The sequence below is a fragment of the Medicago truncatula genome, chromosome 4, assembly GCF_003473485.1.
Source record: "Medicago truncatula cultivar Jemalong A17 chromosome 4, MtrunA17r5.0-ANR, whole genome shotgun sequence".
Taxonomy (NCBI): Eukaryota; Viridiplantae; Streptophyta; class Magnoliopsida; order Fabales; family Fabaceae; genus Medicago; species Medicago truncatula.
The window spans coordinates 59,777,478-60,039,489 of NC_053045.1; the positions used below are offsets into that span (position 1 = coordinate 59,777,478).

Genomic DNA, 262,012 nt, shown 5'->3' on the forward strand with positions numbered 1-262,012 from the left:
TATGAATATTTACCATATTCGGTGACATATATTAACTTAGATTTTGATGACAAATTATATTAGTAACTTGGTCCTCAGCTAGCAGTGACTTAGGATTCCACCCATGCTGTGTTTTGTCTCATTGAAACCCTTGACTAGCTAGCTAACACCTAAAAGTGGGGCCCTTTGAGCATTGATTCTAACTAATCTTATATTTTCCTCGTAATATACTGAGCTCATGAACAAGAAATATCCATTTCCTAAGGATAAAACCAAGAGAAAAAAGCTTGAGAAAGTTTTTTTTTTTTTTTATAGAATCTGATGAGAACGTCTTAATCTTTTAAGATTCGGTATCTATTAAGTATCTCCATTGAGAAGAATTTTTTAGAGTCTTATAAGACTCGGGGTCGTTCTTAAGATCTCATTCTTAAATGGGACTCACACCTTTTTAATATTACTTCCTCTGTTCCTTTTTAATCGTCACATTTTGACTTTTTACACAAACCAAAATAATAAATACTTTTTCTACTTTTGATACAACAATTTATCTTTTTACTGTAATAACCTTAATAATTTAATAGTTCATTCCATATATTTCTCTCTCAGCAATAAATATATAAGGGTAATATAGATAAAGCCACATTTAATGATACATTGGACTTTGAAAACGAGAGTTAATTGGAAACAAATTTTGTATGTAAAAGTGACAATTATAAAGGAACAGAGGGAGTAAAAAATTGATTTGTAATGATATAAAATTATTGATAGTTGATTAGTTGGTCTCATTTAATAAATTTGTGTAAGATGCTGGGTTGAAAGGATTGATCAATTCTTATTAGATACTACTGTTAAAATATTATAAATGAGTGATGTTTACACGTGATACCCATTTAAATATCCAAAATAGGTGTCTACATTATCCATTGTCGATGCACTTGCATTTCTTTCTAGGTTTGCTCGTGATTCCAACTACACAGGGCACAGTCACCTGAGCCAATAAACATGCCATAGGGTATACTTTTTTTTTCTTCCATTATTACTTACTATACAATTTTATACGAACGTCTCAAGTTAGAAATGTTTCATAGTTATCCACAGAGCAGACACCGTTAAAAAATGAGAATTGTTCCACGGGCTCCATCATTTGCTTACATGATGCCTCTCAAAATATCCAAAATACTTTCATCAAAAGTAATTTTCGGAAGATATAATCCGATTTGTCTCTTTTGTATGCAATTTGGATTTCAAATCACGATGATTTCATTCATAAAAAATTTCTACACTCATTTAATATCAAAGAAAAGACGATGCATCTTTTAGACCAATCACATAGAGGCTTTGCCTCTTAATAAAAATTATTAAGAAAACAATGTGTAGAGTTGGATTTGGATACTTCATCGTTTTTGAAATGGAGTCGTCAAAAGGATAATGATGTAACATTTTAAAGAAGATAAAAGGCCGCTACGAAACTAAAAAAATGTAAATGATGTAACCTTTTATCTGATCTCATTTTACCCATTCAAACTTTATGATTCTATTCAAAATACTATGGGGGGAAAGAATCACACTAAGCATGATTTTGTTGGGCGGCGAGTGCTATTTAGGTATATAGTTTTATAGTACACGACTTCGTCTCAACTCTATCATTTCCGCCTTGACTCAAACTTATTTACAAGTTTCTTCCCACTCTCATTTTCAACCCTAGTTTTGAAGCGTAGCATATAAAAGAAATATCAAATGGACGAACAAGGATTGAAAGATAACCAATTTAAGAATATAGAAAAGCATCCTTCTGGAATTGAGTCCTAAAAGGACCCCAAATATACATACACATTCATACGTAGATGCACGCACACACGCTCGCATGCATGCATACATCTTAAACTTAATGTCAATATTTTTTGTTGTTGTGGCCGGCATACACATGTATACTTTCATGAATATCACATTTTAGAAAAGTTAATAATAACCTATATAGCCTTCACATTCATCATTTTATTTATTTTTAAATCTTTAGATTCAACATCAACAGTAACTCACACATTCATACAGGTAATGAGAAATGAGAATCTACTAAACTATGAGAACCTATTAATGGATGAGTTATAAGATTCTCAATATTTACATTTACTTTAACTCGGTCAACCAGGGTTTCTCGCATCGTATTGCCGCCAGGATTTGCGTGGGAGAAACACCAAAGGAAATGAGTTATAATAACAAAGAAACAGCAAGCTTGATTGAGATGTTAACTTGATTGAGGGGAACAAGCAAGTGATGAGGTTATAGAAGGTTTTGGATTCCACTCTCTTTTGGAGAAAGCAACTGCAAATGAATTGGAATCTAGCAAGGATATGGAGAAAAACAATTTTTGTAATGCACATGCAGAGTCATAGACACATATGTGGTCATTTATATTGTCAATCTTCTATCATTTGATTTTCTTACAAATCTTATAGCAATGTCATTCTTATTTATACATCACAGGAATACATTTACGTTGTTATTTTTCTAGATTCATTTTATTAGGTTAGATGATTCATCAAAATCACCGTCATTTTATTAGTTTGATATGATTTGCGTTGAAGAGCTATATTTTGATGTGCCATTTTTTTTTTTTGGTGCTATTGTTTATTTGTCCCGGTAAAATTGGTAGAAATTTGTAAAGAAATAGGTGTCAAAACTTCTTTTAACCTCACAGGTATATATGCATCATGAGACTTGGAAATTATTTCAAAATCTATCCCCTTAACTTTTGAACCAAACATATATGTAACTAAAATCCCTCCCCTCCTTTTAAATCAAACATATATGTAACTAAAATAGCTCTTATTCCCCCTCCCCAGCTCCATTAAATCTCTTATCTCCCCTCCTTCCAAATGAACCAGACACACCAGAACCTACTAGCCAGTTAATTAAAACTTATTATATAACTGATTAATTAGCTAACCATGTAATAACTACTTACACATGTATACCTTGCTCTCTTTTGCAGTTTGCCCTATACCATTCCCCTTTTCTTTTACATGTTTGTATAGAATTGTGTGTTTTGTTTTTATACATTGACCGAAGCTTCTAAAATTACGGTGCAAGAACTCAAGATTTATGGTGGCAGGCAGTTGCTTATTGCTCAACCAAACACGTTAAATACACCAAAACTTCAATTTACAATAATAAACAATAAACAATATACTAGGAGTTCTGAAATACTGCTCATATATTTCATCCGCCTGTCATGCTGCAAGGTTGGTTTGTGTTTATGCCAAAGAAAAAGGAACAAGAAATACAAATTCCATAACGATGTGTATAGGAATACCAACATTTTCTGCGGGAAAAAAAACTAAACAACAGCCTGAAACAACATTTCTGTGAAAAAAGCCTTGAAACTACATAAAAGAAAGCCTTTGGGTTTGGGTTTTACAATAAATGACCACATATATGTCCTTCCAGGAAAGAGTTCCCACAGGCAAGTGCATATGGAAAACTTCGCCTCCACTTCCTAGTTGTTCCTTGAGCTAGAATACCTAATTGCTTTGGAAAATATTGGATTCACTCGTTATTTTATGTTACAATACAACATTACATTATGTACGTACCTATAAAAATGGCAGAGAAAATATAAAAGTAAAGGAGTAAACAGAAAAATGAATACCCACCTAGGATCCTATACAGTATACACTAACTAACTCCTCACTATTTTGTTAAGTTTGGATCGTCTCCACTCTGAAAAACTTGAGGGGTCCATTTGAAGAGAGAATAAGAGTAAATGATTTAGTGATTAAAAATTAAATACATCATTCACATTTTTCTCTCTCTTTTTCTGTCTCCAAATGGACCTCTCAAGTATTTGAGAGGATCAAAATTCCAGTTTATCACGTTCCGATAAATAATGACAGAACTGGTGAAACTTACAGAAATCCTACTGTACACTTTGATTGGCTAATAAACTAGTAAGGTATAAAAACAAAATATACAATTCTATACAAACCTGTACCCTTCTACTTACAAAAAGAACCTTGAATTACCTTCAATCTAAAGCCCATGATACGATTGGTGCCTACCTCTCTACATAAGCATTTTGCATGATACTCGAGAGAACTGAAGCCTTTAATTTTCCGAAGATTCCTCTTTCTTTGTATGCCTCAACTACTGTCACTCCCATTCTTAACTCCCCAAATAACTACAAGAAAAGTTTGTACTGTGTATAGTAGAATCAAAACGGTCCACCAAAGTACAAACTACTTCCAACTTCGGCATATAACAGGGCTGCATTACTAAATTCATAACTGTAATGCCCTTCACTGATGATTATTTCACTCATTCCTTAGATTCAATTTTTTGTGAAGTCGGTCTGGGGTAGAGAATGATTGCTAATGATAGAGAAAATACCAAACCAACTAAACCACTAAATGGTTGAAATGGATGAGACCCAATCATCCAAAGAGGAATGTTTCCTTTATAATTATATGTTAAAAAACCACCCTTTTGCAGGATAAAAGTGGACGCCAACATCCCCGCACGTAGCCCGATAGGGATAGAGAGGCTACCTCCGTTTCTCTGCCGGGCACCTGACAAAGACAAAGATAAAAGCAAAAGTCCCGGTATTGATTGTAGCGACCTGAAAACCCCAGAAAAAGAAAGAAAAATTTTAAAATGGAAAAAAAACTCATGTCCATTAATATAGAGCATTACAATCATGTCTGGTAAATACAAACACAAGCCTAAAGAAAAAGAAAATGAAAATGAAAATATTTGGTTAAAAGGACATATCCAACATTAAACTCAGAAATCAGAAAACCTTTCAGCACATTTTGTTGAAAGGACATACCCAACATTAGACTGCAAGGCATGTATAAAATTCTAAGAAGATAAAGGAGTTCTGGTTTATTTCCTTGGTTAGGTATGCTTAGTGTTTGTCTACTTTCCTTTCTGTTATTCTGATCTGGCATTAATAGAGCTGTGACTTGCAGACCAAGGCACTAGTAACAGAATATGAGTTGAGTCATGAGTGAGTCAATGAAGCAAAGACATTGAGATCACTGAAAATGGCAAAGGGATCACTTAAGTGTTGTGAAAGACTCATCTTCCAAATTTGAGAAAAAGGCAAAAGGGTACACTCAAGTTTTGAGCAGAAGATATCTAAGACCTGTCCTATCTTCCAAGAACATTGTTAGAGGGATGGTGCTTGCAACATAGCTGAAGAGATAATATTGAACTACAGAACTTCACAGGGATAACACATTGTTGATGGCTTTCTTTTTTTAAGTTTTGTGAATTAAGTAAAGAGAACTTCACAGGGATAACACATTGTTGATGGCTTTCTTTTTTTAAGTTTTGTGAATTAAGTAAAGAAAGTGAATAGCATTAAATATGAATTGAGGTGCAGGCTAGTGTGGTTCATAAGATGTGCTTTGGCATACATCCTTTCTGTGCTAACTAGCACAAATTGGTTTTCTAAAAGTGTTAGGAACCTTTTATAATCAAATCGAATAGGAGGGATTATTGTAGTAGTGGAAACTGTCAAGCTTTGCTTTAAATGAACTAGGGTTGTTCCCCAAACACAAGGTCCAAGCTTGTCTGGTTTATTTGGTGTGGGCCCATTTCTAAGACTTTTGATATGAAAGCCTACAAAAAGATTTAATTCTTACTAATAAGGGTTTTGTACAGGCTAACCGGCCTAGGCCTTTAAATAGGCAAACAAGCATAAACTTCAAGATGGTCCATCAGGCTTAAAAAAATCTTGTGAATGATACCTCTTGCATGTTTTGGGGAGTGTTTGAGCTCCCTAAATGTGAGTAACACAAGCTTAGGCTTCAACCAAATATCTAACATATTTTCACCCCTAGGGATTAGTAATATGAGAGCAGGGAGAAAAATCATGCTCCCTAAGTGCATTTCTAACTCTTTTTGAAAAACATATATATAGAAATTTAGGTAAGTTGAGTCTATAGAATTCACTAAGGGTCAGGGAAAGCCCCAAAGCTCAAAAAGCACTAAAAAATATACTTTCATAATATCACTCACCAGCAAGACCCTTATATGAGCTGAATCCTTACCAACTCGATCAACCTTCACTGTGTGCCAATGCAAGAAAATAATTTTATTTGTTACTAAATTTCCATTCTATATATCTCACTCTTTCAAACACTTCTATCCTTAATTTACTTTTCAAACACTTCTTTTCTCTCCTTAATTTTCCAATGGAACAAACAAACTACAAGGACAAAAGGAAAGAAAGACAGACGAAAAACAAAAAAATGAGATATTTTAACAACATTTCTTGGGGAAGGAAGAACAAAAAAAGGCAGTTAATTGTCCTTTAAAACCAAAGTGTAAAGCATGGATAATACACGCATGAATAGCACAGGCAAAACATAATTCTAGAAAGAAGACAAACCTCTGCAAGAAAGAAAATGCCAGCCCTGAAATTATGATTCCACGATGATATCCAAGATCAGCTTCAATTTCCTGGGGCAACCATGACCTGAAAAGCAATTCTTCCACAAACGAAATGGCACTTGCCATTACAGTTCCTTGTACAATTAGCAGACCCATTTGTCCACAGAGTTTTAGCCAAGCCATGACATCTAAAGAAGGTGGAATATGAGGCCAAGAGAAACTTGCACAACCAAGAAATGCATTCACAACATGGATTGAAAAAATGAACATGACTCCACCAATCAAGCTTTTCAAAAATTCAATTAACTGCAACAAGGATCCAAAATTAGCTTATCTTTCATGAATCAAGACAAGTATTGCAGGAGAATAATATACTCAATAAGGATTTCATATTTTCCCGAAGCTCCCATCACCCATCCCTAAACATAAACAACAAATAAATTCATCTCATGCATATTGAACCAGGTAAGTCCAGACTATAGTTATACCAAATACATAATACTTTTTTGCACCGTTCCTGATATGTGGTATATCACTCGGTCAAATACGTTATGCATAATGTGTATAATTTTTTTACCCTTTTTGAAGTTAAGTCCAACCCATACTGCTCAAATGCATTTTCATATCCACGGATTCTTTTCCCCCATATCATAACAAGTATCATTATAGCAATGTACAGGCCAATAATGCAGGCAGCCTCAGCTATTTTGGAAGGAGTGTTTGTTGTCCAACCCTGAACAATTGTAGGAAGCAACGGAATAGCAACTGGAGACCATAAAACAAGGATCATGCCAGCAAACCCGAAGATCCTAGACAAGAAAAAACAGTGCAGTTTCAGAAGATGCAATTCACACACCAGATATAAATACCTAGGGAAGATATACATCTGCAACCATGTGTCCTATATGGGAAAACCATCATTCAATGTTTACCCAGGAATATCTAGAGTAGAGTAATAAATTCAGACCTTCATTTTGTGATGTCACATACAGACCTGGCAGAGTTCCAGCGACAGGCTATTTACTATTTAATCACACTGATGACTATTCTAAAATACCCCTCAATTATATAAATTTTATTTTCTAATGACTCTTCCATTCTCACTGAACAAGTTCTCATGAAGGGAACTTTTGAGAATACATTTTTTTAATAAGATCAAAACGATTAATTACACCAAACTAAATTTTTTAATGAGAGATGCCTCCCACTTCTAAACAAATTTTCAGACACATTGTTGGCTCTCAACAATAAGTCAAACAAAATTAGCAAGTGAATCAATTGTGATAAACTGAATCTAAATTAACACAATTTCTATTTTCTGATAGTTATTTCCAAATTGGAAAGCAGCAGCAGTGCAGGAAAACAGAGAATGGAATGAACATTCATCAGTTCAAGTTACCTCTGAAACAACGGACGCTCAGAAAAATGGAAGAATGAGATAAGCTTGTCGGTCAAACTCATTGCACCGCGGATACCACCCCATAGCAAAGCAAATTTCCCAACTAGCCTCAACAAGCCACCTCTCTGTCCTAAATCAGCTAGCATTGCAACCAGTCTGATCAGAAAGAGAAGCTGTGTCAAATTATTAAGACAGAAAAAGAACAGTGGAGTGCTTGTATAGTGGTAATATATGTGTCTGACCTATCTTGATCCACTCCTCCATCTTCTTTGGTAGGTACAACTGGACCAGCAACCGACATGGCTTTCTCAGCAAGGCTTGTGATTATGTTATTCTGATTATCGGAAACTTCTTCCTCAAGCCCTTCTGGCTGATTTTTGTGATTTACATTTCCTCCTTGTGAATCCTAGAACAGAGCAATTTAAGTAAAAAAAAACACACTCTTTTCTTTACTAGTAATTGCTAGTTAAATTTTGAAGTTGCAAATTGACATTTCTCCCATCTGTTTGACCACTTTCTGTTCTCGCTTCTCTTTTACACAACTTAAGTCAGTCTATTATCAAGTTGATTCTTTCAACTTTTAATAATTGGTACTCAGGTCAGGTCATTTTTAAATCAATTTTTTTGAATGAACAGTCTGACAAGCCTCGGTACCAAATCTATATCTGGAAAGCGGTTAAGTAACCAAGTGATAAAATACAACACTTGATCCATATCTACACCAGAGGTGTTAACTGTCGAGAGCACTGAAAGCATGTGAAGAGACTGAAACCGTACCTGCTGTTGCATGAGTAACGCAGAAGCCCCGATAGCAGCTGTAACAGCACCAACCATGACAGTATTTTTGCTTGAATCTTCCAATTCACTTTCTACAAACTCACTCTTGATGGGATGGTCGAAACTGGTTTTCTCATCTGGTACTTGATCTGCCTCTGTTGCATCAACAATGACATAGTTCTTTTCACCAGGTTTCCTCCCATCACCAAGAGCCAGAGATTTTCCATGGCCATTTTCTTGACGTGGAGCTATATTAAAATATTTCCTCAAGGAAGCTAAGATGGATCCAACAATAACACCAACTGGAATGACTTTTCTTAGGCAGCTAGTTTGCTGAACAGAGGATGAAATTGCTCTAATGATATACTCCCCGTCAAGAGAGCCAAATTTTCCTACAGCACCCTCAAAATCACGACCTTGACTTTCAAAATATAGTAGTTGTTGCCCCTTGCTAGTTACAACAGCCAGTGAAACGGCATTTGCTACATGTTCCAGATCTTCGGTAAGTTTTGGTTTCATTTCTATCACTTCCGCAGCATTCAGCTTGCGACCAACTTCCATCTTCAAAGAATCTAGTACTTTGTTTTTCACAAATTGGATAGACTTTTCCGACCTGTCATCATCAGTATGAATCATTCTGTTCTCAGTGTCTGTTGTGTTGAACTCTTTAACCGGCCCTTGTTGCTTTTCAGTATCTAATATCACATATGGTGGTTCAATACACTCTTCTTCATCAAAAGATTTTGCAGATGCGCGGTCCTTCATCTTGCTCCCAACCTCTTTATAAATTTCAGTATCAGCAGAAGAACTTTCCATTTTTTGTGGTTGTTCATAGAGTTTCCATTGACCTTGTGGGAAATAATCAAGAAATAATGCAGTTGTTGTGTCTAAATCAAGTGATTTGGTGGGAATCTCCGAAACAAGATGTTTATGGAGGTACTTTTTGTACGGAGAGTTCCCGTGTCCATATGAACCTGCAACTATAAACTCTGGCATGCTACTTACCTGTCTGTGTCCATCCCATTCATCATCGAGAGATCTTTCGACAATTAGTTGACTGTTTGTATTACTTGGCTTCTTAACTGGGTGATCATCAGAGTTATAATTTTGAGAATCACATACACTGCTTCCATTAATGGTGCTGAGGCTTTTTAGTTGTTCTTCGGTATCGCAAGAATCATTCCTCAAGGATATGCCGTCATGGTGATCATCTAGAGAAGGATTGCCAGATGTGTTGGGATCATTGCTTTGGCTATTACCTTTTTGTTGTTCTTCTAACTTGTGTTCAACAGTTTTTTCATCCTTGACTTTAGCTTCATTACTTTTTTGTTGCTCTTCTAACTTGCCAGATGTGTTGGAATCATTGCTTTGACCTTTTTGTTGTTCTTCTAACTTGTGTTCAACAGTTTGTTCATCCTTGACTTCAGCTTCATTACTTTTTTGTTGCTCTTCTAACTTGCCAGATGTGTTGGAATCATTGCTTTGGGTATTACTTTTTTGTTGTTCTTCTAACTTGCCCGATGTGTTGGAATCATTGCTTTGGGTATTACTTTTTTGTTGTTCTTCTAACTTGTGTTCAACAGATTTTCCATCCTTGACTTCATCTTCATTGTCTGAGCTCTTCTCAAGCTGAGACAACATATTTTCTATCACACCAAAAACACTATTAACAGCTATTTGAGTTGAATCATCCATCCCTGTCAAGGCTTCAAATGCTTGAGAAACGCTGATGCCAGGGGCAGCAGAATCTGAATTGGAAGAGTTAGTTTGTGGTGAAACTTGCTGCATATTCTTGTCATCTTTATTCTCATCAACATTACCCTCCCTTTCCACTGTCTGGTTCTCAGAGGATATAGGAGAAGTAGGTTCTTCTTTTGCATCAGTTGACGCTGTTTTACTTTGATCACTAGAGAAATCTTCACTTTTCTGGTCAACCTTCGGAATATCAGTTTCCTCTTCGTCTGTTTTAGCTATTCCACCCTTTTGGCTTTTGTGTTCAGCAACAGCTTCTGCTTCAGAGCCACCTGCTCCATCAGGACGGTCGGGAGTATATGATTTAGAACCCGTTTCCAATTCCTTCTTGCTATGATCCATATCAAGAACAATTTTTCCTTTTAAATCCTCATTTGTATCACTGTTGTCTCTAGACTCACCAGTTTCCTTCCTAGAAGAACCAACGCCATTGTTTGATTCTTGAGATTGAGCTGAACTTGTAGAATGTTCATCTACACGAATAACTTCTGTTTTTGTTCCTTCTGCAGGCTCACTCATGCCACTTGGAACGTTATCAGAGCCATCTATAGAACTACTAGTATTTTTCATCTGATTTGAAGAGGACTGGTTTTCACTAACTTCTGCACTTGATGCTCCTGGTGATTTTTCTTGGTTCTTTTGCCCTGGTGACGAATTAGGAGACTGAGCAGTGTTAAGAATTCTATCGAACTTCAAGTCAGAGCCTCGTGCTTGCAAAATTCCAGCAACAGCATCTTTTAACTTTCCACGAACATCTTCTGGAACAGCATCTTCCAAAGCATTCATGAGTGTCTCTCCACGACCTACAGCAGCTAATACCTGGAAATTTGTTTCAAGTGTCACTGCAATTGCAAGATTTTAACACCAACCAAGAATTCAGATAAACCAATACAAACTTGACATGATAATAAAAGTAAGTACATAGAATCAAGTGACCCTGTGCCAAAAATGAGGATATATAAGACAGATTCTTCTCACAAAAGTCCAGTAATTGAGAATGTACATGTAGCACATTCACACATGCAGTAGTTGCTAAAGAGACCGAAAGTGTCAAAAGTAAGAAGAACTGAATCCATCAAACAAGTAATAATTTTCTGACTTTCTTTGTTTCTACTAATTTTTGACAGATAAACTTATTTGGGGTAGTTAAATATATATTATTGGAGTGGCTAAATATAAAATATAGATATATATTCAAATAAAACAACATTTGTTCATAGCTTCGCCGCTCATACCCAGGGGCTTGTGTGTGTGTGTGTGTGTGTGTGTGTGGGGGGGGGGGGGGGGGGGGGGTTGGACCCCTCCATCTCATCCACAGATACTCTCTAGTAATAACGCTCATAAATATGTTCAAAAAATAATGCGAACATTTATATATTGTTAATATAGATTTTTTGGTTTGATATATCATAAAATTACTATTTTATTATATAGGCAAAATTACACTAGAGGTCCTTTATCTTATTTAATTGTAACACATCAGTCCTTTATCTTTTTTTGTCCCATTTAGATCCTTTATCTATCAAAATATTAGTCCTTTTTTACCATTTTTTATTAAAATTTTTTTTTTATTAATAAGTTTATTTTTTAAAATATTTTTTACTTAAAGAAATTCATGAACCTTATGAAGATCTTCATGCTCATTTACATCATCTTCATTAAATAAAATAAAAATGTCCACCCAAATACACATCTAAATTGCATGAATATCTTTGCGTGCATCTTCTTATAAACTAAAAATTCAAAATCCCCAAATTTCAATAAACCCAAAATTTATCAAACCCAGAAAAGAGATTGGGCATAGGAAGACTCATATGGAATCCAGTCTAAAGCCAAGCAAATGCAAAACTTTAACCCAATACCAACACAATTCCAATTTTTTGTATAAAAAATACGATTCCACTTTAATTTAGTACAATGTTTTATTTTAGAGGAAGAAAAAAACTCTTAATAAAAAATGCAAAAGTAAAAGGAAGAAACAGCAAGATGGAGAGCAGGTGTGAGGCTGCAAAGTGTGTAATTAATGAGTGAAGCATTACATGATTCGATTTGCTTGCTCATGGACCTCCCCAAACGCTGGAAACAATTTCTCTGTCATTTTTTATCCAATCTTTGCAGTCACGGAGGAACAAAAGGGTTTTCTTGTTGAGACATTCAAGGATTTGGATCCATTGAAGACATCATTAAATTTTCTGGGTTTTGTAAATTTATCTTTATTGAGATTTTGGAATTTTGAATTTAAAGTTTAGAAAAAGATGAAAGTAAAGATATTTAAGGAACTAAGATATGTATTTGTTTGGACATTTTTTTGATTTAAGAAGAATATGATGAAGATGAGCATGAGGATGATGAAGATGTTCATATGGTTCATGAATTTTTGTATTTCTTTTAGTAAAAACTATTTTAAAAAATAAAGTTATTAATAAAATTATTTTTTTTTAATAAAAAATAGTAAAAAGGACTAATATGTGCATGTTTTGATGGATAAAGGACCTAAATGGGACAAAAAAATAAATAAAGGAATTGTTTTCAGGGTTAATTAAGTAAATGGTCTCTAAATATCCAGAATTTTTCTTTAGTCCCAACAAAAAAAATTGCACTTTTTAGCACAGTAACATTTTTCTTTATCATTTTTAAAGACTTGACGGAAAATTTTGCAAGGACAAAAAATGCTGACGGAAAATTTTACATGGACTTGGAGTGCAGGCGGAAATATTTTCAAAGACTAAAATGTGTGATTGTTTTTGTAGGGAATAAAAACAAAATTCTGGATATTTATAGGGCTTAATTAACCCTAAGTTTGCCCCAACAAAAATATTTATTTTTGTCAGTTTCAAGAGGAGAACCCGCCTTGTGTGCCACATAATTTCCCGGAAGGAGATTAGTCAACACTAAACGGTGGTGGAAACTTCATGCTAATAGCATGGTAACAAAAAAAACTATTTGTCATTTTCTTAAAAATAATTGTTGTAATTTTATTCTATATAAAACCTTTTATAATTTTTTTTCAACCCCCTGTTTGATAGATTTCTTGATCCATCCCTGCCCATATACCCTCCCTCACCACTATACCTCGGATGTCAATTTCAACCCGTACACAGGAATCTCCACGGAGACTACTTTGTTTGGGGCTCTGCAGGCGGAGAGGACAGGGAAAAAACTCCCTAAAGGGGATAGGATCCCCCACAGGGAGTATGCTATATTCCTTATAAAATTACAACAAAACCCTTATAAACATATGTGGATGTATATACTACCTCTGTCCTTATATGTAAGTAAGACCCCATTGAATAAAAAACAAATGAAGACAGCAACTTTTGACATAATTTTTGTCAAAAAAAAAAAAAACTTTTTGCATATAATTTTTTAATAATGTAGAATCTCTTTCCAAAAAATTTATCCTATAGAGAAATTTTGTCTTTTAATTCTCTTCATTCAATTATTTTGTATTTTTGTGAAAAAGTAATTAATTCATTTTGTTTGAAGAGAGTCTTATAAAAAGGTACAATACAATTTTACAATAGGGTCTTACATATATGGACAGATGTAGTATTGTAGTAATTTTATTGAATTTATAAAACCTATATTTCCAAATTTATTGAATTTTAGTAACTTATTTTTATTGACCTATCGAGTCTCGGCGGGGACAGGGTGAAAAACTTCAGAGGTGGGGAACCGGAAAGGGGACGGGGAGGATACGCTCCGCCCCATTGACATCCCCACATGCCCCAGATAGATCTCCTCTCATGAATGCCAAATTTGTAAGTTCTCCCTGTCCTGTTCTAATAGCAGGGAAATTTTTTACATATGTGAGACAGAACGGAAAACAACCTCCAAACACAGAAATGACACCTGGATAATCAAAAACTTTATGCTATACCTTTTTCTTCTGTTCTTCTGTTAGAGTACCAGGCATGGTAACATCAAGCATATTGGTTACTACTTGGGCTGTCTGCATAACATGACCATGTTCACTATCCACTGATGCAGCATCCTCCTCTCCAACCAAAGCTCTACCAGAGGAGCTAGTCTGCTGTAATGGACCGTCTTTTACCTGCAAACTCATATCTCCCTGCTCAAAGTTCTGTTGTACATCTTGTTGGGGCCCAAAGTGGAGGCCAGCATCATTCTTACTTCCTTCAAGCAAATCTTCAGAAGGGTCAATAGAGTATCCATTATATGCATCTGACCGAGCAAGTTCCAACAATTTTCCTACTTTTGGATTCTTATCTGTCCTTGCATCCTCCACAAGAGTCAATCCTTTAGAGGGAATTATTGTAAGATCGATATCTGTGAGAAGAGGATGACGGCCCTTTAAGAGTCCTAGCTCCACTGCTGCGAGCCACTGCATATGCATACCAAAATTGCACATGTAAAATATACTCAATCCTCACAATTTTACAAAAGGAAAAATAAATTCAAAATGACCCTCCATTAATAATATCCAAGTACACATTGAGATATCGTCAAAGATTATGACACAATATCTGCATTATGTACCCCAAAACAGAAGAACATGACTAGCATCTCCAACATTTGAAGGAGCGATATCTAAAGGAGCCATAGTTTGCTTATTGACATTACTTGGAAAAGACACCCAACAGGTTTTCCAATATGACAAGACTCACAAACCAAGAGTTGCAGACGGGAAAGGTAAGGAACAGTGTACTTAAGTTTGTCTATACTTGGATGCCAAGGCAGAAATGAAGAAGAGATTTAGTTACAAATTACAACACATATAGTGGAAGAAGGTTACAGATAGTAGAGCTGATGCGAGAAACCCCGGTACGGGGTGAAACTTACCGGGTTAGACTCAATCGGAAGAGCTGAACCAGGTGCTAAAACAGAGGCTGTATAAATGGCTGGTGGGGGCATTACACACGGAGGAGATGCTTGGGGAAAAGAAAAACATACCATGAAAAAGTGCACGTGAGTCATATCTTAATGGTTTGGGATGCAAATTTGGCAGGGGATGAACCAGCTGCTAGGGATCTGAACGTTGGTGATGTTTGTTAGAAGGTTGTCAAAAAAAAATCTGACAGGAAAGAATGGCAGTACATGAAGGATAGGATGAACTGTGTCTTCTGAGGTGACCTGCAAGGCTACATTAACCAAAAGTAGGCTCTAGACGAGGATATCCCCTGATTAGTGAATTTAGGGTTGGGGTTTTAACTTGTGCTCTATGCCAACTTGAACCTGTTGTACTTATGATCTAATTTTGTATGCATATGTATACATATCAAAAAGTAAAAGGAAAAAAAATAAAAAAATACAGTCAACAATAATCAATTCCATTCAAGATATTATTGGAATTGAATTATAATTCTGAAGTGAACTACCAATTCTATCATACAAACACTTGCGGAAACAATCTTTTGAATCAAGTGAGGATGTTTGTACCCTAAAATTAAAGTTGATTAAAGGGGGTTGATTCACACATTCTGGTTTTAGTATCAATTGAGGGGTGAGCTGGGGATAATTTACCCTAAAATTAAGATTGTATGATGCAGCAGAATGTGTGAGGACCGATTAAAGGGAACTTTTTAGTATTAATTGAGGGGTGGGATGGGAATAATTCACACATTGCATCATACATTAGTTGTTTCAGATTCCACATATGATGTAATTATATCTCTTATCTCTACAGAAGGGTTTAAATATACGAACAAAACAGTTTATGCTACAGTCGTTATAAAAATATGTAGCAAGTTAATCCTAGTGACAAGCAAGTTTGCCACTTTTGGAGGCACTTCCCTATCCCATGCAAGCTGATGATCATGAGCTCAAAATCACCAATATTAAACATTTCTTGTACTGAAATGTGTGGTGCCAAATTATCAGGTCACTAAAACGCATAGAATTTTCAGTTTCTTCTTAACCTGACAGGTTCTGTTGACTTAACTGGTTGTATACCCTAACCTCCAGCTGGTTTGCTGGTCTATCTTCCAGTCAAGTCTAATTTTCAGAAGCTGTAAATCAAATAATATGGTCTTTACCTAGTCAAAGAATTTCCAAACAAGAAATCCCAACTTGACGAATGTTAGATAAATAAGAGAACGTATTCATCCATGACTAGATAGAGATAGCTACCTCGACTGTTACAAGCTGGCACCATGATAAAGCAGATGTGTCAGTATCCATAACACTTGATGATAGACAAGAACATAGGAGCAGACTTGTGAATGGATTTTCTGCAATCAGATTCCGTGGAACTGAGAATGCTGGAACCATCCCATTATCACTCTGATAAAAATTACCGACAGTAAGACTTTTGACGTTTTATGCATTTGCATAAATATATATTCATATATCTGTATTAAACTATTAATAATGAACAAATAAACAATAATTCAAAAAATACCACTTTTAATATTAAAAAAAAATGATAAACCCATGAAGGCATATATAGAACCTCTTCCTGTTATAGATGAGCTAAAACACGTCATAAACTAAGACTCGTTGATTTTTTGTTGTTCGTAAGTATTGTTAAATCCAACTTAAAAAAAAAAAAAAAAAGTATTGTCAAACCCACCCGTGAAGAGAACGGATGAGGGAGCAAGGCTGTTACTGTATATAACTCACAATGCTCACAATTATCTTGTGCATACTGTTTTGGTTTATCTTGTAATAGCCGGAAACCTCTGTATAGTCATCTCGAAATCAGCCTAAGATCTATGTACCTTAGCCTGGAGATAAAGATATGTCCTAAACCCTGATGTCAATCTAAATATTGAACGGAAAATAAAATCCTGTCACCACCTTCTACTCAATTGCACTTCCATTTGTTCTATTTCCATTTGATCATTTTCACACTCGTTTGTTTTAATCATGAAAACTGAAAAGTACTCCCTTCTTGCCCAGAAACAAATTCAAATGGCATCGGATTATGGTCTTGAACAGTGCACGTAATTAGATGAACACAATGATTGTTCATACATGGTCTTTAATATTTTATTTCCTACAATTTTTGAAAGGCCACTTGGAGGATAAGCAAGTTGAAATTGGAGAATCAATAAAATGTTGAAGATGTGTAGCCTTGTTCCATTTGTTTGGTTTACAAAAGGGGTTTGCTCAATAATCTCTGCTTCTCTGTTCTGTGCGCAACCAGATCTCTTCTTCTCCCTTGTTTTTCTCTCCCCTAAACTTTGGAGTAGTAGTCTCACCGCTACCCGCTTCACCGCTATAGCATCTTGGGAGCCGTCCACTACGCTATCTGGCATTGACTGCATAGGTGTCGACAGATATTGTCTCTAAATATGTCGTCTATTTTTGTGCAAGCACCAGAAAGTTGTGATTATTCCACATTCTTACAAGTTACAAAGCATTGAAACACAATTGCAAAGGGTTATTTAGTATGTCGTGGATAATCAGAACCACCAAAGCAATAGAACACTTAATAAATTAATATTTAGCAAAATGCAAAGGATGCACTAGATCAAGAGGGATTTATATGAGATAAAGGCACGAAGTAATGCATAATTACCTGTATAAACAGAACAGGAATTTTAATATCCTTGATCATATTTCTTGTGCTGGCTTTTGTATAAAAGTCTTCTATATCCACAAAGCCATACGATACCATGGATATTGCTTCTTCAAAATCACGTACTGATTTTGCCAGCAGAGCTTTTCCCACATCAAAACCTTTTGCTTTGCCTTGGAATAATGCCTGCAGAAGTTGGGAGATTTTAGCTAAGTCATAACCACTGGTGTTACTGGATAATTGAAAGCAGTTAACTTACCTTATTCGTTTGTAGAATATTTATAAGTCCGCGAGTGAGTTTCTGATCAGTAACATGGTGATAAGGAAAGGTTCTTGTTGCTTCATCTAAATCAAAAGGATTGTCTATACATGTAGCAGCTGTTAGTGGTGTTCTTTCCCCAACCTCAGCCAGGTATTTTGTCAGCATGTTTGCACCGTATCCCCAACCAACACCCATCAAGGTAGTCCACGGCCTTGCTTTGTTGATATAAGTTATAGCTGTGCAGATATCATCGCTGTCAGCAGCTGTAAATAACCTACAGAAAATAAAGCTACCATTGTCTTATCTTCGCCACAAGTCCCTAATGAGAGAGAAAAAAGCACTCCCAAGTCCCAGTGTATTATAAGAAATGACCAACATCCCGGCCCTATAGAAGCACATCATCTGACAGTCTCGTTCCAACACTCTACTGTTGGTTGAAATTCATCTGGATTCCACTAACTCATACGGGTTTCATTTCCAACATGGTCAACCTATTCTCAAAGTTGCAAGTCTTACATGAGTTTCAACCAATACCAGAAAAAGTGTTGGAAAGATTGTCACATGTGTTGCTGACACTTCTCAGTTCTCATAATCCTTTGGTTGGTTGTATTGGATGAAAATGTAATATCAAAAGGAAGTCATTCCCCTGTCCATGATGATTACGACCCTAACCCATCATCATCCTAACCCAAAAGGTAAAATTTCCTATGTCTATCATCCACACCAAAACTACTAAACTACAACTACGAACTAAATTTACTATACAGTGTCAAACAAGATACTATCAGTAACTTCGTTTTCCACTACACAGATTCCCAAAAGAACTAGCATTTCGAATAGATACATGATCACATTGATACACTATAGCATACCAATACCAATCAGCAGGAAAATTGACTACAAATACTATGTTCTGTAACACGGGACACTTTTGATTGAATGCGTGTCGGGTATCTCACATGTGTCATTGTCTGACAACAACGCATGTGATTACAATGAATTATGTCATTTTCTCCAATTATTATCAGTGTCGGCTTGCCAGTGTATGTGCCGTGTTCGTGCTTCATAGCTACTTTCTGAACACTATATCCTAAAATTAATAAAAGCTAAATAATTTCAAAAATATAGAAAGAGAATGAAAAGTAATAGTAATACCTAGGAGTGGTGATAGGTGAGGAGGCACATCCTCTAGGATTCATAACAACGGGGAAAAACCCTCTCTTAAGAGCATCAATCACAAAAACCCTAATATTATCATCCATACTCCCTTGAGGAGTACCAGGCACAATCAGTAGTGTAGAATCCAAACCACGTTCCTCTTCCAAGTCCAATTCAACAGGCCAATCCAACGAAACCACACCACCATCACTTGCACTCAAACAAACTCTCTGATACTTCAATTCCTCTTCCAAATCCTTCTCTCTCTTATTCACACGAATCCTCCCGTAATGCTTTTCATCCTTAATCAACCTCTCATTATCCTTAAACGAAATGGACGGACACCGAAGAAGAACAAAACGGTTAAACGGTGTCGGAGAAGCGAAGAGGATCCACTCACCGACGTCGGAGTTTTGAGAGGATTTGAATCGGGAGAAGAAAAGAGCAGAACCGGAAGCAAAACCGAGAGACGGAGCAATGAAATCGATTGAATTAACGGAAGAGCATTGAGAGATTAGCGTGTTGAAGAGATTTTCAAACGGTGACGGTGGAGGAACGGGGAATGAGGCTTTGATTTTGAGTCGGCGGCGTTTGTAGAGACGGAATTGGCGGGAAGGGAAGGGTTTGGCGGGAAGAAAAGAGGTTGTTAGGGTTGTAACCGCCATGATGATGATGATGATGATGAAAGTGAATTTGCATTGAATTGAATGGTGAATTTGTTGTATGATATATGATCGTGTTACGTGTATATGGTTCTGGTGAACCGGTTTGGTTTTAACGGTTCAAATTTGATTGTTTGTTAGCTTTAGATGTTACTATCATGATTCATGAACACCGCCTTGAACGTTGCTTTCACCCAGATTGCTCCGGCTTCTTCTAAAAATGTATTTTAATAATCCTTTTTGCTTTATCTGTTCAGTTGTGTGCTGTAAAGGAGTGGTTCATTTCAACTTTGGTTTCTTAAAATTCACTCCTCAAAATTAAAATTGTCCGTCAAAAAGATAAGATATTTTGTCAACAAACAATTTTACATTATATTTTGTCATTCAATTTTTTTAACGACATGATTATGTTCAATGAAGTTAACAAATATCATGAATTTGGATTCCATCGCGCTGCTATTTTTCCTTTTCTTAATTCATTGGTTATGTTAAAAGAAGAGTAAAAATCATTCGAAGTTTATAACATCTTACTAATATTTTACTTAGACACTTACTACGTGGGGTTTTGTGAAGCGCCGATACTTCAAAATAGATGACGTATCGTATCTCCTGCATATTCTGCACTGATACTTGTCCGATACTTTCCGATATATATCAGAAAAGTATTTTATAATTATCCTGCACGGATATCTGCTTCAATATTTCCCAATTAATGTTAACTAAAATAACTTAATTTTTGAGTATAGTGCTTCTTTTTTGGATAGATATAGTATATCACTAACAATATTCCTTTCTAATATAGTATAACACTTATGATTCTCTTTTTGGATATATTGTATATGTAATTGATTAATCATCACTCTCTTAATCGTCAATATTATTTATATTTATGTTGATGTGCTACGAGCATATGACTTGTTTATTTTGTTTGTTAATATATTGCATATTAAAAAAATGGTTATAATTATATTATACATTTAATTATATAATTTTTTTTATTAATGTATCTCAGCTGTATCGTATTTTGATTTTTGAAATTTTCCCTATCAACATGTCGGTGCAGTATCATATCTCGTATCCGGGCTTAACAGCGTTTGACCCCCTTTTTACTCACCAAAAAAATTATTTCGCATTCTTATTCCCTTCTTTTTTCTCTTTTTCTACTTTTGTTCTCTTCACCCTTGCATCTTTGTCTCGCTTCCTCTACTTCTTCTAGCTCTTTCTTCCCCACTTTACACCAAAAAGTCCTATTTTTCCGCCACACGATAAGGAGTTAAATTGTTCCTCTCTATCTTTTTTCTATGTCTTCAACTTGGGTTTTTTTGCGACGTGTATAACTTTTTTGCAATTAATTTTTTTCATAATTTTTTTGTTTTGGTAGATAGACGAAATGACAAAGCCATTATAAACTCACACACACAAGTGGAGGTACCGGAGTTCGAACCCCGGTCATGATATCCGGCCTAACAATTTAGATATTTTGTTAGTTGAGCTAGGACTTATGGATAATTTTTTCCATAATTAACTACATTAATATAGTATTTATTAATATAGTATTTCTTTTGACATATTTTATTTCAAGGGAAATGTTAACTTGTGCCTTTATGACATATTTTAAGGATTTTACTAATAGATATTATGTCTCGGAAATTGCGTTAATTTATTGTTAAAAAATTTAATATTAATTTTTTTCAATTAATAGTTGCAAGAATTTAATGAAAGATTAGTGTGAAAAATGTTGGACATGCACATTTTGATTAGGTGCTTTCACTTTAACAAGTTTCACGAGTGTTGAGTAATAAAGTAAGATATTTTACACCTAATTAAATCAAAATGAATCCCAATACTAAGTTTGGGAGGCATTCCCAATAGTTCAAGTTAAACTACATACATAATCCAAGTTGGCTAGGAGATCTACATAACTACTAGGAGTACTTCATGAACTTCAATTTAGATGTATGGTTTTGATGTACAATCTTCAATTTCATGAACTTCTATTATTTCGTAAATTTGAAAGAATGAATTGATTGTTACAATTTCAAGGTAGAAATTGGTCGTTCACTCTAAATTGATTAGTTAATGGATTGGTTCTGCCTACAATCTACATCATCATAACTAGCACATGTTATTTCTTAGAGACATACGGATAACCAGAACGTGGAATCAACGATTTGAGATTTACAAGAGGGAGGACAAAGTTAAAAATCTAACTCTCTACATCTAACAAATCTACAAATTAACTAACATTTTCTTTCCAAAACATAAGTACATTATTTTTCACTAGAAAAGGCTTAACTACTGAAGAAAATATTTTTTAAGCATTTTAAAAGGTACTTTTTGGTAAATAACTATATTTGGTAAAAGGACCAATTAGACCATCCACAATAGTAGGGTTTTAACTATTTAAGATCCGGTACTTAATAGGTACCCCTATTGTGGAGAAATTTTTTGCGGGTCTTCTAAGACCCAGAGTCTTAGTTAAGACCTCAATGCTTAAGTGGGCCCCACATTACTTTCGCTTAAAATAATCAATGTCATTGTATTATTGCTTTTCAATTGCAATTTACCTTGGTTTTTTAATTTATTGGTGGGTCTTATTTAGACCTTTTGTTGGAGGATCTCCATTGTAGTGGTTGAGTACCTATTAGGTTCTATTATTAAAAAATGATGTGTCAATGTGGGGTCCATTTAAGACCTCAAAGTTGAGGGTCTCCATTGTGGATGTTCTTAGACGTATTCTCTCTTACCGTAAAAAATACCCTAAATATGTGTTTTAAAGGACTTTTTGTGTTCGTTTGGTTCAGCTTCGATATCCTTCAAAAGCAATTTCAACATGTTTGGTTCAGCTTCTCAAAATCAATGGTTGAAGCTACAATTCCTAACTTTTGAGTTTACTAGAATCAATTTTCCATTAAATTTTATATTTTAATTATTACAGCTCATTATTTTCTTTTATTTCCCTTTATCAATTCTCCTTCTTTTTTTTATTTAATTTGATGAACCAAATTTAATCAAAAAATTCAACGATCCAAATTAGCTCCAGGAAATATTTATGATCATGAGTTACCAAGTTTTGGATTAATTTTTCTTTACGATTTTTCCGTCCGGATTTACTGTATTTTTTCTTTACGTTATATTTCATCATTTTTAGCAACCATCTCTATTATTATTTTCTCTCAAAAAAATATCTCTATTATTATTTATTTAATTATTATTATTTACGTATACATTCAACTATGTCCATTTATTTGTATTTAACTATGTCCATTTTAGTAATTATATATTTAAAAATAATTTTGATCAAAAATATTCAAACAACACTCATTCCGTTTAATCAATAAATCAATTCTCTCAAAATCAATTCTGTCAGAATCAATTCTATCAGAATCAATTCTTTTAGAATCAATTATATCCAAAGTTGAACCAAACACACACTTTGGTGTGTCGTTTGGTAAAAATATAATATTATGAAGTCCAACATATTTTTTTTATTAAGGACTCAATTTTTAAGATAATAACACTAGAAGGTCTTCAAAAAAATAAAATAATACTTAGTATTCCTTTAGAGGAACAAGACTTAGTATATGTTCCTTCGAAAAAAGACTTGGTATATGTTGAGTAAAAAAAACCAGTATATGAAGTGATTATCTTTATCATTTTAATGTTAAAAAAGTTTTTTTGTCGTTTTATTTTTTTAAACACAATAAGAGAAACACAATCACTTTTTTTCCTTAAAATAATTATCTTTAAGCATTGGTCATCCAAAATTTTCAGCATTATCACCTTCAAAGAGCAAATTATAGGGTCTTAATAATGCTACTTATGTGCAATTAGTCAGCATGTCTAGCTGATAGTACTTAATCATTGGCAATATCAAGCACATGGAAGAGATCAATTGCTATAATCCAACAATGATATCACCATACCAATATAGTACACGAGATTCTCAATCTGGTTCCCGTATACAGAACCACATCCAAATTTACGAGTATCTATCTCTAATCATGTTCTTAATTAACAATTAAAGCTAGATTTATAAATGTAACCACTAATCAGTCAGCATATGCATATTACGGCGAATCTGATTAAAATCCCCAGGAACATCAAGCACATGGGAAAGAGAATGCTAATTCAACAAGCCCATTCAGATTTTAGTTTAAAAACATGCACATGCTCCCACTTATAATGAGAAAGTAATAGTATAGCTGATACTCTTCTTTGTTTTGTTTCTATAATTTTCTTATCTACTTGTCTCTTAATACAAATACAATGTATATTGTGCTCAGAATTAATGTAGCTTATAGTTTTTTAAAAGTTATATATATATATATATATAAAAAAAACAATGTAGCTTATGGTATTATAATATAGTAATATATCATTAATGGCTATATAGTGTATATATCCAAAACAGTCCAAAATGATTAGCTTCTGTTTGCTGATTCTGAAAACTAAAATGTCCCCAGCCTCGTGTAGCAAACTCTCGAATTATTTATATTTAGATAGATGATATTTATGTAGATTTTTTGGTACATAATCATGTCAAGTTTAACAAATTTATAAGTAGAAAGCCCATAATTGAGTGTCACATCTGCAAAAATTAATTGATCTCAAAAATGACTATCATTTTCAATTTTTAATGTAATACATTAATTATTATTTTTAAATTAATAGATATTTTGTGCATCTGATACGCATATAAAATAATATCAAATAAATTTGTAAATATATATTTTTATATCTAATAGGTGGTTTTGTAAAAAATAATGTAATAGGTAGTTAGTAGTTTATTAAGTATATAAATGAAATTCTAAGCCTTCTTCCATTTCTATGAAGATTTATTCCTTCTCAAATTAAAATAATTACCACGGTTATTTTTTCTATATTCTATGAGCGATATCACTCTCAAATTAATATATTCATATTATAATATTGATGAATACATTAATAACCGATAAGATTAATTTAGTGAAATCTTGTACCAAGGTAAATTGGTGAAATTATTAGTTATTCTCTTTAATTTATTTAATTATTTTTTTGGTTACATTCTCTTTAATTATTTTGTTTATAATATTCTTTCAGGATTATAATCATGAAAAAGCAAATGTATTCACCTAGTGTGACAATTGACAAACATGAAGTAAAAATATGAACATTCAAAAACCTTGAATCAATGTCTGCGTGACTTTCATGCATGATGTTAGACTTTCACATTTGACATGCCTGTTTCTGTTTATTGGCAATTGCCGATATAACTGGAGAAAATGCTATAGCAAATTAGCGATTATTTAATTTATTTTTTTGAACAAATCAACTATTTGTAGTTAATTTATTTTATGTAATCATCACAACTTGGAACATATATAAACAATCAATATTCACTCAGTTGATGAAAAACTGGACTCATATCACGTAAGAGCAAGAGTGTGGTTCCATTTTCATTGCTTTAATATTCTTTGAAACTTTGAGATCGATGAGATTTGTCTTATTGAGATCGATGAGATTTGTCTTACTAATACTTAGTGAGTCACAAAAATGCAACTTACCTAAATTTTCTATTGAAAAAAAAAAAAAAACATACATAAACATAAGATGCAAAAGATTCTAGAGAAAGTAAACATTAAAAATTTACAAGAACATATAAGTATAATTTTTGTTTTCCGTCTGTATAATTAAGATGAGAGCGAGTATTTTCCAATGTTTAATTCCCTTTGATGTCGTTGATTAACAAACATTTCAAGATGTGAGAGGTAATGGACTGACCCCAATGTAAGATCTGGGGGGCTAGAGTGGAGCAAATATAAAAACAAGTTAGTTCACCTCCTTCAAGAATCTTTCAAGTATGTAGAATAACATGGAGTGTATATACCTTATGAATATATGAATTCTTCTTCCATTTTCCTCAACATAAAAATTGTGCTTCGTTTGGTATTCTTGCTAAATTTAAAATTTTAAAACCAGATGGCAGTTAGCATGTTTGGTTGTTGGCTATTATTCTACGAAAAACAAGAGCAAAGTATTGTTTTTATCACTAAGCTCCAAAATCAAACGACTTGATTTTGTAATTATAAGAAATTAAATTAGTAATCAACAAAAGTACAAAATGTTGATTATAAAATATATCTAGGTTCAGACAAAGTTCGAGAACTTTGGCAACAAACATACTTGCACATGTCTGTCGCTTTCGGTGCAAATGAAAAACATTAAAAATGGCTGTGGACTATTTTTAGTTGAAAGTTCAACGTAAGCTATAACAATAAAATGGCTTTTTGAGAAGCAAATAAATGGGTTGTATATGTACTTAAATATGTCATCTGATCATTATTATAAGAAAAAATTTATATTTTTTTTCTTCATTAAATAAGTAATATATGTGGTCTATAATATATATCACATACATTATTTATAGAATAAATTTTAAAAATAAATTTTTACTTTTAATAGTGACCGAGTATGCATTTTATCTCTACATAAGTGCATTTGCACTTAGAAGTCAGAAGAAGTGTTAGATGAGTGGTACCGGTATGAGTTAAGTCATTTTCAAAGAGTTTAAATTTTTTTGGGAAAAGATCATAAATTAATAGTTATTAATTTCATTTTAATTAATAAAATTATTTATCTATTTTTTTTTTTTTAAAAAATCTTTTGTCAAAAATAAAATAAAATAAGAAAAAAAACTAAAAGTGTTTTATCATTTTATGATATTTAAGGAGCATGGCAAAACGAGGAAGCAGTATTTTTTTTTTGACAAGTACGCAGGAACGAGTAGGTGGTATTTGTTAGCCTTATAATGTTGTTACTTGATTTACAATTGATAGTATGACATAATCACTTACACTTGAAATCCAAAAATTGGTATTAGATCCCTAGTTAGGTTCAGTGGAGATCGGGAGTTGAATCCTTGTGTGGATCAGGCTAGTGATGTGGGTGACTCACACTTAAGTTAGAGATTGTTGGGAAATCAAGTGTGGGTGATTATGTCTCATCGACTAGGAATGGAGAAAACATTGGATATATAAGAAAGGGGGACCCATATACCATATACCTTAAGGTTTTGGGTGGAGATGTGGTGTCTAAGTCTCTTACAGGTCCTGAACATTTGACCCATTGCCGCTCTCGAAGCTCCCCGACTCCCCAACAACTGATATCAGAGCTCTCGTTAGGCTCAGTGGGGGCGGGAGTGAGATCCTAATGTGGATCAGGCCAGTGATGTGGGTGACTCACACTTGAGGGAAAGATTGCTGGGTTTCAAGTGTAAGTGATTATGTCCCACATTGACTAGGAATTGAGGAAATGTGAAATATATAAGAGAGGGGACTCATATACCCATTGCCTTAAGATTTTGGGTAAGAGTGTGGTGTTTATGTTGATCAACCCTCGCCTGACCATCCCTCTGTCTTCTTCCCTCTTCATAACCATATTTCCCTTCACCTCTCAACCTCCATCATGAGCAACATAACGGTGTTTATGAAATTTTGCCTTCATTCAATGGAGGTGTATCTTCTGCTAGCGATTGAAAACTAGTTTTATTATGAGCTTATTGATTCACAAATCCATAACATACTCAATGACAAGAAATAATATATGTTCAGAGTCATCAATTAATATCATTTTAGTAGTAGAATATGACATTTATGTTAGTTTTAGTCTAGTTTTGTAATAAAAATCGTTAAAAAAAAACAAGGGATGAGATTAAACACAAGCGAGAATGACATTTATATGTGAGAATGGTGAGAATAAATTACAGCCAATAGATTAAAAGCAAGGGATGCGATTAAAACATAACCTAAGTTAGTCATGTGCCAATCGTGTGACATCTCTCTCACTCTTTTTCATTTCACGCATGTGTAGTCTCATTCTATTCTCTTTCACGCCTTTTGCTTCAACCCTTACTCACCCTTCACCATCTCTTCCGATGAACCACCATCTCCTCAAAGCTTTCTCGTTCACTTTTCTTCACAATTCAGTTTGATTTGATTTTCAATTTTCGTTCGTTCACTTTCTCAATTTTGAATCTTCCGACAAACCAACATCTCAACTCTTCTTCATCATAATTATCGATCCAACCCAATGATTAATTTCCAATTCTCAATTTCCACATGATTGGCACATGACTAACTTCAGTTATGTTTTAATCTTATCCATTGCTTTTAATCTAATGGTTGTAATTTTTCTCACAATTCTCACATATAAATGTCATTCTCATATGATATGCCTTATATATATATATATATATATATAATGGGTTTTGCTAGAAGCCACTCATGAAGGTGTCTTTTAGCAACCCACACCTCAAGGTGTGATTTCCACTTTTTAGTTATAACTTTGTTAAAAGACACCTTCATAAAAATTAGTTGGTGTCTTTTAACAAATGTTCATAGAATAACTTGCTAAAAAACACCTTCATAAAAGGTGTTTTCTAGCAAAACCTATATATATATATATATATATATATATATATATATATATATATATATAAGAACAAAGAACGGAAGGTCAAACAAGATTAGAAGTTGAATGGATGATTGAGGATAGCATGTGGAAAGACACATGTGTTATCTAAAATATGTTTTTTAATCTTAACCATTTATTTTGTTCTTGATGGTTGAGATTCATTCTCATATAAAAATGTCATTCTCATATATATATATATAATGGATAAAAGAAATGGTATTTAAACAACCGTTGTTTGACAACTTTTGTGACAACTTCCTCTCTCATATTTATATTGTGTTTTTTTCTCTCTTTCTCTTTTGCTTTTGTTTTTGTGTCAATATATATATTTATTTGTATATTTTAATTGTGTCAATATATATATTTATTTGTATATTTTAATTGTCAAAAAATAATTGTTCGAATAACATTGCGCAATGGATAAATGAGGTATCATGAAACATTATCAAGAATTTGTTGTTCATACATTCGATAAGGCTGAGAAACACGAGTAAAATACGTTTTTGCCCCCTCAGCAGTTAACTGCCGAGGCGTGCTGAACATAACCAAAAGCAGAAACACAAACATTTCAGTTTCAAGAATTCTCCAAACTTCTCAAATTCTTTCCAATCTTCACCAAACCATTTTCACGAATTGCAAGCAAATCAACTACACATTATCACAAGTAAGTTATATCAATCATTTTAATGATAATGTTAGTTTGTTTAGGTTTATTTTTAAAAAAAAAAATTAGAGTAGTTTGCATGTGGTTAGGGTTGATTTTAAAATTGACAATTTGATGATTGCATGTGTATTTTATGAATTGATAAATGAATGTAGTTGTTGTCTATGTTGTTTAAATCATAATGTGGCTTTGAATGGTGGCAAATGAACACAATTTGAATATGTTTTATACTTTGCACACAAAGTGTTTGATCAAATGCCTCAATGAAAATTATATTGATTATTTAGTTAGTTTAGGTTATGGAAATGATAGAAATGATGTTAATTATAGTTTGGTTAAGTGTATATTGATTTTTTAGTTAGTTTAGGTTACGAGAATTATGATGGACACAAATGATTAAGTGTATAGAAATGATTAAGTGTATGTTAATTATTGAATGATGTTTAGGTTATTATGGAAATGATGGACATAAATTTTATTGTAATGATGATTATATTGAATGATTTTAAGTTATGGAAATGATGTTCATTGTTGTACTTTTAGTGTGTTTGATTATGTTTATGTTTAGTTTAGGTTTAATGTATTTGATTAGGTTATGGAAATGATGTTAAATTTTTAATTTTTTATGTAGATATGTCTGATCAGAACCCGGTTGATCCATCTAAGATGATTGGTGGTAGGCGTGCGATGACTCAAAGCTACCGAAAGGAGAGGCAAAGTGGGCGCATCCCAAAGAGGGGAAGAGGTCAGAGGGTGGATGGTTCAGGGAGTTCGTAGGAGGCTTCTCAGGCTACACAGCCTAAAGAGTCGCAGGTGGTTGATCCGAGCCAGCAGGTGGAGTACCTAAATTATCAGGATCAGGTACACCACGATGTTACGGATGGTGAGTATGACCAGGATCATATACCAGAGCAGCAACATATAATAGATGATGATGACATTGCAGCAGCTGCTGCTCCGGAGGTGTTACCTGTGGACCCTCCCTTTCCTGGAGGACCGGAAGACCTATCTTTGCTGCACTCTTATACCAATCATGTGGCATTGCCGCTTTAGTATAATTCAGAGAACGTAAGCGTAATTTTTTTAAATGTTTTTTCTTTATGTTTAATTATTTTCTTTATATGTGTTTGTTTAATTATTATATCAACTTTTATATGTGTTTTTTTTTTAATTCTTTTCTTTATGTTTATTTATTTTCTTTATTTCAACTTTTATTGTTTTCTTTATGTTTAGTTATGATTTAAATTTATTTTGCTATGTGTTTTATTTAAGTTTTAAGGTTTACATGTGTTATGTTTTATTTTTGCATTTGTTAAGTTTCATTTTGTTCAGTTAAATGTTTACATTGTTTAATACATAAATTGTCTAAACTATGTTTATTTTTCTATTATTTTAGGTTCGTAAGCTGTGTGTTGTAAAACCGATTAATCATGAGGCTAAGATCTTGAGTCTCGGACGCCCAAACGGGAATCAGGATTGGTTTTGGGATCCGCTTAGGGAGAGCGGATTACATGATTTGGTTTACCTGGGTTACGCCACTGTGCCTCATGCCCTGTTGATGACTCTATGCGAGAGGTGGCATCCCGAGACCAGCACTTTTCACATGCCCTTGGGGGAGATGACTGTGACTTTGGATGATGTCACATGTCTTATGCATCTTCAGATTGAGGGGCGGATGTTGAGCCATGGGAAGAAGATGCTGAGACATGAGGGAGCGACACTACTGATGAGGCACTTGGGTGTGTCGCAGCATGAGGCGGAGAAAATTTGTGGTACGGAGTACGGTGGGTACGTTAGTTACCCGAAATTGAGGGAGTTATATACGAGGTACCTTGGTAGGGCTAACATATTGGCAGATACGGAGGATCCAGAGGAGATGGAGGAGCTGCAGAGGGTTATGGCATTTTGTGAGAAGTGTTATCTTCTATATCTTGTAGGATTCTTGTTGTTTGGTGATAGAAGCAACAAACGCATCGAGTTGGTCTATCTGACGACCATGGAGGAGGGCTACGCGGGGATGCGTAATTATTCCTGGGAAGGGATGACACTGGCATACCTATACAGCGAGTTAGCTGAGGTGTGTAGGCCTGGAGACAGAGCTCTTGGGGGAAGTGTGACACTGCTCACTGTAAGAAACTTATAAATGTGAACCTTAACTTTTATCTTTTTGTTATATTTTTTGTGCGTAATAATTTATAAATGTGATTTGTTTGGTTTGTGCAAGCATGGTTTTTGGCGCATTTTCTTGGCTTTCACAGTGTTGATCCCAACACCGACTACATGGAAAACTATCCGGTTGCGGCAAGATGGAAGCTTCAGAAGGGTCATGGAGAGGGGGTCACGTATCGGTCACTACTTGATCGTATTCAGTTTGACGACATATGCTGGAGGCCGTACGAAGAGCACAGAGAGATCTAAGATTTTGAGGAGGTTTTCTGGTATTCAGGCTGGATTATATGCGGTGTTCGTAGGGTCTACCGTCACTTGCCCGAGAGGGTTTTGAGGCAGTACAGATACGTCCAGACCGTCCCTAGACATCCGACGGATGTTGTAGAGCTGCCACCGCCTCAGATTGTGCAGGCATTCGTCAACTTCTGCACTCACACGCTTAAGGCGGCCGATTGGGGTGAGCAGGCAGGAGAACAGACATGGCGGATGACAGATGGCTATGTGTTATGGTACACTAGGGTGTCTCTTCTAGGAGATCTTCCGAGGCCAACAAATGAAGAGCAGATCATTGCACAACAGTGGGAGCGGTATGAGGCGAGAAGCTCGCCTGACACCTATGACATGGTTAGTGCCGCTGTTGCCTACGCTGATGCGCAGTTAGGCCAGGAGGAGGTCATAAGCCCTCAACAGTGGTTTTAGGCCATGACCCATGTTAGGGAGCAGATCGCGCCGATCTTGACCATGAGGCGAGGCCAGAGGCCGAGGAGGAGGCACCAACAACATCAGCAGGACCAGTAGTATTTTATGTTTATGATAGATTTTTAGGACTTGGTGTATATTTTCATGACATTTTGTTCGTTCCGTTGTATTTTCATGACATTTGTTACTTTGTTGGTATTTCGATGACATATTTTTATGACAATTGTTCGTTTCCGTATCATATTTTCAATTTCAATAATGTTGGTAATTTTCTTTGATTGACTTTATGATTTGGCATTGAGACAATGTGTAAAAACACATGTAACAAGTTCTGTCTCAAGAGATTATGCCATTTTATGGCTTCAGGACGCCTCGACAGTTAACTATCGAGAAAAAATAAAACCGACGACAGTTAACTGCCGATGAAAACCTCTGCAGTTAAATGCAACTGAATTTTTAATTTCTCGACAGTTAACTAACGAGGGACAAGAACGTATTTTACTCGTTTTTCATCAAATGTGTGAACAACAATTCTCAACATTATCCTATCCATCACACTCTTCATTAAATAGAAAGAAGCGGGTCCCAACCCACAAGGCCCCCTCCTACAACATTTTGCCTTGGTGTGACCATTTCACCCTTCTCCCACCCTTTATATACAAAGCTTCCTCCCTCGTCCCTCTCCCACCCCATATCTCTCTAACTCTCCATTTTCAGTCTTGATAATACTAATAACTAACCAAACATATTTTCATTGCATTTGTATTACTACAAACCAAACATGGCAAAAGGTGGAAAGCTAATGAAGCTAAAATCAGCACTCAAAAAATGGAACTCATTTGGAAACGGAAAACAGAGCCGTCACAGCATCAGCGCCGTCGCCGACGAAGACTCATCGTCTTCAAGATCCGACCTCCACACCGTCTTCGTAGGAAAGTCTCGCCGCCTCTACCGTGTCACCTCCGACGTTGTTGACAACCCTGTCTTCCGTGAACTCGTTGAAAGGTCCCGTGAAACAGAACAACAAAACGACACTGTCAATGTTGTTGCTTGTGAGGTTGTCCTTTTCGAACATTTGTTATGGATGCTTGAAAATGCTGATCCTCAACCTGAATCTCTTGATGAACTTGTCGATTTTTACGCTTGTTAGAGTTAGCTTCCAATTCAACACCAAAACAAAACAAAAAAAACTACCAATATTCTTCTTCTTATTATTATTAATTAATAATATAATAATATTTCCTTTTTTTCTTTCTAAATTTTATTCTATATACGTAATAAGAAAGAATACTTGCTCATTCTGTTTCGCTGTAACATATTTAGCTGTTGTTTCAACCTTAGAACCACATTTCTGATGTATTGTTCGCTATGGGGATGAGGTGCAAATGAATTCATAGGAGGTTTACTCATGCTAGCTTCAAACACGCTTAATTGTTGAGTTATGATGAAATGCGAGGCATTACTGCTGATACAATCGCACTTGGAAGAGATAATTCACTCGATCAAGATAATGGTAATGGTAATAAATAACTAACTTTCATAACGAGAAATCCAAGAGAGTGATCCATCATGTTGTATATTTTGAAAAATAAAAATAAAAACTATTGTCAATAATTTTGATTATTAGTATTTGAATTAGTTAGTAAAACATTGGTTAGTTTAGTTTCTAGTTGAGTTGGTGGTTGAATTTTCTAGTTGTTGGGTTGAGTTTTATAGAATGCACTGCAGACCCCTGTTCTGTCTTTTGTTGTAATGAATATATGGGAAATTGTGGACAATAATGTAAGTTGCTGATTGTTCTTGTACAAGGAAAAATATGCCTTGTTTTATTTTACCTCTGAAAGTGAAACCAATGTATTGTTTGACTTCAATAAGTTTAACTAAAAATATTTTTTGTCCGATAATAAACACATGTTGCATTGATTGCTTCAAATTTGGAATTTCTTTTTAGGTTTTCCAATGTGGCTTTGTTTGGTTATAACAAGGGAGTATAATCAGAATTGTTCACAAATTTTGGTCCACAAAGCCTCATTTTACTAATTCAAGAAAATTGAAATAGACTTTATGGCTACTTCCTGTCCTTCCTTTGGATTTAATGAGTAAGATGCCATGACCATGAGTCATGAGACCCCTCTTGGGGGGGGTTCTGTTAAACGATTCCATATTTTTCCTTACTTCATTCACCAGTTACATCACCTACAGTTATTATTAGGGACAAGGTAACATGCATCATGTACAAAAGTACAACCACAGCAAACATTTAAGTACTTTGTATGCTGGCGCTAAATTTGCATTTTAGTTACACCTCTCTCTCTTTCCCACGGGTCCTTAATTAGTGCCCAGAGTACTAGTTAGCATTTTCCATATTTTTTAAGTCACAATAGAAAATATTGTAGTAATTTGTTTGATGTATCAAAATTAAACTCTAATAATAGTGCCTGAAATTCTCCATTGCTCCTTCATTTATTTTGGCATTGAAGAATCTATGTCCTCTCTTTGTCAAAAACAAAGCAATTTGCATCGGTCAACAAAATGGTCAAGTAAATAAATATATTTATCTTGGTTGTTGGCTAGGGGTGAGAACATGCTATTCTGAATTTTGATGCAGCTGAGCCTGAGCCACATAATATATTACAGTAAGGACACTGAACTGTATATGTAAAATTTATAAACAACCTGCAGAAGAGGTAGCTACAGAAAAAGGTTGATATATATTCTGAGACAGCAGTGAAGTCAACCGCTTTTGAGACACCAGAAAGCAAAGCTGCTGCTTTCAAAAAGTTTTATGGGATTATTATATAGGTGCATGGTCTCAAATATTGTTAATGTTTTTCATAAGAGATAGTATACTATACTATATATATCTGCCAAGATACACGATTACTTTATGAATACTAATCATTAGGTAGTTAGAGATGCTTTTGTATATTTATTTATTTATTTTTTTTAAAGAAAGAGAGATGCTTTAGTTTTGTCAAATGCACACATAGCCCCGTTTGTGATATTTTTTTTTTTAATAAACAGAACAATTGTTAGCTTGCTTGAGGAGTGAGGACTTTAGTTAGGGCATTAAGTGGATGACACGAAATCATTTGGTAAACGCATAAGTATCTGTAAAATGTCTATAAAACGCGTTGCCAAGTTGCCCATTGAGAGGAGTTGTTGAATTGTTTCCACTTTCCACACTAGAAAAAAATATTGAACTCAAACTAATTATGTTTTTAAGTGAAGACTGATTTTAATCCCCATATTAAAATTGTGAGATTTATTTATTAATTTTTTTGAACAAGAATTTTGAGATTTATGTTATGTTAGGATGTAATTCTTGTTGGCTATTGTCGCTTCTGAATTTGTTTATACGGTGAATATATATGGAAGCTCTAGGTATTGTAGAGTTGGCCAAACTCAAGTTCTCACATTGAAAATGTGATTTTTCAATTAATTTAGAATATGGAAAAGAAAAAAAAACACACTTTAGGCTAATCAGAACACTAAGTTATCTCGGTTCTTTTTCTCAATAACTAAAAATTATATTTATTTTTCTCATAGACCAAATTGAGCATCACAATTTTTTTTTTCAAAGAATAGAATGAATCTTTCACTCTAAACTTTGATAAATTAAAGTTGAAATTAATAATAATAAAAGTTGAATTTAATTAAAGTTCAATATATTTTCAAATAATATTTTAATAAATAACTTAACAGAATTATATTATGACATAATTTGATTGAATGGATTGTAGATAGGTTTTATATTATCCACGTATGGCAATTATAATCATTAGTCATCAAAGTTTTCCACATATTTTAAATTTAAATAATGAGTACTTAACCTAGTTTTTTGTTAATTTATATTGGAGATAAGTTTACTTACACTAAGCTAAAGAGACTTTGTCCAATCATGTTAGTATGGATTTGAAGTAATTTCATATTACAGTTGGAACAGTCTTTGGTTTCCTTAGAAAGAGTGGGGTTTCAACTTTGAACAAAGCAGCTTGCCAGCTATAGTTTATTTTGTGCCCTGAAAATTTATAACAAACCACCCACCATTAAAATACTCTAAAAGGAAAAGGAGTGAGGAATAAAAGGAAGGTGAAATAAAATAAATAAAAGGAAAAACAGAGTAGGAAGACAGCAGAAGAGGGGATATATAGAAGGTAATATTAATTGATGGAATGAAGACATGTTTCCTATTGTGGGGTCAAGTTCAATATGTGGCATACAAAAATTATTTAACAGAAAAAGGTTTCCTTTCATATTGTTTGTGAGTATATTTTTCTTTTATTTACCATATCCATATCTATATCAAGTTATATATATGCTATTGGAGACGCATGGATTATTTTGAAATACAATAACTCTTTTAGGAGTGAAAAACATGTTTTGTGCGAGGGATACATCAATATCAAGTAAGGTAGATGTAGACTAAATCAAGTTAGACTTTACAATGTTTAAGCTTGATCTCATCAAAATATTTAAGGTCAAAGGTTAGTTTATTACCTCTTATAAATTTGTTTTTATATTTGAATACGCCCTTTTTGAAAGTACGATGTAATATATTAATCTATTTAAAAGTTCATTTCATATTAACATTTTCAAATTTTTAAATAATATTTATGTAAACTTACAAGTTTTTTTTTTATGGGTACAAACTAACAAGTTAATAGACCATTAAGAAAGCATGACTTATACAACATTCTATTTAAATTTACTTTATAATAATAACTTCAAATATATATATCAAAAATTGATGCAAAATAGTATGCTTAAGTTAAAAAAAAAATAACAAATTTATGCTTTAACACAATTTTTTAGACAAAAATTAGAAGTGTCAATGCATCATTAATTTAATACTAATTAGAAAATGTAATATAATAATAGTAAGGAAAAAAAAGTATATTTATATTTGTTTAAGTATGGTCGTGTCAACTTTTATAAAATCAAGGTCCTCTCTCAGTAATGATTTTTATAGTTCGGATTTAAGATGACTTCTCGCATGAGATAATTCATTTCTCCTATGACCATTATATCAAAGAGAAGCTTTTTCCTACAATATAACTAGAATTTGTCTAAAATGTGCAACATTGCACATGTTAAAGCAACTAAAATAGTAAGTCTTTATTGAAAACTAATAATTATTTATTAAAAAGCTATATATTTAATTCAAAATATACAAGTTCCAATGCAAAGTTACTATTTAAAATTTCTTAACATGTGCAAATTTACACATGATAGAAAAACCCATATAACTATAAAAGTAGCAAAGGTTTTGGATTAATAAGAAGAGAGAAAAACAAAGTTGTTATAAAAGTTGTCATCAAACAGTTGTTTAAATATCATTACTCTTTTGGATTGTAAGCCGTCTAAATTGCAAGTAGATCACATGCAGTTATAGGAGAGTTCTAGTCGTCCGATCTTTATTCAACGATTAGATTTCTCATGACTGCATGCAATCCAAATATTCACATTCAACATCCCATTCTCTCTCTCTCTCTCTCTCTCTCTCTCTCTATATATATATATATATATATATATATATATATATATATATATCACAAACAGGGCCGTTCCTACGAATCCGGAGGCTCGGCTCTGCAAGTGAAAAGAGGCTCGTAATAAAAATGTATTTTTTTTAAAAGAGCAATGTTCTATTTAAATTTTTTAAAAGATAAATACAAGGTGCCGTATATATGCGGTACACCAAAAAAAGTGAAAATCACTACCATATACACGATGAACCTCAAACCACCCTCCGAAAAAAACACTCACCTAACACTAAAAGCAAGATGATCCAATTCTAATATGCCAATTTTTTTAGGCCCATACCTTAGAAAGGCCCAACTCTATTAAGCTCTTTGCACACCTCAACACCCGGCCCTGCTTAGAAACATTCTCTTTCTCTCCAAACAAATACATGTGTTATGAAAGCAAATTGCCATGGTAGAAGCATTTTATGAAAGCAAATATGTATTGTTTTCTTTTGATTTTGTCAAACTAACATTAATGAGTCATTATCTCAAACATTGCAACAATGGAGAGCGTAGACTTCTACTTCAGAAGGCCGACATGATGTTAGAGTACCATGTCCATATATGCTACAGTTACTGTCATCCCTACTTCCTATCCTATATATTTCATTATTCTAATTAGAGTAACCAAATATATAATGCTTGAAAACTATCAAGTAACAAGTTGGGTCTATTCTCAACCTCTTCATTTCACTATAGGTCGTCAGACTTGAGGTCATTTCCAAGTTTTGGACATATATATTATAGGCTTAAATATGTATTTCATCCTTGCAATTAGAGGTCGTTTAAAAATTGATCTATGTAATCGCTAATCCTGACAATTTACCCTTGCATTGTTTAATCACTTAAAATTTCGTCCCTCTCCCCACTTGATCACTGTCATACATGAAATTCCAATTTTACCCATGGATTTCCAATTCTTTCTTCAATATTTTGTCCTCTTCTTAAGGGCAAAATTAGAATTTCATGTGTGATAGTAATTGCCACGTCATCGAATTAGTGACATGACAGTGATTAAGTTGGTCAAAGGACGAAATTTTAAATGATTAATGATTGCAAGGCTAGTTTGCAAGGATTAGCGAATACAGGGACCAATTTTTAAACGACCCCTAATTGCAAGGATGAAATACATATTTAAGCCTATATTATAATATCTTGATCGACAGCTGATGTTGATATGGATGCACCACCATGTATATAATATAGATATTGTTTCGGACCGAACCCAAAGGGTCCATTCCGCCCTCAGCCTTACGACCCATATCAAACTCACAATCAACATGATATCCAATCCATCAGGTATAGTATTCATGCAATCTGTAGCGTCTCGGTGGCTTCAATGCCTTTCCAATGGCTATCGAACTAGACCATTGAAGGACGTTGTTTGTAACGATTCCTCTTAACTCCCCAACGACTCCTACATTACATAGTATAAGTACCTTCCTTCACAATTACTCTAGACACACACATTTTCTATTCTCAACCTCTCATTGAATTGAGGGTCGGAGTGTTTGCATGTACCACCCCCACATCCAACATCAAAACGCTACTCCAATTTGGTCAACTTTCTCCGTCTATCCAGATCATGTATAGAATTCGGACGTTGGAGTAGAAAATTATGACTTCGCCCTTCCTCAATTTTCGGCAGCTAAAATTTGTGTTGTATTGTGATCAACGGTCATTAATAGCTGCCATGCATATATAGAAGCTTGCTTTGCCAGCTGAACCGAAATAGCACATGTTCAAATCCTAACCCTAAACTTTAGGTTGCCTTGTTGTCTCATATCATAGCTCTATTAGGACATCAACATTAATTACTAATTAGAAGCAAGCAAATAAATAGAAGCAATCTCACACTCGTTTAAATCTCTCTTCATTTCTTACCTATAGTATCAATATCTCTTCATACACCTGTTACACCAATATTTATCCTACAAGAAGTGAACTTATAAAATAGTAATGAATAACATTTCCATTTCAATTATTATAATGATAAAAAAATAACAATACTTTGTTGAAGACATGACCACGTACTATAATTTTGTGCAAAGAAAAAATGTAATGAAAATATGTTGTGTTGGTGGTAGGGACAAGATAGTGACTTGTAAGAACCGAAAACGACGAAAGTAGATAACGTATTTGAGAGAGGGCCGTAATTTACGGGTTTTGGTGGAGATGCTCCCAACCAGTCACTACACCATACACAAAATTTTGAGTATTGATTTTGTTTGTGTCATGACAATAATGAGGTTATATGTGTCTTTTCAAAAGTCAGCGGTTTCAGACAAAAAACTAGGGCACATGGGTAATGGGTATGTGAATCGGATTCGGCCTTATAGAGGGCCCTTTCACCCCTCTTGCACGAGTGATGAATGAGCCCATGTTAGTGTAAGAATTTTTGTCTCCAAATATTTTAGGTTCAAACAATACATGCTACCCCTACATCTTTTTCATGCTACTGTCTCCTCTCCTTCATTCAATTCTTGGCCACTCCTTTCAAGTTTTAGTCTTTTCTTTATCTAAGACCATAGTATTATAGTATAGTAGTATAACATTTTTTTGGTTTTCTACGTGTGTCTCAAATACTTCAACTATGATTGCCTCCAATTGGCCAACTTAGAGGAAACCAAAAAATATTACAGTAATTCTTTCCCAAAAATAAAAATTACAGAAATATTGGATTGTGTTACTTTTTCATAAAATAAAAAGGATTAATAAAACCATTGTTTTTATGAAAATCTTAATTTGCATTCAGAGAAAGGAGTAACACTTTTCTTCTAACTTATCTCTTCGTTTTTCCTCATCCACCGAGAAGAATGATCTTGTGTCAGTTTTTGGCTCGAATCATTCCTCAGCATTTCTCCTCCCCTATCTTATTTTTCTTTCATGTTTTTTTTGTTGTTGTTATTTTTTCGTTTGAGTGCGACGTTGTTTTGTTTGTCAATTGGGTACCACACCCTTTGATTTTCTATCTTTGTTTCATGGTTTGTTTAGTTCATATTGACAAACAAACTCTAGTATGTTACAAATTCAATGAATGAAATTCAACATTTCAGAACCGAAGATATGAGTATTCAAGTCACTTCATTTTTGACACTTTTGTGGGTTTTTCCGTTTTCAGTCACTTTAATTTTAATGTATTCTACCAATATGAATGTATGGAATGTATTGTTTTAGTGAGAGAGAAAACATTGCTTATGCGATAAATTATTTTGATTACAAAATAAATGGTATATGATGAGTTAGTGTGGGTAAATAAAGTGGAGTTAAATAACTTTACATTGACAATAAGGGATATAAGTTGGTTTGGTGGTTAAAGAAAAAAAGTTAAATAAATGAGTGATAAAGAGGTAGAGAGTTCGATCCGCACTCTCAATATAATATAAATGAATAATATCGACCATTTTAAAATAAATTGTTTTACACCAAATGTAAATGAATTTTTCATAAATACCTGCTCATATAATTTCATGATTTGTCTTAAAATTTGTTTACACAATAATAATAATATGTAAAATTAATTACTAGTATCTTTTTGAGTAAAAAACAGTTTAAATTTTTTATTTCGAAACTTTGTTTTTTTTACTCAATATATTCTAAACTCAATTATGAAGGAATTAGGTACCTCCGGTTTTGTCTTATTATATTTGGTTCAACACAATCGTTGATTATGGTGGATGACCTTAACACAGAATTAGGAGCTAAGCTGTTTGGCTTCATCATGTGTTGGATCTTGTCGAAGAGTTCATTATTGTCATAACTATTAGAAAGAAACATGGTCAATCACATATTAGTGTTTCGTGTAATTATTGCCTAAACTAAGCTACGTGAGTGTTTTGAAGTATTATTTGAGTTTTATGACACAATGATATTAAGCTAAATTTGACAGAGAGGTGATTATATTATTTGAGTTGGTCCTCTGTATATTTTAAAAAAAAGTTGGTCATTTAAATAGAAACTAGAATAACTACTATTACTCACCTTTCTAGTCACCGCACCAGTGAATCAGTTAGAGTTAGGATGTTCAAATAAACCGCTCTCACATCATCATCCACACCAAGACTACCATTTTTCACATTCCATTTTACCCAATTAATCTTCTCTCCCCTCTCACACCTCCGTTGCAGTTGGTAACATAACACCACCATTTATATAGTTTTCGTTGCCAACAGGTGACCCAATGAATCTTAACAGAGGTTCTAATACCATCTTCGAAATCGTAGGTGAGTCTAACACAACCCTACAAAATCAATTTATGAGGTGAGGAATGTTTCCACTTATATAAATATATTGCCAGACTATCTTTTGTCAGATGTGGGATCCATTAAGAATGAGAACTAATAATAATTTTATTTTTAAAATGATTTGGACAACAGAACAAACGCATTAGAAAACCAGCAACATTATAAGAGCAGTAAAGGGAGAAGGCACGACCAATGGATTAATGATTTGTCCCTTTCATCTAAAAAGCCATTATACCGACCCCGTCTAAAAAAAAATCTATATCGATGATCTCGTTCCCAAACGTTGTAGGCACTAAATTCCAAATGGGGTTCAAAGTTCAAACCAAGTAGACAATTCCATGTGCAGCCTCTAAGTGAGAGCCCAGGTCTTAAAAGATCGCAATTTTTTAATTTTTTTTTATAATGGGAGTATTTAATAAGTACCGGGTCTTAAATGGTTAAGATCTCATCATTGTAGATGGTCTCATAAACAATGATAAAAAAAAGGCTTAATTGCACTTTTGGACCCCTATCTTTCCAAAAGTTGCGGTTATGGACTCCTAACTAATTTAAATACAAAACAGCCCCCTATGTTTTGATTCTTTGGCAGTTTTGGACCCCCAGTCCATTGTTGACTCGGTCAACGCTGACGTGACACCCTAAGTGAGGTGTCACGTGTCAATTTTTTTTTTTGCCTTGGGGTCCAAAACTGTCAAAAAATCAAAACATAGGGGGCTGTTTTGTATTTAAATTAGTTAGGGGTCCATAACCGCAACTTTTGGAAAGATAGGGGTCCAAAAGTGCTATTAAGCCTAAAAAAAATTCTTTATTTGAGCGATCATTCAGGGATCCTTTTAAAAATAAATTAATTCTTCGAGAATTACATTACATTCTCAACATGTTTTGGATTTCCAAACTTTTGTATTTGGATTTTCAAATTCATTCTATTATCTATCAAATTGTTACTAGGTTGAGTCACGACCAGGTCGCTCTCCTTAAGACGTTTCATGGCACTGCCCAAAATTGTGCAAGGCAGACTATCATACAACTTGTAAAGAAGGAGAATTTTAATTTTGAACATATCATCAAAGGCGCAGTCTTTTTCCACAAGAATGGATGGTATATAAATCTCTCTTTAAGTCCGAGTCAACTCAATCTTATTCAATAGAAATCTGAAATTCAGATTCTTTCTGATTTTTATACGAAACATTTGGAACAAATTTTTCATATAATTTCTAGTTCATCAAAGAACCTTTACAATTTGATCCATTCTTTGATTTTTCAATGTTCATATTTCGTACATATAAACATATAACAGGGACCATTAATATGGTAAAGTTATCCACATGTTTCTCGGTACATTCCAACTATTCAGAGTGGCATTCATTAGAACTGGATCGGTCAAAAGCAAATCCAAGAGGCGAAGGGAAGCGATGAGCTTTAGAGTACTCACTCTACATAACCAAGCGGTTCCTAGTTTTATAGTGTTCATTGCATAACCAACAAATAGAGGAACACATAATGCTTCTGTCAAATAAAGAGCATTTAATTAACATCCTGTTATGAAGCATAAGCCAAACTACATGGATGTGCCAAGGAACTGTTTTAACTATCCACAATTAACTCCATACTTTACCATTAAAAGAGATATTCAAATTTCTTAGTGTTGTTCTTGAAACAACAAGCACTTCGTCATTTCACTCGAAAGATGTAATTCTATAGCTTGATTTAACCTTAATGTATTTAGGGACAACTTAACCTCAATAAGAACTTCTTCGGTAGACATAACATATAGAAATATCTTAAAATTATTGTTTTTGGATTTTCAAACTATTGTATTTGGATTTCCAAATTCATTCTATTATCTACCGAAGTTGTTACTAGGTTGAGTCACGACCAGATCGCTCTTTTTAAGACGTTTCATGACACTGCTCAAAATTGTGCAAGGCAGACTATCAACCACGCCGCCTCCAGGATAAAACAAGCTCAACTACAATTGTGCGGTTAACTATGCACTGTAGAAAACCGTTCGAGAATTACACCCTCAAATATGGTACTAAGATCACTCTTTAATATTGAAACTACTTTAATATGGTATTGTCACCACTCTGTTAGGGTGTTGAGACCACTCAAATATGGTTTTACCACCATCCTAACTTTAATTTCTCCAAAACATCAATATGACACTACGATCACTCAAATATGGTGATACCACCATTTCTCCTCAAATAGAAAAATATTGAAATACTTTTTATATATACCGTTAAGATCATTCTTAATTCCGGCGGGACATTGTTATTCCAAATAGGGACTACGATCTTAAAAGTACTCATTATTCTGAATGGGACATATATTATCGAAGGGACTATGTTTTTAAGACCATTCTTAATTCCGAAGGGACATTAAACCGAAAAGGGACTATTGTCTTAAGAACACTCTTAATTCCGAAGGGACAGAAAAAAGGAGATGAAGAGAAGAAAGACTCGTCAACACAAGTCAAGAAAGGGAGAAGATAGAAAGAGTTCCTGACAACTCAATGAAACTCTTTGGTGTGTTTTATGAACTGAGTGGAGTCATCTATTTATATAGAGATTCTGTAATTGTTTTAGCAAAAATTGCGACAACAGTTACTCTAATGGATAAGATTAAAATGGAGTTTATCCATTAATCAGTTTAACAACACTTGTGGATAGGATCAAAAGAAACAAATCCACAAAAGTGGAGGAAACAAACTATTGGATTTGAATGAAGGAAATATAAGAAATTTAATTAAATTCTTATTCTTATCACAACCACCATAAGCTAAATTTATGGAAAGTGATATTCTCGAATAAAAAATAATAATTACTATTTTTTTTTTATCATTATCAAGCATTTAAAATTAAATACCGCAATTTAAACACTACTAATGTGTGTGTTCTATTTTATGTGGGACCCCCACACTCTATTTTTTCAATTCACGCAACATTAGTTCAAAGTATAATTATTTGGTGTTTAATCTTTCAATTTATTTTCCAACATCAAACTAATGTTCCATCAACATGTAACTATTCAATACTTTTTTTTTTTTAAATAATACAAAAAATATATCTTATTTTCAACCATAAATCTATCAACACCAAGAAATGTCATACTTTTTGCTATCCTTGGAGGATGCTTGATATTAAATATTTAGTTCTTCAAGAACTATATATATCTAAAACCTTCATACATGAGGATAAAAATTTGATTTGTTTGCAATCCTTCAGGGATGCTTTAATCTTATTTTTTTTTCTTCTTCGGAATTATATTACAAAGGATCTTCATAATGACCAAGAACAATTCTTTTGTGCAATCCATCAGGAATACTCGATGTTAAATTATTGAAAAATTTATAATTAAGAATATCAAGATGCTAATGTGTTAACTAAATAAAATTCAATAAAAAAAAAATTAATAATAATAAAAAAGATTAGCATGATAAAAATGTAAATTCAGTAGATATTAACTGAATTTAGTTCTTCAAGAACTCACTACAAACATCTATCAAGAACAAAGGAAAATCATAATATTTTTATTTTGCAATCTTTTATGAATGTTTGATATTAAATTATTCGTTCTTTGAACAATCCTTTAGGGAGCTTTAATATTAAAAGGAAAAAAAAAAGTTCTTCAAGAACTATATCATAAGATATCTTCATTGTTTAAGCAATCCTTCATGGATGCTTCAATGTTAAATTCTTCCAAAATTTAACTAAAATTAAATAACAAATAAAAATATGATAATTATACAATTCAAAGAACATTTCAACAAAATTCATGTGCATAATAAAATAAAAATAATAATAGATACAAAGCATGTTCTATACTTTTAAGCTTCATGGGTGAGAAGTTAAAACCATCCCTTTTCTAATTATCATAGTTTGTATAGCGAGAAATTGAAAAGTTGTAGAAAATTCTCTCAAACAAATTAGAAACAAAATGAGAAATCTAAAAACATAGAGATGTAATGAACCATTAGCAAACCCAATCATTGTCTAAAACCATCAAACTTTCAAATTGCTTCTTTAACTTCTTCAACACTTTTCATTGTAACAATTGTGATTAATCTTCTGCTTGTGTTTATGACTAGATCATACTCATTATCATACTGAATCTCTAAGATAATTAAGTCATTGCTCTGGTAGAGTCTCGTGCTGATAACATATTATGAAATAAACTAATTAAATGACAAGATCAAATGTAGAGAAGATAACAAGAGATGATGATTTTTATTCTAGAACAAGTGTATTACATTAAGATATGAGTCCTCTTTATATGATACAAATGAGCATGTGAATGATCAAAATAATTAAGAACCGATAATCATACATTCACTAATGAGAGTTATAGAAAGGTAGAAGATTAAGGATGGACATCCACTGTGTCTATTATTCATAACATTACTACTGTAGTTTTTGTTCGTAAGTGCCATCAAATAATAATAACGTAGATCAATTGTCCATGTTGCATTAAGCCTAGAAAACGACAAAGGTTATGTTAGGCATATGACAACACCGGAAAATCTTTGTCAAATCATCATAACATAGATCAACTGATGTGATAGTGTAGAAAGCATAAAACCATTTCCATTTCCTAATCAGAATTTCATTTTAGTTCTAGTAATGTATAGATATATATTCTTATCAGCTCATCTTAAGTTTGCAGGTGAAATTAGTTCTTATCAGCTCAATTTTCTAGTAATGTATAGATATATGTTCTTATAAAATTCCTACAACTACAAATAATCCAAAATTCACAAAACAAATCTCAAGAAATAATAGACAAACATGCTTGAAAAAAAACTCTAAAGAAAACATGCATTTATATTTTATATTATAAGTGACTCACACTCACATAATCAAAATCAGATAAGATGAATGTTTTTGATACGTTGAAACCACAAGCAAGATTCTCAATAAAATCTTAAGTTTTTAATAGTCGTAAGATGAATGTCTTTTATGAGTCTTAAGTTTTGCTCTTAATAAATTACGTAACAATTCATTAGAAGATATTAGAACTACAAATAGATTTTTAGGACAAATGTGTGCATTTCAATTAGGGTCGTATATATTCGTTAGTTACGTTTTGACCATATATGTCTATTTCATTCTTACGAAAATCAATTTTACAGTATAGACACTTATGATCTCCCCCCTCTATGCCCTGCAGCTATGAAACACGGATACGACACGGACACAGCTAATAATTTGAAAAAATTACATAATTGAGTGTAATTACAAGTGTTAGTGTCGTGTCGGTGTCGAACACGACACGTATCCATCGAAACACGCTTAATCCGAGGAGCGTCCGTGCTTCATAGCCCTGCGGTAAAGATTCCTCTGGCATTACGGCCTTTAACACAATGTCGTTGTCCATAAATCAAACAATTAAAATTGCTATCATAAGTAGATATTTATATACATTAGTAGTATTAAGGATTGATGATAAGCATAAAGTGAGGTTCAGCTTTGAAGTAGAGTGAACTGCCATGGCTATAGCCTATATGATAGTCTTCTACAGCGTCTCTCTAAAATGCTACTTTAGCTTTTATATTCACACGAGATAATAATCACATAATAGAGTAAATAAAATAATATTTCTTCAAAAAAAAAAAAGAGTAAATAATATTAACGCGTGCACTGCAACGTATGGTTACTATTTAAACAATAACCCATCATCTTTGAATCTTCTCAGAATGCTTGATATTGGCTAAAAATGAAGAAAATCTTACAAGTTAAGTGTTCTCATTGGTTATATGTTTTTTTTTTTCTTTTCTCTATAAATTAAATATAGGAGAAGTATTTCACCTCATTTCACATAATCTATTTCACTACAATCACTTTCATTCTACACATATTGCAATTTCTTCTTCTTCTTCTTCTTCATCTAGGGTGTACTTTCGGGTTGAGATCTATGTTCTCACCCATGACGGTGTTTGTCTTATGTCGTACCTTTAGAACTGTATCCTCCGTTACGGTCGTCGTTCGTGCGCCGTCGGTGGACTGTGTTTCAACGTATGTTCACTTGGTTTGGACAATGATTGGATGTTTGGCTCGAAAGGGCGTTTGAGGCTTGCTATTCTTGTAGGGAGCTGCTGGACCTTGGATCGTTTCTGTTTTGGCAGACGATTCATACGCACTTGATACTCGGAACATTCACTCTATGTTTTTTTTTGTAATTCGGTTTCGAATCCATACGTGGGTTCGCTGGATTGCCCGTGGAAGTGTTGTTTAGAGTTGTTTTCTATTCACCACTTGTGTACTGATTTGATGTATCACTCGTTAGGGGTTTGAGCTTGTGGTTTTCTGGGTCTGGCTCATGCCCCCCAGCCTTGTACTTCCTTTTATTTTAGTTTATTTGAATTTTTCTTTAAATAATATATATATATAGGGTTTTGCTAGAAGACACCTCTTATGAAAGTGTCTTTTAGCAAGTTATTCTATGAGCATTTGCTAAAAGAAACCAACTAATTTTTATGAAGGTGTCTTTTAACAAAGTTATAACTAAAAAGTGGAAATCACACCTTGAGGTGTGGGTTGCTAAAAGACACCTTCATAAGTGGCTTCTAGCTAAACTCATATATATATATATATATATATAGGGCATATCAAGTGAGAGGAGTAGTTATGATGAGAGGATGAGAGGAATTAATCTGGATCATTGGATCAAAATCAACGTTTCAGATTTAATTGCTCTTTAAAAAGGGTCATGCACTACAACCTCTACCTTTCATCTTCTCCACTCTGCCTACCCTCATCTTCGTCTGCTTCTACATTTTTTTCTCTAATTTTTGTGGTCTTCTCTGTCAAATTTTCACGCTTCATTACCCAAAACCAATTTGTTGTAGCCACCATAAATATTTAACCTTTCAATTCATTCACTATTTTTCAATCAAATTCACAAAGGTTCTGTTCGCCGGTGTACGTCGTTTGGGGAATCGCCGGAGTTCGGCGGAGGCGCTTCTGCTAACGGTTAAAGTAACAATTAGCAATTTTATTTTATTTTAATCAAAATCGTTTTTCATGAAATTAGACCAAAAAGCTCAAATAACAGTCATCAATTAGCTTAGCTTTATGTTGATTTGGAGCTGACAGATATCGATTGAGATAGCCATAGCCATTGGGACATTAACTAGTGTTTTGTTGGATGAAAGCACAGAGAAGGAAGATTCTGGAGACCTTATTGCCAATTGCCATTGAGATTTCAGAGAGAGAACAAGGAAGGAGAAACGTTTGGGACGAAGGAGCGCGTGGGAATAAAAAAATAAAGTCACTTACCATTTAAAGTGTGCCTTTTAATGTGAGCCATTCATTTTAATCCAAGGATCATTATTTGTTCCTCTCATTATAACATTCCTCTCATTTGATACACCCTATATATATATATATATATATATATATATATATATATATATATATTAGAGAAATACTAGGGACACTCCCACTAACACACCCTTTTAAAAAAACCAGTAAAAAATCTATAAAAAAAAAAAAAAAAAAAAAAACCAGTAAAAATCAGCATGTGTTTTATTATTTTAATTTCATTTACTGGTAACCGGTTCATCCTTTCAATGTTACTATTTATTTTATTTTTTAATTATTAAAATAGGATTTAACTTTTTCATCATCCATCTTCCTTCCTTCAAAAAACTTTTCACCGTCCTGTTCTCATTCTCCCAATAACAGAGCCAGGCCCGTAAACAACAACAACAAGCTTGGTGATAATTCTTTAAAACACATGAACAAATATCCCAAGCAACAATGGAAATACTCCCAGGGTCAAACTTGCTACATAGAACCAAAAGTTGCCAATCAACATAAGGGAGATATCATGGAAAAGAATTTTCAACATTGTATGGCTATAATGAACTAATTTCAGGTCAATCATCTCTTAATTCACATGTGTGAGCTATTCCGGCGGTGGCATGATTGAAGATGACGGGCGAAGAGAGAGACAATACCAACATAGATTAGGAAGGGTCGAATGCCATTTCCATTAATGAGACCCGAATCAGCCAAACCGTGTGGGCTTTGATTTTGAGAAACTATGAATTCTCTCCTTTTTTGTTGGTGAGTCTTTTTCCCATGCCTTTCTAAATTGGTCAACACTTTGGATATTTGTACATAATAAGAATTATGAGACTGTGAAGGGGAAGAAGATGACTGAACCGGTAACAAGTAAATGTGATTACAAAAATGGAACACATGCCTGGTTTTTATTGGATGTGCTCATATATACTATTGATATGGGAGAATAGTGGTGTAGATATATTCACGGGCGGAGCCACCACCCGGCGATCCCAGGCCCAATAGTCCATTAACCCACTAATTTTTTTTTAGGCAAATTCAATATTTCCACACGCGTCCATAAGAATCCTTAACTCTAATTTTTGGTTAGATTCTATAAAATTTCTGATTCCAGAATATATTCAAACCCAAATTATCATCGGGATCTCATTGTTCCGAATTGATGTTGGAAATGTGAAGCACATGAATGGATGTGTGTCTCTCATTGGTCAACACCTTGGAGTTTGTGCAATCATCCTCCCAATCAGCTTCTTGACATTTCACAATGTTACCCACCTCATTTGTAGTGATAACATATTGAGAACCCAACAATTGTTGTGGAGGAGCTGTTTGGTAGGGAAAAAACTTAAAAATTAAATTGTTACAATTTATTAACTTAAAAGATCTAAGTGTGTTTGCTCAAAACAAAAAAAAGATTTAAGTGTTATGAAAAATATCTAAATAATTAATTTGTTATAATTAAATAACTTAAATAATCTCTAATATAATTTAACTTAATAAAATGTCGATTGTTAGATCGAACTTTGTGATTGGAGTTCGAATTCTCATTCACAATTAAAAAGAATTAGCTATAATGTCACCTCCACGTACTCTCTCTCTCCGACTATATATATACACCTCCCTCAATATAGACACACAAGCAAGTTAATTGAGTGTATGAAGAAAAATGAGTCAAGTTGAAACTGGAGCGAAGTTATTGGCTACACTAGCACTTGCTCTCTTTCATCTTCTTCCAGTAACCCCTACATTGTCCGAATTTAACCGTCACCGTGAAATTACATTGTTAGAGGAACACTTAACTGCTGCGGAAACCACCGTTAGAGTGGTCAGAGTTCGGAAAGACGGAACCGGAGATTTTACGACGGTGACGGATGCCGTTAAAAGCATTCCGTCAGGAAACAAAAGGAGAGTGGTGGTGTGGATTGGTATGGGAGAATATAGAGAGAAAATAACGGTTGATAGGTCGAAACGTTTTGTAACGTTTTATGGGGAAAGGAATGGGAAAGACAATGACATGATGCCCATTATAACGTACGACGCAACCGCTTTGCGTTATGGGACACTTGATAGTGCAACTGTCGCTGTTGATGCTGACTACTTTGTTGCTGTCAATGTAGCATTTGTGGTAACTATACGTTTGATTTCAATATGCTTGTATAATGTAGTACTAGCTTATGTAACATTATATATTTTCTACTTTGGTGCATGTAGTGATGTTCTCTAGTAGAAAAAATCACACACTCTTTTGTCATCCCAATTTTGTTCTAAAGTTTTCATAATTGAGTTATAACAAAAGTGTTTTTTTGAAAAATGTATGACATTCTCTTTCTCTAAAAACAATTGAAGAGTAGTGATTGGATTTCAGAAGATTATTATATATTTATTTGTATGTATATGTGCAGAACTCGTCTCCTATGCCGGACGAAAATAGTGTTGGAGGACAAGCATTAGCGATGAGGATATCAGGGGATAAGGCTGCATTCTACAACTGCAAGTTCATCGGATTTCAAGATACCTTGTGTGATGACTATGGCAAACATTTTTTCAAGGACTGCTTTATTCAAGGAACCTACGATTTCATCTTTGGAAATGGAAAATCCATCTACTTGGTACGTATCAAGCAGTTATATATCTATAGTTCAAAAAAAAGTTGATATTATATGAATGATATGAGTGTGTCTGTTTGTGTTTAGAGAACTACTATAGAATCGGTTGCAAAGGGTTTGAATGTCATCACAGCACAAGGTAGGGAAAGAATGTCGGACGACACTGGATTCACTTTTGTTCATTGCAACATAACTGGAAGTGGTCACAGGAACACTTACCTTGGTCGTGGTTGGAGGAGGAGCCCTAGGGTTGTATTTGCCTATACCTATATGGACTCTGTCGTCAATTCCAGAGGATGGTACCACCATGGGTCCAATGAGTAAGTTATATCAAATAATGTTGAATTTTTGTTTTACATAAAGAAAGATATATACACTATGCTAATTATTTAATATTTTGACTTATATATCTATAGGACAATCTTCTTCGGAGAATACAAGTGCAGTGGACCCGGTGCTGTTAGGTTAAACTATAAAAGGATACTATCTGATGAAGAAGCAAAACACTTCTTGAGCATGGCTTATATTCATGGAGAACAGTGGGTTCGCCCACCTCCCAAACTTTGATACAAATTTAATTACTATGCATGCATGTGCCACTTTAATGTATATGAGAAGAAAATGCACACATATATGTTCATAGTGATATATTTAGCAGTTCCCTAAGTGTCTGCTAGTGTGACAAAGTATGACGAAACTATATGAAAATTTTGCTTTGTGTTGAAAGATGGTACATGTGAATTTCCTCTGGTGTGATGAAGTATGGCCATATTTACTAAATAAAGAAAAAAGGTAGGAAGATATGAAGACAGCTAGATAACCATCATTTGGCATCTTGAATTAATCACATAGTACCTTTTTTGACAATATGTATATACTCCTATGTACTTAGTTATAAGTAATCAATTGTTTGGTAAAAATAGCAATGCATTGTTTTTAAGTAGGACACAGTAAAGGGTAACAAATTAAGAAACTATGACAAGGACAAAATATCATATTTGATTCATCCACCATACTACTAAAGAAAGTTATATGCCAATGAAATTTAATATATAGGCTAATTACACTTTTAATCACTTACACTATTTTTTGGTTCTTTTAAATTACAAACAATTGAATGACCAAGAGTCGTTTCCATGAGCTTAACTCATTTAGTAAGGGATAATACATAATATGTGTACGGGCTGGGGTTCGAACCTCAAACACCCACTTATTCATCTTTAAGGTGAATTTCTTTGGCCACTAAACTACTTGACAAAAAAAAATAAAATGATCAAGAGTCTAAGTGTTGTAAGATAAATGACCAAAGTATCTAATATTTGTAAGTTACTAGTCATTACACAACTTAATAATTGTGATAATTGTATACTAATTTTGTACTCTAATGAGATAATTGTTTACTTACAAATATATATTCTCGACTCTCGTTTAACATGTATTCTCTTTGCTAAGTCTTTACACATTAAAGAAACCATGATCATATATATACGAGTCAGAATCCGTTGACACCAGGTGTAAGTCTAAAGATTTACACCAAATCTGAACCGTTATATCTATTTAATCCAAAGGCTAATAATATCCAAACAAAAATAGATCACGTGCTCAACATTAAGTGAAAGCAGGCTATTTTTTTTTACTTTCTTTTTTTGATTGCTCGTTCCTTCTCCAGCTACTAATTTCTACTCCCAATTTGTCCTCCCTTTAACACAACTCTTGGTATGTTTTTGTGAATGATAACAATTTATCGTTAAACCTAAATTGTTTCAAGATTTAATTAAAAATCATGGTGCAATTTTGTGTATCTTAATGGCAAAATACTGAAATCATTATCCTCACAAAGAATTGGCCACTCAATAAATCCAATTATAAGCATTGAAATCTTAAAAAAAAACATTGAGATCTTGCATCTAATAATGGCAGTAGATGATGGCGGTGCCACTTCATCAAAACTTGTATAGTGGACTTCATAGAAGAAGCTAGGGAAAGAATCGTTTGATATATTAGTCAATTAAGTTTGTTAATTTGGAAAATTCTATGTAGTTACGATTTCATATGAGAAAGGGGAAGAACCATGTGTGGGTTGTTGTTTGCGTGTTAGCGACAACACATTCAGGAAAGAATGATATCACTCATGTGGAATTCATAAAAATTAGATCATATGTTGCTTACTTATGAAATATTTTTAACCATAAGATTCATCTAATTAAATGGATGAGATTTGATGTAAGTCTTTTGACTTACACATGGTGTCAACGGATCCTCACTATATATATATATATATTCTCGACCCCGTTGAACTTGTATTATATTTATAAAGTTTTCACACATTTAATAGTAACATATATAGAATTTACCCACTATAGTACAATGAAAGAGATAATCTAATGCTAAAAAAAAGTGGTCCAACTTGGACCTATAGTTCAAATGGTGCAAACTATACAAAACCTTCCATACATAGAAACAATATCTAAATAACCATCTAAATACAATATTTCACAAAAAAAAAAAATGTAAATACAAAATTTTAAGCCCCTATGCTAACAATCATATTTGATGCCAACTCGTTTGCCACATACTTGCACATAAAAGGCATCTTGATTAAACAAATTATATGGAAAAAAGAGTTCAACTCTGTATCTTGACAAATCAATCTTATTTAGGTGCACATTCACTCTTAATCAAGAGAGGGAGAAATTGATATTTGAAATTAGGCTAAAATATGGTTTTAGTCCCTGCAAATATGGCTCGTTTTGGTTTTAGTCTCTGGTAAAAAAAAAAAAATTGTTTTTGGTCCCTGGAGGGACTATTTTCAAAACAAAAAATTTTGCAGGGACCTTTTTTAAAAACAAAATATTTTGCAGGGACCAAAAACTACAAAATTGGTTCAGTTATAATGTGTCACGTATGCAAATCATCACAAAAGTGGGATCAGGGACTATTTTCAAAAACAAAAAATTTTGCAGGGACCAAAAACAATTTTTTTTTTACCAGAGACTAAAACCAAAATGAGGCATATTTGCAGGGACTAAAACCATATTTTAGCCTTCAAATTAATTCCAATTTCAAATTCATGCTGCAGAAAAAAAATAGTGGCAGCCTTGATTTCCACAAAAATGGGTGTGTTTGGGAAGGTGTGGAAGGAAAAGATGAAAGCTAAGGTTGAAATGAGGAAAAAAGGAAAGATTCCTTCTTCTCTTTAGCTTTTGTCTTGTGGAGAAAGATTCCTGAAAAAGTAGCACAAATATGGGATGTATGAAGAAGATGATTTATGATTAAGTCAACTTCTCTTCGCCATTTGTTCTGCACAAAGAATGATAAACAGAAAACTTCATGGCAAATTAAACCATACAGTTGTTATAGGGACTGTTTCTAATCATATAAATTAAGTCCAAAATTGTGGAAGCTTTTAACAAATATCCACTAATAACAAAAAAGTAATTTTTGTAGCAATGATAAATAGTTAATGAATGAAGTAGGACATTAATCAATGTACAAATCAAAAAGAACAAAATTCAAATAAAAAATATCAAAAATGATGAAGCTAAAATCTAACCAAGCAAGCATAATGATTATGTGACAAAAATAATGCTCTAATGTCAAATTTGTAACACATACATTATTAATCAATAAAAAACATATAAACATATAAAGAACTTTTGACTTCAATAGAGCAGAAAGCATGTTATAAATTGATCTCAAAATTTTATTTGACAAATTAAAACAAAAATTCTTCAACCTTATAACTTTTGGGAATGGCTCCACCTATCATAGGTAAAGTTTAAAAACTGAAAGTTTAACTAAATATGAACAGATCATACAAAAACTACTTATAATATAATAAAAAAAATCTTCAACCTTATAACTTTGTGTTTATCTAATTCTCTCTATGCTTGTGATTTGGTTCATTTATGATCCCGTGCATGCATTTCCACATTAATATGCAAATATTAGCAAACTAAAAATGAATTAAATTAAATAGGTTAATTAGAGAAAGCAATTCATGCAAAAAGGAAAAAGATAAACATAAAATGGCAGCAACAAAATTTTGACTGTAAATCGGGAAAATTTTACAACTTAAAAGAATTGAGTTTCTAATGAAAAATTATAACGAAAAAAAATGTAAATTATAATGTGGGCATAGAAAATTACCACCAAAACACAGGCATACAAATGAAGCAAAATTGTCCCTAAAAAAAAAACAGTAAGATTAACACAAGACTAAAACAAAAATAAATCAAATGAATCTTTAAAATATTATTAAGTTCAAATTTCAGATTTGAAGAAAACGGGGCTAGGTTACAAATAAAAGGTAGGGTTTATGGATTTAATGGAGAAATATGAGTAAGGAAATGAGAGATCACCTACCCTTAAAAAATATGGTGTGGTAGAACAAAAAAAAACTGATGAAAAAAGAAGAACGATGAAGAACTCAGCATTGAAAGAAGAAGGAGAAGAAGAAATGGTGAAAGAGGAGAAGAAAGTACAGGATGAGAGAAGAGGGGTTTAGGTTATGAGAGAAAAAGAAATCTGCTGCTAGGTATGAGTCTTTGAGGAAGTGGGTGTCAGTGTCAAGAAAGAAGAAAGAGAATCTTCTTTGTATTTTAGTGAGCATTTGAATTTCAAAAAATTTGAGTTTGCCGCAAAGTATTTTTCTGGAGAGGATTTTAACTACAAAGCTTTACACTATTCTTGGCAGTAATACGAATTAACAAAATGAATAAATTCAATTCATTAATCTTCAGAATGCTGTTATGTACACAAGCTAACTCTAATTATTTTTCTAACAAACTTAACAGATTAAACAATACAAAAAAAACTTGGGCCACAATCACAACAACAGTAGGCCCAATTTCATTGTTCAGGAGATTATTCTAAACAAGACCCAACAATCTCTCTGTAATTTTATTACTCTAATAATTCAAAGTGTGACAATATAGGTTCACACTGTTACTTCTCCATGTGCACAGATTCGATGCAGAGAATAAAGGATGCTTTTTTTTTGAGAGAAGAGAGAATAAAGGATGCTTTATTATCAGAACATGAAGAACACTTTAATCATTATTTACTTCAATAATAAATATACATATGGTCTGAATGGATCAGAGCCAGCTCAAAACCAGATTTGATTGAAGATTATGTTACAAAAGCACATGCCATATTTTTTATATAACAATTACTTTAAGAAGAGAGAAGTAAAAAACAACAACTTTGGTGTATGAAAAGTGTATACTAAGTCTTAATTAGTATAATGATGTTTGAGAATGAGAACACAATTGAACAATGAACATCACGTTCTATATACTAATACTGTTCTATTATATTTGAATATGTAAACAGAATTTAGAAAGCAAAGTACAAGGATTAGGACAATAATATGAGATACAGTTCTTAAATACAGAAGCATATAAAGAATACAATCATTGTATCAATAAATTGAATTTTTGTAAAGGAAACATAAATATTTCTAACAAAGTAACAAGGTTATTCTATCATTTCTCACATGAAATCAAACCAAAAAAAAAGATGGAAGCAAGGGAAACTTTCTTCACACTTGAAACCAGCATTAAGATTTGCACCTCTTAAGTATCATATTAGTTTATTCTCTCTTCCACAGTTCCTGTGTTTCCAGCTGCAATTCCACCAATAGTCCAATAATTAGTTAAAAAAAGAAAAGGCTATTAATGATCACCATATTGTGACAAAATCCTAGCAAATGCAGTAACAAACATGATACGATTTGTAGAAACCAAACCTCTTAAAACTTTTATATTGCAGTTGTAGACCGCAATTTAGAACTATGAATCTATGATGAATGTTTTGCTAATTAGAATTATTGGCAAGGAAACATAAACCTATACGAAATTATATGAAGTAATTAACTTACAAGAGGTGTGATCATGATGAAGCTGAGTATTCTCCATACAGCTGAGAAGGTATTTAAAGGTTTCAATTTCACATGGAATTGTAAGTCCACCACACTGATTAAAACCAAATTCATCAGCAGCTTTTTCCAACAACATTTTGAAAAGAGAGTGACTAAGGTAGCTTGTTGGAATGATGAATCTCCTAAGCTCAGGACCAACATAGACAGCTAAGTATCCTTTGGGAACATCGTGCGGTGCTTTAGGACTATTGCAGCTATCTTCATCAGAATCAAAAGACATTAAACTGTTTAACCTTTTGTTAATCATAGGTGATATTCCCCCATGATTCACACCAGAATGTTCATCATTGCCCTCTTTATAACCCACTTGCCACTTTTGAAATATTTCCTTCAATTTAGCAGTTAATTTCGAGACTCCAGCATCGTCCATTGATGATAAACTTTTGCCACAAGACTTGAGAGTATCTCAGGATCAAGTTTAGCAGATTTGACTCCTTATGTCACACTAAATACAGAGATGTTATAAAGGAAAAAAAGAAGTCAATGTTTGATTTCTTCGAAAATTGTGTAGCAACGACACTTTAGATTGAAGACGTTACACATTTTGTTACATTCAATAACATATATTTTTTTAATTTGTTAATTAACTAGTGTGCAGTGCAGGTAACTGTTAAATTATATGGAAGATTACATTTGCCAAGATTAAGATCTATTGTTCTATTTAAATATTCTGTAATCATGGAAGTCAAGATAGATGATCATAGATCCATTCATACAATAGTAGAAAACAATGTACAGTAGCATGTTAACAAAAAAGGAAAAGAAAATGAATGAAAATTTGATGGAGTGATATACATACCTGATATTGAATAGAAGAGCACATTAGATATGAAGGGATGTCAATGAGATCGGAATGGCAGAGCGTTTGGAAAACAAAGACTTTTGAGGAATGATGTTTCTCAATTTTATTTGCTTCCGTTTTCTTGTGTGCTCCAATTTCATTATCCACCCTATATACTTGCACGACACGAGTGCTATAGTTACGTGAAATTCTTCAAAATGAACTATAGTGCTATACGATTCATTAATATTTAATGGAAAATGCTAAGGGCAATATTTTGGAAGTTTAAAAAATGTTATTTTTCAATGCAAAACTTTATTCTTTTAGTCCCTCCACAAATACACTTGTTAGCATCATGAGTGCATAACCCATATTTAATTTGAACACCTTTGAATTTTATATACTCACTTGTTTTCTTTATGTTTCTCTTTTTTATCACATCGTCAACATTTTACATTCATGTGTTCATAGTCCATTTATCTAATATTTATGCTACTTTTTACAAAAGGTATGTATAATTTTTGAAATGGATAAATATTATATTTAGAAGAAAAAAAATGATAAATATTTTTTTATAAAGAGAAAATGACATTTTTTAGTTAAAATACCACATTTTACTTTTAAAAGAGAAAATTTTATGCTGAAAATAGAACTTTTTAAAAGTTGATTATCCAATTTCTAAAAAAATATTATATTAGATTCCTTAGCAGGTACTAATTGTTAGCATTTTTTAATTCATTGTTCTTTTAAAAGAAAATTGTCGGTGTTTTGATGAACTTAGCAATTGATACATGATGTGTGGTTAAAGGTGTTCATATGAATCAATTGAGTTTTACGCGTCTTGTTTTGTTTTAGAAACCAGGTTGTTTAGGAAAATTGCAAGAAACAAGTTATTTAAAATACTCACGCATGTGGAAATGACTTGTAAAGATTAATTACAATTTTTACAAAGTTAAAAAATTTATTTAGAGTGTGTTTGATTCGTAAAACAATACTCTTATGTTATAAAATATAAACAAAAGTGAGTTAAAGAAAATAAGTATATTTAGACTAAATTTGATTCAAATACATCAATTTTCTTTAACTCATTTTTGCTTATATTTTGTAACAAGACAATACATGATAAGACATACTCGATTTAGAAAGAGAAATATTCAAACAGAGAAGGAGGGAGAATGAGAGAAGAAGAGGATCCAAGTTCTTTTTATTTTGGATAAAAAGTTTCTCATGGTTTAGTTTTTTTTTTTGTTACAAAAATTTTAGGGTGAGGGGATGGTGCCCCAGTTCAAAGCAGGGAAGACCTTCGGGCTCAAAGAGCACTTACAAAGGTATTTATATTTACCTCCCTTCAAAGGCACTAGTGGGGCTCGAACCCGGGTTCTCTCGGATTCAAGACCTGTCATTTTAAATCAAGACCCGTTTTTAAATCAAACAAGGTACAAAAGAAAGTTGTAGAGTCTAGTATCATATTTTTTTTTGGCAAGTTAAACACTCTTAAAAAAAGTTTAATGAAATAGTCCATCCGTCCCAAAATGTAAGCAAAAATGGATCGACATAAGTTGATTTATCTGGTACAAATTTGTGATATAATTTGGTTTTTAAGTTTTCCTTGTCCGTAGGCGATATGACAAATTCCATATAACCTAGCCCATCCAAATTGACATCGAAGACAATTAAACCTAAAACTTTGAGAGGAGCATACTCCAAAGTCTAAAGTCAACACCACCCGACCAACCTAAGTGAGGTTTGTCAAGTTTTAACTTAGATAAGTACATGAGCACTTGATCATAGAGCATACTCAACGCTGAGTACCCCAAACAGTGTTATTGAATGCAATGAATGTATATGTTACACAAGTTGAGGTGGCACTCAATATTCTATATTTCACGCTCTAAACCATGGGTTATTTATGATATCTGAGCAGAAGTTAGGTTGACGCTGGAGTCTGACACTAACCAAAATCGCAATAACAACAATCTTTGAGTATTAGTTGTTGCATTGCAGCAGTCACATTTATTTCAAATAATTTGCATCCAATAATGTCTAGTATCCTCATACTGGCTTTTCACGCGATCAGTGATTATTCTATTAGATGACAGTGGTGCATCATGTGGGTATGACTCATCAGAGTGGCTAGTTAGTATTGAATGGAGCAGCAACAATCTTTGGTGAAATGACCATAGACTAATTTTGATAGTTATATATGCAGATCACATCTGAGCTGCCAAGTGATAGCTAAGGCTGAACTTGATATAGTTCATTTAACTATTACAGACACCACTCAAAATTTTGCTGTCGATGGTTATGTGCCGAAACCAAACTAAATACTGGAAATTATTTGGGTGCAATGCAAAGAATGCAGCTATGTCAGTTTTGTAGCTTCACACCAAGTTAGATGAATGAGCATTTATTGATTATAGGCAATTTTCGGGGTACTCAGTTCAGTCGTGATCACCAAGATCCTCTGTATGGAACACCTAGTAGATCTTGATAGAATTTCTGACAGACTACAAATACAATTGCTTACCAATAAACTACTTGGATTTTTTTGATGTATAATAAACTAATTGTATGAAAATGGTTTTACAGGAACATGTCTATACTAAGTTGTGCATCTAATTGCACTGTAAAATACAGTACAGCTACACTTGCCAAAGTTTTCTTCAAATTTAGCTTTAATGCAGTTGCATTTTCCTGCATTTGTCGATTTTGATAGAACGATCTATGACTACGTCAAATGCAGGAAATCGTGATCAGTTGTCTACACAGTAAAGGTTTTATTCAAGATAGGTTTGATTCTTGAGCAGTGTTAGAAAACCAGAAAGTGAAAATCAAATGTCAAGTTCCAAAATCCACATTGAACAAAGAGGGGTATAGTTAAGCAAAATCAATCTTCTTTTTTCTCTAGCTAAGATATGAATGAAACTGAACCCTAACAAAATCAGTAAACTCTAATCACTACTAATTAAAAAGAAGGTTGATTCAGGTAAGCTTGTTGAGAATTTTGGATGCCCAACGCTTAACACGACCTCTAAGTGTGTAACCAAAAATAACTCCACCAACAAAGCAAATTGCACAAAGCTTGGAGCATGTCCAATAAGACAGAACTTGTCTGCAAGAATAATAAAATTTATCTCAATTCAAATCCTAATGAATTCACACAAACAATAGTGATATCGAAATTCCCAACAAACAAATTAATGGAAAAATCAACATCAGAAAAGAGACAGAGACATGCCTGGAAGGTCTGGTAGCCAAAACATATGATGAATCGTAAGAAGGTGTGGTCGACGACGACGTTTTGTGGTCGCCGGAAACCTTAACAACAGTTTTCACAGCACCGTCCATTGCTACTAACTAAACAACGATGCTCTTTCGTAACCCTTTTCTTATTGTGTTTATTTTTTTTTGGTTTAAATATGTCTTTAGTCCTTGCACTTTCATCAAATTTTGGCATTGGTCCCTACTTTTTTTTTTTGTTTGGAATTGATCCTTGCACTTTGTAAAAATATTGGTATTGGTCCCTCTGTTAACTTTCTGTTAAAAAAAAAACACAAAACTATTGGTATTGGTCCCTGCACTTTGTAAAAATATTGGTATTGGTCCCTGCACTTTGTAAAAATATTGGTATTGGTGTCTGCCCTTTGTAAAAATATTGATATTGGTGCCACGTGGCGTGAAATGATTGGGCCACATGGCACTCCGTTGGTTTTGTGTTTTTTTTTAACAGAAAGTTAACAGAGGGACTAATACCAATATTTTTACAAAGTGTAGGGACCAATGCCAAAATCTAATGAAAGTGCAGGGACCAATAACACATTTAAACCTTTTTTATTTTTCTATTTGTATATTTCGGATCCGAACGACGTCGTAGTTTATTTACTCTTCTCTTATACTACTAATATTTTAGACCCCAAAGATATCTCTATATAAATTCATAAAAATAAAAAACTTCAAGATATCTCCATATCAAATTTTCATAATTTTTTATAATATATTATTCAAAATATTTAAGCTCAAAATTATGCATTGACATGCATAATAAGCTCAACTATGTCAAATATTAAGGGACGGAGGGAGTAATATGACATTAAAGTGCAGTCAACTCATTGAATGTCAAAAAGTATTATTTTTAATTTAAAATTTTCTTTTTCTGGTTTCTTTAACCCGTGCTCGAGAGTAAGTTATTACTCACATATACAAATCATTATTTTTAGTAATTTATTCAAATCTATTACTACTTACAAAAAAAGAAAAACACTTGAGTGAGATGATAAAAGATTTTTTTTGAAGCTTAATCAAAAGTTATGAGTTTGAATCTAACTCTAAGAATGTATCAGTGTTAAATCTCGAGACTAAATTTTACCACTGATTATGGTTCTACCCAACTCTAGACATTAATTCTTTAATTACGCGCATAAGATATTCAAACTAAAGTTAATTTATTCCTTCCTTAAAAAAAGAGTAGTGATATTTGAACAATCATATGAGACAACTTATGTGACAATTTCTTTTTTCTCTCTTTTCATTGGTCAAAATCAATGGAGAGAGAAAAAGGAAGAGAGAATAAGAATATAATGTAAGTATGAGAAAGAAAGTTATCAAGAAGTTGTCACAAATTGGTTGTACAAATATCATTTCTCTTAAAAAAGTAAGAGATTAATCTATTGCGTGCTGAAAATACCCTCTTAAAGAAATAAATTATTACTTTTGGCCTTAAATATAAGTTAAGCATCCAGTGATACCGTGGGTCTGTTTGTTTTAGATTCTAAAAAAATGGATTTTTCTTTGTATTTTTATAAATAGATTTTTTGAAAATTTAGTCAAAAGTAGTAGAATATATTTCAAACTCATTTGATGCAAGTTAAAAAAGAGATTTTGACATTCACTAACTTAAATATTCATTGTTCGAGATTTTTTAAAATGACATTTTTCAAAAATGATTTTTATGAAAAGTTATTTGAAATTGTTTTTTTTTAGAGATTTTTTCAAAATTTAATATCCAAAAAAAATTATAACAAAATGATGAAATACTTAGAATGACATTTTAAGATAAGATATTCAAATGGATTTTTCATTTGAAACTTTCTTTAATTTTTTTTTGTTAATTCTATTTTAAAAAAAAACTACTAACTTTATCCCTAATTATAGGACCTTTTTGAAAAATAACGGGAATTAAGATAGTGGATATTTGTATTAAATATGTATGTAATTACTATTGTTTTTACAATTTTATCCTTTAAAAAAGAGAGTTGGTTTATGTTTTCAACCTGTTATTTATTGCTGATTGAAGAAAAAGATGTATAACAAATATGGACATGTATGTAAAGAAATAATTAATGTAGTTGAAAATAGCAAAGGGGTATTATAAAAAGGGACAAAAAAATTTATCAAAAGAGTTTTATAATTAAGAACGGAGGTAGTATAAGAAACGGACCTATATAGTACGTTGTTCGATGAGATGAATTATGTTCATTACCCAGATGGTTCTGCTCATTCCCAAAGTAAAAGTCGAAAATGCCCCTACACAACTTAACATGTGTAGCGTGACTTAAGTTATAATAAGGGTAGCGTGACTTAAGTCAGTTTCCAGCAACACAGAACCTCCATTCCTCCATTTTTCAACTTTTCAAAAAACGAAATTTTCACCTTCAAATCCGAATTTCACCATTCTTGCGCCATTCAAACCACAATTCGTCCACAATATCAAGTAAGTGATTATTATACTACTTCTTTGCATTATTTTGGTTGAAATTTTCAAATTTTTGTAGAAAATTAACATTTTTAGGTTTTTAAAAAATTGTCTCGCATGTTAAAGATTATGATTGTTAGTGATGATTTAACTTAGGAATTGTTGTTTAGATGTTGTTTAGGGTACAATGTGGTAGTTTAGGGTTTAGAAAATGTAAGATTACATAGTTGTTTGAAAAATGCACACTACGTGTTCGGTGAAATGTCTCAATGATATTTTTTTTTATTTTTTTGGATTGTTAATGAAGTAATTAGTTAGAGCTATGTTTGTTAATGTTGATGATAGTTAATTTGACTGCAATGTGGTAGTTTATGGATTCAAATGACATTGTCGATATTATAGATAGTGTTGTTGTATTATTAAAGATGACACATGTGTTGCTATCGAAATTATGTGCAAAAGTGTTAAAGATTTTTTTTCTTTTTGTGCAGATATGTCTGAGCAGGAGAGGAATGACATTTTTAGGGCTGGGAGGCGTGCCTCGACTGGTAGTGCACGGAGGGAGAAGCAAGCGTTACAGCCTCCGGCTGGTCGACGTCGAGGGAGACTGGGGGCCACGAGTCTTGCTACTGTTGATGTTGCGGGGGGATCGACGTCACACAGACGGGTGCATCCCAGATTGTGGACCCGCCACAGTACCAGCCTGAGCAACATTATCAGGAGCAGGCTTATCAGGAGCAGCATGAGAGGCAGATTCCAGAGGTGGTTTCAAATCCACTCTTCTTAAGCATCTTGGAGGGCCTCCGGACCGATTATAGCGTGTTTGACGATCATCAGGTTCCGAGGAGGAGGTCTAGGACTCATAGTCCACAGGAGCAGCAGTAGTGTCTTGTTTTTATGACTTGTTTTTATATGGCTTGTAGTATTTTCTTGACATTTTATTTGCGCGGTTGGCCTTATTTATGACATTTACGTTATTTTTCGTTAAAATTGTGTTTTTGAATTATTATTGAATGACTGCATGTTCTCTAAATTATGAGTTCAGGATGAACCAATGAATGGTTGTACCAAAATTATTATTGAATGATTGCATATTCACTAAAGAGGGATAGATGGAACAAGGCAGAAGCTACTGCCATGCAAGTCTGCTGTGCATATAGCATCAGCACCAATGTGAGTTAACTCATGCTAGTGTTAAAACTGGTGTGACTTAACTCACGCTAGTTAAATTCTGTTTTGGTGCTTGCTTTGTACCAGTTTTATGCCTAGCGTGGTTTAAGTCACGCAACGTGACTTAAGTTGCGTTACATTTTGTACTAACGTGAGTTAAGTCACGCAACATATGTTACGTTACGTTGTAATTTACATTAACGCATGTTAACTTACGTAGGGGTATTTCGGTTATTTACTTTGGAAATAAGCGAATCCATTTGGGTAATAAGCAGAATTCGGGTGAGATATCTCTCTCTACATCGAGCATCTTGGGGCTAAGTTAAGTTTGGTAGAAAGAGTTAGAACTTAATTACTAGGTAGGTAGAGTTGGGGTGAGAATTAGGCCACGCCAGAAAAGCCAATCCTGTCTCGCTGGCTTCACTGATTTCATCCACCCACTCAACCCAATGTATACACTTTCCCTCCCTCATATCATAATCTATCTATCTCTATCTACCACCCCATAAGGAAAAGAAAACACAACACAACACAACATGTTATCACTTTGTTCTTCCTCATCCATGGCTAAGGCTTCCCTCACTCTCCCAACCAATTCTTTCCCCACATTTATTCACCCTCAAAACATATCAACATCACTTACTTCAGCTCCATTCAATTCTCAATTTTTTGGCCTCAAGCTATCTCATTCTTCCATTTCCAAAACCACTTCTTCTCCACCTTCTTCATTCAAAAGAGGTTTCATTTTTGCCAAGGTACTTTATTCACAATATACAAGTTGCTACAATATATCAGCATTACTGTTTGTTTGTTTTCTATATGTTGAATTCATTGGCAAATGGGCAGGTGAGTAAAGGTTCAAAGCCACCGGCTTTCACTTTGAAAGACCAAGATGGCAAGACAGTGAGTCTCTCCAAGTACAAAGGGAAACCTGTGGTTGTTTATTTCTACCCTGCTGATGAGACCCCTGGCTGTACCAAACAGGTAAGAAGAAAGAAACACTCATTTACTCTCAATGCTGCATATTTTTGGAGTTTGGACTGATTCAATTTCCGGAGACCTCTGTTTGAACATCTAATCAAAATGAATGCTTCTTTAAATTTTGTAATTCATAAGTGGATATGCATTGTTAAGTGTCATTAGTAATTCTGATGCGACTATAGTGTGTAGTACTTCCCTTGTGTTAGTTCTGGCGGACCTTTTGGGGAGTTAATTAGTTAGGTCTCAGTCAAGGGTAATAGGGTAGTATATAAACTGATGTATCCTTGTAAAGAGATAAAAGAGTGACATTTTCATAGAATCGTTCATCAAGAGAGAAAATTGTGTGCTCAAGTGAGCAGGTTGAGATTTTCCTTTCCTACAAAGTCTTGTACATATGTTGTGTTTAACTTGATCATAGTGATAGAATCTAGAGCTGTAAAAATGGGCTAGCCCATTTGGACCACCCCACCAAGCCCTTTATTTTAGAATTCTGCTCTTCACCCAGCACAAAACACTTGCGCCATGCAGCCATGCTCAAAATGTCCCTGCATTAGTTAACTAACGCAAGTGTAAAAAATACCTGACTTAATTTTTACACGCTGCATGAGTTAACTCAGGCAAAAATTAACAGATGCGTTAACTCACGCTAGTTTTCAAAACTTCTGATCATATCACTCACGCTGATTTGACTGGAGCTTTATCACATGAAATGAATTTCTAGATTCGGTAGTATCTAAAATGAGAAAATGCAAAGTGGGCCAATGCATGAAAAGCAAAGACCAATTTGACTGGATCTTTAAAGAATTAACCACCACACCATGCATACAGAAACCACATGCATTCACTATTACTTATTTTACATGATGATCCTCTTTCTCTCTCATTGACCCATACATACATACATACATACATACATAATACTATTAATGTCACATGTGTAAAAACTAAGTCAAGCATTTTTTACACTTGCGTTAGTTAACTAACGCAAGAGCATTTTGAACATAGCTGCAGGGCGCGAGCGAAAAGTGTAGGTGAAGAGCAAAATTCTTTATTTTATAGAGCTTGGGCCTGAAAATTTAAGCCCATAATTTTTAGCCCGCTCAAAATACCGACTATCCTGCATGGGCCAGGGTAGCCTGTTTCCCGTATAACCAGAGTAAAGTCACAAACTGAAACAGAAATGTTGAAATTTGATTTTAACTATTAAAAGGCCACCTTTTTTATAGACATTAACTTTCAATACTCTAACAGCCATTGCCCAGAATATTAGTCTTGCTATCTCAACCATGCAACAATAATTTGGGCACTTGATGTGCAGTTACTGTGTGTCGAATGCAGCCACAACATCTTAGCAGTAATGCATAAAATTAAGTCAGTGCTATTGGGGAAATGAAAAAACATTGAATACATGTAGTGTTATTAGAGCTTGTTTTTAAGCAGGGTTTTTTAGCCCGGTTTGATAAAGCTTGAAGCCTGTGAAGGCCAGGTAGCCCGTTTTAATAGCTCTGGTAGGGTCAACCTCAGTGAGGATGTAGAAGACCAATCTCTGAACTTCGATAAATCTTGTGTGTTAATTCTTTACCTTCTGCAATATTTCATTTCTCCACGCGTTTTAGAACTGCTTTATCTTTTCTGTTTCAATCCACATCAGAAGAGTTCTCAAATTTTATCCAATATTTATCTACTGATTATTAGCACCTTGTCCTCTAATTCCTAACAGTAATTGTTCATGAAGGATTATGATATAATTAATTCCAATATGGTAAAGGCATGGAATCAGATTATGCAGAGTAGAGCAAATACAATAAACTATTTCCATCGTTCTACTTGTATAGTTAAGGAAACAATTTCATGAATTTATTATTGCAGGCCTGTGCTTTTAGGGATTCATATGAGAAGTTCAAGAAAGCAGGAGCAGAGGTTGTTGGGATAAGTGGAGACGATTCTTCCTCTCACAAGGTAAAACTCAGAATTTTCACTGCATAATATTCGTGCCAATTAATTAACCAATGCATTGCATGAAATGTAGGCATTTGCCAAGAAGTACAAACTTCCATTTACCTTGTTGAGTGATGAGGGTAACAAGGTAAGGAAAGAGTGGGGAGTGCCTGGCGATTTCTTTGGATCATTGCCTGGGAGAGAGACTTATGTTCTTGACAAAAATGGTGTGGTTCAGCTTGTATACAACAATCAGTTCCAACCTGAAAAGCATATTGATGAGACCTTGAAACTACTCCAAAGCCTTTAATCATTCTGCATCCCTTTTGCCTTAATTCATGTATGTAACTAAGAATTGTATGTAACCATTGTAATTAAGTAGCTGATTTTGAACACTACTTTGGTCACATGAAAGTGATAAAAATAATATTCCTTCTCATATAGAGATCAAACAGTTATAATGTCCCGCGATGGAAATATTACCTTCAATTGTCACGAACACTGTCACCTATCAGTATCTTTTGCATATGGTAAATAAAATTAGCTTCAATTGACAATTCATTATATTTTGTTTAGTGTGAGTTTTCTATGTGAGATAACAATGTTCATCAATTTGTATGATTTATTTGAGCAACATTGCTATAAACTTTGAAAGATTCATGGCTACATTTCAGTAACATGCAAAACGTTTAGAACACCATTTTGAAAATAAAACTTTTCACTAAATTTTCCCCACTCATTTTTCAAGGTGAGAACATGCAACTATTTTTCTTGAAATTTTACTGTTACTTATGCAGTTCTTCCTCCATGAACTCCATCCAAGATCATTACATATTTCATCACTATGGTTGATGCAATATGTTGAGATGCAGTGTCTCTTATAGAACTTTTCATTATCTCGATCTCCTTAAGGATATGTGAAAGCATTTGCTCAACTTTTGCAAGCTTGAAATTGTCATCTACAAGTCCGTAAAGCAATATCGAGCATAGCTCTGAAGAGTGTAGCTTTGAAACACTCTCAACATATCCACAAAAGCCTTGTTTGAAATCAATGGATGGATAGTTCTCCGATCACGATTAGAATGACTCAAGCTATTAGTACATGTTTGGGTTTAAACTTAGAACCTTCGTCTCTTTTAACCATTAGTTTAAAAGGTTGAATTATCCAACCTTTCCCGCTTAGATATACTAATAGTACATATTTTTTTATTTTTTTTGACAAAACTTGGTTATTATACTTGGACAAACTAAAGGAAGAACTCGGTTGGACAAATAATGTTGACTTTGTGTCAAAAATATGTTGACTTTATGCGTTGACTTGACATGCATTAAGATTTTTTTTCCCACACATACACATACTAGTATATTTTATTTTAGCCGTAAAGTTTAAGCATTTGTATTTAACTATTTATATAATCAAAGACATGAGGTGTTTGAAATTTGAGTATGCTCATATTCATTCATACATACTGTAAATCCTTTCTATGGAAATAAGCATGAATAAAATTATATAAATTCGTGCTTAACTTTGACTAAAATGGTCCCAAGATAAATAGGTGGATATTTTTTTTATTTTATTTAAAATATTTCAATTTTGAAAAGAAAATAAAAATACAAACTACCATAGTTTGAAAAATATATCTCAAAGTGATCTACTTTTAGACAGCCCACATTATTCTAAATGGCGAGTAAGGGTTCAATATGCATTTTTGGGTCCTAGCAGGACCTCTCCAATTAAAAATGGCGGGGTTGTGTTGTTGTTTTAAATTCCATGAAACTAAAAAATCATAGAAAAAAGATTAAAAATCCAACTCAATCTCGTCATTTCAATTGACGAGATCCTACTATGACAAAAATATCATATTAAACACAATTTTGTAATTTGGCGTGATAAGTTCCGACTAATACTCTAAAAGTAGGGTGTTTTTGGCAATTGTTTTCAAACTAAGATATTGATGTAACATTTTTTCAAAAAGTTGTTTAAAAAAACAAAATCCTAAATAGTTTTATGTTTAGATATAGTTTTATAAAATTGAATTGAACAATAAATAATATTCAAACTGAAAATATCAGTTTTGGTTAAAATGAATTTTGAAACCAAAATCAAGTATACACTTGCAGAATAATTTTTTTTATTTCTTCTAAAATGAATCTAAACACAAACATACATGCGTTTCAATACTGGACGTCCTAACACGTTCTTAACTCTGTAACAAACTCTATCGATTAAATCATTTTAGAGAGGAGGGCTAGAAAGACACATGTGGTATAATACCTAATTTTGTCTGGTCAGATGAAAAAATTCCAAAAAAAAAGTGGTAGCAATTTTATTTTATTATGTTTTTCCATGTTTCTTAATTTTCTCGTAAACGCTAAAAACATTTTAAAAAAATGTCTTCATTTCATTTATTAAATTTAATTACATGAACCTATACAATTGAGATTAAATGTTAATAAACTTCACCAAAAGACGAATGGTTTGGGATAACCGAAATTCGATAGAGTATAATAATTTTTCGTCAGATTATATTTCATGGTTGAACTCCAGATTATTTGACCCATTCATTTGAGAATTGAGGACTTAATATCAAAAGATAATTTAATTACATGGAAAACAAAATGATAGAACATTATTCAATACAATTAGAAGAAGAAGAAGGCTAAATTCGAACATTCTTACAACCGGTTGCACTCTATTTACCAATCTAGCAAAATGTCAAAAATATGGAAAAAGCAACAAAAAATAAATACAGGAAAAAATAACAGAAGAGAGGACGGTCCAACGGGTGTTTCATCATTTCGACCATCTTCAATATATATCATGTCAAATCTTCTTTCTCAATAGCTTTCTCATGTTTCTATTTTTCTACTCCAAAACAAACAACACGGTTTCTGCAACACTAACACTACAATTGTATCTCCTGCAATTTTGGTTTGCTCATATCTTAACCATATTTTTTTAGTATAAATATGAGTAAAAATGTAGAGCAAAGGGGAGATGAACCGAAAGAAAAAACATATAGGCTGAAGTGAGGGAAACAAAGAAAATAAACATTGGAAAATATTTGGTATGTTTTTTTTAAAAAGAAAACAAATATTAGGTCAAAGTTTTTTTATTTTGATTTACTTATTTGGTGTAGGGCTAAAGACAAGTTCGTAAGAGTTTACAATCATTTTACTCTAATGTCGCGTCTCTTCTACTTACAATGAATATTATATGAGATTTTATGAAGATATGTTTAAATTTTGTTAAGATTAGACCATTTGCACATGTTTATATTCTTATAATGCGAGATGTTATTTGCATAACCAAGTATATGTAGCTTCTAATTAAAATTTCATTATATTTATTTAATCTAATAATAAACTTACATTTCTTTGTTTTTTTTGTTATTTTTAGTGTTGTTTTATTGTTTATTAGAGTTATTTTTGAAATTATTTGACGTATTGAGATCATGCATTTAAAAATTTTAAACACATCTTGCTTCCAAAAATTAGTTTTACTTTGACCCTTTTTCTTTGTAAATTTTTTTATTTCCTAATGTAAAATTTTCAAATTTTATATATTTTACACGAGGCTAGACTAACTCGCAATAGTAATGATGTAACAGTTGTAGTTAGTATAAATTGTTGGACCTCCTGTTCTCAAACTTAAATCTAAGTCAAAGCGAATGTGAACAAAAGGTATAACAATTTGTGCTAATTGACCGCAATTGTTAAAGCGCCAAATTGTAAAGTACTCCACCCTTGCATGTAAAATTGTAAAAGTTGATCATTAAGCCTTTATAAATTTGAGACTAGCGAATTTTTTTTTTACAAATAAAGATGTTTAGTTTGGTCTATCAAACTAAAACTAATTTAATAAATCAAGAAGTCTCACCAAATTTGAATAATATATGCAGGAGTTTTAGTTTAAATCCAAAAAATCTCACTTATTCACTTTAAACAAAGAAAAAAAAGAGATGATTTAGGTAAATACTTGATCATATAAGTAGCATGTCTTCCTATTTGAGACAAAACTCTAATATCTCGGGTCTTGCAGGATCCAAATAGGCGACAACTCTTTCTAAGAGGTTTAACATTATTGCATGTTCAAGACTGAATTCGAACTCAAGATCTTAGTTAATTTTAGATTTTTTCTTTACAACTCTACGTATAAGTAACAATAATAAATGGGAGTGAAAAATAACAATTACATTACTGCATACAATAATCAAGATTCAGAGACAAATTGGATCACTGGTTTTGCGGAAAGTTGCAGTCATACTACTAATATTAACGTTGAGCTTCGTGCTATTTTCTATGGATTGCAACTTACTTACTTGGGACCATGGATTTAGAGACATCATTTGCAAGTACAGTTTTGACTTTTATCAAAGACGGAGTCTCACCTACTTAACCTTATGCTCTTCTAATTGATAACATTTGTTCCTTTATGACGAGGGATTGGAATGTTGTGTTTGCTCATACTTTGCGTTGCGCTGATTGGCTTGCTAAATTGGGTGCATCGGTTTTTAATGAGATCAAGATCATTCCAACTTGTCAGTCTCCCCGCCTTTAGTTTTTTTCCTTCTCTTCTTGTTGCTCTTTTAGCTAGTTTTCCTATTGATCAAAAAAAGAAGGGTTAATAGTGCCTTACCCCCCTGTAATATAGGTCATTTTTCGGTTTTCCACCCTATAATTTTTTTTTATTTACCCCCTATAAAAAAAATTGTTTTGGAATACCTCTAATAGGTCATAAAAAAACCTTTTTTTTTTTTTGCATAAATTTTCGTTTTTTTATGACCTATTAGGGGGTATTCCAAAACAAAAAAGATTTGCAGGGTAAATCAATAAAAAAAAATATTTTACAGGGAAAAGCAGAAATGACATATATTACACGGAGTAAAGTATCATTAACCCAAAAAAGAATAGTCAAGATTCATGCCCTATGATAAAATTTGTGCCATCTGCAGCCAAAAGAGAACTGGTTGGAAATCACAACCGAGATGAGAAGTGAAGATCAGAAGCCAAGTTCCACTACAATCTATATTGGATATTGTGCGGAAATTAACAATCAGTTGTGTGATTAAGTGTGACCTTCCAAACCATAACAAATTCAGTATCAAGCAATAATCATAACCAGTAACTATCTAAGAATGAAGCAAAATAAAAAAAGAACTTGACTCAAGATTTGTATAAAAAAAGAACTTGCACCTCAAGCTACATTACTGTTTGTATATTTTCAATTCATTTGCAAATGCTGCATTGTTTTGGACTCATTCAATTTCTGATCGATTATTAGAGTTGGTTAGTATTTCGATGTGTAGGTAGTTGCTTTATTATAGAGCACATTGTAGCTTCCAATAATAGTTATGTAACAATGTAAGTGTCGTTAGTCTAAAACGACTATATGTGTAGTATTTTGATTGTGTTAGTTCTTCTTGGATCTTCTTAGTTAGTTAATTAGTTAGTTCTGATCAGCTTGTTGGTAATTCAGTTATGAATAACTCTTGGCTCTTCTTAGTTAGTTAATTAGTTAGTTCTGATCAGCTTGTTGGTAATTCAGTTATGAATAACTATGTAGATTAAACAAACCATATTGGTTCCGGAATGTGTGAGGCACTGTCACTTTAGATCTGGAACGTACCGAAATTACAAACACATCCAAAGTCTATCTTTTATTAGACATTTTAATCTTTGTACGTATCTGTTTTCAGGTAGTCAATCAAGTCTTGAAATTCGTTTTCATTGGTCAACATAGTCCATAAAATCACTCACAAAAAAGATATTAGGCATGAATTTTGCTATTTCAATACATTTAATGACTACTGTGACAACGTGTCACACATTCGTCACCAAAATCTCTTTTTGATTAGCATGGCTATAAACCTATTCATGACTTGAGTGTATGAAAGGAGAACATACTTATATTTTTGTTATAATTTTACTATTAATTATGCAGTGGCTACTATAATGATTATAAGCTATGTATCCAATCCTTCTTCTTATAGTCTTGACTAATATAGGGTCCAAATGCTTCGGCTATCCAGTTCTTTCTCCATGAACTCCATCCAAGATCATTACATATTTCATCACTATGGTTAATGCTATATGTTGAAATGCAGTGTCTCTTATAGAACCTTGTAGCCCTTTTCATTACTTCTGTCTCCTTAAGAGTTTGTGATAGCATTCTTTCAACTTTTGGAAGCTTGAACTTGTCATCCACAAGTCCTGAAAGCCACATTGTGCGTAACTCTGAAGAGTAAAGATTTGAATAGGTCTCAACGTATCCCACGAAAGCCATGTTTGGAATCAATGGATGGATGGTTCCTCTATCATGATTAGCATAAATCAAGCTATTAGTTTCTCTAGTATATTCATTTAATTTCAAAGCGCGAAATGAATCACAAACAAGTACTTCTTACCTGTACAAAGGTATAAGGCCAGAGGGGTACTCCAACAGGCTACAAAAAGGCTCTGGTAAAATGGTTTTGATCTTTTTCTTTCCATTAAAACCAGTTGCAAGGATCACTACATCGGCTTCCACCTCAGTGTTATCTTCAAATTCGATTCCTTCATTACAAAACCACCACTTTGATGCTTTTTTAAGTAGAATTTTGCCTTTTTCCACCTCTGAGAAGAAATTTTCTGGCATTATAGCCATTTGACATGATGCATAATCCTCCGCAAAAGGGTGTTCTGGTTTTAAATCATACTTCTCCAATGGAAATTTCCACAGAAGGTAGGACTCAATGAACTTTGAAATGCCAAGCCTCTATTTTAGATTGCACATCAAGAAACAATTAGCTATACATTTAGCACCTATAACAGAATATTTATTTGTTCAATGTTGTATTCCTTACTATATGATATGATTCGGTTAGTAACAAATGTTAATTACATTATACCATTGGAGATAATATGAAGCAGAGAAGAGCTTTGAGTAGGCCTTGGTTTGGTCTTTCATGGAGTAACTGAGAAAATCTTGTTGAATAGAACAAGAAAAATGGCAAACCCCATATCCAATAATGTGGAACTGTCCAATGCAAAGTCCTTATCAACATGGTGCATGGTTTTCCTTCAATTCCTTCAAAAACAAAGTCAGCACTAGTTATATTTTTTTAACAAAGCAATTAATTACTTATACTTGTAAATGTTGATGTTTACGAAACAAAAGAAAGAATTGTAGTTTGACAAATTAAATAATGTCGACTTTTTTCCAACTTTTTTTTTACTAGTGTAAAACTGGCACACGTGGCTCTAATTTATGTGGGAAAAAAAGATGAAAGTGAGAGTCAAGTCATTGAAATTCATTTTCTCAATTCAATTGTTGCAACTATTTTTGTTGTTGAACATGGGTTTTGCTTAAATTGTATTTTGACACTTTCAAGTGTCTATGTAGAAATTTTACAAGGATAAACACAATGATACTATTTATAAGATAAATCAAGGTGTGTTTCTATGCTAGTGAATGAGTGCCCTGGTAAAAATATTGTGCACAACATTACCATGTATGTGTGTTGCGGCTTTACCTTATACTTTTCAATACACTTTTTTTCTAAAGTTCACACCCAATTTTATGCTTGATCAATACATTATTCACTTGCTGTGTTTATGTGCAGAAGAACATATGTCCGCATTTTGAATCATGTAAAGAAAATTGGTGCACATAGAGAGTTTGTGAGTGATTATTGAATTGAATATAAGGATATTTCTATGGAGGCTAGACTCTTTAGTTGTCATGAGAAGCAATATACAACGACATTCTATATTGTGCATTTAGTTTTGATTTTTTAATTACATAAAAATTCATAATCAAGTAACTTGAGAGTAGGTTTTAATTAATTACCTTGGTTTGCATGTGCACACTCCATGACTAAATCGATAGCAGATTTTTTGAAACCAACGACCACAACCTTTTTGTTGTTGAGAAGTTGGTTAGCAGCATGTTGGTCAAGTTTAGAATAATCAAGTGAATGCAGGACCTTGCCATTGAATACCTCAGGGCCTTTTTTGTGTGGAAATACTGGAATCTTTGGTATGTCCCCATTTTTCCCTAAGCAAACCACAACAAACTCGAAACTGTACCACTGAAATTTGGATAGAGGAAATAATTTTAAAGTTTTAGGGTCCACTTTTGAACTCTTTTAAAAAATGTTCATAATAAAAAATGTACAACAATTATATATTAAGATTTATTAAAAATAACAAGATTCACTTTTGAACCACGTCCATATTAGACGTCTATTAAGAGTGTGGTTGGATGAGAGAATGTTTTAAGGGAATTCAAATACTATGAGGTGAATTCCATTATTTGGATGATAATTTGAAGAATTTTCAAAATGATGGAAATTTATCAAGGATTTTGTTCAAGTTAAATTTAGATAATTTCAAATGACACCTAAAAGCGGAGAATTTCAAATTTCCTCATTGTTACGTTGTTTCAAATTTTATATTTTAGTCCTCAAATTTCCAAAAAGTTACAATATGACCCCCAATAAATTTTCAAAAATTACAAATTGACCCCTCAAAATTTTCAAAAATTATAATTTGACCCCTTAAATTTTTTGAAATTTGCAAATTGACCCCTAATTTCAATTTTCAAATTTGGCCCAAAAATGACAGCAATGAAATTTTTTATTACTTCATCCAAACAAAAGTATTGAGAAATGAAAGTAATTAAATTGAATCATTTGAATTGTCTAAAATTCTAAATTTTTTAAAATTTCCCGATTACCTCATCAAAACAAACTCTAAAAGTATCAATCAGTTTGTGAAGCTCAGGAAGCTAGTTTTCTTAAGATAAGCAAAATTGATTAACAAGAGTAATAATGCACTCTAACTCAAATATGGAAAAGCTAATTAAATTAGAGGTTGAGATACATAAATAGTTCAGTTGCCATTAAAAAAAAAAAGTTAGAGGTGAATGAAGACCTGAATGATATCTGAGTCATTAATCTGCACAGCAACATCCCACATAGACTGTCCTGGAAGTAAACTTCCATAATCAAGATCACGAGGTAGTCCCACTCCTCCAAACTTAGGGTTACCGGTGAACTTAAGTTCAACTAAGTTAAACCTAATATTCTTTACCAAATCAAAATGTTTAGCATATGATCGCAAATAATCTAATACTTCCGTGTGTGTAGGAAAATCAGGATTATCTCTATTAGGCCAAGGGAAATCAGTGAATTCATAATCTCTACGATGAGATTGAAGCTTTGTAGAATTGTACGTACAATGCTTCCATACCCCACCAATGGAGTCAGTGGCTTCAAATACAATAGGATTGTGGTGTAATAGCTGTTTTGCAATTGCTATGCCACTTACTCCACCTCCTATTATGCCTATTTTTGATGCTTTTTTTGGATGGTTATTTTTACGGTTCATAGACATTCTTTTGGTATTGATCAAAAAAATTGTAATGAATTTTGGTTTATTGAATGCTGGTCGTGAGTTGAACGCATCTTTGCACGATATCAATGAGTTACTTACCCATTCAACTAATCTTTGCACCTGCACGATATCAATGAGCTACTTACTCATTAAATCAACTTTGTTGATTGTATGTATCCTATACTAATCTATCGATACTCAGTCCAAACAGATATTTAAAATGTTGGGTTAATAGTGTTTTTCATCCCTGTAATATATGTCATTTTCGATTTTCGCCCCTATAAAATTTTCGGTTTGATTTGCACCCTCGTAAAATTTTTATTTTCCAGAAAACACCCTTAATAGGCCATTCAAAAACCAAAATTTCTTGAAAAAAAATTCTGAAAATGGCCTATTAGGGGTGTTTTCTGGAAAATAAAAATTTTACGATGGTGCAAATCAAACCGAAAATTTTATAGGGGCGAAAACCATAAATGACATATATTACAAGGGTGAAAAACACTATTAACCCTAAAATGTTCACGACACTTACTCCTTGATAAAATATCATATTCTTTGTCCTCCTGAGTTTAACTCAGTTGACATGGACAATGCATAATATATGTAAGGTCCGAGTTCAAACCTCGATCACCACAAAAAAAAAAAAATCAAATTATTTTTTTGACACGATAAAATATTACATTATTATTCCTTAAAAAGAAAATTACATTATTGAAGCAAGTATTTTTTATTTTTTTTTGACAAAAACAAAATGATATTCATTCATTCAAATTGAGAGATTACATCATTCAACACCGCTAAAAACATAAAGGATGAATCTACGAAAAAACTCACAACAATATCCAAGTTAATAGCATATAACGACAAATTAAATTGATATATTACATTAAAAACAACACAATTTTAACATCACTAAAAACAAAAGGATTGAATTTACAAACAAAGCTCGTGAAAAACTAATATTGATAGTATAAAACAACAAAATACTTTTAAATAATGTGTAGTTGATACCTACCTAACTCTTTAGTTGAATGTTTAATGGATCGAAGCTTGACAAAAACAAACATTATAAAAAGTAAAAAAAAAAAAATATATATCAAATAATGTCGCACCAAAACAACCGGTGAAAATCATATATTTAAATTAAAAAATGTGTGTGAGTAATTTCAAATAAAAAAAATTCAAAATCACCACTCTATACAAGATGAAGAGAAAAAGAGAAAAGATAAAATTCTTCCTCTTTCATTGATCTCCATTTTCCATCCACTCGTCTTGGTTTGTCAGTTTCAATGAATTATAGGAAAATTTATGTGAATCAATTTGCAAAAGTTATCTCTGTGTAGCATAAATTTTGTTACTGATGGTACATGGAGGATTGCGATATAAATCCAATATCGTATAGACATGAAATTAGATTATGCACAGTAGAGCAAATACAATAAATCATTTCCATTCTCCTACTGATGTAGTTAAGGTGCTAGTTTTTATTAACTTATTATTGCAGGTCTGCTCTTTTAGGGATTCATATGAGAAGTTCAAGAAAGCAGGAGCAGGGGTTGTTGGAATAAGTCGCGATGATTCTTCGGCTCAGATGGTAAAACTCAGAATTTTCACTGCATAATTTTTGTACCTATTTATTAATTAACCAATGCATTGCATGAAATGTAGGCATTTATTGCACCATGAGCATATAGAGGATGAGAAGCTCACTAATCCTAATAACTTGTAGTACAAGTTATCTCTGTGTAGTACAATTTTAGTGTAGAACAATATAGTTGATAGTACAATACCATTTGTATATAAATAGCCCATGTAAACTCTTGATCATAATAGCATTTGCCAAGAAGTGCAAACATTCATTTACCTTGTTGAATGAGGAGGGTAACAAGGTAAGGAAAGAGTGTGGAGTGGTGATTTCTTTTGATCATTGCACCTTAATACAGAGTTGGTCTAGTATGTAACTATGAATTGTTTGTAATCATTGAAATTAAGTGGCCATGTGATAACAATTTTCAGAAATTTCTATGATTTATTTGATTAACATGGCTATAAACATATTATTATTTAGCACACCATTTTGAAAAGAAATAAAAAAATCACTACATTTTCCCCTCTCATTTTAAAGGGGAAAACATGCTGTTATTTTTCTTATATGTTGACTATTATTTATTATTTATGCCGTGGCTACTATAATGATTATAATTAGATATGTATTCAATCTTCCTTCTCATAGTCTTGACTACTATATGGTCCAAATGCTTCAGATATCCAGTCCTTTTTCCTCCATGAATTCCATCCAAGATCGTTACATATTTCATCACTATGGTTAATGCTGTATGTTGAAATGCAGTGTCTCTTATAGAACCTTGTAGCCCTCTTCATTACTTCTGTCTCCTTAAGAGTTTCTGAAAGCATTTTCTCAATTTTTGGAAGCTTGAATTTCTCATCTACAAGTCCAGAAAGCCACATCGAGCGTAGCTCTGAAGAGTGAAGATTTGAAACGCTCTCAACATATCCCACAAATGCCATGTTTGGAATCAATGGATGGATGGTTCCCCTATCATGATTAGCATAAATCAAGACATTAGTTTCTCATGTATATTCTTTTGAAAACGCGAAACGAATCATAAACAAGTATTTCTTACCTGTATAATGGCATAAGGCCAGAGGGGTACTCCAACAGGCTACAAAAAGGCTCTGGTAAAATGGTTTTGATCTTTTTCTTTCCATCAAAACCAGTTGCAAGGATCACTACATCAGCTTCCACCTTAGTGTTATCTTCAAATTCAATTCCTTCATTACAAAACCACCACTTTGATGCTTTTTCAAAGAGAATTTTGCCTTTTTCCACCTCTGAGAAGAAATTTTCTGGCATGATAGCCATTTGGCATGATGCATAATCCTCCGCAAAAGGGTGTTCTGGTTTTAATCCGTACTTCTCCAATGGAAGTTTCCACAGAAGGTAGGACTCAATGAACTTTGAAATGCCAACCCTCTGTAATAGATTGCGCATCATGGAACAGTTAGTTACATATTTAGGTGTCATAATAGTATTTGTTCAATGTTGTATGCATTATTATATTATATGATTCGGTTAGTGAAAAATGTTAATTAAATTTATACCATTGGAGATAATATGAAGCAGAGAAGAGCTTTGAGTAGGCCTTGGTTTGGTCTTTCATGGAGTAACTGAGAAAATCTTGTTGAGAAGAACAAGAAAAATGGCAAACCCCATATCCAATAATGTGGAACTGTCCAATGCAAAGTCCTAATCAACATGGTGCATGGCTTTCCTTCAATTCCTTCAAAAACAAGTCAGACTAGTCATATACTTTTTTTTTTTTTGACAAAGCATGTAATAAGTTATATTTACGGGCAGTTCTACGGTGCAGTCAGAAAACTGACTTTTTTTAAAAAAGTTATTTTGTGTAGCCAATAGTATAACTTTGATGCTATGTCAGCTAGTGTACCGCTGATGGACCACTGTAAATTTAAACTTTTCCTTATTACAAATCAATCCTCATAGAAAACATAAATTACTTTTGCTTATTGTTTTTTCTTTCACTTTTACCCTTATTAATTTATCAAAAAGTCATTGTTACCCTTTTATAATTTAATGTTACACTTGTATTGAAACATTTATACATTCATTTTTTTAAGGGATTTATATTCTATACGTTCTTATAAATAAGCTCAAACCTAAATTATAAATAATTATAAATAAATTTATATGCTCATCGTTACCCTTATTTATATGCCCATCTTTACCCTTATTATTTTATATGCTCAACGTTACAATTTTTTTTTACGTGAAATAATTAATTATAGTTAGTAATGCATATACATAGATTTTTTTGAAGAGAATGCATATACATTGATAATAACATACAAATTATAACAAAAAAAATATTATACAAACTATAACAAAAAAAATAATAACTTCATCAGAAAAGTCATTCTCATGACTTCACCATATAATTTTAGTTACATATAGGGATGGCAATTGGACCCAGGTCCGGTGAACACCCGTAAAAAATATCTATAATGGGTAGGGTAAAACCTCGCTTTTATGGTATGAGATTCGGTCCGAGTAAATACCCGTAAATTTATATGGGTATGGGTGCGGGTAAGGGCACTATACTACCCAGCCCCGCAACCCGCATATACATATTTATATAATATAATAAATATTTTATTTATTTTTGGTGTACAATTATTTAATTTATATTTAGTTATTTAAGCATAAACCTAAACCTAAAATACTAATACGGTAATCGTTTCATCCTTACCTTCATAGGCTTAAGAGCTACAAATTTATGGTTTAATTCAATTTGATGTTTATTTTAGCATGCACTTTTTTTATTATGTATTTCGAATGTTTTTATATTAACTTTCGATGAATATTTTGGATGTTTTTTAATGTGGCTAAATACTACGATTTCTATTATTTTATGAGTTGCTTTTAAAAAAAATTGGATCATAGTTTTATTTCAATTGTAATATTTTCTATTGTCTTTTTATAATTAAAGTGCGGGTAATGAGTACAGGTATGAGCAGGACATTAAAGTTGTTACCCACGAAGGTACGAACACGAATATAGGTATTTTTTACAAACGCGGGTATGAGGAATGATATTATAGTACACTACCCATTTGGTACCATTCCCATCCCTGGTTACACATGTTGAAATTTAAGAAACAAATGCAAGAATTGTAGTTTGACAAATTAAATAATGTGGACTTTACGCGTTGACATGTATTAACATATTTTTCTCATTTACTTTGTAGTAAGGTTTTTTAATTATAAAGTTGATGTGTTGATATTTATGCAATCAAAGACATGGGGTATTGAAGTTTGAGTTAATTTATATTAGTACACATTCTAGTGTAAAACTGGCACACGTGGCTCTAATTTATGTGGGAAAATAAGATGAAAGTCAGAGTCAAGTCATTGAAATTCATTTTCTCAATTCAACAAGTATACCATTGAAGAGTCTACGTGTGTGATTATTGTTGTTTGGATTAAATATTTTTTGTCGCTATAAATATGTCAATTTTTCGTTTTAATTCCTATAAAATTAGAATTTTTTAACAAAAAACAAATTAAATATGAATTTTTAACCGTAAAAAATATATAAATTCATATTAAATTCAGATTTTGTTAAAAAATTCTAAACTTTTTTTGGAGTGATTCTTATACTATGTTGAATTTTTCTGGAAAATTTTATTAAAAAAATATGAATTTCACATATGAGTTTACTTTAAAATAGGGACCAAAAATAAAGATTGAAAATTTTATAGGGATTAAAAATTAAAGGAAAATTTTAGAAAAACTAAAACGAAAAATTGATATATTTATAAAGACCAAAAACATATTTAACCCTTGTTTTTTAAAGTAAAATAAAATACCGACAAAAGAGTACGTATTTGTTTGATCCAAAAGAGTATACAAAACTAAGAGCTGTGGTTGATCTATAAGAAAGCCAAAATATTCATAATTTAGTTAAATTGTATTCAAATAATGGTCACACGCATTTTAGTTGGATGACCACATTTTTCAGCTTCTAAATGTGGTCACGCAACTGAAAAAATATGAAAATATATACTACATATTTAGTTAACTAAAATTTTCTAAAGTGGTACAAAAAGATGTACATCCAAAATAACACCCTAATTAAACATAAACGTTCAAAAAAGAGTCAATGACAATAAATTAGTTACGTAGCCAATAACCTTTTGGAACACTTTGCACGCATAAAATATTATACGTAAAAAAAAGAACTGAAAATGACAACAAGAGAATAGAAAAACGACGAACAAGCACCAATGCACCATGCATATTACTCACATCCCAATAATTGAAAAATTGCTAGGAGAAAAATACCGTCATCATGTCCCACAACCCAATAATCGACAAAATGGAATATAAAAGGCAAATTTGTAAGGTAGGGAAAGTGTCCAACACACAAGTGGTAGATCCATTTCTATTCTACCAAATTAGTCAAATTCGTAAAAGAAAAAATAAATTATCTAATACAATAATTTTTTTCATAAGAATCTAATACAATATGTTTAATTGTGGTCATGAAACTTGTCACACCCACAAATTGGATAACATAAATAAGCTTACCTTTCAAACAAAAAGAAACAATAATAACCAAGAGAATCAGATATAGGCCGCCAAGAATTGATGAAGACCCCCGGTTATATTATTCCTCAACTACTTTTTTTTTTTTCTTCTCAATATTAAAATTTATGTTTTTCAAAGACTAAAAATCACAATCTTATTTAATGCAAATAGTTATATTATATGATGCTGACTTTTTTTGTGTGTGAAAGCATTATGAAATATGAGGTTGACTATGAAAATATATTTACGTATATTAATGTGTGTACACACACACGTACGTACATACATATATTCAAAAAATGCATTTTAATAAGTGGTAATCAAAATTAGGTGTATATTGCAAATAGTATTACTATCACTTAATCATAATTCAAGTAGTATATTAATTATGAAATGCCACACATATTTTTACATAAATATTTATGATCGAGTAACTTGAGATTAATTACCTTGGTTTGCCTGTGCACACTCAACAGCTAAATCGATAGCAGATTTTTTGAAACCAACCACAACAACCTTTTTGTTGTTGAGAAGTTGATTAGCAGCTTGTTGGTCAAGTTTACAGTAATCAAGTGTATGTAGGACATTGCCATTGAATACCTCAGGGCCTTTTTTGCATGGAAATACTGGAATCTTAGGTATGTCCCCATATTTCCCAACGCAAACCACCACAAACTCGAAACTATACCACTGAAACTTGGATAGAGGAAATAATTATCAGTGCAATTCATACGCTCATGCATCTACATTTGTGTAAGAAAAAAGTGTACGTACATGTGAATGCTCAAATAATTAAAAACCTTCTCTGCATAATATAATTTTAATAAAATATTTTTTTTGTTTTTAATGTTTTATTATCATGATTTTTTTTTTTTGTGCTAATAATGGTAAAGATCCGCCTTTCCACCATTATATATGAGGGAGCCGTGTTCATCATATATAAATTGTTCATATACTAAAAGCATGAATGTATCTAATATGATCCTCTTAAAAATGATTCAAAAGTAGTATTATGCTTAGTAAAAAATATAATTTTATGATAATAAAAAATGTAGAACAAATATAATATTTTTATTAAGATTTATTAAAAACAATAAGGCCCATCTTTGAACCAGGTCCACATTAGACGTCTCTTAAAAGTATCAATTAGTTTGTAAACCTCTCGAAGCTAATTTTCTTTAGATAAGCAAAATAGTTTAGTTAAAGGTACTCTAACCCAAATAAAAAAAATCTAATTAAATTATAGTATGAAATAAATAAAATAGTTTAGTTAGAGGTGAATGAAGACCTGAATGATATCTGAGTCATTTGTCTGCACAGCAACATCCCACATAGATTGTCCTGAAAGTAAACTTCCATAATCAAGATCATGAGGTAGTCCCACTCCTCCAAACTTGGGGTTCCCAGTGAACTTGAGTTCAACTACCTTAGAGTTAAACCTAATATTCTTTACCAAATCAAAGTGTTTAGCATATGATCGCAAATAATCCAACACTTCCGTGTGTGTAGGAAAATCAGGATTATCTCTATTAGGCCAAGGGAAATCAGTGAATTCATAATCTCTACGATGAGATTGAAGCTTTGTAGAATTGTACGTACAATGCTTCCATACCCCACCAATGGAGTCAGTGGCTTCAAATACAATAGGATTGTGGTGTAATAGCTGTTTTGCAATTGCTATGCCACTTACTCCACCTCCTATTATGCCTATTTTTGATATTATTTTTGGATGGTTATTTTCACGGTTCATAGACATGATTCTTTTGGTATTGATTAAAAATATTTATAATGAATTTTGGTATATCGAAATTTAAATAAGTAGTAACTAGGTGACTAATGAATGAATGTATGAGTGATGAAATGCGAGGATGTGAGATTAGTATTTATAGATCGTTCTAGCTGCATGCAGTCGTCACAATGAGATCACGTGCCGTAGACTTTTACTTGTTTGAAGTGAATCAATAAGAAAAAATATCAAAAGTGTTTACATGTCTATAATAATAATACTTTTCATGGAAATTCATTGGTTTTGTTTGAGAACTTTCGTGCTATCTACGGGGTAGTATTTTAATTCATGGCATTAATTTGTTCAATATAATACCATTGCATTATCCATAATGCACATACGCTCATTCAAATTATTTGTCAAATTACCAAATAATTTTAATATTTGACAATCCAATAAAAATAATCAACTTGTTTGTGTGTGTGTGTATATATATAATTACTTTCCTATTTTTCTTTAAAAAATGTTAACTAACGACAAGAGTATACAAAATATTGGATGCATGATTGATAAGTCATCCTACTAGAGTACTAGTCATTATTTTGAGTTTAGTTTCAAAAATTTACCGGAATAAGACACGGACTTGTATCCTTATAAATTACATTTACACATTGACAAAATAATCACGGTAGTCTTGGGAGTTAAACATACCAGTGGAAATAGGTCGGATCGAGATAGACTATACTTAAAGAAAAATATTATTTAAACATTCATCTTTTTATACAAATTCAACATTTGGGGTATTTTTCGTCATAATTATACAATGAGTAATACCTTTTTTTGGCAATTTTTATTTTTGGAAAAACTTTTTTTATTATAGAGAACAATTTATGTACAACAAAAAATTAAGTTGTAACATTAACCAATTTCACAATTGAATTAATCCCAAAAGTATATGTTGTTAACCATTTTTAAAAACATAAATTTTATTAATTGCTTGTATTACTTCGTAATAAAAAAAAAATGCAAATGACTCAAAAGTAGGTAACAACATACACTTTTGTGGTTGATGGAGCGGTGAAATTGACTAATGACAAAACTAAATAAAACAAAGTCCACCGTATAAATAAAACAACTAATTAATAACAACATACATTTTTGTGGTTAATGGAGCCGTGAATTGACTAATAACAAAACTAAAGAAAGTGTTTAAATAATTTGAGTATGAATTTTTTCAAAATGATTTTTAGCAAAAAAAAAAAAAAAAAAACAATGTGTGAGGTTTTGTATTGTTATCAACAATTTGAGTTCAAATAGCATAAATAAGTCGGCTTTTTAGAAATGTGACTCAACTTATTAATTTCTTTTTTTTTTACAATATTAATTACCTTGTTTAAAAATCTTTTTTGTGTTAAGTTTTTCAAAAGAAAATATTTAGCCTACTTCTAAAAAGACAAGGCCAAAGTATAACGTAGACTTTATGTTAAGACTTTATTTTATTTTATTTGTTGTGAAATTTTTCTTAATTATTATAATATATTATCATTGTCTTTAAATATAAGATCCTCTTGAGAAAACTCTTTATCCCTTTTTATAAGATCTTCTTTAATTTTTTTTGTTACCAACATATTCCAATTCATTGTATCATCTTATTCTGCAATCAATAATAATAAATAATAAGTTATCATAAAAAAATAAAAAAATAAACTATTTTTTGGTTACAAAAAAAAAACACGATATTGAAAACACAAACATACTCTCTCACTTAAAGGAAAACACAAACATACTCTCTCACTTAAAAAATAATGTTGTAAAAATAATACTCTCTTCGTTTCAAAATGAATGTCGTTTTAGGTGTTTAACACATATTAAGAAATGCAATGATTAAAAGAAAGAGAATGGTTATTTTACCAAATTATTCTTATTAACTATTGGTTAGTTTTAAAAGTAATACTTTGGAAGTAGTGTGCAGAGTATTAATTGGAGGGTACAAGTAAAAAGAAAAAATTATTATTGCATTAGAAACTGAAAGTGACATTCATTTTGAAACAATTTTTTTTTTGCTAAAACGACACTCATTTTGAAACGAATGGAGTATTACTTATTAACAAATATTTTTTTGGTACAAACTTATTAACATGTTTAATACTACAACAAAATATCTTAATTCCTGTGATTTGATCAAGAGGATCTTATCTATCAAGGGACACAAGCAAGTGGGAAGTGAGGTAAGTGGTTGATCATTGTATATATAATGGTTAACTCAAATTATATAATTTGAAGCGTGTTATAGATTTTAGATGATCGAATTCGAACGAGATAAAATGAGTATTATGAGAGGTGCGTGAGAGGAACAAAGGATGGGATAAGAAACCATCTTTAATAAATAGTAGTCTTTTAAAAGAGTTTGAATCTTACCTTTTACTAAATGAGTTAAGCTAGATTAGATTTTAAGCAAACCATAGACCCTTATCGAATAATCCGTTCTATTTTCATCTCTAACTTGTTGAATCCAGACGGATTTGGGTTTCCTGCTGTTACAGCAGGACGCTGTAACAACACAGGGCCGTCCGATCTAAATCGCGTGGTTAAGATGGTTTGGAGTGATTTGACAATTGAGTTAACTTAAGCTGCATGATCTATAATCAACGGCTGAGATGCAAAACAGCAGTAAAGCAACGTGTTTTTTTTTTTACAGCAGGGAATCTCAATCCAATCCAGACCGTTCTTGGATATCAATCAACTTCTTACGGATTGAAACAACCTTTTGTATCCTATACTAATATAACACTACTCTGTCCAAACAGATTTTTAAAATGTTTTTGGTAGGTATGTTTGTTAAAATATCACAATTTATTGAAGCAAGTATGTTTGTTACCCAGTCAATTCATATATGTTTTTTAAAGTTGTTTCCCAAAAGAGGAGTGATATTTGAACAATCAAAATCAAACAACTTTAGTGACAATCTTTTTTTCTCTCTTCTTATTGGACAATAACAATAGAGAGAGAAAAAGAAAGAGAGAGAATAAAAGTACAATGAGAGTATGAGAGAGAAAGTTGTCACAAAAGTTGTTTAAAAGTGGTTGTTCAAATATCATTTCTCTTCCCAAAAATTCCTTTTGATTAATAAACGGATTTTAAATAGGTATCATGCTTTTCCTTTGTTCACTCATTCATTTACTTTTTTTTTTAACCAAAACAAAGTTAACTATTATCATTAATCAACCAATGTTCAATACAAAAAGGATAAGAATCAAAGATACGGTAATTAGCCCAAGAACAGGCCGCCCTAGCTAAAGTATGAGCAACCATGTTCACTTGTCACCTAACAAACTTCACCTCGAAGTTGGAATGTAAAGATAACAGATAAATAATACTAGAAACAATATCATAGAATTATGAATCACCATGGTCCAGAGACGATAGAGCTTGCACTAGAGTAGAGGAGCCTGACTCGAAGACAACTCGTCCTATCTATTCACATCAGCAAAGTGAATGGCATCGAGTAAGGCTACTGCCTCCCCCTCCAAAACTGTCATATTTGCACGCTGTCATTTCGTTTAAGCCCGAATAAATTGTCAACGGAAGTCTCTAACACAACACACAAAAGATGTAAGATGGTTACAATCATGGAACGCGGCATCCACGTTGCACTTCAACCACGTCTCGCTCGGTTTCGCCCAAACTGAGATGTTACATTGCACCCTATTCTGCCTATGTTGCACAATCGATGGGGGAGGGATGTTTATGAACCTCTTGCCATTGCTGCTAGACATCTAGTGTTATCCTTCCAATGCTTGTTGAAGTATGATGAGCATCATTCCAAATGACATCATTATGTGCAGCTCAAATTTGTCAAAGAAGTAAAGCCACCCAACCAGCAATGTCTGAGCTTTCTGAACAACATATGTCAAAAACAAAATCTGTCAAATTGCTCTCAGTTCCAACTCGCACTTGCAACTCAGATCCAACTCATTCATTTACTTTTTCTTTAATTTAAGTGTAAAATAATGATGAGGTAAATGTATAAGTAAGATAAAGAATAGTAGTTATATTTTGTAAGAAAAATAAAATTAAGAATAGTTATGTGAACTTAAATTTTAAAAGAGGTAGGGTATTGTGAAGAGTAAATATTTGATTTGGAAAACGAAACATTCCGCGAAAAAGCTAAATATTTTTTTTACTATATAAAAAGATAGAAATAATGTTTTAACTATAAAAATGATATTATCCATCGTAACCATAAAAAAAATGACATTATCCATTTAAATTTATAAATTACACCAAAAATAATACAAATTCAACATTGCTAGAATTTAAAAGAATGAGCAAACTAACAACACCCAAATTAATAACACAAAAAGGTAAAGTACCTATAAAATAATGTGATAAAATCAAAGTGATCAAAATATTCATGCCTCCAGATATGTATAATTGATGGTACATTATTGTTGAATTTATAACGGATCAAATTTGAATCAAACAAACACGACAACAAAATAAAAAATCATGCGACGCCACACTAAAACGGTGAATAAAATAACTACACACTCTATTATAATATCACACAAAAGTAAAACAAGATCTTCATGAAAATCATATATAAATCATCTGTTCATTATTTTAAGCAAAAATTAATATATTAGATTCATTCAATAAATGATGTATGTGATCACATACATCATTTATTGAATAAATTTTAAAAATACATATTTATTTAAGAGACTTGTTAACGAGTGCCCATAAACACTCTTTAATGATTCCAAATTTAGCAATTATTCTTTTAAAAAGTCAACTATTATAATTTTCAATACATTGAATACACAACTTTTAAAAAAACTTATCATTTGGAGTGCTTAAAAGAGTGTTCTGAAAGTACTCGTTAACTTTTCCTTTATTTATAACAGTGACCGAAGAAGGAAGTAGATTAAAAGGAGGAATAAAAAGGTTACGCATAATGGAGCGAGTGATTTCAAACAACAACAAAAATACTAAAATTTCCTCTAGGATGAATAAAGAAAAAGAAAGAACAAGTTACAAGTGAAATTTCTCTCTTTAACAAAAAAAAAAATAAGGGTTTACCGATGAGTGCCCTAAACTTTCTTTAAGAATTTTTAAATAAGAAATTATTTTATTAAAAAGTTAAATATTTCAATTCTCATTAAATTAATTATATTTTATAAAAAGTTATTACTCTCACATGTCCCTTATTAGATGAATTAGTTGACTCTGACACACATATTAATGCATATATTTGATCTTTAATATGTTTAATTATCTATTTGAAATTTTTTTGAAAATTTAATATTTTAAAAATATTATTCGAGACGAATCTAACAACATCTTATATGATACTCTCTCCGACTCTCAATAGATGATCTATTTGACAATATACATTATTGACTTAATATATTTTGACCATATTTTTCTACTAATTCACAAAGATAAATAATATCATGTAAGATGTTGTTGAATTCGTCTCGATTAATATTTTTAAAATATTAAATTTTCATAAAAAATTTAGCAGCGAATTGAAAATATAAAAGATAAAACATATGCATTGGTACGTGTGTCGGAGTCAACAAGGTTATCTAATATGGGACGGAGAGAGTATTACCTATCATTTCTTAAAAAGTACTCCCTCCATTTTAAAATGAGTGTCGCTTTAGTCAACTGTACACAAATTAAGGAATAGAATGAAATAATAATTAGACATAACACTTTTACTAAATTACCCTTACTTTATGAAAAAGACAAACTTAAAGTGACCTTATTTTAAAACGGAGGAGTATAAGAACTATTTTTTAGTTTCTAGAACCTACTGTGTTGACAACAATAAACAACTATTCTCTCCCCTAAAAAAAACAACTTTTCTCTGTAAGCACTATGTTCTCAATTTCCATCAATAGAAAATGTTCAGAAAATTTTGGGCTTAAATAAATAAATCATGTAGATATGATCAGAAATAGAGTCTGAATACGTGACTATGACTTCCTTTGAATCATTGACCAAATAAATTGAAAATACTTTCTTCACGACCAACGATTCTAAACACGATAATTTTTTTCGAATGGCGTTTCCAACACATGAAAAAACTTCGTGTAAAACCAATAAATGTGGTCGCAGAGAATACCATGCGTTAAATTACATTACACTTCAACAATCAATTTCATTGTAATAATTTTATAAACTTTAGTTGAAATTCTTTTATGAATTAAACCAACTAAAACTCTATATGATTTTATGTCACAAAATGGTGAACTTCAGACTAATCTACAACTGATATAAAAGAATAGTCTAACCAATGATATTTAAGGCAAAATGGTGAACTTCAGTTTTATTATATTATTAGTAGTAGATTATTTTTTATAAGCCTATTTAGGTAACAATTTAAATTCACATAACAATGATTTGTGATAGTAATAAATCTCAACAAATTCATGTGACAAAATATTAAATTCCGGAAACAGCTATTATTTAGATAACAGTGACTTGAATAAATAATTTGTTATCAAATTTTAATGCTTAAATCATAGGCTAAAATATGGTTTTGGTCCCTACAAATATGTCTCGTTTTGGTTTTACTCCCTGTAAAAAAAAATTGTTCTTTTTGGTCCCTGCAAAATATTTTGTTTTTGAAAATTATCCCTGGAGGGACTATTTTCAAAAGTAAAATATTTTGCAGGGAGTGTTTTTCTAATAAATAAGTTCAGTCATCATGTGCCACGTGTGCAAATCATCACAAAAGTGGAGTCAGGGACCAAAATCAAAACGAGGCATATTTGCATGGACCAAAACCATATTTTAGCCTAAATCGTATGTATCCTTCGAAATTTTGTATTATTTTTTGAGGTTGTTTTTAGTATGTTATAGAAATCTCTCTTGCAAAAGTTTAATTTTTTTAAACAAGTGATGAATTAAATATAAATTTTTAACTTTTTAAGAAATTGTCTTGGATTAAATGGGATACTTTGTGTTTGGAAAGGGAGAATGGAGGTTTGGCCTTTTGGGGGTTAAGAGACTTAAGGAGTTTAATTTATATTTACTTGGGAAGTGGGTTTGGAGGGTGCTGGAGGAGAGGGAGAGTTTGTGGTACAAAGTATTGTGTGCACAGTATGGTGACAAAGGTGGGAGGTTATGTTTTGGAGGGAGGGTAGGGTCGGTGTGGTGGGAGAATTTGAAGAAAAATCATTTGGAGACTGGTCTGTTGAACGAAGGGTGGTTAGTAGATGATATTACCCGCAAGGTGGGGGAATGGGATGTCTACTTTATTTCTGCACGACCGTGGGTCGATGGTATTTCTTTAGAATCTAAATTTAGAAGATTTTTTTTAAGTTGGCAGAGAATAAGCTAATTATTGTTCTTGATATGAAGCTGTTAGGTTGGGATGTCAATGGAGAGGCTTGGAAATGGGGTAGGAGGTTGCTTGCATGGGAAGAGGAGCTGGTGAGGGATTGTGTGGATAGGTTATCTAACGTTATTTTGCAGGTTGAGATGGAGGATCGTTGGGTTTGGAAGCTTGATTCGTCCAAACGATATTCAGTCAAAAGTGCTTATGACAACTTAACTTCAATAAAGGTCGATTTTAATGTGGGGTCCAACCATATTGTGTGGCTTAAAATGATCCCGCTTAAATTCAACATTTTTGTTTGGAGGTTGATGTTGAACCGAATTCCAACTAAAGATAATTTGTTCGGCGTCATATTTTGGCAACTTCTGGTAATTTTCGCTCTGCTGATTGTGGTATTGTGGAAGATAAAGATCATCTTTTTATTAACTGCAATGTGTTTGGTAAACTTTGGTTAGCGGTCTCTGGTTGGTTAGGTATCTCGACGGCTTTTCATGGAAACATCCAAGATCACCTTTTGCAATTTGGTGGGTTAGGTGAATTTTTTAAAAATCCTCGTCTGGCTTTTAATATTTTATGGATTTCAATTCTCTGCGTTATCTGGAAGGAAAGAAATGAATTTCAACAAAAGAGTGAACTTATTCAGACTTTTTGTGAAAAGGTTATAAGCTGCAGACTTACTGGTGGTTAAAATCGTATTATGTCTTATTCGGTTTTGACTGCCTCTTTTGGCTGCATAATCCTTTACCCTGCTTAAATTTTGTTATATATATATATATATTACTTCTTTGATATTTCTAAAAAAAATATTTATATCATGGAACCATTTTCTAATTGTTGTGTAAAACTTCTAACCTGTATTACAGCTATGTGATGTGAACTCTCTTCTCTAATTGGCATATACATGTGTTGGAGTATCTTTTTGTTGTACGAAGTGAATCTATTAATTTATTCTATACAAAAAAAGTTCAAACCATCTCTATGCTTGAATAGGTGAGAGATGCATGCATGTTAATCGCATTTGGCATTAATTAGACAAATTATAGTAACTATCGTAGGTAGATTGAGTTTGGCATTATTTTTGGAAAAAGAAGCCTCATGGAGGCTTAGAGTGAACAGCAAGGAACCTAAAAGGAAGTTCCAAGGAAAGAAACCAAGCATTTGGAAATTTGATTCTTATTCACTTTTTGCATTATGAAAGAAAATTTAAAAAATAAAATAAAAAAATATTACATGGCTCTTGATTTAGAGCCCGTTTTTAGAGTTTAATTTGTAAAATCAAAGTCATGTTTGCAAGTATTCATCCGTTTAAGACAAATTATTAAGAAATAGGGAATTTTACAAAAAATAAAAAATGGGAATTAGAAAATATATAATGTAAAAATTGTTTAAACGAGAAATTGTTGAATAGTTTGTCTTGAAAATCATTTTCTACAACTTATTAATTTTAAGAAAAATTAATAATTTTTATTGATTTCTGCATAAACCCAACTTAGTCAATAAGACACTTTTTTTTATAGTCATCCAACTTAATACTTTATTTTATTTTATTTTTGACAAAAGACGGGGTGCAGAGGGATAGCCTGCTACGACACCTTAATCTTATAATATTAGAAATAAAAAGAGTACAAAAAACTGAGGGGGACTAAAGCGAAAACCCTCAGCAACAAAAAAAAAAAAAGAGGAAAAACAAAAGGAGCAAAATAAAAGCATGAGGAAAAACAACACACCAAAGGGCTAGTGCGGAATACGGTTCGAAACACCTACATTGAATTCTTTTTTAGCCTTAGTTTACTGCTTCTTTAACTTGCTCTTTGACTTTCTCGAAACCACCGGTAGAAATGGTTGATTTTTGTTTCCAACCAAATCAACACTCTCATCATTTTGAGCCATGTTAGACCACTAATCTATATGGATTGAATTTCAACAATTATCAATACGAAAATTCTTATTAAATACACTATATGTTCTACAATGTATGCCGCATGATTACAATGTACATTATTCACTTGACTTACTTTGTGAATATTTTTTTAACTAATATATAAATACAAATGTTAAACATGTAAGATATTGTCCAATTTATTTCGATAAATATTTTTTAAATACTAATTTTTATAAATTTTTACTTTAGATAATTAAAGATATTAACGGTCGAAGATGTGAATTAACATGTGTGAAGTGGTTGACTGCAACATATAGTTTGAAATAAACGGGTAAATCAGCTCAACGAATTTATTTAAAGTACAAATAAACATAAACTATATTAATATTACAATTGTCAAACTTTTCTAAAATTTGGTGTACATGATTATAATGTAATAAGACAACATTCAACCAAATAGCTTTTTTTTTTTGACGGACATTCAACCAAATAGCTGAATATCAAAGTTGGTAATAAATTACGAGAAATGATATTTGAACATTTATTTAGTGACAACTTTTGCAACAGCTTTTTCTTTCATACACTACTAGAAAAAAGACATTTGACATCAGGGTTTTCACATCAGTGCAAAAATACATGAGGGTAAAGATACACACGGTGGCAGTTTCGAAATTTTAGTAAAGTTTGGGTTGTCTTTCACTTCGGTGGACATAAGTACCTGAAGGGAAATAGTAATAGCATGTAACGTTTCACATCAGTGGATAATTGAAATGAGGGGAAAAAAATGCGGTGGCATTTTCGCAATTTTAGTGAACTTTTTATTTTACTTTGACTCTCTCGTAAAACACAATTTCCAGATCTGTTTTTCCTCTAACCTCAGAGTCATCGTCGAACACTCACTGCCTCTCATTCCCACCTTCACACTCGCCGTCGTTTACCTTCTTTTACAGATCGATTCCCCTATCAAGGTCAGACCCTCTCATATTCGCTCATCGTCTGTTACGCTCTCACACTCGCCGTCGAACAAACCCATAACCGTCGTTCAGACCCATAGTTGTTTTACTTGTTCACAGAACCACCGTCGTCGTTCTCGCCCTCAACAGAAGTAAAATCGTCGCAGTGGTTGTTATCAATCAGTAAGATTTATCAGATTTTTCTCTTTTAGTTAGGTTTTGATTTTAGTTAGGTTTTGATTCAGCAACATAAGTAAAAATGGTACCAATTTGTTATGCTTTTCTAGATTTTGATTTTTTCCTTGAATATACTATTTGATTTTTCTAGGTTTTGTATTTGTTAGCTTCAATGTAAGAGTTTTAAAATAAAATAAAAGCTGCTATGAGAATTCAATGGTGTTCTGGTGTGAGTTTAAGATGCCATTAAACTGAGGATTCTTCTAGTATTAGTTGGTTCATAGAGCCCATTGTATGCAAGCAAAGAACACTAGTGATCTGTGGATTTCTTTCTCAAAGTAGTAAATTTACCTCGAACATATTCATTTGTTAGTAAAAATGACATGAAAACAGTAAACAAACCAAACAGTTTTATAGCTTAAGATCTAACTTATTCAGTATTTCAACAAGAAGCGTAACTGACCATCTGAAATGGCTTATATTCCGATGAAGTCTATTGCGGCTTCTGTTATAGAAAGGTTTGAGATTATTGTAGTGGAGAAAGATATATGTCCTGAACATGTTATCTTTGACTTTGAGCATGAAAAATGGGTTGCATGTGAATGTGAGTGTAAGGTAAGGGAAAGTGTGTAAAGGTTTGAAGGTGCTGCAAGTGGCTAGTTGATGTGTAGATTGTAGATGTAAGATAAGGAAAAAAAAAATTAGAAGTATGCAGTTATACAAATGTTTGGTGTTGTTATATGGATTTTTTGCTTGTACACAAATCATACAATTGCTGATCTAAAATGTTAGTTTAAGATCATAGCGATTTGCATTTCAACTTTGTATTTTTAATCCAATTTACCAAAATTGAAAATTAAGTAGTTTAATTTTGATCTGATAGTTCATAATGTATGACTGTGTGAAATGCATGATTACTAGTCTATAAGAAACACATACTTGAATCAAAGAGAGTCAAATTTGTGAAGAAATTATATGTGGGTCATGTGAGTGTGCGTATGTATGGCTGTTACTTTTTCATCAAAGGACCAAACTTATGTTCATCTTGAATATTGTGTAATCAAAATTTATAGTGTCCTTTCGATGTTTGTTTGTCAATGGGGACATAAGGCTTAATTGTCACTATTTCATCTGTTCAGGTTGTTGATCCTATTCGGTGGCCTAATTCCTCTTGGAGACTTCTTCAGGTACTACTACTAATCTCTTGTCATATATTTGGAATTTATTTTGTTTAGGAGAACATGTTTGTGGTATTTTTATAAGCATTTTCATTTATCATATCTCTTTTGTAATTCCTTTCTTTTTATTCTTCGTCCACATTAGTTTAGTGACATGGATCACACCTCAAGTGTTAACTAGTTTTTTTACTTTTTTTTTCCTTTCAAAATCATTCTTATTTGAAATGTTTTATTTCAAGGTTGTTATTCTGATCTAATGATCATCAGTGTATGTAGGATAGGTGAAATTGAGTGGCAGGCTGAAGTGAGCAAACAGGGTAACATCACTTATCCAAAAGCATGCTTGAGAATACAATCTCTTTTTTTGAAAATGCAAGAGAACACAATCCTAAAAAGGTCAAGATGGAGAAACAAGAAGTACAAGATGGGGGGAAGGAGGAAAAAACACATACAATGGGCCTTAGTACCAATGACAGAAGCAATTTGAAGATTTCATTGGTACGTTATCTTATTCACATCCATTCTAATTGTTTTACTCCTACTAATTAATCATTTTCTCCTCTTATCAAGTAATTAATGTTTATTACCATCAATTTGTCTAATAGGCAGTTATGGGTACCTTATCTGCCAAATACAAAATAATGACTCCTATTTTTGTCTCCAATTACAAAGTAGTAGCCATTGTTTCTGTTTGGGGTCCCCGTAATCGATATGAAGAGTTTCAAGAATATATCGGTACATGAGGAATGCTAGGGTCACACCCTCTAACACTCCTTTTTAACACACTCCAATTAAAATTAGCCACATCACCTCTCTTTTTTATTCCTTTTACTTATTACAGGCTGTTCAAGTTACTAAACTTTAACACAAAAAAATGGTGCAGTTATTTTTTCACCTCCTTTCTACTACTGTGACAATTTTGCAGAGATATCGTGATAGTGAGCCATCATCATTGTTCGTTGAAGGCTATGCGAGGCATTCCTTTTGACGAACTGGATTTTAAGAACTTTGCATCACCCGATCTTCTTTCCGTTGCTTACAATGACTATCAATTGGTACGTTATTCTTATTGATCACAATGAACTGAAATTCCTGAGATTTATTGTGAACCAATTTCCTGATTATTGATAAATTAATATAGGTACCAGTGATGAACAGACACTGTTGTTTAAAGCTTTGTTTTGTTGCACTATTGTTATTATTATAATATTAATATATTCTTAGTTTCATACACCACGTGACCACTAACTAGTAGTAGGCTACTTGCATTATTATATTCATACTTAGACATAGTATAAGAAAGAAAGCAATTTAAGTTTTTCAGTGGTGGAGTTTGGATTCTACCGGCTAATATATTTTTTTAATAGCTAATTAATACTCTCTCCGTCCCTGAATAAGTGACCTATTTGACCATTTCACACAGATTAAGAAAAGTGTAAAGATGTGAGAAAGAGAGTGATACTTTTACTAAGTTGCCCTTGTCATTATTTTGAAACTTGTTCACTTTTAAGTAATGGGGACCACAAAAAGTATTTATAAGGGGTAAATCTGTCAAATTTTGCTTAGAAATTTGAGAAGGTCAAGTATTGTGGGACAAATATTTTTTACAAATAGGTCACTTATTTAGGGACGGAGGGAGTAGTATTTTGGTATATTGTAATATTTGTGACAACTTTTTTAATGGTTCATATAATTTTTGAGGAATATTTTGTTTGAAATATTGTTTTATTTAATTATAATTTTATTATAATAAATATACCTAGTGGTGTTAGTAACCTGTGTTTTTTAACTTAGTGGTGTCACGGTGTCCGTGTCGTGTCGCAGTGTCCGTGTCGGAGTCCGGAGTCCATGCTTCATAGGTGAGAACTCAAACCATGACAATTCTTGACAAGACTTTACAATGGATTGAAATGAAATCCGTGAATCCATGAATGTGAGTCAATAACACAACACAAGTAAAATGAAATCAACCTACTACTATATGTTCACTATTCTAGTGTAGACTCGGAAACTGATGAAATTGGGGGAACATAGAGAAGGGGACTGTGCCCAAACTGTGTGAAGATGATACCGTTGGAGAAAAAGAAAATGTAGGAAGAAGAGGTGACGACCTCGGGTATGCAACTATGACAAAATTGAAGCGACGACGGGGAGAGGGAGAGACATGGATATGGCACAGTGACATCAAGAGGTTGCGAGCCAGTGGCAACACCAACGTTAGTGGTGGCATTGTTGAGGTACAACCTCTTATTCTCTCACTATTTTTTTGCATTTCTCAAACTTGAATACTTTTAATATTTTCCTATGATCCTGTTACTACAGTCAAATAATCATATCCCAAGGCCACTAATCTAAAGCATTTCAGTGTTTTCATTATGCATGGGAGGTTGGTAGCATCTCAATATTTATGAAGCTTTGTAATTTGGTTGCTTTAGCACTGATTTTGTTTGATGTTGTATTCATACTTTAACAAGATATTTTCATAAATTGAATCAACAAAATAATGTTAATGATTTTTCAAATTTTATTTGGAAGAGAATGTTGTATGATGATTGTTCGATTTTGTATAATGATCAGTTTATACACGTCATTGAGTGAGATAATTTGATATGAACATTAAACTCTAGTTATAGGGAGACAAAAATATGTTTGTTGTTTTAATCCAATTTCCAACAAATATTATGCTTAAATTAGATTGAATAATACAACCATTTAAATTTGCATATATTTAATATAATATAATTAATGAATGAGGCTGATTTGGTACTGCAATCAGGGTAATAATAAACAATCAGTATATTTCACATCGGTGGCCTTCAGGGCGATGTGAATTTTGTTTTTGAATAAAAAATGGTACCTGATTTCACATCGGTGATACTTGTAGCCGATGTGACATAGATGTCTTTGACATCAGTTACTATTGTCACGCCGATGTGAAAACTTAGGTTGTTGTATTTATGATCATATATCAAATCAGTGATATTCTGCCCGATGTGGAAAAAGACTTCTCACAACGGTTCGGAACCCGATGTGAAATGTTGCTTACATACAACCTCACCTTTAGTTACATCGGTAGGGACCCGATGTGAAAAGTCGTTTTCCACCGATGTGAAATGTCATTTCTGTAGTAGTGATACTCACATTATTTTTTACTTTATCTCTCTATTGTTATGGTTTCCGTGCCAATATCACTTTTTTCTTTGTAAAATATGTTTGTCAAATAAGTTGTCACCAAATTAATTGTTCAAATAACACTCCTCATAAATTACTGAGCAGGTAACTTTAAAAACATTTACTCTTAAGATAACTTGATGTACCCATTCGTATCAAGTGAGACCGTCTTTTAGTCTGAGAGTTGGGATGATACATTTGGGTATGTCAATACATTTGGATATAAAATTTGATGTAGATCTTGTCAATAAGTAACAAATTAAGATTATTTGTTGGAATATGTCAATCTCTTAGATAATTTAAGGAATAACTTTACACACCAACAAATAACTATTATAAAATTCTGTATATTAAATTTTTCTTACAGAAGAGTAGATAATATTGTTTTTCATTTTAAGATATGAATTTCTAATCATTAAACTACTTGACCTTAAAAATCAAATATATTGGTTTTCGAAAAGTATACGTCGTCAACTGGGTATTAGTTTTCTTAAAAAAAAAAACTGAGTATTAGTTCCCTTGACCCTTAGTGCAGCTACTTCTTAATCTATTTGCTTAGTTTCCACTCTAATTCAGCTGGTTGACTAATGTATAAACAATGGATTATATATATGTTGACAATCTTATGATTGACCGATGATCACGTTATAGAAGTTTCAAAACCACCCGGAGAGTCATATAAGCATATGGTATAACCCCAAAAACTAACGTCGATCATATTATATTTTATGACTCATTATCATCCCAATTGAATTATATTCTTTAATGGGGTTCACTTTGGTTGTTTCCCCTAAAAAGGTTTTTGTTAAACAAACATGTTTAGGATATTTGTTAAAGAACCTAAAAACGTAAGTTTTATATCTATAACAATATATAATGAATACACTTTTTCAAAAATATGATGAGAATACATGATTATTCTGGGGTTGTATTTTTCATTATTTTAAGTATATCTTTAAACAAATTTATTTTTAATAATTTTATATTGTTGTTATTGAAAAAGATAGTTTTTTTATTATATTATTGGTGAAAGATATACACAGTGTGTTACTACTCTCCCTGTTTTAAATTATGAGTCACTTTGATCATACACATATTAATAAACGTTATTATATTTGTGTGCAAAATGAGAAATCATGAGTTGTTTTATAAAATTATTCTCAATTAATGGTATGAGAAAAATAAATTAATCAATTGAAGAAAGAGTGAATAATAAGTAGTTAAAGGTATAATAAGAAAAATAATATTAATGTTTCATTGATATTGTCAAACAGCTTATAATTTGGGTCAATTTTTTTTCCAAAACGACTTACTATAATTTATGATGGAGGGAGTATTTAAAAGTCACAAACATTTATACATAAAATTTTAACCAAAATAAAATTTTTATAAAAAAATATTGCTTATAATTTACATGCATTAACACAATAAAAAAAATAGAACAAACAGACACGAATAAGTGCCCGTCTGAACCCTAATTGAAAATAATATATTTTATTAACTTTTAAAGTATTGATGGAACTCAATTAGGTTGGCATGATGGTATTGACTTAAGACATGAGAGTGTGCTCCTCCTTAAGGTCTCATTTTCAATTATCCCCAGTGTCGGAGCTTGAACTCCAATTTTAATATTTTATCAGTTGAGTTAGGATTTGTGGATAATATATTAGAGTTCCACATATAAAATATATATATATATATATATATATATATATATATAAAGAGTTTTACATATAAATTGCTAAAAATATTTTTATTTATAATCTTAATACAATGATTGTGGTTATACTTTGTTTTTCTTGTTTATTGAGAGGACGAAGGACAAAACGAACATTACCACTTAAAAGAAACATAGATTAGACTATTATTTCACTTCTACCTTCCAACTTTGTTTGTTCAACACAACACAGTGGAGTATCCTTGTGGTGCGTTGACAAATATTATTTTTTGAGTCCACATTCAACAGCCATAACTGACGCATACGTTGTACCCCAGCACTGAATTTATTTATTTTGGGAAACCTTCTGTTGACGGCCAATTTTAATTTGAATAACTGTCACAATTTAACAGCTATCTAATTTTACCATCATTTCAGGTGTTTCTCGAAAATAACTCAGCATTGATGCCATTTTCGAATTGTTACATCAATTTTCGTAAGATCTTGATCAACAATTTGCATATGTCCTTTGGAGCCTTTCGAAGCATAGAAATCTCAAACCTAGGCAAGATGCCACAAAAACATATGTTCATGTAGTAGATCGAGTTTGTCACCTTATGGAGGATTGACATGCAGCTAACGCTACTCTTTCGGTAGCCAGTCGAAACAACATTTCAATAAATTCAGTTCGTAATGATCGGTCGACAACAATAATATCGATAAGACAAGACAATTTAGTTACAACTCGAATTTCTTCTTCTACAACAACGAGTGATATGGCTTCAGACAGGTGGCAGCGTCCACAACGAGGCTGTATGAAATGTAATGTTGATGCTTCATTTTCGAATCACTTGAATAGAACATTATTATAACAGGTATCCATGATGGCGAAGGTATCATTGTGTTGGATCAAACTATCCTACTCTCTCATGTGTATTCTGTTGTCGTGGGAGAAGCCTTGGGCTTATTCCGCGCTTGACAATGGGTAAGTGACATGAAATTTGACGACGTCGATGTCGTCTTTGATTCAAAGATTACAATAGACACCTTCCACCATCGTCAAGTTGATGTTATAGAATTTGGACAAGTGATTTCAGCATGTCGGAGTCTTTTCAACACACACTTCTCAAACTCTAAGGTCGAGTTCAACAGACGACACGCAAATGTAGATGGATCTAACTCATTCATAGTTTTAAATGGATGAATCTAAACTAATCTATTAACAAAACAAAATATTGTAAAACGTAAAACGATATTTTTATGTATTTGAAAAATTTAGTAAATCATTACTTAATGGTAGTAATTGAAAAATGTATTTTATATATTTTTTTAAAACATAAAACGATACTTAATTTTAAAAATAAAATTTATTAAATCATTACTTAACTTTTTTTTATACATAATTCAATACTTAACTTGATAGAGAATTAGGAAGTTCTCAAGGCGTCTTTACCATTTTTCCTAACTCTTTTTTAAAAGAAAAAAGAAATCTTTTTTTTTAGTATAAAAAAGAGGGCAGAGCCCAAAAAAAAAATTCCTTTTCTTAACTCAAAAAAAAGGAAAAATAGAGGGTTTTTTTTAGGGGAAAATTGAGGTTTATTTCCCGAAAAAGATATACGTTTATTTTTCTTTTTCCCTGCATGCACAAGAGGCCTCATATAAATTTGATTCCAATTTTATTTGTTGGTCATTTCCGGCAGACTTTTAGGAATCTTTGGATTATATAAGTCGGGTGATTTTTAGCATTTTTTGGATTATATATATATATATATATATATATATATATATATATATATATATATATATATGCAACAATCAGAATAATTTTCATTACAACAGATGATGTCTTTGTGAGTTTAACTCATATATTAGGGACAATGCATAACATATGTAAGGTTTGGGGTTTAAACCTCGACCACCACCAAAAAAGATGAGAATTTTGTTTTTGACCACAACAAAAAAACATAGTAAACAAATGATAAAACATGTCTCTTTCAACAAAAAAAATAAAATTATAAAACATGTCAAATGTCCCCGTGAACCAGTCGGTAAGAACAATGCATACTATATGCAAGATCTAGGGTTCGAACCCAGAACACCACCATAAAAAAGATAAAACATGTCAAATAAAATAAATAAAAAATACAACAAAAAATTCTAAAAATAAAATAAAGCTAATGCAAGTTTTTTCTAGAATTTTTCAGACAATATGAAAAAATGTAAAAATTGGTTTAAACAAAGGATTTTTGAATTTTGAGGCATGAAGCAATTCAATCAAATAGTCTGAAAACATGATATTCAATTGGGATATGAGATAACAATTAACAGTGCCCTAAAACAAAAAGACAGAGGTTAGTATGGTTCTTAAACTGCCTATTTCTGTCACAAACTGACTTGGTCTTTGTGTTGATACAGTTCGAATTATATAACTCAAACATGTTTTCCCCTGAATTCTTGGCACAAGAGGAGTTATATGGGTAGTTTGGATTTTATAATAAAAAAATTAGGGAACACGTCCTATTTTTTAAAATTGGTGAAAAACTCATTTTTCCATCAAAAAATAGAGGAAAAACTAATTTCGGATCATATAATCCAAAAATCCTCAAGAGTATTTAAAAACAAAAAAATAAATAAATAAATTGACACGCGAGAAATACACAGTAACTAAGGTAAAAGCCTTTTATGCTGTGTTTTGGAAATTTTACCCTATACCCCTATACATATACTTTCACCCCTACAAATCTTCACAAATTCCAATTTTACCCTTGTTAATTTTCCAATTATTATAAGTTCAGCCCCACAACATTTCATACCACTTTAAACATATTTGAATTGTATTTCCTTCAAAAAAAAATCTATTTGAATTGATTAAATCCAAATTTACTCTTTTGTCCTTTCCTTTCCTTTTTTATTTTTCTTTCTTCCCTTTCCTTTATTTTTCACTTACTCCCATGTTTCTCACCTCCCTCTGCTGCAACTCTCTCTACCACCCTATCAGCACGGAGATGTCTCCGGCGTCGGCTACGTATCTCTCTACTTTCGTCTACCATTTGCTCACTGTCACCTCCGCCACCGTCGTTCTGTTAAGATCTTCCAGCGCCGTTGTTATGTTTAGATTTTAATTGTTGTCTAATTATCTTAGATTTTGCATCCTCATTTTTTTGTACGGATTCTATCCTCAATTATAGGTATTGTTTTTCTTAAAATCAAAAATTTGATTGGAGAAGGGAGGGTAGTGGTGGTAGTGGTGACTGGTACCTGAATGGAGGGGGAGAAGGGACAGTACAATGGGTAGAGAAAACGGGAAAAGGATGGTGGAAGCAAATGATTAACGCTTTTACCAAAATACCCCTAATTTAAGAATGAAATAACAAAAGTGTCATTTTTGTCCTTTTTTACTCAACCATTGGATTTAATCCAATGGCTCCTATTCATTTTGCAAAAAGAAAAACAAAAAAAAATGAGGTCTCTCACCGGTAGGAGACCTATCAAGGTCTCCCACCGTAGACAGCGTCTAATTGAAAGTGATTAGGGAGTTGCCTTTATTTTATATAAAAAGGTAAATCGGGTAGTTTGAGTCAAATGTTGGGGTCATGGTATAAATGTAGGGGTGTGAGGGAAAGCTTCCCTGTGTTTGTGTATTCTGGGCCGATTCAATGTAGGAACGAATTAATTTGGCCTGTTTTTCTCATTCTTTTTAGGACTGAATGTGTAAATTAATTCGTTACCATAAATTATGAGAAGCTTGCTCTTTTGCACCCTCCCCCTTAATTTCTTACATTTTCCTTCAAAAAAGTTAATAACCATCGGGAGTTGCACTTTTAAACATAAAAATTGTTTATCGAGTTAAGACTCCAAATGTAGACCAATTGAGAGAGGCCAAAGGAGCAAATTTCAAATTCTAACCACTTATATTAGTCTTTAAATTTTATTTTATGAAATAGAAAAGAAAAAAAAAACATTCTTAAAACCGCAACATGTTAGTCAAAGTTGTTCCACCGTTATTTGTTTTCTCAAACCAAAATAACCGTTACAACACATGTAGGGGCACTAGAGTTGAAATTGAAAGTCGGAACTCGGAAGAATAAACATTAGTAGTTTATATATGTGGATAAGTAACTTTCAAGGGTGTGTATCCAACTTTTCTGAACGGAGTGACGACTCAAAAATATATGTCATGCGCTACAACATCGGCCATTCGGTCAGCTTGAGCTAAATGATATATTTTTTTTTATTATCCAAAAATGTTAATTGAATTAATTTTAACATTATCTAAAAGTGCTTACTTAATGTGCACGTTTTCAATGTGTATATTGAATTAATGTGCACACTCCAACTCTATCCGCTCTATTTTGTTACATGATCTGATTTGCAGAACACTTGTTTCCCAAATTTCTCACGAATCAGTTGCAAATTCTCTCTAAATAAAGAGTTCACATAGTTCATCCGGCACATTGAGAAAAACTTCATCTCCCTTCGACTTATGTTAACAAGTTATTCTCCTTTTCATCTTTTCTTTTTGTCCTTTTGGTTTTAAATGGTATACAGTATATTTTAGTGGCCATAATAGCCAAATTCAAGGGTGTAATTCTTGAACGACTTGCTACATTGCAATGACCTTGGTTGTTTTATCTTGGACTTGGTTCATTCATATAATTCTACCCTACATTACATCACATATTAACACATTGGTTCCCAAATTATATCATTAATAGGTCTTTACCCCCTGTAATATATGACACTTTTGATTTTGCCCCCTGTAAAAAAAATAAATTAGATTCCGTCCTTGTAAAATGAAGATTCTTCACGATTGCCCCATAAGCCCATTGACTCAGTACAATCTCTGGGTGGCACTTACATGGCTTTTTCTTTTTATTTTTCATTTTTTTATGCTTGTCACGCGTAAAAAATAGTTTACACGTCATTTATATTTAAAAAAAAATTAAATTAAATTAAAAAAACGAAAATATTTTTTAAAAAAAATCTGAAAATTAATATTCAAAAATTAAAATTATTTTTTTAAAGTAAAAAATCGAAAAAAAAAATTTCAAAAATTAAAAAACATTCATATTCTTTTAGAAATAAAAAAGTATTTTAATTTTTTCTAAAAAAAAATTCTGGAAAATATTTAATTTTTAAAAATCTGGATATAAATGTTTTTTAAATTCCAACTATATAATCTGAAAAAAAAAATTCTATTTTATTTAAATTTTTAAAATCTTAACTTCAGATTTTTATTGAAAATTTCAAATTTAGAAAAAATTCAGAATTTTTTATAAAATCTTGAAATATTGTTCCAGAATTTAAATCAAAATCAAAATCTTAATTTCAGTTTTTTTTCAAAAAATTTAAATTTAGAAATGAATTCAGATTTTTTTCGACAGTCTTATTTCTGAATTTTTATGAAATATTTTTCAAAAATAAAAAAAATCAAATTGTTTTCGGAATTAGGAATATTTAAAAAAATTATGGAACTTAATTTTCAAAATAAAAAATATTATATTTTTCGAAGTTTTTTTATTTTATTTCATATTTGGGTATTTTAGAATCTTTTTCATAATTATTTTATATTTTTTTGAAATATATTAAATTTGAGATTTTTTTAAGAATTTTTTTCTAAACTAAAAGAATTATTTTTTTCCTAATTAATTCATTTTTTGTAATTTTTCATAATTATCTTGAAATACTGTTTCAGAATTTAAATCAAAATAAAAATCTTAATTTCAGTTTTTTTTCAAAAAATTTAATATTCTGAAAAATAATATATATTTTTCTGAAAAAAAATTAAAAAAGAAAAATTCTGGAAAAAAAATTATTTTGAAAAAGGTTGTTTAGACTTTTTATTCCATAATTTTTATATTGAAAAGAAATCTGAACTTTTTTAATTTCAAATATATTTTCTATTTTTTTTATTTTGAAAATTAAGTTCCAGATTTTTTTATTTTTTGAAAAAAAAATCTGAACTTTTTATTTTGAATTTTTTTCTTCGACTTTTTAAAATTTTCGAAAATTAATTTTCAGATTTTTTTAATTATATTTTATTTTTTGGGTTTTTTTTACTTAAATATGATGTGTTAAATGAATTATACATGTGCCCAATGAAAAATAAAAAAGAAATATCCACATCAGCGTCACGTAAGAGATTTTGTTGAGTCATAGGGATCATGGGGCAATCCTGAAGAATCTTTATTTTACAAGGACGGAATCTAAAAAAAAAAAAAAATACAGGTGACAAAACCAAAAGTACCCTATATTACAGGGGGTAAAGCTCTATTAACCCTTTTTAAAATAAATAATAAAAAAAAAAATCGTCTCTATCTAGATTAAACAATTTAAGAGACTTATTAAGCAATGCCACTCAATGGAGAGTGATGAGAAAATGATGTGAAACCAGACCAGAATGGCCTAATCCCAAGTGTTGTTCAAAACAATTACATGCATGTGTTAGGGTGAGGCCTAGGTTGCCTTTAAAAATTCATGGGCAATTTACCCAAACCAATCAAAAGTTTCCATGTGTACTCCATTAGAATAATAACATTTATTATTTTATTTTGCAAAAATTTAACAAGTATTTTATATAGATTCGATGAACTACAACATTGTTTCATTTGTGATCAAACGAATTATGATTTATTTTAGGTACTATCTTTCATTTTGATCAGATAAATTGTTCAAAGGTAAATTTTTGGGGTGAATATGCAAATAATAAAATACATGCTAAATTTTTGCAAAATAAAATAATAAATATTATTATTCTAATGGAGTACACATGGAAAATTTTGATTGATTTGGATAAATTGCCCATGAATTTTCAAAGGTAATTTAGAAAAAAACCATATGTTAAATGAATAGTTTACGAAACTCATATTCTACGCATTAAAAATGTGGCTATACTGGTCAAAAGAAAAATGTGGATATGCGACGTGCAGGTAAATATGTTCAAGTCAATCATTGGAAATTTCCTTGATATTAATGTGTGAAAGCACTAGCAAGGAAAAAATAAACAATTTTGTTATCTTACCATCAGTTAATTTCTTTCTGTTCTTCGTAATTTGGATTTATAAGGGCTTCAATCAATTTATGAACTCAAATAAGGCATCCATATAACCATATTCATCACGCAACGAAGACAAAATTAATTTCAGAATAATCAAAAAGGATAAACCCTAAACCTATATTCTCACCCCCTTTTTGATTGAGCAGGTGAAGAATTGTTTGCCTATGTTAAGATGGGCTTGTTCTATGTTTTTTAGATTGGAGGGTTTTAAAAGAACAACACATTTTTTTCCTCAGGTTATTAATATCATTTTGATTTCTTAAAAAAAAAAAAAAAAAAGTCAAAAGACGTAACAAAGTGTATAGTTGATATGACATCATCCAAAATAATGGTTTGACCAATTAAGAAAACATTCGGAATTAAAAATAAAAAAAAAAAATAACACAAAGATAGAATTTTATATTTAAATAATTATAATTTTTTTGTAATGAGTAGAGTAGTAGGCATCTTCTTGTGTGAGATCCCATATTCCCATTGACGGTCCCCACTCACCTGTGTTATAGTTCTTCTCATATCACTCTTTCTTCTCTTCTCTTCTCCATAAATAAATTCTTCTTTCACCACTCTCACTCACACCCCCTCCACTCTTACCATCAAAAGTGAAAAGAAGAGAAGAACACGCTCACAGAGATGAACATGTTAGAAAATTCTCCACTTGACACTCTAGCTTTCAACTACTTGAGCTTCGATTTCTTCAACCATTTATGGACATGGCTCGCCGTCATCTTCTGGAGGATCCCAACCCCTAAACCTGAATTGTTACCTCCTTCCCACGACACTTCCTCCGATAAACCTCACCTAGGTCTGGAAGTGTTGGAACCTCGTCATGATTATGCTTGTCCAGCGCGTGTTCCTAGTAACAGCGTTGTTGAAGACGATGACGGAGTTACAAAGGGAAAGATGAAGTTTACCTTGTATTATTATGACCATGAAGATGAAGATGACATTGACAGAGAATGCAAGGAGAGTGTTGAGACGTTAAAAAAAATAACGGAGGAATTATGGGAAGAGAAAGAAGGAAGATTAGGGTGGTGGGAGAGTTGGGAAAACTTGTTGAGGACAAGAACTGGAGAGAACGAAGGTGGGTGGTATACATGCCAAGATTTAACGGTGATTAACGGCAACGTTGTTAGGTTTTGGGATGAAGAGTTCGAGTTTGCTTCCTTTGCAAATGGAGGAATCAAATAACAGCTTCAGCTGTATGTTCTTGTATGGTAGTAATCACTAATTAGATTAGATAGAGAAACATAAGTATGTTATAATAATATTGTTATCATCAATGTATATATGGTGGTGGGTTAATTAATTTGGATAATATATATCATGATAAGTTGATATATAATCATCTCCTCATTCATGCTCTTTGGCTCTCAAATTTGTAACGCAAAGTGTTGATATAGAGCAACCAATTAATTCTCCGTACATTTTTTCTGTATCTCTTTTTGTCAATCATGTATATAAAATTAATATTCCATATTCAAGTATCAGAAAATAAATTAAGTGTCAAAGTTGGTAATGAATTGAAGAGTGAAATGAAATTGTGTTGTGCTATGTACGTAATAGATAAACCACTGAATATCTCAAATGTTCAGGAGATATAGATGTGTTCATTAAAACTCAAGATAGAGTTCAAGAAAAAACAACAATTCCTCAAGAAACAAACAAAAAACAATTATTGTGGGAAAGGCTCTGATCATGTTATTATGTTGGTGGTCACAGTCGCACATGGTTCCATCAAATGGACGATGCTAACTAAAATGTCTGTTTCAGACTCAATAATTTGTCTATTGCCGAATATAACAAACTTGTAACACCACCAGCTGACGGATGAAATTTACTGTTGGTAATACTAATTGTAATAAGATTCCCACAACTCTACATCAGTGCCCACTAGTAGTAGTAAAGGAAAACAAATTTGAGTAATATTCCTTATCATATTGAGAATATGCCATTGCATATAATAATAACTCTTGACAATAATTTCACATATTTTTAATCTTCATTGGCATATGAAAAAGTATTAAATAATAAACGAAAAATGTAACCCAAGAATTGTCCAATAGATTATTTATCGTATTGCCCTTTCACATATAGCATATGTATTAGGTGATTGTGATATGATCAGTTTGAAACTGTTTTGAATGTATACATTTATTTGCTAATTTAATTTGATATATTAATGTGTTGTGCTCGTTGAGAATGATGTATAAATAACTACATTTCTTTAAAAAACTATGCTATTTATAACGAAGAAAAAACTTGCGAACACATCACGAATGAAATATAACCATTAGATTGGTACAAGTTGATATACAAGGCTTCGTGTTCTCACTTCTTCATCTGTTTAAAATATTGATATATTCTTTTTGTCTATGTTCAAAATATGGATCTTTTATTCGTTTAATTGATCCCTTAATTCAACTAACTATAGTAAAGGAGACCACTCAAGAGAAAGAAAAGTGGACTTTCTAATGAAAGAAAGAGTAAAGTTGTGTGGGGATGAAAGTCATTCTACTAAAGGTAGATATTAAATTAAAAAATGCTTGAGAACCTCACTCCATGATGATAGATTTATAATCAAGATCCCAAGTCAATTAAAGATCTCTTCAAACAGTTGAAAGTCCCGCCAATAATATAGAAGCTTTGCACAAGATTAAGAAAAACGATAAATCCAATTACCTCCAACATTTTTCGAAATGCCTTCAAAACCAACATTACAAGGATTACCAAAAGAGGATCCATCCATGTTGAATTTAATAAAGCCTTCCAAAGAGGGATGTCGAAGAACACGAAGAATCACATGATTTGTATTTGCACAACCAAGGGCATGGACCATGAAGAATGATACGATAATATACTATTATCTGGAGCCCAATTTTTTTCCACATTCAGGAAAATCTCTTCCAAATCTTAAAACAAGTTATATGAACATAGTGCATGCATCAGTAGTAGCATGGTGTTTAACTCTAGAAAAATTTTACGTAAAAATCACGAGGATAAGTGAGACAAAAATACCTCCATATAGATATTGCATTAAGACAATTTCAAAGAGTATGCATATCGCTGCCCACAATTGCACCACACCTATGACACATGGCCGACCCTAGGCATAGGCCAAGGGCGCGACGGCCTAGGGACCATTCCGGTAGAGGGAAATTTTTTTTATGGAGGAGGGTAGATATAACAAAGTTCTCTGAAAGGCCCCAAACATTGACATAATGAAGGGATGGGTTGAAGTCTGTTAATGTTTTTTTCCCTTTTGGCGCGATTTGCTATATATACCCTGGTCTAGCGCAAAGATTTCTATATACACCCTCCCTATAAAAAAAATTAGTTGTTCTTAATAATGTGCCAAAAAATTTATTATCGAAGAAATTTGTGATATTCTTTTTGGACTCTTTGTTCCTAATAATGTGTCTCACTGATAATAAAAATATTGGTAAAATTAATTGAAAGGATTGCAGAATTGAATGCAAAATCATGCGAGACATACAATGTTTTGGGGTGCCAACATAGCTGAGATATCAGCTGTCAAAATTAATGTGTGTCTCATCAATTTCAATGAGCTAATTTCTTATCATAGTGTGATAAAATTGTTGATGTAAGTTATTAAGTGTGCTAAAATTCACCATTGAAGGTACACCTTTAACTAGTCTAACATTAATTTTGTATCATCGTAATAAACTTGTTAAAGATACTTATATCATATAAAAAGCGGAATGATGTACTTCAAGCAAACAAAGGAGTTCTTGTATCTTAGATTACTCTAAAAAGTCTAACACTAATTTTGTATCATGTATTATTGTTGTTATGAGTTTTAACATTGCCGACTTTTCCATCCAAAAGTTTAAATTTTAATTAATTACATGTTGATATATTTTTACTTTTTTGTTGTTATTATTTTTCAGGTGCTAAAATTTTAATCTACTTCGCATGTGCTATTGTTCTGGACTTCTACAATATTTTATTTTGTTGTCTAAGGAGTATTTGATTTATTTTCAGATGTTGTCTAAAAAAATATTTATTTGGTAATGAAAAGAGAAAATGAAAAAAAAATAAAGAGCTATTAAAATCACAACATGAACGATAAAATTTTATGATGTATTATTTGTAAGGAACTTTTAAATATAGGAGAATGTTAACGAGTGCCTCCTGAACGTTGATTAAGTATCAAATGAAGTAAGTTTTTATTAAAAAATAATGTAGTTATTACTAATAAAAAAGTGACCAATTTATATTTCAAAGAAAAAAAAAATCTATTTATAGATTCCTTGAATTTTAATCCCTGATATGACACGAAGTATTAGTGGTAGCATGATGTGAGCCTCGGTATTGGTTAGAAGACTTCTATGTCTCACTAGACAACAAAAATGTCTTAGGTTCTCGGTAATTCATAGTCGCCAAATCATACTCCAAGAAAGAGTGGATGTAATATGTTGAATTAAATTCTGATTCAACCGCCTATATAAACGGTATATATAAACGATAAAATTAAAATTAAAAAGAAAAAAATCACATTAAAAATTTAGATTGGATTGGAGACTAATTTATTTACAATTTAATTTTTTTTTTTGTAGTAGTCTAGTGGCTAGAGCTCACACAATTAAATATGGAGCAGTGAGATGTCCGGGGTTCGAACCTCAGCCCCTTTATAAATAATACAATGTCCCTACCAACTGAATTAAGCTCACGGAGACACAATTTAATCCTTTTATATTCAATTAAATAGTTAAGTTTTTTAAATATCAATACTTTTATACAAAAAATATTAAGTTTTAGTCTAATTTTTTTATTCAATTTTACCTTTTATTTAATTTTTATTTGTCAATTAAATAACCTAATTTATTTAATAACCGTGTAAAACTTCACAACTTTATTATTTAATCAATTGCAATAAAAGCAGCAGAATGATGAATTATTGTAGCATTTCATTCATATATAAATGAAGTGTGTAATACATGTTGCATTAATAAAAGAGTAATGGTATATAGTATGAGTACGACATATTTGTCGCACCATATGCACGAAAGCAACTTCTACTTGCCTTTTGTTCATTAATTAGTTGTTAGCTTCATGATTTCTAGCTTTGTTTTTTATTTCTAGTAATTTTAAGTAAAATAAAAAGAATTTCTAGTGTTTTGCTTTAATTAAAAAAAATATGATATCTAGTATTTTATATGCTTTTACCAACAAAGCAATGATAATGGGTATTTAAATCTAAATCGATATGGAAGGTCCCGTGAACTTAGCTCAGTTGGTAAGGACAGTGCATAATATATTTTATCCGGGATTCGAACTTAAAAATCACATTTCACATTTTAAATTTCTGAGCTTCAATCACTAAATTACTTGACCAAATTTTTTTTTATATCGGTTTAAATTTAAATACTCATCATCCTAGTTTTGTTGTTAAAAACACATAAAATACTAAAAATTGTTTTTTTAATCACTTTTTGGTTAAAGCAAACAACTAGAAACCATTTTTATTTATTAAAACGAATAGAAGTATAAATAAACTACAAATCATGAAGAAAGCCACCAATTATTAAACGAAATGTGTGTGATAGATGTGTTCCCGCATGTTGTGCGACAAATCGTATCGTGCCATAAATCATTTTTCTTAATAAAATATTGAAGCCAACTTTAAATATGATTATCATTGCTAAAGTATGAGTAGCCTCGTCTTTTTATCTCCGATTAAACTGATCAGTATATAAAAGTTTTTTAAAGTATAAATTAAAACAACACTTACAATCAGAAAACATAGCTCCCAACAGCAGCATCATTTATGCCCTTATGAAAATAGTCGACCATTAATTTCCTATGAATCAAAGCAAAATCAACATGCATGATAGCACATGAAAGAGACCCAAAGTCTTCCCTACATCCACACTGCATATAGGCGAGATCCACTTTATTTTAGCAAGCAGAATCGACGACATTCATCATTAAGTATACACATGTCAATTCCTACTCAATTTTATCATAACCAGAAAAATGTATCAATATTACATTTATATCTTTCCCTCATGGGTCTTTCCCACCAAACTTCACCCACTCGAGTCATATTAAAAAAATTAAAAATATCATAATGAGAAAATAACAATCTTTTCACAGTCTTATAACTTACGTTAAAATGTGACCGACATATATAGCTTAATAACTGTAAAGGAAAATCCCATTATCGATATAAAATAAGAAGACTATCACACTTTAGGAGACAGTACATAGTTTTCTTTTCTTGTTTATTATGATACCAACTTGTAGCTAGTGTGTTAATTAGTTATTACATGTTGTTAATCAATAATATAATATAATTGTGAGATCGTGGGAGGTGGCAAAAATATCAATATTAAATATGACTTAGAGATCTTGACTCACTTCCATTCCAAAGGCACCAACATTTCCCTTCCCTATAAATAAAAGCCATCTCCCCTTACTCTACTGAATCACACTCACTCTTAAACACAACACAACATTCCTCTAATTTCTTAATCCTTTTGTTCTTCTTTTCTTTGTGATATAAACAAAAAATGATGCAAACACATAACTCCCTCACACTCCATGCTTTCTTCATGATCTTGTTCATGTCACCGACGTTTCCTTCATCCGCAACCGCGGCAAGACCACCGCAAGATCTAATCCGTTCATCATGCGCACAAGCAAGATACCCAACTCTCTGCGTCCAAACCCTAACCAACCAAGTAGGTCTCACAACAAAGCCATTAGACCTAGCTCAAGCCTCCGTCAAAGCCAGTATCACTCACACTCTCACCCTTTCCGTTTACCTCAAGAAAACCCTAAAATCCAATATGGTAGCAGGGTCCACAACCACTTCTAGAACTCGAGTTGCTTTGAGGGACTGCGTTACTCAAATTTCAGACTCGGTTCTTCAGTTAAACCAAACGTTGAACGAGTTAAAACATCTTCGCATGGGAACGTTTGAGTGGCAAATGAGTAACGCTCAAACATGGGCCAGCACTGCTTTTACCAACGGTAACTCTTGTATTAACGGTTTGAACAGAAGCGATGCTGAAAAGAAGGTGAAGTTGGAGGTGAAAAGAAAAGTTACCGATGCATCTATGTTTATAAGTAACGCTCTCTACTTGATCAATCGTCTTGGGGAAAGCATGAATCAAAAGCCTCACTCCAATTCCAATAACTGATGCATGCATGCATGCATAGTCAAGTTTCTGATTTTGTGTTGTTCTTGTATCGTTGACTATGTTGACATAACTTAGTGTGTATGAAAAAGTTTTACTAGCTGTAGATTTGTAGTGTAAGTTTTTGTTTTGTATTTCTGTTTTTGCTGTGTGCAAAAGACAAGATGCAAATCAATGTTTTTGTATGCTGTTTTTTATATGTTGGCTTAGCTAATGTTAAATATTTTGATTTCTTATAAATTGTTCAGTTTTTTAATTACTAGCTCCTTTTGATCACAATAATCGACCTATTCATAAAAATAATTATTCTTAAATGCTTGTAGAGATTATAGATAAATATGAGATGAGATACATGAGATAAAATCAAGGGAACAGCTTTCCCTTCTGATCTACACATTTCTAAAAATTCACAAATATTGGTGGAAGTTACAACATATTTTATTCAAAAGTGCATTTTTGAACAACACAAAATTCAAAAAAAAAAAAAATTACATGTGCATCTAGAGTAATACCAGGGGTGTGGAAAGTTCCTCCCTAAAATCAAACATTTAGGAACGTGTGAATATTCAAGTTACCACTGGTTTGATTCAATAAATTAAACTTTAATACATTTTCTTGTATTTCTATTTTGTCTTATTCAAGATTGTCTCCCCGGTCTCTCATTTTCAGAAGGCTAAAATATGGTATTGGTCTCTGCAAATATGCTTCATTTTGGTTTTAGTCCCTGTAAAAAAAAATTGTTGTTTTTGGTCCCTGCAAAATATTTTGTTTTTGAAAATAGTCCCTGCGGACCTTTCTCAAAATCAAAAGATTTTGCATGAACTATTTCTCTAATAAATGGGTTCAGTCATCATTTGTCACGTGTGCAAATCATCACAAAAGTGGAGCCAGGGACCAAAACCAAAATGAGGCATATTTGCAGGGACCAAAAACAACAAAAAAAATTTACAGGAACTAAAACCAAAATGAGGCATATTTGCAGGGACCAAAACTATATTTTAGCATTTTCAGAATATATCAATTTTCTTCACATATATTATTTGAGATAGCATTTTGGGGATGTGAATTGGATGTTTATGTAGCTCAAGATCAGTACAATGGCATTCTTAGCATTTTTTATCAATCAAATTCTCAATCAACACCCGCAGTAAACTTTGTTTCTACCACACCTCTTGCTCTTCATTCACAGTCATCCACTGGTAATGGTAAGTCCCCTAATTTTTGGATTCTTGATACGGGAGCAACTGACCACATCACATATGATATTAAATCATTTAGACTCATAGGCACATTAATCCTATTCCTGTTTCATTACCAAATGGATCCCAAATTTTTGCTCATATCTCTGGCACTATTCAGATTTTACCTTCTCTCGTTTTGCATAATGTTCTTTACATACCCTCATTTCATGTTAACTTAATTTCTGTGAATAAATTAGTTAGTACAAATAACTGCTTTGTGAATATCACATCTAAATCATGTGAAATTTTGCAGATTGGTACCAAGGCAATGATTGGTATAGCTAAACTTCAAAGAGGCTTATATGTCATTAGTACTGCAGACCATACTGGTTTTGTTTCTTGTAATTCTGTTTCTAGTAGTTCCTATTTATGGCATTGAAGATTAGGCCATCTTTCTGATAGAGGCTTGCAAGCCGTTTCTAGGAAATTTCCTTTTGTTCCTAGCAAAAATAATATTTCTTCTCTTGATTCTTGTCATTTTGGAAAACAAAGAAAGTTACATTTTCCTCATAGTTTATCAAAGTCTAATGCTCCTTTTGATATTTTACATGCTGATGTATGGGGTCCTTATTCTACTATTTCATTACAAGGCCATACATATTTTTTAACCCTTGTAGATGATTATTCTAGATTTATTTGAGTTATATTTCTCAAATCCAAAGATGAAACCAGAAAGAGTCTTATTCACTTTGTTGCCTATATTTCATACTACTTTGAAATGTCTTAGGTCCGATAATGGCACTCAATTTGCCATGGGTGATTTTTTCCTTTCCAAAGGAATCATCCATCAAAAGACTTGTGTTGAGACGCCTCAACAAAATGGGGTTGTTGAAAGAAAGAATCAACACATTCTCAATGTGGCTAGATGTCTTTCTTTCCACTCCCATATACCTTTAACAATGTGGAATTTTTGCATCCAACATGTTGTTCTCATCATTAATAGGTTACCTTCTCCTCTTCTTAATTTCAAGTTTCCTTATGAATTGCTTCATAAAGAACCTCCTTCTCTTGTCCATCTTAAGGTTTTTGGTTGTTTAAGTTATGCAACCACTTTGCAAGCTCATAGAACCAAGTTTGATTCTAGAGCTAGAAAAGTTGTATTCCTAGGATATAAAAACGATACTAAAGGCTATATTCTCTATGATTAAAATTCACATGAAATTTTTGTTTCAAGATTTTTTTTTTTATGAAACTGATTTTCCTTTTCATTTGCCGAATTTTGTGCAAACGAACTCTACATCCAATTTGCATCATACTACTCTTGATGACCCTGATCCTACTTCTTTACCCATTCTTCTCATGCATGAACCTGCTTTACTTCTTCCCCTCATTGGTTCTAGTTCCAATGATTCCACTCCCACTACCACACCAGAATCTAGCCCTAACCGTGCACCTTTAAGGAAGTCTTCTAGAGTTGTTACTCGTCACGTATATTTAGAAGATTTTCATTGTAACAATGTTATAGGTACAAACTCTGCAATATCTTCTAACAGTGTTTATCCCCTTTCTTCTGTACTATCTTACAATAATTGTGCCCCTGGTTATCATGCATTTTGTTGTTTTATCTCAGCCATAGTTGAACCTACAAGCTATAACCAGGCATCTAAATTTGAGTGTTGGCGGAATGCTATGAATGCTGAATTACTTGCTTTTGATGAGAACAAAACATGGTCTGTAGTTGATCTTCCCCATGGCAAAGTTCCTATTGGTTGCAAATGGGTGTATAAGGTTAAATATCATGCAAATGGTTCAATTGAGCGTTACAATGCTAGGTTAGTCGCTAAAGGGTATTCTCAATTAGAAGGAGTTGATTATTTTTATACCTTCTTGCCGGTTGCCAAAATCACTACGGTTAGGGTTTTATTAGCTTTGACTTCCATTAAGGGGTGGCATCTTGAACAATTGGATGTAAATAATGCTTTCTTGCATGGTGATTTAAATGAGGATGTGTACATGTCCTTGCCTCCTGGTTTTTCTCACATTAAGGACCACAACAAAGTTTGTAAATTGCACAAATCCATTTATGGTTTGAAACAAGCTAGTAGGCAATGGTACTCCAAACTTTCTTCCTCTTTAGTTTCTTTGGGATATACTCCCTCACAATCTGATCATTCTCTATATATAAAGTCTACATCTACTAGTTTTACTGCACTATTGGTGTATGTTGATGATATTATTCTTGCCGGCAACTCTGTTCATGAGATACAAGCTGTCAAAGCGTTTTTGGATCAGAAATTCAGGATTAAAGATCTTGGAAAACTGAGAAATTCCAAGATCTGACACTGGGATCTTTGTCAATCAAAGAAAATATACACTTGAACTTCTTCAAGATGCTAGTCTACTAGGAACTAAACCTTCCAATATTCCTTTTAATCCTACTACTAAGCTCTCTAGCACCGATGGTGCTCCTTTGGATGACCCCACTTCTTATAGAAGACTTATAGGAAGACTTCTTTATTTGACACATACTCGACCAAACATCAGTTTTTCCTACAATGCTGCCATGGGCATTCTTAAGTATCTCAAATTTGCTCCAGCCAAAGCCATATTTTATTCCGCGTCTAGTCCCTTGAAGATTAGTGCTTTTGCTGATTCTGATTGGGCAAGGTGTCCTGAAACTAGAAAGTCTATTACAGGATTTTGTGTGTTACTTGGTTCTTCTTTAATTTCTTGGAAGTCCAAGAAGACAAATACTGCCTCCAGGTCTTCAACAGAGGCCGAATATAGAGCTTTGGCCTCATTAACTTGTGAACTTCAATGGTTACAATACATTTTTCAAGATTTCAAGATAGCATTTTCAGATCCAGCTTCTGTTTTTTGTGACAGTAGGTCCGCTATTTACTTATCTCACAACCCTACTTTTCATGAAAGGAGTAAACACATCGAGCTGCCATGTGATTCGCGAGAAAATTCAATCAAAGCTCATTCATTTGCTACCGATACCAAGCACCTCTCAACTGGCTAATGTCTTCACTAAGCCACTCCTACATCCTGCTTTCTCGTCTTTCATGTTCAAGTTGGGTCTATGTTCTATCCATAGTCCAACTTGAGGGGAGATATTAATGTAAATGCTAGTTAGTGGTTGTAGTGCTAGTTTAATTTTTGCATTAGTTAGTGGTGGATGTACAGCTTATTGCATTAGTTAGGCTTAACTATATATCTTCCACTTCTGTTACAATACATGTACAGTATATATACTTAGGTGTGCCTCACTATTCTACTTACTCAATAATGAAAATTACTTTCCATTTATTCAAAGCTAAGTGTTTTAATATGATTCTTACTTGATAGTATATTGCCATATGACCATATCAACAACTCAACCAAATCATTAGTATTTTCATTTGCTTCATTGCCAAGACTCAGTCCCAATTATTAAAATGATAAAAAAAAATAAAACATGAGACACTTTAAGAAATGAAAACTAGAAATGTAAAGTCAAAAATGAGATGATTAATATGTTGCTCCAAAAATCTAAAACTATTTCTGATATATGGGTTCCGTGCTCTGTGGAATTTCTTCTTTTCGGAACAACAATTTTTTGATGAATTTTGGGTGTAAATTAGAGAGCATATATAAGACTAGTATTGGTGATGATATTTGAACTCGGACTCTTGACAAATCCGGTCTTTTCTCTTTTAAGTTTTTATATGGGGCTCTTGAAAAAAAGTTATTATCGGTTTCAACTTTTCTGGCGACAACTAGAAGAGGTTTGAGAGCAAATTGGGCAAGTCTTGGACGACCAAAGGTCCAAATTGTGTGGCAAATTTTTTTTTAGGCTTCCAACTCGTGGTTGCCTTTGAACTAAGGGTATCCTTAGAGGCGGGCCATACTAAGAATATGTGTTTGGTGTCTGTGAGTTTAAGACATCGAAGAACACTTGGTTTGTACTTGTGATTTCACTATTTCAATGTGATATTAGTTGTTTTCATTGGTGGGCACCGATATTGTTTTACACCGGACATTTTTTATAACTTCTATTTTTCCTCTTTGAATAGTAAGTAAGCATCGTGATGGTCTCATGTTAATTTGACATGTAACAATTTAAAAAAATTGGGAGATATTAAAGTTACCTTAGAAGACTCTGAGGGTAGATGTTGTTGTTGGTGATATTAAAGTTATCTCTTGAAGGTTGTTATTTTGCTAGGAAGAGTGGGGGATTTTGTTTGGTTTACGACTGGATTATGAATTATCTTATTTGTATTAATTTTTAGGTGTTTTTTGTTTGTTGTTATGTGGGTCAACTACCTTAATACTTCTATGAGGTTGATGGATCAAGTACTATTGTATTTCACTCGTGTATTCTACTAAATTTAAGTTTTTTTGAAAGAAAAATAGAAAAAGCTTTTGTCTACCGTGCATCAACTATGAAGTAATTCATATTGGTGGTACGTACGTGATCCTTTTTAATTTGTTCTTATCTTGTACAATTGTCTCAACTCTCAAGGCCCTATTCTTGTGATCCTATCAAGGAATGTCCATTTCCACTTCCAAATACAACTTGTCTTCTAATCCATTGACTTTCACTTTCTTTGTCTTCTTTTGCAATGGTTTTTTTCTTTGTACATATCTTTTGCAATGGTCAATGCAGTATATGTTGGGTCATGAGGGAAGTTTGGGAGACCGTCCACATCGAGGTTAGAACAATCCCATAAGTAAGAGAGACATCGTACTTTTACCCAAAACCTTAAGACAATGAGTTTATGAGTCCTCTTATTTATAAGGTGTTCAACATTTACTCTTATATTCGATATAGGACATATAACTCACATTTGCACACAACAACGGTATATGCCTTATAGTTATATGAATATTTCTCGTCAAGCTTTATTGGAGACCATGCGATTGAGCGATTAGTTTATCAAAACACGTGATCTGAGAAAAAAGAAAGTTTACTCCATCAACTTATAAAATTCAATGCTTCCTGGTAGCTGTCATCAATGTATGCCACCTTTCTTAATACTATGTTAGCTTCTTACGATTTTTTTAAGAATTTTAATTGTACTATCTAAAATTGTCGACGGTATTATTATTTCTTTAACAAACTATCTTTAAAATGCCAACGAGGGACAGAGGGAGTGATAAAATATTAAGATAAGATGCCAACGATCAAGGGATCGAGTTGGATCTGCGCTGACTAGAATTGCAATCAACTCTTCTTTTTTTGACACATGCAATCAACTTGTTTGTATTGTATCTCAATGACATGCATCATGGTATTTTTTAAAATGTTTTATTTCTCTTCATACTTTTTTTTTTCTAAAAATAAAATTAACCCGATTTGAATGTTCAAGTGATGTATACCTTGCATGAAAGAAACCTGAGTACATAATTTTTAGCCAAGTTGGTACTTCCCTTCAAGATAAATAAATATCCGAGATTTGAACTTCAACTCAATATAGTACAATTTTCCTATCAATTGAGCAAAGCTCGTGTGAACAGTAGAATGTTTAGTGACATGGGATAAGAGGCAATACATTTACATTAGTAGTTAACTTAATCGCAGGATTATAGAATATGTGAAACCTTCATTATTATTAACATTACGTTTCAAAGGCTTGAATAAATTGCAAGTTTGCGTATAAGTTTGAGAGGTAGATTCTAGTTCTAGATGCATTCTTGAATTTTTATGACATTTCATCATATGAATGTAGTATTAGTTTATTATGTGGTATTATAGAAAATTATAAACATGTTCATCGTTACTTAACATTACATAATTGAAGTATTGATTTATTCTATCAATTTATTCTAGAAATATCTAAAAATGTGCATCATATTTCACCATCTTTGTTGGAATTAGTTGGAAGTTGGAACACTCACCACCACAATTCCAACGGATTCTCATACAAGATGGGCGGCAAGTAGTAAGAACTCATCAACAAGGTGAAAAAAACTTCAAATTACTAGTATATCAGTATATGGCAGTTAAGATCATTGCTGCATGTTAGGAATTCCACCTTTGAAGTCTCACTTTAAAAGTTAGACTATAAATCAGGAGTTTCTCATGGTTAGGCTTATGCTCTTTAATTAACACTTCGATTCCGATTTATGGCAGTTCCAGCTTGGAACATGATCAGAAATCGGAATCCACAACATCATGGTGGTGGAAGGTCAGGCGGTATAAAGAGCTCGCCATTTTGTCATGGAGATCAGGTTTTATAACAATAGCATTAGAAACTGACATAAGGAAATGAGAAGCTTCGTAGATGATTGACAATGTTAGGGATGTCAATTTGCATTTATGAATGAGGATGAGAGAACTCGACCGGTGGGGAATTTTCCCTGTAAGGATAAAGATGGTGGAGAAATTCCCCCAAGAGTAGTTTGGCATTGGGGATCTACCTGTACCTGCCACTCCGCAAGGACCTGTCCTTGTGTACAAAGATTTTATATCTTATATTTATTTGTCTTTTCACATAGTATGTGTATAAAATTATTTTATATGTAATGTTTATTGTTGTCATAAGACTCGCTATAAGGTCGTAATATTTGTTTTATGATAGAATTTCAACTTCGTTTACGAACTATTTAACATAAAATCTATTTGAAAGTAGTAGAAATTTAGTTGTTTTTTTTCATGTTGATCGGGTCTCACGAGAAGCTTGGAGATCTGAGGAGATGGGAATGGGGAGGAAACACTCCCTGTGGTGGGGAACGAACATGGGGACAATTTGAGTGACAAGGACCGGATGGGGAGCAGGAGTGTACTCCCTTCCCCCGCCCCATTGACATCCCTACCGTATGTAATACTAGTAAGCTGTGTTAGGTGAGTGTTGAATGTTGATGTAATAAGGTGAGTACTGCAACATTGAATGCGATATATTCACTTAAAATTAATGGAGTCTTAACGCATAACAAAATCTATAATCACTATCAATTGACAGCTCCACTTATCAAAAAGTCAACTGTCATCAAATTTGAATGAATCTCAAGGATATAAATTTCTGTGAATAATCACTGAAATTTTTTATTTTTCAATGTGCAGCCAGGTGTACTACTAATATGAAAATAAAACAAAAAAAAATAGAAGAGTATATGATAGCCAACCAAGTGGTTGTTATTGTTAAAAGTTTACATCAAAGGGGGGTCAATTCCTACTTCAGCCATTCATGCTAAGATAGAGGATAAACCCACTCGCTCCCACCACAAGCACCACATATCTATGCACTTTCTGATTCTACAAGGCATAATATACCCCTCTCAATATATATTTTCACCCAACCAAGGAGTAGAGTTAATATGCAACACATTGCCTTGGTACTTGGTAACTGTGAGGTAAAAAAAAAAAAAAAAAAAAAGTGTCTTAGAATGGAGCAGTAAAAATGAAGAGTAAAACAAAACCTCCTTTTAACTCACATGCATAATACATACCTTCTTTATAATAACATGAATGCAGTATAATCTGAAATCTGCTTCATTTATAAGGGGCAAATACAATTGAAGAATTGTGTCCCCCAAATCCAAATGAATTGGACAAGGCAGCCTTGATTTTCAATCTCTCTTTTGTTGGGCCTACAAGCACTTTAGTATCCTGTTTTTATGTAATTTAAACAACCAAATTAGATAATTGCCATATCAATAATGGAACATACGCGCGCACACACAAAATGTCAATGTTGTGGCAGGTAACATACCACATCTTTATCTGGGTTTTCAAGGTTGATGTTAGGATGAACCCACCCTGTCCTGATTGCCTATATATCAAGGAAAGACGAAGATCATAAACTTTTTGTTGCAAACTCCATCTCATTATTTAGAATTCATAAACAATTGATTCATTAAATTTCACCTGTACTGTTGCTACAGCTTCTACACCACCGGATGCACCTAGTAGATGACCGATCATAGATTTCGTAGAATTCACTCTAAGCTGTATAAATAAAACATATTGGTAAGAACAACAGTATATGTGATATCATTAATAATAACATGAAAAGGGATAATTTACCTCAGGGTTTTTACCAAAACAATGAATCAGAGCTTGGTATTCCTTAAGATCACCAGATGGTGTTGATGTAGCATGAGCATTTATGTAATTCACATCCTCTTTTGAAACTCCCGATTGGACCAATGCCCTTTCAATGCAAAGTATTACACCAGCCCCTATTTTCGATTGGATAAAGAAGTAGAAATTCATGATTAAGGAGCACCTCGGATGTAAGTATCAATTCTCATAAAGCACATAATATAATTAAAAAAAAAAATACGATATTGTTGAGATCTTTTTTATTCCAAGTCCAAATGACCAACCCTTACCATGAGGGGGTGTGTTGAAAATCCCACAGCAACTAGAGATATGACTTATGTGGTGCTTATAAGGCTTACACAATAAGCTGGTTTTGTGAGATTGAATTAGGCTCCAAGTCCAAATTCTAAGAAGATATCATAGCTTACTGTTATTCCAAAAACCCCATTGGTCCACACTTTAGATGTTCAGTCCTAACTCCTAAAGCATGAGTGAGGTTTTGCAAGTCCCTCGTCAACTAGAAATACGGTCTAGGTAGTGCTTATATGGTTTGGGTAGTCCTCACTTTACAAACCTAAATTCTTAGATGGTATCAGAGCCTGCCATAAACTTGTTAGTGGGCAGAGATCTTTGTTACTCCACCAACATTCATATGCGCTCCATGTTATTCCACAACCCCCATTAGTCCGCATTATATACGTCTAATCCTAAAGCATGAGAAAGGTGTCCCACATTACCTAGAAATATGGTTTTATGGGATAGAGCTGGCCTCATTAGGTGATGCATATAAGGTTTGGGAAGTCATTACAGGACAAATCGGTTTTATGGGATAGAGCTGGCCTCTAAGCCCAAGTTCCGAGAAATAAGCCACACAAAATTAGAAATGTAAAGGAAGTCTGGTAGGATGTAGTTAATCTCTTAAAAGATTCTAGAATTTTATGATGAAACTGTAATTAAATTCCAAAAATTTTAAGATAATAGGATGAAACTGTATTCATATCTTAATATAAGTTAAAGTTAAAAAACAGAATGCAGAAACTCCTCTTTCGCATTAAAATGACCCGGAAAACATACATACACTTATTTTATTTCAAAACATGCCTACCAGAATATAGACACGATGGTCACTGTCACTATATTGTGTAGACCAAATGATAAATGATGGTCATTTTAAAATCAGCTATCTATAAGCTTTGACCATGCAAATTCAGAGGCTAATTGATCAAAAAAAAAAATCGCAAAAGAAGTAAGCTGCAAAGAAGGGGAAATCGCATGCCCGAAATAGTTTTAATATATATAAATGAAATTAATTCTGAGAACGCACGCTTTCTTCTTATTTCACAGTTCTCTCTTAAAACCCTGAATGTATGGTATGTTTAGACCCAGATAGTCCTCATGAAGATGTCTATACAATAGTGATTAATATTGCTACAGATGATTTATGTATTAAAACTCATAAAAAGGACATTAAAGGTACAAAATTTACCATCAGGATGTGGCTCAGTCACGTGATATGCATCGCAGGTGAAACTTCCACCAAGAAATTCTGCATATATGTTTGCACCTCTTTTCTGCGAGGTAAAAAATTGGATGTCACCAGGAAGTACACATGTAATAAAAGTGATAGCATTATTTAATTTAGGGATCATAAAAATGTTTTAAAGAGTGTGGAAAATATAACCTAACGCAAGGTAGAACAGATTTATCAAGTGTTTTAACACTATTGAAACAAACTGAATAATGAGGCATAACACAAGGTTAGGGCTTGTGTTATTTTTAAATAGTCAAATCATTAGATCTTAGAAGTACCTTAGCATGCTCCAATTCTTCTAAAACCAAAACACCAGCCCCTTCCCCCATGACAAATCCATCACGATTCTGTAATATCATAACCACAAGATGTTGGTTAGGAACACAAGTGCAGGGAAAAATGAAGTAAAGGATGAAAATACAAACTAAAACTACAGGAACTGCAATATTTTAGTCTCTGGGACTTGGCAGTTCATATAATATAACCATTACTTCGTCAAAATCGTTGAATTTTAACGAGCATATAAATCGATACAATGTGTCTGCTTAAGGAATTGAGTAAAATTTCTCGTTGTCTTTGCAGTTTCTTATTGTTCTATTCCTTATAAATTTTAGTTGGTGTCTTTGTATTCTAGGTGTATAAAATGATATGCAACTTTTGGTGTTTGTGAATTATAATTTTTAATTTATAAAATAATAACAACCAGAGTCTTTTTCCACTAGGTCGGGATAAATGCCACAAAGATTACTATAAAACTCAAGGCACATTCATCTTACTACAGTACAGGGATAAAAAAAATAGGATTTGAATAAGTATTACAGTATCCCAAGGGCGTGACGCTTTAGAAGGATCGGTATTCCTTTGGGAGAGTGCCCTGCATGCCACAAAGCCTCCCAAACCTGCACCAAATATCATTTGATTAATAATAGAGTTATGGCAAGATAAATCCACACTAGCCAAAAATTAAAGAACAAAAGAGATTACCAATTGGAATAATAGCAGAGTCTGAGCCCCCACAAAGCATCACATCCTACAGAAAATTTCATATTGATCAAAACCGTTAGCATCTTTTAATAAAAAGGAAATATCATTCAACAACAAGTCACACAAAAGAATGAAGATAATCAAAAGGTGGTTAAAATATGAGAAATGTTGTTTATTTCCCAAGAACAGATATATTAAAGTAAAATACTTACGGCTTCACCTCTGATGATATGGTTTGCTGCATTCAATATACAATAGTTACTTGTCGCACAAGCTGTAGAGATAGAATAATTTGGGCCCATCCATCCCTGCAATCCATAAGAGAAATCTTTACTGGACATGGCCCAACAAAAAATAAAATTGAAGCTTATGACAAACACCAAGACACCCAATTATGGTGTCTATAGTAAACTCCAAGAACTAATTAAACGAACCAGATCCATTGCAAGCATGGCAGAGCCCATATTTGTTGTTGCAAAAGGAATACAGAAAGGATTCATCTTCCTATATGATATTCGTAAAGCTTCGATGGAATCACTTATAACCTGTTCAATCCACAACACAAACAAAATAGTCACACAAATAAATGTGATAGGATTTCAGAAAATTGAACTTGCAAGACAAACATGTGTTGCAAGTGCTAAAGAAGTTATGGTGCTGTTAGTTATAAAATCAAACTACCTTGAAGCCACCTAATGCTGAGCCGATTAAAACTCCACATTTGGTTTTATCTAACTCATCCATCACATCTTCAGTAATTCCAGCATTCACCAATGCTTTTTTTCCAGCTGTTAGCAGATAGAGCATAAATTTATCCATTCTCTTTACAAATTTTGGTGCTACCCATCCGTCAGTTGAAAAAGACTTAATTTCACCAGCAATCCTCTGAAGAAAGAAAATATTGAGAACAAAATCTGCAGCACGCGACAACTGGAAAATACGATTTGAATTAAATAAAACTTACTGTCGGAAATTCTGCACAATCAAAATTCTCAATCTCACTTATACCACTAACACCATTGAGTAAATTATTGTAGAAGATATCTGGATCATGACCAAGTGGTGTAACCACGCCCAAGCCTGTCACAACTACCCGTCTTTGCTTTGTAGGAAGTTTTTTCTTTATTGTGACCTCTTGGGCAGGTTCCAAAGCTACTGCCATTGTTTTACCTTGAAATTTGACAATTCCAAGGCATAGGTTAGCACACAACAATTTTAAGATAAAACATGAATAATGGAAAATAAAACATGTTCTTAAATTGTCTTGCTTCTTCCACATCAACACAACCTTGGAGTTCAAACCATATCATCGTTCAAAGAAGGTAACATTTGGCTTTGCAAGAAAGTATATTTTTATTTTAAACAGTCATCTTGATATTATATCTTGTCATATGGAAGCAGATTTGGCTAATCTAAAGTGAATAAAGGGTGATGTAAGTAATCTCCAAAGTTAATTTTCTCATCAGTATTTGATGTAATGTCCATATGTATAACAAATCACGGATGCTTTGAAATACCAACTATAAAAAATCTGCTGAGATTACTACTTTACTTTTTACCTTCTAAAGTGAATTGATCGCATTCGTATGGAAGTTGTTAGGTACCGGGTTTTAGCCTAAGCATGTATGTGCTGAATTGGGGAGTTAGAGGGGAATGACAGTTATATGAAGGATAGGGATTGCGGGATAATTCATTTAGTATCTTTTCTGTTAGGAACCTTATGATGATTTGGACAGAATAATAATAGTATCATCTCTGAGGAGCATTGTGCTAGGATTACATGGAATCTCTTCAGAGTTCAAAATACTGATGAACATGGAGGCAAACCGCTTATGATGCAGCTTCTACACAAAATCATATATATATTTTTCATCGATAATAACGAGGAATCCCTGACAAGAGAGGGAGACACCGCATGCTCCTGGAAGCAACAACTGGCCAATGCTCCAGGACCACAAGAGAGGGAGATGCGCATCTCCACACAAAACCTTAACACATTAAGTATATGGGTCACACGCTTATGTATCCAACATTTTATCCATTCACAGGCAGTGTGGGAATAACCACTCACAATTAAACCCAACAAAATTTTACGCATAGAAGATTGAAAAGAATCCTCCCCTGAAAAAACAGAGACCGAGAGTTTGCCATGCCCATACATGGATCAATATTTTTAATTTCATAACTAATAATTGAGGGAAAATTATTATTTATTTAAAACACAAAATAGCTCTTTAATTTAAAGCAACTTTGTTTGCATGTGATGAAGAATCTTGGAGTAAAATGAAACACTACATAAAAGTGATAATTGGAATAAAAAGAACAACAACTGCATATAGAGTCTAAAATGATTATGATTTAGAGGGTGTGCCCATACATACGATATGTACGAGGTATTCAAAAAACAATGGAGAGTTTAAATGGCACATGGGCACACACACACACACACTCTACCAACCAACCAAACATTATAATTTTCCTTCACGCAATGAAACAAAAACAATACTAGTAGAGTAAAGCAGGTAAACAAACATAACCATGAATTAAAATGAATCAAACGACCAACCCCACTTAAAGCAAAACCAACCCAAGACAAAGATCCAAACCAAACCCACAAGCTTTTAATAAAATAATAAATAAATAAATAAAACCCAGATTTAACGATGAATAAGAAAAGATAATAAAAAAAAAATGTAAAGTTGAGATTACCAGAATGAATGAATGGTTTTTGTTTAGTATTGAAATTGGATCGAAAAAGAGTGTTGTTGTGGGTTCTGCGAGAGTGAAAAGATGTTCTGATACGGTCAGCTTCGCACGTGACTGACATGCAAGATGGTTCAAGCCACGTGTAGAGTGAAGAAGAAGTGGTAGCCATTGAAATTGAAAATGGAGAAAAGATCGAGGTTGTAGTTCAGAAAGTAATGAATGAGTGAAGAAGATGAAGTTGGTGAGAGTATGTATGAAGAAGAAGAAGAAGGATTCAAATTCAAATTCAATGGATCTCTTCAGATTATTCTTCTTCTTCTTCTTCTTCTTCTCTCTCTCTTTATTGTGTGTGACTGACTATGAGACAGAGAGAGATGGAGTAGTAGTAGTAGTCTTTATAACTCTATATGGAATTCATTCACTCACTGACTCAGTAGTAAAGTCAGTCTTACAAAACTGTTTCCAATACAAAGCCTTTCTTCTTTTTATTTTTGCTGCAATCTTAGTCTTCTTTTCCTCTCTTATTCTTATTTTTCCTCCAACAAAGATACTCACCATATTAATATACTAATCATTTTTGGGCTAAATAATTCTACAGTGATGTGACGTTGAAATATTGTGATCTTGTTTTTTTAACAGTATTTTAAAATGACTCATGCAAGTGGAAACTAGTTTTACAGGATCTAATAAGAATTGAAAATTGGACGGTTATTTTAAAAATAATAATTATAATGTATACACATATAACAATGGATTCGTCTAAGTGATAAAGAATTTAGATATCTTAAGCATATGATTAGGGGTTCTATTCCTTACTCGTGTATATGAAAAAATATGTATGGGAGAGGAGAATACACCTTAGGTGCTCCACATATTCTCGACGGAGATTAGTCATCGTATAGTTGATGTATCTAAATAAAATACATTAGTTATTTCATGGACCTACAAAATAATATTCTCTAATAGTTAGGATTAGAGTGACTAGTTTAAAATTACTCTATTCGTTTCACAATTCTTGTTGCTTTTGAGGAATTTATACATACTAAGAAATATAGTTTTTTTTAATTTTGATAAAATTCTGTGTTTTTCTATAATACTCTTAACCATTTATTATTTCATGTTATTATTTCTCTTTTTACAAGTATTATTGACAAACCAATAATTAATGTTGCACTTAACTTAAAAGTGACAAGTAAAGTAAAACAAAATTAATCCCGTGAGTTTAGCTCAGTTAGTAGCTATATTGCATATTATATGCAGGGATCGGGGTTCGAACTCCGGACATCCCACTTCTCCACATTTAAATGTGTGAGCTCTAACAACTAAACTATTTGACAAAAAAAAAAAAGTAAAACAAAATTATTCTCCAAAATCGACAAGTATCGGAGGGTTAACATCGTAAATGTAAGCCTTTTAAAAAAGACATTTTTAAAATGAGTATCATCATTTATTTAACTCTTGACTTCAATATCTAGTTTTGCGCAACATAGCTTTATTTAAAGGTTTACATAGGTTAAGGTTAACATAGATTCTACCAAAAAAAAGGTTAAAATATGTTTGATCAAAAAGGATGGAGAAAATAATGGGTTATTAAAAGAAAAGAAAAAGGAGATAATTCAATAACAAAACAAAAAAGATTTCGTTAAAAGAAAAACAATAAAAGGAGATTCTAAACAAACAAAAAAACAATAAATGGGGATAAGGACTTGAAAACCAAAAATTAATGAAGGTGGAAAAAACATGAGAAATGGATGTTTGAATTGCGTTGATTATTTTAAGGTTGATTAAGAAGGCCCTTTTTCAAAATCCTTTCTTAAAACACTTTTCCAATTTACATAGTTTTTTTTATAAAATCATTTAACTCAATTATAAAATAAAGTAAAGCTTGAGTTAAACCATTAAGAACATGTGCAAGTAAATAAAGAGATGAAGACACATTATATTTATATAAGTTTACAATCAACATGGTTACTACATCTAGTTTCTATCTAAGAGAGATTTTGTTTCAGGTTACTCGAGGATTTATGTACTATAATCAACCAATTACAATCATCAAAGTATGTTATGTATTGTCGAATGGCTATAAACTAAATTTCTTACAAGGTATATGATTCCCAAATTCTTTACAATTTATATTGTGATTTCAACAAACATTGAGGCGTTTTTTACAAAGACCCTAACTTATTTTGAATCTATCTCGTCTTTCAAAAGATCTTGACCCAACTAAGCATTAAAAATTATCAATATTAATTTGTTTATTTAACATTTTAAACATTTCAAAATATTACCAATGTACTTGTTTTTTTTATATAATTATCGTGTCATACAAGTCTTTTATTAGTTCTTATTGTAATAGTAGATTTTTTTTTTTAAAGGAGTAGTTGATTACTGGGATGCTTCATCTCGTGTGTGTGTATATATATTTTGATGATTGGGCCTTGGCAGTTCCTCTAAAAAAAAGAAGGCCTTGGCAGTAGCAATGCTTCAGGAAATTTTACCCAATACCCCTACACATATACTTTCACCCTTACAAATTTTTCAAAATTCCAATTTTATCCTTTTAGTCACTTAACCTTTTACACGTTAATTTTTCACCCTCCCTTTCTGCATTTCCCAAAGCATGAGTTCACCACTTCACCCCCACATTTTTCAGTTTGAACAATTCCGATTTGTATTTTTTTTCCTTCCAGAAATCAGTATAAACGTTTTTGAATCAACAAACAGATGTAACACTCAATTTCTTTAACAACATGCTTATGTTTCCAATGAAACTTCCCAAATACTGAAGGTTTTTGTTACTAAAGCTAGAAAAGAGCGTTCGATAATTCAACAAATTGTTAAAAACTATGCTTATGTTTTTACTTTTTACTGGGAACAAAATGCTTCCATAAAAACTATTTTTTACTCTCTCCGTCCCAAATTGTATGTCACTTTATAAAAAATATTTGTCCTAAATTATATATCGTTTTACAATACCAATGAAACATTAATGTTACTTTTTCTATTATATCCTTAACTATTTATTATTCTCTCTTCTTTTAATTCCTTCATTTAATTTTCTCATATCATTTATTAAGGACGATTTTGTAAAACAACTCATAATATCTTTTTCCTACACAATATTAATTGCATTTCTTAACATGTGTAAAATGCTCAAAACGTAATACAATTTGGGACTGAGGGAGTAACACTTTAAACCTCCTTGAATTCAACAAATTATTTCCCTGCAACAAATCTGCTTCCATAGAAAATTAAAAAATTAAGTCAAAAAAAAAACATACATTAGTTTCAATCACAAAAATTATGTCAACAAAAAAATAGTAGATTCGAGTGGTTGGAACGAAATCCAGAAAGATCGGTGTCAAATTCTTAAAACCTCGATTAGTGATTCAGGGAACAAAATCAATCGATTGTTGTAAAAGAATAACAAAATTGAAAGGTTTTCCGACATAAAGGATTCCGGCAACAAGAAAGGATTTCCGGTAACGCATTTGTTTTGTCTCAGAACTAGTGAAAGTGACTATTGGATTTTATCTTTTATAAAAGGGTAATTTAGGTAGTTTGGATCAAATCTTGGGATCAAAGAATAAATGTAGGGGTGTGGGGTAAAACTTCCAATGCTTCATCACTTGGATGAATAAGGTTCCATCTGGATAAACAACTTATATAGATGTTTATAGCATTAGAGCTTATATCATAAGCTCTTATATTTGATAAGCTCTTTATGTTTGGATATGTGTATTAAAAAGTACTTACATAAATTGAAGTGTTTGGGTGTGACAATTATAAAATTTTAAAATATTTTTAATTTAACAAGAAAAAAATCAAATAATCAAACCACCATTATCAAGATTTTTTTTTGACAAAATTAATCAAGATTATAATATTATATATATTCTAAAAAAATGTATTACATCACAAGTATAAAATATAATAATATAAATATAAAGGTTAAGTTACGTTTGTAATTTGTATATTAAATGGTGATTGTATATAACGAATTAGGCCCCTTTCTCTACTCGTCACAGCAAAAGATAATTACATATTAAATAAATTATAGGTTTTGAATAAAGTGGAATGCGAGAATCGAAGCTGGTGACATTATAATGGCATAAGCTCCGTATTATATACAAAGCTTAAAATTTGGGCTTATTAAAATATGGCATAAGCAGCTTATGAAATTATGATAAGCTATTTTTATTGATTTATCCAAACGTCTTAAACAAAATTATGAGAGTAGATAAACTTAAAATAAGCTAATCCAAACGGGGCCTAAGTAAAGAAATTGAAAGTTATAAACTAATTGTGAGGGGCGGATATGAATATGCAAAGTTTTTTTTTTAGGGATTAATAGGCAAAGTATAATGCTCTCAATATTCTTTCCTTTGGGGTGGCGACAACCCATCCTGGCTATAACCTGGTTTGGCTCGTGCCCATACTTATAAAGACATTGTCCAACATATATTCCTTAGTGTAGAACTCGTGACTTGGTAACATATTGTCTAATTGATCTTGAATAAATTCTGATATAATATTAATTTTTTTATATATAACTTAATACATCCTTATAAAATTGGGTTTAAAGGTGAAACTAACCTCATTTATAAACATATTGTTCGGTCATATCTCATTTAATGCGAGACTATGCTATTCCAAAATCAAATTCTAAAAATTTATTAGTTTTGTTTACATTAAATTTTCTATTAGTTGGACACGGCAGTACCAAACTTCCGGAAGCATTAAAAAAATGTCATAATTCACTAGCACAAACTAATCCCCTTGTGGAGAAAGAACAAACTTTTGGGCTTGCACTCTTGTAGTACTACTTACAACTAAGCCCATTTTGCGTCTAGACACCATCATAAAATGAAAATTCCTTTTCTTACATCCATTGTTTCCTAAAAACACATTAAATGGCCAAAAACATCTCAGCAGTAGTTAATTACCGCTGACTTATAACTAAAGGGAAATAGTCACGAGTGTCTAATGAAAAAATTCAAGAAATTATGAATTTTTTGGTCATTTCCATGTGTTTGTAGGAACTATGGATGTAAAAATAGCAGGTGAATAATGAAAATCACATTTAAAAAAAAAAAAATCATGCTATATATACAGCAGGGGAAATCATCTTGAATGTTTCAGAAAACAAGAAATGACGGATCAAATTTTTCTATTTAACAAAATTGATGGGCTTGGATGCATAGTACTCGTGAAAAGATTCATGTCATTTTTAAAGCGTCAAAAACAAAAAAAACAAAACAACAAAGATATAGATCTAAAAAATGAGTTTTGAGTTGGTTTATTTTAGACACCTCTATAAACATTGAAAGGATCTATAAAGTTTTGTAGCATTGCGACTAAGCCTTGATTTATTTTAATTTTTCAACCAAAGCGTTCAAAATTGTAATTTTGGTCTGAGTAATCATATACTCACTGATCAAATTTTGTTCCCTATTTTTTCTAGCATGTTTATAACATCATAAGATCCACCACCACTAAAATTTGGAGTTTTTAAACGAAAGACAGATTAATTATGAATTTTCATTCCTCGTGATTATGAATTTTTAAAACTATTCATAATTAATTTGTTCCTCGTTTAGAAACTTCAAAAATTTAGGAACAAAATTTGACCCATGAATATATGTTTACTCGGAACAAAATTGCAATTTTGCCCACTTTAGTTGAAAAATGAAAATATATTGAAGAATAGCCTGAATGCTACAAAACTTTACAAAAATCAACTCAAAATTCATTTTTTAGGTCCAGATTTTCGTTGCTTTGATTTTTTGAGTCTTTGACGGAAATGAAAAAAATAAATAATAAAGGACCAAACTGTTATCTAAAACTAAGTTAAGAGACTAAATGTGTAATTTTACCTTCTTTTTATTATAAGGTCATTTTTCAAACATCGTGTATAGGACATGGTCAATTTTAATAATTAATCCTAATTTTTTTTACGATGATTAGATTTATCATTCAAAACGACCTAACGATGCAACTTGTTTTTCGTTTGACTTCCATTCTTATCTAATTATTTTTTATATATATAAATATAATCCATCAATATAAAATGATGTGGATTAGTCCTTAGTCTTGTTTTTGTTTTTTTCTTGCTGACAAAAAAATAAAATAATTATTTGACATGTCAGTTCATACATCACCCTCACTCCAATAAATACATAAATGTATTATTGGCAAAGTAAATAATTAACACTTTTTTGTTTTTAATTATAAGATCATTTATAAAAAGAAAATGGTGTCCTCAAATACAAGACTCGCTATAAATTATTAGATGTATTTATTACTTTTTTCAAATATATTTTTATTAATATTATCAATTTAAATATGAACTTTTTATGTTTTTGGCGTTTAAAAATTCATATTTAAAATATATTTGAATGACTAAAAGTCGGAGAATTTTTTTAAAAAAATTAAAACGAAAAATTGATATATATATATATTTTAACGAAAAATATATTTAACCCTTTAAAATATACGATGATGAAAAATTTGTTGTATAATATAATGGATGGATGGAGGATACTGCTCAATTATTGCAGCCATTGATGATGTCTCACACTCTCTTATTCCTTCTATTTTTACAAGTTGTGTCAGCCTCTCTCTAAATTTTGAAAGAAGATCAAGAGAGTGAAAAAGAATATTGAGAGAGAGAGATAGAGATTATTGGAAGAAAATGATTCAATTTGAAGCACAAAAAATGAATATAGAAAGATGGGGTAGTTAAGCCCAAGGTCAAGGGTAAGACCACCAAGCAATACCATTATAGCACCTAGAGTGGAGGTTCCTCATAGTCATATTCAAACCACCAACGTATAGGCATAAGGATACAGGCAGACTAGTGAAGTTTACCAGAGAAAGATCGGAAGGAAATGATCCAACAATACCATTAAATAATGGCGTCGTTCAAATATTTATTCAACATCACTAAGGTATGTTTGGATGAGAAAAGAAAGTGAAGGAAAAGATAGTAAGAGGAAAGATTGTTAAAGGAAAGAAAGTAAAAGAAAAGTGAGAGGATTTTCATGGTTGTTTGAAATGAGTGAAAATAAATAGAAAGTGAAAGGAAGGAATGAGTCATATTTAATTAATGACATTTATACCCTTATATAATTTTTTTTATCTATTATACGATATCAATCTAATATAAAAAATTATTTTATTGTAGCATATATGTATAAATATTAACCATTTGCATGTAATTTTTCCGATACGTGCAGATATATTTTTTAAAAACGGTACTTACAAATATACAATTATTATATTAGAGATTTGCTAGAACAGACCCACTAGTTTTTATGTGGAAGTGTTTTAGCAAGTAATAACTAAAAAGTTAATAAATACACCTTAAGGTGTATGTTGCTATAACACACCTTCTAAATAAACAAGTGGGTGTGTTCTAGCAAATCCTATAGGCATTTGCTAGAATACACCCTACTTATTTTTTAGAAGGAGTATTTTAGTAAATAAATAACTAAAAAGTGATTAAATACACCTTAAGGTGTAGCTTTGCTAAAATACTCCCACATAAAAATTAGTGGGTGTGTTCTAGCAAACCCCATTATATTATAATCTCAGTTAATATATATTATATAAAATGATTTTGGGTTTTTCTCCCCTAAATAAAGTTTTGGGCTTTGTGTCTTTTCACCAAATATATACTTTCTCTAGTCTTTCTCACCAATTTGAAGAGGATAGAGAGAGGATTGCTTTTTGACGTGGGACCCATGTAAAAGCTTCTTTCCTACCTTGTTTATAATCAAACCAAACCATAGAAACACTTTCTTTCTACAACCTTTCTTTTCTGGTAGGTTTCCTTCCTTTGTTCCAAACAATGCCTAATAGAATGTTTAATGGGAATGAAATCTTACAATGTTGTGCAACATACAATGGATAAAAAATAAGTAACCTTGGAAAATTGGCACAACTTTGAGCATAAAGAAGGATGAGATGGAACTGTAGGAATTAAAGTTGATTATGAAAGAAACATCCATTATGAGTGAGAGCCAACTAGAAGTCATGAAGTTTTTTTTACAAGCTTAATGATAACCATGAATTTTTTTCCAAGATAAAATGTTGTATATTTAAATAAGTCATCATATACTATTTAAGATAATGTTATATTTTCCTTCAAAAAAAAAAAAAAAAGATAATGTTATATTTATTCTTTAAAATAAATGTTAGTCAAACTAATCGTTATTCACGATAGACGTTAGTCAAACTATCTATTCAGAGTACAATACATTCTCACGTTCTTATATGTCAAATTGTGCTTTATTAATACATGGTAAAATGAATACTTAAGTGTTGCATATTATTCATTCATATATTGGCATATAGATCTCTTGCTGATATGTAGATGAATATGTTCGAACTGACGAAAGCACTTAAGTTGAGTGCATAATTAGCTAGAGATCATTTGTAAAGGGTATGAACAAATAATTTGAGGTTGAAGGCCTAACAACCATGATCTTTTCATTGTCAATTATAATTGAGAAGGGCATGTATATTTCAAGTATGTTAGGTTGTATTGATTGTATGTACTTTAGTCTAATATTAGATTGAGAATCAATCATGCATGACATGTACATTTTATCGTTTTCTTTGATCATTATTACCATAGCCAAATAAACAAGATAAGCCCTTTTAAAAGAAAGATTTGGAACCTACACACAAAAAGAGATTGATACTTGATGTGAGCATCATGATCATACTACTGTTGAAAGGAATGTGATTCAAATTCAGAAAATGACATTTCGAGCAACGTGTCAATGCCCTATGATATGATTTTTCATTTCTTGGACAAACGTACACGGAGACGAAACCACATTGGTTCTATTATTCTTCTTCAAGTCTTCAGTTCAATTCTAGAGTCTACATATTATTATTATTTGGCAGCAGACATTGTTCCACATTTTAGCTCAACCAAATTCATTGTCTCTCCATATCTACCACATGCTTTTGTTGGCATTAATTATTGAATTTCAATAATGGATTATATATCACAATGTTGACAATCAATCCCTTGCCTTTTTCCAGTTTGCAGACAAATGTCAAGTTTGATCATTGATCATATATAACTCATATTGATGATAAGAGTATGTACAAGAGTAACATTAAACCCTTCTGAAAAAAAGACTAAAAATTATTTAATCAAGATCTGAAATATCTCATCACAATCATGTCTTGTGGTTTACGTGATTTCTAGTAAAAGGTTTATGTACCTATGTTAAGAAACAAAAAAAGGCTATGTAATTATTGCATTAGCGAAAGTGGCAATTTGTATTTTTAAGATAATTTTTTCTTTTATAGAGTCAGTCATTAATCAAATGTTTTTAAAATACTTGCTCGCAAAATCCGTAAATTATTTTTTTTTAGAAAAAATCAATAATTTTTTTTAATATTGTTGTTCATGTCCATTTTAATCTTGTCAATAGTTTTTTAGGATAGTCAGAGAAATAAACGTTGCTCTTTTGGCCTCAAAAAATGTGTTAATTGTTTGGGAGAGATAACTCTTGAACGACCTTTTTTTTTTTCTTTTCATTTTTATGTTTTTAAAAGTTTCAGAAATTAACTCTCAAATGTTATTTTTAAGAATAAAGGGAAAATATGGGCCAAATTAAAGAGAAACCATTCAAAAAAATAAGTATACATGCATTGATGAGATGTTCATTGTTAATACCATAAAATCACTTTAGGTGTCATCTCCTGCTAAGTAAGTAGTCTCATTTTCGAACCGAATTTTAGGTCCAACAAAGGGTCCACTTCATGCCTCTGCTCGAGAAAGATCCTTTCATTTTTATTTTTTTTTGCTTAATTAAAATTTTGATATCCTATTTTTACTCATTCATTAAATTGATTCGTCCATTTTAAAACCATTCAGTTTTGATTCCTCCATCAAATTTTTATACTTCAAAAATGGTGAAATCTAGCTTTGACTATTGTTATTTTGCTAAACTTCAGTGGATAGTGCATTTCTTGTTTCTTGTTGGGTGTATGTGGCACACCATGTTTGGCCTCGCTTCCTCTCCATTTTGTAGCATTCTTCATTATCCACGTGTCCCTTTCCTTTGATCATACTCCCTGATTAATAGATGTTTCTGTTCGAGGAGCTAAAAACATGGAACACTAGTTTAAAGGCTAAATTGTTAAGTGTAAACAGAAATAAATGATCAGTTTCTCTTGTATTGGATGCTACAAATTTACTTTTTAGTAATATATATTATACACTGTAATTTAGAACAAAGACTATGATGAAATAATCGCCCATACTTGGGGTATGCCTTCAACAAAATTGGATGATTTTGTTGATGTTGTTCACTCTCGAGAGTTTTCTTCTCCTTATGTGTTGTTTGTTTTATACTTTTTATCCCACAACATTTTTTTAATAAGGTTTTTAATGAGGTAGAGGTTGAGTTCCTTTTTAAGTATTCTGATTTAGGTTCTGATCTTGTTTTCTAAATGTTATGTATTTTCATTTTATTTTTTAATAATTTTTTAGAATGTTGTAAATAATAGACGACGGATAAAAAGTATCAACCAACATAGCTGAAATAGTTTATCATGTGATGTATTTGCACTTTTTTTTTTGTTAAACAATATTTGGTGAGTGCAACACAAAGTTCTTCGAATAGTACTTCTCCTACTACAGAAGCTCTTCTGGTTCTTGCCGTAGTTCTTTTTCGGTAAAAAAGAACCATGGTTAGCTTACTTTTGCTAAAATAAAAAATCAAGCAGTTTTAGCAATTTTACTTTTACTATAGTATTATCAAAATTGATTCCAAAAAGATAATGTTATCAATTTTACTATCTCTCTTTTGATAAGTTTATTAATTTATACGAGTATAATAAGTATTCAAAATCCATTACAAAGAGAAAAAATTATATTACCTCCGTCCCTAACTAAAAGATTATTTTGAGAATTTTTTATTCCTTTTTACAAGATTTTTTCTATTTCTAACTATATTAATTATTTTTTTATTTACATTCCTCTATTTATTATGCATCTTTTTCTTCAATCAGCGATAAATAGTATGTTGAAAACATAAACTATAACTCTTTCTCTTAAAGATAAAATTGTACTCCCTCCGTTCCTTAATGTAGGCACTCATTCCATTTTTCACATTTCTTAAGAAAAGTTGTCGGTGTAATTAATGTGTCTGTTTTGTGTGTTAATATTACGAAATAGACATTTGTTTGTATGTGTATTAAATTTGACTTTTCATATTTCAAGACAAAATAATAGTATTAATTAGGGATATGTTTAGGAAAAAATAATAAATGTATCTAGTAATTTAAAAAGGAGTTTATATTTAAGGACAAAAATAAAATCAAATGGATACTTAGATATAGAGACGAATGGAGTAAAAAAATAGTGATTTCAAAGAACATTAATATAAATATCAACTTTCTTAATTTCCGTGATTATGACTTAATGATCTTATATTCAAGGACATATTAAAGACATTACAATCGACAATTTCATTGGTCTGAAAATGTAATAGAGCGGTGGATTGCTGGAGTGAGTGAAAGACACATTCACCACAACAATGTACGACAATGCTCGTATCAAGGTATGAAATGATGCGTGCTTAATTTCTCAATCGCAGCTTATATTTTAACTTTGATACCAATGCTCATTAGAAATAGGTGTTCTCCACAGGATGAATATTGTTTGTGACGATAACCGTATTCACATTATTGTGGATTTGTGGTAAAAGAAATGCAGGGATATTTGATGCGCTAAGATTTAATGTGTATGACTTTTGTTAATAAGACCTATTTTTATTTTGGAAATTGTTAAGCTTAGAAGAAAAATAAGTCTGGCAATTACATCTTCCTCATGTTGAAAATTAATTTGTAATTGTTGTTTCTTTCTTATTGGAAATATAGTCTCGTTAGTTAAAATTTAGTTTGTTAGAGTTTGTTAATTTCTCACGAGTTTTTCTTCTTCTTCTTTTTGTCAAATAGTCTAGCAACTAAACTGACATACGATTAATCTAGATCGAAGTGAAGATTTCGTTGTACAAACTTCAACCTATACATATTAATGTCCCTACAAGTAATTTTTCACGAGTTCGATATAGAGATTCTTACGTGCCCATTTACTATCTTATAATCAATAATTTAATATTAATTATGAGGATTTTTCCTTTCAATAAATGTTGTAAGAGCATCCATAATAGTGACCCTCAATTTTGAGGATTTAAACGGATCTCACGTGGATACGTCATTTATTTATAATTTTTTAATAACAGTAACTTATAAACATTCAATCACTCCAATGCGGCACCTTCGACAAAAGTTTTAAACAAGTCTCATCAATAAACAAATCATGTCAAATAAATAGTGCAAAATGATTAATTTATTGAAATATTGTGGAATCCAATTAAGAATGAGATGCTTCATGGGTCCTAATAAACCCAAAAAAAATTCCTCGATGAAGATATTTATTATGTATTAGGTCTTGGTTAAGATCTCAATATTGAGAATGGTTAAGAGCATTTTTAACATCCTCATTAACATATTATTATGAAGAAAAAAAAATCTAATATATATCCTAATGATGGACCCTTCAGAATAAAAATCTAATCTTCCCTAAAAAAAGATAAAAATCTAATCTAATGATGTTCCGCACCAACCTGTTAAGAGATGAAAATGACCTTAGAAAAAAGCATCATTAATCATCATCACAAATCCACGTGAAGGTCAATAATACTTAGCCTGGCGATGATTTATTGCAATGCAATATACTATATGGAGTTAATTAGGAATTCTCTTCTTTTATGTTGCATTATTATTCTTTTCATTTTTTGACAGATGCATTTTTTTTAGGAGTTGACAGATGCATTATTCAATTCATATTCAACCTTCTATTATTTTAGATGGAAAACATGTATGCATTTGAGTACGTGGTTTAGATAATTTTAAAGAAAAGAAGCGTGGGGTGTTTCAAATACAGGGGACAAAAACAGATGACATGTATAATATGGATTTAATTAATATGTATCGTGGTTAGTGTAAAATTATTTTACATATACATTAAACAACATATTGTCACATTATTTAATATAATTAAAAATACATAAATTATCATTATTTATTAATTAACATAGCAATACATTATAGGATGTACATGTAAAACATTCTGCAGTATTGGTGTCTATAGAAATTAAACTCATAAAATTATAGCCCTTGGTAGACATTTATATGAGATGTCCACTTACATATCAGAACTATTGGATATAACGGTAGTAAAGTGGTTTATAAATGTTTTACATCCACAATGAAGTATAAAGAGGTGTTTGTTTGAAGGTTAAGAATAACATTCTCAAGAATACATGGTTAGGGAATGATTATACTCATGTTTGTTATGAGGTTTAGAAAAAAATATTCCTAGATATAAAGGTTTGTGAGAATGAAGTAACTTCTCATAACTTCCATTATTCCCATGAATTTATTCTCATGTAAAGAGGTGAAAATGTGCATTCCCACGATATTCTGCCTAGATTAAAAAAAAAAATGTAACTTCCAATTTTCCTAAAAATGTCAAGTTAGTTAGTTGCCAAACACTTATTTTAATAAATACTCATGAATCAAATTTTCATATTTTCATTCCCATGTATGTTATTCATGGGAATAATTTGTGTTTCCCCAAAACAAACGCCTCCTAAATGAATATAATGGTACCAATATCGGTGTATAAATGGAGTATAAATGCTTTTTTTTTAAAGAAGAATGTGGTATAAATGTTATACATCAAAACTATATTAATGAGATGAGATGTCTATTTATACACCGAAGGAATGGATAAATTTTAGTTGCATCTCCAATTCGTTGAGTCGAAGAAATACACGACTTGTTAATACGCAGCACAAAAGAAACGAGGAATGATATATAAACACACATTTTTTGACACAAAAATGACATCAGGGGCAAACTCGTAATTTCCAATAAAATCTAGGGGTATAATTGATTTTTCAGCTGCAACCCCTCTTTATCGTCTTCCTCTTTTTTCTCTCCCATCTCTGAACTGTAAACACAGTTCAGACCTTACCACCGCATTTTTCAGCCGTCGACATCAGTCACCAACCCGCCGTCCTAATCCACCACCGAATCGCAACCTTTCTTCTCCAGCTCGTCAATCACCACCACCAGTGAGAGAGACCGCCGCCGTTCATAATCACCATAACAAATTTGAATAGTCATGCAAATTTTAAACTACTTTTATATCACTGATTAATTTACAAAACCATATACAAAATCATATAAACATAAATCTAAATCTAGATTAAGCAAACTCCAATTCAACCACCGCAATCAAACGGTAACCGCTGCGGTGATGGTGTCGGCGACGATGATGATTTGCGATCTTTGCGAGATTCCGACGTGGAGGAGGATTTTCCGGTGATGGATTTGTGGCTTTTTCCGGTGGATCTCATTGTTGAAGATGAAGTGAGAGCTATGAGGGAGAAACTACTAGTGAAGGGAGTGAGAGAAAGATACAGTAACAACAGGGAAAAAAAACAGAAAAAGTGAATAAATGAAAAATACCGCATAAAAATATAGTGGTGTCTGTATTGTGTTTGTTTTTTTTCGTGTTCACTTATCATTGCTATCATTGCTGAAAGAAATACATTATCAATATCCCATCGGGGTTCGAACCCAGACACTCCACTTCTTCACAATTAAATTGTGTGAGCTCTAACCACTAGGCTACTTAACCAAAAAAAAAAAAACATTATCAATTATAAGTTATTATGAGTCAACTCTTTATCAATTGAATTATAAACTCGATTGGCTATTTATGTTCTGTATAATTGATAGGTAGGGTGTCATATTTCAAAACCTTCTGGCTCTCTCAAAAACAAATCCAAATGAATCATTTGCCTAAGATTCATCTCATCCAAATCCAGTCTTTATCTTCAAGTTGTTGGAGGGAGGAATCTGAAATTGATTGATTGAACCCCACCTTTAAATGGCGCCATTAAAGTGTATGCTCAAATTGGACCCATGAGAGGAAATATATTGAAAACACTTGGACTTGATATTGAAATGAAGATATAGTTGAATCACCTGAGTGGTGGTGGTGATCTAATTAGTGATTAGTGGTTCAATCTTCTGCCTTCAACTCCTTCGTGGCCATCTCAATTCTTTCCTTCCTCCATTGTAAATCGGTTTGTTTGGGACGCGAATAGAAAATGAGATAAAAGTTCGTATGTGTTTTTAAGGGATGTCCCCATTTTCTCTTTCCTTAAAATAATTAAATTCATGTCTCTCTTAAAGGTCATTAAATCCATTGTACACCTACTAGTTTTGATAAACTAGTATTTTAACAATACATTCAACCACTTTTTAGTTATCACTTCTTAAAATATTCATAAAAATAAATAAGTATATTCTAACGAATCTTTATATGATCGGTAGCTAACTTATACGATTTTTAAAAGAAACTCCCTTTTGTTTTCAATCTAATCACGACACATAAATAAATTTATTCTTTTTTATTTTCACACATTTCCGCAATTAAGTGTTAAAAAAGCTTCTTAACATTCCTCATGTTTTGAAAATTTGTTTTTAATTTGAAATTCGGTCGGTTAGAAGCTAAACAAAGTTGGAACAATAGTTGTTCCTTCATGAGTTGAATTCAGATTCTTCTAAATAATATTTTTTGATGGAACCTCATGAGTTCAATCAATCAATTGATTCATTTGATGTTTGAACTGGAAAATAGGGAATATTTTAATGCCCCCTTTGATCATCTAATGTATGGTGAATTATTCGATACATTAACACTTTTGTTGGATATGATATATATAATTTTTTTGTTAAGTGATCTAATGAAAATAATTTAGAGTTAAGATGAATAAATTGAATATTCGAAATTTAAACCCTAACTCATGCATATTACAATCCATTGTCTATTCTATAATGACTATCATATATGCTTACCCAAATTGATATATATGATACCTAACCTAATAGACGAATAATGGCATGTTAATTTTTTGTATTTAAAGTCGTGTTAACAGAACTGCAGGTATCAATTAGTCGTAAAAAAAAACTGCATGTATATATCAACAAACAAGTTCTCCTTAATACTTCTAAAAAAAAAAGTTATCCTTAATAATTTTATTCTTCTTTTATCAAATAAATTATTTATATTTTTGTAAAAGCATATATACCTACAAAATCTTAATGAATCAAGCAATTAAATATGCATGTTGTACGAGTCTTATCTTATGAGTTATGACTAATATTTTTGGCTGGTGCACGTCCAGAGTAACCCTAAAGCATCTTTATGTGTTGTCACCCAAATCATCCGAGGAATACTACAAAAAACCATAAAGACCTTTAACCCCACCAAACTTCTCCCTACTGATGCCAAATTCACGGGTTAAGTCTTACCGGTGGTTTAGTGAGTGGATCCATCCAAAAGATTTGCATGTGTCACTCATTGTCTACACGAATACTAACATCTCATCTTATCATGCATATAGTGTTTCACTAGAGTTACAAAAAAAAAACTAAAAAAAAATACACTTGGTCATCAGAGTTGTTTACGGGTGAATGACACTATATATATTAATTTGATCAAAGATATGTCTATAATCTATAATTCATGTAATTTTAAAGACATACAAGATTAAAGAAGAATTAACGAAACCCAACTCAATTAAATTTAATTTAATTTGTCGTCACTTATTACTATTTTGGTGGGCAAATATGGACAAACCCATGTGCATGTACACCTATCATATGCTCAGGCATATTGATCATTACATTTTGCTATTTTCCGCTCCAACTCATTATGTTCTATTCTGTGTGATAGTATAAAATTTACTTAAATTTTTCCGCCTGTGTTTTACAATGTTCGAATTTGACCTCTCAATTTTCAACTACTCGATTTTGACCCTCAAAGTTTCACAATTGTTCGATCTTATCCCCGAAGATTCAATTGCTCAATTTTAGCCTCTCAAGTTAATCTATTTTGTATTTGCAAGTCCCCCATTGAGATTTTGACCGAAAAACTCAGATATGCTCTTTCATTTGCTAAATGTTTGATTCTAGTTGATCACATTTGAAAGACAAAAATTGCTTTATTTTTTTTTAAAGTGCATTGTGACATACATTTTATAACGAAATATGGGTAAAAGGAAACGAAATAAAACAATATAATGGGAAGAAGGAAACGAGAAGAAAGAAGAAGACAATGCAGAATGACGACGATTGTTCATGGTGAAGGAAGGTGGGCAATTGTTCAACTAGGACCGTTCAATGATAATTCCTCTCAAAATGTGTTTTCTTAATTTTGCTATCACATAAAATATTAGAATCACGAGACGAGCTGTACAATTTTTCTCCATTTTTGGTACTCCAAAATCTAGAAAGTAGGAAAAGAAATGGACACAAATGAGAAGAAAATTAGGGTTTTGAGTTAACAACTAATAGATGAAACTTAACAAAATTAGATGGAGTTAATGAAAAATTTGGTGCAGATGATGATGAGTTGTAGGGTAATGATGGAAAAAGAGCGATGAGAAAAGAAGAGATGATGGAATCACGTTTTAACCTTTGATGGGTCAAAACTACATTTAACCTTTAAAAGGGTGATCTTTGCAACGAGGAATGTCGACATAAGAAAAACATGCAAAATAATGAGTCGTAAATTCTTTATTGATGAGAGTAAATACATTCAAAGAGTCAAATTCTAAATAATATCTTTTCTCTCAAAAATAATAATAATATCTTTCTAGTAATTTTATAAGTTGATAATAATCAAAGATTAGGTTGTTAATAATATTATAAAGGTCTATTATAAATGGGAATAATTTTTTACTTCGTATGAAAAAAATACACACTTACTAACTTAGACTTTAATAATTTTAGGTTAGTATAACTTAACAACGTCTTACATACATGCATATGAATGAATACATATGAGGGAGGAGATTTTTCTAAGAGAGAAAAATAGAAAAGATACATAGGAAACATAGAGACGAGAGAGAGGGAAATAGAACAATAGAAATATGAGAGAAGGAGAGAGATATGAGAGAGAGTCAAATCGGTACATTATATATTAAACCTCTATTTGAGAAATACAAACGATCTACTCGCATATCACATCCCATGAACCCAAGCTCCCTCTAGGTTTCCACTTCTCTTCGTTCACACAATTTTTTATTTGTGTAATATTCATTCATTTACGCAATTTAACATCCCATCAACAAAAAAATATCACCACGTTAATTCAAATATCCTCACGAAGCATTTTTCACTTAGAACCATGACATGACACAGTCTAAAGTGTTTACAAGCAAAAAAAAAAAAAAAAAAAAGACAAGATATAATGCGAATTTTACGTGGAACATAAAAATTTTCCACAACGAATATTGTGTCAAAGCACTCACCTCAATGTAACTATTTTAAATTTAAACTAGGTATTCTCTGCATATAACATCAACTATAAAGATTAATTTTTCGAGAGCTTTTGGAAACTTAAATGAGTGGTTAAATTATTTTTCAAAAGTCTGAACCTTATTGTAAGGCTAAACTCGAGTTTAAATTTAAAACTTTAGTTAAACTAAAAGAGACTCTCATAACTAATGCGTAACTATACAAGTATGCATGTTAATTAAGTAAAGTTTTGTTTTAAAAAGAAAAGGGAATTAAGCAAAGTTAATATAGCATGTACTATGTGTTTCTGCTTATATTGTAACCTTCATTGGTTGTTATTTTAACCATATTTCGTGTCGGCTTTGCTCAGTTTACACACAGAAGAAAAATAAAAAGCTGTTTTGCTTTTGTTTTGTTCTCTGTCACAAACAACTTAGTTCTTTTCTCTCTTGTTTGATCCCAACCTTCTTCATCCTTTGTTTTCTCAATCCCCACAAAAACACTATTTACTTACCTACCTACCCATTTTGGGACACTTTTCTCTCTTCATGTGTCCACACAAAAATACTATGATTATGTTTGTTGGGTTGATTGATCTAGGAGGGTAAGTTTTTGCAAAGTGCTCTTTTTTTTTTTTGGTTCATCTTTTTTTTTATTACTGTTTGGTGTTTGCTATTATTGAAATAGTTTTTCTTCTGCACAGATTTTGCTGAGGCAGATGTTTTAAGCTGAAAAGGTTGGATTTTTTGGCGTTTGGGTTTCTCCAACCATAAAAAATTCCATTTTTAGGATTATTTATTGGATACCCTTTTCAGCTGTGTGAAGGAAAGTTAAGTTAGTAATTGGATGCATTTCAGAGAAAAGGGTAAAAGGGTCATCTTTTTGTTGATTCTATTGGATATTAGTGGATAAATTTGTTGTAGGCAGTGTTTGTTTGGAGATTTTTCAACTCCATGAATTGAAGTTAATACTATATTGTCTTGTTCTGTGGAAAACTTGAGCAACAAGTTCAAATCTTGCTAGTAGAAAAAACCAGGTGTTGAATTTGTTTGGAGTCTTCTTTGTTTTCTTAGGTCATAATGAAGGCTCCAAACAATGGATACATGCCCAATTCAGGAGAAGGTGTGTTCTCTCTTTCTATCTATTTGAGCTTTTGTCTTCTATTTATTTATTTATTTATTTTTCCAATCAAACATGATCCTGCTCAGTTACTTGATTATTTTCAAGGAAGATGCTAATTATATGTTGTCAAATTGATTTAATAGTTTTTTCATGGAGAAAAAAATATGCATATGTTTTCTTTGATGTGATGAAGGCAATAATTGACTAATTTTTCTTCTGAAAATTGATGAAGGGAACTTTTTTCCATCTCAATTCTCTTGTTACTGATGTTTACTTTAATTTTTCTTAATTCACCATGATTTGAGTAATTTTGGTTCATGGTCTAGTCATTAGTCTTTAATCGTTGTATATTTTTTCCTTTCATTGTTCTTTATGTCATATTTTATTCTCTTCTGAATTGAAGTAAAAGTCTAATTTGCTTTTGATTAATGTCCTTGTGTGACTTGTTTACGTATTATTAAAAAGCAGCATATTAGTTTGGTTTGCAATAGAGTGTAGTAACAGAAAATTGTGAAAAATGGTCAATTGTTGCTGTCTTAGTTTCATTGGAAGAAGGAAAAGCATTCATATGTTTGTGTGGTAGCTTTCTGTGAGAATCTGATTCTGATTTATATGTAGTCAGAATTTGAAAAAGAAAAGGATTTTCACCTGAATTTGATGACCTTCTTAGCATATTCTTTATGGATCTACTGATAATATGCTACTAATAATGCAAGATCTGTTTCTCTTTTTGGCACTGAAGAACTTTGTTTCTTTGTATTTTTTATATTTCTCCGTGAAGTTGTGTTTCTCTGAGTTCTTGAAACTGTATTTTATTGTGTTTTATAAAACATGGCTTCTATAGTTATGTCTTTATTCTTTCTGTCTAATCGTACAAATAAAGAGAAAGCCTATCTGTATGTGTCTGCTCAAAGGAGTAACATTATGTTTATTTTGACAATAGGGGAAAGGAAGACCATCAATTCAGAATTATGGCATGCTTGTGCTGGACCTTTGGTTTCCTTGCCACCCGTTGGAAGTCTTGTGGTTTACTTCCCTCAAGGACACAGCGAGCAAGTATGTTTCTTAAGCAATGAATTCTATGAGCGTCGTGGGATTCATATTTCTGTATTTTGGTTGCTGATGAAGTCTCCTTTGACTACTTTAACTTTCAGGTTGCGGCTTCCATGCAAAAACAGACCGACTTCATACCCAGTTACCCCAATCTTCCATCCAAGTTGATTTGCATGCTTCACAATGTTGCCCTGCATGTAGGTGCATTTTCTGCTTGTGATGTGGCTGTTATATACAGTTTATGATGTATATTCCATCAACTTGTGATTTATTGGTGATTTTGTTTATTTTGGAGCAGGCTGATCCTGAAACTGACGAGGTCTACGCACAAATGACACTTCAACCTGTAAACAAAGTAGGTTACCTGCTCAATTTGAGAATTTGTTATTGCATCGCATGTTTAGTTCCTTACTTTTCTTTGACATCCTCTTCCAAGCTAATGATGAGTAACTATACCAAAGATTGTCTCATTTGTCTCTTCTGCAGTATGACAAGGATGCAATATTGGCATCAGATTTTGGTCTCAAACAAAACCGTCAACCTACCGAATTCTTTTGCAAAACTCTAACTGCTAGTGACACAAGCACTCATGGTGGATTTTCTGTTCCTCGTAGAGCAGCTGAGAAAATATTCCCACCTTTGGTGTGTATACAACATTCTCATATCTCTTGATTCATTTTCGCAAAATTTGGTAGAGGTTTATCTGACCCTTTTGGTTTTTCTTGTCTATGCTGACCAAAGTGTTTTGATAGGATTTTTCCATGCAACCTCCCGCTCAGGAGCTTGTTGCTAAAGATCTACATGACAATACATGGGCATTTAGACATATTTATAGAGGTATTTCCACTTCTATTTTAGATATTCTTCATTCATTGCCATCTTCCAATCATATATAATCATTAGTATAGTGTATGCTTTATTGATGCACCAGTAGTATAGTATATGCTTTATTAATGCACCTTTACATTCTATCTTTCTAAACCCTGTAGGCATATATTATCTTGTTATTGGTATGACAAAGGCATCACTTTTGTAAAAATGAAGCACATACTAAAAATTGAGACTGTCAATACAGAAGATTTTTTTTTTCAATAATCTTAGAACCATCTTTTAAATGATTTGACCAATATAAAAATATAAAGCTGTGTAATTCATGTGTTATGAAGTTTGAATGCTGAAATTGATAGACCATTGGCTACAGGGCAACCAAAGAGACATCTGTTGACTACTGGTTGGAGTGTATTTATCAGCACAAAGAGACTTTTTGCTGGAGATTCTGTTCTTTTTATCAGGTAAGATATATATATATATCTTTTGTGTCGGAATTTCAGAGATTTTTTAACCACAATTTCTGAGCAAATTTTTGTTGATTACTTTTAGAGATGAAAAACAGCAACTTCTTTTAGGCTTGAGGCGCGCTAATAGACAGCAGCCAGCGCTTTCTTCATCAGTAATATCCAGTGACAGTATGCATATTGGCATTTTAGCTGCTGCCGCTCATGCTGCTGCAAATAACAGTCCATTTACTATATATTACAATCCAAGGTAATATTTGGCATGTATGTGTATTATCATACATAACATGGAGTGGCATCCATTGAAATATTTGTGACAGTCTCTTACAGAAAACGGTCAATTTAACAGGGCCAGCCCCTCCGAATTTGTTGTTCCATTGGCCAAGTATAACAAAGCCATGTACACTCAAGTGTCTCTTGGAATGAGATTTAGAATGATGTTTGAAACAGAGGAGTCTGGAGTACGTAGATATATGGGTACAGTTACAGGAATTAGTGACTTGGATCCTGTCCGATGGAAAAATTCACAATGGCGCAATCTTCAGGTATTATTAAAAGGTGTATTATAGTACTTGTTTTACTGTAGTAATACCGAACTTCTTTACGAGCTTATTGGGGAGTTTTTTTCGGACTATTTACAGGTTGGATGGGATGAATCGACAGCTGGTGAACGCCCAAGCAGAGTTTCAATTTGGGATATTGAACCAGTAGTGACTCCTTTCTATATTTGTCCACCTCCTTTTTTCAGGCAAAACTTCCCTGGCCACCCTGGCATGCCAGGTAGTAAGAGTTACAGTCTTAATTCATTAAGCTTTCGTTGAAAAGTTCTTGCTATCATGTCATTGGTTCTCCAATAATTTCACTGTTCCTATAATTAACGACCTGGCGTTAAGAAAGTGAAATCAAGTTTCTTGTGTTAAATGTTTAGTCTTGTTTTGCAGATGACGGGTCTGATGTAGAAAATTCTTTCAAGAGAGCTATGCCCTGGCTTGGAGATGACTTTGGCATGAAGGATGCCTCAAGTTCAGTCTTCCCTGGTTTGAGTTTAGTGCAGTGGATGAGCATGCAGCAGAAAAATCAGTTTTCAGGTGCTCAATCAGGATGTTTCCCATCCATGCTCTCGTCTAATACTCTGCATAGTAATCTTAGCACCGATGACCCATCCAAATTATTAAGTTTCCAAGCTCCAGCCCTCTCTGCACCAAATCTTCAATTTAACAAACCTAATTTACCAAATCAAATCAACCAATTGCAACAGTCCCCAACATCATGGCCTCAGCAGCAACAGCAGCAGCAGCAGCCGCTGCAGCAACAACAGCAGCAGCAACAACAACAGCAACAGCAGCTGCAGTCATTGTCACAAATACCAATGAACCAGTTCCAGCAACAAAGGCAACAGCAGCTGCCTGAATCACAAAATCTGACACTGCTACAACAACAAATTACTCATCAGCTACAGAAACAGCCACAGTCATCTCAACATGCTATTATGAATAATGGTGTAGTTGCTTCTAACCAGATTACAAATCAGTTTCAACAACCGCAACCACTAGCTTACGCTCAGCTTCAGCAACAACAACAGTTGCTCCAGGGAAGTATCCCACTCCAGCAAAGTATCCAATCAGCCAGTAAGAATGCATTCCCACTGACATCCCTGCCACATGACTCACAATTTCATCAACAGATAGACCAGCAAGCGAGTCTCTCACAGAGGCAGCAGCAACAGACACAATCACAACAATCTTCACTGCAGGCGCTGCAACAAAGCCAGCCACAGAGGGTGCAACCAAATCTTCAAGCAACTCAAATGTCTCAACAAAACACCTCGGAGCAACAACTGCAGCTACAGTTTTTGCAAAAATTGCAGCAGCAGCAGCAACAACAACAACTTCTTTCGACGTCTAACCCACTTTTGCAATCTCAGCTTCTACAGCAACAAAATACTAACCAACAAAACCAGCAATTATCACAGCTTCCTATATCCCAACATCACAATCAACAGTTTGGCAATAATGCATTTTCGACGGAGAAGCTTCTCAACAGCAACAATTTGTCTTCTTCGTCTCTTATGCAATCACAGCAGCTTTCTGTGAATCAAACCCGAAATACACAGAAGCCACTCACAATTACTAGAGTTCCCTCTACACTTACAGATGGAGAGGCTCCATCATGCTCAACATCGCCATCTACTAATAACTGCCGTATAACTCAACCAAACCTCCTGAAGAGAAATCAACAAGTACCAACTACAATAGGCGGGATCTTGGCAGTGGAGCCCACCAGTAATCTGATACATGACCTTCAGAGTAAGTCTGACATGCATATCAAACACGAGTTCTCAAATGTAAAAGGATCTGACCAGCTAAAATATAAAGGTACAACTACTGATCAACTGGAAGCTTCTTCTGGAACATCATACTGTCTGGATCCTGGCAACGTTCAACAGAATTTGCCACTATCCAACTTCTGCATGGAAGGGGATGTCCAATCAAACCCTCGAATCAATCTGCCGTTTGACTCTAATCTTGATGGTCTAATGTCTGATACTATGCTTTCAAGGGGTTTTGACTCTCAAAAAGATCTTCAAAATTTGTTGTCTAATTATGATGCTGCTCCAAGAGACATTGAAACCGAGCTGTCCACTGCTGACATCAGCTCACAGTCATTTGGATTGCCAGACATGTCTTTTAAGCCTGGTTGCTCAAATGATGTTGGCATTAATGATACTTCTGGGGTTTTGAACAATGGCTTGCGGGCAAATCAAAATCAACGAATGCGAACATATACTAAGGTTTGTCATTCTACGACGACTACAGATCTAATGCTTTAGCATTGCCTGTTATTTTAAATTTATTCTTTAGATCATGCATTCAAATGCTATTCAAATTTTGTAGGTTCAAAAGCGTGGCTCTGTTGGAAGGTGTATTGACGTCACCCGTTACAAGGGATATGATGAACTCCGGTATGATTTAGCACGAATGTTTGGGATTGAAGGGCAACTAGAAGATCCTCAAAGGACTGACTGGAAGTTAGTATATGTGGATCATGAAAATGACATTCTTCTTGTTGGTGATGATCCTTGGGAGTAAGTAGTTATTTCCTTAACTGTTTGTAGACTACTGTTTCTGCAAATTTACTTTGTTTTCTTGACCATCAACTTATAACCTCTTGCAGGGAATTTGTAAGTTGTGTTCAGAGTATAAAGATATTGTCATCTGCTGAGGTGCAGCAAATGAGTTTGGATGGGGATTTAGGTAATGTTACAATCCCAAATCAAGCATCCAGTGGGACAGATAGTGGCAATGCATGGAGGGGACAGTATGATGATAACTCTGCAGCCTCATTCAATAGGTGAGGATGTCAAATACCGAAATTTTGTAGCAGTCAACTCATTCATTGAGTGGCAGAGAGCCAACTTAAACCTTTAAAACATCTGGTTGGTTCTTCTATTATACATCTCCAATGGAAAGGAGATATATTCATTGCAAATGATGCGGTTGACACAAACTGCGTCATCTTTGTTTCTATCATTACACGGTGAGAAGTTTAGTTTAGATCTATTACTAATTTTACAGTTACAGATCCTACCCTGGAATCAGCTTTTCTTTTGAATGCTGGATTAGGATTTTTTTTATTTTTGCATGGTACAGCAGTATAGGTAGCTACTGTATTATATGATGGTTCTTGTGTGAGATTGATTTTTATTTACCTCTACTTAAAGTGATGGTTAAAGTTATATACAGAAATGAGGTATCTAATGATTACGTAAACAATTAGTATGCATGCCAATTCTTGCTCTTGTGCATAGTGTCTACACTGTTCCATGGCCGCAGTTATGGAAAAAGTTTAATATGAACGTAGAAAACTCAGTTTTTTCAACCTTTCTAATGTTGAGCATATTGCACTTCAATTTCTGGTTAACTCTATCCAGGTGATAGAGGCAGCTTTTACATCATTTGCCTTTGGCGTCTGCACATTTTTTATCTCAATAAAAACTTATTTAGTCATACAATCAAGGTTTAAATAGCACAATCTTATATAATTAATTAAAGACTAAACTGATTTATTTTACATCAATGGACTCTTGTATTGTTTTTACTTCAAAGCTTTCTAATTAAATTCATTGATGTATTTTCTTATGCTCGATTGTATCAATATAATTTTCGCTGGTCAAACATGCATAGGATTTGATTTCAAGCACAAGAATTTACAAAATCATCCATCTGGATATATGTAAAGAAACTGTTCTTGTTGGAAATCAGTTGCTGAGTGTATGCATTGAAAACCATGAGAAGGTGAAAAGCCATTGACAATAATACGAACCACAGATACAACAGAGATTGTGCAAGGGGAATAGATAGAGCTGCAATCAACTAGTATATTTCGAGCCTCGGTGCAAAAAAAAAATGACAATTTCTCTCAACAACACAAATTTAGGTTCTACAACAAAAAAATAACCAAAATTACTAAGAGAGGATAGCCATGACATCTGAGGCTCTCAAAGCAATATAGTCAGAACCATCTTTGCCTTTGAAGTCATTCCCTGCATATTTGGAGTACAGAACTGTATTCCCGGGTAAAATGGATAATGGTTTTCTGTTGCCTTCATCATCCACAGGCCCTGGACCAACTGCAATCACCTGTTACATCCAAATGGAGTAGAAAGATTATTAACATATCTCGGACCAAAACTACTCGAACAAAACAATGTTACGACTGAGTATGTAAGAACCAAACCAATGACCTGAGCTAAAGCAATAAATAAAAATAAGCATCGGTTAAACTATCATCAACACATTCTACCGCCTACGCAGGGAATTTTTAAAGGATAATGCTAGTTGTTACTTACAGGAACACAAATTAAACGCATGACTGTATCTAATCCGTTCATTATCACCACAGACCATCCATTGTTTTAATTTTTTTTAAAACAGCCCACATCACATTCTTGCAATTCCTGTGGCTTTCCCTTCGTACGATATAACATTGCCCTCTTTTAGAAGTGTTACTTTTTAAGTATACTGTTGTTTCAAACAAAAGGAGAATAGAAAAGCTCACCGTGCCAATGGATGGTTTATCCTTGGTTGCTTCTGTGAGCAACAAACCACCAGCAGTTTTTTCCTCAGCTTCTGCAACCTGCAGCATCATAATTAAGGCATGTAAGATATTCAGATATCATATTGGCTTTAAACGCAACACCTTAATGCAAAATATGGTTAAGACAAATAATTAAATGGGCAGACCATCAAGACAACTTGAGCATCGAAATAATCAAATCTCAGAAAAGTTCCGCACCTTTATTAAGACTCTGTCATTCAAGGGTTTAAGATCCTTGACCTCTTCGGTTTCAAGAATACCGACGATGTCTTCATCCTTCAGTATAAGATGTTTTGAACCATCGAACTCCACCTCAGTCCCTGCATACTTTGAGTACACAACTTGTGCACCTGCCTGTAAAGAGAAATACATCACATAAATCCAAAATAAAAGAAAGACCAAGGCTTAAAGGATTCCATAAGCTAGTGGCATCACTTACCTTCACACTAATGTCCACTTTGTTCTTCCCAACTGTCTTCCCGTCTCCAATAGCAACTACCTCACCCCCTTGAGGCTTTGATTGAGCGGTTGATGGCAGCAAAATTCCACCTTGAGTTTTCTCTTCTGCATCCTTGATTTTTACCAGTACTCTATCACCTAGTGGCTTGACGGTTGTATGCTACAAGATGAAATTACCAATCAGGCACATGTAGCATTGAATTGTAAAATGTAGAAGTAAAAACACTAGAAACAATCCCATGGGTCAGGGCTTATGTATATCAATGAACATGTTAATTCAAGATAAAATGTATATCAATAGTCTGCTATTTCATTTACAAATAAAAAGCCAACGATCTTCGGTACGAAAAATATTCATAAGTTTTGGTCTGAAATTTAGTTCCAAATGAATTTTTCACTCTTACTAACTCCTACTTTGATCTCTCCCTGTGGTTTCCGCATTCTCAATCTACTCATAAATCTGTACATTTTCTATTATAATAAGGGGCACTAGTAAGAACTTATTTGAACTTATCTTATGATGATAATGCACTTGCATAAGTGTTTGCAAGAGCTTATAACTTATGATACAATTATAAGTTTTGGATTAACTATTGGTCCATAACAAAGGCCAGTTTGGATTGACTGACATATTTGAGCTTATCTAATGGCATAAGTTTTGTTACGAAAACAAGTTATGAAACTTTTCATAAGCTTTATTTTTGAACACAACTTAAAGCATGTACAAAAATAACTTAACTCAATCCTCTCCTTTAGAAATAGTTATGGAAACTTATAAATAAGCAATTATCATCATAATATATATACTACTGAAGAGAATGATTTTGCCTAAGATAATTAAGAAAATCCATACCTTGGGGGCAACAACAGTGGCAGCTTTAACAACCATAGACGGCAACGACCATTGTGTAAGAATGGCAATTCTAGCATTGTTACGAGGAAATTGAATTGATGAAGTTCGCAACCTTTCAAAGGAAGACAGGTTCCTCGTAGAAATCGAAGATGCGGTAAGCTGAGTAGTCGCCATTGAAAGGTGTTGTTCTTAACTGCTCAAAAATTGGAAATGAAATTAATCTACGAGAGTCATTTCACGATACGCATTTCTACAATGTAAAGTGCCGTATTGATTCTAATAACAATAGAAGAATTGAGTATATAGTATAATAGAGCGTACCTTATCAACAAAGTGTGCCACAACCGAAACTTACAAAATGGGAAGAAACAGAAACGTGAAAGGATAAACCCTAAGATAGATAGATGGAGGCTTCTAGAAATCTTTTTTTTTTTTTTTTTTTTTCAAATAAATAAATCTTATTCAAACACGTGAATACTAAATTACACCAAAGATCTTTTAAGTTAACTAATTATAACATCTAATCTTTTAATTTTTTTCGTATCATTTATGTTTTTAAGTTATTTAATTATAACAAGTTGTTCGTATAATTATTTTTTGTAACATTTAAATCTTTAAGTTGTTTAATTGTAATTTTTATGTCTTAAATAACTTTTATTTTTATAGAAATATTCAATAGTGTGTCAAAAACAATTTTTTTTAAAAAATATCCAAGAATAAAACTTCCGACTTTATATTTCCGAGTATTTTGTTCTTAGGAATAATTTTGTGTCCGTTAATTAATTAAAAAAACAATAGTTGTTTTTTGACAGTTTTTTATGTCAAAAAACAATAGTGAATTTTTTTTTTTAAGGAATAGTTAATACTTATTACACTCACTACAACGCTAAGTATTATGAGTGTTTGTTTGGTTCAACTTCTTCGTGGTTCAAAAGTTGTTGTTATAGCTCATTATTTTCCTTCGCTCCTCTTCACTAGTTCTCCTTCCCTTTTGATGTCCTTCATCAATTTTGCATACCCAATGTTCCATTAGAAAGAACTTTTTGGGCATGGAAGAATAAATTTACAATTGTACAACGCATGCGTAAGTTCAAATTTAAAACATAATTTTAAATAGTAGCCGCAACAATGGCTATGCACAACTTTATTCGAAGGAAAGCAAAAATTGATATTGATTTTAATGTTTATGAAGATAAAAGCACTTTGTGTTTTTGACTTAATTATTAAAACAGAAAAATAATTTTAACAAATTAACCTTATTAATCATTCAATAATTTTTATTATCTTTATTTTTTTGGGAAAAAGAGATAACTTTCATTAACCAAAACAGTTATTACAATCTACATACATGGCGACAAGAAGCCACAAAGACAAAGAAGCAAAAGTTAATCTCACACAAAAACAATCAAAAGCCAAAGGCCTCACAAGCTTAACATTAGACTCTTCATCTTTTTAGATTTCAACCCACTAATGTAAACAATCTTTTTGATTTGTTTAAGGAGTTCTTGAAGGGATGGCAATTGAACCCAGGCCCGATGGGCACCTGCAAAAAATACCCGTAATGAGTAGGGTAAAACCCCACTTTTATGGGTATGGGCTTGGGTCCGGATAATTACCCGCAATTTTAGATGGATATTGGTGCAGATATGAACACTATACTACCCAGCCCCGCAATCCGCATATACATATTTATATAATATAATACAAATTTTATTTATTTTTGATGTACAGTTATTTAGTTTATTTAGCTATTTAAGCATAAACCCAAACCTAAAAACTAATACGGTAATCGTTTAATCCTTACCTTCATAAGCTCACGAGCTACAAATTTATGATTTAAATCAATTTGATGTTTATTTTAGCATGCACTTTTTTATATGTATTTTGAATGTTTTTATTTTAATTTTTGAGTAATGTTTTGGATGTTTTTTTTTATTTGGCTAAATACTACGATTTCTACTATTTTATGAGTTGCTTTTAAAAAAATTGGATCATAGTTTTATTTCAATGGTGATGTTTTTTATTGTCTTTTTATAATTAAAGTGCGGGTAATGGGTACAGGTATGGGCACTTAGGTTACCATAGGGTATGGGGAGGGGCACTAAAATTATTACCCACGAGGGTACGGGCTCGGGCACGGAAATTTTTTACAAATGCGGGTATGAGGAAGGGTATTATAGTACCCTACCATTGGGTACCCATGCCATCCCTACCTGAACCGATCGATGAATGTTCTGAAATCTTCTGGGACAACAACCGAACATTATTTAAGTAAGTAAAGTTTGCTTCATGGATCAAACAGGGATATAATTTTTGTGATATTAACATATTTCTATTCTACTTATTAATCTTTACTGTATATTTATCTTAAATTATGAAGCTTTCATTGCATTGTTATCGTGAGAGAGAAACCCCAAAGCATTCCACATACATATCACTAGATATCACCGATACAAATCACCTATCAACATTCACCACTACCTTACATGAAATAACAAAAGAATATACGAGGTACGATCCAACAAGACCATTAAAAGGCAGAGCCTGCCACTATGCTGAAAACCAGATGGCTAAGCTCCATAAGAAAGCAGCAACAATTCATAAGATGTACTTTCTAAGTTCCATTGATAATTGGAGCCTATGTGGCTAAATTAATAAGAGATTAACATATTCCTTATACTGCCACAAAACCAATCTGAGAACCGATTTTCCAAATTATTATCACTTCCAACCCCATTCCAGATTATCCTGAATTCCAATAGAATATTTATCTCCAGATACAAGTGCACTATACCTCAACCAACCCTTTGAAATAATATTCTCCACCACCCCTATTGAATTTCTCTTCTTCCTTCATCAGTGCCAAACATTTGAGCAACGCATACCTATCTGTCCTCGGTCATCCATCCTAAATGATAATGTCATTGAATACACGTGTAAAACTTTTTAAAACATTTTTACACTGACCGTGAACATATCAATTAAAACCATAACAAAATACTGTATTACAAAACTAAAAATTTTATGTGTCTTAATCTAGGCAATTAATATACTACTATGTTGGAATTTCGATATGTTAAAACTAATTTGATGCCTTCTTAGATCTATATTTCGAAGGAAAGCCATGTTTGGAAAAATCATTTTTCAATCTTTTATTTGAGGTGAATTTTTTTCATTCTTTTTAATAACAAGTCACAATCCAGATTGATAATAATAATAGAGAAAAAAAAAAATTACCCAGTCCAACTTCTTTCAAAAACATTGACTATAATTTTGTTTTTTTATAAAAGTCAACAAACACACCAATCAGATTGGTAATTTCCCTTATTCAACTTCTTCCTGCGACCCAACTAAAAACTCATTTTATATGGATAGAGGTAATATATTAATTCTAAATTTTGGAGTAATTCAACAATGCATTGTCCCATGAATCAGTTTTCTACGGTCATCAAAATTAAAATAAGCAATTACGTTATAAACAGAGAAAAACACTCAAACATGTGACATGGATCATTGTAGTGCAAACAAAAGCCATTTATTTATAAAGGAAATCAGTTCAACAATGGCTTATTTTTAACAGAAAAAGTAGCAGTGAACGACTTCCATAAGTCAACTAAATAAATCAAAGATTAACGATGGTGGGCTTATAATCAATTGCAATCACTTTCTCCAAGTTGGAAAGGAACAAATTTGCATACTCAACATGTGCAGGATGAGCTACATACTCTGCAATGGCTTCCACACTCTCAAAGTTTGATTCAAATACATGAGTAAAACCTTGATGCAGGTTCTCAGCACTTACATCTGTCCCCCTGTAATACATAAATATATGGACATTATATTGCTAAGCTTTGAAATGTTTTAATCATAGCCACTAATGAGCAGTTTAGATTGACTTATTTGAACTTATCTACTAGTAGAAGCACTTGCGAGACTGCTTGGGAGAACTTATGTTTCATTAGCTGTTTTCAACTTATTTCTATAAGCTCTCCAGGATAGCTTATCAAAAGTCAAAACGGCTTATGACTTGTACCAAAACTGTATTGACTTAATTTTATCTTTTCTTATTAAAATAGCTTAAAATTAAACATATGCGGTATAAGCTTAAAATTAAACTGCATGTCCAAACATGACAACATATAGTTTTGATTATATTATAACTAAAATGCAGAAATTTGATAGATCTTGATCTTCTAACACTTCAATTTCACTCAAAAGCTTTGAAAGAAAGAAAAAAAAGTGAAATAACCCCCAAATAATGTTCCACTGATTCTCCTCCTAATCTTACTTGGAAAACCCCAATTATTGAATGAATTTACTAAAAATTCAATCTTTTGTGAAATGGGTCAATTTTTTGCAGCCTCAGTTTGTAATTTGAAAAGAAAAGAAATAATAGATAATTCCATACCAGTGGAATGACTTCATGGGTGGGATGAGATTGACGAGATTTGCATAACCCTTGATGAGTTCATCAATCTTCTCTTGAGAGATTTCATCCTTGAACTTTGCGATCACTATGTGCTTCACAGCCATTTCTCTTTTTTGTTTGCTTTCCACTTCTCACCTGCTACTTAGTTAGTTACCAGTACTACCACTATTTTTCTAGGATTAGGATATTTTTCTTAGAACAAAAAATGGGTTAAATGTTTTTAATATCTATAAATAAATAAATATATCAATTTTTTGTTGTGTCATGTTAAATTGTTAGACTTAGGGTCTCGGTTATTATTTTTGGTCCATATTTATAGTCAATTAATGTTTAGCCTTCTTTATATTTAACTCATGTCTTCATATTTTTTAATGACATTTTTCAGACATGCGTAGAATATTATGACAATCACTCCAAAAAAAAAAATTAACAAAATATGAATTAAATGTGAATTCTTAAACACTGAGAACACAGAAAAAATATATTTAATTCATATTTTGTTAAAAATAATCTAATTGTTTTTTTTTTTTTTTGCAGTGGTTGTCATAATATTCTATCAATTTTTGGAAAATTTCATTAAAAAATGAAGGCTTAACTAAAAAGTATGGATTAAAAGTGGTGATGAAAAACTTTTTAGAGGCTAAAAATTCAACAAATTTTTTAGAGAAACTAAAATAAATTTTGGTATATTTATAGCGAAAAAAAAAAATTAACCTTCCTAAAAAAAATATATTTAACCTAACAAAATAGTTCGCATCTAGTTTAGGTTTTTTTTTTTTATAAAGAACAAAGACCATTGAAATTTTAAAATTACTATTTTGCTAACCATATGCACTCGGTGTGGTGGGGTTAGAATAAAACATTCAAATGGACCACCAAAATAAACTATAATATATATAAATAAAATTTATGTTATAATAAGCATTAAACATAAAGTTGACCATCAAAAATTATATTTTTTTTTTGAGTAAATTAAATTACATATCTTGAAAATTCAATATAATTATCTACGCATTTTAAGTGACTTTGAAATGTGATAGTAAAGTGTACGAGGATGGACAAAAGAGTGGAACACAATATAATTTTATTAAAAAAATCAGGAATATTTTAACAATTTCTCCTATAAGATTTTATTTTGGTGGGATGGGTCGTGACCTACCCGAGTCCTAAAGGGGCTTTGGCAGTGTATGTACTCCAACTTACAACATTTGGCATTTGGAAAAATAGTTTTACATCGACATTTATTGACACATCTTCATTTTTTTTTATATCATGCTATTAGTTTTAAAATATCTATAAAAATAGCGGAATGACATGAATAATGTAGTTTTATTATTAACAAAAAAAAATGATGTATTTTTATTATATGACAATGTAAATAATATATCTTTTCTCGTTCTATAACTTGAAGACCAAATTCTCCTCGAACCCTTTGCTCTCATGCTAACCTTTTTCCTTCATCATCGTTCGATCGTGTTGACTTTCTTGGGTCATACTAGGCTTTTCTTTTCTTATTTATAAGTTTACGACTTACAAACACATAAGGGTTCAAATTGTGAAGAAAAGTCTCACTGGTATATGAAAAACTTGGGAGAGAGTTACTATTCAAGAGGTTACACCGTCTATTTTCTTATTCTAATTTTGTCACAAGATTTATCATGAAAGGGTGTTATTAGGAGGGGCACAAACTTCAAAAATCATGTTTGGTGTAGTTTTGAGAATGGATGAAGTTATTGCGAAAGTTACAAGAAATCATTTAGTGGAGCTTTTTTTTAGTGGCAGGCTTTGGAAATCAAGTCTACCAGAAATTGTGACTATTATTAGTTGAAATTGTCGACGACTCTGTAACCTAAGTGCAGTTCTTACGTTGAAATACCTGATTTGGTTCTAAAGACTAATTGCATTGTCTTTTGTTTGAGACTATTACAACAACAACAAGCCTTATCCCACTAAGTGGGTCGGCTACATGGATCAAATGACGTCATAGTGTTCTATCAAAAACCATATTTGGATCAAACTCATTGAGCTCGAAACTTTTTCTAATGATTTCTCGGATGATTTTCTTAGGTCTTCATCTACTTCTTTTAATCTGACTGATTATTCATACTAATAGAATTGAGGATTTACAAAGGAGTAGTTTTGAGAATGGTTTTGTGGTGGATTGCATTGATCATATCAGTGGGATTGTTTTCTTTCTTTTCTTTTTTCTTTTCCAGAATAATTCTCTTCAATGTAAGATTCAAAATTACTCACCTAACTTCATCAATATTTTGGTGAACGATGTTAAATGTACTTGAAGATTGACAAAGTTATATGGTTACTTTAAAAATGATCGCCACAAAGACTTTTGGTATGTATTGGGTCAACCTGCGTTCTTGTCATCAATTATGAGCATCCCCAATGATGGTATTAGAGATATACGTTGGTCATATACTTACTAGTTAGTTAGTGCCTATAAATAGGCACTAACTAACTAGTAAGTATATGACCAACGTATATCTCTAATAGATGGATCTCATGCTTTCAACATACAATGTTGGATGTGTATGAGTGCGGATTCCACTCGTGTACCATTAAGGTATCAAAGATATATATTATTGGCCAATTAGAGTATGCCACCTACCAATGTTACTTTATAAATTTTTTTTTTGATATATTTTTTTAAAGGGTGTGCCATGTGACACATTCTAATTGGATAATGGTATATACCATTATGATATACAAGTGTTATCCGTGTGAGTGCATGTCTATCACATGGTGATACTTAATTTTTATTTTGAATGATGTCAAAACTAGGTTTATGTTAGAAGGGATGTACCTAAGTCCCAATCATTATTTCTCAACTTATCGGGATTATATAAAACAAATTTTTTATTCATGCATGTCTTTGATATTCATGAAAATGCATTTAAATTCTTTGATTTATAAGATTTCTAGTTTCTAAACATCATTTGAATCATTGTTACGAGGATATGAAATGTTGGTTTCAACCACATCCAAGGGTGATTGGAATCACATAGTGCAGCATTTCATCTTTTTAGGGTTATCGAATAAACAATACTTGGTCTATTTTTTAGATCATTTTTTTTAAACATAAATTATATATATATTTGTTTTTAAATTGTGAATTTTTGTTTATAATTAAAAACGGAAGGAATAATTCATAATGGTATATCGACCTTTAATAGAAGAAAAAAAGTAGATAAATGATATTTCTACAATTATGACAACTTTTGTGATAATTTTTTTCTCATGCTCACATTATATTTTTACTTTCTCTATCATTTTAATTTCCATGTAAAAAAAAGTTGTTTCAAAAATCATTTCATACACGGTTGTTCAAATGACACACACTCAAAGCTCTCAAATAAAAAAGTCATTGTATAATAATCCAAATAAAACGATAGAATATCTCATGGGTATAAATGTAATTTGATAGTCCAAGGGATCATATTCCGAGTGGGCCCGACAAAATCACTTTCAGTTCTCAAAATCAGTGGGCTCTGTGATGTGGTTCCAGTCATAATGTATCAATATACTGTACACGAGTCCTCCATCTAACGGTCCAAATGTCATAGAACTATTATTAATGAGAGACAACGACCTCAAGTGTCATGTCGATATTCCTTATAAATATGAGCAATAATCATCTAAATATAATTGCATAATTTTAAATCAAAGATGTAATAAAATAATTTCCACAAAAAATAAAAATCAAACTTGTAATCGAGTCAAAAAAATAATCAAACATCTAATAAACTATATTAATTTGGATTGGTACTGGTGAGTACATTGATGTAACATTTGTTTATTTTAACCTAAATGAATGAATCAGTCTAACACGCAAACAGTTTTTGAAATAAAATAAAAATATTGTGACAAACAATTTTTTTGATCGAATTGAGACAAACAATTTAATATTTTTTTGATAGATAGTTAAAATAACAACGATCATTGAAAATTTACACATTTAAATAAAAGAGGATTTAAGTATTTGAATTTCGGTCACAATAACTTATGATAATTTTGATATAGTATTTGTTAGTTCAGTTATGATTTTTGGACAATGAAGTGTTTGTTTAAAGCAAATTATCACTACAATTAATTATCTAATTTAGTTATAATTAATATGCTGAATAACAACATTTTCCACCTATTTTTGACCTCAAAATCACATAGCCTAAATTTATTATTAATATAGGGGTATCTCAATAATTGAAAATGCCAATTTTCTTACAAGAATCTGGCCCACTGACAAGCGACCTTTATATATATATATATTATGATATTAAGGCAAAGGTTATCACAAGAAAGGAATCACTTTAATGTAAGCAAATCAAATCGAAATATTATTATCAAACCACTAGTTTCAATTAAATACTAATATATCAAATAAAATATTAATTGTAGGGCATTTCTCTAGCAATGATCAACCACAAAATTCCAAACAAACCAAGGGTTTAGCCCAACTACTCCATGAAATTAATATTAAGACCCCTAAGATAACTTTATAGTTGGTCTTATAAAGACACCCACTACTCTTCACTTTTCTATTCTTCATTCTTCAACACACAATTCAACAACCTATCTTTTCTTCTCTTCATCTTCTTCTTCTTCTCTCCGATCATGTTGAGGAAGAGACCCTCTCCAATGATCGGAAAATTGTCGGAACTATTGGTCTCTGGTGGCCGTATGATGGACACCACCGGAAGCCCAAGAGGACCATTAGACACAAAGATGCAATCACCAAGAGGTCTAAAAAACTATGACCTTGGTGGTGTTGGTCTCAAAATTGTGGCAGCTCTTGATAACAATAAAACATGTGAAGTTTTGCCTAAACATGCTGTTTGTACCTCGAATTTGAACCGATCAGGACCTATCCAAATTCAATCTGTGAAAAGCCCAAATAGGTTTCAGATGGATTATTCAAGTATGAATGAAATTGACATGGAAAGCATGGAAGAAGAATACACATATGTGACATGCCACGTACCTAACAAAACCTTCACTAAGGTTTATTATGATGGTGGTGAAGGTGATGTTCGGAGACAACAAGGTTATAACTATATTAACAAAAACAACGTTGGTGTTGTAAGAAGATCATCACCACCCCCACAAATTTTCATTGAGCCGGAACCAATATTTCCGACATCAAGTTTTCTTAATTCATGTAACTTATGCGGAAAGAATCTTCATGGAAAAGATGTTTACATGTACAGGTATTGATCAATCTAAATTTATTTTATTTTTTCACTATAGTTTTGCATAAATTTTTTGGTGTTTGGTTGAATTTTGCTTAATAATTTTGTTAATTGTTTTGTAGAGGTGAGAAAGCATTTTGTAGCACAGAGTGTCGTTCAAGTCAAATAATGATGGATGAACGCAAAGAGAGGTGTGGTTCAGAAGCATCAAGGTCTGTGGAATTATCAAGTTCACCTTATGCAAGGGATCAAATATTTTCAACTGGAATTCTTGCAATTTAACCATCGATTATTGGTATCAAACTTTGGCCGTGGAAAATCAATAATCCAGAGATTGATACTATTAAGTACATAATATACGGCTATACTATGGTTAACTGTATGTTATATTTAATTATATGAGAATTAAGATAGATAGCTCGATCGTAACCAAAACAAAAATTTTGATGAGAAATAATCAGAGAGAAGATGTATTTTGATGTACTTTTCCTTTATGCCAATCCCAAGAAGGAATTACGAATTATGATATCACAAATCTCAATTGCATAGATCGATTTGTTCTTTTTTTCAATTCTCAAACATAATCTAAACGAAAAATTAAAAATATCATCTTGGTCATCGTTTTTCATTTGGTTTCTAAATGAAAATAATATTTTTCGATTTATTTTTATTTTTATTTTTATGGTTGTTACAGACTTACATCATACTTCCTCAGTTGGAATTATAACAATCTAAAGTATATTAAATTTCATAGAAAATATATGAAAATTTTATATTTTTTGTCCTTACTTGTATATAGACCTCAAAATCATACCGTGTTAACTTTATTAATAAAAAAAAAATCATGCCGTGTTAACTCTTCTATTTTATTTCATCCAAGAAAACTTCACTATCATTTAATTCACAACAAAAATACAAGAATAAAATAAAAAAATTATAGTGAGTGTGTCTATATAAAAGTATATTTCACAACTAAAATCCGAAATGATAAAAACAAAACCTTCAAAACCAAATTGATTTGACACAATTTTGAAAACAAACACCACCAATTACTTCAACAACTTAATTTAGAGTTATAATTTATTTAAAAATCCAATGTGGGTGAAAAAATATTATTACTCTCTCTGATTTCTTCTCTTCTCCTTTTGTTTGCTTGTGCATTGTAGCCCATACAGGAGTGAATAAGTCATATAAGATGACAAAAGGGGAAGAAGACTTAAGGGAGGTGGAAAGTGGGGTATTGGAGTCTGTATTAAGACCTTATTTTGAACACAAGAAGAAGCTGTCTCATAAATGTGTTATTTCGTCGTTTAAGTGGATGCCATTTGAGTGGGGACCACAAATTGAAAATAAAAGGAGCACCAATATGACAAGGGAATCCAACTATAGTGTGTGTGGCAGTCCCATCCCACTAAGAAAAAGAAATAAAATCATCAACACAACAAGCTATGGTCTTGAAAGAAAATCATGTTATGGTTACCAGCTACTTTGTGTCGGAACTTGGAACCCCTTTTATTATTCCATGGCATATGCCCCACTACTATATTTTTTTCAGCTCTCAATTTTTTCCCTAAAAAGTGAACATCATTGTGCTCCCTGGATCCTCAAAAGACTCTCTAGGAAAGTGTTACTACATTGATATGATATGAGTCGACATGTTTACTTTTACAACCTCTATAGCTTTCCGCATAAGCTATCATAGCTTTGTAATATCCATTCAGTCGCATGATAATTTCATTTGCATAGTTTATGAGAAATACGGGTAAAAGAATGTATAAATTATTCTTCCGCACTAAAATACGTATAGTTTGTTAAGCTAGGTTTGCAGAAATACATATTACATGCATTGATTCACAAGAATTAAGATTCGAGTATTTATTTATTTTCATCAACATTTTTCTGAATAAGGTAATTCCACGACTATTATTGGACATCGTAATCAAATAATAATATTTGAATAAAAACAAGTAACATTTGTTCAAGAAAAAAACCTACTCCTAATTGTCATCAGGGGTATTATATAATGCAAGAACTGCTACACTCATTCGTAGGGTTATTTTTTTAATTTTTTTTTTTGGTTACAGTATTTTTTTAATTTTACGCACGAGTCCAATTATTGAATAAATATGCTTAACTCAACTTTTCTCAGATAAAAATGTTAGCGTGTGGGTATTTCCCACTACTGTACGTAATTAATAAAGTGCATGCAAATCAATAGTTACAATATTAAATTTGAGCGCATAGTTGTTAAACTTTCAATATTTTAAAGGATTTTGATTTGATGTCATCTGTATGCAAATTCCTACATTCACAATGTGCAAAAGCTCTATTTGCCTCCTAAATCCCAGCTCAGTAGTATATCATGAGATATGTTGTACTCCCTCCGTTCCAAATTGTATGACTTTTTAAACATTTCACACATATTAAGAAATATAATTAATATTGATTAATATTGTATGAGAAAGAGATATTATGAGTTGTTTTACAAAATTATCCTTTATAAATGATCTGGGAAAGATAAATAAAAGAATTGAAAAAAAAAAGAGTAATAAATAGTTAATGATATAATAGAAAAAATAACATTAATGTTTCATTGATATTCTAAAGTGACATACAATTTGGGACAAATATTTTTTCTAAAGTGACATACAATTTGGGACGGAGGGAGTATTTGGTTTAGCCCCCGGTAGCTCGTTGAATTTTGTTTTTTTTTCTCGTCATTTATTTAAATATAGTAATACAAATGTGTTAAGCATAAACAAAGCATAAAGAAACTACAAAAGGTGCAAAAGGAAAAGATTTATAAGGATAAAAGTTAGAATAGAGTACAACAAAGGGAGGGTGGAAGAAATTAACATGCAGTATTGTAGAACCATTCTAGCGGCTCAATAAACTTATAATAAACAAACACATCCTTTGTCATAGGGGATTGGATATTTTACTGGTAGTACATTAGGTGCTGGGTGGTGGCAACATTAGGGAATCCTGCCCCATACCCAGCCCCAAGAGCACCCATTCCCATGGCTGCCCGCTTTACGGCATGTGCCTCATTCATTTTGCTCAAAGCCAACTGGCGTTCATACAATGCAAGACCGGCAGGTGAAAACCCTGGCACTGGTACATGCGTAGAAGCTGGTGGTGGAAGAGGAGTAGAGGCTGTTCCTGGAGGAGTAGGCTTGCTACCCCATGAACACTGCAAAATATCAATTTACAAGATTAGATAACAGATGCAACATTTTTACAGAGACTTTGAGTACTATGAAGCTTATTATATATGTTAGAGGATATGATGCAAGATCTTTGTGAATTAGAGACTTCAAATTTGTCTTTAAAAATTACAGATACTAATGAAACCTTTGATACGGCCTTTTTTCTGGTAATATGCATCTAGACAAAAAGCCATAAACGATAGACAGGTATCATGACAGGATATGCTAAATATAGAATACTCAACAGATAAATTATAATATCCTGCCAGTTGGCCATTTACCTTGATAGGTTTGCCAAACAGAAACCGAGTATTGCCCATCTGTATAGCAAGAGCTGCTTCACCATGGGTACTGTATCTCACAAACCCAAAACCTTTGTCTCGTTGCACCCTAACATCTTCAATAGTTCCAACACCAAGGGCATGAAAATGATGATGGAGATCAACAGAAGTAACCTGTGATTTCACAGACCATGAGAGCACAAGGCAACTTTAAAACAAACTGAATTTACAAGACTCTGCTATACATATTTTATATAGCTTAAAAATCTAATTGCTAAATATAGTACCGAAGCACTTTCGATCTATGCACACAGCAGCCAGAGTAGTTCATGCTATAGTAACTATAGTCTAAACCCATTTAAATAGACAGAGAAAGTACTCCCAGATAGATATGAATGATTAGTAAGGTAAAAAAAAGTCAGAAAACAGTATGGATCCTTGCCTCGGGAGCAAGATTGCCAACATAAACAGTGGTATATTGAGGATTCTTCTCAGGACTGTCATCACTGGTCATTTCCTGCGCTTCTTCTACAGAAAATAAAAGCCAACCAAGAAGTAAGCAGTATTCACCAAGCAAAATCAACAATCAGGCCACTATGATAGATTGAAAATTATCAATAGATGCACAATTTTTTTTTTCTCTTTCAAAAATGTCAACCGTGACATAAATGAAAAAACAGCACTACTACAACAGCATTCAACAGCTTTAAAGCTAATATTAGGATGACCCCGTTAAAAAATCATTTGAAGCCAACAATTGGAATATATTTTAAAAACAATGAAGCAGTATCCGTTTTCATCAGAAATCATTGTATAATTTATAGGTGTTATATAAAAAATAAAAATAAAAAATAAAAAAAACAATGAACACTCGAATTCACCGACTTCTAAAGCCAACTGCACACGATAAAAAACTGAGAAAAAAATTAAAACACTCTAAGAGGAATTTTTGTATAATAAACCCGTGATCTCACCAGATGTTCCACTAGTTAACTCCACAACACTTTTGGACTCTGAACTCTGATTTTCACCATTCATATTAGCTCCTTTTGTGGCCCAATTACAACGGATCTGTCTACTTCCAAGCCATTTACCTGAAGTGTCAGAAAAACATTAAAAAATCTGGACACAGCTGAAGCACTAAGCGTCATTGACTATAAAATAAAATTAAGAATACAGTAATTCAATGAACCACACATCCAACAGAATTATCGCTAATTTACTGGTATTAGTGAGGTGTGGACTTGCATTTCAAATGCTTCGGACCATATAACCAATCAAAATGTTCGTTTATTTGATCATTCGGCATAAACAACAGCACAATTAGGTGCCCACCATCAGATCCCCCCTAGAATATGGTTTAACCATGAAATAGGCACCACATGTGTATTAATTTTCTGATATAATGTGATTCCATGTAAAAAAAGAAGTCTGGTTGGAGCTTGCAGCAGGATATGGATTTCAATGTTTTTAAACAATTTACATCTTAAAAGTTCAAAAAATATAAATGATATGGTGACAATCAATTACCATACATACACATTTCACTTCAACTATGTTGAAAACAAAAAATGAAAAACTAGTATTTAGATGATAAAAATATCTTACCAGTTAAATCGTTTATGGCACTTTGGGCTTCCTGTTAAATTACATACAAAACAAAGTCACCCAACAATTAGCATGGCAAACACAAAAATAACCAAAGAGAGAAGAAAGATAGCAAATGTAAAAAGTTAAGATTTCATGCCTGCTGATTTCGAAAAGAAACAAATCCAAACCCCCTAGATCGGCCTGTCTTCTGGTCCCACATTACCCTTGCATCTCTGCAACAAACCAAGTGTCATGATATTAATGATTTGAATTGATTTCAAACACACATTCAAGTGTGAGTATTTCTAACAAAACATCCCCCTTAATAAAGCAGGATAACAAATAGATAAAAGAAAATATAAAGGGCATATAAAACTTACGAGCAGCTAGAATATGCGGAGAAGCAAGCATACAGAGTTGCATCTGTAACCTCGGGACTAAGGTCGCCAACAAAAATATGAAAGTGTCCTAAATCCGAACGAATAGCAAAAGTAAATTTGTGTTCACAAAAAGACAGGCAAAATTAACTCGAAACGTACATAATCAGCAGAAATATAACCTGATGTGTCTTCTCTCTGACCACGAGTATAAGCCCAGTTAACTTTGATAGACTGCCCAAAACTGCAGACAATGTGTTGATTAAAATAACAACTAACAAAAACCGTTTCAATAACTACCGTTAATTAAGAAAATACATACATATTCCTCCCATTGAGAGTCACAATAGCAATTGCAGCTGAACTGCGATCAAAGTAGTCCACGAAGCCATATGATGACTGCAGATGACAATATAGAGCAGATCATCATGGTTGAAAAGACAGGAAAAAAACATCACATGAAAAACCATATATAGCCAATTGTCTAGCCAAATACTTTTTGGTTCATAACTTGTTATTAAAAAAGCCAACAGAAAGTGTGAACTATGTAACTTTATCAATATTCCATTTTATTTTCTCTTTGATGAGATCATTATCGACAAAGCTCACCTTTTCTTTTCGAATAAGCTTGCACCCTTCAAGGGCACCAGCACTTGAAAACAGCTCTTGAAGCAGGGGCTCTGAAACCTGAGGATGAATGTTGCCGACATAACTGCATTTCCCCAAAAGTGATTATTAGATATACAAAACACAAAATATAAAAACAAAGAAGAACTCAAGGAGCCTGCGGACAAAAAAAAAAAATTGAATCCCACTAACTACAAAAAAGTAGAAACAATTTACACTAAAGATTATTTTCGAGGCAATGAAATCAACAAGTCACTTAAGGCTGCTAAACTAGGAAAAATCACTAGATAAACAAAAAACTAAGGTTAAATTGCATGTTTGGTCCCTTACATTTATTTGAAATTTCAAGTTGGTCCCTATTTTAAAAAGTTTGATGTTGGTCTCTTACATTACAATAAGTTTAGTATTTTAGTCAAATTTCCGTTTAAAACATCCACGTGGCTAACAGAGATGAACGCGCGGATAACTTTGGGGGTGCCACATGGACGCTTTATACAAGTTTAATTCAAAATTTGACAAAAAGGGAAAACTTATGCAAACATCAGTATATCATAAGGTACCAAATTGAAACTTTCAAAACACAGGAGACCAACTTAAAAACTAAAATAAGAGAAAGGGACCAAACATACAAATTTAGCCAAAAAAAGAAAGAACAGTAGAATATATTTTTTTAAATGTAAAATATAATGAAGTGTCTATTAATACTCACACACTGCGGCAAGTACTCGAATCAAAGCCAGGAGGCAGATTTCCACTCAAGATAGGCTCTATCTGCAAAATAAAAATGTAAAAAACCAAAGGAGAAAATCCTAAAAGCAAAATTATATATTCCCCTCTCTAATAATCTAATCAAACAAAACTTAAATACCCAATAATGCTGAATAATTCTTGGATGGACACTTAATTTGTTCGCGCACAAAAAAAAAAAAAAATACACATCGTATAATCATTTAAAAACTAATGATTATTTAATTAATATTTTTTCTACTTTTTACATATGTGTGAACAAATGAAGTGTTTAATCACTTATGTCGGTGTGGTGTCCGACACCGGATACGCTTTCTATCAGAGCTAGCTGTCGGTGCTACAGAGTAGCTAAGGTTTAAACTCAAAAGTAAACAGCAAAACAAAAAATGGATTTTCCCCAACGTGGACATCACATCAATTAACAATAACTGAAAAATGGAACCTGTGGAGTAATAAGAGCAGGGTGTTGGTAGAGAGAGTGTTGCTCAATCATTGGATTCTGCCTAAACTTCTGTGGCAACATCTTCAGTTCTAGGGTTAGGGTTTGAAGAGGTAATAGAAATGGGAAACGAGAATAAAATGAAAAACTAAATTACAAAGAGAAAAGAAAAAAAGAAAAAAAGGAAAGAAAAAAAAAAGAAAAAAAACCCTCGAAGAGAGGGTGAGGAAGAAAAGACAGACAATAGAAAGAGAGGAAGATGATACAGAATTGTTGTTAGGGGGGAACTGTTTCAGGGTCAGACTTTCCCTTTAATACACTCACTACCCTCCAAACTTAATTTAATCAAAATCAAGGATAAACACGGAAAACGATGTTATTGTCGGGACCACAATTGGACTTTCAGCCCAAACTACATATTGGGCTTCAAGTTCCAATGGCCCAACAAGATATCATGTGTCACACGTACTCATCGCTATTGAGTTAGTAACTCACACCGACAATGGTAAAAACACGTTGAAAAATACCATATAACTAATTTTTTTTTCGGATTTTATAATTTGGACTAGACGTGGAGGGTAAGAAAAGAAATAGTCTAATCTTTCATATGTATTACATATTAATTAAGTTATTGGATGTGTTTGATATGAAAAAAATATATATTTTGACTGGACAATTTTATTTTTACTTTGTTTGATCTAGACATTTGTCATGAGACTTGACAAAACAAGTAGCGAGAGATTGAAGAAAAATATGAATTCTTGTCTCTCACTAAATTGTGGGCCAATTTATTGTTTAGAGTACAAACTATCAAAAATATCAAAAAATATTTTTTATGTTCCGGCATGCAAAATATTATCTATCTATCTATCATTTTCCAATATAATTTTTGTCATGTACTGTATGTCATGTACTTATTGTTTTACGAATCAAAGACACCATTTATATAATATATCTAAAAAAAACTCTTATGAGTTCAACATTTTTCTACCGATCAATAAATGTTGATTCAGTTGATAAGGAGTTAGACTCATAACCCATTAGAATATGAGTTCAACTCTCATCGTCAGGGTGAGGACAAAGTGAACGCTCTTAGAACTATAAGAAATATATGAACCCCAAGACCTAAAAAAATACATTTTTCTACCCCTTTGACTACTCATGAAACAATGTCTAAAATATAGGTAAAAAGTTGGGTCCTTCATATGTAACTGTTTTATTTATACCTGCAAGAAGCATATTTCAAAATTCAAATTCTTCAATAATTTAACCAGCCTTGTGAATACTACATATATTTGTCTATGGACCACACATTAAAAATGGATCGCACATAAAGTGGTGAGACCCACATGAGTTTCATCCATATGATGGTTTTTTTTTTGTACAAGATGCTAAAATATTCTGGTAATTAAGAATTCCTTTTTTTTTTTATACCTTTTTAAAAATATTTTTAATTTTTATAAAAAAGATAATTTATTTTTAGTGATTTCAAATATATAAACTTTTAGATATTGTTCAGTTGCAATTATGAAAGTATTTCATTCTCTAATGTTAGTAGAGTAATTCAATATTCTGGTAATTAACCTAAAATGTACTTGAGCCTTTGATCACCTGTACTATATAAAGAAGTATAGAAAGCAATAAAGTTAGTTAGTTAGTTCTCAATTATGTTTTGCTCCCTTTTACTTTACAGATGGTGCAATTGAAGAGGAAACCATGGAAGGCTGAAAAACAACCTTTGCAAAGTGGAAAAACAATACAAAAAAGGGAAAGAGCTCAAATACTAAAGATAAAGATTATAGTGAAATCATCTCAAAGGGGAATGAATTTTGGATTGGTAAAGGTGGAATAAATAAATTTTACTGGAAGAAAGTCAGGTGCTAATTGTCAAAGTTTTGGTCATTTTGCATATGAGTGAAGAAGCAGCAAATCACTAAGAGCAAATGCTGATTATGAAGCACTAGTTGTTGAAGACCACTCAACTGATTAAGATCATGTAAAGATTAAAGTTATGACTTGAATGAAACTTATGCAAAAAACTTACTCTACTTCTAGCAAAATGTCAATAATCAACTCATTTATTTGTATTTCTTTTGGCGTTAACCCTCGCATAAGTAAAGTAAGTCAATAATTATTTTACCTGTTATTGTTTAAGTGGTGTAGCGGTTCAAATTTCTCAACTTAATCTTAAACTGGTCTACGGGTCAAATGGAGGACGAAAACATACAAAAGAAACCAGAAAATTGAATTCACAAAATAAGAAAAATTAATTACAGGAAATATTTCAAATCATAATTACACCCCTAAGCTAATAGACCTAGGATAGATCTATTATAGCCTTGGCACTGCACAAGTTGTAATATAAACAAAAAAAGGTTAAACTACTTAAAACTGCAATTGCTCTCATATTTACTGATATTTACGTTGATTTAGCACCTAAAACAAGTCATTGAGTGGATTCAGTAGGTTTTTTTTGGAGCAGAGTCGAAATCACTTCTTTGATATGGTGATTTGGCAGAAACTCTGCAAATACAACATAATACTTATATATATATATATATTAGGCCAAACAACATCACTCAGGAAATATGCAAAGTAAATAACAAGAGGCCAACCAATTTGCACAATGGACTAGAATTAAAATTAAGATTTTCTTTACTAAGAAAATGACATTATGCATCAATTTCTAGTGACACAAGAGGCTTTGGCTCTTCAGCAAACCTTGAATTGGATGGAATCAGTTGGTATATAAAATGTGATTTTTGAGATGGACAACAAACAAGTAGTTGATGATGTGCATAAGAAAAATTACAACAATTCTTTGAAAAGGGAATATTATATTATATATATTATTATTAGAAGTTGCATAGCCAAATTACAAAGTTGTCACAACTTTCATGTTGTTTTCACTATCTTATGCTATGATCCCAATTGTATTTCGAATATTTTAATTAATGAAAGTCCTTGATTTTGCTTGCGTCGAAAGAATAATATAATTTATGCATCAAACAAATCTCATCACAAATTAGTTCTTGACGTTGAATTCACCCTTGATTGAGAATGTTTCAACATTTCAATCAAGGATAGACAGAGACATGGAAAAAGGATTTATTGTGCGAGCCAATTTGAGTTATTTAAGATTACATGTAGGCAGATGCAACATGCTATATTTCCTTGAATAAAAACTTTAATCTAATTTGCTTGAGAGGCATACCTGACATTCCTTTTCTCCATGAATCGAAGAAGTGAAGCTTTTCTAGCAATCACCATATCTTTAAAGAAATAAAATTTATGATCAGGTAAATGAGAAAAACTTCATCCCTAATACAAAATAAAATTTATTCATTTGTTTCAAAATATTAGTGATGAATCAAGAGCAATTACTAGTTAGTGTGGGAGGAGGTGGTTGAAGGACCCTATCAGGAATAACTGAAGGCCGAGTTTGAGAGTGCTTGCAAATGACTTTAGCTCTTCAACTTTCTCAGCAGGAAAATCATCCAACACAATAACTTCTCCATTATAAAACAATGTCAACTGTGCAGTTTCAAGTTCCTTAACCATTGAGTTATTAATTCTGTAATAAAAGAACAAGATTGTGTGTGAATCATTATGAAATTGAATCTTTTGTTGCACACAAGCAATGTGGCAAACCAAAAATAGTTAATTGAGTTCACTATTAAATGAAGAAGCACAAAAACATACCTTGGAGACAAAGAATCCACAGGTGTAACGTTTTTTGGTGTCACGTTTGTGGGAAATAAGTCCATGGGTTGTCCAACAAGTTGAATAAGGTGAAACTTGCAGTGTGACAAAAATATATTAAGAAATCACTCAAGTTGAACCTAAACAATCGCAACTAGAAGAGATAAATATGGAACAATTGAAACACGGTTCAAACCATCAAAGACTTAGGTTTAAGTTAACAAACTATCCTAAATAAACGCAGGTTAGCGAAATCAAACAAACATGATGAGAAAAATGGGGTATCGTGCATGGATGATGTACGACATGTGACAAAATATTATCTAAGAGCTAAAATTTAATAATAAAATATATTTTTTTTTAATGTGAGAGATAAAATTGGTTAGATAGCGTGTACCGTGAGTTGTGGACAAATGACCTTTTTATACAATTAATGGTCTAGATGTTGAAATAGTCGTTGGAGGGCAGTTATATATGGCGGACATCAACAAGCGTAATCTTCGATCATTGCCTTTTGTTAGTGGTCAGGGACATTACAGATCCAAGGGATCATGTCTTTAGACCTTTAGAGATTATTGATCATGTGAGTTGATTGTTGGTGAAAGATTCATGTGTTTTGGGCCTTCCTCTAGGTCCATTATGTACAATCCAAAATGACCATAACAATTTCCCCCAAGTCATAATTTTGTTGTCTAGAGTAACGACTTTTGATGATAATCCGTAATACCTTATTTTTAATGTATTTTAGAGGTCATTTTGTAGTCTTTCTAGTGAGTTTTCTTATGTTTTAGTTGAGTTTTGTATTCGAGAAGTGGTCATGAAAGGAGAGAAATGCACACAATACCTTAAAACCACGTCAAATCATCCAAATCAAACAACTTTGTAGTCATGTTATGTTTTTTTTATAACATGTATCAAGTGATACATGCAACCACAATTTTGTTACCGCTTTCATAACAATAGTTTTAGAGCACGATCAAACCTTCAATGAGAAAGAGAAGTGAATCGAAAATGACATAATTGTCTTTTTATCTCATTTGTTTAGTAGAAATTTCACAATCCTTGTGGATACGAACTTCATAAATATTATTATTTAATTGACAACAATTGAGTACACTTGTTAAACTAAACATCAAACTTTCGGCGTCATTTCTGGGTACTAGCGGCCTCTTCAGTGAAGTGTTGATGTGTGATTTTTGCAAGGAAGGACATGTACATAGCGAATGTGACGCAGAAGGTGAAGCGAAGGAGGTGAATTACATAGGAAATTATCAAAGAGGTAATCTTTTTTCTAACACGTCCAACGATGCACGGAAGGAGCACTCTAATCGCAAGTGGAAAAACAACTTTGCTCTAAATCCCACTCAAGGGCCACCACAAAATCCATAACAAACAAAGATGGCTCAACAGGAAGAAATGTTGAAACAACTCATGAAGTCCACCCATATTAGCTAGCATTCAAGAGATGAAGTTGAAAAGGAAACCGTGCAGAAAGAATGAAAAATAATGAGGAGTATAAAAAATTGAGGCAGATTGGCCTATTGTCACGGTAAGATAGATTACTCAAGGAAAAAACGCTATTGTGAATACAATTTATGATTAGAGATCAAATTCATACTAATGGAAATAGAATTTCTATTTTTTATTACCCAGATTGCTTGAGTGTCTTCCTTAGCAAAAGAAAAGGAGCGCATGAAAGCAATAAATGGAGGAAGAAAGAAAACATACAAAAGAAATTGAATTTAAGAATGACAAAAATTAATTACAGGAATAATTCAAATCATAATTACAACTTTAGCTAATAGAACTAAGTTAGATCTATTACATAGTCTTAGCCCTTAGGAACTGCACAAATTGTAAAATGAGAACTAGCTAATTAAGAGGCCGATCAAAATAAAAAATATAAACAAAAAAAAAAAAAAGGTTAAACTATTTAACACTGCGATTTCTCTTATACTATTTACTAATATTTACGTTGATTTAGCACCTAACACAAGCCATGGAGCGGATTCAGCATGCTTTTCTGGAGCAGCAGAGTCAGGACAGATTCTTTGATATGGTGAGTAGACAGAAACTCTGCAAACACAACATAAGAAAATAATAATATCATAAGTAATAAATAACAAGAGGCAAATCAATTTGCACAATGAACTAGAATCTAGATTAAGATTTTTAATACTAAGAAAATGACATGATAAATTTCCAGTCACAAAAAAGCCAGATTTATGTTATGCATGCTTCACCAAAAGCTCAAAAAAATGTTCAATCCAAATTAGTTGATGTTGAATTTACTAACAAAAAAAAAAAAAAAAAAAAATTTTGAGATTGTTTCAACATTTCAATCACGAATAGACATAGACATGCAGAAGAATTTTTTGTTGTGAATCTATTTGAATATAAACTTGAATTTAATTTGTTTGAGAGGCATACCTATCTTTCCTCTTCTCCATGAATCGACGAAGTGAAGCTTTTCTAGCTATTGGCATATCTGCAAAGAAATTAAATTTAAATTAAAAAATGAAAAATTCATCCCTAATACCAAAAAAGATTTACTTTATTTGTTTCAAAATACAATACAATAGTGATCAATCAAAATAAATTACCAATTAGTGAGGGAGGTTGTTGGGGGATCATAGTAGGAACATCTGAATGCTGAGTCTGAGTTCTAGCAAATGATTTTAGCTCCTCAACTTTCTCAGCAGGAAAATCATCCAACACAATAACTTGTCCATTATAAAACATTGTCAATTGTGCTGTTTCAGGCTCTTTAACCATTGGGTTAACAACTCTGTAAACAAACAAAACAAGATTACGTGTAAATCATTATGAAATTGCACATGGTACAAAAAATGAATTGAAGAAGCCCAAAAACTCACCTTGGAAAGAAAAAATCCATAGTTGTAAGGTTTTTCGGGGTCACGTTTGTGGGAAATAAATCCATGGTTATTCCAGAGTGAGAAGATGAACCAGGTGATGACCCTGTAGATTGAAAAGAAAAAGAAAACTTAAATAAATAACCCAGTTGTTGTAACCGAATGAAGAAAAATAAGGGAAAATATCTGAAATGACATTATACTCTGTTTTTGACCAAGTTCATTTAATGAAAAGACTATTTGAGACTTAGTTTGATTCAACATTCTAAATCCCAAAATTTTAGGAACTGAATTGAAAATAATAATATTATTTTTTTTACCATTTGTTTCAGGAGTGTGAAGGTTAAAGCCTTCGAAACTACCCTTCTTCTCCTTGAGGTATTGCCTCAATAGATTACAAGTTTGAGAAAACGTAGGTTTCTCCGATGATTTTGTCAGTTTGTTGCCGGATAAACCAGAAATGTCCGATGAAGTCGACATTGGAATCTACAGAAGAGAGAGTGGGTTGAAGGAGTTGTTGTTTGAGAAACTACTGTAGAAATGATGAGATGAGAGAAACTGCACACGCTTTGTGAATGAGGAGGTTTTGTTATCGTTTTATATATAGACTTTTCAATTACATAGACTTTTTATTTTTATTTTTATAAAAAACAAATTACTTGTCCCCCTAAAAAAAACTAATTTAATCCTTTACAGTTTATTTTGCGTCCAATTGACTACTATCACAAGAATTAACACATAAAATTACAAGCACAACTAGTTCATAATACTTCCTCGATCACTGTTATAAAAATAAAATCTACATTTTAAATTTATTTAATTAATGATGTATACGATCTTTATTTAATAAATAAATTAAAAATATTAATTTTTATTTATAATAGTAATAAATTAATTTAAATTTAATTTAATTAGAAAGTATAACGAGTAGGGAAAACGAAATTGAAGCACGAGGAAGGAATGGGTGGTTTTGGGGTCATTTTCTTTTCTCATGCAGTTGGCAACTCTCTGACCTATATTGCACTTGTAAAGTCCAATATCTGACATTTCTTTATTCGAAGAAGGTCATTTATTTAATTTAATAATATTGGTGTGGTGTTTTGGTGAGTAATTTAGAACACGTGTTCTTTGCGTTTGGTAAACGGCAGCGGCAACCTTTGTCGCTTTTCCTGCGTTAGTTCGTGCCTGCACTCCGTGAAATTACGTAATTACCCCTCCCTTGATTTGCTTTTTTGAAGATCGAGTCAATTAATTAAATGCGGGTACGTTATTGTTTACTGACATTACGAAACGCCTCGGAGGCAAGTATCACGTGAACAAACCGCGTCTTTTTTATTTTCTTTTCTATATTTATTTAAATTTGATTATTTAATTCATTTCAACTTTTTATTGCCAAAAAACTTAATTTCACCTTTTATTTTATATTATCTCTACTCATGAACTTAATAAATTTCTAGCTCAATCTTATAGCTCAGTTGGTAAAACAATTTATTATTCGATATAGAGGTTGGAGTTTGAACTTCAGACACCCTACTTATTTATCTTATAAGGTGAATTCTAACAACTAAACTACCTAATAAAAAATATATATTTTTAGTAGGAGATCTTGCGGATTTACATTTGAATTAAAAATTGGAGAGAACACTCTCAAAGAAAAAAGAGACGACTAAAAGAAAACAGTAGAATATGAAATGATTCGTTTATCAATTAAGGTTCGAACTTGAACCCTTAAATATTATAATATTTATATTAATTTCAATTGAATTACGTTCATAAAAAGATAATGCGACAAATCCAACCAGGGTGTGAACAACTTCATTTGTTTGTCGTCTGTTAAACTCAACTTTAGAGTTTGTGAAATGAACCCAAATTTCAGAACATCAATTCAATGATAATGAAAAATGTTTGGTGTAATCTTTGAGTCCAAGACGAAACCAACATTATCAAATTGTATGTCACTTAGCCATTGTAAAACTTAGAATAACGGTAGAGATTCTCCAACGAACACTATACACATTGGAGTAATCTGCAACATTTTAACCGGCACAAAAGTACCTTCTTCATCACAAATACACATTTGAGTATTTATCACTTTAAATATCAATATAACATTTTTATTTCCACTAACGCACATTCATTTATTAAATTTCACTTCACTTACTTACTCTATTAATTAAAATTAATAAATGTTTTTTGATAAATAACATTAATTTACGATTAAAATCAACTTAAATAATAATTTCTTTAGAAATTGCCACATATTTAAAAGAAAAGTAAAATGAGATTGGAGAGTATTTAGTAGTATTCTCTATTTCTTTTCTTTTGATGTTTTAGTTGATTGCACAAGTATTAAGGAATCATTAAAATATAGGAATAGTTGTAAGGTTTGGACTAAAATGTCCATATTTATGGTGTGAAATCAAAAGTCACATTTTATTCAATTATCTTAAGGTATGTTTTTCGACAAGGTTAAAATTGGATAAAAAAAGTCTAAAATATAGTTTTAGTCCCTGCATATATGTCTTGTTTTGGTTTTAGTCCCTGTAAAAAAAAATTGTTTTTGATCCCTGCAAATATTTGCAGGGACTAAAACCATATTTTAACCGATAAAAAAATATTAAATATTTTAAAACATCAAATATTTTGAAATAAAGTTGAAGTCTTAAAACATCGAAAAAGAAAAAAAAAGGGATGAAGTATTTACTAACGATAAATTAATTTAAAATTGAAAGTGACATTGTTTTCATAAATGCTATACGTGAAGGAGTACAAAAGTAATGATACGCGTGGGCCATAACGTAACGGGCAACGAGGCAATTCTTCCCAAGTGCCTCATGACATGTTCCCCTCCCTGCTGTTTTATTTTATGCACATTCTTTTTACTTTTTTTTTATGCACATTCTAATTTTAATAATATAATTATGTGATTGGTGCTGGTTAACGGTGACCGACGACAAGTGGAATGGACAAGGATGTGCATGAATCAGCTGAGGGAGTAAGTATATACATTACGGTATAAAGAATAAATGAAATGAAAATACAAATACTAGTATTATGGTGACAAATACAAATACTACTACGGTATTCACGAAGACAAACAACACCTACGGTATTTAAGCATTCTTGTTGACACTCGTGTTAACGAGTGCCCTTCGAAAACTCTTTAAACATTTTAAATTAAATAATTATTTTTTTAAAATATTAACGTTTTGTATTTTCAATTTTTTTTTTTTTTGGGTTCCTTAAACAATGTTTTAGAACACTTGTTACCATGACGTTTTTTAATTAGTTGTGTTAATTGAGTAGTAGTGTAGTTTTTTTATTACTACCACCAAAATCATAATAATGAAATAGGAGAGAATGTGCATTTTGTTCGTAGTTTGTTTGGTCGAGTTGAATTATGGATTTAACTTGGATGACATTAATCTTTGATTTTTTTAGATGAAGGAGATAGCAAACTGGCGTTAATTAGTTCTCCCTATTTTATTTTTAAGAGCATGCTTATTTTGAAGACATAGACATCCTTGATAATGTTCTCGTGCTACTAAAACTTTACCTCATATGAAGAGTAAGAAAGAGGTAAAGAGCGGGTGAAATCACACTCATTGCTGATATTTGCGATGTCTATGAATGAGCGGGTTGAAATTTTGTAAAAAATATGATGATAAAAATGATTTTTCATGAGAAGTTGGTGGATTGGATGACCTGCGTATGAAAAACGTCGACCACTATTAAATTTGAATTAGGATGGTGTGAAGTGTGAACCACATGCATCTTAAACGTGATCTGAGATAGAGAGATATGTTGTCACCCTAACTTTTATCATTTGAATATAAGACCTATCAATATTATTGAAGAGAATGGAGTCGAGGAGCAACATTCACAGGATCAAAATGTGTAAAGGAGCTCCAATCCTCACACATTTTACTTTATTATTTGTTCATGTTGATTTTTAATTTTGTAGAGCTCATGAACGAGATCACCACCAATCTTAATAAAAAAAAGGAAGACGGTAAAGATGTATTAGGTCAATCAGTAAATGCACCCGGTATTATAGGTAAAGAAAATTTTAGCAAGAACACACTCACAAAAATGTGAAAATGATTACAAACAACTCTTAAAGCGACCAAGTGTATTATAGGAGTGTTAAATGGTAGACAGAGACCATTATGACTACAAACCAATTTTAATATTATTAGGTATAATTTTAAAATTGGTTGTAGTCATAATTTTTTATTTGACGAACTTATAAATTATTTGTTATTGGCATCGTCAAACATACCCATAATTGAGTTCTTTTTTGAAGAAATTTTTTTTTTTCTATTATTGACAATTATAAAAATTAAATCTTATTTACCAAAAGCGTCGACGAAAAATATTGATTATTTTTTATGAGAAAATGTTAAAAATTTAATATGATTCTTATAAACAATATTATTATGTTTTTTTTTTCCTTATGAAATGATGTTTTTTGATACACAAACATTGACAAATAGCTCTTTACTCTTTACTTCCTAAAATGATCATTATTTTATCAAGCATCGATACATCACAATTTATAAAGTGTACCGTAGAAGTTCCCCATAATATATTTTGTCTATTACTTTAATACTCCATCCGGTCCTATTTACAAGAGACAATTTATTTTTTAGATACATTAAATAATTTATGTATTTGGTTTAGGTTCTTGAATAAATATATACATTATTCATTGTATCTAAACTTTCTCATATAAATAGGACTGGAACGAGTACGTTTCACAAACGTAAGTCTTCGTTAGTGTGTAATGTATGGGTAGGTAGGAAGGGAGTGGTTCACTCGTTCATCCTTTTGTTGTGAGAGTTTGCAGCCAATTTTCCAATTTATATCCAATTGTCTTTTCTTGTACGCTTCCACGTGAAATTCATGTTTATCCGTCTCCGTCGCCATACCGCCACACCTATAACAGTCTTCCAATGAAATTTAACTCCTCCAACATCTTCACCAAATACGAAAATATTATGGGGTGTTTGGTTTAGTTTTGGATAAAATTGATTCCGACAAAATTGATTCTGATAAAATTGATTCCATCAGAATTAATTCGGAGAGAATTGATTTATGTTTGAATACGATAACGTAGAATTGATTAAACAGAATGAATGTTGTTTGGATAGTTTTGAACAAAATTGCTTTTGAATGTATAATTACTAAAATGGACATAGCTAAATAAAAATAAATGGACATAATAGTTGAATTTACGTGTAGATCAATACTAAAGGTAAATATATTATTTAATGTAAATAAATAAATTTTCCTATATATTAATTTAAAAAATAATAAATACGATCGTTAAACCAAAAAATTTTGACAAAATATTTGTTCTATGTATTTTATATTTTATGATCAAATATATTTAAGTTAAATAATAATATAGAGTTTTTTTTTAAAGAAAATAATAATAGAGATGGTTGGCAAAAATAATAAAATGTAGCGTAAAAGAAAAAAAATACAGCAAATCTGAAAATAAATACAAAGAAATAGAAATTACTAAATTAAGATAATTAAGTGCAATATAATCCTAAAATATAAGTTATTACAATATTAACAGCAAGAAAATAAAAATTACAAATAGATAATAGAATTTAAAGTGCAACAGAGTATTAAAATATAATTACAAAACTAATTTAATGTGTATCATAATACTAAAATATTGATATAATAATTTAAAGTAAAATATTTATTAAGATTTCACGTAAAAAAAATCGATGTGGTTGGAGAAAGGGTTAGAGAAATTGATGATAATTAAGAGGGCAATGATGGAATTGATGACAATTAAGAGGCAATGATGGAATTGATGGAATTGAGAGTGTATAATTGATTCTAGAAAAGCCAGAAGTTAGGAATTGTAGCTTTATGGAGAATTGCTTTTGGAGGATAGAAGCAATTCTGAAAAGTCAAACCAAACATATTAGAATGTTGTAGAATTGCTTTTGGAATGTTATAGAATTGCTTCTAGCTGTACAAAAGTCAAAATTTTGGTCATTTTGCTCATGAAAGTTTTGGTCATTTTGCATATGAGTGAAGAAAATGCAAATGACACTGCGTCTTTTGCATTTTCTTGTGGACCTCAGCCTTCATGATGTACTTACTCCCTTCGTTTTTTATTATAAGTAAATTTCGACTTTAAGGTTCATTCAATTAATGATGTATGTGGTCTAAATATTAAACCACATACATCATCAATTGAATGAATCTAAAAGCCAAAATTTGCTTATAATAAAAAACGGTGGAAGTATTTATGATTCCAACTAGCTCTGGGTCTTTTAAAATAAGGTCTTGCTAACAAGTGCCCTTAACCCTAAGAGCACTTGTTAATGATAAAAAAAATAGAAATAAATGATAACTTTCATGTAGATAAAGTTGCTTTTTGGTGTTTCAACGAGTTGAATACACAAATTTCAAGATAAAATTTTTGCTTTAAAATAAAGTTAAATTGTTATAGGGTCTTGTTAATGAGTTTCCCCGGGACACTCTTTAAGCATCCTAAATTTAGCAATTATTCTTTTAAAAAGTCAACTATTATAATTTCCAATGCATTAAATACACAACTTTTCATTAAAAATTTACTATTTAAAGTGTTTAAAGAGTGTCTCGGGAACACTCGTTAACATTTCGCATTGTTATATAATCAGATCAAAAATAAAGAGAAGTAGAGAAGGAGAATGAAAGAGAGAGATGCTGTGAGGATTGTATTATTTCTTATGATGGTACAATTATGTTAGATGCAATCTTTATTTATAGCGAAGTACAATGATATGACGTAACAGTTAAATACATAAGAATATAAGTATCAAAATGTGTGATTTATGAGATAAGTAAAATTATGTCTCTTAAGAGATAAGAGACAAGCACAAAGGTTTGTAGACATCCACTTATAACACTTCCCTTTAATGTCCATTGATGATATGACTCTTTAAAAAAAAAAATCTAATAAAGCATTCATAACACTCCCCTTTGATGTCCATCGATGATATGACTCGTTAAAATCTTGCTAGAAAAAATTCTAATGAAGCAAAAAGAGTACAACATCATTTTATCTTGTAAGCATAATTCAATTGATAGATGTAAACAATATTATGCATGGGTCGATATTTGAATTCGGACTTCTCATCCCCCACATTTAAAATGTATCAGCCCCATCAAATTGACAAAAAATAAATCGCCTCGTTTGAGTCCCTCAATTTTTTTTATTGTTACTTTTGTTCTGTACTCTTAAGTCAATTTATTTGTAGCTTTCAAGTTTTTTAATTTCTTTTGCATAGATATTTAGAATACTATAAAATTCTATAGCATCAAAGTTTATTTATTTTTGACAAAATATGAAATTTTTAAGCGTTAATAACTTAAAAATAAATTCATAATCAAATCTTCACTTTTAAAAAAATAAAATAAAATTGCAAGACAGATTTCTATAATGTATTAAAATGACTGCAAAAAGTAATTTAAAATTTTGAAGGATACATGTGAATTTACTTAAAAGTAGAGGTCATAAAATATTTATGAGACAAAAATTTAATGAAAATTTTTGGAGGGATTAAAAAACGAAATTTAAATTTTTCATAAGGATAAAAATTTTATCTAACACGTAAGTAAGTAACTAACTATATTGTGTACAGTTAAATATAATTCTTTACCAAAACAATCATGCATGAACTTAATAATTCAAAATTTGAAAATTAGATAGTGTTAAAAAGGATGTTTCAACCATGATTTAGGTTTTGTTTGTTACAGTGATTTTGACATCTAATAAATTAGAGATTATTTTTAAAGAATTAAAAAATAGAATCTATTTAATGTTTTTTTTTTGAAAGAATCTGTTTAATGTTATAAAAATCATTTTTTTTTTGAAAAAGTTAATTTGTTTTGGTTATACCTATATATGAGAGCGGTTATGGTGCATAAGGAAATTTTTATGCATCGTGCATAAATCCCAACATAATTGCTTCCTACACCCCTAAAGGAAAACCAAACAAAACAAAACGAACCAAACGCGGAAACAAACTGAATCATTACCGTCGTTCATCATCACCACTGGAATCTTCAATCTCATCATCAACACCGTCGTTCATCATCATCACCGTACCGGAATGCCAAAACCATTTTGCTGTGGAAAACCATTAGATGTACTTAATGTTTCACCAGTTGTACTCCAAAACCATTAGATGTACTTAATGGTTTCCAACAATTTCCCAGCCATAAATCCCTCTAATATCACAAAGATTTCGAATCCAGTAACAACTTCAGATCTGAAACCGTGAACACAAACAGTGGAGAAACAGTAACATATAACAATCAACACAGTGCCACTGGATTGAAGAAGAAGAAGAAAATGCGAGGGAAGAAGAGGAGCGAACCGATTTTAATCTTTAGATCTACTCCTTCTCGTTGTGTTTAAAACGAAAATGGATGTGGAAAAATGGCTTTAATTTTTAAAAAGGGTGAGTTTGGTTCTCCGGCATGGTGCGCTGCCGCCTCTGGTCGGCGACCACCGTGCCGGAATCATCATGTGTGGCCGGAAGAGATGAAGACTCATCTGAATTGTAGAGAGAGAGGGAGAGCTTTATGTTTTAGTGAGAGAAATGTTTGAAGTAAAATGAAGTTTGATTTGGTGTAGTTTGAGAAGCCTAGGATTATTACACGTGTACATTAAATCTGATGGTTGTGAAGTATTTATGCTCGATGATAAGGATTTTCTTATACACCATAACTTTTGCCTACCAATATAAAAGAATTACAAAATTACCTTTATCTTTTGACACTTATTTCTTATCCCCCTATATAAATTATTTTTTCAAAAACTACTCCTAACAGTTTCTAATCTGAAATTGTTTTGATTTTTTTTTAAAAATTGTAACAAATGATTGCGATAGTCTTAAAAGTTTATTTTCTTTAAAAGTGATATTTTTTTCTTAAAAAATTATAACAAACAACTCTCAAACCTAAATTCTCTCGGATGATTAGTACTTAACAAAAGTTTATTATCCAACTAAACTCAATCACTTAATTAATAAAATATAAATAAATGACATCATAATTTTCTAAGGGGGATGCTATATATCCCGATAAAATATCTAGCGAAAGCTTCACGATTTGAAAATTGCTTTGATAAAAAAAAAAATGCTCCCACTTACCAAACATGACACCGGGACACTTTCGTTATTCAATTTATCGGAATATGCAACATTTTCCATTTTCTAATATATAAACATTTATAAAAGAATTAAAATTAATTGTTGTAATTATGATACGATTATAGAAACATTGTCCCGACTCTTGACCACCTTTGTATGCAGTGTGTCCAGACTTATAACCTATGTAAGTTCAATTTCTACTTAGACTCATGAAAAATAAACGTACCCTGTTTAAGGGTATGGAATATAAATCCTCAGAAGAAATTATCTTGCTTGCAATAAATCCCCCCTCTCTAGATCAGGGAACACGAACTAAGGGTTTGTGAAGATATAATTTTTATATGTATCTGAATTTTTTTTCGTATTTACAACTCCACTTCAGAAAGCTATAAAATGGAGAGGGGAAGTGAAATTACAAAAGAAAAAAAAAAAAAAAAAAAAGTATGACATGACTGCTCCTCCAACCCCACGAAAAATGAATCTAATACAGACATAAACTGAAGCACATTTAAATTGAACATAAACTCAAAAATCATAATCTATATCTGTTACATTCTGGGACATGGAATGTTTAACCAGTTGTCCTTGCTCATTGTACCGATCAAGGTTCTCGCATGGAGATGGGAAAATGGTCCCTATTACACGGCCATGTACAAATGCACACTGAAAGATGTGCTTCTTCTTGTAGGTTAACCCAACTGACATGTCACGAAAAGTTACATTTCTCACAGGAATCTCTTCACTACCGTGAATACGTACCGGCACACGAACTCCATGGCCATAGACATTGGTGAAGCTAATGTCTCTTATAACTGGAAGTGCCGTAGGGTCATAGCCATCATCAGGGTGTTCATTGTAATCTGTCTTCATCACAATTCCAACACGGACATTCTCAAACGTTATATTCCGATAAGTTATTTGCCGCACATACCCGCCTCGTCCAGGTGCAGTTTTTATCCTCACACCCCGCCTAGAATCCCACACAAGAAGATTCTCCACCGTGACATTGGATATCCCACCAGACATCTCACTGCCTATTGAGATACCGGCACTGTTTCATTTCATAAAATCATCAACATATTAAAATCACAATATATGATAAGGTAAGCACTAGCCAACAAAGATCAACATTTCATAAAAAAGTATGCCGAAAGGCAAGGGCCATGCACAAAGGTAAGAGTTAGTTGAGCTAGGGATTCACCTGACCATAGAGCGAACAACGAGGTTTCGGATCATTATATTCATGGAAGGCCTTCCATAAGCAATTCCATACTGATCCCAACCACTCTTTATTGCTATTGCATCATCTCCCACACTTATGTAACAATCCTCTATCAACATATCCTCGCAAGAGTCTGTGCAAGCCATAGAAATTTGAAATTATTAACATTCTTCACCCAACAACAAAACTAGTATAGATGAACATTCCAAGTAAAGAATAACAAAATCCAGATAAAGAATAACAGAAAGGTTGAATTGACTACATCTTGTTTTCATAAAACAGACGAATACATTCGCATATATTATAGAAAACAGCTGTGTAAATTCCAAAATTAATCATCCAGAGACCTGAAAACACACCCCGAAAATATTGACACCGTAACAACCCTGCTCCCTCCAAACAAATAGAAGAAAAAAAGATCACCTGATCAATTCCTGCCTTATTATTAAAAATAAAAATAATAAGGCAGGAAGAGCTGATCAGAAGTAGTTCATAATTACAATATGAAATAGTTTTGTACTTGGTAGAATAGAAGATACTTGCCAGGATCTATGCCGTCAGTGTTTGGAGCTTCAAATACAGGAGCCAAAATTGTAACACCTTTTATTGTAAGGTTTTTACAGTCATATGGATGGAGCGTCCAAAAAGGAGAGTCACGTAGAGTAATATCAGTGATTACAATGTCACTAGACCACATGATCTGAAGAAGTGGCCCCCTTGTATAGTTGAGACGCTTCTGGCGAAATTTTTTCCACCATGCCTGTCCTTGTCCATTTATGGTGCCATTATGCCCTGTCAATCATGGCAATAGATGAAACGAGAGAAATTTTGAAATTAAGCTGAAGCATTACATAAAAACAGATGGAAAGCAAAGGTTAAAAAGACAGAGATAGAAGTGGAACAGTCATGTTCTAGTCTATCTTGGTTACAATTTCCTTCTAATCAGTGCACTGCTTCTAATCTATCTAGGGTATCCTGGATATCCATGGATTTATCCTTAATAGTGCATTAAGCTGCCCTTAAGAGTGATTTCTTAATCAATCAGTATAAGATTAATGAGGATTCGGTTAAATCATGAAAGATTTATGTTATCCTAAGCCTTTTTCCATTAATAAGGTTTATGACTTATGAGGGTAGCATACACTCACCAAACTAAGATTAATCAAGGGAGTACTAGTAAACTATGTTGGATTCAGACCAATACAAAACTTCCAAAATTGAACAAATATAAGTCAACCAGGAAAAGTTCAGATTTCTGTTCGCCATCAGCTTAAGCATTAGAAATTTGGCATTTCAACTATACAGATAAGATACAATATTATTTTCTTCTTAGACTAAAATGAAGAGATCAAGAAAATATGTTGATGTTTCTTCTTTATCTTAAAAATACACCAAATAGATTGTATTGCAAAATAAATACTTGAATGAGATCAGTGATCACAATGACATTTAAATTCAATATTAACTGAAGACCTTTATTATGAACGATGAAGACTTCTGAACCCTTTAACTAATTCGAAGCAAGAGGAAAATTCCTTACCTGTTATCACAACATCTTTAAGATTCTGACCATGAATCAAACTGCCATATCGAGGCCCAGGACGCTCCCTTCCATACCCATACGAAGGCAATGGAGGCATTAGTGGCCAATACTTCTCATCCTGTTAGCCGTCACCAAAGACGACAAATACAATATGTAAATAAAATGTTTAGTTACACGAGAGTGAGAAAGATATGCATTGTAAGAAATAGATTTACCAAAGAGAAACATAGAATTACAGATAAAAGTGACTATACACCAAAGAGATCAACAATGAGTCAGTGGAATACATTATAGTGGTAACTAACTTAAGTCATAGATGTTATAACATTGCTTCTTCAAAACAAAAAAAAGGTCATAGATGTTAACACAACACGTCGTAACACAAATAATAGCAAATTTTGAACGTTCAAAGACGTTTCATTAGTTGCTAGCGGCTACAGTCAGTTTGCCCTGTCTTACTTTTTTAAATTAGCAATCGGCAACTAGTCAAGCATAGAGCGCTAGAGCTACTTCTGTTTAACATGCAGAACAACAACAACAACAATCCACAAAGAAAACTGTTAAAGCCATTTAAATATGATAATTTATTCCATACAGCAAACATATGTAAGACAATGACAGGACATTGGACATACATAACTAAAACATATGCTTTTGTCCGTGCGTCTTAGAAACAATAATCAACTATTCTAAATCGTTAACTACTCATCAAATATCCGCCTGTATGAGACAGTTTAAAGCTTATCATAATGCATTTAATCATTATAAACAAAGAATACACATTCCTGAGTTTTACGGCAATCTTGTAGATCAATAATCCCGTGTACCCTTCAGAAATTTCATCTTCATATACAACAACAACAGCAACAACCAAGCTTCATCCCACTAAGCGGGGTCAGCTATATGGATCAAACACCGCCATAATGTTGTATCATATATCATATCCCTATCCAACTCTTGAATTTCTAAATCCTTCTTAATAGTTTCTCTTATAGATCTTCATCCGCCACGAGTGATTTGACCAATCTCCATGGGATCAACGCTGCTTACTACATAATATACAAGTCTTCTCTCTACATACCAAAACCACACCTGAGCCGAGTTTCTTCCATCTATTTTACGATAGGTGCTGCCCCAATTCTCTCTCTAATATTGTCGTTTCATATTCTATCTTGTCTAGTCTTACCACACATCCAACACAACATCTTTATCTTCACTACTCTTACAATTTTAAGAATTTCAACTAAGACCATCCACAACAAAGCACCCTAAATTGAGTGCTTAAATGGGTCCTCTGTGTATAAAACCACAACAATTATGATTTTCCTAATTTAAAATCAAAAATAAATAAAACAAGTGAAACAAAACAAAAACAAAAACAAAAGAGTGAAGAGGAAATGAGAGAAAACTAACATCAATGGCGAGAATAACAGCATCTTGAGCTAGAAAGAGAGTGATATGACTGGTAAGATTAAAAGGTGCAGTAAGCCAACGACCAGGAGGAACATTCAACTGGGCCCCACCTTTCTTCCCGAATTTAGATATAGCAGAAACAGCTCTCTCAAATGCTTCAGTATTAAGAGTAACCCCATCACCAACACCTCCAAAATCCGTCAAATTAAAAACCACCGGTCTCATATTTGGAATCGGCCGGACCGGAACCCGACCGAAAACCATAAACCCACCAACAACCATATTTCTCTGCCATATAAAAACCGATAAAAATGCTGCGATCCATAAGACCATGAAGAGGGTCTTGTGTGAGGTTATGAATGCTGGAACGCAGCGTTTAAAGTCGAGTCTTTGGTGATGGAACCGACCTAATGTTGAGGTTTCCACCATCATGAGGTAAAGTAATGGTGAAAGTGGTTGTTTAGCGAAAGGAAAGAAATGGAGTTGGATTTAGCAGGTTATGGTGGTTGGTGAGAGTGAGTGGTTACGTAAGAATGAAGCGAAGATCTGTGTTGAAGAAGTGAATTGAAAGGGAAGAAGTGTGGAACGGAACTGGAAGTTGATTCTTATGACAATGATGGAGCAACCGTGGTGGTGGTGGTGGATCCAAATATTTTTCAATTTTACAACAACTATGTCTAATTAATTCAGCTATTTTATCTTCAATTAGCATTAAATAATTTATAAAGCTATCATCAAAGAAAAATATTATAAAGAAAAAAGTAATAATTTTTTTATTATTAATCTTCGTCGAAAAACATGTAGGGCACACAAAAATGTGATTTACAAATTGAATTCTTCTCTATACGTATGGGGCAAGAATCAAACTCTTAATCACATGTTTAAAGAGCTCAAGTCTCTTACCACTTGAATTAATCTATTGTTGGTAATAATTATTTATTTTAATTTCAAACTCTTGATAATATTATGTATTATACATTTTTTTTGAAAGAATGTATATATTATTGTACTTCATTGTGTTATTATAACAATGGTGAATATTCTTTAAAAAAAAAATAATGATGAATATATTAATAATTAAAATATTTAATTTATAGATTTTTTTTGAGGGGAAAAAATGAAGAAAAAAAAACTTTCTATCTGTTTATAATTTCTTCTTATGTTCTTTCAAAAAAAAAAAAAAAAAAACTGTTTATGTGAAATAACATGGTATAACATTTTAAAAAAAAGAAGTATAAGTGTGTATAACACTTATAATGAGATAATTTCCTCTTTCGGTAAAAAAAAAAAGATTATTTTCTCTTTCGGTAAAAAAAATTGTTTTTCTCTTTTTGTAATTTTTTTCTTATTTTTCTAGTCATTTCATTTGTAGTTTTCCTCAAACAAGGAAAATTACGCAAATGTTATAGTCGAATAAATGTTAGCGAGTTTTGAAGACATCAGACTAAATCAAATACACAGTAAAACTAAACAATGACACACTAAATCTGTACTCCCTGTTTATAGCATTACAAACTAAACAAATTGAGATATGAGCAAGGAAGAAGCATGTTTTGTTGAATGTTACACATTGGACCTTGTTAACAAATCAAGTTGTGGAGTGATAAGCAGTCAGTCGTACGTGGGGCGTGTCACGCACACCCTCAGCTAGGGAAAACCAACGCATTACCCACACAACTAGAGTAACAAGGATAAACACCGTAGGGCATATTTTTTAACACCGAGTCAAAATTGGTTTTGAGGGCTAAAACTGTTAAAGATTCGATATATAAGGGGCTGTTTTGTATTTTAATTAGTTATGGGGCTAAAATCTTAACTTTTGAAAAGATAGGGGGCCAAAAGTGCAATTAAGTTTTTTTTTTTAAAGACAATTTTTTTATATCAACAAAATGTGAATAATGTAGTTGTCCACATTTTAAAAAAGTAACGCACCAACTAATCCAACATATTGACTGTAACTACTAAGGGACTAAACCACTTCACCTACATACAATCGATTGATATAACGTGTATCAATTATCAACTATATAGAAATTAATTATTTGGCCCATCAAAATAAAAAAAAATCAAGCTTAGCCACTGACACTCATAATAATCTTGGTTTCAATAGGGATTGTTTTGGTGGTAGAAGGAACAACACAATTGCTAATGTAGTCTTTTGCACACATAATTTTTGTTGTCACCAAGATTATTGTCCTCTTTCCTTGACCTCTCAAGATTATTATCCTCTCTATGTAATAATTTTTGATAAAAAGAAGCTATGGATAAATGAAGGCAACATTAAGTAATTATTTTGACAATAATGGATTTTTTTTATCAGGTTATTTTCATCTTTTGGTTATAATCCTACTAATTTTGTTTTGGTGCATATTATCCTACAATTTATTATTTTCATAAGTTAATTTTTTGGAACAGTTATAGATTATCCATGCATTGATGGTAAAGATAAAATGGAACCCCTGAAATGAAGGTAGCCGGTCAACGAATAGAAGATGTTAAAAATAGCAAAAAAATCTGAATGAATTGAATCCAATTGTAAATTTAACTATAATTAGAATTAAAATCCAATATTGGTAATTCTAAAAGTTGAAGCCTCCATCACCAATCTGTTCTCACACACGATGACAACTTTCATGTTTCCGTTTGTGGCTACCCAATTCCAAGAAAACAAAAAAAATACAAATATTATTATCCAAAACAAAATTAAAAAAACAGAGAGACTTAGTAGAAGAAGAAAAAGAGGAACAAAAACAAACCTCTATCTCTCCGAACAGCGGTCCATTTCTACAAACAACCGGAGGACGTTTCAGATTCCCGGTTGCCAATGGCCGCTGTTCGTTTTATTCTCATTTTCTTTCTTCTCATCTCTCTCCCTTTTCATTCCTCTTCCATTTCTGAAGCTGAAGCTCTTCTCAAACTCAAACAATCCTTCACAAACACGCAATCTCTTGCATCATGGCTTCCTAATCAAAATCCATGTTCTTCAAGATGGGTTGGTGTCATTTGTTTCGACAATGTCATCTCAAGTCTTCATCTTACCGATTTAGGCCTCTCTGGAAAAATTGACATTGATTCTCTTTTACAAATTCCAACGTTAAGAACCATTAGTTTTGTTAACAACTCTTTCTCTGGTGCAATTCCTGAATTCAACAAACTTGGTGCTCTTAAAGCTCTTTATTTATCATTAAACCAATTCTCAGGACCTATTCCTCCAGATTTTTTTTCTCATTTAGGTTCTCTCAAGAAAGTATGGCTCAACAATAATAAATTCTCAGGAAATATACCAGACTCATTAACAAATCTTCGTTTCCTCGGTGAGTTACATCTCGATAACAATGAGTTCTCTGGTCCTATTCCAGAATTCAAACAAGATATTAAATCTTTAGACATGTCTAACAACAAGTTACAAGGTGCAATACCTGGTCCCTTGTCCAAGTATGAGGCAAAATCTTTTGCAGGAAATGAAGAGCTTTGTGGGAAGCCACTTGACAAAGCATGCGATCCTTCTTCGGATTTAACGTCACCACCTAGCGATGGATCCGGACAAGATAGTGGTGGTGGTGGTGGTGGTACTGGTTGGGCTTTAAAGTTTATTGGAATTCTTTTGGTTGCTGCCTTATTTGTTGTGTTTGTCACGTTTATTAAATCGAAACGTAGAAAGGACGATGATTTCAGTGTTATGAGTAGAGAAAACAATGAAGATATCATTCCAGTTCATGTTCCTATCTCAAAACATAGCTCATCAAAACATAGCAGAGCATCAGAAAGTAGTGGAAAGAAGGATTCTAGGAGAGGTTCTTCGAAGAGTGGTGGAATGGGTGATCTTGTAATGGTGAATGATGAAAAAGGTGTGTTTGGTCTACCTGATTTGATGAAAGCTGCTGCTGAGGTTTTGGGAAATGGTGGATTAGGTTCTGCTTATAAAGCAGCCATGACTAATGGTTTATCTGTGGTTGTGAAGAGGATGAGGGAGATGAATAAAGTAAGCAGAGATATATTTGATGCCGAGATGAGACGGTTTGGGAGGCTTAGAAACCGTAATATTTTGGCTCCTTTGGCTTACCATTACCGCAGGGAGGAGAAGTTATTTGTTACTGAATACATGCCTAAAGGAAGCTTGTTATATGTCTTGCATGGTAACGCTGTCACATTTTATTTCTTTTCCTTTAATGAGCTTGTTCTATCTCAAATTTGGTGCATTCATGTGTTATTTTATAGTCATTTATACACATTCATGTGTAATGTTTGTTGTACAGGTGATAGAGGAACAAGTCATGCTGAACTAAATTGGCCAACACGTTTAAAGATAGTGAAAGGAATTGCACGTGGATTGACATTTCTTTATACTGAATTTGAATCCGAAGACCTGCCACATGGAAACCTCAAATCAAGCAATATACTTCTAGCCGATAATTATGAGCCACTCTTAAGTGACTTTGCATTTCATCCATTAATCAACTCAAGTCATGCAACACAAACAATGTTTGCATACAAAACTCCTGATTACGTTCTTTACCAACATGTTTCACAGAAAACCGATGTTTATTGTCTCGGAATCATCATTCTTGAAATCATTACAGGAAAATTCCCTTCTCAATATCACAGTAATGGTAAAGGTGGTACTGATGTTGTTCAATGGGTGTTCACAGCAATTTCTGAGAGAAGAGAAGCTGAATTGATTGATCCAGAGTTAACAGCAAACAATCAAGATTCAATTAATCATATGTTGCAACTTCTTCAAATTGGGGCTGCTTGCACAGAAAGTAACCCTGAACAACGACTTAACATGAAGGAAGCAATTAGGAGGATAGAGGAATTACAAGTTTAAAGATGAATATGATCAATTTTTATGTCAATGTCAATGTCAATATGCTAGCTTAGTATGTAACAGTTGCTTTTGTAGGTGAGAGTTGCAGTCCTAGGAAAGATTAATTAATTCAATTGATTCAGCATCTTGAACCAACAATGAAGTATTCATGAATGATCCTCTCAAAGCTTAGCGGTGAACAATGAGTTTTGCACAACACTACATATATTAAAGGGCATCTATAGAGGAAGAAAAAAAGGTCACTTACATAGGGAGAAAAATTGGATGCATGCATGGCTTTATGGAACTGCTCGAACTTCTATAAACCAAAAACCAAAAGATGCTGAAGATTGGAGTGTTTTCCATGTTTTGGCTCCTTTTTTGAGTTGAAAAATGTGAAAGTACAAGATCAATTGAATGGCGTGCCTCTTGTGCTGTTTATGGCCCTTGTAAATTAATGTGCAATTCATAATATAATGAACCCATTTTTGTGACAAATACCTCAAAATTAATTGATGAAAAGTTTGAACCCATTTGATTTTTTATATATGTTTTTTCAATCTGTAAATTGTTTTTTTCTTTTTAAGTTAGCCAATGCGATCTATTCTACAAAGAAATGCCTAATGCCATTCATGTGTTTTTTTGGCACCTCCTTTATTTTTGTTCTTTCATTTTGGTATTCTTGGATGATATATAGTCAATTGGACCATGAGTAATTGAGTATGACTAACAGAAACATATTGCAGCCTCAGCACAACAGAGTATATTCTAAAGAGAGTTAATAACCATTTTTTTTCTCTCTTCACAAATTCAACATGACATAGCAATAACCACTTTTCAACATGAAAAATGATTTTCTATATCATGATATCATAAGTCAATTGCGTTGAAACTTTAATATTACATATTTTTCCACCTAGCACCAGTTTGCTTTTTGCGGTGACAATATGTGTTAGGAGAATTAGAACTTAATTGTGTTTAGTTTTTGTGGTTTTAGCTTAGTTTTACAAGATTACTTGACATGCAAGTAATCTAGTTTGTGCTTGTTTCTTTGAGACTTGGCTATAAATAAGCTCCCTTTGTACGTTGATTAGTTGAATGAAATCAATACTTTCACCTTACAATATGTTGGACACAAGATTGCATTAAAACTACAATTAGAAGCCTCTGCTTAAACGTGTTATTAGTATATTCATGTAATTCTTTTCCGTTCTAGTCACCCAAACCAATAGTTAGCTTTATGGCTGCAACTTGCAATAGAGGATCTAAATTGCTCAAACTAATGGAGATAACTAATGTAATAATTCTTTTTTTCTAAAGTTCACGTCAGTGTATTTCTTTCTAAACAAATTATTAATTAATTTTTTGGAAGGTGTAGGCTATTTTAAAGACATGTGAGCGTCCTCATAAGTTTACCTCAGTTGATTTGAACAATGCATAAAATATACAAGATCCGGAGATCAAACCTCGACCACTACCAAAAAAAAAAAAAACATGTGAGTAATTTATACATCAAACAAATAAACAATTATATAAGTGATCTTCATAAACTAACTTCTATTTTTACTTGTAAATTTATTCATGTAATTATTTTTTATCGATTAATAGATAAATTACCACCATGAATTAAACAATGGTCAAAGGTGGAGCCAAATCGGGTAGTTGACGAGAATTCATTCGTGGCAGATGGTTAAACACGTGGCGCATCAATAAATCTATTACGTGGAACTCTAATTGTTATTTTCTTTCTTCCCAAAAAAAAAAAGTCTCACTTCTCAGAAGTTATCCCCAAGTCAGAAACAACGGCGGCGACGGAATGTACCGAACGGCGGCGAAGCGGTTGCTGTGCAGCGCAAGGCAGTTCAACGGAAACGCTGCACTCCGGTTCCGGCGTCATAATGCATTGATAACTTATTCTCGCTTTTCCACAACAGAGATTAATCAACCTTTTTCTAATCCACACTCTATCCATGATGCAATTCCTATTTCAACCACCGAAATCGAAAACCCTACTCTCTATGATTCCACTTCTTCTTCAACTTCGTCATCATCGACAACCGATGAAGATTCACATCGCTTCGAGTCTCCGAAATCTAAAACCAAGTACGAGGATGAACATGCTCGATTGCTTTCCGCATCACTCGTTCACGTCGTTCGTACACTCACTCTCTTTCTCTTCATTATTCTCTTTTCAATATTTTTTTTTTTTTTTGTATCTTGGTTATTACAATAGCTCGTGTTTTGTGAATAGTGGTTTTTTTTTTCTTCTTTTACAGATGAAGCTGGGATGGACAGAAACAGCGTTAATGGCAGGAGCGAAGGATGTTGGTCTTTCCCCTTCTATCGTCGGATCTTTGTCTAGGAAGGAAGCAGCATTGGTTGAGGTTCAGTTCCTTCTTTATTTACATGCAATGCATGTCATCATTTTTATTGGAAAAACCAAGTCCCACATAGATTAAAGATATGATCTCACTAGAGAATAAAGAGAGACACCCCTCAACTTACAAGCCGGTGCCGGTTTTGTAAGTATTTACTTGGTTGAATATGAAATCCTAATAATTATCACCATCATGTTTAGTATGACTTGAGTAGATTAGTAGTAGAATTGTAAAATCTTGTTTAATTGGTGGTGAGTTGCGAAAATTTCGAACCGTTCATCTTGGGTGATGGTTGAGTTTGTTTTCTTAAACATTCATGTGTAGTCATTGATTTTATTTCAATGATAGGATTTGACTCAAATTTGCATGAGATAGCTAGAATTTAGAAGAGGACTATTGTAGCTCATGTTATGTTGGGTCAGGTAGAAAATGGTATCAGTCGTTTCGCAATATTCCATATTGTAATGTACTAGTACTACTAATGAATATTTTATCTTGTAATTCATGTTATGGGCTGCAGTAGGCAACACCCAGCCTCTCTAATCTAACTGAGGAAAAAATATTCCGAGAAAAAGAATAAATGTTAATATGAGAGAAAATTTCTCATAGTTTTTCTTTTTTGTCTTTTTAATATGAAACATGCGACTCAGACTATTTTTCAAGAGTTGTCAATGATGTTTGTCAGTTATTTTGGGTTGCTTTTTTCAGTTATGAGTTTCCAATGCATGAATTTCATTTCAGTTGTTTTTATTATCAAGTATGACCTGTGTAGTGGTGCTTATCAGAAGAATGTATGACCAGTGTAGTGGATTGTGAAAAATGCTCTCTATCACTTGTTCTTGCTTGTTTTGTGAAAAGATCATTTTGTTCATCATAAAACTTCTTTTTTTTCAGTTTTACATGGATGACTGCTTACAAAGACTCATAGATAAAATTGACACGGACGGAAGCTTGAAAAATTTGACACCAAGTGACTGCATCTCTAAGCTTATCAGATTTCGTCTAGAAATGCAAGCTCCTTATATATCCACATGGCCTCAAGCTCTTAGCATCCAGGTCTCTGCCTGTCCTTTTTCCTGTAGGCTCAGATATCTGTGAATTGTAGAGATGAACGAGTTTCTGATAAACAACTTATTTACAGGCACAGCCGGTTAATGTTCCCACGAGTTTTAAGCAGAGGGCAATGCTTGTGGATGAGATCTGGCATGCTGCTGGCGATAATGCCTCTGACTTGGATTGGTATGCCAAGCGCACTGTCCTTGGAGGAATATACTCAACAACAGAGATTTATATGCTGACAGATGGTTCTGCTGGTTAGCTTTTCTGTCTTCCTTTTAGGGATTCAAGCTTGCTTGGATTAATGCTTGATTAATTTTCATCTGTTATCTTGTAATTTGGTGTGTTTCTAATTATAATCATTTAATTTTGGGCATAGTAGTCAACCCCGGATAGCGGTGCGTAGCGGCCGACCCCAAAAGTGGGATAGCGTATAGTGGTATGACAAATAGCGGTCACCGATATTTGATTATTTTTTGGACAAATTACATGAATAATATTATAAAGAATAGACAAACTTATATATTTCTCAACGGAAAAAAACTTTATTTAATATAATATTAAATATAACACTCAAATCTCGTGAGACATTCATAAATCAAAACACCAAAAAACAAAAGACAGAGGAACAAATAAAAAAACCATGAAACAAGAGAAACCATAAGATAGAAGATAGAAGAGTGTGTTTCGCGGCACAGGTGAGAAGAGAGAAAAAGTTGAAAAAAGGTTTTAAAAATATGGTCAATTTGGAAATTTCCTACTAAAATCAAATAGCGGCCGCTATCCGCTATGCCGCTATAGCAGCTTAAGCGGCCGCTATTTGATTCCGCATTGCTGCGACGATTAGGGTAGCGGTTCGTCGCCGCAACGCTACACGCGACTGCTATTGACTACTATGATTTTGGGTCACCTACTGGTTCTGTTGGAAAATTACAAACATACATTGGATACTTAATATCCAACATACATTTCGATGCAGATGTACATTTGTAACGAAAATCCGAACATACAATAATCATTCTTTCTTTTGATCATCAATTTTTTGTTGTGAATGCTTTGATGATATCAACAATATTCTGTTTTCCATTGTCTCAGCAACCAAAATCTTGAGTTTCAAGAATGTTATACTTTGTTCTGAATGGTTATATAATACATATGAGAATGAGGATTAATTTGATAAAGTCGCTGTTGGGAATAAATCGAATCTTTTCGTTTGTGCCTCCTCCCATGGATACTGCAGTAGTTTTGGTGTCTCTGTGTGGAAAAAATTACCATTTTCGGTTGAGACCTATTTTTTATGGCTCGATGTGGCCGTATACTTGTGAGAACTGTTCCTGATACTTATGTGGCTTGTTTTCTGGCAGATTTTCGGGACACATGGGCGTTTTTGGATGCACGAGTGAAAGATGCATTTGATCTAAAGAAAACCATTCAAGAGGTACGTCCTCAATCGATGCTGTGATTGATCTGTGAAGTTTATGAAATTATATTTCTATGGAATTAAAGTGCTTGGTGCTTTCGAGTTTTCTCAGTCATCATTATAATTTTCAGGCACAATATTTAGCAGAAGCTGTGAGCACCGGGCTGGGGAACACCTTTGAAGAGTTTGTTGGGAAAGTTTTTCGGAGATGAATGAATCATGGTGGAAAGATGTGCATGCGGTGTTTCATGCATTTGTTTATTTAGTTACTACTACATCTTGATTCAAACGAAACGTTTCAAAATAATATTGTAAACTTGACAGAGATAATTGGTTAAGTGGTTAATATATTTCATATTACCTCATTTAAGCTCATAAAAGTTTGTAAATACCATTTGAGTCTAATGCAAGCAATTGCTGAACAAGTTGAGAGTTCGAAGTTCGACTCCCAATCATTTAAAAAAAAAACTTGTAAAAATGAATCCAGGTTAATTATAGGAAAAAAAACAAAAGATTTTACAACAAATATGATTCCTATTAATTGCATAACACTGTTTTTTCACTAACAGGTTATGTGAAGTCATGTCATCGGCGTGAGCTATTTTTTATTTTTATTTTCATGTCAAAGATAGTTTCATTATGATTTATTTATGATAATAAATTTAGAGAAATGATATTTGAACATTTATTTTGTGAGAATTTTTGTGACAACTTTTTCTCCCATATTCACATTATTTTTTACTTTATCTCTCTATTGTTTTGGTTTTTGTGCAAATACTACATTTTCTTTGTAGATTATGGTTATCCCATAAATTTTCAACCAGATGGTTGTTTAGATAATACTCATCTAAATTTAAGGTTAAGATTGCAGAAATAGATGTTGGGTGTCATGTGTTAGGTCGAAAAATAGATCATACATCTATTTTGGTTTGACCGAATTTTTTTCTTAAAAACCTAAATATTGGAAGGTCCTTTGTATTTGGTCTACAATTTTTAATTTATTTTTTAGATTGTCTACCCGTTTTTTTACAAGTCTTCTCTCTATATTTTGAGACTATATTTTGAGACAATATTTTTCATACTACTCTATCTATATTTTAAATGCACGCGAAACATTAATCTTTCTCAATAAGGTTAAATTCATACAAATTTAATAGCTTTTTATAAGAGGTGAAATTCATATAAATTTAATAGCTTTTTTTATAAGTCAAAACCATATAAGCTAAGCTCAATTCCATTATTTTGGAGTTTGATTCCTAGTTGAAATAATTTTTGGCTTGACTTTATTTCGAATTATTAAACCCTTTTTCATAGGAATTGGAGCATTAATACTTAAAAAAAAAAGTTAATATCAAAAGACATAAATAATTATAAGAATTATAATCCCTTCAAAAATTATAAGAATTATAATGTTAAAGTAAAATATAAATGGTTCCTTTTGTCGCAAAATAATAATAAATAATATAAGCGGTATTTTGGAGAAAAAAAAATATTGCTTAATAATATAAATATTGTAAGTACAGTTTAACTAGTAGTATTCAAAGACCTATGTTTAAACTCATGTACGTCTGTCCTCGTGAACTTAACTCAATTGACATGGACAATACATAAAAAACATGCAAGTTCTGATATTTAAACCCCAACCATCACAAAAAAAAACTCATATATGTCTAGTTACTAAACTACTTGAGTATTAGATGTATTCCAATTGCTGAAATATAATGTTTGCATTTCCACTAACATGGTGGTGAAAGACTTTAGAAATGTGTTTATCTCTCGATCTCATATTCGAATCTATTAGCCGCCAGTAATTGATGTTTTCGATCAATCCATAGATAACACTAATAGTCTTTGGATTTTATTCAAAAAAACACTAATAGTCTTTGGATTTCAACAAAATTAAATAGAACTTTCAGATTAATTGGTTATTTGATCACAATTTCACAAAAAATGTTTGTGAATGACAACAATATTGCATTAAAAGACTTAGGAAATGGATGCGATTTACACATGCGAGAATAATGGGCATCACTTCGGTGCCTTTGTCTTCGATGTCTTTGGGTGTCTTTGTCTCTTAACCATTCATTTTCTCTCATCTAAATAAGTTATTTTAATTATTCATTCAACATTCTCTCTCATAAAAAATGAACTAAAGGCACCGAAGAAACACATCATCCAATTTTTTTATATATTTTTGTCTTTAATTTTAAATGGCAAGAGATTAAGAAAGATTACACATTAGTTAACTTAAATAAAACACAAAAATACCCAAGAGCGCTTAGATGAGATAGAATGAGTCTCTTCTAACTTAACCAAAGTTCTGGTTCGAATTCAGCCTTGGGCATGCAGCTTCCTTAAAACTCTTAGGAAAGTTTGCGGTCCATTTTGGTCTCACAATACTCGAGGGATTAGTCTCCGGCGCTCGGAGGATACCTTGTTCACAACAAACAAAAAAGAGAAAGTCAGTTGTTGGTGACTGTAGCTTAGCTTCACCTAACTCTCTGTGTTGCACATAAATGATTAAACTCTAGCCAAAGAGTAACCAACAACATCCGAAAACACAATCCGTGGTTGATTGAGAGATCAGAAAGAATGTCTTTGTCGGCATCGGAGATCGCTCAAAAGCTGAATCTACAACCTCATCCAGAAGGTGGATTTTACATCGAAACATTCCGTGACCACTCTGTTCAACTTTCCACTTCTCACCTTCCATCTGAATGTAAGTAAAATCAAATCTATAAACTCTTTTCTTTTTCAATTTAATTAATTATTCTTTTAATCTCTCAACAGACAAAGTTGACCGACCAGTGTCGACCTGCATATATTTTCTGCTTCCATCTGGTACCATGTCTCGCCTACATCGTATTCCTTCTTCTGAAACATGGCATCATTACATTGGAGAACCTATTACTGTAATTCCTCTTCTTCTTCTTTTTCAATTCCTATTGTTTATTCTATTACAAGATTAATTATATTTGGACACCCATTTTTGTCTTAAGTTTGACCCAATTGGTTGATCACATTAAAGAACGTATTTAGTTAGTTTAGTTAAGTAGATTGTTAATTCAGTCATGGTTTTAAATTGCAGTAGCTGATGCATGCGATTGTGGTTGCTGCAACGTGCATTGCTACTATTGCGTAGTGAAATAGTTTTAAATTTTCACAAGTTATATAAACTAACACCACCGTGCCACTACACTATAGTTTGCTTTGTAAATACTGATTGGGAGGTGCTTGAAATACACATTTGAGAGACTGATAAGTTTTATGTAAGATTTTTCATTAGATCTGAAGCATATTGGGATTTGGGGTTCTGAAATTTAATTTTGGTTACAAGATTTGAGCAAACATGGCTGAAATCATCTAATACAGTTCCTGATGCGGCTCTAGATGTAATCTGCAGTGGCGGTGCGATGCCATTGCAGAGGCTACCACAATTTCTGGTTAATTCTATTCATAGTTAAAATTGTGGTTGATTCAACTTTATGATTAAACACAATTTCACAATTTTTCCAGGTAATCTAAATTAACTATGGAATATGTTAACCAGTGCCCCAACCACTTCCTCAAAAATCTAAAAAGTGTAATTGTCAACTTAAAACTTTTTTTTTTGGGCTTCCTTAACCGGTGCCCCTGGTTAGCATGCATGACCCGTTAACTATATACTTAATTGAATTAACCACAACTTCGCATGTGACTAACTAGGTGTTGGAAAATTGGGTAGTCATTCAACAATTTAGTTAGTACAATAATACTTGGTATTTGTTTTATTGTAGGTGGTGGAACTAAATGAGAAAGATTCAAGTGTTAAATTTACATGTCTTGGATCTGATCTAACTAAGGATCAGACACCACAATACACGGTGCCTCCGAATGTCTGGTTTGGTTCTTTTCCGACCAGTGATTTTGCTGTCTCTGCAAATGGGGGGTCATTTGTGAAGGGTTCAGAAAGAGATGGTGAGACTCATTACTCTCTTGTAGGTTGCACTTGTGCACCTGGTTTTCAGTTCCAGGATTTTGAACTTGCTAAACGTTCTTACCTCATTTCACGTTTTCCTCAATTGGAGTCTCTTGTCACTACTCTCACATTTCCTGAATAATGTTGCTGCCCGCTTGCCTGGTTTGTGCTGTTAGAGCATATGTGTAATGTATGATCTAAATATGGTTCTTCAATATAAATAATGGGCTTTTATGTTAAAATATGTGCCACATGTAATAATAGTATCTCAAATAGACACTGTTGAAGCATTCTTAATATTAATGTTTGTCTTTTTCCGCAAATGTCGCATTTTTGCTGTAAAAGTTGTTCTTAACTTTATCTTATTTGAGTGAAGTGTTCTTATCTGATGAGGTAAGATATCATCCACTTATTAGTATTCTTGATTTTCTTCTATTGTATTGGAGGTGCCAATACTGAATGCTTGCTTACTTCAACATAGTTACTGAATTTGTAGTACTTTTTCAAAATGAAATAATGATCAATATATAAACTTTTCATTCTGCGGTTTCTACATGAATGGACGAATGCTTCTTTGAGGGAAGAAAGAAAAAGAGACTTTTCCAATGTAATATTTGCATGCTAAGAAAAAGACTGTTACAAAAATATACTACATGTAATTAACATGTTGATTGATTGCCCCTTGGCTTCTTGGTAATGGGAATAATCTATTTCCATTTTAGGCCTATTAAACATGTAACATGTTGATTGATCGTCCCTTGATTTATCATGGGTTAGTGTCAAGTGACATAATTACTTATAAAACCCGTCTGGGAGAAAGTGCAATAAAAGCTTTTGAGCTTCTATGAGTTGTTTTCAAGTACTCCCCAAGAATTAGGGGTATATCTGGTTCGAACAAAATTGATAAAATTTATAAAACAAATCAAGTCAAACCTGAAATTTTTCAATCTTTTCTAGTTCTGTTCAAAAACTGAATTAAATTGTTTCGGTTTTGGATTTTCAATTTTATATGTTACTAAACGAGAAAAGAAAAGGAGTTGCAACAAACACAAACAAATAGATCAATGTAGCTTAGTCCATTTCCACTTTTAAAAAATTAATTAGTTTGGTCCGATTTCAATTCACTTTCGAGTTCTATCATTGAAGTTGAGTGAATTTTTTTATTTTTTTTAAAAGCTGCCTATCTAACACAAGAAGTTGAGTGAAAAAAATTAATTTCTTGTAATTGCATTTTTAAGCGAATTGATCAACCGAACCAAATCAAACTTTATATCATTAGTTTATTTTAGTTTGGTCCGATTCCACTTGTCATGGTTGAAGTGCATCCAAAGGCACCATGATTTTCTACTTGTCATGTTGTTTTTTATTAAGTTTTTAGGCAACGCCTACCATACTTCGTTGATCCTGTGTTTTCTGTTGAAGGGATAAATGTCCTTATTGATTTTTGACATTATTTTGGTAGTTGGTCTTCGTGTAACTTGCATCTGCAGAAAGTTACATTGATTTAGTGGAAATTGTACTTTTGTTTTGGGGTGCTGTTTTTGTGAGTATTCAAATAATTGTTTTGAGATCTTTTAAGCATGCCTTTGCCTGAGGGATTGCAAATTTTTGCCTTATATGTTTTATTTACCCTTTGTTAACAGCTCCTCTAGTTGTTATTATTACTACTAGGTGTTTGGGTAAACAACTTAATTAAGCCCTTACACAAAAAATGCTTATCATTTAAGCACTTAAGTGTTCTATAATGAAAGAGGTGATGCAGTTGAACTGCTTTTTTATAAGTTGTAAATTGTTTCTGCAAGCTTATTGTGGAGGTTACTGAAATAAGGTAAAAACAACTTGTTGAGAGTCCCACAACATATAGTAATATGGCCAAAGTAGGCTTAGAAGGTGGTCGATATCCTTCACTTTACAAATTGATTTTGTAGGGTTGAGTTAGAGCCAATCCAAATTTTAAGACAGCTTTTAAACATGTTATAAGCTATTTTTATAAGTTCTGTCATGTTCCAAACACTTCGACAGGGGCATGTGTCATCAGGTAAATTCAAAAAAGTTGTTAGTAAGATCTTCCAAACACTCCCTTAATACTATTTATATGTGGCTTATTTATTAATGCAAGTAGATGAGTAAAATATTGACAGGGACTTGGGTATTTTGGGAGGCCTAAGTGTCATATCTGGTAGTATGAGATGCTTGGACCTTGGTTTAGTATTTAAGTGGCTTGGTTCTTCCTTCTTGACAGCTAGCTTTTAGGCAGAGATTTCTCCAAATACAGAAGTCAATATCAGAGTGTGAAGAAAAGGTGAATTGCTTGACCTCCAAACAGAGAATCTTAATCTTTGGAGGCTCCTTCAAATAACGAAGTGTCAAGTTCACAAGGTGATTAAAGAGTGAGTAAACATCTGATGCCCCTCCATTTTTTGGATTAAATATTAGGATATTTGTGGCTGTTTGTTTACCTCCATATTTACATCGATAGCAATATTTTGGTGCTGTTGAAATCGTATGATTTTCATGGTGTATTCAATGTTATGCAAAAAATATCTCGTGGATTCTTCATAAATATAAATTATCAAAAAAAAGAAAAGAATGGGCAGAGTAGCAGCAGGAACAGATGCGGAGACTTGAAGAAAGTGTGTGTGATGATAGATGATGACACGGTTGATTGGCTAAATCTTCCTCGAGACTTATGGTTAGTTATTATATCCAAAAAAAAATTTCGATTCCGTAGTGCCTGTGCTTTATGGCGCTCTATTCTTTCCCCTCCTTTTCATAGACTTCATATTCAAGCTGCTAAGTTTTTGCTACTCACCGAAACCAAAATATTTCGCACACAACCATTGTTGCCAACTTCGAAATCTAGCAAACTTCGTCACTTAGATATTTTGACTAACAATCACATCTCACACACATTCCCATCTAATGTGTTAGATTTCATGAACTTACGAGTTAAGGAAATGTTTCAAGCACATACTCTCAGTTTTTCTAGATATGGGCGTGGTTTAATTGCATTTGAGCCCCTTAATGGTGTTTATAAAGTAGTGTTGTTTTCTGTCGAGGGTCTCGGTCAAATGGCCTTTGCCTTTCATGAAGATGGAAAATTCTGTGTTTCCAATATTGGATATAACAATTCGATTTTAGAGGATGATGAGAATAGAATCTATAATGATATAATCCTTTATATGGGGAAGATTTATGTTATCGATAAGAGTGGAATTATTTTCTGGATCAATTGTTCATCCATTAAGTTGGTTCGGTCTTCACCCTCCTTAAATAATGATGGTAGCAAGAAGCGTTTGGTGGAGGCGCGTGGAAGTCTTTTTGTGGTTGAAATGTATTTCAGAAGAACTGCTATGAATACATGCAAATTAGTCATGGATATCAGTGTTTTGAAGATTGATGAAGAATCAAGTAGATGGCTTCGTGTAACATACTTGGGTGATGTTCTGTTTGTTTTGGGCTCTCAAGCCCCGATACTTTAAAATGGATGACGTATCGTATCTCCTGCGTATCCTTGCACGATACCTGTCTGATACTTCCCGATACGTATCAGGAGAGTATCCGATACTTCCCGATACGTATCAGGAGAGTATCCGATAATTATCTTGCACTGATACCTGCCTCAATACTTCCCAATTAATGTTAACTAAAATAACTTAACTCTTGAGTATTATGCTTCTTTTTTGGATCGATATAGTATAACACTAACAATGTTTCTTTTGGATATAGTATAGCACTTATGATGCTCTTTTTGTGATATATTGTGAAAGTAATTGACTAATCATCACCCACTTAATCGTCAATATTATTTATATTTATGTTGATGTGGTACGAGTTTATGATTTGTTTCTTTTGTTTGTTAATATATTTGCATATTAAAAAAATGGTTATAATTATATTGTACATTTAATTATATAATTTTTTTTATTAATGTATCCCAGCCGTATCGTATCTTGATTTTTGAAATTTTCCCGTGTCGGCGTATCGGTGCAGTATCGTATCTGTATCGTATCTTGTATCCAGGCTTCACAGGTTTTGGGTAAAGACTTGAACTTTTCATTGTCTGTTAATGATTAGGCTTAATGATGTGTTTCGTCCTTGCAATCCTGGCAATTTACCCTTGCATTATTTAATCATTTAAAATTTCGTCCTTTGACCAACTTAATCACTGCCACATCATCAAATTAGCAAAATGGCATGAGAATGGACAAAAATACCCTCGTCATCCATTCGTGAAATGACATTTTTACCCCTGTCTTCATCTTCTTCTCATAATAAAAATGAGGGTATTTTGTCCATTCCCATGCCATTTTGCTAATTTGATGACTTGGGAGTGATTAAGTTGATCAAAGGACGAAATTTTAAATGATTAAACAATACAAGGATAAATTGCCAGGATTAGCGATTACAAAGACTAATTTTTAAATTACGTCTAATTGCAAGGACGAAACACATCATTAAGCCTAATGATTATTATGGATTTGAAAAAAATTGCATCTACTTCGATCTTCTAGTCGTTACGGCTTGAATGATCCAGGATTTAAGTATGTTGAAGACATTTTTCGGCTTTGTCCAACTATGTTGAATTCTAACCATGTATCAGATCCAATAAACATCAAGTGTGCTGCAGATCATGAGCCCTAGTGAGTAAGGTGAATATGACCAACTCTGCATCCTCTGGCATCCGTTCTTAGTCAGTTGTGATCTATCCTTGGACTGCAAGTATTTTATGTATTTTACAATGGTGTATCGAATGATTTATGTCTTGCAGGAAACCCACTTTATTTTCTTGTATTGTGTTGTGACTTACATTGTTCTTTTTCTGAATATGGTTTTGTGATTTCCACTACTTTTGTCCACATTGACTGATTAATGGAATATGATTTTGACTCCATGATAGCATAACCAAGAATTGGGATTAGATCGTTGTAAGCTCAATTAATTTTATTTTATTTTATGGGTTTCTTCTTGTAAGCTCTACTTTGTTGCTTTGTTATGGTTGGTTTCTTTTGAAAGTGACACGAGTAGGCTCACCTACTCAGTCAGCCACATACTTCTTAGAAATGAATTTGATCACGGTATGAAAATCTCCCGATGGGTCAATGTTAAATGTCACCCAGAACTTCATGTAATTGTAGCAGTTTTAAGATTAACGAATAAAACAACATAAGCCAACAACATCTCTTTGAAAGTATTCCCTCTAAAAACTGTAAAATATAGTCAAACAGTTTTGTAATTGTATGTAACCCTTAAAAACAGATTCGGATTTTTTTCGCAAAAGAATGAATTAGTGGTACAAAGCTGCATGTGCATGAATGGATAAAAATGATCGTATCTTGAATATAAATCGGGGTTGCTTCTGTACTGTAGAGTTTGTTTCTTTGCATATGTTACATATTCAACACTCTTGTGCAAAATATCATTTCTCAGAACCAACTAAAATAATCTACACCTATTAATAAAGGCAATACATTTTGTTTGGTGTAGCTTATTTTTTTTTTCCTAAATATACCCCCTCTATTTCAGTTTTTTACCCGTAACTTCTCATGACTCACTAACTGATTTATAGCCGTTTCTATATCCAATTACCATTAAGCGGTTCTATTGGTTTTTCAACACACAAAAAATGAAGAAATAGGAGCAGGGACGTTCCAACTTATAATTGCAATAGAAATTTCATCCAGAGATCTATATTTCTTATCTCTTTTATCATACACTTTTTATTTTTTATTTCAATCTCAGTTTGAGAGGATAATTTAGTTGGTGATTTTATTGATCAATTTTTAGTTTCTATAGTACCCTTTATTAACTTTTTCTACAAATTTCCCCTACATTGATTTATAATTGTATTAATATTTTGGGCTATGTCACACTCCTCAGCAACCAACGAAATGCCCTTTCATTATGTGTAATGAGATAGGCATCTTTACATCAAGGATACTAGGGGAAGATATTGGCATGTGATGGTGTTGATTTGGACAAAGGAATTAACTGTATGGAGTAAAGAATTTTGTAGGTTCTTGAATCTAATTTTATGGTTTGGTTATTTTATTATCTCATTACTTTCCCCTAATATTTTTTTCCGCGAATTGGTGTTTTCCTAAAATTGAAAGAATATTTAAATTTCCCAAATTTTTGTGCACATAAATTGAAGACCACGTCCATTCACAACGTATATCAGGGATAAACAATTCATGGAGTCGATTTCTTCTTACTTGCGGCCAAATGATCATCAACTCCAGATGTAATTAACCGTGGAAATACCTCATTATAGAGTATGAAGGATTAACTTACTAATTAACGTTACAAAAAAAAAAAAAAAAAAAAACTTACTAATTTTATGATCATTTTATGTTCTACTCATTTTTTTCCTGTTTTCTTCATTTGTGTTATAGGTGGGTCCTTATCTTTATTCATCATTTTTTGTTCCAGGAAGAACTGAACAAGCATGGGATACAGAAATCATAAGGAAAATTAAGGTATTATTTGTTTCTATTTCTATGCATATTATCTGTTTCTAATTCCCATATGATTTTTTCCAACATATGGAGACAACGTTGGTTTGGTGTAGCCTTCCATTTATTTCAAATATACCCCTACTATTTCGGTTTTTTTCATATGTAATTTCTGATAACTCAAAGTAACTGATCTATGGCAGTTTTTCTATCTATATTTGCTAAATGCTAATGAGAATTGAGGAATGAGCGATTCTATTGTTCCATATTACAATTGAAGAGACATTTCATCTATATTTAGCTAGGGAAACATGACAGGGTTTCACCAAATATCAATATTTATTATCTCTTTTATCATCCATTGATTTCAGAACAAAGAGAAAGATACATACTTTCATCTTACATTTCTTATTTTTAATTTCAATTTCAGTATGAATGGATGATTTAGTTGGTGATTTTATTGGTCATTTTTTATTTTAATTATATTCTTCATTGATCTTTTCTTCAATTTTTCCTAACATTGATTTATTGTATTCATTTTGCATTTTTTTTTAATTCCTATATTTCTTTTTTTAAAAGTTCAGTGTGTAGTAGTCTATGGCTTTGTTCTCAATTTGGCAATCCAAAAGCACAATGATAAGTGGAAGGTATCGTGAGGAAGAATTCCCTGACTTTAATAACTACAAGTTTCCATTACATCTTTGCAAGTTTGATTTTGTATATTTTATTTTGAATTTTAATTTCATATAAAACAGTGATGTTTAATTTGAAAAAATGCAGTTATACGAAACCAATGTTTCTACTATTAAATTAAAATGCTTTACTTTAATCAGGTTGTGTTGTGTAATTTTAAGGGTGATTCTACTATGTATCTATGTGATTTTTCAACCTTTTTTTTTTTTTTTGGCGATTCTACTCTTATATTAAGAGAAAGTATCCCCCAATAAAATACCTCATCTGTTATTTAAAAATGATGACACAAAACTTAGATCTCTACTGCGGTTTCAAGAGAGGTTGCGCTGGTGTAGCGGACTCCACCATTTCAATAGTATGATTTATATTTTATTTTATTAAAAAAAAAAGAGTATGATTTACATTCATTTATACTTTCACACTTAACTACAGTTTAAACATAGCTAAGATTTCTATATGATTAAAATAAATCTTATTTTTGTTGGAAACCATAGGTGTTTTTAGTTTTTACACATTCCACAACACCAATAATTTTAATTACAAATATTTATCTATAAAATGGTAATTGTGTAATGTACTTCTACTCTAAAGTTTGACGCATGGTGCCTTAATATAGAAAAATTATGGTTATAGACTACACAAATTTAATTTAATTTCATGACCTTTTGTGCTTGATTTTAAGTCGTCAAGGGAATGTTTACTTCATATGTTGGTTTCCTTATTAACACAATTAGCAAATGTTATAAATTGTTGTGTTTCTCTATAAAGTTTGTGAAGGAAATATTTAGTTAAGGAAAATGGAAAGAAGTGATGAGAAGAAGAGAGTGAGGAAAATGGCAAGAAAATAGAGGACCATTGAGACTATCCTCCAACCGTGGTCTAAATGCAGATTTATGTGGCAATCACATAAGATGATGGAAGGGAGAAAGTTGTGCCAAAGTCCAATGCAACTTTCTCCCTTCCATCATCTTAAAAGGCACGGAAAGTGTTTATTTATACTAGCTACCAAAGGCACAAAAATGCAGTTATTATAGACTATATATTAATTTATTTTATACAAAAATAACAAAGTGAAATATATATGCGCTAGCGTAGTAGAAAAAACGGACAGACGGGCACTTGCCCGTCTGGATGCTAGTGAAATAATAAAGACAATATCTTAAAGGGTTAAATATGTTTTTGGTTCCTATAAATATACTAACTTTTCGTTTTAGTCCCTCTAAAATTTTCCTTCAACTTTTAGTCCCTAAAAATTTTTCAATTACTACTTTTGGTCCCTATTTTTAATTTAATTTTTGTATTTTTTAATAAAATTGTACAGAAATGTGTAAAATATTCTAAAAAAAATTAGAATTTTTTAACAAAACACAAATTAAATATGAATTTTTAACCGTAAAAAATATAAAATTTCATATTAAATTCATGATTTGTTAAAAAATTCTAAATTTTTTTTGAAGTGATTCTTATAATATTTTGAATTTTTATGGAAAATTTTATTAAAAAATATGAATTCTAGATATGAGTTTACTTTAAAAGAGGGATCAAAAGTGAAGATTGAAAATTTTATAGGGACTAAAAGTTGAAGGAAAATTTTAGAGGGATTAAAACGAAAAGTTGACATATTTATAGGGACTAAAAACATATTTAACCTTGTCTTAAATATATGAGCATAGCAGAAGAAAGAAGCAAAGATAATTCAAGAGAAAAACTGTTCCATTGACGGCAACTAACACCTTGTATAAAATCTTTTTCTTTCACGGTATAGTTTACTTTCTATTGCAAGTGAAAACTTGCACGCCTATCCTTATAAAACTATATAACAACCGCTAAATTAAAACTGAAGACTTACTCATATACATTTCCAAAAAAACTAAATTAATAGCAATTTCTATGCAGTAAAATACAATAATCTTGAGACAGAGTAGCTTTCATCCGTCGTTTCCAGAACAGCATATATGTGAACAGCAATTGAGGCAGGCGAGACATCCCAGACCAATGCAAAGCTGATTCAATGCAGTAAGACATTGGTTGTTCATCCTGGAAAAGCACTGGATGCAGCACATGCAACAACAATAACCACACACGGTGTCAAAGCAATTTGAGGCCGCTTTAAAGATTTCAGCCATTTCAATCTTTGCTTCATATCCTGGAGGAGTATTTTCAGCTGTTGCTTTCAAGTTGCCAAAGCCAACACCTAAGTTCGGGAGTAGAATCATTCTCTGTCCTTGGACATTGGCCTCATATCGAGAATGTTTCTTTTTTGACACCTGCTCAAAATTATTTGAAAAGTACTGTTTAGAAGGCTTTTACTGATGTTTGTATCTATGTTCCATAATATAAGCAAACCATAAGTAGATCGAGCTTTCAGTTAAAACAGACTCGTTGACTAGATGTTCTTACTTCTTAGATACTTCAGTGTTATATCTCGGAGAATTAACGACTATTTTCAAAAGAAAAATTGTAGATATGGAATTTCACAATGAAAGCATTTTGTAATATCATGTATATTTAAAAGGGCAGTCCGGTGCAATAAAGCTCCCGCATACGCAGGGTCCGGGAAGGGGCCCCACCATTTGGTGTATTGTACGCAGCCTTACCATGTTTTTTACACAAGAGGCTGTTTACAACACATGACAGCAACTTTACCGTTGCACCAAGGCTCCCCCTTTTAATATCATGTATATTTATTAGAAAAAATATCAAAAGTTTTGATACATACTGTTTTTTCGCCAGGTGATTCCTTGATCTTCTTTAGATGATCATTCTCAAGTATTATCATACATGTATACTCAGATATAAAGCCAGTCTGCAGGCTCAGTTTCGCAACCTGCCAATTAAAGGATGTGGCGTAAGAAAATTTATCGAATAAATAGACAACTGAATGCATACTACGTAAAGAGTGTGGTGATAACATAGAAAGCATTTACCAACCTTCTGTTCTAGTTGTTTATTTTCTGAAAGCCATGCTTGAGCAGTAAGATGTTGTATTTGATCTCTTGCAGAAACCTGTTAAAGAGAAAATAGAGCAATATAATGAGTGGCGAGTAATAATGATAAAATAAAGGAAGTGAAACAGAATGTCAAAAGAATTGTGGAAATTTATTCATAAAGCACTATCTAGTTAAATATGAAAGACCGGTGACTGAGAATATGATGAAGCCACGTGTATTTGTGAATCACATGCATAGCGAGGAAAGATAAAAATGGCCAATTAACCTGGTCTGTATAAAAATATAAAGACATGAGAAGATACGAAAGAAAAGGGGGCAGCCCGGTGCACAAAGCTCCCGCATAGATTAGGTCTTATAGTAATTAGAAAGCATGAACAAGCTGTTAACCTGTGCTTTAAGGAAAACATATTCTTCAATGTGGTTCACATAAACATGAACCAGTTTACTTATGCACAACCCACAAACAAAATATAAAATGTTCTCTACAGAACTTGTATATATAATTTAAAAAACAAAACTATAAAACTTGAGCATGCTAAGTAGAAGAATACTTTACCCTTTGTACAGGTATGCCCTTATCCTTTTGTATCTTCAGATCTATTTCAAAATTACTGAAATCAGCCAAGATACCTTTGACTTTAAGAGTTTCAGGAAAATTTCCCTTGTATCTGCCGGATAAAATCAATGGACCCTCTGACGAAAGATCTGGGATATGGGACGGGTATACCTATCACAAAAAATTGGAGATGATGCCGTAAGAAAGAGTCACAAGCTCAGAAAATTGATAAAATTCGAACATACAAGAAGGATATAAGTAACTGAAAGTAAAATAGTCATGATTTCTGAGACATGTGTGCTCCATCATGGCAGAATATTTGGCATTCCTTTTCAAACAACGCTAAAGAAGGTATAGAAAGAAACTGAATGATCAAGACTGTAGCAGCAGATACCCCAACAGCATGAGTGAACTGCAGTACTCAGTATTCACATGGAGGAAAAGAACGATTAAAAATGAAACGGAACAACATCATGGCACATTTTAATATGATAATGATAAATTCAGGATTTTGTCATAAATTTGTCATAAATTAAGACATAGCAGATTGTGAGATGAGGGGGTGGTGACAGGTAAACCAACACAATAATAATAAATTCAGATGGGACACCTTTTGAATACAAAGTATATTTTTGGTAATGACCATGATAGATAATAAAAAGCAGGAAGCCAGAACAGTTCTTTTTTTACCTCAACTTGATCAATTTCATCCAACATGTCCATTTTGATATTTGCAAGAATGAGCGATGAAGCTTTTTCAAACAATGTCAGCATTCGAGACTCAATCATATCTGGCATTTCAAAAAAGGAACAACTATAAAATTACTACCAAACACAGAATGCATACAAAATTTAGATAGGGTAAATGGGTAATTGAAGAAACTTGTTATGATAAACACCAAAAGAGAGAGTTTCGACTGCAAATGACCAACTATTTACACTACTTGTATAGCAAATATTTATGCATTTCAACAAAGATGAGAGATTTTCTTGTAATTATGGATGTAAAACTAGGGTATACTACCTCTTATCTGATCCTTGAAGAAAACTCAAAAAGTTCATTGTAAAGTCAAATGTCAAATACTAGGTAAAGTCAAATGTTAATACCAGGTATTCCAAATAGAATTATGGAACCGACCCCTCATGTAATCTAATTGTTGTTAGAAACATATTGACATGATTTGATAACCAAAAATTCTTGAAAACCTAACAGTGTCATCTAACTTGCAACAAAAATGAAATAAGCAAGTATTTTTTTAAATTATATTCAAAACTTACCTACATCCAGTGCAGCATCATACTGGCCCCTACCAATCGTAGCAAGCATCCGCAAGAAATAATGATTGCAGAATGGACCTGAAGTAGAATAATTTTTACAATTACTTAATACAAATGGGAAGAATTAAGAGCAAGACCTTAAACAGGTTTTATCAGGTTCGAAGGTATCAAGATTCAAAGCACTAGAAGACATACCTATACCAAAAGTGTAAATTCGAGGGCATATAGACTCTCCATTGATCATATGATTTTTTACCATAGTACAAATTTGTCTCTCATCTTCAACAGTTCCATCTGTAACTAGGAAAATTATCGGAACTGAACTTTGAGCACCGGATAGAATTTCTATTGCCTGAACAGAAAAGACAACAAATACATAAATAAATTGTACGCAATAACAAAGGGCACAAAACAATTAGTAGGGTAATCAATAATACATCAAAAGCTAGTCTTAGAACAAATCAATGAAGCATAGTTTGAGGAATAATTTCAGCAAGTAGAGCATAGATTGACTCGTTTGTTCAGTACATAACATGTTGGTTCAGTATTAACCACTGCTTAATAATCTTAGGAACTTCATGTTTACTAAAAACTGCATATATTCAGTGTACCGTATTTAATGGATGTGAAATATTTGTACCACCCCCAGCTACAAAGTTCAAATTGATCCACTCCCTGGCCCTTTCTACAGCATCATTGGAAGCCAATTCCATTGATTTCGAGTATAGATGACTCTCCCCATTAAAGGCTATAATTGTAAACATATCATTGGAATTTAGCTTAGAGAGAGCAGAAAGTAGTGCATTCTTTGTGTCATCCATTAGCTTCTCCTGCATGCTTCCACTGATGTCGATAATGAATATTATGTCCTTTTTGAATACCTAATTATCAAGTAGGATTAGAAGTGAGAATAAAAAAAACAATTTAAAACGCAAGTTCAAAGTTTACAGTTAATGTACAAACCTTCTTTTGAATATTTCTCTATATACATGTATTCTAACATACATTTTGCTTATGTGTCACCTTACCAATGCCCCCCTTTCTAACTATTTCTTTATATGCATTCTCTCTCATTCCAAGCTACACTTTGCTTACGTGTCACCTCACCAATGCCCCCTTTCTTATAATTTTTATTTCTTATATGAATGCATTCTCCTTGCTTTTTCATTGTTAATTATTCATTATTTATTATTATGTGTTCAAAGTTTACAGTTAATGTACAAACCTTCTTCTTTTGAATATTTCCAGGAGACAGATACAAGTAGAACATCTCTCTTTGATCAAAATCATGCACAGATGCAGATTCCAAGAGAACACCGCCATTTATATGACTTGAAGAAACCTAGATGCAGGTAACAATGTAACAAGCTAATAAGATAACCTCTCATTAACTGAAGAAGCTACAAAGAAAAACATAGAATAAAATTATCAGGAATCTTACTGCATATGAAAAGCTAAAATCATCTTTTGACCATGAGAGAACTTCGTTATCACATACGAAACCCATACTCCCAGCATGACGCCTCACTTGCTGGAAAGTCAAAATAAAATGGCGGTCAGTTATATCTTTCTTCTGTGAAACTTCAACAGCGGTGAGTGTTTTAAATAACGGCTATAGTAGCTTTATAGTGCTATAGTGCAGCGGAATTTGAAAAAAAAAATACTACTGTTTTGCAAAACACTATTTAGTACTATTGCCCATCGGAAATTGAAAAGAATCGGCCATTGAAAACACTGCAACAGTCCCGTATGTGAAAAGCCAACCAAATACCAACCTGTAGGGGATGGCTAGTTGTCTTGAACAGAAGCTCACTTCCAGCAACAACATCCACATTCAGTCTTATCTTTTCTCTTTTTGACATTCTCTTACCAGCAGGGTTGATAAACTCAGGAAAGGTGAATGGCACATTCAAAGAATACTCGCCATTGGAGCATACTACTTTCTGAGACCAACGCATTTTAATTGATAAATTTGAACCCCCGTCAATCTGTTACAAACCAACCACATTGAAAAACATAAACACCACTAAACTAAACAGATATATAAATCAAAATCTATAATCCTCCTCAAGCAAAATATTGACCTGCGGTATAGTTAAAGTAAATATATTTGACTTAAGAAAGCCCCCATTTTGAGCTGGAGTGGCACTTTGATTCTCCTTGCACTCATCCATAACTACCAGTCGAGTTGAATATGATTTTCTAAGAGCATTCACTTCAACACCTAGAATTGAACCCTGTTAGCCAAATCATATCAGAATCACACACTCAAAAAATATATATATATATATATATATATATATATATATATATATGAACATCAACAATAATAAACATAAAACCATTCCAGTAAATGACCGTTGTTGTGGAATGAATAAAAAAATTGAGAAAAGCGGAAACTTCAAAAGGACTCAAACAAACAGAAAAAGCTGCAAAAAAAAGCAGTACCTCGTCGCCGATGGGAATGGCGAGACGGCAATCGGTGGTGCTGCTACCAGTAACACAGTGGACTCTCCACGTGCCGGAGACGGTTACAAACGCAGTATCAAGATAACAATCAATTTCCATTTCAATAGCGTTCATCTGAAGCGGAATGAGTGCCGGAGGATCACACCGACCGTACACGTGAGGCTGATAGCTAGCTATGTCAGGATTATCAACGATCCCAGGATCGTGGATCACCGCGTAAACCATTGGAGCTTTAGGAAGAAGTGAGGTTGAAGACTTTGACATCGTTGGAACCTTCGGTGGCGCCACTGCTCTATCTTTGCCGAAGTATATGCGTTTTGAAAGCTTCATTCCATCGTCGACGGCTCTGCAAAATTCTTCCGCCATTAGAGAAAGTGAAAAAGCTCTCAGAGAAAAACCCTTCGGGAGTAGGAAGAAGAGAGAAACGTTGGGAAGAAGAATAAGAATAATTAAGAAAAATATGAATAATAATAAATGTGAAAAAATAGTTTTATGTTTACATGATGAGTGGAGTGTGGGACCCTCGAAAGTATAAGCTTCTGGTTTTCCGTTATAAGCCACGTGAAGCCACTTGCATGTGGACACGTGTAATTGTGGTGCGTCGGCAAATGGAATGCAGATTCGGATTTCTTCATAAATGGTAAAGTGGACCAAAATTCGGTTTGATTAATCAATCAATAATCAGAGTTGGGATTTGATTAATCTTGACCCAATTAAATAACTCAATAATGTAGCCTTTACTTCCTCCGACCTAAATTAAATAGGAATAAAATTAGGATTTTGCTAACTAGTGTTCTTGACATTTTTAAGATTTTTTTATTAAAATTAAAAAAGTTAAATATCATAATTTTTAGTATATCGAATACACACTTAAAAGTTTACCATCTTACAATAAATATATAATTTTTCCATCTCACAATAATCATTTTAATTAACAAAAAATATAGCATCACTTTAATGGATAAAAAATTAATTTTGGATGTTATTTTATGATATTAATAAATCATTAGTATAATAGTATTTCTTTTCAGGGGTGCCCTTAGTGATAGGAGCCTTGTTATTTTGAATGAAGCTCCTCCTGATATAGTCTTTGTCCTCTTAACAGATGCAATAGATATTGAGTTTGTTCGACTCTAGTATGGATCTTTTTTAGCTTCTCTGTTTTTTTTTTCCCTTTTTTTTTTCCTTCCCTTTTGTTACCAAAAAAATATTCTATGTATGGTTTCTCTTTTTCTAGTTCATTTAACTTATTTTTTATGTGTCATCAATGAAGAATAATTTGCAAATTAAGTTATAATCTCTCTTTTTTAAATAAAATTAACTATATTTTTTAATTCATATGCAATATACTAAAGTGACATGTATTTTATGAAAAGGATAAATTATTTGTTGTTTTTAATAAATAAATAAATGTACTTTTTATTTGCTTGTTTGAATGGCTCAGTGAAGTATATACTTATTAAAAATAAATAAATATACTTTTTATTTGCTTGTATGAAAGGCTCATTGAAGTATATATTTATGAAAAATAAATAAATAAATGTACTTTTTATTTGCTTGTATTAAAGGCTCGGTGAAGTATATACTTATGAAAGTAAGTGGATATCTAGAGGTAACAAGTACTTAAGTTGTGCATATTTTTAACCAAGGGATATTCTGAAGTTGATCTAATGAACTTACGTTTGATTTTTGATGTTGTGAATAAAATGTTCGGTCAACTTTTGTGAAAGAAAAAAAAAATGTTTGGTCAACTACAAACGCACCAATAAGTCGTTGATGATAAATAGTTAGTTTAATTGCAGTTTTGGTTTTTCTATTTTCACCATTTTATGAAATTGGTCTCCGTATTTTAAAATTTGACAGCTTTAGTCTCTCTATCTAATAATTTGTCTGGTCTCTCTATCTAATAATTTATCTAAAATATGGTGATATAACATGTTTTAGATGAAGATTATAAGGAATTTTCTTACGATTTCATCAATGTTGATATTTTATCATCTTCATATCATATACCACGACAGTTAAAACTTATCACATCACAATTTTTAGTTAAAAAATATAATGGAGGGACTGAAACTATCGAATTTTAAAATAAAGGGACCAATTTCACAAAAAGATGAAAATAGGAGGACAAAAACTACAATTAAACCTAAATAGTTTTAAGATACACTGGATTTTTTTTTCTTTTTTGACCATAACCATTAATCAATTAGTGCAACAAAACTCAAATTACGGGTCAAACATATTACTCTAGATATTCCTATTGACATTTCCAATCGAAAACCTTAATTGTATGACTTTTTTTTTTACAATCTTAAATGTATGACTTGATATTTTGATAAATTCACAATGAGCCGGTAACTTAGTTAATACTCAAAGTGATTTTTACTGGAATTGCATCCTGTAATCTCATTGCAGTAAAGCCAGATTGGGTTGGTGATGATTTGTTATTTTTTGAAGAAACTAATAGAAATATATTAAAAAATCAGTCCCTCAAGCACAAGATGTGTCAGAGAAAACTGAGAAAGTTAAATACAATAGAAAAAGGCTATGAGAGCCATAAAACAAAACCAGAAACAGACTTTACAACACAATCTGTAAATAAGGTAAAGGATTATTTTTCCAATAAGAGTAATCAAAAACGAACAAGATGTAGTTAGCTTTCAACCACCAAAACGTTTGAAGTTTGACTCTTTCAAGTAGAACCTCCAAAAGAACAATTTGGTTTTGGAAAATCCTCCTGTTGCGATTTTTCCAAATAGTATATAAGGCCGATATCCAAATAATAGTAAAAGCTTTCATAGAATTCTTTGAGAAACCTCCTAGACCACAAAACTGATTAGCATGAGTATATGAATTGCCATTAAGAACTGTAACCAAACCTAACCAATCCGATAGCATAAGCCATAATCGACCATAATAATCGCATTGGAAAAACAAATGATCCCTTTCCTCCTCCTTACCAAATAAAGCACCATAGGAAACATTGGTAGCCTCAAGAACATTCCTCTTGCGAAGATTATCCTTTGTAGCAAGTCTATTCAGAAAGAGCCGCCAAACAAAAATATTAACTTTTAAGGGTACCGCTTTAAGCCATAAAAATTGAACAAAATCTGCAGTGATGTTAGTGTCTGCCGCTGTTAAATAAGAATAAGCTGAATGCACCGTGTATACTTGTGACGAGTGGAGTCTCCACACCCATCTATCAGACATGTCTACCTGCAAAACAAAGTTAGACAACCGCTCCACACACTCCTCCACCAACTCTTCCTCCCATGCAAATAATCTCCGTCTCCACCTCCAAGCACCCCCATCGACCCCCCATCCTAACAAAAACATCTCCCTCACCGTCACACCTTTATTTTCTGACAACTCAAAAAGTCTAGAGAAAGTTACTCCTAGCGGAACATTTAACAACCAAGAATCCTCCCAAAACAATGTGGTACTCCCATCACCTACTTTCCTGACTATGTTATCAACCAACCACGTAGACTCAGCCAACCCCACACCAGCTCTAATTTGGTTTAACTGACGCCACCAAATCGACCCAACACCTTCACAAAACCGCACCCTCCCTCCAAACTCTCCGTATTTCGCACGCAACACCACATTCCATAAACTTTCCCTATCCTCCAAAACCCTCCACACCCACTTCCCTAATAAAGACATATTGAACTCCCGCAATCTTTTCACGCCCATACCCCCATTATCCTTATTCAAACAAATATTATCCCATTTAATCCAAGAAATTTTCCTAGAATCCTCACCACCACCCCAGAAAAAATTAATAAAAATAGAATCAAGGGTAGAAATGATACCTGAGGGAGCTTTAATTTGAAGAAAGAAAGGAAATAAACCGGAATGGACGACAGAACGAACTTTAGGAAAACCAACCGACCACCCAACGATAAATTTTTAGACTTCCACCCGGATAACCGCCGACGAATTCTCTCAACCAAAGGGTACCAAAAGAGAAGTTTACGAGGATCTCCACCAATAGGCAAACCTAGATAAATGAAAGGTAACCGTCCATGCCTACAATGCATAACCACCGCTGCCTCGTGCAGCCAAGACTCAGTAATATTCACTCCAAACAACATGCTTTTGTGAAAATTAACTTTCAGACCTGATATAACTTCAAATAACAATAGGACAGCCTTCATTACTCTAACATTGGCCCAAGACTTAACACCTACCAATAAAGTGTCGTTAGCAAACTGCAGATGAGACACTGACAATGACACAGGTGATGATTTGTTATTATTGTAAAAAACATATTAATCCTCCTAGTATACCCCTGCTATCAATGATAATGACAAGAATGGGTTCAAAATGAATTGATAACCTGACTATAGACGAGATGCACAGATGAATTTAATAGGTGACATATCCATTCATTAATGTGAATAAGATGGACGTCCATGTCAGTATTCATTAAAAAAAATGCTACCTTAGCTGTTATCACCCTCCAACTCGACCGTTAGAGTAGCTCTAAATGACCTATGCTTTTCTGAGAGCGACTCTACAAGCCTATCGTATTTCAACGGTTCAACCAACCTATGCTTCTCAACATATTAGCTTCGTCCTTCAAAAAAAAAACATATTAGCTTCGTCTTTGGTAAAAAAAATAATATTAGCTTCATCAATTTTAACTTTAACTGAATTTTAACTAGCTTTTTCTTTTTTTTAACAGTGAATTTTAACTAGCTTAAACTACTAACTGAATTACATTCACATAACTTTAACTAACGTTTTTAACATCATTTACTCGGATCCAGAAATTTTAAATAGTGGGGACACCATCTATATAAATTTGTAAGCGCGTGCGCTCTATGTTTTGTAGTCTTGTTTGCTTATGTTTTTTTTTAAAAAAATTGAACAAATAGACCATCTTCATAAACTATCATTTTATTTCCAATTTAGTCTGTAACTATGTGAATATAATAAGTAGTCTTAAAATCATATGAAATCCATTGTAACCAAAAAAATCATATGAAATCCATCAATTTAGTCACTAAAGTATATGAAAATTCATCAATTTAGTCTCTAACATCTTAATAACAGAGATTAAATTGACGAATATTGTATAATTTAGAGACAGCTTATTATATAGTTATCTAGTATATGGACTAAATTGAAAAAATAATGATAATTTAGAGATTAAATTAATGATTTATTTTTATTGAATATGCTCTTTTTATATTGGGAAGTAGCTTGTACAACTTTACTTGATATTGGTTGCGTCAAGAAATAAAGGTTGTGTGAAGGGTGTGAAGGCAAGTCCTTCTTCATGGTATAAAAATTAATACTGCTAAAAAAAAAAATGTGAAAAATTTGTGCAGGCACATGCCTTCAAGCCACTATACATGCATCCGTCCCTGTTGCTAAGGAATATTAATCGAGCAAAAATCAAGATTAATTATCTTTGTCTCAATTATAAGAAAGAATGAGTCAAAAACATCGATGTTTATATTTTCGTTAAATTTTTAAGTACATTTTCATAATATAATTTATTTAATTAATGGAATTCTTATGTTTAATTTTTTTTATATAAATGTTCATTTCTTAAAAAATTATTACTTTTTATTTTAATATATATATATATATATATATTTTTATTTATTTAAAAAATATAAACTATACTGATTTATTGAAAGATATCATAATTTAATTAATTCATTTGTATATTGCACCTTCAAGATTTTAAAAATAAACAGTTAGTGATTAGAAAATATTTAAAAATCACCTGAAATGTATAGACTATAAAATTATTTTTTGGATAATGTTAACCGGTGCCCGGTTAAAGAAGGCAAAAGATTAATCATTTAATGTATTGATTACACAACTTGAATGCAAATATTATCCTTTTTGGATCATTATTTAAACATTTAACGTAAATAGTATTATATTTAACTTCTTAACTAATGTCAAAAGCATCGATTAACATGACCTTTATTTTATACACCGACAATCTAAAATTATTTATTTATTTATTGAGCAATGCTACGTTTTAGGAAAGATTGATCCACGAAATGCAAGTATCAAGGCGTGGCATCATCACATTTATTGTAACAAATATTAATTTAAAATTTAAAAGTTAAATATGTCTTTGATCCCTATAAAATTGGAATCTTTCAAGTTTAGTTCTTACTTAATTTTATTTTTTAATAGTTCTTTTAGTCCTTAAATTATTTTCTACACTCAGTATTATTATTATTCCCTCCTCAATTTAAATTTGTTTAATTTATGCTTAAACTCTTGAGTTTTTGAACAATTTTTTAGAGACGTGTTAAGAACATTACTAAAAGTTCCTCTGCAAAAAATTATCACAAAATTTGATTTATACGTCCAGATTTTGTTAATTTTATCTTTTAACTTTTACCGTTTTAAAAAATTCATATTTAATTCGTTTCATGTTAAAAACTTGTCTAAATTTTAATAAATGAACATTTCACATTGTTATAAACTTGTCTAAAAAAATTCGTTCAAAAGTTTAAGAGTTTAAGAATAATTAATCAAAACCAGAGACTAAAATTAGAAGTAATTTTTTTTTGTAGGGACTAAAAAAACATATTTAATCCAAATTTAAATTATAATATATAACAGTGGTTTTTCACACAATATAAAGGTTCTTGCAATTCTTAGGCAATGGTCTTCGTAAAAATAAGCTTTTCCCTTATTTTTTCGACAATAGACAATCAAAAATTATTTTACGCATACAATAGATCACACAATACTACTATATATATATAGAGAGAGAGATGTGATTAGTATTCTTTCAACAACAAAAAAAGATGTAATTAGTATAACATCGGTGCATTGAATGTCTTTTTCAATTGAATAAAGAAAATTCCATTATCGATCAAAACAAAAATTACAAAAACCTTTCCATTTCACCGTTTGAGAGAGAGAGAGATCAAACTCTAACTCCAATTGTCTATTGCTCTGAGCATTTCGGAATTTGCAATTCTGATCTGATACGACCAAGATGAGCAAACAAAGTAATATACTACTATATTTGTTTTGTCAGCAAAACATATATTACGAACAGACAAACCAACATAGTTATTTATTAATATCATCAGCAAACGCGTCAGTGGATAGATAATGAGCTCATAAACGAGTAAACATAACTAGTTGCAACAAACAAAGAGACCCCACTAATTATATTATCTACTGAACTGTAGAATTCAACATAACATGTGTTAGGGTATGCTTTTGGTTTCTCTATAATGTATTATAGAATCTAAGACTAAGAACACACTATTCAGTTCCACTCCCCCTCAACCCCCCTCCCCCCCAAAAAAAAATTAAAAAAATTATAAGGAGAGAGAGCACCGGCATCGTGTCCTATTGATGTCCTATTGATGATTCAAACTTCAGCAACAGTGGCTAAGAACTCACTTCAGTAACAATCTTCCGGTGCTATTCTACAGCAGCTTTGACCATCAAACTTACTTTTCGGCTGAGAATGCACAAGGGATCGTATAAAGAAAATAACTAATTTACATGCCAACCAAGTTATATTAAACACCTCAAAATTTTGCCTAGTCCAAGAAATTCTTGAGGCAGCCGATATAACTAGTCTCTGCAATCTTCCAATGTCTCTCCAAATCAGCTTGATAGTTTAGACTTGGGAAATAGTATAGCATAACCCCATGACTGCATCCTAGCCAAGGAACGGCTTTCACCTTTTCAAGACCAACCATATACTCTCCTAAAACCATGATGTGCAAACTAGATTTGAGCAAAGAGCATTTCATTCCATGTATCAGGAACACCAGGCAAACACCAGTGTAAGCAATCCTGCACACCAGGCTTTGCTGTTAAGCTGTACCGTGATATATGACCCTCATCCCTCAGCTGAGAAGGACCTGTTATGTCCAAAAGTTTGACCCTTGTTCCCTTAACCGCACTTGCAGCAACTTGATCACTGGACTCCTCGTCCAGTAATTCTTTTCCAACCGACATTGGTTTAGTGTTGTCACAACTGCCTCCTGTGTTCCATTCCCCACCAAAAAAATGTCTAGGAGAAATGGTACGATAAAATGCTTTCAAACCTGGATATTTTGGAAGCTGTGAATCCACCCAACTAACAACGCTACGAATTGTAAGATTCTTGGCAGCCCAAATCACAGCTATCTTCCTATCAGTATTTGGGACACCACCAACATGCATTACCCATCGATTGGCATTAAGTTTCCCTCGATTCCAGTGATGACCAGTGTTGAGAACCAGGACATCAAACTTGTGTATAAATTGACGCAGGAATGCTGGGGGCCGATCAAGGTGCATTGCATAATCTGTATCTGGGTTGTTTACATCAATAGGTTCAACATCACATAAGCTTGCCGACCAGTAGTACAAAATGGTAGTATTAGTCCTTGAAAAACGATATGCCCATCCATTAGGACGGGCAGAGCCCTCGGCTACAATCAAACCATATTCCTTACCCACATCTTCAACATCATTTGTCTCCTCACCACCAGTTACCATGCACATTAAAGACTGGTACTGCTGCCGACCTAATGAGTCTCCCACAAAAGCTAGAGTTTTGTTTTGCATCCTGAATATACCAAGATTAACAATTAGAATAGGTTTATAGTTTTTTTCCAGTTGAACCAAAACATGTAGGCTAAAATAATAATAAACAGTTGAACCAAAACATATGGGCTAAAAAAATAATAAAAATGTAGCCGGGAAAGATGGAGCATTTATCTAAATCAGAAATTCAGAGAAGCAAAGACATCAGTCATACAATAAGAGCAAAAATAGAGACTACATTGAGTAACATGACACTATCATGCTAACACATAAAGCATGGAGCACATCATGCCTCTGTCATTTCAAATGAGCTTATCGGCAAAATGAATTGAAAAATCACAGTGTTCAATGAAATGTTCCCAAGGACAACAGGCGAGTTCAATCTATATGCACAGATCAAAAGAACGAAGTACCTTCTAAAAAATTTAGAACCTTCAAACTCCTCCATTTGACAATCTTTTGGTTGCCATCTAAGCCTCTCGTATGCAAAATCAGTACGTTGCATCAAGCGGCAAGCCCACATTGCAGAGAGCCACTGTTTGCAACCAAAACCTGAATACAGAGGATGTTTGTTGTCTGGGACCCATTTTCCTTTTGCATAGTTACAGGCTGGATAAAGAGTCGACAAGAGAACATCCATTTGTTAGCAACACTCACAAGTATATGCTGTCCATTAATCTAACTTTATGATAATTATAAAAGGTTTCAATATGTCTTCAGAAATTAAAAAGAAAAATAGTTTCCAATAAAAAATTAGGAGACACACTTCACTAGAAAGGTCATCGTTAGAAAATAAGTTGAAGAACATTCATCAATTTTCCTTGACCTGTTATGTTCAAATTTTCTTTAGAAACAATAGGAAAAATTGGTTACTTATAAAAAATTCAGAGACATTCAATGAAAAGCGGCTGATTTCATAGAACGCGTTGAAAAGCATGCATGACACGTCAACTTCATTTCAAATCATCCAAAAGATAGTAAACATTTCAATAGAGTTTCATGGATGATAAGCAAAAATATTAGTACCTTTGTATTCTGTAGCATTATTCCAACTTTCTTTTCTGACAGGTATATAACTTTTTTGTGGAATGTTTATGACAAGATCTATTTTAGGTTCTTCTTGTTTGGAATTTTTCTCCTCCTTAGCTTCATTACTTTTAGCCTCAGATGTTGTTAGGCTGGAAGAAGCTTGTACACCATGGCTTTTCCCAGCTTCCAAAACTCCTTCATGTTTTGTTTCTTCATCGGACACACTTGACAGGATTTCTACACCATCACAATGAAATAAATTTATCCCCGAGAAGGTAACATGCAAATGAGAATAACAGAGAGAAAAGGAAAAGAAAAACCACATGGCAAGAGCTTTATGGCTAAAAGGATTGTAACATATCCTGGAATATAATGTATTTTAGAAGTTGTCTGCAACAACAAAAACCAAGCCTTATCCCACTAAGTAGCTAGTGTGCAGAACCAAGCCTTGTCTACATTATTTTTAATTTACGCCTACCAACTTGCTTTAACACAACGGTAGCTGGTGGGTAGCACTCCGATCACTATTGTAACGAACATGTTAAGCGAATAAATGTGGCACCATGAACAGAGGTCAACATGTCCTTGTTGGATACAGAATATGGTACCACATCATGAAGCATTGCAAACACCTTAGAGAACCATAGAGGAATAAGGAAAGCAACAGCTTACTTACGTTCTGTACGTGAAGTAGTTCTGGTATTACTTTCACCCATGCTCTTTCCAGAAGAGCTTTGTGCAGAAATCGTCTGAGATGCTAAATCCAGATCTTGTTCTTCCAGCTCATCGGTGGTCTTTTTTGTTGGCCACGATGAGTCATGTTCCGCCACATGTATATGTGTATCTAATTCCTTCACCGAAGAACTACTAAATAAATGATCTGCAGCCATGTGAACATGGTGTAGAAAGGACTGAGAATGATGCAAGCATACTACTGAGCACATTAAATCTTGGTTACAAGAAGATAAGCCGATAATTTAGGATAACAGTAATTGTAGATTGTAATCGTAATTCTCTTCGAAGTTTCGCTGCCAGAGAATTCATCACACCCATGTGCAAACTGTTCAGCACGAGTTCTTGGCAGGGCCGCCGTTTATGAGATTCTGGTGGCCTAAGGGCGAACCTATAATTTGGGCCCTAACTAATAAGTACATATAAAAAAAATTGAATTCCTAAAGTGTGAAAATATTTTTCTTGAATATGATAGTTTTTATTACGTTAGGAAGTGTGATATTCAATTTCCTAATATGTCTTTTTTCAATTAAAATGTATATGATTTTGGCATTTCCTACTTTTTTTTTTACTTAATGAACCCTTAATTTTATATTTTGGGGCCCCAATTTTGAACTAATTTTTTGGGGCCTAGGACAGTCGCCCTCCTCGCCCTGCCTCAAATACGACCCTGGTTCTTGGCATACATGCAAATCCAGTTGTCATTGTCTTCTCTGACGGTCTAATTTGACTTGTCATCACCTTCTCATTCTGCTCTGCACCAATTGGACCGTATTTGCTTCTCGTGATTGGCAGGTTTGTTCTTCCCTAGATTTTGTGTTTCTAAGGCTACCATTTTTTTTGGTCCGTGCTTCTTGCTGCTCTGTGTTCAGTTTTCCATAGCTGAGTATCCAAGGCTGAAGCCTCTGAGAAAAGTAAGATTTCAAAGCCTCTAGAAACTTAAGATTCATAGAATGTTGTTGCAGTGTGGTTCTTACTTCTTAGGTTAAGGCCTTTCAGAACAAGTCGCTAAGAAGTTGGATGATATTGATGTCCGTGAAAGAGTTGACTGGAAGATGGCTAACCACCAGCCTGTATCTCTGTTATGGCATTCTATTGTGTTAATTGGAATTGTGACTGGGATTATTCTTTCTCTATTATTTTGATATTTCTGCTGAGATATTTGAAATATTCTATTAAGATTTAAGATATCCTATGTGAATATTACGTTGTAAATAATAGGATAGATGCTGAAATGGTTTGAGTTTTATTTTACCCATATATAATCAAGGGATTTAGTTCAACCAATTTTATTATAAAATAAACATAATGAGAGTCAGTCTCTCTAGTCATTCAGAATAATTCACGTATTTCTCTCTAAATGCAACTTGGTATTAGAAATCCAACAGTCCCAACTCCCAACTCAGAAAACCCTAACAGTCCCAAATTTGAAAGTCCGTTGAACATCAACCTTTGGTCGTCGACACTAGATTCTGAGACCGTCAATCCCATTTTAAAACTTGGGCTAGGCCTAACTAGCTCCAAAAGCTTGGTCATGGAGAGAGGGTTGTCCAAGTCTTATAAGGGCTACTTTAGCGATATCTCTACTCTACGTGGGATCCCAACAATAACAATATAATTAGATGCACAAAAGCAGGTTGGAGAGGTGAGATGAAGGGTATAGATATAGCCACACAGAAGAAAAAACTACGCCAGACAGTTATTTCAGTCTGTAGTATTAGTTTTTTAGAAAACTTAACAGCAATATACATACTTTTCCTTTCACGAAACAAATAGAGAATAAATATCTCAATGTGATAAAATTAGTTTTTTAAAAACCTTAACAGCAACATACATACTTTTACTTTCACGAAACAAATAGAAAATAAATATCTCGATGTGATAAATATAATGGAAGTATCAAATAAAACAATTATGAAATTGGAAGTATACCTGAAGAAAACTGCAGCGGTGATTGGGGAGGAAGAAAGGCAGTAAGACCAGGTGTTTTTTCCCATGACCATAAAAGGATAGTTGCACACATAAGAACAATGGAAATAAGAGAAATTTCTTTACCCCTTAATCCATTAAACCCCGCCTTCATCCTGCATATAAACATAAATTATAAATAAAAAGAAGGGCTAACTCTCAAGTCTCATCTTTTGAAACAGCGTTGTCAAATAGTGGCGCTACAGCACGGTAACATAGCGGAATTTGAACAAATCGCTATTATTCCTAGTAAAGTAATGTTCATTTCACCTCCGTCGGTGCTCTCTGAGTCTTAAGGTCTACCCTGACTCTGGTGAGTCCTCCAGACCCAATTCATCTAATCTAAGTTTTTTATTAAAAAAGAAATTGTTTAGTTCATTGCCCTCTTTTTCTTCCTTGCAATAAAAATTCCTTTAGCTCTAACATGCAGCTTTAGAAACCAATCAAAATCAACACTTTCAATTAAAAAATAACTCTTTCCTAATTCTATTATGTACCATTCGCCATTTAATTATGTATGAAAGTAACAAACCTCACCAATCACCATGATCTAAATACTGCGATTACTGGATAAAACCACGGAGGACAAAAAACAACTAGGTTTAGTTTATAATAAAAACAAACATGCGTGAATTAAGAATGGATCTAAGATGTTAGGGAAGAAATTTACCTGTTTGGGACGAAAAAAGAAAGAGAGGAAACTTCAAATTGAAATTTTGATGAATCTTAGATAAATTTGAATGTGAAATGAGGAACGATGAATGGCGAGAGAAGAATACAAATCTGTGAATAAATAAATCGTACTCGTACGGAGGAGTATATAGTCTAGATACTAACGAGGATCGCGGCCAACGCTTCAACACGAAACACAAAGGAAGAAGAAAAAGTGATATTTCAACGAGAGTTTAATTACATGTACTTAATTTAATTTAAGGAAATGATAACACGTGCCTTCAATATGACAATTATGTATTTAAAATTGTGCCAATTTTTTTTTTCTTTTATAAAATTGAAATTTAAGCAAAATTATTTTTTAGGTACATACATCATTAAATGAATGAACCTAAAAAGTGAATTTTACTTATATTTTGAAATGGAGGGAGTAATTTAATGATGTATTGGAATATATGCAAAAATGTAGGGTTAACAAGTTTTTATCCCTTGCCATTTGAGGGTCTATTGGTTTACCTCAAAAAAAAATTGTAAATTCTCACTTGTAATATAAAGATTCTTTGGTTTATCCCCTAGAGCCAACTGTCTGTATCTGACTGGAAACATGTCACCAATCTGCGGTTGTGAGAAGGTTATGAAGATGTGGATTTCAAATACAGATGAAAATCCTAAGCGAAAGTTTTGGAGATGCCGATTTTCTAGAATGGTAAGTGATTTTTTGATTTTTTGGAGATGTCAATTTTCCTTACATTTGCAGTTTTGTAACGGTTATTGAACTTATAAGCTGAAACTTATTGCAGGCTGAGTATAGTTGTGAATTGTTCATTTGGGATGATGAACTCGATAAAATTCTGAAACACTCCGAAAAGTACTATGGACCAGGCTGCTCTTCTGGTTTGAAGTCTGAAGCAGGTTGCAACAACGGTGTAATGACAATGGAGTTTTTGAGAGAATTTGGCAAAGACTTTGGGAAAGAGTTTGCGAAAGAGTTTGGAAAAGAATATGGCAAAGAACATGGGAAAGAAAACGTGCAAAGAAGCATGAGAAACCGAAAATGAAGTTTGAAGTTGAGAAAAAGAAGAAAAAAATTGGCCTCATTGTTGCGCTAGCTGTGTCTTGGATTGTGTTCTCAGTTGTTTTCAAGTTAATGTTATTATTTTTTAAGTCATTGTAATGTTCTGATTATTTAGCAAGAATTATGTAAGCATTTATGCTTTTGTTTATCTCAGCAACTAATGTAACTCCTTAAGTAATGAATTAAAAATGTTTGAAGTAATCTTTGCATCATTTTAAACAAGCCACCTATTTGGTCAAAAACATGGTAAATCTGATACATATAACATAAGCAATGATCAAAAGCACTTAAAGTGCATATGTCATTACATTAATCAAAAGCACTTATAGTGCATATGTCTGTAACTTAAACAAAAGCACTTAAAGTGGATATGTCTTTAAATTGACTTAACTTAAACAAACATAAGCAGACAACCAAAAGCACTTGAAGTGCATATGTCTTAGCAGGAACAAAACATAAACAAGCAAAGTACTTATAGTGCATATGTCATCACATCATTAATCAAAAAATACTAACAGTGGCCTAGAATGAAAAGTGCATATGTTCAATTAGGATTGGAGGCTCTCATAATCAGTTTTGGTAAGCCTCTAAACACAATCAAACATGTCCCGCTTTTTATCAGACCATCATCCTCCTGAGTCAAGTTGCCCTCTTCAGACTCATCAAGGACCATAGGCTGATCAATATTGGAACCAACACCTTTGATTGCATGGGTCTTCAATTTCATCATCCTGTAACTCTTCCTACCATCTCTAGCTTTTACAGATTTCTTCAACCTCAAGGTTTTATTTTTCTGTTCATTCTCATTCTTCACATTATTCACAGTCTTCACTTTTTTTTCTGCTGCTTCCAACATTTGATCAGTTATGGCCGCCGATACATGGTCAGGAAGGTCATCAAATACATATGGCCTAAGGCCACTTTGTGTCAATGATGCAGGAAGGGCATTATAAACATCACATGAAGGATCAAAGATATGAAATTGAAGATCAAGGGCTCTTAGAAGATTGTTGAATACAATACAAAGTGAAGAAAATTAATTTCAAGTTCCTATGAGTTTTCAGACGGAAGAACGATCGAAAACGCAAGAAATCGTACCGGAGGGGTTGCCTCAGGTGCCTAGCCCATGCGCCCCACGCCTAGGATAGGGGGAGGCGGGGAACTACTGCCTTGGGCGCCCAGGCGTGTAGCCCCAGGCGCCTGGGCACCCAAATGCGGGTAAAAATCGCTTTTTGCTATTGTTTCCAAGCTGGATCGGTGCAGAAAGCCTAGTTTTCTTCTCTTAAACCCTAAGTAACCTCATTCTATAAATAGAGACCCTTGCGCATTATTTTATTCATTTCGAAAAAATTGACGGTGAGAGCAAGGGTCAAGCATCAAAGTTCCAAGACAGGATTCTTCCTTCTTTTGTTCTCTGTAGGGTATGTTTTTCTTTTGTTTTCTTATGATGCCAGTTGTCATGAACAACTAAACCTCTTGATTAGGTTTCCACGATGAACCCCTTCTTATTTATTGGAATTTAATAATAAAGTTTTTCATTAAGTTTATGCTTTGATTGTGCTTATTTTAAATTAGGTTATGCCCTTTCATTAATGCTTCGTCAATTGGTTAACTACGTTTGTAACCTTGATGATTGAAATGTAGGATACAAGGAGGCCCCGACAACCTGAAAATATATTAGTTCCATTCGCTTTTCTAATTACTACTTCTTACAAAGGTTAGGAAGTTTCAGCTTTGAACTCCTTCCGTCATTACTCTTTTCCTTAAACAAACGTAGTACATGACCTAATTCTAGGTTGGTCCTACATAAGTTATTTAAAGAAACTTTGTACGAGTTATAGCATTTGGTTCATTAAATCAAACTAAGCACCGCATAAGTTGTTTGTTTCTTAAAAGATAATTCTAATAAAGACGAAGTGGAGATTCAAGGATTCCCTAATCGTCGTTAATCATCTAAATCACAAATCCTAATCTTGCATTGGACATAACAATTAAACCCGGTGTTTCTATTCACTTTTATTTACTTTCATCTTTTGAAATAAGTTTTATTAATTATTAAGTTGAACGACAATCCCTGTGGAGAACAATAAACTTACTACTTTATTACTTGATACGATTCGGTGCACTTGCCAATTTGATTACATGGTCATTTTGCAAATATATAGTCATTAAAATAAATCATCATCAAAATCTAACCCTTAAAAATCGATATCAAGTTATGTATTTTTTCAATTAAAAAACTAAAAAAACATGTTTACACAAGAAAGATGAGAAATTTCTTCTTCTTTTAATTTTTTAAGGGAAGAGCAAATTCTTATTTTGTTTCACCAAAAGTTGATATAAGGTTAGTTTTCTATAATTGTTATAGGTTTGGTGTTAATTTTTTAATTAACAACAATATATAAACACATTAAATCTGCAACGACGACGAGACAATAACTTAGCAACATTTTGCATATAAAATAAACAAATATTTTACCGTAGTACCATACGGGATGACAAAAGAATTCATATAAGCCCGACGAATATATTTCCACCGTAAGTTCAACTCATTTAGTTCATGAACCAAGCCCAACGAGTTAGTTGTTAAATCAAATTTTAAACTATATTCGATTTGGTTCAGCTCATTGTCAACCCAGCAAGGACTGAGCTGGCTCTAGTTTGGAAGGCAACGGGAAACAGGAAACGATATCTCTTTTTACGGTATATTTCTTTTCTATTGAATTAAATAGGAAAATCTTTAATCAATTAAGATATGGATGAATGTGACCGAATCAAAAAGTTGAGAACAATCTATTACCATACCAACCCAAAACGGATTTGCTGCGGTCAAGCATCCGTGCATTCACAGGTCATCGCATCAGAGATCATTGGATATAGATCGCAAAGTTCATATCTTACAACTCTTTTTATATTATTATAAAAATTAAAATCTAAAGTGAAATCTATACTATACAATCTCGATAAATGATTGTGATGTCATAAGTAAATTAATGCATGTGAATCCTAACGATAGAGAATCCAAATCCCTCATCACTAATTCAAATCTATTCCATATCTTTGTTTTTTCGTATTTTAGGTATATTCCATTTCAAGTATTTCAAATCGTGTCCAATTAATATTATGCGATGATTACATCATTATTTTAATATAAAGTTTATTAGCATATGACAACATAGATTTCTACCGACCCCCTTCCCCTGCCTCTATTTATAACACACATTACCCTCATAAACATAGAGAAGAAGTGTGAAAGAGAGGGAGGGAGATGGAGAGAGAGATTTCTCAAATAATGGCAATTTTGGGGTCAGAGTCACATACTCTAACTTCTACTGTCAAAATTGTTAATCAGGTAGAAGTTGAGTGTGTGAAATGCTACTCATGTGGTTTCACAGAGGAATGCACACCTGCATACATATCAAAAGTATGTCAAAGATACCAAGGCAAATGGCTTTGCGGATTGTGTGCTGAAGCAGTGAAAGATGAGGTTGTTAGATCAAAGAGACGTATCACCATTGAAGAAGCTTTGAATCGACACATCAATTTCTATAAAGAGTTTAGATCATCATCTGCTCGTTTGAATAAAACAGAGCCCCCTATTGTTGCTATGAGCAAAATTCTTCGTCGGAGTTTGGATTCTCCAAGACCACATCTCTGATCAGAGTAAATCAAAGTTCTTTCAAAGGTTGATGATGTTCGTTCTTCAACATTAGTTCAATAAGATAGTTTCTTTTCGTCAGTATTTGGTTAATCTGTTTAATGTAGAATATGTTTGTGGTTGAAGTAACATGTGAAATGAAAACTAAAATATGTGCGCGCGCACATGCTTTTTCATTCCAACTCTGACCACTTTTAAAATTGAGAAATGATATTTGAACATCCATTTTGTGACAACTTTTGCTACAACTTTCTCTCTCATACTCAAATTATTTTTTACTTTATCTCTCTATTGTTTTGATTTTCGTGCAAATACATATTCTTTCTTTGCAAATTATGGTTGTCCTATAAGTTGTCAATTAAAGGTTGTTCAAATAACACTCCTCTTTAAAATTATATGTATTACTATAATAAAGGGTCTCAAACATTGAAATTTAATGTTTTGATTGATTCTCGATGGATCTATAATATGTCCCATGTATTTCACAATCTTTGAAGTTTCATAATTCCATATGATATGTCATGACTCTACTTTTTTTATTTGACAAAAATAAAATGACATTCATTCATTCAAATTGATAGAATATATCAGAATCAAGATCACTAAAAATGTAAAGGGTGGATATGCGAACAAACTCACAACACCTAAGTTAATAGCATGCAATGGCAAAACGCCTACAAATAATATGATAAAATCTAAATCACCAGAATACTCATGCTTTCAGATATGCAACGTTAACATCAAAATCATTGATTAAATTTGTGATTGATTGAAGTTGATCTTTCAATATGAACCAAACGAACACCGCAACAAGATGCGAAATCAAACAACGTCGCATAAGACGATGAACAACACAACGCCGCACTCAGACAACGAAATCACGAAAAAAAACACAAAAGAAAACACTTGATATATGTGAAAATCACTTGTTTAGATCGGAAGAAAGGGGATAAAAGATTGAGAGGGGTGATTCAATGTCAAAAAATGACCTAAAACCACCCCTCCTCGATGAGTGAAAGAGAAAGAAAACGTAGAGAAAAGTTGAAGTTTCTCTCAATAAAAAACTAGGGCCGACTAATAAAGATCATGTACCTTGTTATTTGACTCAGAAAAGAAAAAAAAATGGTAAGGCTCTCCATAACAATTCACATTTAGATTTTTTATTTTTATTTTATTTTAACTGTGGTCTTCAATGTATAAATAAAGATCATCTTGTAGATTTTTTATTGTCAAAGTCTTAAACTTAGTTTGTCAATTTTGTTGTTTTCGTATCTTCTGAAATAATGAAGATGGTGAATTCTAAAAGTTCATGAATGTTCCAATAGATTTTGACATTTTTTATTATTCTTTGACTATTACTTTTCCATCCCTGTTGCCTTCTCGTACGCCCTGCAAAAATTTCATAAATATCTTTGGTCCGAATTACGTAATCCGGACGAGATTGTTAGTGTTTCCGGAATATATAATCCGGACAAATACGATATGAATATTTTTTGTCTTTCTTTGATGTCAATGGTCTCTGTTGACCGTTATACGACCGCCGCATAAAATGCAATGCAATTGCAGGGGTCGTATAAGCGGTCAACAATGACTATGACACCACTAACACTCCTTAAATCTACCAAAAAAACTAATTTTTTTTGAAGAAAATGTAAGAAAGGAGGGTGAAGAAGAATGAAGAAAAATGTTGAAGATCAAAACCTTTTTATAGCCAAAAACAAGTCATAAGTAATTTGGAAGTCAAGGAAAACTTGTTTTTCATTCAAAACCGTCCAAAAAAACGTATTAAAACTCCACTAACCGGCATAACCTTTGGTGAAACGTCACCGGCCAAAATGTTACTGAGGGTTTCCAGATTTTATAATCCGGAATGCATGAAGCTATTCCAGATTTTAAAGTCCGAACTGCATCAGACCCTTTTGTTCACCCCAGTATCGCATGTTTCCGGAATATGAAATTCAGAATATATGTGTATTCCGGATTACACTAGAAACTTTTGGCCGGTGGTCTGCACCACAAAGAAAACGTTTTTCAAACATTTTGTGCGGTGGTCAAGTTGAAAAACGTGTTTTTAAACTTTTTTTGCCTGTAATTATGGCCTTAAAACACATTTTTGGTCCCTCCCTCACTATAAATAGACTTCATTTTCTCAAAAATAGTCACACCTTCTTCTTTCTCCTCTTATCCTCTTCTGCAACGATGTGTTTCCATCATTGACCTTTCATAAAAAGAGGTCTCTTTGGAAATCCATCAGGGGTCATATGATCGGTCAATAGGGAAGGGGTTAGTCTGGATGTGAGGTTGGTTTGCCTGGGTGTCATGTTAATCATCATGGTCTCTTGTTCCCTAGAGGCCCCTGTGCCCCCTATGTCTCCCCACAAACACCAAAGCTACTGGTATGTCCCATCAGGCAGTATTGGTTTCTTCTTCCCCGCCATCTTCTTTTCTCCCCCCCTCTTTCCTCTCCACCGGTGGCTGGAGCCACCGGTATTGCTTATGTAATAAGTTAATAGTGGAAATAGATTTAGCATCTTATGTAATAAGCTTAAAAAGCTTGAAAATTATTGTAATGTATTGTTCATATATTAATAAAATGAGTTGTTTTTATGTTTGTGTCTTTTTATTTTTGTTTTTTATTTTTTATTTTACGAATTTTGAAGATTAAAATTGCAAAAGTTCTGGTAAAACATTATTCCGGATTTTCAAATCCGGAAACATCTGCAAAATTCTAACAATGCAATTCGAAAAACGAAATCCGGACCAGGGGTAAAATTGGAAAAATAGGGCGCGCGAGGAAAGTCATAGGGTGGGAAAAGTAATAGTCTTATTCTTTTGCAGGGCCATTCCTAGAGTTTTAGGGGCCTTGGGCATAATATGATAAAAGGGCCCCTTACATAATAAATCATAAAATTTGTTATTTCATTAATGTAATTTATTTTTTTAATCTTTGAAAGACAAGAATAAGATTAATTTCTATAGTAGGTCTATTTTCAACTAAAATATAATTTATTTTGTTATGAAAATGATTCCAATTTATTGGATAATAAAAATATTAGTGAAGCCCCGTGAGCTTAATAGGGTGGGAAAAGTAATAGTCTTATTCTTTTGCAGGGCCATTCCTAGAGTTTTAGGGGCCTTGGGCATAATATGATAAAAGGGCCCCTTACATAATAAATCATAAAATTTGTTATTTCATTAATGTAATTTATTTTTTTTAATCTTTGAAAGACAAGAATAAGATTAATTTCTATAGTAGGTCTATTTTCAACTAAAATATAATTTATTTTGTTATGAAAATGATTCCAATTTATTGGATAATAAAAATATTAGTGAAGCCCCGTGAGCTTAGCTCAGTTGGCAGGGACATTGCATAATTTATGCAGGGGCCGGGGTTCGAACCCCGGACACCCCACTTCTCCACATTTAATTGTGTGAGCTCTAGCCACTAGGCTATTAGACCAAAAAAAAAAAAAAATATTAGTGAAGAACATTATTAGGAACAAAGGGTCCAAAAAAAATATCACAAATTTATAGGGAGGATGTATATAGAAATATTTGTGCTATACGACGGTACATATAGAAAATCGTGCCAAAAGGGCCAAAAACATTAATAGACTTCAGCCCAACCCTTCATCATACACCCCGCCAAAAGGGCTAAAAACATTAATGAACTTTGCTATATATACCCCCAATAAACAAAATATTTCTATATACACCCCCTCCATAAAATAAAATTTTGCCCCCCTACCGGCCTATGGCATAGGGTCGCCCCTGTTCTTTTGGTAATGATTTAGTAAGGAAATGCTCACTCAGTGAACTAGCTAGATACACATGCACTCACCATGTTCAAGTATTGTGAACCTTGTTGCTATTTGTATTGAATAATGATATTTGTTCAACTATTTGGTGACAACCTATTTTATCTCTTTTCTAATTGATAAAATACAAAAAGAGAGAAAAATGAAAAGAGAGAGTAAGATCGTAATGTGAATATGAGAGAGAATTGTTCAAAAGTTGATACAAAATGGTTGTATAAATATAATTTCTGTTTTAAAAAATTCATATGATGCAAAACACAATGATGAATTATAAAAAAAAAAATACTTTTTTTTATGATAAAATGTAATTACAATTTTTTTTATGCAATAACAATATGATATATAAATACAAATGTTAGCATATGATATAAGATGTTCGATTTGTCTCAAATGAATATTTTCAAAATATCAAAATTTTAATTTTTTTTGTAGCATAGATAATTAAATATAGGTTAAATACTTCTTTTAGTCCTTTAAGTTTGAGAAAAAAACGGGGTAGTCCTTTAAGTTTTTTAAGTTCTTTTTAGTTTCAAATAAGTATTTTAAGTTTTTAATATAATGCACCTATTTGAAGTTTTTAAGTTTCAAGTAAGTCCTTAGAAGGTAACGGTGTATTAAATCAACTTAAATAACCTATTTCAAATTTAAAAAACTTAAAGAATTAACCGGGTATTTTTGTCAAATTTAAAGGAAAAAAAAAAGTTAGCTTAATACCCAACATGTACTTAGGAATGGAGAATTTTTTTTATTTTTTTTACAAAAGAGGAACATCTCTTTTTATAAATCATCAATTTAATCCTTAAACTATATACCAAGCAGTACTAAATATATAAAATACCTCAAGTGTCCTTTCTATCAAGTGTCACAAGTTCGACCCCAAAAACTAATAGCGAAAAATGTTGATTATTTTGGAATTGTTAGAATGAAAAAAGTTGATTCAAATAGAGTAGGATTCACTTTATATATTGATCTCTTCTAAAATGAAGTAATCTTAACTAAATGCATACTCTGTATCACGATAAATTGAAGAGATCACCATTAAAATTACAAAATATAGTTTTTGCAAAATCACAACCGTTCAACATAATTTTATCAAACCTACTTTGATACCAAATAAACACGGATTCTAACCAACTTGCAAGTTGCAACTATATCTATTAACAAATTCATCATCACCATTGCATTCTTATCCACATAACATTGACCATTTTAATTAGTCTTCAAAATCACAAGTCAATGAATTCATATTGAATAAAACCAATTCAAGATCATGTCTTGTTTGAATTTTCAAGTTTTTCTGATTATTATTATCTTCTTTTATTTGTTTGGAAACAATCAAAAAAATTATTGGTATGTTGTCCGAAGGGAGGAAGAAAAACAAAAGGTTTAAATGTGTCATTGGTCCCTGCACTTTCATCAGATTTTGGCATTGGTCCCTGCACTTTGTAAAAATATTGGTATTGGTCTCTCTGTTAACTTTCTGTTAAAAAAAAACACAAAACCAATGGAGTGCCACGTGGCCCAATCATTTCACGCCACGTGGCACCAATATCAATATTTTTACAAAGTGCAGGGACCAATACCAATAATTTTGTGTTTTTTTTTTAACAGAAAGTTAACAGAGGGACCAATACCAATATTTTTACAAAGTGTAGGGACCAATTCCAAACAAAAAAAAGTGTAGGGATCAATGCCAAAATCTGATGAAAGTGCAAGGACTAAAGACATATTTAAACCAAAACAAAAAATTCGATGGAATGTACCAATGTAGAAGTAACACCTAAAATAGCACTGTTTTTAGGTGGCATTTCACATGGTTAACCTTAAAGCTTTTCCACCATGGGAAAGATGTGTTTTGACCCACAAGTGGCAATTGATCAGGTTATTTTTGGTTTGTTGGAAGGGACAAACAACTTATAATGCAATATTAAATTGAAGTTGGTATCACACCCGTCTTTTGATAAATTTTACTTTTTACACGAGAAAAATCAAAGTCAATTCTCACTTAATGTATATTGTCTAATAAAACATGTTATTATGCTTTTTTTTAAGGGACATATATATATGTATTGTGAGTTGTGACGTTATTTTTTTGAAAAAAGTATTACTTTTATTGTTACATTATTGTCAATTGCTACGATACTGTTAAAAAAATTACGTCTAATTTTCTTTGTTAGTTAAATTTAGCATTTTTTTTAATCAAATTTAACATTCTTTTTATTAAGTTTATAGTTTATAATTTTATTCATAGGTTTATAGTTTAAAATGGATAGAAAGAAACATTTTTTTTGTTACGTTATAAAACTTAAATGAATAAAAGTTTAAAATAAAACTTTAGTGGAAAATGATTAATTTAATAATAATATATAAAATATATATTAAATTACTAAATTTTAAGTTTCTAAATATTTTATAAAACAATGTATTTTAAATATCAATTGTTGTGGATTTTATTATGTCCTTTTACGTTTATTAAGTTAGTTGAACCGCTATCAATCATAAGTTTCAGTCATCAGTTATAAGTTATAAGCTATCCACTATTTTTATTAAACAGAGCCTAAATATGCTTCAAGACTTAACAATTTATTTAACCACATTTTAACTAATGTCTTTGTTATGTAAAGTGAGGCGAAACTTGTAGGGGATGTTAATATATTGTTTTCATTCGGGCTTCATAAAATTTGTTTCCAATCAAATAGGCCCATAACTATATAAGTTGTTGGCCCATTAAATAATTTATATTAAACTAAGACAAGTTGGGGTCCGATTTTTTAAAAATTTTGTAGAACCAAAAAGTAAAGTAAATGTTACAAGTAAAAGATCTCAACCATTGAATATTTATATTATTATATCTATGGTCAAAACATAACTTTTCCATGATGGAAAAGCTTTAAGGTTACCCATGTGAAATGTCACCCTGCTTTTAAGGTGGCTGTAGATAATTAAGAAAATCTCTCTTGTTGGTTAAGATAGGACAAGAGAATCTCATCATCATATATTTGTGCTCCCTTCCAAATTTCACATAGAGCAAGATGTAATTTTCATCTTTAGACAGTGCAACACCGTTGGTGAAACATGGATTATCTAAGACAAATGGATGTCATCTATCTCATGGAATGTAACTTATGCACCTACCTCTCTGTGCTCCTGCCTCAATGTTTGAATAGCAACCTGAATTTATGAAAAAAATAGTCAAAACAAAATGCAAACACAGAATATGGTATATGATCACGGAGTTTGGTTTACTGCGATTTAATTTTAAATGGCAAATATTACTCCCTCCGGTCCTATTTATAAGAGAATTTTGGGTCAACAAAAGTTGATGTATCTGGTTAAAAATTCAGTCCAAAAACATTCACTTTTGTTGACCTAAATTTTTCTTATAAATAGGACCGGAGGTAGTATTATATTATTTGTTATGTTGATAATTTATTTCTTGTCGGGATTCAAACATTGGCTTTTACCCCTTACCTCCTTTAATCATTTAGCTTAACCAAGTGAATAACTCATTTCCCCAAAATTAATTGTAATTATGTCTTTGATATAGAGTGGTTGTGGTAACTTTATATCATCATTGAAAGTTTAGAGTTTACAAAAGTACAATTTGTCTAAGACAATTGTCTATTTTACAATATGAGTAATAACAACACCCACTCTAAAACTTTGTCTAAAGAGTTTGTTCGAGACTATGCCAATTTTTAGCTTGTATAAGTATGGAATTGGTGAATGTAAAGAAATGAATGAAGAAGTTAGTTTTAGAATAGCTTAATGTAATTGTTAGTCTTGTTTAGAACATTCTTTTCTCCATTAGTGAATCACATGTAACGATCCAACATAGGGCCAACAAAAATAGAATAGACTCAAGTTGCATAAGATATTTTAGGTGACGAGTCATGCTTTCTAGAAAGATATAAATAGATCTAATTGAACGAGTCATTGTTTGGTTCGTTAGATAATATGCCAATTGCTAGCTTATATAAGTAGGAAAAAGAATAGCTTATCAAATCAAATGAATGAAAGTTAGTTTTAGAATAACTTATCAAATCAAATGAATGATAAGTTAGTTTTAGAATAGCTTAACTGTAGTTTTTAGTCTTTTTCGGAATATTCTCTCCTCCATTAATGAACACCAACAAAATTCAAAATTGTTCATTATACACAAACAACAAATCATTAGTGTAATTGAAATAACGCTTTGCTCTCTACTAATCACTTTACAAATGAGCAAAATTCAAGAGTTACATATCAAAGAATGTATCTGTCAGATCACTAGTGAACCTGATTCAACCATTTGAAAGATATACAAATAACAAGTAGCTGCATGTAAAATAGGAAAAATATTCAAGTAAACCTTACTGAGAAAAATGATGTGCTAAAATAACTGTTTGTCTCTGATTACCACAAACAGATTATAACCCTTTGGTTTTGGATGATGACTAGTGTTGCAGTCATGGGACCTATTATGGTCGCTTGGCCTTCAATTTATCATCACTTATTGGATAGGCAATCACTAGGACCATATTTTGACTATTCTTAAAATACTATGTTGAAAAAGACTAATGATGGTTGTTCATGAATCACGACAGACATAACATTTCAATATTTTTGTCTCCAAACCAGGTGCAAAAAGAAAACAGAAGTCTTGAAAGTAACATTTATGCATGCATATCAAAAGGCACCACATTTTGATGCATCATTTGTAGTTAAAACTTAAAATGGTCCCAATTGAAAAAGATTCCCTTATTATGGTTACATCTTTTTACTCTTGTTTGTGGCTGCAATGCAAGTCTTAAGTCTCAAGTTTTCTTATTTGGTGAAGAAGCTTCAACAATCTCCATATCTACTTACCTAAATAGAAAAACTTGCACATGGGCTAACTTTAAGTGATTGCATCATTTCACTATATCCTCTTGTCATTATATCTTACAAAGGATGAGATAATCACTAAAGAGTTCTATGTGTCCTCTACTTCTAAGGCCACGTCTAATCCGGTTCTTAAATGTGTAACATGATGTTATTATAGTCTTTAAATGTATCAAAACTTCAAAAAAAATCTTCATTTAGAAATATATATCGATTGTTGAGTTGACTAACAAAAGATATATTTGAAAACCAATCTAATTAGAAAGACACATATTCATAAATGATTTTGTAATTTTGATACACTCAAGAAGTTGTACTGAAATTGTCTGACATATTCGAAAACCTAAATGGTTGTTTACTCATTTTCAAAATTTAAGACAAACTAAACCAAGTAAAACCGCCCTTTGGTAGAACAACAGATTTTAACAAAACTATCAAAAACCAGAAAGCATTTTTTTTATCACAAATTAGTATTTGTTAGTCTAGTAGAGTCAGGGACTCTAACCTCAATTTTGAAATTAAAACTGTAACACTATCTTCGGTAATATTGGGCAAAATCCTGCATATCTATGATTATTATAAAATAATTTAGCAATTCTTTAACCCTTATTTTAAACCAGTGCCACTCAACCCCAAATAATTTAGCAATCTAACACTTAAAAGCATGCATTCATATCCAAGTACAGTATACTGTATTTTTGTGGATATACGTACTAATCAAACCAAGTACCAATTTTTTCTGCATGCATTCACAAATTTAAATGGTTTAGACAAAACAACAAACCCAATTTATTTAGGCACACTTACATAAATATATATTAAGCAATGTTTTCAACATTAATAATAGCAATAAATAATTTTTTTAATACTATAATTGTCCATTTTGAGTATGCCTAAACCATTTAGATATGTGGTTGTGACCACAAATCAAATGTGCTATGATGGGTTAGCATATGACACGTCATGCCTAACGTAGCTCCCCGTCTGCATCTTTGTGATGGGGACCAATAAATAGACCAAATCAATAGCAGCAGCTTCCAAGCCATTGTTATTGTTAGTTAAGTTAATTGGTACCACAACACAATGGGGCTTAATTGCACAAACTACGTCAGTCTTAAAGAGACATAAAGTGCATTAAGACAATAAGCTGTTTATCACATGTTAAATTAAAAACAATTATTGCCTACAAATTAGTAAATGACACTCAATGATTAAGATCAATTAATGCCTTAAAAAATTCAATATTGGACTAAACTACACACACAAGTAACTTAGAAATGAAGATGGTATGATTCAATTCAAATAATTAATCTCTACAGGTATTTTTTGTTTTGTTTGGAAGAAACAGTTGTGTACAGATGTATTCGATTTAGACAAAAAATGACGATGATCGATATTTATGGTAGATTTCGTAAAATCACATCGTCTTATTATAATTAATCTCTACAGTCGTATATCCGTTGTGTATCGATGTGTATCAAGTGTATACACAGATGTATTCGCTTTGGACAAAAAGTGATGACAGTTATGATAAATTTGGTGAATCACATTATTTTACTACAATTTTGACAAAAATTACTCTTTAAAGATTTAAAAAAAAAAAATCAGGATGTCATCATAATTTTACTAAAATCACTATCAATTCAAACACTACATTCAATTTATTTATACTAAAATTAAATTTAGTGTTAAAAACCTCTGGTTGTAGGCATTTTATTATACTCGTTCCACATATGAAAAGTGAATATACCTAATTACACTAAAAAGTTATAGACGTGTATTACTAATTACCAATTATCGATTACCAAATATGTGAAAGCAGTGAGGAGTGAGGTGGCTCTACTTTGGAAGGCAATAGGAAACAATCCCTTTTTTTTCTTCAATATATTTCTTTTTATTTGATTAAATAAGAAAAACTTTAATCATTTAAGATTTGGATGAATAGGCTCAAACCAAATAGTAGATAACAATTCAAAACGGATGGTATCCATTCATTCATGCATTTACCACGTCGATAATAAATACGTTGAAATTAGACGATTTAAATTTAAAGTTCAATTTTTATATTCATTTAAAAAAATGTATAAAAATTTGAATAGTTCAATCTTAATCTAACGATGAATACGTGGAATCCTCGATCAAAACTTGAATGCTCCAAAACCGCTTTACAAATTTCCATGTTGTCATATCCTTATACTGCCATGTGTCCAACCAAAACACACAATTGAAAGGCTCCAAACTCATTAGTGACTCAGGTCTATTCACAAGTACTCACTCTAAACCGCGTCCAATTAATATTAATTAATATCATGTGATTATTACGTTATTATTAGAACATTATTTTAATATAAAGTTTATATGAACATAGGACAACATAAATCTCTGGTAACACCCCAACCCTGTCCCTCTTTATAACATTACATTATACATTACCCTAAGAAACAGATAGATAGAGAATAATGGCAATTTCAGGGTCTGAGTCATCACAACAGACTCCAACTTCTACTGTGAAAACTGTTAATCAGGTAGAAGTTGAGTCAGTGAAATGTGACTCATGCGGTTTCACAGAAGAATGCACACTTGCATACATCTCAAAAGTACGTCAGAGATACCAAGGTAGATGGCTTTGTGGACTTTGTGTTGAAGCAGTGAAAGATGAAGTTGTTAGATCAGAGAGACTCATCACCATTGAAGAAGCACTCAATCGCCATATCAGTTTCTGTAAAGAGTTCAGATCATCATCATCCACTGTTTTGAATAAAACAGAACACCCTATCATTCTCATGAGTCGAAGAATTCGTCGGAGTTTGGATTGCCCTAGACCGCCTCTTCGATCAAACTCAACCGGAGTTCTTCCTGCTGTTGATGGTGTTCGTTCTTCTTCTTCGTCGTTGATTCGATCAGATAGTTGCTTCTCATCAATATCTGGTTAAGTTCTTTAGTTTAGACTCTTTTTGTAGTTGGAGGTAAAGCTAAGCATGAAATGAAAACTGAAACATAGAAATGTTATTTTTTTTTCTCTGACTGTGACTAATGTTGAAATTGAAAAAGGTCTCTTTCTCTTTATGTTTTGATTGATTCATGATGGATCTGTAATCAGTTTCCATGTTTTTCACTGTTTTAGAATTTTCATGAGGCCAGTCTGATATTAATAACTTTAGTGTTAGACTTTTTCCCCTATGATCTTCAATGTAATGTAAATACATAAAAAATCTTTTAGACTTTTGTTTATCAATTCTTCTATTTTGCTGTTTCTGTATCTTCTGTAAAAGAAGAAGATGAATTCTAAAAGTTCTTGAATGTTCCATAAGATTTTACCTTTATTTTTCTCTCTCTTGGTATGTAGTTTATTAAGGAAATAATCTTAATATTTTGATACTGAGGGAATAAGTATGATTTAAGGGAATAAAGCTAAAATTCTGCTAGCTAATAATATTCAATAAGAACAAAAATACAGCTCAAACATGCCATTACGACAGGCTGGCTCAAGACTCAAGCATTCCTTAAAAGAATCAATTTTATGATTATTGGCTATAGCTGTGTCACTGTGTGTGTGTGTGTGTATACAAGAATCTGAGAATCATAATTTTTTTCCAAACCAATAATTCCATGTGGGATTAGCTGTTTAATCAGGAATGTTTAATGATCCATAATTTCCATTTTGTTGCTACCAAGATATTGACACAATACGAAACTACACAGAAATTTCCCTCAAGTGAAGAGTCATAGTTTTTGTTGGAAAAGTGCAATATTTCAAGCCTTGAATTTAGCAATTATTAGTACTTAAAACTTGGGTCACAATAAAAATGCACTGTGAAGTGAAGCTGCAAGTAACTCGTTTTCACTTTGTACTTTTTTTCAGGCTTCTAACCCAAGCTCTTCTAATAACGTGTTACTAGATGCATTAATTTTTATTGATCCAACTTTCGCTTATATAATTAGATTAGAGTTATATCAATATTTTTGACCAACTTTCTCTTATATATATAGAACTGCAGAGAGTAGTTTACAATGTTTTGGATTTGATATTTTGAACCTTCTGGGTGTATCTAGTACTCTGTAGAATGTGCACAATGTGACAAAGAGAGAGTGGGGACAATTTTATTAGACTTAAAATCCATTCAGATTTTTATTAAGAAATATAAATATTATATGCCATTTCATTTTTGTTTGCGTGTTTTAGTTGAAGATTTGGAGTCAATTCACTCTACGTTTCTTAAGAGCAGCAAATTTTGATACATGTGTTGTTAATGTATGTGTTTACGTGTTTTATCAGTGTATATTATCAAAATCATCAACTAATTTGATACATATATAGGTAGCAGTTGTTTTAAAATTTAAACAGTCAATATCACGTTTCAAGTATCTAATTATAATTATCCGCTTAGTTTGACACGTTTCCGGAAAATTTTGTGAAACAACATGTGGATCATCATTTTATTTCACCATAAACCCCGAAGTACAAGTATATATATATTTTTTTATTTATAAAACTGCCTAATATGATGTGAGTTTTATGGTGAGGTGTTTATCATGTGAACTAGATTTTGATCAATGTTTGAAATTCGTTTATAACTATGATGACAACACAACAGGTCATGCTCTCACGGTGTTGTTTGTTCTCACTAAGACAATGACTCAATCTTTGTTGGTTAAAAAAACTCAACCCGCTCATATGTGACACTTTTCTTCCCTACCAATTACCTGAATTTGATAATATCAAAAAGTATTGGATTGAGTTTCAATAAATACAAAATATTATTCAATAAATCATGGTCCAACACCAAGATCTCAAGAATCCAATAAATACAAAATATTATTCTTTAAAGGAAGTATTAGTAACCTTCAAGTAAAGTAAAGTAGGATAAAAAATTGGTCCTATAGTGAAACACCCATACATTTTCCCTTGTGGAAATAATATTTGAAAACCAAATTGGATTAGTTAAACATTTATCCATCTCTATTGCCTCAGAAATTTAGCCCCAATTATCGAACGAACATCAAGCTAGTCAACTAGTATCTTACTTAACGGAATCCATCATTCATGGGTCACCGAAATAATTTTCCATCATGCACTTTGTTCAAAAAATTAGTTTACCAAACCCCTCTTAACTTACAATGCTCTTATGAAGTTAATCTGCATTCTATAATATATATACCTTTGTGCAAGTCCACCCTCAACGAAAAATTGACAATCTGATCCAATAAGACTGAACTTTTTAAGATCACAAATTTTCTACTAATAAGTAATACCTTGACTACTAGTAGAAACGTGGCAACCATCATGAGTATTATTTTCCGTGATTTTCGATGACCCACATTGATTGACCACAATGGTCAATAAACGCATTGTTGTGGCAAAGGGGCAAGCCCAATAACTTCATAACTGCTCTATAGATTGCTTATTTTTGGGGTTTCCCTTTTGATGGAGGATGAAGCATGTGACTTGTTACTTCCCCGTGTGATTTTGTTATTCATTTTGTTGTTTACGAAAATTATGTGCAATTTCAATGATTGGTGTTACTGTTATCTATATTCATCCTCCATATGACAAGAGACATAGATGAGGACTGATCAGGAGCAAGAGTATGAGAGTGATACTTCGTTGATTCCCATATATTATATTATACATAATTTAAAGACCATGGTAGAGAGTTTGACTTCCCTATTTAAGTATAAATAGCCACTTTATAATGTTTTATAGTGCTATTCAAATGTGGTACAAACAAGTCCTTGCTATTAAGTATTCTTGCATGCAATCATCTGTTTTTTTACCAAAATAATAAAATGAGATCTTTTAAAAGCCTTAAATAGGTGTTCATTGATCAATTGAACCTCTATATTAGTCATATTATTCTGGGTTAATGGTGTTTTACCCCCTGTAATATAGGTTATTTTTGGTTTTCCCTCCTGTAAAATATTTTACAGGAAGGAAAACAAAAAATAACATATATTACAGGGGTAAAACACCATTAACCCTATTATTCTTCACAGAGAAAAGTTCTACCTAAATTCCATGGTATTCAGCAATTTAGCATAAAAAAGACTAATGTTTGAGATAGCTGAGTTAAGAAGATGAAACTATCACATCCCACTTATTACAAAAGGAATCACATATGCAGAGATTGATGTATGTGATGGGTTGTAGAGAGCCGGGGGCACATGCTACACTATATTCTGAAAAAAATAAAAAAAAATTGAGTAGTTTATATAATACATGTTTGAAATTTTGACCATCTACGCACAACACAACACAACACAACCATATGACCCACACCCAACAGGGTGCATTAGGCTGGGGAAAAAAACTTGTGTGAAATCTTGGTTTTTAGAGTTATCTCTTCTACGAGTGTTTGAAATATTTTCTTAATTTCCAACAACATCTCTACTACTTATTCTCGTTGGGTCAAACCATCGTGTTGTTTTAATTTCATACTTTCAAAATAAGTCTTACATAAAGTATTGAGATCCACATGAATTTCACCTAATAAAAAAGTGAGTGTTAGAAAAAGTGTAAGAAAGAGAGTCCTTTTAGCATTTCTCTTTCTAAAATTACTTACGATAATTGCAACAGCTGAAAGAGCTCTAACCATTATAAACATTACCAAGAATGAGATGAAAAATTGAATAAGAGATGAATGATTAAATAATTGTTTGGTTAATTATATGATGTTTTGTTGACACATTTTTTCGACATCAACAGCGTATGTATCTATTGATGTTGAAAAAAATGAGAATAACATAATTCAATGTTTCAAGAATATGAAAAAATTGTAGAAAACAGTTATGATGTTTTTCTATGCATTCAAAAATGAAATGTTATATCCATCTATATAATGTTACAAATTTATATATTCGTGTCTGCACATATCTTACTTGTAAAATGACAGTTCCAGTCGGAACATAAAGTTCAGTTTCCTTTTGACATGAAACACCTTGATTCCTGGCTCCTCCTTAAAATATCTAGGTGGAGATTGAGTGATAATATTTTTTTACTGTATTATCTGGTACTGCTCTTTCCTCAATATATGAGACTGTGAAAAAACCAGTCTATATATCATATTAAAACGGGCAGACTGATGACCAACCGTATACCTATTTGAATTAGTTATAATTTAAAGAATAAGAGTTATAGTAATACATTAAACTTATCTTTTTGGAGTATCTTAATCATGATCAGTTGCAGAGTAAATAATTATGCCACAAATGTTTTCATTTGTAACTTTATTATCTAAGCTAGGATCCTTTTATCTGTATAATATCATTAATTATGAGACTTACACAAAACATCTCTACAATAAAGACATTTGCTACAAATGTATCCTTATTCAAATTTAAATATAAGGTAAACCTTTCATCAAGTATCAACAGAATGTTTATGTTACAGATCATTGGAAATTGGAATCGCCGCAAAGCCTCCAGTCATTTCAACAATGAGAACACCTTTTCCACAAAACAATTAGGACAACTTAAACCTAAATGCCATAAGAAATCTCATATGAACTTAAATTACTGACATGTATTTTTCTTGATTATATTTCATATATTAAGGGAAGGGAACAAGTGTTATAGAACCAAATATACAAAGTTCAGCAAAAGAAAAAAAAAAAACACTTATTAAATTCAATGAATAAATGATGTATTTAGTCTATAATATATAGAAAAAATATAAATTATTCAATGAATTTAAAAAATAGTTTTTTTTTTTTTTTTTTTTATAATAATGATCGGGAAAGTACTTATACAAAGAGTCTAGCATTACCTACTAGAATATCAACATCAACTCTAAGCCTCTTTGAGTCCAAGAATTTTTAAGGAACCACCATTGTCATTAGCCAACCACCTGCAATCAAATCAAACAGAGAAAAAAGGACAACAGATAAGCTAACATGTAACAAAAAAACAATATCGCATCGTCCAATAATAATAGCACATAAGATAATGTAAATCGTTACTCTCCAAAAATGATAACAAATTAAAAAAGCCTTGGAAATTACTTGTTTGACTCTAAATCACATATGTATATACCGGAGGTTATGCAACAATACTAAATTTAAATTCAAATCACACTAATGAACTTAGATATGTAGACAATATCAATGACAATCAGTAACCAAAACAAATGCAAACAACAATAACATATCTAAATCTAATATACAATCGAACGGAAGAAAAAGATAAATGGAGTAGAGAGTAGAGAAACATCACGCTAAGATTTTGTTTACTTAGTTCTATCCAACAATTATCTACATTTGGGGGGAGATAAAGCTCTTGAATCTACTATCAAAGGGTCATTACAAAGAGAGATACAAAGAGTTGCAAGAAATTAGATTCGACAAACTCTCCAAGAACATATCTAATTTCTATGATTTCTCACTTTTTTCGCTTGATGATGAGAGTATACAAAAGTGACCAAGAAATTAGTATTGCTAGCAACACTCTCTTTTCAACACTCTCTCTAACACTTACATTCTTATTGGCTTAAATCATGGTGGGTCTCACACTTTGTAAATAGGTTCCACTTAAAGTGATGGGTCATACATTGATTTCATCTAATAAGAGAATGAGTGACAAAGAGAGTGTTGAAAAGATAGAGTTGAAAAGATAGTGTCCTTAGCATTTCTTCCAATAAATTTAGCTCCCAATACTCTTCAAGAACATCCCCTAAAAATTTCTCTCATTTACCCTCTTATAATCACTTAAAAATTTTCACTTTGTTTACAAAGTATTTTCCAACTATAGAATCTCTCCTAACAATGCAGCAACCCTTAAATGTTTTTTCTTTTGATCTTTCAAGATTCACCCAAGTTGCATACAAACCTCTCAAACTCTCGTGTTTTCCATGTGTTTCTAAGAGTCTCCTCTTTTGGTTTCATGAGATTACACACACAGGAAAAAAACGTTGGCCTTTTATACCCTCCAAAAGCTGAAAATTTCATACCCTGCGCACCACGTCTTATTGTAGGATCAACTAACATATCATCATCAGATCTTGCCCTCAGCAAACACGCCTCTTTTCTCTTTCTTGTATGAATTGCTCTGTCCGTGCTCCTCGAGAAGCCAATTTGTTCGTATCATGATAGGTTTGCCCAAGCAATTTATCTTTTAGTTCTGTGTGCATGTTGATAACCGTTGATGCATATTCAACATAAGGAAATTTGATCGGACATTTAAGTGAACAATTTTAAAGAGTATGAAGGCAAGAATCATTCAAGAGTCTATAAAGTTTGCAAGAAGAATCCATTGTAAGATGTCTGGACATACAAAACAAGTTCTTAAGTAGAACCTAACAAAATAAACCAACCAAAATACTTAATATTTTCAAGAATATCAAGCTTCCAAGCCAACTCCAAGAGTTGGTAGTGGTAACATTTGAATGAGACCGATTTGGATCGGTGAGGCTCGGATGGGTGAGCTCGCCCATAAAAAATAAAAATAAAAAAAAAATTAACAGGGAGTTTACTAAAATATTCTTAATTTTTAAATAGAATTACTTTTTGTCTCACCCTATTCTTCTTCATCTGAGTCGGTGTTACTATCTCACTTTTAAATGACTCAAAATTTTCAAATAATTATTTTGAATTTAAAAGTATATAATTAAATTTTTTAAAGATCAACTATATGCTTAATTTTTACTAAAACATAAATTTTGTGTGTCTATATAAATAAATGTGTGTAAATAATCATGTTAGATATCAAAAGTACCTTTTGTCCTAACATTTTTTGAATGGGTGTGATGAAAACAAGATAATGGTGTATATAATTTATGACTTAAAAGACCAAGCTCATGTCACCCATCTTTTCAATCAACTTCATTAAAAAGTGTTTATAGATTTTAACATTGAGACGGTAGGTCCAGAAGTACTTATTACATATAACATGATTACTTACACACATTTTCTTCTTCTAGTTTTTGAATTTAAGTCTAATTGTACCGATAAATATTTCATCAACAACATTATAAACAAAGTGATCGATCAATTTCATTTTAAATCAAGACGAAATTACACGCCTGTGAAACATAAAGAATTAACTTGTTATAATCATCTAACTTAAAAGACCACATATGGTATTTAGCCTTTAGTAAAAGTGTTATGTTTATTGATTATTTCATTCCATTTCTTAATTTGTATGTCAAAACTTTAAACGACACTCGTTGCAAAACGGAAAGAGTAATTGTTTTCTCTGTGATAATTTTTAAAGATTTATTTTCCAACCATATTAATTTTAGGGTTAAATATGTTTTTAGTCTTTACATTTTGCGCCTCTTTGAAGAATAGTCCCTACGTTTCATTAAATGTTTTTAATATCCTCACATTTTATCTCCGTTATCAAAATTAGTCCCTGATGTTAACTCTTTAACGGAATATTGATGTGACAGTTAGTGGGCCCCAATTATTTTAAGATTAAATATGTTTTTGGTCCCTACATTTGCGTGACTTTGAAGAATAGTCCTTACATTTTAATAAATGCTTTTAAAGTCACGCAAAATGTAAGGACTATTCTTCAAAGTCATGCAAAATGTAGGGACCAAAATCATATTTAACCCTAAAATAATTGCGACCCACTAACTCTCACATCAACATTCCGTTAGAGAATTAACAGCAGAAACTAATTTTGATAACGGAGATAAAATGTGAGGATTTTAAAAACATTTAATGAGATGTAGGGACTATTCTTCAAAGGAGCGCAAAATGTAAGGACTAAAAACATATTTAACCCTTAATTTTATCTGCAATGAATTTAAGTTCGGTGAAATTGTTGCTATATAATCTAAAAAATATTGATATTTTTTTTCTAAAAAATTTTATAGTCCTTAAATAACCGAGGGAGTACGGGTGTTAGGTGCGGTTTTGAGCATAAAAGTCATTCTAATCAGGAGATAAAAAAGCATACGGTTCGGTTTGGTTGACTTTTAAAAAGTCATCCGAACCAAACCAAACCAAACAAACGTGGTTTGGATTGTTTTGGTTGATGCGATTTTTTTTAGACAATATAATTTTTTGTTTTCAACATTAAAATCAAGTTAAAAAGGTAAAACACAACATACTTCCACCAATGTTTTTAACAATGTTTTATATTTCATCCAACTTTACAATTTTATTTTCACCCAACAATATAGACCAAATTAAAAACATGGACAAAGAGTAATTTTTGTAATAAATGTATAAAACTAAGATTTTATCATTTTCTAAAAATTAATTACATTTTTTAAATAAGCAAGAAGAAACTTAACAAGCGAAAAAATGTGTCATTTTATAAAAGTTTTTATTGAGTTCTCACGAGTTTTGTTCTAGGTGACATATGTTTAATAAATGATTTTCTTATGTTGTGGTTTAATTTGGTTTAGTTTAGTTCGTTGATAAAATAAAAACCGCAAACAAAACCAAACCGTACAGTTAAGTAAAAAAATGATATGAATGTATCCAAACTAAATGTTAATTTTTACGGTTTTGTTTTAAATTGGTTCGATTTGCATTTTTTATATTTGATTGGTTTGGTTTTAAAGATCTCTAAAAAGGAGTACTATGTATTAATTGTTTCTATAATTGTCTAAACTATAATAAAGTAAAAATATTGAGCATAGCTAACGGGAGTGATAAAAAGATGATATTTGATCGATATATACTCACTACTCTATTATTTGCATTGTTTTGGATAAAGAGATCTGAACATTAAATTATGCTCAACTGAAAAGGATATTTCAATTAATGAACTCGTGTCCTAGTGTACTTCTAACAAGTTTAAAGTTCATTAAAGAGTTGGAAAGGTCCTTAATTACTTTGCTATAGAGCTTTATGAGGTGAACAATGCACACCAATGAAATTTATTAACCCACCAACTTTATTTTTTTAGGATTTAACCCACCCACTAAGTGAAGAAGTTTATAAACATCTAATTTTGTTTAAGAAAGCTTAAACATTTTATCTGTATATTTACTTTGTTGGATCGAGTCAGGACTCAATCTTATTTAGATTTTACACACAATTGCGCATTTTTTGTCCACAACTTCATTGGTAACTAGGCCTAGATTTCCTGCGATTTGTAACGCCTCCAATATCAATAAGCTCACAACCAAGAGTGATGGCTATATGTAAAAATCTCCACACACAAAATCTAACGATGATCGACGACATCTCTTGAAAGTAAAAGTATGTAGTCCTCCTCGTCCTTTTGAGTGCTTTGGTTGGTGTTAGTGTCACAATTGAATTGAGTGA

The 262,012-nt window shown here is 32.3% G+C and overlaps 28 protein-coding genes and 2 long non-coding RNA genes across 46 annotated transcripts; 16 read left to right on the forward strand and 14 right to left on the reverse strand.

The window, feature by feature from the left end:
- Nucleotides 1-3,175: 3,175 nt before the first annotated feature.
- LOC11443754 (uncharacterized) lies at nt 3,176-20,125 on the reverse strand. 6 transcript variants are annotated; one of them, XM_039833315.1, is made up of 12 exons: nt 19,204-20,124; nt 18,046-18,322; nt 17,787-17,972; nt 16,394-16,546; nt 14,184-14,648; nt 10,074-11,122; nt 8,552-9,902; nt 8,017-8,180; nt 7,775-7,930; nt 6,953-7,184; nt 6,374-6,681; nt 3,176-4,594 (listed from the first exon to the last, which is right to left on the reverse strand). In XM_039833315.1, exons 1-12 carry the CDS (start codon nt 19,869-19,871, stop codon nt 4,294-4,296), a joined length of 5,310 nt encoding a protein of 1,769 aa, XP_039689249.1. In that variant the 5' UTR covers nt 19,872-20,124; the 3' UTR covers nt 3,176-4,293. The 6 variants fall into 6 exon arrangements, with proteins under 6 accessions (XP_039689249.1, XP_024636747.1, XP_003609950.2 ...); XM_024780979.2 differs by having other exon boundaries at nt 8,552-10,016; XM_013602931.3 differs by adding an exon at nt 6,001-6,050 and having other exon boundaries at nt 4,465-4,594; nt 8,552-11,122; nt 19,204-20,125.
- A 12,409-nt stretch (nt 20,126-32,534) lies between these two features.
- On the forward strand, nt 32,535-33,688 carry LOC11431026 (auxin-responsive protein SAUR78). The gene has a single exon (XM_003609904.4). It carries the CDS (start codon nt 32,636-32,638, stop codon nt 33,002-33,004), a length of 369 nt encoding a protein of 122 aa, XP_003609952.1. The 5' UTR covers nt 32,535-32,635; the 3' UTR covers nt 33,005-33,688.
- A 16,908-nt stretch (nt 33,689-50,596) lies between these two features.
- On the forward strand, nt 50,597-52,335 carry LOC11421915 (putative pectinesterase 63). The gene is made up of 4 exons (XM_039832641.1): nt 50,597-51,058; nt 51,336-51,542; nt 51,627-51,859; nt 51,956-52,335. The coding sequence occupies exons 1-4, from the start codon at nt 50,600-50,602 to the stop codon at nt 52,104-52,106; spliced, it is 1,050 nt and encodes a 349-aa protein (XP_039688575.1). The 5' UTR covers nt 50,597-50,599; the 3' UTR covers nt 52,107-52,335.
- Nucleotides 52,336-56,878: 4,543 nt separating this feature from the next.
- LOC11423872 (auxin-responsive protein SAUR71) lies at nt 56,879-58,478 on the reverse strand. 2 transcript variants are annotated; one of them, XM_039833002.1, is made up of 3 exons: nt 58,283-58,478; nt 57,424-57,863; nt 56,879-57,168 (listed from the first exon to the last, which is right to left on the reverse strand). In XM_039833002.1, exons 2-3 carry the CDS (start codon nt 57,851-57,853, stop codon nt 57,131-57,133), a joined length of 468 nt encoding a protein of 155 aa, XP_039688936.1. In that variant the 5' UTR covers nt 57,854-57,863; nt 58,283-58,478; the 3' UTR covers nt 56,879-57,130. The 2 variants fall into 2 exon arrangements, with proteins under 2 accessions (XP_039688936.1, XP_003609957.1); XM_003609909.4 differs by having other exon boundaries at nt 57,424-57,928; nt 58,283-58,473.
- Nucleotides 58,479-61,073: 2,595 nt separating this feature from the next.
- Nucleotides 61,074-61,667, reverse strand: LOC11440735 (uncharacterized). Its single transcript, XM_003609911.4, has 2 exons — nt 61,503-61,667; nt 61,074-61,376 (listed from the first exon to the last, which is right to left on the reverse strand). Exons 1-2 carry the CDS (start codon nt 61,610-61,612, stop codon nt 61,247-61,249), a joined length of 240 nt encoding a protein of 79 aa, XP_003609959.1. The 5' UTR covers nt 61,613-61,667; the 3' UTR covers nt 61,074-61,246.
- Nucleotides 61,668-65,531: 3,864 nt separating this feature from the next.
- LOC11441719 (peroxiredoxin Q, chloroplastic) lies at nt 65,532-68,544 on the forward strand. The gene is made up of 4 exons (XM_003609913.4): nt 65,532-65,881; nt 65,973-66,110; nt 67,977-68,066; nt 68,137-68,544. Exons 1-4 carry the CDS (start codon nt 65,663-65,665, stop codon nt 68,353-68,355), a joined length of 666 nt encoding a protein of 221 aa, XP_003609961.2. The 5' UTR covers nt 65,532-65,662; the 3' UTR covers nt 68,356-68,544.
- A 5,429-nt stretch (nt 68,545-73,973) lies between these two features.
- Nucleotides 73,974-77,456, reverse strand: LOC120580255 (probable flavin-containing monooxygenase 1). The gene is made up of 5 exons (XM_039833830.1): nt 76,962-77,456; nt 75,877-76,117; nt 74,936-75,114; nt 74,453-74,802; nt 73,974-74,359 (listed from the first exon to the last, which is right to left on the reverse strand). Exons 1-5 carry the CDS (start codon nt 77,421-77,423, stop codon nt 74,005-74,007), a joined length of 1,587 nt encoding a protein of 528 aa, XP_039689764.1. The 5' UTR covers nt 77,424-77,456; the 3' UTR covers nt 73,974-74,004.
- A 1,912-nt stretch (nt 77,457-79,368) lies between these two features.
- On the reverse strand, nt 79,369-85,416 carry LOC11425426 (probable flavin-containing monooxygenase 1). Its single transcript, XM_039832879.1, has 5 exons — nt 84,841-85,416; nt 84,002-84,242; nt 80,547-80,725; nt 80,069-80,418; nt 79,369-79,980 (listed from the first exon to the last, which is right to left on the reverse strand). Exons 1-5 carry the CDS (start codon nt 85,306-85,308, stop codon nt 79,638-79,640), a joined length of 1,581 nt encoding a protein of 526 aa, XP_039688813.1. The 5' UTR covers nt 85,309-85,416; the 3' UTR covers nt 79,369-79,637.
- Nucleotides 85,417-95,271: 9,855 nt separating this feature from the next.
- Nucleotides 95,272-102,822, forward strand: LOC11421916 (uncharacterized). 6 transcript variants are annotated; one of them, XR_005646033.1, is made up of 6 exons: nt 95,272-95,647; nt 96,781-96,828; nt 97,096-97,317; nt 97,425-97,874; nt 98,644-99,056; nt 102,086-102,822. It is a non-coding gene; the product is annotated as an uncharacterized lncRNA (long non-coding RNA). The 6 variants fall into 6 exon arrangements; XR_005646032.1 differs by lacking the exon at nt 102,086-102,822 and adding an exon at nt 99,142-99,371 and having other exon boundaries at nt 97,087-97,317; XR_005646031.1 differs by lacking the exon at nt 102,086-102,822 and adding an exon at nt 99,142-99,371 and having other exon boundaries at nt 98,614-99,056.
- A 6,325-nt stretch (nt 102,823-109,147) lies between these two features.
- On the forward strand, nt 109,148-110,126 carry LOC11428331 (uncharacterized). Its single transcript, XM_003609918.4, has one exon. The coding sequence runs from the start codon at nt 109,335-109,337 to the stop codon at nt 109,890-109,892; it is 558 nt and encodes a 185-aa protein (XP_003609966.1). The 5' UTR covers nt 109,148-109,334; the 3' UTR covers nt 109,893-110,126.
- Nucleotides 110,127-115,143: 5,017 nt separating this feature from the next.
- On the forward strand, nt 115,144-116,107 carry LOC25494163 (pectinesterase inhibitor 3). Its single transcript, XM_013602935.3, has one exon. It carries the CDS (start codon nt 115,238-115,240, stop codon nt 115,868-115,870), a length of 633 nt encoding a protein of 210 aa, XP_013458389.1. The 5' UTR covers nt 115,144-115,237; the 3' UTR covers nt 115,871-116,107.
- Nucleotides 116,108-119,611: 3,504 nt separating this feature from the next.
- LOC112420962 (uncharacterized mitochondrial protein AtMg00810-like) lies at nt 119,612-120,073 on the forward strand. The gene has a single exon (XM_024780822.1). The coding sequence runs from the start codon at nt 119,612-119,614 to the stop codon at nt 120,071-120,073; it is 462 nt and encodes a 153-aa protein (XP_024636590.1).
- Nucleotides 120,074-123,955: 3,882 nt separating this feature from the next.
- Nucleotides 123,956-130,827, reverse strand: LOC11446734 (3-oxoacyl-[acyl-carrier-protein] synthase II, chloroplastic). The gene is made up of 14 exons (XM_003609920.4): nt 130,302-130,827; nt 128,557-128,762; nt 128,274-128,477; nt 128,027-128,137; nt 127,805-127,900; nt 127,593-127,638; nt 127,428-127,507; nt 126,887-126,955; nt 126,564-126,648; nt 125,060-125,214; nt 124,901-124,981; nt 124,746-124,805; nt 124,483-124,642; nt 123,956-124,379 (listed from the first exon to the last, which is right to left on the reverse strand). Exons 1-13 carry the CDS (start codon nt 130,465-130,467, stop codon nt 124,526-124,528), a joined length of 1,476 nt encoding a protein of 491 aa, XP_003609968.1. The 5' UTR covers nt 130,468-130,827; the 3' UTR covers nt 123,956-124,379; nt 124,483-124,525.
- Nucleotides 130,828-149,012: 18,185 nt separating this feature from the next.
- LOC11445778 (auxin response factor 19) lies at nt 149,013-155,971 on the forward strand. Of its 2 annotated transcripts, XM_003609922.4 has the most exons (14): nt 149,013-149,316; nt 149,416-149,834; nt 150,778-150,890; nt 150,989-151,084; nt 151,186-151,242; nt 151,374-151,529; nt 151,640-151,724; nt 152,089-152,179; nt 152,268-152,432; nt 152,532-152,727; nt 152,824-152,962; nt 153,124-154,973; nt 155,077-155,267; nt 155,357-155,971. In XM_003609922.4, the coding sequence occupies exons 2-14, from the start codon at nt 149,792-149,794 to the stop codon at nt 155,535-155,537; spliced, it is 3,363 nt and encodes a 1,120-aa protein (XP_003609970.1). In that variant the 5' UTR covers nt 149,013-149,316; nt 149,416-149,791; the 3' UTR covers nt 155,538-155,971. The 2 variants fall into 2 exon arrangements, with proteins under 2 accessions (XP_003609970.1, XP_024638199.1); XM_024782431.2 differs by lacking the exons at nt 149,013-149,316; nt 149,416-149,834; nt 150,778-150,890 and having other exon boundaries at nt 150,999-151,084; nt 151,349-151,529.
- Nucleotides 155,972-156,460: 489 nt separating this feature from the next.
- LOC11445528 (20 kDa chaperonin, chloroplastic) lies at nt 156,461-159,048 on the reverse strand. 2 transcript variants are annotated; one of them, XM_003609923.4, is made up of 6 exons: nt 158,913-159,048; nt 158,592-158,784; nt 157,719-157,898; nt 157,478-157,633; nt 157,241-157,318; nt 156,461-156,822 (listed from the first exon to the last, which is right to left on the reverse strand). In XM_003609923.4, the coding sequence occupies exons 2-6, from the start codon at nt 158,763-158,765 to the stop codon at nt 156,649-156,651; spliced, it is 762 nt and encodes a 253-aa protein (XP_003609971.1). In that variant the 5' UTR covers nt 158,766-158,784; nt 158,913-159,048; the 3' UTR covers nt 156,461-156,648. The 2 variants fall into 2 exon arrangements, with proteins under 2 accessions (XP_003609971.1, XP_024638201.1); XM_024782433.1 differs by lacking the exon at nt 158,913-159,048 and having other exon boundaries at nt 158,592-158,890.
- Nucleotides 159,049-162,066: 3,018 nt separating this feature from the next.
- LOC11441720 (stress-response A/B barrel domain-containing protein HS1) lies at nt 162,067-163,204 on the reverse strand. Its single transcript, XM_003609925.4, has 2 exons — nt 163,000-163,204; nt 162,067-162,403 (listed from the first exon to the last, which is right to left on the reverse strand). The coding sequence occupies exons 1-2, from the start codon at nt 163,122-163,124 to the stop codon at nt 162,214-162,216; spliced, it is 315 nt and encodes a 104-aa protein (XP_003609973.1). The 5' UTR covers nt 163,125-163,204; the 3' UTR covers nt 162,067-162,213.
- A 4,374-nt stretch (nt 163,205-167,578) lies between these two features.
- Nucleotides 167,579-168,788, forward strand: LOC11445529 (FCS-Like Zinc finger 13). The gene is made up of 2 exons (XM_003609926.4): nt 167,579-168,239; nt 168,344-168,788. Exons 1-2 carry the CDS (start codon nt 167,647-167,649, stop codon nt 168,501-168,503), a joined length of 753 nt encoding a protein of 250 aa, XP_003609974.1. The 5' UTR covers nt 167,579-167,646; the 3' UTR covers nt 168,504-168,788.
- Nucleotides 168,789-171,003: 2,215 nt separating this feature from the next.
- LOC11440736 (oligouridylate-binding protein 1) lies at nt 171,004-175,753 on the reverse strand. The gene is made up of 12 exons (XM_003609927.4): nt 175,495-175,753; nt 175,015-175,076; nt 174,288-174,390; nt 174,001-174,077; nt 173,861-173,922; nt 173,682-173,769; nt 173,459-173,534; nt 173,320-173,350; nt 172,686-172,805; nt 172,154-172,239; nt 171,712-171,885; nt 171,004-171,414 (listed from the first exon to the last, which is right to left on the reverse strand). The coding sequence occupies exons 1-12, from the start codon at nt 175,573-175,575 to the stop codon at nt 171,160-171,162; spliced, it is 1,215 nt and encodes a 404-aa protein (XP_003609975.1). The 5' UTR covers nt 175,576-175,753; the 3' UTR covers nt 171,004-171,159.
- Nucleotides 175,754-177,772: 2,019 nt separating this feature from the next.
- Nucleotides 177,773-179,051, reverse strand: LOC11418612 (uncharacterized). Its single transcript, XR_003010978.2, has 3 exons — nt 178,876-179,051; nt 178,706-178,763; nt 177,773-178,014 (listed from the first exon to the last, which is right to left on the reverse strand). It is a non-coding gene; the product is annotated as an uncharacterized lncRNA (long non-coding RNA).
- Nucleotides 179,052-180,918: 1,867 nt separating this feature from the next.
- LOC11423873 (protein TIFY 10A) lies at nt 180,919-182,637 on the reverse strand. The gene is made up of 5 exons (XM_003609931.4): nt 182,387-182,637; nt 182,070-182,172; nt 181,797-181,981; nt 181,624-181,681; nt 180,919-181,269 (listed from the first exon to the last, which is right to left on the reverse strand). The coding sequence occupies exons 1-5, from the start codon at nt 182,544-182,546 to the stop codon at nt 181,164-181,166; spliced, it is 612 nt and encodes a 203-aa protein (XP_003609979.1). The 5' UTR covers nt 182,547-182,637; the 3' UTR covers nt 180,919-181,163.
- Nucleotides 182,638-191,580: 8,943 nt separating this feature from the next.
- On the reverse strand, nt 191,581-196,093 carry LOC11418613 (probable polygalacturonase). Its single transcript, XM_003609932.4, has 5 exons — nt 195,415-196,093; nt 193,999-194,119; nt 193,002-193,250; nt 192,438-192,591; nt 191,581-192,287 (listed from the first exon to the last, which is right to left on the reverse strand). Exons 1-5 carry the CDS (start codon nt 195,844-195,846, stop codon nt 191,762-191,764), a joined length of 1,482 nt encoding a protein of 493 aa, XP_003609980.3. The 5' UTR covers nt 195,847-196,093; the 3' UTR covers nt 191,581-191,761.
- Nucleotides 196,094-198,020: 1,927 nt separating this feature from the next.
- On the forward strand, nt 198,021-200,719 carry LOC11425427 (pollen receptor-like kinase 3). The gene is made up of 2 exons (XM_003609933.3): nt 198,021-199,550; nt 199,671-200,719. Exons 1-2 carry the CDS (start codon nt 198,239-198,241, stop codon nt 200,240-200,242), a joined length of 1,884 nt encoding a protein of 627 aa, XP_003609981.1. The 5' UTR covers nt 198,021-198,238; the 3' UTR covers nt 200,243-200,719.
- Nucleotides 200,720-201,950: 1,231 nt separating this feature from the next.
- On the forward strand, nt 201,951-205,543 carry LOC11421918 (ubiquinone biosynthesis protein COQ9-B, mitochondrial). The gene is made up of 6 exons (XM_003609934.4): nt 201,951-202,373; nt 202,498-202,605; nt 203,494-203,655; nt 203,741-203,912; nt 205,020-205,093; nt 205,207-205,543. The coding sequence occupies exons 1-6, from the start codon at nt 202,038-202,040 to the stop codon at nt 205,285-205,287; spliced, it is 933 nt and encodes a 310-aa protein (XP_003609982.2). The 5' UTR covers nt 201,951-202,037; the 3' UTR covers nt 205,288-205,543.
- A 2,011-nt stretch (nt 205,544-207,554) lies between these two features.
- On the forward strand, nt 207,555-209,441 carry LOC11441722 (uncharacterized). Its single transcript, XM_003609944.4, has 3 exons — nt 207,555-207,794; nt 207,866-207,987; nt 208,852-209,441. The coding sequence occupies exons 1-3, from the start codon at nt 207,668-207,670 to the stop codon at nt 209,173-209,175; spliced, it is 573 nt and encodes a 190-aa protein (XP_003609992.1). The 5' UTR covers nt 207,555-207,667; the 3' UTR covers nt 209,176-209,441.
- Nucleotides 209,442-211,990: 2,549 nt separating this feature from the next.
- On the forward strand, nt 211,991-212,515 carry LOC11445530 (probable F-box protein At1g44080). Its single transcript, XM_003609943.4, has one exon. It carries the CDS (start codon nt 211,991-211,993, stop codon nt 212,513-212,515), a length of 525 nt encoding a protein of 174 aa, XP_003609991.3.
- Nucleotides 212,516-217,873: 5,358 nt separating this feature from the next.
- LOC11445779 (inter-alpha-trypsin inhibitor heavy chain H3) lies at nt 217,874-223,821 on the reverse strand. 3 transcript variants are annotated; one of them, XM_039833364.1, is made up of 13 exons: nt 223,415-223,821; nt 223,051-223,203; nt 222,742-222,954; nt 222,408-222,497; nt 222,197-222,308; nt 221,578-221,849; nt 221,162-221,318; nt 220,967-221,044; nt 220,379-220,479; nt 219,689-219,859; nt 219,113-219,187; nt 218,901-219,008; nt 217,874-218,448 (listed from the first exon to the last, which is right to left on the reverse strand). In XM_039833364.1, exons 1-13 carry the CDS (start codon nt 223,799-223,801, stop codon nt 218,110-218,112), a joined length of 2,256 nt encoding a protein of 751 aa, XP_039689298.1. In that variant the 5' UTR covers nt 223,802-223,821; the 3' UTR covers nt 217,874-218,109. The 3 variants fall into 3 exon arrangements, with proteins under 3 accessions (XP_039689298.1, XP_003609990.2, XP_013458395.1); XM_003609942.4 differs by having other exon boundaries at nt 221,578-221,847; nt 222,192-222,308; XM_013602941.3 differs by having other exon boundaries at nt 221,578-221,847; nt 222,192-222,308; nt 223,051-223,190; nt 223,415-223,550.
- Nucleotides 223,822-230,476: 6,655 nt separating this feature from the next.
- Nucleotides 230,477-236,618, reverse strand: LOC11446736 (protein trichome birefringence-like 16). Of its 2 annotated transcripts, XM_013602944.3 has the most exons (6): nt 236,379-236,618; nt 235,673-235,824; nt 233,685-233,888; nt 233,006-233,245; nt 232,393-232,588; nt 230,477-232,001 (listed from the first exon to the last, which is right to left on the reverse strand). In XM_013602944.3, exons 2-6 carry the CDS (start codon nt 235,821-235,823, stop codon nt 231,173-231,175), a joined length of 1,620 nt encoding a protein of 539 aa, XP_013458398.1. In that variant the 5' UTR covers nt 235,824; nt 236,379-236,618; the 3' UTR covers nt 230,477-231,172. The 2 variants fall into 2 exon arrangements, with proteins under 2 accessions (XP_013458398.1, XP_013458397.1); XM_013602943.3 differs by lacking the exon at nt 233,685-233,888 and having other exon boundaries at nt 236,379-236,617.
- Nucleotides 236,619-236,984: 366 nt separating this feature from the next.
- On the forward strand, nt 236,985-237,438 carry LOC112420963 (uncharacterized protein At4g04775-like). The gene is made up of 2 exons (XM_024780823.1): nt 236,985-237,086; nt 237,181-237,438. Exons 1-2 carry the CDS (start codon nt 236,985-236,987, stop codon nt 237,436-237,438), a joined length of 360 nt encoding a protein of 119 aa, XP_024636591.1.
- Nucleotides 237,439-240,713: 3,275 nt separating this feature from the next.
- On the forward strand, nt 240,714-241,327 carry LOC11428332 (uncharacterized). The gene has a single exon (XM_039832556.1). The coding sequence runs from the start codon at nt 240,724-240,726 to the stop codon at nt 241,111-241,113; it is 390 nt and encodes a 129-aa protein (XP_039688490.1). The 5' UTR covers nt 240,714-240,723; the 3' UTR covers nt 241,114-241,327.
- A 10,830-nt stretch (nt 241,328-252,157) lies between these two features.
- LOC11424666 (uncharacterized) lies at nt 252,158-253,104 on the forward strand. Its single transcript, XM_003609936.4, has one exon. The coding sequence runs from the start codon at nt 252,254-252,256 to the stop codon at nt 252,725-252,727; it is 474 nt and encodes a 157-aa protein (XP_003609984.1). The 5' UTR covers nt 252,158-252,253; the 3' UTR covers nt 252,728-253,104.
- Nucleotides 253,105-262,012: the final 8,908 nt, after the last annotated feature.

Coding starts and splice junctions, on each gene's coding strand:
- LOC11441719 (XM_003609913.4), top strand. CDS start 65,663: ATGTTATCACTTTGTTCTTCCTCATCCATGGCTAAGGCTTCCCTCACT. Junction 65,882..65,972: donor GAGGTTTCATTTTTGCCAAG/GTACTTTATTCA, acceptor GCAAATGGGCAG/GTGAGTAAAGGTTCAAAGCC. Junction 68,067..68,136: donor ACGATTCTTCCTCTCACAAG/GTAAAACTCAGA, acceptor CATGAAATGTAG/GCATTTGCCAAGAAGTACAA.
- LOC120580255 (XM_039833830.1), bottom strand. CDS start 77,423: ATGTCTATGAACCGTAAAAATAACCATCCAAAAAAAGCATCAAAAATA. Junction 74,803..74,935: donor GCTTCATATTATCTCCAATG/GTATAATGTAAT, acceptor AATCTAAAATAG/AGGCTTGGCATTTCAAAGTT. Junction 74,360..74,452: donor GGCCTTATACCTTTGTACAG/GTAAGAAGTACT, acceptor TAATCATGATAG/AGGAACCATCCATCCATTGA.
- LOC112420962 (XM_024780822.1), top strand. CDS start 119,612: ATGGGCATTCTTAAGTATCTCAAATTTGCTCCAGCCAAAGCCATATTT.
- LOC11428331 (XM_003609918.4), top strand. CDS start 109,335: ATGAACATGTTAGAAAATTCTCCACTTGACACTCTAGCTTTCAACTAC.
- LOC11445779 (XM_003609942.4), bottom strand. CDS start 223,801: ATGGCGGAAGAATTTTGCAGAGCCGTCGACGATGGAATGAAGCTTTCA. Junction 222,955..223,050: donor TTACTTTAACTATACCGCAG/GTCAATATTTTG, acceptor GGTTTGTAACAG/ATTGACGGGGGTTCAAATTT. Junction 222,498..222,741: donor CAACTAGCCATCCCCTACAG/GTTGGTATTTGG, acceptor TTGACTTTCCAG/CAAGTGAGGCGTCATGCTGG.
- LOC11418613 (XM_003609932.4), bottom strand. CDS start 195,846: ATGATGGTGGAAACCTCAACATTAGGTCGGTTCCATCACCAAAGACTC. Junction 194,120..195,414: donor CTGTTATTCTCGCCATTGAT/GTTAGTTTTCTC, acceptor GACGGCTAACAG/GATGAGAAGTATTGGCCACT. Junction 192,592..193,001: donor CACTGACGGCATAGATCCTG/GCAAGTATCTTC, acceptor TGGCTTGCACAG/ACTCTTGCGAGGATATGTTG.
- LOC11446734 (XM_003609920.4), bottom strand. CDS start 130,467: ATGGCTACCACTTCTTCTTCACTCTACACGTGGCTTGAACCATCTTGC. Junction 127,901..128,026: donor CCATGCTTGCAATGGATCTG/GTTCGTTTAATT, acceptor TATGGATTGCAG/GGATGGATGGGCCCAAATTA. Junction 127,508..127,592: donor CTCTGCTATTATTCCAATTG/GTAATCTCTTTT, acceptor TATTTGGTGCAG/GTTTGGGAGGCTTTGTGGCA.
- LOC11421915 (XM_039832641.1), top strand. CDS start 50,600: ATGAGTCAAGTTGAAACTGGAGCGAAGTTATTGGCTACACTAGCACTT. Junction 51,059..51,335: donor CTGTCAATGTAGCATTTGTG/GTAACTATACGT, acceptor GTATATGTGCAG/AACTCGTCTCCTATGCCGGA. Junction 51,543..51,626: donor ATGGAAAATCCATCTACTTG/GTACGTATCAAG, acceptor GTTTGTGTTTAG/AGAACTACTATAGAATCGGT.
- LOC11445530 (XM_003609943.4), top strand. CDS start 211,991: ATGTTTCAAGCACATACTCTCAGTTTTTCTAGATATGGGCGTGGTTTA.
- LOC11441720 (XM_003609925.4), bottom strand. CDS start 163,124: ATGGCTGTGAAGCACATAGTGATCGCAAAGTTCAAGGATGAAATCTCT. Junction 162,404..162,999: donor CCCATGAAGTCATTCCACTG/GTATGGAATTAT, acceptor TATGTATTACAG/GGGGACAGATGTAAGTGCTG.
- LOC11425427 (XM_003609933.3), top strand. CDS start 198,239: ATGGCCGCTGTTCGTTTTATTCTCATTTTCTTTCTTCTCATCTCTCTC. Junction 199,551..199,670: donor CTTGTTATATGTCTTGCATG/GTAACGCTGTCA, acceptor TTTGTTGTACAG/GTGATAGAGGAACAAGTCAT.
- LOC11446736 (XM_013602944.3), bottom strand. CDS start 235,823: ATGAAGGCGGGGTTTAATGGATTAAGGGGTAAAGAAATTTCTCTTATT. Junction 233,889..235,672: donor ACCGCTGCAGTTTTCTTCAG/GTATACTTCCAA, acceptor ACATGGCTGCAG/ATCATTTATTTAGTAGTTCT. Junction 232,002..232,392: donor GGTTCTAAATTTTTTAGAAG/GTACTTCGTTCT, acceptor TGGTATATTCAG/GATGCAAAACAAAACTCTAG.
- LOC11440735 (XM_003609911.4), bottom strand. CDS start 61,612: ATGGACGGTGCTGTGAAAACTGTTGTTAAGGTTTCCGGCGACCACAAA. Junction 61,377..61,502: donor TTGGCTACCAGACCTTCCAG/GCATGTCTCTGT, acceptor TTATTCTTGCAG/ACAAGTTCTGTCTTATTGGA.
- LOC11425426 (XM_039832879.1), bottom strand. CDS start 85,308: ATGTCTATGAACCGTGAAAATAACCATCCAAAAATAATATCAAAAATA. Junction 84,243..84,840: donor ATGACTCAGATATCATTCAG/GTCTTCATTCAC, acceptor TCCAAGTTTCAG/TGGTATAGTTTCGAGTTTGT. Junction 80,419..80,546: donor GCTTCATATTATCTCCAATG/GTATAAATTTAA, acceptor AATCTATTACAG/AGGGTTGGCATTTCAAAGTT.
- LOC11428332 (XM_039832556.1), top strand. CDS start 240,724: ATGGAGAGAGAGATTTCTCAAATAATGGCAATTTTGGGGTCAGAGTCA.
- LOC11441722 (XM_003609944.4), top strand. CDS start 207,668: ATGTCTTTGTCGGCATCGGAGATCGCTCAAAAGCTGAATCTACAACCT. Junction 207,795..207,865: donor TTCTCACCTTCCATCTGAAT/GTAAGTAAAATC, acceptor ATCTCTCAACAG/ACAAAGTTGACCGACCAGTG. Junction 207,988..208,851: donor ACATTGGAGAACCTATTACT/GTAATTCCTCTT, acceptor GTTTTATTGTAG/GTGGTGGAACTAAATGAGAA.
- LOC11440736 (XM_003609927.4), bottom strand. CDS start 175,575: ATGTTGCCACAGAAGTTTAGGCAGAATCCAATGATTGAGCAACACTCT. Junction 173,535..173,681: donor TCCGCATATTCTAGCTGCTC/GTAAGTTTTATA, acceptor GGTTTGTTGCAG/AGATGCAAGGGTAATGTGGG. Junction 171,415..171,711: donor TGTTTGGCAAACCTATCAAG/GTAAATGGCCAA, acceptor GATATTTTGCAG/TGTTCATGGGGTAGCAAGCC.
- LOC11445528 (XM_003609923.4), bottom strand. CDS start 158,765: ATGGCGACTACTCAGCTTACCGCATCTTCGATTTCTACGAGGAACCTG. Junction 157,634..157,718: donor AAGTGGACATTAGTGTGAAG/GTAAGTGATGCC, acceptor TTCTCTTTACAG/GCAGGTGCACAAGTTGTGTA. Junction 156,823..157,240: donor ATAAACCATCCATTGGCACG/GTGAGCTTTTCT, acceptor TGGATGTAACAG/GTGATTGCAGTTGGTCCAGG.
- LOC11421918 (XM_003609934.4), top strand. CDS start 202,038: ATGTACCGAACGGCGGCGAAGCGGTTGCTGTGCAGCGCAAGGCAGTTC. Junction 202,374..202,497: donor CCGCATCACTCGTTCACGTC/GTTCGTACACTC, acceptor CTTCTTTTACAG/ATGAAGCTGGGATGGACAGA. Junction 203,913..205,019: donor GCTGACAGATGGTTCTGCTG/GTTAGCTTTTCT, acceptor GTTTTCTGGCAG/ATTTTCGGGACACATGGGCG.
- LOC11431026 (XM_003609904.4), top strand. CDS start 32,636: ATGGCAAAAGGTGGAAAGCTAATGAAGCTAAAATCAGCACTCAAAAAA.
- LOC11445529 (XM_003609926.4), top strand. CDS start 167,647: ATGTTGAGGAAGAGACCCTCTCCAATGATCGGAAAATTGTCGGAACTA. Junction 168,240..168,343: donor AAAGATGTTTACATGTACAG/GTATTGATCAAT, acceptor ATTGTTTTGTAG/AGGTGAGAAAGCATTTTGTA.
- LOC11445778 (XM_003609922.4), top strand. CDS start 149,792: ATGAAGGCTCCAAACAATGGATACATGCCCAATTCAGGAGAAG. Junction 151,725..152,088: donor ATTTAGACATATTTATAGAG/GTATTTCCACTT, acceptor CATTGGCTACAG/GGCAACCAAAGAGACATCTG. Junction 152,728..152,823: donor CACAATGGCGCAATCTTCAG/GTATTATTAAAA, acceptor GACTATTTACAG/GTTGGATGGGATGAATCGAC.
- LOC112420963 (XM_024780823.1), top strand. CDS start 236,985: ATGTCACCAATCTGCGGTTGTGAGAAGGTTATGAAGATGTGGATTTCA. Junction 237,087..237,180: donor GATGCCGATTTTCTAGAATG/GTAAGTGATTTT, acceptor AACTTATTGCAG/GCTGAGTATAGTTGTGAATT.
- LOC11424666 (XM_003609936.4), top strand. CDS start 252,254: ATGGCAATTTCAGGGTCTGAGTCATCACAACAGACTCCAACTTCTACT.
- LOC11423872 (XM_039833002.1), bottom strand. CDS start 57,853: ATGGACGATGCTGGAGTCTCGAAATTAACTGCTAAATTGAAGGAAATA. Junction 57,169..57,423: donor TCATCATGATCACACCTCTT/GTAAGTTAATTA, acceptor GTGGAATTGCAG/CTGGAAACACAGGAACTGTG.
- LOC11443754 (XM_003609902.3), bottom strand. CDS start 19,871: ATGGCGGTTACAACCCTAACAACCTCTTTTCTTCCCGCCAAACCCTTC. Junction 7,931..8,016: donor GGAGGAGTGGATCAAGATAG/GTCAGACACATA, acceptor CTTTCTGATCAG/ACTGGTTGCAATGCTAGCTG. Junction 7,185..7,774: donor GAGCGTCCGTTGTTTCAGAG/GTAACTTGAACT, acceptor TTTCTTGTCTAG/GATCTTCGGGTTTGCTGGCA.
- LOC25494163 (XM_013602935.3), top strand. CDS start 115,238: ATGATGCAAACACATAACTCCCTCACACTCCATGCTTTCTTCATGATC.
- LOC11423873 (XM_003609931.4), bottom strand. CDS start 182,546: ATGTCGACTTCATCGGACATTTCTGGTTTATCCGGCAACAAACTGACA. Junction 181,682..181,796: donor ACAACCTCCCTCACTAATTG/GTAATTTATTTT, acceptor ATTTCTTTGCAG/ATATGCCAATAGCTAGAAAA. Junction 181,270..181,623: donor ATGGAGAAGAGGAAAGATAG/GTATGCCTCTCA, acceptor TTGTGTTTGCAG/AGTTTCTGTCTACTCACCAT.